This window comes from Dermochelys coriacea, chromosome 1, assembly GCF_009764565.3.
Source record: "Dermochelys coriacea isolate rDerCor1 chromosome 1, rDerCor1.pri.v4, whole genome shotgun sequence".
Taxonomy (NCBI): domain Eukaryota; kingdom Metazoa; phylum Chordata; order Testudines; family Dermochelyidae; genus Dermochelys; species Dermochelys coriacea.
The window spans coordinates 185,065,329-185,305,752 of NC_050068.2; the positions used below are offsets into that span (position 1 = coordinate 185,065,329).

The following is a 240,424-nucleotide window of genomic DNA, read 5'->3' on the forward strand; positions in this document are numbered from 1 at the left end:
TAAGATAAGCTTTCAAAGTAAAGTTCTTGCTGTTTTTCCTCTCACAGAAGTGGTAATCATCTTCAATAATACTCCCGCTCTTTCTCTTAGATATTGTGACCCACTAGAACAGTTTTTTTCAAGGTTTGGGTCACGACCCAGTACTGGGACGTGGCATGTAAGGCACTGGGTTGCCTTGCTCAGCACCTAGGGACTCTAGCAGCTCTGGTCAGCATTGCTGACCGGGACGTTAAAAGTACCATCGGCAGTGCTGCCCAGCAAGGCAGGCTAGTGCCTACCTGTTCCGACACCACACTGTGCCCTGGAAGCAGCCGCAGAGGGACCGGCTTCCAGATAGGGAGGCCACAGGGTTCCATGCACTGCCCCCACCCTGAGCACCGGCTCTGCACTCTCATTGGCCAGTTCCCAGCCAATGGGAGCTGCAGGGGAGGGGGTGCCTGTGGGCAAGAGCTGCGCAGAGCCACTTGCGTACCTCTGCCTAGGAGTCGCACCTGCTGCTGGCCACTTCCGGGGCACAGCTCAGTCCACGGTATCAGGACAGGCGGGAAGCCTGCCTCTGCACCCCAGCTGCGCTGCTGACCAGGAGCTGCCAGAGGTAAGTCCACACCCCAACCTCATACCCCAATCCCCTGCCCTAGCCCTGAGCCTCCCCAAACCCAGAACTGCTTCTTGCACCCCAAATCCCTCATCCTCAACCCCACCCCAGAGCCTGCACACCCAGCTCAGAGCCCTGACCCCCTCCTGCACTTGAACCCCCTCCCACACCCTGTACCCCTCATTTCTGGCCCCACCCTGCAGCCCTCACCCCATCCCATACCCCAAATCCCTCATCCTCAGCGCTGTTGAGTCACAGGCATCAACAATTTTCTTCAACTGGGTCGCCAGAAAAAAAAGTTTGAAAACCACTGCACTAGAGATAGGATAGAAAATGGAGTAAGTGTTCACGTCCACTCCACATAACTTATTCCTAGAAGTATGGGCTGCATCAGATATTTAGGTAATCTAAGTATATTCCTTTTTTCCCCAAAAAGGATTTTAAACTTCTTTGTTCCTTTTTTTTTTTTAAACTTACACAGACCCAGAAATGTATAATCCAACACTAGGAAGTGCTTTTTCAGAGTTGCATCTCAATATCTGAATACCAAAGATCTGAGCATTTGTTTCCCCATTAATTGCAATAAAGATTTTGCATATTTAAGCAGAACCATTCCCACATCAAGTTTTATGACCTTACAGAAATGAAAAACTTCTCAAATGTATTTGATTATATTAATAGAGCCATTAAAAACCACTCTTTACATTGAGTAGTAATGAGGAGAATAGATGAAGACTTTCATATATCTTACACATTAGTGTACAAAGTTTTAACTAAAAATATTAGCCCACGTTATAATATTTATCTTCTCATTGTTCAAAATTGTTTTAGTTTCACCTTGTCTCCTTAAAGAAGAGAAGAGGTTAGAGTTTTGTTTCTCCGGGTCTATTTTAATTCTGTAACAAAACTACTTTACGTGGGGCAGGCTAATGTTTCTACAGACAGCACTCTGTAGGATGTGACTCATCCTCACTGAAGAAATCTAGGCCCAGGCCTCACAGAATAACTCTAAGAGGAATATGTTGGTATCTATTTCCAGTCCCTTAGTCAAGCAGCTCTGCTGATGCTCTCCTAGCAGTAAATTAGCACCCTAAAGGGCAGCTCTGATTTATGAGCTGCACCGAGATGGCATATGGCAGTAACTAACACAATTGAAAGCTACTGAAAAATCTGGAGTTTTTAGGTTCTGTAGGCTGAGTGTGATGTGGGCCAGGATGAGTCCAGAATCTAACAGCTTTCATACACAAGTCATTAATTTGAGTTAAGCGCCCTTCTTCTTCTGGCATTTATTATGAAGGCCTTCTTTTCTATAACCCTATCACCTATAAAAAGATGTGTTTGCTATGAGTTCTAATGCACTCTCTTTCTGGGAATTGTGCCTGACAGGCTCAGGCTACGACACAAGCTACAAGGTCACATACATTTCTCTGTACACACAGTATCACAACAGAGCCTTTGTTAGGAGCTGAACTGGAGCTAGTTTATACAGTGATTTTAAGCACCCCTTTTTTATTCAAAAAGTTCAACCACAAAATATTTTGACGGGATCATAGTAGTCAGCTACATTGTTGCTTTACAGACTGTTGAAGATTTTGATCAGCAGTGACTTGGTGAGAGCTGCTTGTTGTTCATGACCAATTCTTTTTCTTGAAAACCTCCTAGCAGTTCAATGGAGAAAGAAATTCCCCATCTTCTGGGATTGCTGTACAAAAAGCACAAAGAGCCAATGGCAATGATTCTAGGGGAGAGGGGTGAGATCAGCTACATGAAACTGCTAGGAATTTGACCGAGTCCGAGCCTGAAAGTCTTGTGACCGTGGACATCGGACTTGCTGAAGAACAGTTATGTTTACGAAAATCTTGGCTTTTGTTTTGAGAGTTCACTTCTAGCCTCCTTTCAATTATAGCCTTAATCATACAATAAAATAAAATAGATGGCTGAGGTTTAAAGTGACCGAGCTTCACGTCTGCAGAAGACCCTCTAAACACTTACCCTAAAACGAGTTAAGTTTGTGGGAGGAGGGAATATCCCAAAGAATCACTTTACTAACCCTTCCAAAAGTCCTTAGGCTGTTCCTGAACATAGGAGTGTGAACATAGGGGACAAGGATGTCATTTGGGGCATGAAAATGGTTTTGAAAGCCTGCCAAAAATGTTAAGTCCAGGTGAATTACAGGGCTTCTTTCTTCCAAAGGTGTCCTCAAGAAGGGGAACGTGTGTAGGTGGGGTAGGAATTTGATGGGAAGAACATACCTCAAAGGGATGTCTAGAGGGGAAGAGGAGGTCTAATGCTTGGGGAAGCAGGGTATGTAATAACAGACAGAACTGGAAGCCATGCTGTGGGGAGGGAGAGAATGAATAGCAAGATGGTTGTCATGGAAGAAGATAGGGAATTTACAATGGCTCATTACTGAAAGGGAGGGCCAGGTATGTCTCGAGACAAAGCATGGACTCTGCTGGGGAGAGGTAATTAGTCGGGATAAGTACTAATGAGAGAGAGGACATCTGGGAAGATGGGTGTCTCTTGGGGAAGGAGTACATATAGTCTTGACAAGTACAGGCCAAGCTGCCTATAGCCTTCCCAGTCCTGCTATCCTTGGAGGGAGTGGACAGCCACTAGCAGCCTCCCCTTTAAGATTTTTGCTATAGCAGAGGCTGGTGGCTCATGCTACCTCACTTGTAGTTGACAGCTTAACTTTATTGAACTGCTTGGAGTCTCACCAATCTTGGAACTAGAGTTCATTATACATAATTCACACGGGCTACTGGAATCTATATTGGAACCGTTCACAAAGCATTCACTGTCTAAAACCAGCAGTAGTACTTGATAACTTTGAATGGCTTATACATTTACAATGAAATGCCTTTAAAAATGAAATATACATAACCTAGTGGTTTCTGGCATCAACATGTAAAGCCATATACTGATGTCAACCTCTATTTTTTCCCCAGCCTAATAGGATACTTTTTATAATTTCTAACTTTTTTTAAAGGTTTGAGAAACATGCTTATGTAGTCACAGCAAAAGTCCTGCAGTTACTTTGGTGGTCCTAAAGGAGGTTATAAAACTTTTAACAAACTAAGAAACTGATTACAAATATAAAATTGTATACTCTAAGAAATGCAGCTTGCTGACAACTTTTAATAACAGGAACTCTTAAAAATTTCAAGTGAATTTGTTCAATTGTCTGAAGCTACAGCAAACCCAAGCAGTTAATGCACCAAGGAAGGTGAACAGTCAAACACCATTAATTAATGATGCAAGAACATGTTTCACAGGCTGGGATCTCTTAAACCAAGTGGTCTGCTGGAAAGCTGTGTTCACTTAGAAGTCATTAGACTTCTGCCTTCCCTATTCTCCCATAATCTTACCTACTTAAGCTTGACTAGATCGGTCAAATTCTTTAATAGCAGATGGTTTTAGAGCCTTTCAATAAACATATCCATGTGCTACTCACTTCCATACATGACATTAAATCTGAATCAATTTGGCAAAAAGTGAACCAGATATAATAGAATTCAATGAAGTTTGAGACAACCTGGTTTCAGAGCCTGAGGGGGGAACATCTACGCTGCTATTTTTCACACCGTAGCGCAAGCCTGAGTTTGTGGACCCAAGCTCTGAGATTTGCTGCCGTGGCTAACTTTTGCAGTGTAGACATACTGTTAGCGTCTAATAGAGCATAGCACTATATGGATGCATTGTCTACTTCAAGCATTGGGACTGACTTCAATTATCCTTTGTATCAGGCTCTGATTAAAGTTTGTAGAATGCTCAGAGCCTGATACAAAGGATAATTGAAGTCAGTCCCAATGCTTGAAGTAGACAATGCATCCATATAGTGCTATGCTCTATTAGACGCTAACAGTATGTCTACACTGCAAAAGTTAGCCACGGCAGCAAATCTCAGAGCTTGGGTCCACAAACTCAGGCTTGCGCTACGGTGTGAAAAATAGCAGCGTAGATGTTCCCCCCTCAGGCTCTGAAACCAGGTCTCAGAGCCAGAGCATTTTTAGCACTTTAGCTTGAGCCTGAGTCCGTAGACCTGGGCTCTAAGACCCTATGTCATGGACGATTTTTGCATTGTAGACATATCCTAAGAAATGACTTACATGTTTCTGGATCTCGGCACAGGTATAGAATGACTTTCAAAGGTGTTGAGCACTCAATTCCAATGGGTGTCGCAGGTTCTGAACTCTGGGCGAGATCTTATAGGTATTACTTAGGCAAAAAATGAACATGGAATTTCAATAGGAATCTTGGCTAGTAAAGAATGCAGGATTTAGTGCAATAATTGAGTTTAATTGGGACCAATGACTGTTCACCCCAAATGCGCTTGACTTTTTTTTTTAACCCTTCCCATCCTTTTTCCAGCAAGGAGCGTAGATGTGCCTTGAATGCACTGTATATTTGCCTCCTCCACCCTTCTGATAACTGATTCCATGACTCCCATTCCCTTGTTCTACCCTGAATTGCCTATTTACTCATAAGATTGTTAGACCCTTCTTAATACTGGCAAGGATGCAAAACTTAGATACTGGCTTTATCAATCTACTTATTAATTTTGAAATTGTCTATTAGGTGACAAAAGTTCCTATTTTACTTTTCATTGAGAATGAGTCTGACTCCAGGGCATCAGTAAATGTTTCTCACATGTTGGAGTCATACAAAATAGGGAAGGTATACATCTCTATCTGGAATGGAAAAAAATGAGCAAGCACATCAGGGTGGTCCTCTTAGGAACAGAGTGAAGGCATGCCTCCTAGAAAAATTCAGATCTGATAACCTGTTAAGAGGGGATGATGCAAAGATCATTTATTGTCTGAACCTTGGAGAGTAAAATGCTAAAAGAAATAGCCAAAGAGGAAGCTGGTTGTTATACTGATAGGTATAGCATGTACTGACTCCTGCAGTTAAGAATTCTAAAGGATTATTTTCAAACATTTGCTTATAGGAAGGGGAAGATCACTGCTACCCTGCTCCGATGAGCCAGGGAGAGGTCTCTCTGCTTCTAGGTAACCAGCACTTCCCCTTCCGCAGATCTCTTCAACTTTCCTCCCTTCTCAGCTGGTACAAGTGAGAGCTCCCCTACCTGTTTCAATCTGCTTCAAGCACCACTAATTGTCAAACTTTTACCTTCTAAGATGAAATTTAGCATACTTGTTGTCAGACTGGAAACAAAGATGCCTGGAAAGTGTGAGGAAAAAATGGTTCAGCCACATTGAAAAATAAAAATGAAATATATTTAGTATAAGAGATGCCACTAGAGCTGTTCATAGAATAAGGCAGGGTTCCTGCAGACAAAATAATATGTATTTACCTACTGTACAATAGTGCATATGCATAAGAGCACAAAGTTACAGCACTCTCATGAAAGGTAAGATTTGAACAGAGGTCTCCCTTCTCCCCCTCCAGCAGAGGAACAGGGCCCTGAACCTAGATCTCCAACATCCTAGGTGAGTGCTCTACCCAGTGGGCTAGAAGTTATATGGTGGATATTTGTTAGTCTCTAAGGTGCCACAAGTACTCCTTTTCTTTATGGTGGATACCATCACCACCATCTCTTCCAGGCCCATTTTGAATGGGACCTTGGCCTCTGAGCATGCCTACCAGATTTGGCCCCATGTGCAACATAGGTGTTTGCCTGCCTATCTTCCCCCAATTTCTGAATTGCACTAGGATTAGAGAAGAGACGGGTGTCTAGACACCTAGACAGTGGCACATCCAGAGGCAGAAACTTAGGCAGGAGTGGCAAGTTCTATGGGCCCGTGGTGCCTGGCCACCAGGAATATTCCTGGCCCGAGGATATTTGAGGCTGGGTCTCTTCCTCGGTCACACCTTTCACCCCGGGTGATTTAAAATGGCCTGGTGCCCCCACCCACCACCAACGGCAGCGCAGCGGAGCTGAGTGGCTTCCTGCCTGCTTGCTCCATGTGTGGCTGCTGACCCCTGAGCAGGGTGGGCCTGTGTTTACATGTGCTGCTCCCATTCCAAGCGCCCCTGCTGCCAATAGGAAGCTGTGGGGACAGTGCCTGGGGGTAGCAGCGCATGGAGGGCCCCTGGCCTGCCCTGCCTAGGAGTCTCAGGTAAGCGCCACACCCCTTCCCAGAGTCTGCACCCTCACCCCTTTCCCACACACCCCCTAATTTCCCCCCAGAGCCCAAACTCCCTTCCGCTTCCCACACATACCCTCCTGCTTCCAAACTTCTTCCCAGAGCCTGCACCCCTCCTATACCCCCACCTCTGCCCCAGCCTGCACCCATCACCCAAACTGTCTCAGAGCATGCCCCCCACCCCCTTCCCACACACCCTCTCCTGCCCCCAAACTCCCTCCCAGAGCTTACACCTCAGCCCTCTGCACTCCCTCCCTGAGCCTGCATCCCCACCCCTTGCCCCAGCCCAGAGCCTGCACCCAAACTCCTTCCAGAGCCCGCTGTATCCCCATACCCTGCCCCAGCCTAGAGTCTGCACCCAAACTCCATCCCAGAGCCTGAAACACATACCCTTTCTCCCACCCAAACACCCTCCCAGAGCCCAACCTCTCACCCCTTCTGCACCCCTCCTGCTCTCCAATCCCCTACCCCAGGCCAGGGCCTGCACCCCAGACCTCCTCCCCCAACCCAAACTCCCTCCCAGAGCCTTAGGCAGGTTGGGGGCAGAAATTTTTTTTTGTGGGGGGGGAGGTTCTGGGCACCACCAAAGTTTCTACAAACCTGCTACGCCTGAACTTAGGTGCCTAGAACCTCTTACCTTGAAAACTTAGTGAGTTTAGTCACTTATAGAGTTTAGCAAGAGCTGTGAGGACCAGAATAGAGTCTACAAGTGGGACTTTAGGCATCTAAACTGAAGATTTAGATGTCAAAGTACCTTTGTGGATCAGCTGTCACTAATTTAGCAGTGAGTATCAAAGGAGCTATATAAATCTCAATTATCTGAAGAACCCAAATTGCTTGATGAATGACATTCTTTGGAAGAGCATTTGATACTTAATTGCTGTTGAGATGGCTGCTTCTTTCTAAAGCATCTCTCGTGCAACTACTTATTTGTATAAAGTAGAGTAGCTGTAGGCAATAACCTTTGAAGAAATTAAGGGAAGTCCCACCTCATTATTTCAGGAAGGGTGAAGGAGTTTGAATTCTATTGGCTTTTGTGGGAATATTTATTAATATATATGCAATAGGGAGATTTCTAAAAGAATGCTAAGGTTTGAGGTTGGTAAGAAAGCTTAATGTAGTGTAAAATACTAAACATGAGGGTGTCAGAATCCGGTTCTTCGCAAGTCAAAATAATTAAAAAACAAACAAAAAAACAAACCTACTCACACACCCTGCAAAGCCTTACTCCCCTTCTTATTCAGTTGTAACATTGTCAATCCACTTTCTATTTAATAATTTTAAAGGTAACTTACTCCATCTTATTCTCTTTCTTCCTGGCTTCATACCAAATTTTCTTTTTTTAACATAGATAATGGAACTATTTTTCCTGCGCAGTTTTCTGTCTGATCCCTCTTTCCTTCTCTGCCTGATGATGTCCTTTTTTTTCCCTCCACTTTTCTCTCTCTTTCCCCTACCAGCCACAGATATTCAACTGAGCAGAGACTTTTTCCTCCCTTATTACATAAAGAGTTGCAAATCTATGAACTCTGATCTCTCACTCCCCTTCTCCAAGAAGGTGTCTTGACTAGGCTGCAGAGTAGCAGCCATGTTAGTCTGTATCCACAAAAAGAAAAGGAGTACTTGTGGCACCTTAGAGACTAACAAATTTATTTGAGCATAAGCTTTCGTGCATCCGATGAAGTGAGCTGTAGCTCACAAAAGCTTATGCTCAAATAAATTTGTAAGTCTCTAAGGTGCCACAAGAACTCCTTTTCTTTTTTGACTAGGCTGTCACCAGTGAGGAGCAAGTGACTGAAAAAGCCCCACCAAGCTCATTCCAAGTATATTAGCCTTAGGCGAAAGGAGTTTTCACACCCTTCCTATATCTGCAATAAGAAAAGGAGTACTTGTGGCACCATAGAGACTAACAAATTTATTAGAGCATAAGCTTTTGTGAGTTAAATAAATTTGTTAGTCTCTAAGGTGCCACAAGTACTCCTTTTCTTTTTGCGAATACAGACTAACACGGCTGCTACTCTGAAAATATATCCGCAATGGGGCATGTTAGCTCTTAATCTTTATGCTCCTGGTGAGAAGGTTGTGTGTGGGGGGGTGAATATTCATGGAATATAAATAGAAAATAGGTATAAGAAAATTTGCATTGATTTTCCTACTGCAAGACTTCCTTTTTAAACTTAGCACTTCCTCTGTGTAGCCCTACATATGGAATGCTGACAGGGCAGCTTGCTGAATATTGCTTGAAGCAAATGTTCCATTCATCTCATTAAGCAAAATAATCAGTGGCTTTTCTAAATAGCTGGTTGAATTCTCGTGTAATAGTCATAATTAGAGACCTAACAGTGTTTTAATTAAAAAAAATGCAAACAAGTGATCTGATTTTGAGTAGTGCTGGGCACCTGCTACTCTCCATTACAGCTGGTCTATTAGCACCTGTGCTGAATTGCTCTCATGAATTCATTAATGAATTCATTATGAGGAAGGCATGAGACAGACTCAGTGAGGCTAAATTCTTCATTAATTTTACAGTTTGTCCAATGCTACTGAAGTTAATTTGGGATGTTAGTGGAGAATTGCTCCCCATTATATAGATGTATACAATGATGCAGAAAACACAAAGGCAGGAACTGAAAGGATCACAAAATATATCAGCCCGGGTATTTCCAAACTGTGGACCTGATGCTGAGCACCTGCTAATCCCATTAACTGATTCAAGAAAATCTGTTTTCACCCACACAGCCATTCAGTTATGTTTCCTAGCTCTAGGGACCAAAATGTAGTGTTCATCTTTCTTCCTCTAGCTGCACCTGTTCCAAATCCCTCTATCAGGCTGGCTTGGTATTCATTCCCACAGGAGCTGATGGGGAAGGAGTTAATGTGCCGAGAACAGGGAAATGTTTGCAGGAGGATGGAGAGGAACTGGTGTTGCTCTCAGCAAGGGCAATCAAAAAGCGAGTGACATCCTTGATCCCTGCGGGCTCATATTGTCACAACAGGGCTCGGTAGTTAAAAAAAAAAAAAAAAAAAAGCTTCTACTCCCTATGGCACCAGCAGCTGAACAGTAAATATCACACTGACAGGTTTCAGAGTAGCAGCCGTGTTAGTCTGTATTCGCAAAAAGAAAAGGAGTACTTGTGGCACCTTAGAGACTAACAAATTTATTAAAGCATAAGCTTTCGTGAGCACGCTGAATATCACACACATTTCATCCTGTCCCTGCTGGGGCCCTCCTGTGGCTGCCTGGCTGGCCCAGTTCATATAGTGTCTATTCTCACTCCTTGTTTCAGTAGCCCTATACTGCTACTGTTTTGCATCTCTGAGTGGAATGAGCAATGACTGAGGCGAGAGGAGTAACCACCTGTCAGCTTCTTACCTAGCCTCAGCAGAGCAGCAGGAATTGGCAGGAGCCTGCTAGCCCACCCAGCGGGAGCAACTAGTCCCTCTTTTATGCCAAAGCACCAGTATTAGCTCTCTCTCTTCTCAATGCCTAAGTAAGAAGATGGAATGGGATGAAAAAGTAGGAGCCCCACTGGACCAATCCCCATGTCTGCGTGAAGGGGCATGCTATCAGCCAAGGCACTGGTAGGGGCAGGAGTGACTAATGAGAACCCTAGACACTAGCTGTCCTAGTGTATGGAGGGGGATAGCAAACAGCTGAAGCTTGTTAGTCTCCCTGGACTATAGAAAAAGAAGTGATCCTAGGAGCAGGGCTTTATAGCTGGAGTGGTAAAAACCCTCTCCTTCAGGGGGGAATATATACTAAGGAGGGATTATAAACTTGGGTTTTTTTTTCTTTCCCAAATAGGTTTTAAATTTGGAAAAGAAACCTGCAAAGCCTGCATCCCTAGAGCATGCATATAAGCCTACTGGACATTATGTTAGAGAAAAGACAGCTTCAAAAGGATTGTAGCTTGCAGACTAGCTACAACCTCTATTCCATTTTGTTCTCCTTTGCTGTGGGGAGAAAAACAAGTTGCTAGGAGGCAAGTAAGTATGGGATGGGAAAGAGTAAAAGCTGCTACTAACCTTTCTTGGGGTGAGTTGGAATCTCTTTTCAGCCATAATAGGTTCCTCTAAACTTCTATCATACCTGCTGGGAGTAGGGTGTAGAGTGGCTGTGCACTGCCATGCTCAGGAATAACTATTTAAAAGCCTAGTCATAAATTGGTGGCTAATATAGTTAATAAGAGGGGGGGGGATCCTCTTATTAATTGTAACCTCTGTGGAGCAGAGACAATTATTTCAGTTGTGCTTGGCACTGTACTAAATTCTTATCACGGCTTCTAGCTGCTTCTGTGGTCCAATCTACATATAAGTTGAGACGTGAGTAAAGCAAAAAGACGGAAAGAAAAACAAAGTAACAGTGAGGCAGTTATGACTGATGTAATAAGCAGTGGTCAATACACACTGCTGTCAAGAAACTTGTAGGCATAGTTCTATGGGTGGAGGTGCTCTAGGAAAAGACTTGAAGAAGGAACTGAAGAGATTCCTAGCTTGGACTCTAACTACCATTGCCTATGCTATACCTATTTTGGGGGGATAACTAGAGAATTTCTGTCACCATCATTGTCAGTCAAGCACTTTTTACCAACATCAAATCTTTTAGTTTAAAAAAGAACTCAAGGTGTGGCAAAAAAAAAAATCATCCTAAATCAACGTCTCCAGGGAGGCACTTTCACATTCACAAGTAAAATGAGTGTAATGGCTTCAATTTGAAGCCAAGAGGGGACCACAAAATTACCACAGTTTAATAATAAATGATCATTTCTGTTTGGCAGCAGTTGTGGACAGGGCAGCAGTGAGCTGCATAAAGTGTGCTATGTAAGGTCATTTGTGTTCATGTCAGAATTAAACCTCCATTCATTCAAGGAAGGGGTGGGGGTTACATTATTAGCATGGATAAAACTGTATTAGCTAGTGGCGCAATCTGCAAGACAAAGATTGGATTCAATTTAAATCTGGAATTTAAAATGTTCAATAGTCCTTAGTGACCACCCAAGGAGGCGTCCTTTAACAATGGATTAAAGAACATTTTCCTGGAAACCTAGGAGAAACTATAAAGTGGATGTGATTGTTAGTGCAGCTTTCAGTGTAGACAGGTGTTTCCTGTAAAACACTTTCTAAGTAAAACATAATGCAATTCAACCTTCAGCACCTCTAGCTTTTAAAGCTTGCTTGCTTGCAATGACAGCTAGTGCTTGGTTTAGTTGGAACACTGGCTTGTTTTTTTTTTATTATTATTAAATGCAGGCTGTTATAAATACTTATGAGCCTCTGTGAACAATAAATTCAGGCTGAAGTGAAGGAAGCATGTGATCTATTTAAATACTTTAACATGTTCATCATCAGAACACTGGGTGAACCAGATGCTCCTTTATGCAAAGGGAGAGAAGTGAGAGAGGCAGCTGGCAGAGCAGCCTTCACCTTCTGGAGCAAACAGTGTGGATCCCACAGGATGAACAGCACCATGCACTAGGTGAGCGCTATGGGGTCTACCCACTCGCCATACTCAAGGTGGGCTCCAATTTGGATGACACAAGCCAGGGCCAACCTCCTGTGCACCAGCTGGTTTCTGGAGTCTTCTGCAGGAGGATCAGAGTACCCTCGGCCCAAACATGGGAGAGTACCTGACACTTGAGGACACTCGCCTACAGCTCTCAGTGTTGGACCTTCTTTGGGGCCATGGAAGCAAGCTCAGCAGGGGCCTCCTCTTGAAAGGAGGGAAAGAGCTGGGCCGTGACTTATGTTTATCACACTTACTTTTTGAGACTAGCACCCAGCCCTCATGGGTGATAACAAAAGGAGGGCTAGCAGGGGAAGGCTTGGCAGGTAAGGATGGCAGGATGGGGGTGAAAGAGAACATGACAAGGGAAGGCCTTCCTCTAAGGGAGGACTCTCCCTTGCCCCTCATCACACATGCACCCCTCAAGGACCCAGCCAGATGGCTATCAAAGGCTGGATCTGCCTGCTCAGCCAGGCAGGACAAGGATCGCTCCTGCTGCCCAAGGGGATTTGGCAGATGTCAGCTTTAGATGGGGGAAGGGAGCTGGATGGGAAAGGTTGCCAACAGTGGTGGTGCTGCTGCTGCTGTCCTGAGGCCCAGGAAGGCCTAGTGCCCCCTCCTTGCTGGGCTAAGGGGGATTACCTATGGACATGCCTCAGTGCTTGCCAAGGGAAGCAAAGAGCCTTCCCCAGCAAATAATGTAGAAGACCCCTGATGGGCACCATGAATGACCCCTCCAGGCTGCATCAGTACCATATGCCATTGCTGGTAGCTGGAGGGTGTCCCCTCAGCATAAAGATCATCTGAAGGAGGGCCGGCTCCTCACAGCCCTGTGGCAGCAAGGTGATATGGGAGACCAGCTTTCCCATGGCAGAGAGAAGAAGCAGAAGAGCAGTGTTAGGAAGGAAGGGTGGGACAGAGGGGAAAACCACCCCTAGGCCCAGATCCTCCAGAGTCTTAAGGGGGGGGGGGGGATGACGACAAAGACACCTTCCACTGAGATGCCCTTCTCCACATCCACCTGGGCAGCAACCTCCACTGCCAGGGGGAAGATGGCCTCCAAGATGTCTGGGCAGGCCACCTCCACAGCTGCGAGCCCTGCTACTTGTGCCGCTGCTGCTGCCACATGTAGGTGTCAGTGGGGGGTAGGGTCGTTCTGAAGGAAGAAGCAGTGGTGTGCGGAGGGGCTGTGGCAGATGGAATGGTAGGCCCAGCCATAGCCACATGGGTGAATGCCCCCTCAGCTGGAGGAGCTGTAACCCCCCAGTGGTGGAAGGAATGGAAAAGGAGGGGCATAGCCAAGGCAGCTGTTGTGGAAGGGGGCTTCCAGGCAGGGCCCTAGCCAGTCCCTTTTGGCCAGCTGAGGCAGCTGCACAAGTGGTGGCAGCTGTGAAGTCCCCACTTGTACCTGCTATTGGGGTTAGGAAGGCACCTGGAGACCATGGGGGGGGGGGGCAAAACCTGAGGGGTGCAGCAGGGGTGATTGCCCCCCTTATTTTGATCCTTCTTACCCTCCCCCAATAAAAGCAGCAGCCTCAGCCCTGGCTGTGTCAGGGTGTGCTATGGGGGGGGGGGGAGCGCTAAGGCTCTTCTCCGCTGCAGCGGGGGCCAACACAAGCGGAGACGGTCAAAATAACGGGGGCAGGAGAAGCCAGGAGGGGAGGGGACCAACTCCTCTGGCTGCACAGGGAGTGGGGGAACGCCCCAAAGAAAAAGGGGGCAGGGAACATTAGCGGGGGAAGGAAGCAACGCACGGGGGAAGGAGAGGAACAAAGCCAAGGGGGGGGGACGAGCGGGGGGAGCGGCTCGGTGGAAGGGAAGTGTGTGTGTGTGTGTGTGTGTGTGCGGGGGGGGGGTGAATGAATAACGAAGGGGGAACGGCTCAGAAAGGGCGGGGTGGCCGGGCGGGGGAAAGCCCCCTCCCCCCTTCTTCACCGGGGTGGGAGAGCCCGGGTGCTCGGCGGGCAGGGGGCTGCGGTCCCCGCTCCCGCGGGCGGGAAGGAGCGCGGGGGGGGGGGCGGGCGAAGAGCTCCACGCCCCGCCCCCGGCCGCCGCCGCCGCCGCCGGCAGACTCAGCCCCCGTCCAGCCTGGGCGCCGCGGCGGCTGCGCTTCGCTCCCCTCTTGCCCTCCAAAGGGGCTCCGCAGCCTGGACTCGCGGCCCGCAGCGGGCGGGAAGCAGAGGAGGACGCGGGTGTCCCCGCCGCACAGGTGAGAGCCGTTTGGCCAGCCCTGGCGTGAGAGGGGGAGGGACGCGTTGAGCGCGGGCGCTGGGCTCCTGGCCCCTTGCGCGCCCCTGGGTTAGCCCTGCAAGCCGGGCTCCTCTTTCTGCCTGCCTTCCGTTCCTCGCCGCCGCTGGGAGAGCGCTGCGCTAACAGCTTGCACGGCGAAGTGCGGCGGTGCCGCGCTGCCTTCGCGTGCCCTTGAAAACAAGAAATCCCCCGTGCTTCCAGCGCCCTTTCAACCCCTCCCGCATTTGTCTCTGAGGAGCGTGAGGGTGGGTGAAGGAGAAAGACTCTAACTGAAGAGCTTTTCCCTCCCGCTTCTTGGTATCGGAGTCTTGCTGACGGGAGGCGAGCTGGAGCTCACGGAAGCTTAGGCTCCAATGAATGTGTTAGTCTCTCAGGTGCCACACGTCCTCCTTTTCCCTTTGCGGATACAGACTAACACGCCTGCTACTCTGTCATCTCCACCAAACCCCCTTGATCTGAATCTAAAAGAAAAGTTGCTGCTGCTCTTGAAAGTGGTGGCCTTGAGCCTTCTTCGTTTATGCCGCTTATATTGTACTCTGAAGCAGGGCAGCCCGCTGTGTCGCCTGCAGGGACCGTCCGCATTTCAGCTGTTGCATGCAATAGCGGAGACTGGGTGAGCTGTAGCTCAGGAAAGCTGATGCTCAAATAAGTGTCAGAGTAGCAGCCGTGTTAGTCTGTATTCGCAAAAAGAAAAGGAGTACTTGTGGCACCTTAGAGACTAACAAATTCATTAGAGCATAAGCTTTCGTAGAGCTTATGCTCTAATGAATTTGTTAGTCTCTAAGGTGCCACAAGTACTCCTTTTCAAATAAGTGTGTTAGTCTCTAAGGTGCCACAAGTACTCAAGTACTCCTTTTCTTTCTACTTACAAATAAAGTATTTGAAACATAGGAACTATCTTAAATTATTAAAACTGTAACTGTAGTCGGCTTTTCACTGTTTTCTTTGTTGTATACTTGTTCAAACTAAGTGAAGTGTAAAATTTAGTTTTATTTCATTTTGGTCATAGCTTGGTTTTAGTTAATTTCACGTTTTAATGTGCTCTTGCTTTAGCACAATGAACTAATGTTTAGATCCCAATCACAGCAGGAAAATGTGTGTTTTAAAAACATTCCAGTAGAAGCTTGGTTTTTTTTAAAAACATGTTTTGGAAACATTATATATAGTTCTTAAGTTTTTGTATAGCTTGTTTTTAATGAACTTAAATTTGGGTCAAATTTGATCTGGTAAGGAAGTTTTGTTTACCCCCTAGATTGTTTTTGTGTTTGCGTGATATACACATACCATAGATATTTGTGTATACAGTGCAGATGGATTTTTGTAGGTCTCGGAGTGTGTGATTTCATATACAAAATTTCGTCTGAAAATGCAAATTTGAGTCTTCACAATGATAAATCATAATCTTTCTTCTTAATTCTGTTTGTGAATCCTCCACTGATTTACAAAATCATCCCAAACAAATCAAATTGTTTGTTTGCATTATCATAGCGCTAAGAAGCTTCAGTCATGGACCAGATTCCATTGTGTTATGTGCTGTACAAACACAGAACAATAAGAGTCCCTGCCCAAAAGAGCTTACAATGTAAATGATATTCCTCCACACTATAAGTAGTTGGATTCCATTTAAGGTTCAGAATCAATGAAATCTGCCTCCAACTTCATGTTCCTGTGGAGTTTCCTTTGAGAAAAGGAATTCAAGAATGCAGAAGTTAGGAACTATATGCAATGGCGGTTAGGTGCAAGTTTATAATGGTTGAGGGCCTTACTGGATTGGGCATAACATGCCTTTCTATAAAGTATGAGTATCATGTTTTTGGAGATGTTAAATATTCCTTGTCATCTTTCTCGAGTATATCCTTGTCTTGTTACACACTCTGATTTCTTAGAACTTTGAACTCTTCATAGTCTTATCCCGGTCATGCACTTGGAGTGGTAACCTGTTACAAAAAGTTACTTTAAAGAACAAGACTATTAGTTTAAAAGCGCTGCATCTCTTCACTTGGGAGGAAAAGAACTACAAGAAAAGCTATTTTTGATCTTTGTAACCTGAATGGAGCCCAGGATCGTTGGCAGCCTTGTAAGAGTATGTTCTTGGGAGGTTTCCAACCCAATATCCAGACCATGGAGGACTGGAAACATTGACAGCCATCCTTATGCTTATATTGGAACCTATAGCTATTTAAACTAAGTATGCTTGTAATTGAACCTAATCTTAAGAAGCTTTTGTTGTTCACCCATCACTTGCTCCCTTATTGTTAAAAAAAGAGAATAAGCAATGACGCAGCATGGAATAAGTAGTAGATGTTGAGCTGAATATCAAGATCTGTCGACCTAGGTGGTAAATATCTGCCTCTGGGGACAGCAAGTCGTTCTGTTCTCCAAAACCAAGAATCACCACATGTATATTGAGGGCTGAATTATGCATCCCTCTGCATGGGTGTGTTAGAGAGGGAAGTGTAGGAAGTTGATTCTCCCTCCATGTAGGTGTGGGGGAAATTGTTGTTAACCTTGCTGTTGAAATTGACCCCATCCCATTCTGCGGCAAAAATCTATGCACTATATGCAACATATACAAGAGCTGTAACGCAAGAGATCCTGTAAGACTTGGCTTAAGATAAAGCATTTACGTATGCTAGGTTGTGGCACTTGACCCAGATAATGGACTAGGCCAATCTCTAACTAGAAAAGAACCAGAAGTCCCTAGCTGTCCATTATATGCACACTCCACTCTGCAAAAGTCCCTAGTCAAAACACTGCCACAGCAAACCTCAGATCTTGATAAGATCTTAATGATAACACGGTGCGTCAGCACTGTGCTAGTTATGAAACTGCCCTTCCATTCATTCCTTATAAAGCTTTATTAATAATGCTTGAGTGGTAAGGAAATGTATCATATGGCTTGAATTTGGACCTATATAAGTCTGGTATTATAGGGGCGGGGCAGGGCAGAGAGAGACCAGGGTGGCACCTGCGTGTGACCATCTCTGTCTCCTTGTCCCTGCATGCTTGTATTCAATAAAGGACCTCAGACTGTTTGAACCAAACAGATGGTGTGACTTGTTTTCCACAACATAGGGATTGGGTGTAATCTAGTTCTCCCTTCTGAGGGCTGAAGGACTGAGGTGGGTAGCACCTCTGGTAGCACTAGTGACTTGAGGCGGGTATTGCTGGATGTGCGAGGCTAGGGCTGTGACTCCTTCACTCATGGGCAGTGGATATCATAGTACAGGAGAGGCTGTGCCTCCTCAAACTGCCTGGTGTGGCCCTGCCCACGCTCCACCCCCAGATCCTCTGCTGCCTGCTTTCAGTTCCCTTCCGCTCTTCTCTGGCAGAGAGGCTAGGGCAGGCAGGCTGGGGGCGATGTTCACAAGGCCCAGGACAGGAGGTGCTGGGACTGGAGCCAAGTCATGCTGACCACCCGGCGCTCCAGGGTTGGGGGTGCTGGGACCGCTCTGCCTGCCCGGCGCTCTGGGGCTGGGGGCGCATGGGGGTCTGGCGGCCATGGGGTGGGTGTGTGCATGCTTGGCTCTGGTGGGGGATGGGGACTAGCCTTCCCCAAAGGTTCATTCACCTGCTTTCGCTGTTTTCCAGGAATAGAAAGGTGCACTTTTCCCAGTAATGCCCTCATGCCACTTCCAGGCCTCTGGAGTTAAGTCTCCTCATGGGGGGGGGGGTGCTGCTTTGCCATTCTTCAGCACAGAGAGCTCAGAGCTGCTCAGGATGCTGCTCCTGGCAGCTGAGAAGGCTGTGGGAGAACTCAAAGGGAATCACAGAACCATAGGCAGGTAGGCAGAGCGGGCTGCTTCAGGAGAGACTGCTGTGCTGAGCAGAGCTGGGGGCTGACCCTCCTGCTGCCTCAGGATAGGCATTGGTCAGCCTGCTGTCTCCCCCAGCCCCAGACACCACTCTCCTCTCCTCCTCCCCCCTCTCCTTCAGTTGAAAAAGCGGCTGACAATCTACTAGGATGCCCCTGAAATGATGGGATTGAGAAACCTGCATCATGTGATGCTGTACCTGCCCCATGAGGCATTGCAAACCCTTCCCAAAGCACCCTGTGGCCAGTGTTGATGCACTCTGCCAACACAAGGAGCTAGTGTAGATGTGCAACAGCGGTTTTAATTAAAATGCTTTAGTTAAAGCGGCATAACTTTTGCTGACAAAACTTTGTAATGTAAAGACAAGGCCAAGGTGGGAGAGGTAATATCTTTTATAGGACCAAGTTCTGTTGGTGAGAGAGACAAGCTTTTGAGCTACACAGAGCTCTTCCTCAGATCTCAGAAACGTAATCAGAGTGACACAGCTAAATACAAGCTGGAACAGATTGTTTAGCATAAGTAGTTAACACACATTTCAAGGGCCATTTCACCTTGAACAGTCCCATTAACACGCTTCCAGTCATAAAAAGGAAAGGAAGAGGGCTGGGGAAAGAGCTCTGGCGTTTTAGTCAGTTACAGATTGTTGTAATAAACCATAAGTCCAGTGTCTCTATTCATAGAAGATTTGGGCTGGATGAGACCTCAGGGGGTCATCTAGTCCAACCCCCTGCTCAAAGCAGGACCAATCCCCAACTAAATCATCCCAGACAGGGCTTTGTCAAGTTGGGCCTTCAAAACCTCTCATGATGGAGATTCCACCACCTCCCTAGGTAATCCACTCCAGTGCTTCACCACCCTCCTAGTGAAAAAGTTTTTCCTAATATCCAACCTAGACCTCCTCCACTGCAACTTGAGACCATTGCTTATTCAGTTCCTGATTTTTAGTATCTAGCAAAGTTATGAATTCAAACTCCCCTTCTCCTCTTTTGGAATGACTGGAGAGGTGTTAATGGGCCACTTCAGTTTATGCTAAACAGTCTTTTCCACTGTGTATTTAGCTGTGACACTCTGATTAAGGGCTTGTCTTCCTGTACAGTGTTACAGCAAAGCAGCTGCAGCGCTTTAGTGAAGATACTACTATGCAGACTGGAGACCTTCTCCTGTCAGTGGAGCTAGCTACCACCTCTCAGGGAGGTGGATTATGTCGACAGGAGAAACTCTGCTGTTGACATAGCACTGTCTACATGTGGCGGGGGGAACATGCCATATGAGACTTTTCAGCCAGTTATAATCAGCAATTGTGTCAGCACCAATGTGTGTCATACTACTCTTTGTTTTGTGAAATTTAAAGTTAATTAAATATCAAACTTCTTTGTAAATTTATTAACATCAGGACTTAAATTCAGCCAGATCCATCTGGAGCAGAGCTCGGGTAAATATTTTCAAACTTAAGGAAACTCTGGCAGCCCCATGTGGGGCTGAAGCCCCAAGCCCCAGCAGTACTGGGAAATACTTTGAGAATTTAAGCCCTGATTAACATGCAATTTTTAAAAATGGCAACATCTAAGATTACTATAACTGAAAGGGTAAAAACCTTTTTTTCAGTTTTATTGTGTCCATTTTACAACACTTCTCTACAGCTGGTTTCACTATAGTCTATTTAACTGGTTCTTTATGAACCTTTCACCTAGCAACAGGGGAGAGATGAAAACAACATGGTGGCAAAACCAAAAAGAAACCTACTTTTATGGATGGGTGTTTTACCTGAAACTATTTTCAACACTTTTTTTTTCCTTTTTCTTTTTAAAGGACTAGATCGCCAGTTGTTAGTTATCCCACAGGGCACCATCTAAACTGCCTGAAGTAACTTGTATTATTATCCACCCAAATGACTGACATTAGGTACCAGACTTAACCTTATAATAATGCAATTTTATTATTTGGTGGGTGGCATCTCATGGCTTCTTGTGCATTAGACTTATTTATTTTAAAATCTTTATTCTTGACTGCAGGTTGTATGGGTAATTTACTCGGGCAAACAAAGGTTATGGAATCTCTAATTGAAGCTTCAGCAGTTATGGTAATTCTAGAAGAGTGCTCATTTATTTCACAGTGGTGCTTAGCAGGAAGGATTCCTCAGTATTATCCTTCAACTACTGTATTAAAGAGAAATTGGTTATGAACTATTCTACCTAAATATTACATTTCTCTGCCTCCTGGTTCTATTATTTTCAAACTAATTATATGTCTCAGACATAATATTGCTATTTATAATCTGCAAACACAATATAGAAATAAAGAGTAGAAATTATTATGCAACAATAAAGCAGGGCCGCCCTTCAACTGGCATTTGGTAGTCTTAGTAAGATGGTTGAATAAGGCTGCTGCTTCTGATGTGCCGAGCACTCTTCATTTGTATTATAGTTATAATCCAAAATGAAGACATTCTACAAGTGTTTGCCATTCAAAATATAAATTTAAGTGTTGCATACGTGAGTGCTGCAAACCTCTATTGGAGGGAATGGGTGGCTATTTCTCTTTCATTCCCCTATTCTTCGTCTCCTTGAAGAAATGCACACATGAGCCATGGACCTTCCAGCTTCATAAGTCTGGCCCCAAAAGGTTGGAAGATAGGGTATCCTGCTCTGACACCTCTGAGTTTTCCATTGCCTATTGTATAGGTATGTCAGATCACCATTTGGGAGTATGGTGCAGTACCCAAGAGGTGATATAAGGCTTAGTTAGAAGTTGACAATGGCTGATATTGCTGTCTTTTACATTTGTGCATCTGTGTGTCTGCACATATGTAGTCTTTCCACCAGCAGATGAAGTATGTGAGCTCACAGGAGGCTAAACAGCTTTTAATATCAAACATGACCTTTTCCTATTGCGAAATACAAGAAACTTGGCACTCAAAGGGGAGCTCCCCAAGGACTTTAAGGGCTTGTCCACATGGCAAGTTAATGTGTTGCAACCGGGGAGTGTAAATCTACAGTGCACTAGCTAGCCATGCACTAACAGGGCATGTGGCTCTCATGCACCAAAGGTTCCCTAGAGCTCTTCGACATACTGCTGCTTCAGGCTAGTATGTTATAGATTTACACCCTAGCTAGCCATGCACTAAGTCTTCCTGTGGACAAACCCAAAGACACTGGACTCACTTATGAATGAGAGAATTTTGGCACAACTCTCATTGCAATGCTGCCTTTTTGTAAAATACATCTGCACCATGCCTTGCTGAACGTGTTTTAAGCACTGTTTTTAATCATCAAAATGAAAGATGAATTTCAAAACTCATGTCCAAGTTGCAGATATGACTTATCACAGTGAGAAATGGCTGCCTTGGCAAGCTCCTGGATAATTCCTCCAAAGATGATCTTTGAGCAGTCTGATGCAAATTCACCCCCTATATAAGAACATGCAGTTCCCTTACAATTAGTGGAGTTATGACTGCTGACACATAAGGATGGTCTAGATAATACTTAGTCTTGTCACGAGTGCAGGGGACTGGACTAGATGACTTCTTGAGGTCCCTTCCAGTCCTATGATTCTATGATAAATTGGCCCTTCTTTGATAATGGAAACCGGGCAATGATTCAATATATAAGAAGCAGGAAACCTACAGGAGACTCGGTGGTTCTGCTGGCTCACCAGGAAGCAAGAAGGATATGGCAAAGGAGCTAAATGGTTAAGAAATCAGTCATCTTCCCAATATTCTCTGTGGTGAAAACTATTCTCTTCAGGGAGCAAAGATGAGGCATTATCAGGGTTCAGGGGTCCAAAGAAGAAGTGCTGGAATAAACTAATAAATGAATGAGCAAAAAGTCACCAGAAGTTCTGAAGAAACTTAAGAATTCTGAAGAACGAGGGATTAGGAGAGAGCAGGAAGGAAGTCAAAGAAGGACGGAGAGGAAAAAGGCAAAGTCCACCCTGCTGGTAATAATCTTCCTGTTAGCTACAGAATAGCCAGATTTGCCATAAGGATTTTTTTCATTAGTTTTCCTAATGTAGGGAAACTGCTGCTGGTACTGCAATAACAAAACTGGACACAGGGGAGAGGAGAGAAAAAAATGTGTTTTTAGTGGTTAAATATTTCCAGCCTGCAAAGCACTTCTGGGAGAGCAAACCAACCCCACCATCACCACCTTCTCCTCTTCCCCATCCCCCAAACTTGATTTGGGATGAAATAAAAATTTAATCAAATTTAGCCTCTTCTTCCCCCTCCTCTGCCAATCCCATTTAACTGTGAATCCACTCCAATAGCAGTGCCTCTGCTTCCTTAAAATTACCCTAGAGGGAACTAACTATTGAAATGCTGTGATGCCTCTAAAGTCTATTCTCTCTTTCTTTCCTGCATTAACCTCAATTAAGTAAAATCAGCATTTGCCAACAGTTGTGGCACAACATTTAAAATGTTTGGCTTGGCCCTTTGTTGCTCCTTTTCTTGAGGGGGGGGAGAAATATTACGTCTTTACTTCCTTGTTCTTCAGAAGAACTGTGGTGGGTTAGTGACCTCGCAATCAGCTGACACCTGACAGTAGGTGACCTTGCCCCAACTGAGTAAGGAAATAAGTCAGAATTTTTTTCCCCACTGAAAAAACAACGAGGAGTCCTTGTGGCACCTTAGAGACTAACAAATTTATTTGGGCATAAGTTTTTGTGGGCTATAACTCACTTCATCAGATGCATGGAGTGGAAAATACAGTAAGCAGGTATAAATATAAAGCACATGAAAAGATGGGAGTTGCCCATTCCCACATCCACCATAACTGAATTGCCCTTGTTAGCACTGACCCCCCAATTGGTAAGGCAACTTCCATCTTTTCATGTGCTTTGTATTTATCCTGCTTACTGTATTTTCCACTCCATGCATCTGATGAAGTGGGTTATAGCCTGTGAAAGCTTATGCCCAAATAAATTTTAGTCTCTAAGGTGCTACAAGGACTCCTCGTTGTTTTTACTGATACAGACTAATATGGCTACCCCTCTGAAACCTTTCCCCTTTGAAATATTTTAAGTTTTTGATGGAAAAATCAAAAACTGAAATATTTCAATTATGAAGTGCTGCTACACTGCCCCATGGGAGCTGTAGCTCAGGTGAGATAGAGAGGCCCATTCTCTATAGCGTGGGGTTCCTGCTCAACTACCTTTCCCATGTTGCACCACGGTCTCCCAATTGGTAAAAAGAAAAGGTATATCACGGCTGCATTGCATCATGGGAGGTGAAGTCACAAAAGCTAGTTGAAAATCTAATTTTCTGTTGAAGAATAGTTTACATTGAATTTTCAACCAGCCCTACAGGAGGTGATTCTAAAGTGATAGATCCTGCTCCTGTTGGATTGGACTCTTAGACTACATAGGAGTCAAATTCCCCTTCTTGCTCATTTGGGGGTTGTGAGAGCTACAGCTCAAGTTTGTCTGCTTTACAACTACATAATGATTTAGGGAATATACCTAAACCTAGCTGTGGTTGGAATTAAATGTGTGCCTAAGGGATTTATGGTGATAAGAGAATTTGGATGGGTAAGGCAGGTGAATTGAAGCTGCTGTGGATATATATGTTTATCTGATTTTCTGGAGTCTTAATGATTGCATTGATAGAGAATGCACTTGACTCTAAAGCAGGGGTTGGCAACCTGTGGCATGCTAGTCGATTTTTACTGGCACGCTGCTGCCAACCACAGTCCTGGGCGCCACCCCCGCTCAGCCCGCCGCCGGTCTGGGGTTCTGTCCACTGGCTTAGAGTATTGCATTTCTCCCCGTAGGAATGTGCCACTTGCGGAGCACCAGGACTGGCAGCCGTAAGTAGTACACCATAAGTAGCACATTCCTACGGGGAGAAATGTAATACGCTACACCGGGATAGGGAAGGCTGTGCATCCCCAAACAGCTGGCCCACTTCCACCCCCCCACCCGCTCCTTGTCCACTGACTCCCTCCCCCCGATTGCTCCCCTCAGAACCCTCCACCCATCCAACCCCCCCCCCCCCCGCTCCTTGTCTCCTGACCACCCCCTCCTGGGATCCCACTCCTGTATCCAAGGCCCCCCCGGGACTCCCACGCCTATCCAGCCACCCCTGTTCCCTGTCCCCTTACCATGCCTCTAGGAGCAACAGGACTGGCAGCCATAAGTAGTAAACTGTAAGTAGCACATTCCTATGGGGAGCAATTTAATACACTACACCCAGCCCCACTTGGCCCGCTGATGGTCTGGAGTTCTCAAAATATGTTCTCTCACCCCTTATAAAAAAATTACACTACAACTAGCTTGAAAACTTTGTTTATATATTACAGTAATCGTTAAAAAAGTATAATGTTAATAAATACATAGTTTGATGAAATAAAGTAGTTGTACTTATGTGCCTGTCCTTAATTTGTGTTTTTGATGATTTACCTTCTAAAAAAATCTTGCATGTCTCGCATCTCTGAAAGGGCATCTTGCACCCCAGGTTAAGAACCACTGCACTAAACTGATAAGATCTGCATTTTAATATAATTTTAAATGAAGCTTCTTAAACATTTTTAAAACCTTTGTTTACTTTACATACAACAATAGTTTAGTTACATAATATAGACTTAGAGAGAGAGACCTTCTAAAACAATTAAAATGTATTACTGGCGCACAAAACCTTTAAATTAGGGTGAATAAATTAAGACTCAGCATGCCACTTCTGAAAGGTTGCCAACCCCTGCTCTAAAGCTTTCTGTGTGGGCTTAAGTGAGATTGTATCACTTGTGTTTAAGCAGTGTCGAAGGCCAGTATACACCATCCCTATAGTAAGTATGCTGTGTTATATAACAAACGGAAAGTTTTCTTGCTAAAGGTATAGAGACTATGTTATAACTATACTTTAAACTCCAGATGCACAGGTTCTGGTTCATCTTGTACTTGTCTTTTCCGTTGAAAAGATGTGGGGAATCCTGTTCATGTAATGGAAAAATTGCCAAGTTTTGGTCTGTACACTAACTGAATTATTACAGTATGCAAGCCCTAGGATAGCACTGAATATAGGGATGTACTCCCTTGAATCTTTTTGAGTTTGTTTATACTAAATTGAATATTCTCTATGTAAGTTTGGCTGGTTGCTAGGTTTTAATATGAAACGAACGATATGGCATTTACTAAGCAATCTTGTAACTAGTTTGTAGTTTATTATTTTGACAAGCATCTGACATTGTGTTTGACTCTAAAAGTTCAGAGTGGCTGGGTTCTTTTGTTGACCAACTGCTAGCTGGTGTTGGAAAGGTGCCAGGAGACGCTGACTGTTGCTAACTTACCCTGGTAGGTGTGGCTCAATAAGGCTCTGAAAAGAAGGGAAGTGCTGTTGAGTCTGAGGATATAGAATCTAGAACAGAGAAGTGTCCCTAGAGAAACCTTAGCAACAGTTTAGGGAGACTTTAGGCTGAGATTTATTGGTAACTCAAATGTCATAAAGCCAAACCCCAAGAAGTGGGTAAGTTTTTGGATTAAATGCAGGATGCGAACCTGCACTCTAATTGATGACCACATTATTCCTCTTCAGCTGATATGACAAATCATAAAATCATAGGACTGGAAGGGACCTCAGGATGTAATCTAGTCCCCAGTGGTTCTCAACCAGGGATCTGGGCCTTCAGTAGGGCCGCGAGCAAGTTTCAGGCGGGCCACCAAGCAGGGCCAACATTAGACTCTCTGGGTAGTAAGCTGAAGCCCCACTGCATGGGGCTGAAGTCCAGGGCCCTGAGCCCTACCACCTGGGGCTGAAGTTGAAGCCTGAGCAACTTAGCCTCATGGGGCCCCCTGTGGCATGGGGTTTGCCTGGCTTGCTACCCCTAATGCCAGCTCTGGCTTCTATATGCAGAAAACCGGTTTTATTGTGGCACAGGCAGGCTGTGGAGTTTTTATGGCATGTTGGAGGGTGGAAGGGAGCCCTCAGAAGGAAAGGTTGAGAACCCTGGATCTGGTCCACTCCCCTGCACTCATGGCAGGACTGAGTATTATCTAGACCATCCCTGACAGGTGTTTGTGTAACCTGCTCTTAAAAATCTCCAATGATGGAGATTCCACAGTCTCCCTGGGCCGTTTATTCCAGTGCTTAACCACCATGACAGGAAGTTTTTTCCTAATGTCCAACCTAAACCTTTCTGCAATTTAAGCCAATTGCTTTTTGTCCTATCCTCAGAGGTTAAGAAGAATAATTCTTCTCCATCCTCTTTTTGTAACAAACTTTTATGTACTTGAAAACTGTTATCATGTCCCCTCTGTCTTCTCTTCTCCAGACTAAACAAACCCAATTTTTTCAATCTTCCCTTATAGGTCATGTTTTCTAGACCTTTAATCATTTGTGTTGCTCTTCTCTGAACCTTCTCCAATTTGTCCACATCTTTCCTGGAATGTGGCACCGAGAACTGGACACAATGCTCCAGTTGAGGCCTAATCAGCGTGGGGTAGAGCAGAAGAATTACTTCTCGTGTCTTGCTTTCAACTCTCCTGCTAATACATCCCAGAATGATGTTTTCTTTTTTTTGCAATAGTGTTACACTGTTCACTCATGTTGTTTTGCTTGTGATCTACTATGAACCCTGATCCCTTTCTACAGTACTCCTTCCTAGGCACTCATTTCCCATTTTGTATATATGCAACTGATTGTTCCTTCCTAAGTGGAGTACTTTGCATTAGTCCTTACTGAATTTCAGTCCTATCCTCCAAAGCACTTGCAACCCCTCCCAGCTTGGTATCATCTGCAAACTTTTTAAGTGTACTCTCTATGCCATTATCTAAATCACTGATGAGGATATTGAACAGAACTGGACCCAAAACTGGTCCCTGCAGGACCCCACTCGATATGCCCTTCCAGCTTGACTGTGAACCACTAATAACTACTCTCTGGAAATGGTTTTTCAACCAGTTATGCACTCACCTTATAGTAGCTCCATCTAGGTTGTATTTCCCTAGTTTGTTTATGAGAAGGTAATGTGAGACAGTATCAAAAGCCTTGGGCTATGTCTACACTGCCAAGTTATTTTGCCAAAAGTTATGCCACTTTTAATAAAATGCTTTAATTAAACCGCTGTTGCATGTCCACACTATGCTGCTTGTGTCGCTGGAGTGCCTCCACACTAGCAACTCTTACATCAACACAGAGAGCAGTGCACTGTGGGTAGCTATCCTACTGTTCAACTGGCCACAGGGTGCTTTGGGAAGGGTTTGCAATGCCTCATAGGGTAAGTACAGTAACTCCTCACTTAACTTTGTAGTTATGTTCCTGAAAAATGGGACTTTAAGCGAAATGATGTTAAGCGAATCCAATTTCCCTATAAGAATTAATGTAAGTGGTGGGGGTTTAGGTTCCAGGGAAATTTTTTTCACCAGACAAAAGACTATAAAAAATACATAGACACAGACACACAGTATAAGTTTTAAACAAACAATTTAATACTGGTACACAGCAATGATGATTGTGGTTGAGGTAGTGAAATCAGAGGGTGGGATATTTCCCAGGGAATGCCTTACTGCTAAATGATGAACTAGCAATTGGCTAAGCCCTCAAGGGTTAACACATTGTTGTTAATGTAGCCTCACACTGTACAAGGCAGCAGGAATGGAGGGAGAGGAGACAGCATGGCAAACACACACACACACACACACACCCTGTGTGTGTGTGAGAGAGAGAGATGTGCGATGTTCCTTTAAGTACGCTGACCCCACTCTTAAGTACACTGCCTTTTTAGGTTAATCAGCAAGCTGAAACGGCAGCTGCTGCCAGGAAGGTCCCTCTGTCCTGAGCCCTGTTGTGTGTCTCCACAGCTCTATGGAAGATGCGGTAAGCGGGGTCGTCAAGGTTCCTTCCCCACTCTGAACTCTAGGGTACAAATGTGGGGACTGCATGAAAAACCCCCTAAGCTTATTTTTACCAGCTTAGGTTAAAACTTCCCCAAGGTACAAACTATTTTACCTTTTGTCCCTAGACTTTATTGCTGCCACCACCAAGCGTCTAACAAATATAACCAGGAAAGTACCAATTTGGAAACGTCTTTCCCCCCAAGCCCTACACCCCCTTTCCTGGGGAAGGCTTGATAAAAATCCTCACCAATTTGCATAGGTGAACATAGACCCAAATCCTTGGATCTTACGAACAATGAAAAATAAATCAGGTTCTTAAAAGAAGAATTTTAATTAAAGAAAAAGTAAAAGAATCACCTCTGTAAAATCAGGATTGTAAATACCTTACAGAGTAATCAGATTCAAAACATAGAGGATCCCTCTAGGCTAAACCTTAAGTTACAAAAAGACACACAAACAGGAATATACATTCCATTCAGCACAGCTTATTTTCTCAGCCATTTAAACAAAACAGAACCTAATGCATATCTAACTAGATTGCTTATTAACTCTTTACAGGAGTTCTGACCTGCATTCCTGCTCTGGTCCCGGCAAAAGCAACACACACACACCCACAGAGAACCCTTTGTCCCCTCCCCCCGCAGCTTTGAAAGTATCTTGTCTCCTCCTTGGTCATTTTGGTCAGGTGCCAGCGAGGTTATCTTTAGCTTCTTAACCTTTTACAGGTAAAGGGTATTTCCTCTGGCCAGTAGGGATTTAAAGGTGGTTAGCCTTCCATTCATATTTATGACAGAGGTGCAAGAGCAGGGGGACACCCTGACATTAGACCCCCTCTTTCTCTTCCCCTCCCCCCCACCTCGCACAACAAGGAGGAGGCTCTGGAGAGCAGCTCCTAGGGAGAGGGCAGGAGCAGCACAGGGCAGTGTGGGGAGGGACAGCTGAACTGCCAGCAATTGGTAGCCTGCTGGGCGACTGCCACACAGGGAATTTAGGGGAGGGGGGGCTGCCATCCACCCTGGTTCCAAGCCCCCACCACTAGCTCCAATGGCCTGCTCTTCCTGCAAGCAGTGGACAAAGCAGGTAGCTGCCAAACAATGTTATAAGGGAACATTGAACAACTTTAAAGGAGCATGTTCCCTAATTGATCAGCAACATAAGGACTTTAACCGGGAGGACTTTAAGTGAGGAGTTAGTGTACATCATATGATACAGGCTTCTCAATCCCATCATTCCGTGGACATCCTACTAGATTGCAAGATGCTTTTCAACTGAAGTAGGGGGAAGGTGGGGAAGTGTCTGTCTCTCTCTCTCCCCCCCCCCACCCCCATGCTCTCTGTCACACTGTGTATTGTGGGAGAGTGGGTGTATCGGCATGCTGTCTGGTAAATTCAGTCCTGAGGCGGGGTAGGGGGCAACCACCCCTCAACATCAGCCCCTGCCTCCCTCCCCGGCTCTGCACAGCAGTCTTTCACACGCACCTCCACCCCGCCTGCCTGCCTTGTGTTGGTAGTTTGGGAGGGAGCGGAAGTATTCCAGGTTAATGATTTGCTCTTTGTTTCCTGGAGCAGAGCAGCACGCTCAGTTGTCAGAAGCGAGTTTTGAAAGGGGAAGGGTGCATGCCTGCAGGGCTACTGAGTTCAAAACAATGAGCAGAGCGGTCAGGGCAGGCATTGTGGGACACCTTCCGGAGGTCAATTACAGCGATAAAATCAAGCACAGTGTTTACACTGGCACTATAGTGATAAAACTTCTGTGTAAAAAAAGCCTTATGAGTCTCTCAAGGGGGTTTCATTACAGCCCTGCAACTGAGAAATTTTGTTGCAAAAAGTGGCTTTGCAGTATGTACACCTCCAATGTTTTGTCACCAAAAACTACCTTTTGGCGAAAAAAGTTGGCAGTGTAGACAAGCCCTTACTAAAGATATATCACATCTACTGCTTTCCCCCCCCCCCCCATCCACAAGGCTTGTTACCCTGTCAAAGAAAGCTATTAAGTTAGTTTGACAAGATTTGTTCTTGACTAATCCATGCTGATTGTTATTTATCACCGTATTATCTTCTTGGTGTTTGCAAATTGATTGCTTTATTATTTGCGCCATTCTTTCCATGTATTGAAGTTAAACTGCCTGGTCTGTAATTCCCCAGATTGTCTTTATTTCCTTATTTAGAGATTGCCACTATATTTGCCCTTTTCCTGTCCTCTGGAATCTCTCCCATTTTCCATGAGTTTTCAAAGATAATTGCTATTGGCTCAGATATCTCCTCAGTCAACTCCTTGAGTATTCTAGGATATATTTCATCAGTTCCTGGTGACTTGAAAACATCTAACTTGTCTGAGTAATTTTTAACTTATTCTTTCCCTATTTTAGCCTCTGATCTTACCTCATTTTCACTGGCCTTCACTATGTTAGAAGTCTAATCGCTATTAACCTTTTTGCTTAAAACTGAAACAAAGAATCATTTAGCACTTCTGCCATTTCCACATTTTTTGTTTTTCCTCCCCTCATTGAGTAACAGGCCTATGCTGTCCTTGATCATCTTCTCGCTTCTAATGTATTTGTAGAATGTTTTCTTGTTAATCTTTATGTCTCTAGCTAGTTTAATCTCGTTTTGTGCCTTGGCCTTTCCAATTTTGTCCCTACATACTTGTGATATGCTGTGTTTATATTCATCCTTTGTCATATGACCTAGTTTCCACTTTTTGTAGGACTCTTTTTTTGCATTTCAGATCATTAAAGATCTTCTGGTTAAGTCAGGGTGGTCTCTTGCAATACTTCCTATCTTTCCTACACAGTGGGATAGTTTGTTCTTGTGCCCTTAATAATGTCTCTTTGAAAAACTGCCAACTGTCTTCAGTTGTTTTTCCCCATATACTTGCTTTCCTTTGGATGTTACCTACCAACTCCCTGAGTTTGCTAAACTCTGCCTTCTTGAAATCCATTGTCTTTATTTTGCTGTTCTCCCTCCTACCATTCCTTAGAATCATGAACTCTACCATTTCATGATCACTTTCACCCCTGCTGCCTTCCACTTTCAAATTCTCAACCAATTCCTCCCTATTTGTCAAAATCAAATCTAGAACAACCTCTTCCCTAGTAGCTGTTTCCACCTGAAACAAAAAATTGTCTCCAATACATTCCAAGAACGTGTGTGGATAATCTGTGCCCTGCTGTGTTGTTTTCCCAGCAGATGTCTGTGTTGTTGAAATCTCCCAGCACCACCAAGTCCTGTGCTGTCAAGGTTCCTTCCCCACTCTGAACTCTAGAATACAGATGTGGGGACCTGCATGAAAGACCCCCTAAGCTTATTCTTACTGGCTTAGGTTAAAAACTTCCCCAAGGTACAAACTTTGCCTTGTTCTTGAACAGTGTGCTGCCACCACCGAGTGTTTTAAACAAAGAGCAGGGAAAGAGACCACTTGGAGACGTCTTCCCCCCAAATATCCCCCCAAGTCCTACACCCCCTTTCCTGGGGAAGGCTTGATAATAATCCTCACCAAATGGTACAGGTGAACCCAGACCCAAACCCTTGGATCTTAAGAACAATGAAAAATCAATCAGGTTCTTAAAAGAAGAATTTTATTTAAAGAAAAGGTAAAAGAATCACCTCTGTAAAATTAGGATGGTAAATACTTTACGGGGTAGTCAGATTCAAAACACAGAGAATCCCTCTAGGCAAAACCTTAAGTTACAAAAAGATACAAAAACAGGAATACACATTCCCTCCAGCACATCTTATTTTACCAGCCATTAAACAAAACAAAATCTAACGCATTTTCTAGCTATCTTACTAACTTTATAGGAGTTGGAAGGCTTGCATTCCTGATCTGTTCCCGGCAAAAGCATCACACAGACAGACAGAACCCTTTGTCCCCCCGCCCTCCAGATTTGAAAGTATATTGTCCCCTCATTGGTCATTTTGAGTCAGGTGCCAGCAAGGTTACCTTAGCTTCTTAACCCTTTACAGGTGAAAGGGTTTTTCCTCTGGCCAGGAGGAATTTTATAGCACTGCATACAGAAAGGTGGTTACCCTTCCCTTTATATTTATGACGTGATCTTTGGATGATTTTGTTAGTTTATAAAAAGCCTCATCCTCCTCTTCCTGGTTTGGTGCTCTATAGTAGACCCAACCATGACATCAACCTTGTTTTTTCCCCTTTTTATCCTTACCCAGAGACTTTCAACAAGTCTGTCTCCTATTTTCATCTTGACGTCAGTCCAAGTGTGTACATTTTTAATATATAAGGCAACATCTCCTTCCTTTTTTTCCCTGCCTATCCTTCTTGAGCAAGCTGAACCCTTCTATACCAGTATTCCACTGGTGTGTATTATCCCAAGTCTCTGTGATGCCAACTATGTCATAGTTGTGTTTATTAATTAGCATTTCAAGTTCTTCCTGCTTATTCCCTTTACTTCTTGCATTAGTATACAGACATGTAAGATACTGATTTGATTTTCCCCTTTATGTTCTCTCCTGTCTCACCCTTATCCCTGCTATAGCAGCTCATGCTTCCCCCTCCTGTCCTCCCACTTTCCCCCGATTCCAACCCTTCTCCCAGGTCTCCACGTTTTTGACTTACCTGTGGGCTTTTGTCACTTGCCAGCATAACACACATCCATTGTAGAGAATGGATGAAGATGATTATTATTTGTTCGTTCATCAATGGAGACCTCTCTGCAGCTGGCAGTATGTGGAAACTGAAATAGAACTGTGTAAAAAAATAATAAGATTCTTGATACACCGTGGTATGTCCTGGTTCCTGACACACAGCAGCAAGAAGACTCCTCTGCAACTAGGAAAAACACGATTAACAGCAACAACTGTCAATCCCTAAATTGGGGGGGCTTGGTACAGAAAAGAAAGTAACCACTGCTACAGTCATCCCTCTTTTTTGGGGAACTGACCACAGGGGGAGGTGCACGTAAGTCCCTATCCCTCCTGTATATGGACTACATATGGGAGGATACTAAGAAAAAAATATTACAGAACCATTTTGTTCCAGATTTTCTGGCTATGATTCCGATAGCTGTAAGTTTTCAGAAACAGACAGTTGCAATACTTCTTTCAGTGTCACAATATGTGAAGCTGTAACTTTAAAATCACCCTTCACAGCATTGCCTGCTACATAAAGGGAAAAATAAAAACAACTCAGCAGTGCACGAGTCAGTCAGTGGAAAGAACACTGGCTTTTAACACAGGCTGCAATGGACAGAGAACTTTTCCTTCACCACGCCAACAAAATAAAACAACAAATGAAACACAAGTCCTTAACTAAAGAAAAAAACAGAGTGTGGGTGTGTGTGGAACTGTATGGTTCAGGAAACTAGTGACTGGGTGGAGGGGCTTTCACCATGTCATGTTCAGACCCAGTCTCTAATGACTAAATTGGGGGATGCAGTGCATTTCCCAGTGGACAGCTCTCCATATCGGCAATACCTGGCTCTTCATCACTGTTGGAAGACAAAGACTGGGTGAGCATGGTCGCTGGCAAGCCTACAGACCTTCATTGTTGGGTCTCCATCCTACTTTGCAGCTTGGAGGCAGAAATCAGACCTGTGATGTACTGGCATAGGACATAGGTCTGTCCCTTGAAAAGACATCAAGTTCTTGCTCCCTCCCATAGCTGCAATGGGTAGTCTCATCCTCTTCCACTGTTAAGCAACTTGCTTGTACTGCACATCTACAGACTGTTAATATGTCAGATACTCTTTACTCACCAATCCTTGCTATGATGATGAAAAATGATCATCATCTAATGATGCTTTATTTGACCAACAAAAAAACCTCCCACAAACCCTTACCTCAGGAGAATGGAAGAGTTGAACTTTGCAAGCCTAACAAAACATTGAAGCTTTTCTTCTTAATGATCACTTTGAGAGTTTGTGTTTTAAGTCTGTGAATCATTTTACCTCATTCCAAGGGAAATGTCTGCCACTCTGTCCTCCCCGAGGTGCGCTTCTAAATAAACTATCCTTGAATTCATCTTAATGACATGATTGTATAATGACCCTTTTTGAGCAAGGCCCCCCCCTTTTTTTCTTTTTTTAAACAGAGTTAAATCAAGCTCATTTGAGTTTATATTCCATTTAAGGCTTGTTTGTTTTTCTGTTAGTCAATCCAGATGGTCTCCTTGGATGATTTTGCTGTGAATCCAGGGGACTTTCTATGAAGTCACATGAAAACTGGCAAGTGCTGGTGGCAAAGATGGCATCTCCATCATCAACACTGTCTACTTCCTCTTGCATTGTCTAAAACCTTGAGGTTTTTAAGAAACTATTTTAATTCTAAAATTAAGAATCTAGGGTTGTGTTGGTAACATTTGCTTGGGCCTCAATTTTTTGTTCCCATTTCCCACTTCAAAAAACTCTCAGTAAGGCTTCTCCTTGGATAAAGCCAGGTAAAATGGATAAGGCTCTGTTCAATGTATTGTGAGCCAGTTATTCCCTGGCAGCTGGCAAAATAGTGATGCAAAATTTTCTGTCCTCAGTTACCTCCTTAAGCTGCATGGGCTTTTGGCACAGAACTCAGTGATGGTTTGAACTGTTTGTAGAGGAAATTTGCCTTAGCAAACCCACTATCTTTGCATGCAAATACTAATTGAAAGACAAAGATTGGTGGTTTAAATGAAGAGTCTAGTAAAGACAAACTAGGTTTGTGGGCATTTTCCGGAGGCTGTCTCCAAAATGTGTTTTGATATTTAGTAGTGCTGTTACAAAGAGGGAAAGTGTCTGATGTGCAAAATGAGGATTATTGAACACTCATTTTATAGTTTAACAAGGGGACAAAATTAATCTTTTGCACCACATCCTGTTAGCAGAGGTTGGAACCCTGCATGAAGATGCTGATGGATTTCTGTTGACTTATTGTGGCAGTTGTAGCTCATTAATCAACTGAAGAATATAGTGAGGGCTTTAAGTCAAAAAAAAACTGGGGTCTATATAGTGAGGTCTCTGCAGGTTGACATATTTGCTGCTGTGTGAGTTACCAGTAAGTGGATAAGTTTATGGACTAAACTGAGCATATGTAGATTCTGTTCAGAGCAAGGTGTGAACTCCATTTGCTTAAGCTACTAACAAATCAAAAACTATTTACAAGAAGAAAAAGGAGGAAAAAGTACAAGTTAAAAAAATACTTCCACAGTAAACTGGTTGCAAACTGTTAGTTTATCATTATCAATACAACTAGTATATAACTAGGGTAACACACTGATTCACAAATAGACTTTTATTTCTGAATTTCTATTTTTTAAAATAATAAAGAAGGTGATACTGTAATTACTGAGTAGAGGGAGTCTTAACTTTTTTTTTTTAAGGCATGTTTAGGCTGCTTGTCTTGGCTGTGAAATGGCAGCTGTGAATTCCAGACCAATCAGTGCCTCCAATATGAGAAACAAAAGTTAAAAGGGAAACTAATTTTCCTTACTTTCTGTAACATTTAAGAGTCTATATTTAGTCCAAGTCAAAGAAAATGTGATTTAACAGTGATGTCGTACCTTAATTATCCCTTCTCAGTGAGCTTATGTTTCATTTTTATATTCTTGGGTAACAAATCAAGTTTGCCCTTCATTAGCTTTGTCCTTGAACTTGTATTTGAAAACTATTTACTCATCCCTGTGTTGTATATAGCCATGTGTGTGAAATGAGCATACTGCATATACTCATTCCAAGCTGCTAAATCTCTCTAATTAAGCAAAAACAGCTGGGCTGTAACTTCACCTGTGCTTTCAGCCTACAGGAATTGTATCAAAAAGAGAAGTTTAAACAAGAAGGTAGGAAAAAGGAAAACCAGATGATGAATTTACAGTGAAGTTCTTAACTGCTTTTTGTTTTTTTAGATGCCATCCTTAGTTTACAGTTGCTGCTTCTTAGTGCTGCACCTTTACTGACTAAATGAAACATGAAAGCATGACATATTTAATTTCAGAAAAGAAAGACATTAACTTTCAAGCTGAAAATTCTGTAAAGCATGTCAATCATTAATAGTCAGCTAGTGAACTGCTGAAAACAGCAATAATTAAATATTTCTTTCTCTTTTTTTTCTTTTTTAAGTGGAAACTGCATCTTATTAACTTCCAGGGCTATACTATACATTCTGAAGCAAAAAATAATTCTGAAAATTATAACAACTTCTTTTGTGGGAGATAGAGAGAAGGGGGTCTATGGGTAGATCAGTGGTTCCCAAACTTGTTGCGCCACTTGTTCAGGGAAAGCCCCTGCCAGGCTGAGCCGGTTTGTTTACCTGCCGTGTCCGCAAGTTCGGCCGATCGCGGCTCCCACTGGCCGCGGTTTGCTGCTCCAGGCTAATGGGTGCCGCTGGAAGCGGCGGCCAGTACATCCCTTGGCCCACACCGCTTCCAGCAGCTCCCGTTAGCCTGGAACAGCGAACCGCGGCCACTGGGATCCGCGATCGGCCGAACCTGTGGACGTGGCAAATAAACAGCCCGGTCCAGCAGGGTCTTTCCCCGCACAAGTGGCGGAACAAGTTTGGGAGCTACTGGGGTAGATTATGAAATCAAATGGAACAGGAAAGAAAATATTTATGGAGAAGGGAAGAGGTTAAAATTCATGAAAGCAGAGTCAGCAGTATGAAATACACACACTTCATTGACTAATCATAGTTTTAGTTAGGTGGGTGTGTGAGACCTAATTGATTCCCAAGCACTGGAAAATAAAAATGTTAATTAAGGAAAATGAAAGCAAAGCTTAGACTCAGTCCTGTATTGCTTTGAAAATGTATTCTGCCATCCATTAGAATCAAGATATTGCATGCAATGGAACTGATTATTTTCTTGTTCTTTGTTTGATTGGTCACCTGTCTGGCAGCAGCATCATTGTACAAAATGTAGGCAGAATTGCAGGTGTACGTGATACAGTAGAATGCGTGGGGAGAGACCCTTGTAAGCAGTGTAGAACCAGTGTACCAAGAGATATTGACTGCAGCCCACTGTCAAACCAAACCAAACACATCCCTGCATGTGAGCAATGGGCATAAGAAAAGTAAGAAAGTCTGGGTGCGCTGAATGGGGAGCTCTACTTCCTACTGCCTTCCTACTACATAAATTACAACAATTTGGACATATCTATGTGCATATTTATTTGTTTTTCCTAAAGTTAATTAAGTATTTTAGGAAAAATATACTCTGAGGCTACCAAAAAGTTTGTTGTGTGAACCCCTGCTTAGAGCTGTGTGGAAGGTCAATACAAACTGTGTAGTTTGTGGGTTTCTTTAGCTGAAGGGTGGAACAACAATTGCCCCTTCCCAAGTACAAAAATACAAGCTTTGCAATTAAGACTTTACGGGTTTATCATGATGATTTTAAGAAAAGACACAAGAAGGTCATACTAAGGGCAAAAGGCACAGAAAAATCAAGGAATGGAAATTGTTCTCCCCAAATAACCTTTTTTATTCCCCTCCAGTTTTTGTCGTAAACAACAAGAGTTGTGCATGTGTTGTGATAATAATGATTAGTTTGGCAGTGGCACTGTCATATCACAGCAGCCCCTGGATCCACCTACTCTAAAGCTCTAGAAGGCGAAGCTTCTTCTCCCCTCTTTAGTAATATAACTGGGCGGCTTTGTGCAGCGGTGGTACCTAGTGTAAGGGTAAGCCTTAAGTCACATACTTTGTATCAGCATGGACTCCTGTTCATTGCCAGTGGCCTCTCCTAAGGGATAGGAACTGCAGTTGCTCCTGAGCCTCCCATGAGAAGTACTACTCTCATCCCAGGTAGTCTTTCTGATTTCAGGTATCTACTGTTGGTAGTCAAAGGTACACTATATTACAGGGTCATGTAAGTGGAACCTTACAACTTGTACAAATATTTGTCACACATGGTGAAAATGTCAATCCCAGATGGTTTTTAGAAACCAAATTACTTCTAGTAAACACCATATGGCTCTGTAAATTTTAATAGAATTTTTTAATCGAATTACTAACCCATCTACTCTGTCCATAAAATGCCCAGATCTGAAAGTCATTGAATCTATGACAAAAATCATGCATTACTGTTAGTGGTGTGATTTATTTCTTAGAGTGGAAAGAGATGAGGAGAAGGCATTTGAGAATTATAGTAGTTAGAGTTCTGTGTGTCTTTTTTTAGTAAAAAATCTACTTGGAAAAGAAGTGGGGGAGAGATCAATCAGCTTAATCAAATGGGCCAGCATTTATTTATTTACTTTATTTTAGAAAACTCTGACTTTGTTTTAGAAACTTTAGAACATTGATGTCACTTCTGCTGCTGGAATTTTGAGAGGAAAAGGTACACGGACTATCAAAGAAATGCTTTTCTGCGACAGGGGTATTGTGGCCTTATTTTGTTGCATACTTTTCCAGAGAATGGATGCAAGTCAACAATATAGTGAAGATTTCTGCAGGAAATATAAACCCAGTTACAAAGAAATATATTTTAATTTTCTCCACACTACTTTTGAATGTTATTTCTGATATTAAAAGCTATCTTGGGCATGACTTGGATTTTATTTTATTTTTTTTACATCTCTGGCTTTCTGTCATGGATTTACCACAAGCTTCTCTTTTATTTCCTGGAAACCAAAATCTATGTTGCAATAGGGAAATATTTAAAGCACTCTAGTTTCCCATTCCCCTCCCCTTTTTTTTTTATACTAGTCATATGAGCCTCAGGTGGGGAGTACAGCTTCTGTGAGTGTAGAAGGGTCCGCATAAGGAAATGATCACCTCTATTCATTTTCTGAAGATCTTGCATATAGCAGATTGCTTGTAACTATCCCAGTTGCCTGTGGTGTGAAATCTCTGTTGCGCTAAGTAGAGAGGCAACCCAGCAAGTACCATCAGAAACCTCTGGCATGCATAAAGACAGTAAGACTATAGAAGAAAGCGTGCACAGTGTTTTACGCACAAGTCCCATTACTGGCAAACGATGATCAAATGGGTAAAATGGATTACAAATAAGTATATGGAGAAAGTGAGACTAACCACTGTCAATCATATTTGCAGAAGGGAAGGCTCCACCAGTAGAAATTAACTGTTGTCACCACCCAATGAATCATCATTGCTCCTTTGTTACACATCAAGGATAGAAAATAGGAGCATCCTGAATTTGGAATGTGAAAACTATGTCTTGCGCAACAAGGAAAAGATGATAGGTATTAAACAATCACCACAGAACTGGGATGAGGAAGAGAAAGTATATGCATAAGAGACATCACTTATTCTCAGAAGAATGAATACATTGTCCCAACACTCACGTGGCACCAAATGGCAGACTTCCAATGTCATACAAATTTAAATATAAACTTGTCCATTCTCAAAATACACATTCCTATGTCTTCATTTCAGGTGTTCTCCCTTCCTCTGCTAGGAATAGTGACTCCACAAAGGCATCAAGAAAAGGAGCACTTCTGGTTGCGTTGACTTAATCTGCTTGTTCTTTTTAGGCCCCCTCACCCCTTGTTTTTACATGATTTCGTTTGGCAGAGGCTACTCTCCTGCATGACCATGTTCGATCATTACAATGAATATTTCCAGTTCTCCAACGTTGTGCATTAGAAGGAAATGGGGTTCAGATAGAAAGTACAAGGGAGAAACAGGAAGAAATCTGTACTGTGATCATACATACACAACTCCCACCAGGTTGGAGTTTCCAGTAGAATTTTTTTCACACCCATGAAAAACAAAACTAAAAGAAACAACCCTTCAGAAGCTGACCTCTGCTGGAATAAATGTGTACTATGTATATAAAGCAAATATCTTGACACTATTCTATATTCTAAAATTCAAAACTTCCAGACCTTAGTTGGATTTAAGTGTAGAAACATATTTTTGACAGTCTTCCCCTTTTTTCTAAATATATACATTCAGATAAGCCCATTAAATGAATCTCTTTGGAAACCTATTTGTTAAAATTATCCAATGCAATGCCTGAAAAATAAAGCAAGGACCATGTGAAGAATTATCCCTGCCGGTAGCATCCAAGTAAATAAATATTCTAGAAATAGTTTGTATTCACGTCTACCAGTATATGCGGATTTAGCGTGAAAGGCAGGCACTGTCAATTCTGTCTTTGCTACTGTACTCGAAGGGCCTTGGGCGAGTCAGTTCTCTATCATAGGTACTTATGTGGCCCTCATTACCATAATATTTCAGTGCTTCAGAATCCTTTAATATATTAATCCTCCCCACACTCCTGGGAGGTAGGGAAGGTTACTCTTCTCCCCATTTTACACACAGAGAAACAGTCATTTTCTCAAGGTCACAAGGAGAGACTGTGGCAAAGCAGGAAATGTCTCTGCCCCAGTTTATCAATCTGTAGAATCATAGAATATCAGGGTTGGAAGGGACCTCAGGAGGTCATCTAATCTAACTCTCTGCTCAAAGCACGACCAATCCCCAACTAAATCATCCCAGCCAGGGCTTTGTCAAGCCTGATCTTAAAAACTTCAAAGGAAGGAGATTCCACCATTCTGCCACCTAGGTAACACATTCCAGTACTTCACCACCCTTCTAGTGAAAAAGTTTTTTTTTTCTAATATCTAACCTAAACCTTCCCCACTGCAACTTGAAACCATTACTCCTTGTTCTGTCATCTGCTACCACTGAGAACAGTCTAGATCTATCCTCTTTGGAACCCCCTTTCAGGTAGTTGAAAGCAGCTATCATATCCCCCCTCATTCTTCTTTTCCACAGACTAAACAATCCCAGTTCCCTCAGCCTCTCCTCATAAGTCATATGTTCCAGTCCCCTAATCATTTTTGTTGCCCTCCGCTGGACTCTTTCCAATTTCTACACATCCTTCTTGTAGTGTGGGGCCCAAAACTGGACACAGTACTCCAGATGAGGCCTCATCAATGTCGAATAGAGGGGAACGATCACGTCCCTCAATCTGCTGGCAATGCCTCTACTTATACATCCCAAAATGCCATTGGCCTTCTTGGCAAAAAGGGCACACTGTTGACTCTGATCCAGCTTCTAGTCCACTGTAACCCCAAGGTCCTTTTCTGCAGAACTGCTGCCTAGCCTTTCGGTCCCTAGTCTGGAGCGGTGCATGGGATTCTTCTGTCCTAAGTGCAGGACTCTGCACTTGTCCTTGTTGAACCTCATCAGATTTCTTTTGATTAGATTCCTCTAATTAGTCTAGGACCCTCTGTATCCTATCCCTACCCTCCAACGTATCTACCTCTCCTCCCGGTTTAGTGTCATCTGCAAACTTGCTGAGGGTGCAATCCATGCCATCCTCCAGATCATTAATGAAGATATTGAACAAAACCGGCCCCAGGACCAACCCTTGGGGCACTCCACTTGATACCGGCTGCCAACTAGACATGGAGCCATTGATCACTATCCGTTGAGCCTGACAATCTAGCCAGCTTTCTATCCACCTTATTGACTGTGTCAAAAGTTTTGCTAAAGTCAAGGAATAACACGTCCACTGCTTTCCCCTCATCTACAGAGCCAGTTATCTCGTCATAGAAGGCAATTAGATTTGTCAGTCATGTCTTGCCCTTGGTGAATCCATGCTGACTGTTCCTAATCACTTTCCTCTCCTCTCCTCTCCTCTCCTCTCCTCTCCTCTCTAAGTGCTTCAGAATTGATTCTTTGAGAACCTGCTCCATGATTTTTCTAGGGACTGAGATGAGGCTGACTGGCCTGTAGTTCCCTGGATCCTTCTCCTTCCCTTTTTTAAAGATGGGCACTACATTAGCCTTTCCAGTCATCCAGGACCTCCCCCGATCGCCATGAGTTTTCAAAGATAATGGCCAATGGCTCTGCAATCACATCTGCCAACTCCTTTAGCACTGTCGGATGCAGCGCATCCGGCCCCATGGACTTGTGCTCGTCCAGCTTTTCTAAATAGTCCCAAGCCACTTCTTTCTCCACAGAGGGCTGGTCACCTCCTCCCCATGCTGTGCCTTCCACTTCTTGTAAGCTTCTTTTTTGTGGTTAAGATCAGCAAGGATTTCACTGTTAAGCCAAGCTGGTTGCCTGCCATATTTACTATTCTTTCTACACTTTGGGGTGGCTTGTCCCTGTAACCTCAATAAGGATTCTTTAAAATACAGCCAGCTCTCCTGGACTCCTTTCGCCCTTGTATTATTCTCCCAGGAGATCCTGCCTATCAGTTCCCTGAGGGAGTCAAAGTCTGCTTTTCTGAAGTCCAGGGTCCGTATTCTGCTGTTCTCCTTTCTTCCTTGTGTCAGGATCCTGAACTCGACCATCTTATGGTCACTGCCGCTCAGGTTCCCATCCTCTTTTGCTTCCCCTACTAATTCTTCCCTGTTTGTGAGCAGCAAGTCAAGAAGAGCTCTGCCCCTAGTTGGTTCCTCCAGCACTTGCACCAGGAAATTGTCCCCTACACTTTCCAAAAACTTCCTGGATTGTCTGTGCACCACTGTATTGTATACAGGGATAAGACCGCTCTATCTTGCAGGCATGTTGTGAGGATTAATTGGTTCATGTTTGTAAAGCACTATAGAAATGGTAAATATTTTCACTGAAGTTTTGATAGAAATTTTCAAATACCAGAAACCAGTAAGAGGAAGTAGAGTTGCTGCTATAGAAACTATATCAGCTGTGGCATTGCCTAATAATGGCCCTGAAGCTTTAGTGGTTTGGCTCAGAGGATTGAGCCCAAAATAGCCTCTTTGTTGCTGTTTTGGGGTGTGGATAGGGTATCAAATGAGCAGGACTAATGGAGCATAAAGAATCTTGGCCAACTCTGACATCTTTGCTGGAAAACTCATAAGAACAGGCTCTTTCGGGTGCTATTGGAAAAATTGGTTCTGCCACAGTTTCATTTCTGCTTTCCTGATTCTAGAATGGGACCAGAAGGAAGAGAAAAAGGAAGATAACTTTGTCTTCCTGCAGTAACCTCACCAAAAACTCACATACTTAACAACAAAAGCTTGTGTACAGCAAGGGGGAAGGAGAGGGAGAAATATATAGGTTTTCTCTTTAATAAACTTGTGAGGCATAGGTGTGTGTGCGTGTGTGATGTAAGAATCTAGATAGAGGGGGCGCACTAGTATTGCATAGAATTGTAAAGGTATAGTCTTGCGGACTGAATAACTGAGGTATGTCTATACTGCAATGGTGAGGTGCGACTGCAGCTCAGGTAGATGTACCCTAGCTAGGCTTAAGGCCTGGTGCAGTGAAGCTTTGATATCATGTGCTTCAGCACTGACTAGTCCAGTGCATAGCTATCCAAGGTTTAGGGCCGGCATGTAGAGCCCATACTGAAGCGTGTGTTGCTGCAGCTTCCAGGACCCAAGATGGCTAGATTAAAGATAGTTCGGGTATGTCTACTCGAGCTGTAATCAAACCATGGGATTACAATATAGACATAGCCTAAGATCCTTGAAGATGAGACCTGCTTGACCTATTTTCTACAACATAGTATGCTGTCCTGTTTGTTTTTAAATCATATTTCTATAATTTGGGAATCTCTACTTGGAAAACAACTGGGAAAAAATGGCTGTGAGACATAAAAATTGGAAGTAAGTGACAAGCTGGTAATAATGGCTTTTCTCTATATTTCTGAAACAAAGTGCACTGACTACCTGGATAGAACATCAGCTAAGCAGAAGAAACCAATGCTAATACACAGAAGACCACTTCAGACACGACAGCTTTCTTCTTTTGCTGCTTCTGAATTCTGAAGTGTGTGGATTTTTTTTTTTAAAAAGCCATGACACATTGGGAACACTTATAAATGTTTACTTTATCCCAGGCCTGACCATTTGTAAGAGTGTACTTCAATTCTTAATGAGAACTACTCATTTTTGAATTGCATCATTCTGTAATGTGTTCACTGATTATTTAATGTGCAATACAGATGTGTCCTCTCACTGACTTTATAATTCTCTCATTGTTATAATTGTATACAATTATTGGATGATGACCCAAACGAGAACTCTTTGTGTACTGAGTGGAGGCTCATCTGTCTTACTCACAGAAGCATCTTTCATTTAAAGAAACAAATACTAAGATCAGCCTGAAAATAAAGTCCTTTATCTACAGAGATTTTTCTGTTGTGCAGCATGAGCTATAGGAATCGCCATTTTGAGATCCCCCCCGAGCAATTCCAAGGACATTAACAATGAAAAAATTGGCAAAGAAATTAAGAGACAGAAAATCGGCTAAACAAATGTTCAGTTTTGATTAAAACAGCGTTATTTTGTGGTAGTCGGAAAAAATAATGTTCCTCTTCCCTCTGTCACAAATTGTCTGGACTAATGACTGTCCTGTGAATGCTGGTACTGATTAGATGACCTTTGAAGGACTGAAGCAATCGGTGACTTTTTTTCTCCTGAGGGTCAGGGTGGGTAAGTGGTTAATCTTGATTTCAATTATTTTAAGATTTTGGTGGCCCTTTCCCTGAGAAGCCCCCGTTTCCCTGCATGTGGTGGCTGCCATATCATCAATAGCTTGGGTACCCAATAGAAGCACCCAAGGCAGCATAGGTTGCCTGGAGATGAAACATGCTAATCTCCAAGGGAGGGAGGAACGAATAGTATTGTTTGGGGACAGGAGAATGCCTCTCCTTCCAAACCCATTCCAGAACAAAAAGTGATACTTGTTGGACAATTACTCTTTCTCCACACCTGTAAGGGATACAACAAAGATTTGTGCTGCTACTTTTCTCATTTGATGCATATACTCCTATCTGTTTTGCATTTAGTAAAGAGAGATGGGAGGAGAGATCTTCAGCATGCTGCAGAAATTCAGCAATCCATATGTTTTTCATCCAGCCCAGAGAATGTAGTTTGGTATCTTTTCCCCAGTGTCTAGGTAAGACTGGGGCCTGTGTGTGAACAAACTGGTTGAGATTCAATCCATATTAGATTGAAGGGATCCATGATGGTTTGAAGGAAGCAATTGCAGGAGTTGGCTAAGATATATCTACCCTCTAGAGGTTATTCTATTATCATTTTTTGTAATTTACGAGTCTGGTTAGACTCCCAGCTCTTCCTAAGAGGATCAAATAGAGTCATTGACTCAGACTTTGTTTTCTGCCCTATCAGAGTCCAGCAAGGAAGTTGCATGCCTTTCTTTTAAGGGCAGACCTTCCTACTGCAGTCCATTTTTTTCAGTCTCTATACCTTCTGATCTTCTCATTTGTGATCATAAACTCAATGAGGAGGTCAGAAGACATACAGAGGTGAACAGTGTAGTGCAGGCTATGTATGATGCAAAGCTAAGATGGGCAGGTTATGTAGTCTGTAGGTAAGACAATAGGTGGAAAACCCACATCAGTGATTGGACCCCCAGAGACCATAAGCGATCGATCGCTGGGCAGATGGAAATATGCTGGGCCAATCCCATGACAAAACTCTTTGGCCAGAAATGGAAAGAACATGCTTGCAACAAAATAGAATGGTGTGGCATCAATTTACATTCATGGAGGGACAGACGAGGACAAGCCAGACCAAGGTGACACTGTACTACACTTGGAAGCCATTTTAAAAGCTGAAGTTACTGCATGACATGTCAGCTTGTTTGAATGAACTATCACACTGTGAGCACATGATGCCCCTCTGCAATGACTGCACATTTGCTTCCTGATGCAGTGTAAGGTGGTTTTAACTTAAAAAATGCTAAATACCTGAAAGTTACTAGAGGCAGGGTGCCCTTGATAAAAGAGGCTGAGCTACTGGCCAGATGTTTTCTGTGAGGGAACCCATGATTCCGGAATGCACTCACCTCCCTCTTGGTCCAAGAACTGCGTGCATTCTTTAATCTTCAGAACCCTTTGCAGTTTCCTGCTTTTTTGAGCGATGTTTGGGAAAAGCTGAGGGGGCTGTGAATGGAGCTTTCTTTGGGAAGTTGTGGGAGGGAAGATCTTTATTTAGTTCCATCTTGTATCCTGGTGGTTGTAGGTATGAAACAGGGAAATGTGGTACTGATTTGATTCTTAATGACTGTATTTATAGAAATTTTAACTGATAACAAGGGCTCCCAAGACTGGGATAGGAGTACTATTAGGTGTGTGGTTTTTAACCTTTAAATAAATATCAGCCATGAATTTTCTAACCCATTATTTAATTTTGCCAAATAGTATGTATGTAATTGATAGCAAGGTGACCAAATCTTTACAAGTAAGAGTGAAACTGAGTTGCCATTGTACATTTCATCTTCCTAGTTTCCTAGCATTTTGCTTTTTGATAACATTGACATTCTTGCTGGGCTTTAACACTCATGTAACTGATTTGAGTTTCATCTGGGAATACTGTATGTTGTTAAGAAGCTCACAGGGATTGGTGATGAACAAGAGTCAGGATAAATTTGATGAAGTAGACACACTGTTAGTCCTGATAGCTATATATGGCTTCTTTTTAAGTGTTCAGAATGACAGTAATCTAGCCTGTCAGCAAGTGCTATGGGGCACTTCTGACCTTATTTCATGGACATTGAGGAGCCTGGTAACCTCTTGTATGACCTCAACCCTTTTGCACAATGTGCTGACCAGTTCTGGGGGTGGCTGTGCTGGAAAAGGACAAGAGCAGGCACAGTAAGGAGCAAGCACAGAACTGTTTGGGGGAGGGAGAAATTATGTAAATGAACTTCCTGTCCAGTGCAGAACACAACCCTGTCTCTTCCCCTAGCAGGGATTGTGAGGGGGAGTGTAGTGCAGGCAGGAAGAAAGAATGGATCAATGGTTAGTATGCTGATATGGGACCTAGGTTCAGTTTCTTTCACCACCACAGACCTTTTGTGTGACCTTAGACAGAGAGAGACTAAGTGATTTGCCCCAGTTCCCCATCTGTAAAATGGGGATAATAGCACTTCCCCACTCCACAGGAGTGTTGAGGATAAATAGATTAAAGATTATTAGGTGCTCCGGTATCCTGGTAATGGGGGCCAGATAAGTACCTAAGGCCATGTCTACACTGGCAGAGGTTTTTCACCAAAAGTTTGGTCAACGACCCAAAACCACGAAAAGAAAATTGTTATTATCTATTCACGCTGTCCTCCTCTGTTGTCAGAGCGCCTCCTCACATGGAGCAGAAGCATTGACAGCAGAGCAATGCACTGTGGGTAGCTATCCCACAGGTCAGCTCTCCACCTTCTGCCTCTAGGTCTTGTGGGAAGGTGGAGCAGATCACAGCGCATCATGGGTCCAGGTTCAATGTCCCATGATCCATTGCTTTCTGTCCCAGCATTCCATGTGCTTCCATCTTTGTTTCGTGGCATTTTTCAACATCCCTTGTTTTATGCTTGCCCTGCCACCTCTGTCTGAAAGAATGGATCCTGCACTGCTCTCCAGTGCTCTGCTAGCTGTCAGTAGCAAATAGTGAAGTTCCTAACTCAACGGGATTCATAATTGCCTGATGTGCTATCTGATATTGATAGGGGCAACATTAGATTACTTTTGGCATTCACGGAACAGCTGCCCATGGTGGACCATAGCTTCTGGGCTTGGGAAACCAGCACTGAGTGGTGGGATCACATCATATGCAGGTCTGGGATGATGAGCAGTGACTGCAGAACTTTCAGATGAGGAAAGTCACCTTCCTGGAACTGGTTGCAGAGCTTGTCCCAGCCCTGTGGTGCAAGGATACCAGAATGAGAGCTACCCTCACGATTGAGAAGCAAGTGGAGATCTCAGTGTGGAAGCTGGTGACTCCAGACTGCTACCAGTCAGTCACGAATCAGTTTGGAGTTGGAAAGAAGTCAACAGTTGGGGCTGCATTAATGCAAGTATGCAGGGCCATTAATCACATCCTGCTGTGAAGGACCGGGACTCTTGGCAATGTGCATGAAATAGTGGGTGGCTTTACAGAAATGCATTCCCCTAACTGTGGAGGGGTGATAGATGGCATGTTTGTTCCAATTCTGGCATCGGACCACTTTGCAACTCAGTACATAAATAGGAAGGGGCACTTCTCCATGGTGTTTCAGCGCCTGTGGATCACCACAGGTGTTTCATTGACATCACCACAGAGTGGTCTGGATAATGCACATATATCTTCAGGAGCACTGGCCTGTACATAAAGCTGCAAGTAGAGGCTTTCTTTCCAGACCAGAAGATTACAGTAGGGGATGTTGAAATGCCCACTGTGATCCTGGGAGATCCGGCGTACCCCTTAATGCCATGGCTCATGAAGCCTTACACGGGAAACCTGGACAGCCATAATGAGCTGTTCAACAATAGGCTGAGTAGGTGCAGGATGACCATGGAATGTGCATTCGGCATATTAAAGGTACACTGGGTGTTGCCTTTATGGCAGGTTAGACCTCAGTGAGGATAATATTCCCATGGTCATAGCCATGTGTAGTATGTTGCACAATATTTGTGAAGATAAAGGTGTTTCAGCAGGGGACTGCTGAGGTGTGGATCTCTTGTCTGCTACTTTTGAGCAGTCAGATACCAGGGCTATTGTGGGGTTGGAGGGGAAATTCGAATCAGGGAGGCTTTGAGGCAACATTCTGAAGATGAGAACCAGTTATATATATTACTATGCCTGGGACTGCAATGCTTAATGAAATCGAGTTTTGCAAGGAAGCACTTGTGATTTGTGTGGCCTAAGATTCAATGTAAGCAGATGATTAAACAGCTTGTTTACATGTTGCTGCCATCTGCTATCACAATTTGCAGGAGACAAATAAAGATTGCTTACCATTCAAAAATCTTTGCTTTTATTGCACAAAAAAATACCCCTCCCCCCAATATATACAGACATGCTTGGGGGAAAAGGAGGTATCGGGGAGGGCTGACTTTCAGAGCTCTGCATAAGACCAGCTATCATTTGATAAGGTGTCTTTGGGGATGGAGTGAATGGGAAAGCGAGAAGTCCGAGAAAGCAGAAAGGAATGTGCAGTTGGAGTTTGGGGAGGGCATGGGAAAGAGTTCTGAATCTGCTGAAGGGGAAGGTGGGTAAACATCCACTCAGCCTAGAGCGTTATGAGGGACTTCAGCATCTTGCTTTGCTGCTCCACGCTTTACAAAGCAAAACCACTTCCCAGGGGTCTCCTCTCCCACTTCTCGCTCGCCGGAGAGCGACTACCGAGACTGGCTAGACACCTCTGGAGTGGAAAACAGCTCCTGACTGCATGCAGCATCAGGCGACCCTGCCATGGGCTCCACATTGTCGTCTACCTCCACCTCTTCATTGATGACTTCGTCCTCCAAGTTAGGTCCGCTTTCTGCCAGCTCCAGCCCTACCGAAGTAACCACGGGATTCTTGGCAGTGGAGGTGGGGTCGTCGCCGAAGATAGTGTCCAACGCTTATAAAAATTGCAGGTCTGTGGCACAGCACTGAAGCGACAGTTTGCCTCCCTTGCCTTCTGGTACGCGTGCCTCAGCTCCTTGATCTTTGCACTGCACAGCAGCATGTCTCGATCATAGCCTTTTTCACACAAGCTTCAAGAAATCTGCCCATAGGTATCAAAATTCCTGTGGCTGGAGCGCAGCTGGAACTGCACAGCCTCCTCTCCCCAAATACTGAGCAGATCCAGAATCTCTGCATTGGTCCAAACGAGAGAGCGTTTCCTGCATGGAGCCGCCATTGTCAGCTAGGAATATGCGATGTGAGCTCTCCACGCCAAGCAAACAGGAAGTAGAATTTCAAAAATTCACGGGGCTTTAAAGGAGGAGAGCAGAAGACTGCTTACCTAGATGCAGGATAGCAGAATTGGAACTGCTGACCAGAGTGATCAGGATGAACATTGTGGAACACCTTCTAGAAGCCAATTAAAGCGATAAAATCAAGTATGTTGTCTACACTGGACTTTGGCAACAAAACTGTTGCATAAAAAGCCCTGTGGCTCTCATCAAGGTGGTTTTTATTTTGTCACCGACACTGAAGGGTTTTGTCACCGAGAGTGGCATTGCAGTGTGTACATCCGCACCGTTTCATCGCCAAAAGCTGCCTTTTGGTGAAAAAACTCTGCAGTGTAACCAAGACCTTAGATAGACAGACAGATGTCCCCGGAACCATCTTCTTGCATCTCTGGGGACTCTAGTCTACTTAGCTCTTGGGAGCTTGTCTTGCTATTTATTTGTACTGATGGGGAATATGAAAGCTCTTGCAGAATAAAAAATAATAATCCTATGCGGACAAGGTGAGAATGAGAGAGACGGGAAACAGGGTCTTGCTTTTGTTGTGTGGGACCATTCCTGGCGTGAATCTTCTCATCCTTTGTAGACAATGTTGAGGAATGGGTCCTCATGGACTCTCCTCTGTTCTACTTGGCTTGCTGCTCTGTTTTGGAACTGTTAGCCAGGAGATCTCTCTTCTGATCAAGCAGCCCATTCAGTCTCTCCATTACTAACTGATGACCTGTTGTAGTAGCCAGGCAATGTACTAACAAACTTCAACAGGACTTTAAAAAATAAAGTGGAAACCTCTTTTCCAAGCTGTTGCTGCACCCTCAGTAGCTCTCCCTCAGCCTCTTCAACTCCTCTCCCCTCCTTCCTGTTTCCTGTCCTTTCAGACTCCCAACAGCCAGTGCTCCCAATTCTAATAATTATAAGCAACATCTAAAAACCACATTCCCTCCTTTCTTAAGAAACTCTCCCAATTAAAATAAACGTTGTTCTAACCACAGGGACAAATAGGAAACAAGGCACTATACTGTTGACAGAAATATTACACTAAAAACACTGTAGATACTACATCTCTAGTCCAGACACGTGGTCGTCTGGGTCTGACAGGCCGTCTCTCAAGCCCCAGTTCCAGTGCAATGGCTTGTTGTGTTGATACTACGGTGGAGTCATTCAATGCAGACTGGGTGTTGGCATAATCTCCTCTTGGTGCATAGACAGGTGCAAGATAAGAAACGTTCCATACCCGTCCATCAGAAAGTCGATAGGTGTAAGGTTCCTTTTTCTCTATGATTTTAAGAGGAGCTGTGAATTTATGGTCCCCCTTTGCATAAAATTCCAGGTTTTCGTATTCTAACAAAGGAACTACACTGAAACTTTGGTTCCTTAGCACCCCACCGCTTGTCTGTGAAAGCCTTATACTTTACTTGTTTCTCTTCAGCTGTTTTTCTCACATCCTCAGTTGGGGCCTCGGGTCATGCCTTTAATAGTCCAGCAATGTTCAGTTTAGATTCATCTGTTTCCCATGTGGTAACTCTGCGGGTGATCTTTGCATTGTGGCATGTCATGTAGCCTGGTATGCTTGCAAGAAATCAGTAGTGAAGGTTATCTACAATAGCCCTTCCAGTTTAGCTGTTTGAAAACTCTCTTTCAAACTTCTGTTAAAGTGTTCAATTTCCCCATTGGCTTGAGGGTAGTATAGGGATGACCTTCTGTGTAAAATGTTCTTCTCTGCTAGAAAAGTTTCAAAGTCCAAGGAAGTAAATTGACTATCAATATCTGAAACCAGATCTTCGGGGTTACCTTCCCTGCTAAAAACTGAAGAGAGGAACTTAATTATTGTAGCAGAAGAGATTTGCGATGTAAACGCTACCTTAGGCCATTTACTGAAATAGTCTATTAAGGTGATGGCAGTCACTTGGAGCAGTATCAAAGGGTCCTACAATGTCAATCGCCACTTTTTCCCATGCAGATTCAGGAAGAGGAACAGGCTGTAATGGAGGGGTACATGTCACTGCTGTTTTATCATATATTTGGCAAGTGACATAGGATTTTATGAAAAAAGAAAAGGAGTACTTGTGGCACCTTAGAGACTAACAAATTTATTTGAGCATAAGCTTTTGTGAGCTACAGCTCACTTTCTCGCTCCTTGACCTGCTGTCGCTGCATATGCCCAAGGGTCATGGAGAGGTTCACCTCTTCCATGCCATCAGCACTTTTCCCTTCGTAGTAGACACCTTCAGGCCACTCAGCGTCATCTCCTCCCTGGACTGTAAACTGACAAACCTTTAATTCTCTGGAATAAAAGGGCTTTAGAGAATTAATATGGTACACCTTAGGCTTTCGGTTGGAGGTGGGGAATGCTATGAGATAATTAATAGCTCCCAGGCGCTCCTGGACCGTGAATGGCCCTTCCCATGACGCTTCCATTTTATGGGCCTGGAGTGCCTTTAAGACCATGACCTGGTCCCCTACTTTGAAGGATGTTTATCATACCAGGCTTTTTGTTCTTTCTGAGCATCCCATAGGTTTTCTTTAGCAAGGGCTAAAGAGGTTTGGAGGGTGTTTTGTAGGTTGGTTACAAAGTCCATAATGTTAGTTCCTGGGGAAGGTGTTTCCTCCCATTGCTGCTTCACCAACTGTAATGGCCCTTAACCTCACAGCCATATACAAGTTCAAATGGTGAAAACCCTAAACTGGGATGTGGTACAGCTGTAGTTCATGAAAGCTGATGATCAAATAAATTTGTTAGTCTGTAAGGTGCAACAAGTCCTCCTTTTCTTTTTGCGAATACAGACTAACACAGCTGCTACTCTGAAACCAAGGATTTTATGAATGCTTCAGTTTGAGAGTCCATCCCTGGCCACCAATACAGATCCCATAGTCGTTGTTTGGTTCTAACAGTTCCTTGATGAATATCGTGTGTCAGGTGTATGAGTTTTGACTGTAATTTTTCTGGCACGAGTAGCCAGTGTGTACCTCGTAGCACACAGCCATCAAGCAAAGAAAGTTCATCCCAAACTCTAAAATAAGGCAGCAAAACTGCATCAAGGTTTTTAGGGTTACTGGGCCATTTCTTTGTCAGAAATTCCTGTAGTTTTTGTTAAATTGGACATGCTGAACAAGCAACTTGAAATTGTTCTCTTGTAACTGCAGTAAGAGTGCTTGTGATAAGCACAACTACTACATCCTCATCCTCCGGTGGACCATCTGGTGAAGGCAAAGGCATACGAGAGAGGCAATCAGCTACCACATTTTGGTTTCCAGGCTTATATTCCAGTTCATAATTGAAAGAGAGTAGTCTTGCAGACCATCTAGCAATACGATATCCTGCTCTTCCCAGTCCTTTCGTGGTGAGCAACATCGTCAAAGGGCTGTGGTCTGTGCGCAACTTGAACGTGCAGCCCCAAAGGTAAGTTCTCCATTTTTCAGTAGCCCAGACACAAGCAAGTGCTTCTTGTACATGCCTTCTTGTGCCTCTTGTACAAGTGCTTTCGAATGTAAAATATTTCCTCTCAGCATTACTTAGTGTCCTTGAAGCAAATGCAACAGTCCTCTCTGTGTTGTCCTCATGAAGTTGTGTGAGGACAGCACCAAGTCCATAATCAGAAGCATCAGTTGTTACAATTGTGGGCAATGCAGGACTGAATAGTGCAAGTACTGGACTATATACAATCGAGTCTTTCACTGTTTCGAAACTAGCTTGTGCATCTGTTGTCCACACTAAGGTTGAACTTCTCCATGGTAATTCTCGTAACTGTTCAATGACAGAAGCATAATTGGGAATTAATTTTGCATACCAGGAGGTAAGACCCAAGAAGGAACCTAAGGTTTGCAAATCTGTTGGAGGAGGAGCATTTGAAATTGCCAGGATATGATCAGGTTTTAGTCCAGCCTGTGAAATTGTATGCCCCAGAAAGGAGAGTTCAGTTTGTCTAAATTTGCATTTGGACCTATTGAGTTTGAGGCCTGCTTTGCTGATGCCATTTAGTACAGACTGCAGGTTATTGTCATGCTCCTCCAAAGTATTTCCAAACTTGATAATATCACCCAAATAGCACTGAACTCCATGTTGATTCTTCAAAATCAATGACATCATTTTTTGGAAGGCACTTGGGGCTGATGCGAGACCATATGGAACACATTTAAAACGGAATAGTCCCTCATGTAATAAATGCTGTGAGGTCTCTGCTATCTTCATGCAACATAACCTGGTGGTATGCTCTGCAAATCAAGAGTAGTAAACATCTTTGTTCCACGGAGTTCTGCAAATACTTCTATGTGAGGAAGAGGATGGCTGTCAATGACAATAGCTTTATTTGGCTCCCTTATGTCCACACAAAGGCGAATGCCTCCACTCTTCTTCTGCATCACTACTATAGGTGAAACCTATTCCGAAGAGTTAATCTCTTCAATAATGGCCTCTTGAACAAGTTTTCTAAGTTCCTCTGAAACAGCCTCCCTAAAAATGGTAAACTCCGTAATTTCTGTCATACAGGCATCACATTATTCCGCATTTTAACTTTATGCAGAAACCCATAAGCACAGCTGAGTTTCTCCTCAACCTGCCGTTGGGTCCCAGCTGAAACTGGTGTGTGTACCGCAAGAGGGCTTTGCCGAGGAAGATCAATTCGTCCATTTACTACCCTGAGATTTAAAGCAGCCAATAAATCTCTGCCAAGGATAGGAGCGCCTTGGTGGACAATGTAGAACTCTGCAGTTACACAGCAATCACCAAAAGTAACTATTACTGGCAGGCAGCCACGTACTAGAATATGGTTTTTCAAATAGCACACCAAGTGAAACTTGGGCTCAATAAGAGGCACATCTTTAAAGTAGTGCAAATAGATGGAATCAGTATAGATACTGCTGAGCCAGTGTCCAACATTAGCTGAATAGTGTGTGATTTTCCTGAGGGTATGGCGTAAACGTTTACCGTGCACTTTATTTGTTCTGGAATATGTGCAGGAGTGATTTTGTCCACGCTCAGCACAGTAACAGCTGGAATTGTAACTGCATGCACATGTTGATTGAACTGGCTACTGTGACATACTTCAGCAAAATGTCCAATCTTTTTGCAATGATTGCACTGAGCTACTTTAGCTGGACATCCTGTGTAGCTTGCAAGGTGTTGTGGGGATCCACAGCAAAAGTATGCTTTTACTATATTTTGAATTTGGTGGTTTTTCATTCGTTTTCCTCTTGTAATTATTTGTTTGTCTGCAGCGATAGTGAACTTTTCTGCAAAGGAGTCACAGCCTGGACTGTGCCTCCTGTATCCATACTCATTATTTTGGCTTCAGCTGTAGCTGACTCAATCTGGGTAGCAATGGTTATTGCTTTTTCTAGTTTAAGTTGTGGTTCTAGAAGCAAACGTTCTCTTACACGAAGCCTGGTTGTTTTCTCAATGAGCTGGTCTCTAATCATCTCATCTGCCATATTCCCAAAGTCACAAGTTACAGTCGGACTCCTCAAGGAAGCAGTATACTGCATTATAGTCTCTCCTGGTTTCTGCTCACGCTGGCGAAATCTGTAGCGATTAGCTACTACATTCACTTTTGGTACAAAAAGGTTCTTTAATGCATTGAGTGCAGTCTCATATTTATCATCTGCAAGGGGAAAAGTGTAAAATATATGCTGTCCTTCTGCTCCAAGGCCGTGGATTAGCAGAGCACGCTTTTTTACTTCAGAAATCTCTGTAGCACTGGTTGCAAACAGATAAGTCTCAAACATATGGATCCAGGTAGTAAAAGCAATTGGAGGCTCACCTGGCCTTTGTAGAAAGGGTGCAGGTGGGTTCAGAGACAGAAGATCCATCCTCATCACCAAAATGTTGTAGTAGCCAGGCAATGTACTAACAAACTTCAACAGGACTTTAAAAAATAAAGTGGAAACCTCTTTTCCAAGCGGCTGCTTCACCCTCAGTAGCTCTCCCTCAGCCTCTTCAACTTCTCCCCCCCACTTCCTGTTTCCTGTCCTTTCAGACTCCCAACAGCCAGTGCTCCCAATTCTAATAATTACAAGCAACATCTAAACACCAAACCACCAAGGGAGGAAATTGTTTATGCATGCTGCCTGCCCTGATCTTCGATCCAGAGGCCTAATTGACATAGGTGGGAATCAGGTTTGATATGATACATGACATGGAAGAGAGAAGAGTTAAGTATCTCCATAAGCAATGTGTAGCTGCCTTGAGGAGATGAACCCTTTAAGAGCTGTACAGGTGTCCTATGGACCCCAAGCAGGTTATGCAGGTCTTCAGGGCTTTATGAAGCAGATGTGCCTGGGATTTCACCCATAGCTGGGGATAAGATTGCGTGGGGAGATGCCTAGGATTTCAGCCATAGCTATGAGTAAAACTGGGTGGGGAGGGGCAGGGAATATTGGCACAATCTCAGCCCTCTCACTAACCTCTATGTGGAACACCAGGATTACCTGCCACTCACAATAGGTTCTGCACATCTTCATAAAATTACCTTCATTCTTTTTCCATGCTTCACATGCAGAAATATCAGTTGGTGGTTGTCCTTCATTGCATGCTTTGAGTGGTGAAATATTTGACATTTTAAATTATCACTAGGCTCAGGTGTTAGCACTGCATTGAAATGAATAGAGGCAATTCACACTTCTCTCAGAGCAAAAAGAAAAGGAGTTCTTGTGGCACCTTAGAGACTAACAAATTTATTTGAGCATAAGCTTTTGTGAGCTACAGCTCACTTCATCAGATGCTGTAGCTCACGAAAGCTTATGCTCAAATAAATTTGTTTAGTCTCTAAGGTGCCACAAGTACTCCTTTTTCTTTTTGCAAATACAGACTAACATGGCTGCTACTCTGAAACTTCTCAGAGCACTTTCAATTTCAGTGTAGACTCATATGGAGATCACTGCATTGATTTACTCTTGTTTCTCAGTTTGAAATCCAATTTTGCAAACACAAGGATGGAAACTTAAAAATAAACTTAAATAAATATACAGATTTCTGGAGTTCAGTATGCGAACATTCAGCTGGCTCACTGACCCTCCATGACCCAACCTAATTAAGCCATTGTTTTTAGTATAATAGAAAAGGCTATTAAAAATAATTTCTAGAAAGTAGTTGTTTAGCAGAATTTCAGTCTGAAAGGAATCTGATACAGCACAGATGACCCCATTAATTAGGTCTAGAAGAATGAAAATCCTTAGGCTTGTGTAACTAAAAAAATTGGTTTTACTTTTATAAAGGAGGACTTTCTTTGGTCTGAAATTTCATGTATGTAGTATTGCCTTACAATCACAAAGAATGCAGCTTGACTTTCAGATCCCAGGTTTAGGTTGCATGAGTGTACCTCAGAGAGGGAAAAATGAGTGTGTAAAAGTGGCATTATGGGGTTTCAAAGTTTTTTGCAAAGGAAAAACTGCATCTTATGAACAGGGAGATACATACCTACCTGTTTTAGCCAGTGTGGACACTTTGGTGTGGTTGGAACTTGAGATCTCTGTTTCCCCTCTACTTCTATATTATGCTTTTGAAAGATCTGATGATTTCTTACTGGATGCAACCTTATGAAGATACAACACTAAGATAACTATGTGATTAATCATAATAGGCTGACCTCTTACCATTTTGGAAATGTCTGCACCTAGGATTTTGCTCACGATTGTTTTCCTCTGTATGTACTTTGTGTGTGTTATATAGGGAGAACATAGTTGTGGACATGTGAGTAACTCCAAGGGTAAAATTGCATTTGTAAGTCAATGGGAATTAGACTCCTAAGTTATTTCGTGCTTTTGAAAATTTTTGCCAAAAAACATATGTCCTTGGGGTATATTGTCTGAATTCAGTCTTCGGTTTCATCCATGGGTCCTGACTCAGATCAGTGGGGTTTTGCAGGGATGTAACTGAGGGCAGGATTTTCCCTGTTCTCTTTTGCTCTCTAGCAGCATGATGAGTAGTACAAAGCTAGTAACTGATGGCTTAATTTTGGATTTGGTGGCAAATGGTACTAGTCAGGGACCTCATAATGGCAAGTTCAGTGTGGGCTCTTTGGATGAGACTTAGCCACTTATCACAGCGGTATCAAAAACTTTCTCTTCTCATGGGAAATTGCTTTAGAAAGCATTGTTACAGCAGATTTTTTAAAACAAAGTTAAGTGTTGTGTACAATATGGAGATCAAGAGTGTAACTTGCAGTTTTCCAAGCTACCCCATTTAGTGTGCCTTAGCGGTATCCTCGTGGGACATACCATGTCAAGCCCTTGGCTTCCAACCAAGGTGCCAATGATGGCTCATCTTAAGTGATCACTCTCTTGTTACAGTGTGTATGGTAACACCCATTGTTTCATGTTATCTATGTATATAAATCTCCCCACTGTATTTTCCACTGAATGCATCCGATGAAGTGAGCTGTAGCTCACGAAAGCTTATGCTCAAATAAATTTGTTAGTCTCTAAGGTGTCACAAGTCCTCCTTTTCTTTTTGCAAATGCAGATTAACACGGCTGCTACTCTGAAACCTGTAATTGTGATAATGGTTTTGGTGATGTAAATACCTGCCTGCTAGGAATTGGACTAATACTATTAACTTGTGTCACATACGGATAGGCCATTGAACAATTGTTGATAGTAACAAACTTTTAGTACAACATGCTGCTGCTGCTGCTGCTCACTTTGCAAAATGAATCACATCTTAAAACTGTTGGTATATTGTGATGGCGAATAGGTATAAAATAATACCAGGATTTGGTCATTGTAATGTATTAAAAAACTACTATGCAAAGTCTTCCAGGGAGCACTATATTTTGATTGCAATAACTTTTTTCTTCTCCGCGTCCCTTAAAAATCTTTGATCATTCAGCCTACTCTTGAGCTGAAGGAACCTGAGAAGTAGATTGCTAGGCAACAGATGCTGTAAAGTGGACTTTCCACTCAGTCCATTTTAATGATGAGATGGCAATACAGACCCGACAATGCTGGAAGTCCTCTCCTTCAAAATATTCAAGACAAAGAGAGCTTAGTGTTACAAAAGAGAGACAAGTGAAGCAAGAAATACATTTGAAAGCAGGAGTTAAAAATAAACTGAGAGGTAGGTCAGAGAGAATACCAGAAAGATGAAAGAAAAAGATGGAATGGGAGGAAACAAAAGGCAATATAAAATAAAGAGGAGTCAGAATGAGAAGAGTGTGAGAGGAGGCTGAGAATCTAACTAAAGAAATGATAAAAACAAAGGGCAAGAGAGGAAAATGGAAACATAAGTATTCGGTCTACTGGTACTTAAAATGTACAGTTGCCATCAAAAAGGGAATATAAGCTTAAATCTATTCTTGACTTATACAAATGAACGTATTGTTAAAATTCTGGGTATATTTACAATATAAACAGTATCAAAAACATTGTCTACCTGAAGAAACTGTCCTCACCCCATCACAGTCTTTATTCTCCCACTCAATCACCCTCTTCTCACACAGAACCCAGGATGCCCCCTCTGGCTTCCCACAACTCTAAGCAGCAGAAGAGGAAGAGATGCTCTGTGGGACAGCTGCCCAGAGTGCACTGCTCGAAATACCGCTTCAAGTGCCGCAAGTGTGAACATGCTATTGCGCAGGCAGCTGACAGTGTGAACACAAAACAGCAGTTTCCCTTCAGCACTCTCTGAGCGGTGCTGTAATTGCTGGTGCTGTAACTCTGCCAGTGTAGACCTACCCATAGAAAAACAGATTAACTTTGCACTCAGCAAGCTCATGTTTTGTCAGACCAACAGGGACAGTGAATTCCAGAGCTGAGAGTGCCCCACCGACTGAGTTCAAAACTTGGGAACGTTAGCAAGAGCACTGCATCTGTTTACAGCTGAGGAGACCGTGCATGAGGGAAAGTTGATATGCAAGGTGTCCAAGATCCAAGCTCTGTAGGTCTTTATAGAGCAAAATCAGCATCTTGATTTGCACCCAGAAAAAAAAATTGATAACCAGAGTACAAATCCACCGTGCTTCATGCAGCTAGCTTTGCTAAGTGAACAAGAGGCTGCGTTCTCTGCTAACTAAAGCTTCTGAGTGGTTGTCAGGAGCATCCTGCAATCATCTTATCTGGAAGTTGTGAACTATAGCATAGTATTACTCACCTGAAAATGAGCGCTATATATATATAATAAAATAAGTATAGAGCAGTATCACAAATTAAGAACAAAATAAAGAATTGTATTTAAGCTATGTATTCTCCTCACTTATGAGTTTGCTATTTAAAATCTACTGTTATAGTAGTTTTTCCTCTGATGTGGTCACTATTATCAGTTCCGTGCTGCTTAAATGTTTCTAAACTGCTGTTGTATAATACTCCAATATGTAAGAATCCGAGTGGCACAGCTAAATGCAGGATGGAACAAATTGTTTAGCATAAGTATTTAGCATATGTTCCAAGTGATCATTCAAGGTACAGTGGCCCGTTAGTGCCTCTGCACTCATGGTACTGAACGAGTGGGCCAGTGGGTTACAGATTTGTTGTATTAAGACACAAATCCAGTGTGTCTGTTCAGTCCATCATGGACTGAACAGCCCCTCTACCTTGAATGGTCCCTATGTGCTAACTACTTATACTAACAATCTGTTCCACCTTGCACTTAGCTGCGATGCTCGGAGTACCTTTCCCAGACCTGAAGAAGAGTTCTGTGTGGCTCAAAAGCTTGTTTCTTTTATCAGTGGAAATTAGTTCAATAGAAATTACCTCACCCACCTTATTTCTCTAATATCCTGAGACTGACACGGCTACAACTTCATTGCATACAAGTATTTCCCTGACTAAGAGGGGACACGAGGAAGTCTAATCTCACCTCTAGCTGCTGTTTAAATTCCCATGCACTTCTCTACTGTTGTTTGTTAATTACAGCTGTAAACCCCAACATAGAGAAAACAGAAGGGCTGCTGAATGCTCTCCCACTTTATTTAAGTAATTTAGCAGACAGCTAATGCAAGGTCACTCTGTGCAGAGCTCAGGTCTCCAGCATGACAAAATTTAATCTTATCCACTGTATCTCAATGCTTTTCAGTCTCACTAAATCAGTTTGGATTATCCTGTCTTTAACCACTGTAAACCATAGTCTTCTCCAGAGACGGAATCCATGATTTCTCATCACCTATATTCTACTGCTGACTAGTAAATAGTTGTGTAATCCACTGCGAAGGTCTATGTCAAGTCATCCTATAGTGGCTGGGTTAAAAAGGGGCTGATAATTACTCCTGTAACTTAAATCTTTACTATTTCATCAAGGGGTTCAAACCCTGCTGCTGATCTATTGGGGGTGGGGTGTGTGTGTGTGTGTGTGTGTGTGTGTGTGTGGTGGGGGGGAAATGACATGGCTGCAAGTAAGGAGACCTCTTTAAAACAGTCTTGTACTCAGAATCCTACATATCTGCCTCAACAGGTGGAAATCTTGATGGGACCGGTGGTGATTGGGACAGCCCTAGTAGTAAGCGGGAGGAGATAAGGTTGCTGGGAAACTCAGAGATGGCTTGCTGGAAGAGGTAGGGAGCTGACAGGTCTCTTGCTTTAGCCTTTCATTAATGTAAACCTTAGCCTGGACCAAGACGAGTGTCTCTGTTTCATTTCCTCCATGTAACTGTAGTTTCAGAGCTATGTGTTTTGCAGATGCTGTGGGTGTAACTGTTTTGTTCGCCTGTTTTGAGCTCAGGAAGGAATTTTTTTCTTTCCTTTTAAAGCCAAGTTGGCAGAGGCCCGGTGTGGGGTTTGTTTGTTTTTCTCTTCACCTTCCTTGCAGCATCCTGGAGGCACAGTTAAGTTAGATAACAATAGGATTTAGTAATTAGTGGTAGTACTTGGTAGAGGTGTTAGCTCATTGCAACTTATGGCCAGTTCCCAGGGTGGTTAAAATGACCAGTTTCCAGATGTAAAAGACATGGAATTTTGCTGATGGGGCTTACGCTCTGGGGATGGGGGCGACCTTGTGGCCTTCACGGGCTGAGATCTTCTCTCCCCTTTTAGTACCTTCTGTCCTCTTTGTGGGAGTGGAGGGTGATAGGACTCAGCCGAGCAAGCTGACTCCTTGGGATAGGCTAAGCAGAGGCTACCCCGAGTTATGGGTTACATGGAAGGAGCCCTACAACCACCACACTGGAGTCACTTAAAATGCCTTGTACATGAGAGTCTGGGTGAAAGGGTGGGTAGCATCCCTCCCCTGTGCTAAATTCAGTAAAGTTATGGCCTGTCACTTAAAACCCATCCGCATGTCTGTCTTCATTCACTACCAGGATCAGAACAATGCAAAACCTTAACAATGACCTAGGCAGCATTAACTCAGAATAATTTCTCAAATGCATGGAATGTGTCATAGCCAAATGGCAGATCTGTTGATCTAATGGATATAAACATAGGTGGTCACTGAAGGGTTTTCATTGGACTGCAAGTTTGATGAAGTTGGAGTATATACTGTATTGCTTTGGGGTATGTGTTTGGGAATGGAAGTGTAAACTCTGTAGAATGGTGGAATTACTGACGGTGTTGTAGGCAATGTGAAGGTGGAAAGAAATTCACAAGTCTTCCCCTTCACTTCTTTCTTCCACGCTTTTAGGGTTTTGAGTGGATGAGAGATGTCCTGTTGCAACCTTAGCTAAGGCTATGTCTAAACGAGCAGTTTTATTGGTATAACTTGGATTGCTCAGGGGTGTGAAAAAACACATCCCTGTGCGACATAAATTACACCCACAGATGTGCTGGTGTGAACAGCGCTATGTTGGTGGGAAAACATCTCCTGCTGATGTAGCTACCATCGCTCTCTGGGGATAGTTGAATTCTGCCGGTTGGAGAGCTCTCTTCCATCAGCATAAAGCAGCTACATGGGAGATCTTATAGCTGTGCAGCTGCATCGATACAGCTGTGCTCACATGGCCTATCTCTAAATGTTACTGTGCAAACACTACTGTTGTTTTTGTCTAGAGTACTCACAGTTAGAGCAGGGAACTGGGAATCAAGAATCCTTTGCTACTGATGCCTGTCGTTTAGGTAATTCAAATAACATCTCTGCCTCATTTTACCCAGACTTGGCTTACCCTCAGATTTGTTGTGAGATTTAATATTGGTAAAGTTTTGTGAGATTAGGATGAAAGGGACTATGTGAATGAAAAGTACAGTTAATCTGTTTTATTTCCAGAATTGCTCTTTAAAAGTTGGTTACCCTTCAGTTTTGTTTGTTTTTCTTGTGTCCCTCGCTAAGGTCAGTTGGCTATTGGTATTTACATGTTGACACAAGGTTTGGGCCTTGCACTCTTATCTATGTATCTTGCATGCCAACAATTCTCTGTTAGCATTTTTAATCCAGGTAAACTGTACTTCTCTGTTTAACCAAGCCATTTTCCTTCATGTCTATTATTTTGTAGTGTATATTTGCACTACAAATTCATTAATTCTAAATGTACTATCTTCTGTAGCAATTGCAATATACATATTAAATTTCAATTTTGTGATTTCTGCTTTCAGCCTGATTCTAACTTCCTCATTAACTTTCTTCTTGAAAATTTAGTGTCAAAACCACCTTGTATAAGCAATACATATTTCTATTGTGTTTATTCAGTGAAAAAGGATAGAGGACATCAGGATTGAATAGATAATTTGATTTAGAAATAAAGAAATATAGGTACAATAAAATGTATAAGAAACCAGTATAGTTATCTGTTCTCTTCTCTTGAGTTATCTCAGTGTAGTTTGCCTTTATAACAATTCATCATTAGTTCTACCATTCGGTTTGATTGACAGACTCTTTATTTTAGCTGGGAATAAAGTTTTCTAGCATGTTTTTCTCTGTTCTTTGTTGTATTTAATTTAATTTAATATATTCAGCTAAGGCTTGAAAAACTTACTAGATATAAACAAGCTAGAGAAAAATATGAAAGACGTGAGAAATTTCCACAGCGGCGCAGGCCAAGGGATGTGCTGGCCGCCCTTCCTGCAGCCCCCATTGGCCTGGAGCAGCGAACCGCAGCCAGTGGGAGCCGCAATCAGCAGAACCTGTGGACATGGCAGGTAAACAAACTGGCCCTGGCTGCCAGGGGCTTTCCCTGAACAAGCGGCAGACCGGCTTTGAGAACCACTGCTGTAGATAATTTTCTGTGAGCAGGGGAGTCGTCTGCTGGTATACTTGGTTCCTGCATAAGCAGGTCCCCCACCCTCAATTTAAGGGGAGGGAGGGAGCTGCTCAGGATGGGGCACAATAAAGTATAGCTGCACTACATACAATCCTCCTTGGGTGTAAGATCACAGAAAAACCTTTGTTAGTAGTGTAAGACAGAGCTGTGCCTCAGCAATGAGTTTTGCTGGGGCAGGGTGGAGAATCCGGTCCCAAAGCTATTCTAAAATCCAGATTGCCATGCATTTTTTCCCATTATGAATTTTTTTTTTTAAATCTTTGTTCTCCAAACTCCATTTTCCACAAAGTGAGAGTACAGAATGAGACATTTCAAATGTGTTTTGTGCTTTCAGGTATTTAGGATGATTTCTTGTAAGCTAATTGGTTTCAAAATTGTTACTGATTTTTCATTCTCAAAATTTCATTTTTAAAAATAACTTGACAAAATGGTATGTTTGCAGCAACCTTTGTGTGACCTGGGTTATTTCTGGATATCCATAGCCTATCTTTGCCAGCCTATCATACTTCAGAAGAAAACAATTTCATATCGTAACAATCAAACCCTCATGGTAATTTTGAAAACAAAAAATATTTTCACTCAGTTTGAAACAGGCTGCTTCACAGAAGTAAAACCTCCTGTTAAAATCTGTGTTTCTTCTCCCAAAGGCACCTACTGTATAATGAGAGTTTATTTTCTGTTTTTACAGAGACAGTCTAGCAAGCTGAACTGAACTACCTATCATAAACAAATTTTAGCTAGTTGAAAATAAAACCTTTGAGAGACAATTGTTGCTTTCCCTCCCTTCCTCTAACGTGCAGTTCTACTTGAAAAGTGACTGTAAAAGTAGCTTTTGGAAGCTCTGTAGTTATATCCATTTTAAATATTCAGAATTTTCAAGTTTAAAAATGTTTTTTCTTTCAAATTGCCAGTTCTGCAAACTCAATCTGACAATCAAGCTGGGTCCTTTTCATGCATAATTACCAGTAACAAAAGTTCTATGGCCAAATTATGCCCTCAGTGGCACTTGTGAAATCTGATATTCACCAGTGGTTTCATACAGCTGTTACTGTCCAGAACTTGGTAAACAATTCTGATGTACTAGAAGTATTTGAATCCAGTCTGCTGTCTCAGATGTCCGCCGCCATACAGCTAACATAAGAAAATGCTGTGAAAATGTTAGTGTTAAAAATAAGTTAGGTTTGACTCCAAATACACATAAATAACATACCTGAGTGAGAGGCCATTTATATCAATCATTTTTCAGACTATAGACTTTGAGAGAGAATTTATCCTCTCAATTATAAATTTTGGAATGATTGGGATTGAATGCTGCTGCTGTTCACATTTATTTCCACTATATATATAATATATTCCTTTTATTGTCTTTACTTTCTATGATACCATACCAAGACTTACCAGGGGAAAAGCTGTTTTTGTTCTTCAATTGAATAACACATTAAATAGTATTAAAAAGATCACTGTCAAAATTTCTATTTCTTTTAATTGCTTTAAATTTCGGAAGACTTAACGTTTAGATCCACTGTGTTGCTCTAAAGAAATAGCATGGATGGTAAGCAGCCAGGGATATTCAGTATTAAGTTCAAAGTAATTTCTCATTTTGTTAAAATGAACAAGCTATTAATTTCTCATAGACCAGATAATAAATATGAAGACTGTCCACCACACAATGAATATGTTAAGGCGACAAAATCAGATGGCTAGATACCAAACTTGATTACACCAGTTTAAATTTAAATCTTAAATGAATGGACTTATTTGGAATTGCATTGATACAACTGAGATCAGAAACCTTCCCAATATCTTTTCAGTATTTAAGAAGAACTCTTCAGTACAATGAATTGAGGGTCTCATTTTCTTGATTCTTGTAAAGCAGTAACTAATAATTGTCATATTGTATAATAATTCTGATCTCTTTTTTTATATTTCTCTTTAAAATCAAAGAACATATTGGTCTAGTGATAAAGCCTCCAAAAGGCTGCTTTGATTGAACACACATGCCTAATATATTTCACAGTTGGCAACAAATAAACAGTGTCACTGACCAGCGCTTGAGCACATGTGTAGTTCTAACTCATTCAGAAAATCATCCAGTTATCATGGTGTCTTTTACCCACAGGTGGTGTTTACACTTTTAGGTGGAAATGTCTTCCCTATATTTCAGTATGTGTACATTTTCAACAGACTGTTTTTATATAAATGAGAATCAAAGTAAATACAATGATAAACATTCTTAAACATATCTGAGTGTATATCTTCAGACATAAAAATGAGTGCTTTAAATATGTTTCTACAAAGTTCTTTCCAGTATTATTTTAATGCTTTTGAAATTACCTGGGTGTTGGTGTCAACACTGTGGAGTTTACAAACCTACTGTAATTGTTACTTAATTAATGGATAAATCTTAATGTTTGCTAAAGTATCTTATAGAAGACTGTTTTAAACATACGGATTCTTATTTACAGCTATGCCAGATGGGGCAGTTTGGAAAATATTTTTTTAAAATGTTAGCTAAAATCTATAGAATCATAAATATCAGGGTTGGAAGGGACCTCAGGAGGTCATGTAGTCCAACCCCCTGCTCAAAGCAGGACCAATCCCCAACTAAATCATCCCAGCCAGGGCTTTGTCAAGCCTGACCTTAAAAACCTCAAAGGAAGGAGATTCCACCACCTCCCTAGGTAACACATTCCAGTGCTTCACCACCCTCCAAGTGAAAAAGTTTTTCCTAATATCCAACCTAAACCTCCCCCACTGCAACTTGAGACCATTACTCCTCGTTCTGTCATCTGCTACCACTGAGAACAGTCTAGATCCATCCTCTTTAGAACCTCCTTTCAGGTAGTTGAAAGCAACTATCAAATCCCCCCCCCATTCTTCTCTTCTGCAGACTAAACAGTCCCAGTTTCCTCAGCCTCTCCTCATAAGTCATGTGCTCCAGCCCCCTAATCATTTTTGTTGCCTTCTGCTGGACCCTTTCCAATTTTTACACAATTTTTTCTTGTAGTATGGGGCCCAAAACTGGACACAGTACTCCAGATGAGGCCTCACCAATGTTGCATAGAAGAGAATGATCACGTCCCTCGATCTGCTGGCAATGCCCCTTGTGACAGGGTTGGGCCAGATGGCTATAGGAGAGTAATAGAAGGCAGATATATTAGCCCCAGGCTAAGTAAGTCCCTTTTCCCTGGGTAAGGTAACAGGGAAGGTTCCAGAACAATCAGGATCCTTCTGAAGACAATTAAGACAGACAGGCTGATTAGAACACCTGCAGCCAATCAAGAAGCTGCTAGAATCAATTAAGACAGGCTACTCAGGGCACCTGGCTTTTAAAAAGGAGCTCACTTCAGTTTGTGATGTGCATGTGAGGAGCTGGGAGGCACTAGGAGCTGAGAGAAAGAACACGGACTGTTGGAGCACTGAGGTGTACAAGCATTATCAGACACTAGGAGGAAGGTCCTGTGGTGAGGATAAAGAAGGTGTGGGGAGGAGGCCATGGGGAAGTAGCTCAGGGAGTTGTAGCTGTCACACAGCTGTTCCAGGAGGCACTCTAGACAGCTGCATTCCACAGGGCCCTGGGCTGGAACCCGGAGTAGAGGGCGGGCCCGGGTTCTCCCCAAATCCTCCCAACTCTTGGTCAGACACAGGAGGAGTCGGCCTGGACTGTGGGTTCAGAAAAACGGCCAAGCTGAGGGCTGCTGTGAAGCTCCAAGGCGAGCAAATCCGCCAATAAGAGCAAGACCCACCAAGGTAGAGCAGGAACTTTGTCACAACGGATGTCAACGGTGGGATCTGGTGTCCACAGCGTGGTGGAAGAAGGAGGGTGTTCGGAAGGGGAAAAAAAAAAAAGGGAAGAGGGTCTATTTTTATTTTTTCACCACAATGGAGGAAGTAGTGCGGGCACTCATACAAGCCATGGCTGCCCAGCAGGAGGCTTCTCGTGTCTAGGCAGCCGCCCAACAGGAAGCAGTGAGGCTGCAGCAAGAGGCTAATCGCCTGCTGATGGACCAGGCTGCTCAAGACCGGGCTATGTTGCGGGAACTGGTAAACCAGGAAAAGGCCCTTACAGAGCTGAACCGCGGCCAGGATGGGACGCAAATCATGCCGGCCAGCAATTGGCTGCAGAAAATGACACGGGAGGATGATGTAGAGGCATACCTCCTGGCCTTTGAGAGGACAGCTCTGTGGGAGGCTTGGCCCCAAGAACAGTGGTCTGGCATCCTCGCTCCATTTCTGTGTGGGGAGGCCCAGAAGGCCTACTATGATTTGCCTGAAGAGACTGCGGCAGACTACCCCCAGCTGAAAGCAGAGATCTTGGCCAGATCTGGGGTAATGACCGCAGTGTGGGCCCAGCGATATCATGAGTGAAGGTACCAGGAAAACAAAACCCCATGGTCCCAACTATATGACCTCATCCATCTCGCATGAAAGTGGTTATGAACTGAGTCCTAGAATCCGGAGGAGATACTAGAGGTTCTGGTCATTGACCGGTACATGAGAGGACTACCGCCAGACCTTCACGCCTGGGTAAGCCAGAACGAACCCTCCACCTACGACGAGGTTGTCACGCTGGTAGAAAGGTGAAGGACAGCAAGGGAGCTGACCCGACCAGTTAAGGAAGAAGCACCCCGGGTTAAACTAGCAGCACCAAGCCCTAGAGTTCGGATGACTGGGCCACCAGGAGAACCCAGGTGGAAAAAGAGAGGGGCTGAAGGTCCACCAGAAGCTACAAAGAGTCGGAGCATTGAGGGGGAAGAGGATCGTGATGTTAGACTACCCAAACCAAGAGACTGGGGAATGCCTAGGGCTGCATACAGATGTTACACCTGCGGGGAGTGGGGACACATAGCTGCACAGTGTCCCAATGCCGAGGAACCTATGCAGTGTAACCTGGGGAACTGGGCAGACCCATGCTCCCTAATCCACTAACCCCACATACGTATACTAGACCAGTGAAGCTAAATGAGGTAGAGACCACAGCACTGATTGATTCGGCAAGTGCTATCACGCTTGTATCGGGGAAGCTCGTGAAGCGTAGTTAGCTGCTGTGGGCTAAGCGTACGGGGATAACATGCGTCCATGGGACAGTTTGGTTATTACCCCACCACCCAGTAAAAATCAAGATTCAGGGGGACACTACTGAGGAAGCAACAGGTGTAATCCCTAAACTCCCATACCCAGTGCTCATAGGGAGGGACTTCCCAGGGTTTGGAGATTTACTCCCACTAGGGGAATTGGAGACAGGGGGAAGCCCCGAAAGTAGTGAGGCATCCACAGTAGACTGTCAACCCCTAGCCTTCTCTGAAATATCCCCAGATTTGTTCTCCACTCCCAGACAGCGTAGAAAGAAGAAAAGGAAAAGAAGGGCAGCTAAGGCCTTGGGAACCCAAATACTGGCCCAAAGCCAGAGGGTCAGTCTTGTAGGTAGGCGGACACGAGCAGCTGAAAAGGAGGCCATGACTTTCCCTTGGTGAATCCATGCTGACTGTTTCTGATCACTTTCCTCTCCTCGAAGTGCTTCAGAATTGATTCCTTGAGGACCTGCTCCATGATTTTTCCAGGGGCTGAGGTGAGGCTGACTGGCCTGTAGTTCCCAGGATCCTCCTTTTTCCCTTTTTTAAAGATGGGCACTACATTAGCCTTTTTCCAGTCATCCGGGACCTCCCCCAATCACCATGAGTTTTCAAAGATAATGACCAATGGCTCTGCAATCATATCCGCCAACTCCTTTAGCACTCTCGGATGCAGCACATCCGACCTCATAGACTTGTGCTCGTCCAGCTTTTCTAAATAGTCCCGAACCACTTCTTTCTCCACAGAGGGCTGGTCACCTCCTCCCCATGCTGTGCTGCCCAGTACGGTAGTCTGGGAGCTGACCTTGTTCATGAAGACAGAGGCAAAAAAGCATTGAGTACATTAGCTTTTTCCACATCCTCTGCACTAGGTTGCCTTCCTCATTCAGTAAGGGGCCCAAACTTTCCTTGACTTTCTTCTTGTTACTAACATACCTGAAGAAACCCTTTTTGTTACTCTTAATATCTCTTGCTAGCTGCAACTCCAGGTGTGATTTGGCCCTCCTGATTTCACTCCTTCATGCCTGAGCAATATTTTTATACTCTTCCCTGGTCATTTGTCCAATCTTCCTCTTCTTGTAAGGTTCTTTTTTGTGTTTTAGATCAGCAAGGATTTCACTGTTAATCCAAGTTGGTCGCCTGCCATATTTACTATTCTTTTTACACATCGGGATGGTTTGTCCCTGGAACCTCAATAAGGATTCTTTAAAATACAGTCAGCTCTCCTGTTAATCTCCCAGGGGATCCTGCCCATCAGTTCCCTGAGGTTGTCAAAGCCTGCTTTTCTGAAGTCCAGGGTCCGTATTCTGCTGCTCTCCTTTCTTCCTGGTGTCATGATCCTGAACTCGACCATCTCATCTATTCTTCAGTGTCATGGACTATATTGAGGGCTTGCACCCTTCACCACTCCTCCTCAGATGTTGTGTGAAAATCTCTCGACTACTATTTTCTGTGAGCTGAAATGTACAACTATATTTGTCAATGATTAAAGCAGCTGGGAGATTATTATTTATAAATGTTTTATATATTGCAGTGAAAAGATTCTGCAAACTCACATATGTACATGATTTTTATGGTGATTGGCTGGACCTTTCGGGAAATGAGCTAGTGATTTCATGCAATGTGTTTAAATATTACCACTCTATAAAATACCTACACTGCACTACGGGTTCAATTCACAAAGGGGAGTTGGGCTGAGTATTGCAGCACCTAACATTTAGACACCTTGCCACCTAGTGGAATTCACATCTGAGTAGGCACCCAGGTCCCCTATGCAAAGCATGGGGAGAGTCAGGCATGTCAAAAGGGATTCAGAGAAGCCAGAATGCTGAGCAGGGAGACGTACGCTAGACAGTAGGAGAGGGGTGTGGCCTAAGTCTTAGTGTTAGGTGCCTAAACCACATAAGCCCTTTTCCAATAAAAGCAGTTGTGATGGTGCTCCCATTTTACCCAGTAGACCAGTGGTTAGAGCACTCACCCAGGATGTGGGAGACCTGAGTTCAGTCCCCTCTTTGCCTGATGTGTAATAGGGACTTGACCCACCTGCCAGGTGAGTGCCCTAACCACTGGGGTATGGAGCATTCTGGAGTGAACCTTTCTCAGTCCATCCTGTTGGAAGTGTTCCACTTCGTATAAAAAATTAAATAGTTATCACACCAGAGAGAGTGTGAGAGATGGATTCTCTGATCCAGTGATTAGAGCATTGAGAAAGTCTAAGGGATACCATTCCTCTGATCAGAGACCAGCCACCTATATCCCTTATAGCTTCAGAGGCACTCACCTGGGATATGGAAGACCAAGTTCAAATCCCTGTCCCAATGATTATTGAAGTATTTTTCATACAAAGTTGAACAGCTCCCAGGAGAGAGACCTACCCCTTAGCCCAATAGTTGGGCAATTACCTGGGTGGTGGAGGCCTGGGCTCAAGTCCCTGCTTCTCTCAGAGAGGGTGGGGTTTGAACTTCAGTCTCCCACATACTGGATGAGTGCTCTAACCACTCGGCTTCTGGGTAAAAGCAGGGAGGAGCCTGCACATGCAACAGTGCCTATTTTGTGCCTCTGAGTATGTATACCAGATGAGACCCTGCAGGTGACATAGAACATAGGTGACACTGTGTGGAAAAAATACTTACTTTTTTAAAACAAAAATCTGCTGCTTATTAATTTCATCGGGTGGCCCCTAGTTTTTGTGTTATGTGAAGGGGTAAATAACACTTCCCCCCCACCCCCCACAGTAGTCATAATTTTACAGACCTCTATCATGTCCCCCCTTAGTCAGCTCTTTTCTAAGCTGAACAGTCCCACTTTTAATCTCTCCTCATGTGGAAGCTGTTCCACACCCCTAATAATTTTTGTTGCCCTTCCATACCCCTTATAATTTTTGTTGTTACTTTTCTCCATTCTAATATACCATTTTTGAGATGGGGAGACCAGAACTGCATACAGTATTCGAGTAGTGGGCGTACCATGGAGTTTATATAGTGGTATTATATACATTTTTTTTTCTTATCTATCCCTTTCCTAATGGTTCCTAAGAGTCCGCTAACTTTTCTGACTGCCTCTGCAGATCTTTGAGCAGATCTTTTCAGAGAACCATCGACGATGACTCAAAGATCTTTTTCTTGAGTGGTAACAGCTAATTTAGACCCCACCATTTTGTATGCATAGGTGAGACTGATAAATGCAAAGTAATGCACATTGGAAAACAATGTTGAATTTCATCTACTATTTTGTTGTCCAGTCACCCAGTTTTGTGAGATCCCTTTGCAACTTTTACTTATGCTTGCAGGAGATTGATGAGAGCTAGCACAAGTACGTGTATACGAGCAGGGGAATCATACCTCAAGCTGATAGTGTAGATGTAGCCTAACTTCATATAACCCGTTGAATAGCCATCAAAAGATAACAGTCAATTCTAACTTGGGCTTGATTTGAAATGGCAACACAGTTTCTACACAGCAGCTGGGAGCTCTGATTCCCAGCTCAGTCAGACATATATGTGCAACCTCTACTCCAGCTAAGGTGCTAAAAATAGCAGCATGGTGGCAGTGACTCAGACTAATGGCCCAAGAACAATCCTGCTCTACCTCTTGGGTATGTGCCTGAACTGCTGCCTGTGCTGCTAAAGCCACACTGATAATTGTAGGCATTCCCTTGAGCAGTGGTAGCATATATGTCTATGGGAGCTGGGAACCACACCTCCCAGTTGCTTAGTAGACTTACCAGTGCAGGAAGGGGCATCCTCCTGTACAGGGAGGAAGTAGAAAGAGGAGAAGCAGGTCTCAACATCCCAGGGTAAAGAGAAAAGGTGAAAGGGCACCTCCTTTTCCTCACCCCAACTTGGGGATAAGGAGAGAAGGTGGACGGGAGGAAGAGTCATGGGGGGAGAGACTCTCCTCAGCCTGGGGAAGAGGAGTGGGGAGAGAAAAGAGACACGGGAGAGATCTGTCTGAGCTCATGTAGACTGGGGTGGAGAAGAGGCATTTTGAGAGCTCCTTCCCCCACCTCAGGCTCAAAGGGATTTTGTGATTTCAGGCCCCAAGTAGAAGCTCTCACATCAGGTTGCAAATGTGATTCATTCACCTTTAAAACACTTAGCTTCTCCCTGCTTCCTGGACACCTCTTAAAATCCTCACCATCTTGGAACCCTAACTCCTCCCCTAAGAATAGCACAGGCCTTGTCTCCTGGGCTGGTGCAAAGTTGCAGAGCCTGAGGAACCATTTTAATCCCAAGGGAGCAATCAAACATAACTTTCCTCCCTGCAATTTAAGATTTCAAAAATACCGAAATCAATTTAAATAGCAAGAACTCGCATTCCTGCCATCTTGGCTCTCTTATTTATATCCATGAACACTTGCTTCAGCCATCTCGGTAGGATTTCTAAATCCTCTGGTTTATCTGCCATCACTCATCGAAACTCTGCCTCTTCTGTCCCTTTCTCCAGTGCTGTTCAAATGTCCTAATTGGCTACTCTTTGTTCTACCTTGAATGCTCCTGTCATTAAGTCATTCTCTTTGAGTTCTTGCTGGTATTTTTCTCTTTCAACAGATCTTTCAACCTTATGAGAAATGCTATATGATAATAATATAGAGTATAAAATTGATAACAAATAACACCACAATGGGCAGTTGGAGGATTTGGTTTTATTTGTTTCACACTTGAGCTTATCTTCTCCCATTGGGGGGTCTCATTGCATCCAATATAGCATGAATGTAGTTGCAAAACAGTATTTTGAATTTCCTCTAGTAGTTTAGATATTAGTCCTTTCCTGTGAAAACTGTCCTGTAATTTCTAACTATTATTCTGGATGTGTGGCCAAGAACAATGAATGATGACTGTTTCTAATACTTTTCCATTTGAATAGTTTTGTATGTGCTATTTTCTTAGCTTCCCTTTGTGATTGGTAGATAATGGCCATTGCTTGCTACTTCCACTTTCTGGGCAGAAGTCATAACTCACAGGATTCACTGTCGGGGAGAGGCCTAATTTAACTGTTTACATATAATTTTGGTTTCTCTTAATATGGCTATACCGCTTTGGATAGATCTTATGATTCCCTTGAGTTTCATATATATGGTTTAGCATAGAATTCTCTTTAATCTTAAATAAGGATAAGAGGGAATGTTAAGTGGGGCTAACCGGTCACAAGTACAGCAACAAATGGTTGTGCTTTTCTTCATGTTATATTGTGATACTATAAATCTCTACAGCTCTGGAAGTACTTGTCTGAGGAGGATATGGTCAGTTAAGTAAATATGCCAACAGGAAGAACTTTGTTCCAGTTATTTTTTTTAAGCCTCTATTCTATTAAATTGGTCGGATATACTCCATTAATTTATGCTTTTCGTCCTGAACAGTGGCTTCATCCCAGCAGAAAGCAAAACTAGAAATGTTAGTTCTAACTTTCCCCTTCAGTTGGGTGAGTGGAATTTTTCATGTTCAGTTTTTAGAACTTTGGCCTTGTTACATTGGTGAGTGGAGGAGAAACTGAGTTCCCCAAGGGAACTTCACCATGGTTGATTTCTGAAATCTTGGTTGTGCATTATGATACCCAGCCTCTCTGAGGAATGCATAATATACACTGACATGTCTCTCATTTAAAGAGATGGGGAGCAGCTCCTCATCTGGTGTAAATTGTCATACTTTGATTGACTTCAATGGAGCTATTACAGTGGGGAATCTACCTCATGGTATTCCAGTATATCCACACAGACCAAGGTCTCTGCAGTAGCTGGAGACAAATTTAGTGGTTAGGAAGAGATTAAACCATAGCAGAAATATATAACTTCTTTAGAAATCCAAGAGAAGATAGTGAGCTAAGTTTGGAACTGGAGTGATTCACTAAAAGAGTTCCCTGTAAACTGACTAAAGGAAAATAAGACTTGGGGCTTAAAGTTGCTGAATTCCCTCCATTCCCATTGCAGTCGGCTTCTGTTGGCTTCTCTCAACACCTTTGTGAGACTGTAGAACACCCTGTGGGCAAGAGCCATTGGATCTCCAGAATAATGTTTGCAACTGCTGCTGTTTGCCTTGTGCAAAGTATTGTGCATAATGTAGCAACACCAAGCATATATGTAGTTTTATTATCAGGCAAAATGTATTCTGGAATGGCTGGTAGTTTCCTTACAGACTAAATAGATTCTGACCACTCTTCTGGGAAAGATTTAGGTAAGAATTTGTATACATCTAATTTCCAAACAATAAATTGTATGCAGAAATAGATATACCCTAGAGAACTCTAAACATGACTCTTTCTAATGTTTTCAGGCAGAAGGAAGATAATTCTCTTGCTTCTTCTCTAACTAGATTAGCTCTAACATTATGAATTTGTCATCCAAGATCTGATTCTGATATCACATTTTTCTCTCTTGTAATAATCGGGTTAGTTTGTAAACAGTATGAATGTTAATAACTTTTCTCTATATTGATGTATTCTGATTAGTTTTCAGGTGCTTTTTAAAAGTTTGAATAAATGAATAGGGCAAATTCCATAATTAAAATATATGTACAGGGGAGTGTTTAAAACAGCCCAGTTTAAAAAAGTGAAGAATGAGGTACTGAAATGTAATTCTTATGTTTCCTCTTGGTCTCATTTAAAAATTAAATCAGAAAAATAATTAGCCCTTAATGTAATGGTTTTAGTGCAGCACATTGCTTTAAAAAAAGACATTAAAAAATAAAAAAATATTGAAGTTTGAAAAGTGGCTAGCTACCGTGCATGTGAAATCACACTTGTGCTGTTTCTATATTACATGCCTGAGACACCATAGTAAGCATTTAAAATGTATTATGGAAATATCACTGAGACACTATATTTTGCTATGTAATTATATGTTTTCAACAGACATGTCATTTAAATAATGCATATTTTCCCCATACTCTGTGAACTTCAGCTTTCCACCCCTGCTTTTGAGTCATGAATCAAGGTCATTTTTCCATCTGCATAAGTGCAAGACAGAAGCAAATATGTTGGGATATGTCTGCACTATTGGCACTACAGCAGTACAGCTGTAGCAATGTCACTATAACATCCATAGCATAGATGCTAGAACACTCAAGGAGCTGACTGAGGAGATATCTGAGCTATTAGCAATTATCTTTGAAAAGTCATGGAAGATGGGAGAGATTCCAGAAGACTGGGAAAGGGCAAATATAGTGCCCATCTATAAAAAGGATAACCTGGGGAATTAGACCAGTCAGCTTAACTTCTGTACCTGGAACGATAATGGAGCAAATAATTAAGCAATCAATTTGCAAACATCTAGAAGATAATAAGGTGATAAGTAACAGTCAGTATGGATTTGTCAAAAACAAATCATGTCAAACCAACCTGTTAGCTTTCTTTGACAGGGTAATAAGCCTTGTGGATAGGGGAGAAGTGGTAGACATGGTATATCTTTACTTTAGTAAAGCTTTTGATACTTGCTCGCATGACCTTCTCATAAACAAACTAGGGAAATGCAACCTAGATGGAGCTGCTATAAGGTGGATGCATAACTGGTTGGAAAACTGTTCCCAGAGGATACGTTATCAGTGGTTCAGTCATGCTGGAAGGGCATTCCCATAGGGATCAGTTTTGGGTCTGGTTCTGTTCAATATCTTCAGTGATTTAGATAATGGCGTAGAAAGTACACTAATAAAGTTTTCGGATGATACCAAGCTGGGAGGGGTTGCAAGTGCTTTGGAGGATAGGATTAAAATTCAAAATGGTCTGGACAAACTGGAGAAATGGTCTAAAGTAAATAGGATGAAATTCACTAAGGATAAATGCAAAGTACTCCATTTAGGAAGGAACTATCAGTTGCACACATACAAAATGGGAAATGACTGCCTAGGAAGGAGTACTGTGGAAAGGGATGTGAGGGTCATAGTGAACCACAAGCTAAATATGAGCCAACGGTGTAATGCTGTTGCAAAAAAAAAAAAAAAAAAAGCAAACATCCTTCTGGGATGTATTAGGAGGAGTGTTGTAAGCAAGACATGAGAAGTAATTCTTCTGCTCAACTCCACACTGATTAGGCCTCAACTGGAGTATTGTGTCTAATTCTGGGCACCACATTTCAGGAAGGATATGCACAAATTGGAGATAGTCCAGAGAAGAGCGACAAAAACGATTAAAGGTCTAGAAAACATGACCTATGAGGGGGCTGTTAGGCTCTTAAAAGGACGGGGGCTGTTAGGCTCCAAGTGCCAGTGCCATTAGTCCAGGTTGGTGAGTGACACGTAGCCCATGGAAGCTGCAGCTCTTATTTGGAAAGAGCAGGGATTTAAGTAGTGCTGCTCCCAATATTAGTCTTAACTTGGAAAATTATGATTGAAGCACCAAACAGGAAGGAAAAGCTTTTACAACCATTACCCCAGTTGGCTCTTGTCCCCAGAAGCTGGATGGGAATGTTTAGATCATTGTGGTTGATTCACAGAAACTTAACTTACAGGTAAGCTTGCTTAAATTGTGCACTTTGAAAAAGACGGCAAGTGTTTCAGGTGAATATAGATTGTTGCTACTGAAGTCTATTGCATCTAACTTGCTCTACAGAGAATCAATGGCTGGCTTTCTTTTTGCATCTTTGAATTAGCAAAATCTTTTCTTACTCTTATTAACTTTTGCTTAGTTTCTTTTCAGATTTCTCACCCATGCTGCTGTCTGAGCTTTCTAGCTTTCATCCTACAAGGTTAATTAGCTGTGTCAATTCACCAACTGAGAGGCATATTTGACACATTCCATAAAATATTATACTGTTGCTATGGTGGCTTTTTGCTGAGAGGTTTCTGACACTTGGTATTTGTTAGATCCCATTGTTTCATTGCTTAGCTTCCAATGCTGAAGAAAAAATGGGCTTTACTCATTTTACTATGTGTTAAGAAATTCGGGAGATGATCCACATATTGCTGTACAGTCCTTTTACAGTTGAAGAGACTTGGATTGGTATTTTAGAGAATAACACTGGAAACCACTCTTAAGCTTTCAACTGATTGAGCCCTGCAAATCTGCAGATATCTGCTTTATCCAGGTTTGTGGATTAGGATCGGATGCTGGGTTCTGCTGATTGAACTCCCCTTCTGTGATGCTTTGTTTGATTTGAAAGCTCTTGTTGTTATCTGCCTTTATGCATGGCAGCCTTGATGGTGATGAAAATACACTATTTTTTAATCATAAAAGCACTTTACAAACATTTAGATAATTAGTAAGGTCTTCAGTTTTTCTGAGAGCAAGATTTGTGGGTATTGTCATCACATTTTACAGATGGGGAAACTGAGGCAGAATTTAAGTGACTTGCTTAAGGCCATTGAGGGAGTGTTGTGATTAGAACAGGGGATTCTGTGCATTTGGGCTATGATCATCTCTAGGCCTTGATCCTGAAGCGCATCTAAGACAGAGGTAATCAATTTTTTGTCAAGGTCCAAATTTCTTGTCAAGGTATAGTCAGGGTCAGACTGCAGAGTAAAATAATAACAACAATGATTATGATAAGTAAATAAAAAGATTACGCAGTCCATTCAAAAGTGTCTGTCGGTCCAGTTTTGGCCTGCGATGCACTTACTGAGTACCCCGATCTAAGTTGTTGTAATAGACCACTTTCTTGAGATGACCGTTTAAAAGCTGTTTTGACTCATGAAGCCATTGGTGCTTAAAAAACCCCCAAAAAGTCTTGCTTTGAAACTGGGAAATATTTGTCCTGTGATGCTGTCAATGTTCCTTCCCCACTCTGAACTCTAGGGTAAGGATGTGGGGACCTGCATGAAAACCCCCTAAGCTTATTTTTACCAGCTTAGGTTAAAACTTCCCCAAGGTACAAACTATTTTACCTTTTGTCCTTGGACTTTTATTACTGCCACCACCAAGTGTCTAACAGATATATAACCGGGAAAGAGCCCGCTTGGAAACATCTTTTTTCCCCAAAAAATCCTCCCCAAACCCTACACCCCCTTTCCTGGGGAAGACTTGATAAAAATCCTCACCAATTTGCTAGGTGAATACAGACCCAAATCCTTGGATCTTAAGAACAATGAAAAAGCAATCAAGATTCTTAAAAGAAGAATTTTAATTGAAGAAAAAAAGTAAAAGAATCACCTCTATAAAATCAGGATGATAAATACCTTACAGAGTAATCAGATTCAAAACGTAGAGAATCCCTCGAGGCAAAACCTTAAGTTACAAAAAGACATAAAAACAGGAATATACATTCCATTCAGCTCAGCCATTTAAACAAAACAGACTCTAACGCATATCTAGCTAGATTACTTACTAAGTTCTAAAACTCTATTCCTTTTCTGTTCCCGGCAAAAGCATCGCACAGCCAGAGAGTGCCTTTGTTTCTGCTCCCCTCCAGCTTTGAAAATATCTCGTCTCCTCATTGGTCATTTTGGTCAAGTGCCAGCGAGGTTAACCTAGCTTCTTAACCCTTTACAGGTGAAAGGATTTTTCCTCTGGCCAGGAGGGGTTTTAAAGGTGTTTACCTTTCCCTTTATATTTATGACAGATGCTTACAGCCTGTGTTGAGTGCGATAATCCATGAGAAGACAGTGATTTAACTTTGATTGCTAAAAACTCATCAGACACAGTCTGGCAATGACTCTGTGTTTGTAATTTCTAAACTGTAATTTGTCAGTGTTGGAGGACTGGAGTAATAAGTGCACCACAATCTGCATCATTTCCAAAAAGGAATGTACTGTAGGTTGTCAAAAACTTGTAGAACAGCACTTTCAGGCGTAAGGACAGTGTTCTGTCTCCAGGGACAACAGCTTTCCCTATGGCTCTAAATGTTTTTGTTTTTTTAAATGTTAGGCTCTTTCTGTGATCTTGTTTACTTTCGACATGCATGCACACTCTTTTTGTGCCAGTCCAAGCAAAGCACTTAGATTTATGATCATGCAGGTGGATAGATAGCATTAGTTGAACATAATGACTTGAAAGGTAGGAGTGGGTTTTTTTTCATGGGATTGACTTGCTTTAAGCAACAGCTGAGAGTTTTTTGTTGTGTGGTTCTGAAGAGAATCATGGCTCAATTTGGGGAGAGGCTCACTGAGGCAATCTTGTAGTAAGATGTGGTCTGTACTGTGGAAAAACTTGAGAACCCCTGCCCTAAGGAAATGTGGTGCTTTCAGGGAGACCTACTTATATTAACTTCTTCTCCATAGACTCCCAACTATGAGAAGAAATTCAGATAGGATCTTTAAGACATGATGATGATGATAAAACAGAATCTCTTTTAAAAAAAACAATTTTTTTTCTATCATCTTTGGCTTCTTTTATTGAGTTATAACCAAGGAACAGTGTCTAATGCCTTTGAGGGGAGAGCCCTTTGATAGGAAAAAGATTAAACAGGGAATTTCTTTCATGATTTATAGTCATTTAAATGATGTGCTGTCTCTTGAGGAGACCACTGGGCAACGATTTATTCTTTAAAGCAAAGACCCCCCCAAGGCAACATGAAGTACCTGAAATATTGAACAGCATTTATTTATAAGGTTCAATGATCATAAAAAGTCGGCCCTACTTGTTAGCTGTTGGGTGACAGATTGTTTGTTTGCATGTAGATATAAAAATCTGCCTCCCGTTGGTGTTCTAGTAAAGAACAGAACAAGGTACCAATACCAGGCCTTATTCTGATCTCCTGCTTAGTTTACACTAGTGCAATTTAATAGACTTCTAATGAGAAGTGATGCACTGTAGTAGAGATCAAAAGAACATGGAGCCTGAGGCCTAGACATCATAAGATACAAATGGGCCTGTTAACATTTTTTAAAAAACACTTCGACAGAAATAAAAACTAGAATAATCCCCTGGGATATCAATGTACCACAAGTACAGCCACAAAGAGCCACCTCCTGGGGGAACTGCAAAGAGGGCTGCAGTTTACGATTAGTGAAGAGGTAAAAGTTAAAACTAGATCTTGTTAAGCACCTGCTCATTATGCTTCTGCCCTGTTTCTTATGAATGTCCCCTACATTCTGTTCTTTGCCCATTTCTCTCTCCCTTGCACATTTTTCATTTAATTCTGGAGTTTAAATCTCTCACTTGTGTAAATTTCATTGTCTTGCTTCTCCTTTGTTCAACTTAGAAGCAACTTTTATGCAACTCTTTTTGTCTTTTGCATAGCTTTTCTTCTACACTCTCTCTCAAATCTCCAAGCCTTTACAGTTTCTCTGTGATCTGCTTTTGCTGGGTGAGCTGCTGGATAAATCTTTGCTATGTTGCTGCTGTTCTATTGCACTGTTGATTTTATAGCAGTTGGAATTTAGATAAATTTTCAGGCTCACATAAGAATATGAAAAATTAAAGCAACCCTCCCTTCCAAATAAGTACATCATTTCTTATCTTCTGTGCTTTTTCTTCTGTTAAAAAGCATAAGAGAGTCTGAGGCTGTAGTGCTTTCAAGCATCTACAGGCAGCTTTGGTTCCTTTTCTGAACAAGACCAATCAGATGCAAAGGTATTCTGTGCAAAGATAACGGGGCATTGTAACTAGTGCTCTGCTCAGTTTCTGAGGGTGTGTGCTTTAATCATTTAAAGGGAATAATGGTGATTTGTTATGCTTTTCTTCCATTCTTGGCACAGTCTTGTCTACTTGTCTTCCTACTGGGTTCCCTCTCCTTTAGCTTGAATTGGAGGGAGGGACAATATGGGACCTTTGGGAGTGGCTTGGAGTCCTACAGACTTCTCTGCTCCCAAAGCAGCAAAAAGCTGGACTGAGATTCCTCCCTAGTTTTCAGAGCTGTCTCTTAGGAATTTATCTTTTTGTTTCTAAATCCAGCAATGCTGACCATCTAGAGTCTTCAATCTATTCAGGTACTTCTTGCCTCAAAATCTTCAGTTCCCTTGGCTCTTTGTTCGCCTTGTGGTACCTCTGTATTCTTCTCCTCTTGCTACTTTTCGGCATAGTAGACATGCTAGACCAGAACAAGCCCAAGAGGGAGAGGGGGTTCTGTCTAGCTCAGGGGTGGGCAAACTTTTGGGCCTGAGGGCCTCATCAGGGTTGCAAAACTGTATGGAAGGCCGGATAGGGAAGGCTGTGCCTCCCCAAACAACCTGGCCCCCATCCCCTATCCGCCCCCTCCCCATCCCCGTCCCCTGACTGCCCCCCCCTCAGAACCTCCGACCCATCCAACCCCCCTACTCCTTGTCCCCTGACCACCCCCTCCTGGGACCTCCACCCCAACTGCCCCTCTTGGACCTCACCCCCTATCCAACCCCCCCGCCCCCTTACCATGCTGCTCAGAGCAGCCGGAGCTCGCAGCCCCACTGGCACCAGCCACGCAGCCCGCAGCACCCAGGAGGAGCGGCGGGCCAGAGCACTGGTGGTGCAGTGTGGTGGCGTCACTGTGGGGGGGGGGAGGAGGATGGGGGCTAGCCTCCCCAGCCAGGAGCTCAGGGGCTGGGCAGGATGGTCCCGCAAGCCGGATGTGGCCCACAGGCTGTAGTTTGCCCACCACTGGTCTAGCTTCACTACTTATTTTAACCCTTACATGAGGGCAAATTATGGCTGCTGGTCTGCTCTATGTTAGAATATCCATGGGCAGATCAAGTCCTATGACAGAGTATCATCAGAGGGAGAAAATAGTACTGCCAGGAGCCAATCCAGCACTGCCATCAGGAGCAGATCCAGCATTGCTACTGACTTCAAAGGAAATGCACTGTGGATAGTGTTAATCCTCCTTTGCCTCTCAGGAGGAGATCTGCAGGGCAGACACTGATTATCAGTTCATACTTTCTCAAAAAATTAACCTGGATGTCCAAGCCATGACACATGCCATCTATAGCAGAAAGATGCTTTGAGCGATGGGGATCACCTTTTCATAGATACCTGTATTCTGGTGTCATTACAGGTTAAAGTTCTATTTGTGGAGACTTTGCTTTTGTAGGAACAGCAAGCTTAGATGTGATATATAAAGGAAAACTTTGTTACCTGATCATCTTCTTTTTTCAGTAGCCAGGCTTCCTATTCCTACTCACCCTTGTAGGAAAAGTGGAAGTTCAGTAGTGGTGAGTTCTGTGGAAGGATATTTCAGGAAAATGTAACTCTTGAGTATAACTTCATATCGTTTGTCCTGAGTACTATGTACAATGTTACAGTTTTGGAAACTCTTTTTTGGGAGCGAGGAGGCGAAGAGGTTTTCCGGAGAGGGGAGAAATTAGTCATATGGTGATGGACAAATAAGAACTTGCCTTCTGTTCAGCCCAAGGACAAGGAAATCATGAGCCTGGAGCCATAAAGGAAAAAAGTGTTGCCTCATGATTTTCCTTCTTTATTATGTATTATATATTAAGAGATCTTGGGGAATTTTTCTTCAAATTTTAGGATTTTCACTGAAGAGGTGGGTATCTGAGAGTGGAACCAAAATATTGTCTTCATGTTGCCCATAACATCACTGCTTTCATCAGAACTCTTGTAGCATTAAATCTTGGATTCAAATGCTTGTGCTGTTCATAGACTTCAATGGAAAAGTTTTATGATGGAATAAATTCTACCTTAGAATTCTGGCAGAAGAACACCATGTATTTTCTGTGTGCTGAGAAACTGTAAACAGGAAATGTGAGAAGGAAACGATAAATTTTCAGTCTAACATCAGTTTGATTAATCCTTCGCCCGAAAATGTCAATGGTTTTTGGAATATGCATATAGTATATTTAAAAATTTTGGATTATAAAGACCTTTCTTCTACTACCTGTAGCTATCTGGCTGTGTTGTACAGATTTTTAATTTACAATGATACTGGGCGATAGTAAGAGTGTTTGCACATGATGTGCAGGGCCAGAAGTTCATTGTTTCAATTTATGGTGAACAGAATTGCTCATCTCAGTCCCTTCCACAGAAAATACATGCCACATGATCTGACTATTCAATTAAACTTGGAGGCTTTCCAGACTCTATCTTTCTGCTTTATTCTTTGCTTCCATCATGTCTTACTTATTAATATGTATGCTAAGAGCCTCAGTGTGGTTACTAGTGATGTGTTTATTTCCTTAAGATGTAGTTTCCAACATGTGACTGATTGTAGTTTTTCCTCAATAAAACAGATTTACTCCTTTCTTTAAAAAAGTTTAACTCATTCCCAGAATCTTATGGTGTATTGTTTCTCTTGGTGATGTGTAAATATTTCTAGAGTTCTAGATCCTAGAAGTCTCTAACTAGGTGACAGCATTTTAGCAAGTTTTACTGTCTTATCTGTTAGGCCTTGTCTACACTACAGGGAAAAGTCAATCTAAGTTATGCAATTTGCGTTGCCTGAGTAGTGTAACTCAAGCTGATGTAGCTTAGCTCTCCCGTCTACTCCCCTTACTCTTCTTGATCTGGTGGAGTACAGGAGTCAACAGGAGAGCAATCTGCAGTCAATTTAGCTAAGTCGACCGCCGATGCATCAATCGCTGCACATTGATCCCCCGTTAAGTGTAGACAATCCCTTAATCTCTTCCTCTGACACCCTCTCTCACCTCTGCTTACTTATTGTTAGATGGTCAGTTTTAAAAATATATTGTTTATGGGAAGTTGACCAGATATTTCTTGAAATTACTGACACTTCTGTAATTTTTCATACGTGTGAGTGGCTCTCTGAGCGGGAATTGGGGTGTTTTCCCCTCAAAGATTTGTGGGTTAACTTATCTATCTGAACATAGGTATTATAGACTTAAAGTAATGACTCATGCATTCACATTGGATTGGAGTTGCCTTCATCCATCAAGGTAACGTACAGCTTCAGGTGATATCCTTCTTCCCTCTTAATAGAGAATTTTTCCTTCCCAGGCTTTCTGTCAAAGCTTGATGGTAAAAATTCTAATGCATGTGCCAATCCTTAGATGAATGAAGGATAACTAAATGCTCACTGACCAGTCTTCTCATTCTGTGAGAACATTGGGTCACTTTTTTTATGGTGTTGCAACAGGGCCATCCTTACCCATGCGTAAAGTACGCAGCTGCGTAGGGCACCAAGAAATTTGGGGCACCAAATTTCCTGGTGCCCTGCGCAGCTGCAGGCTGCTACAGCCCCTGCTCCGGCTCTTCCCCAGGGCCCCCTGCCCCTGCTCCACCCCAGCCCCACCCCCACTCCCACTCCCCTGAGGACTGCGTAGGGCCCCAGAATAGCTAGGGATGGCCCTGTGTTGCCAGACCCAAAGAAAGGCTTTCTTGTTTCAAAATCTACTTCTCTAAATGGATGAGTGTTCTAAATGGATGAAAACCTGTTTCCTAGCTGGATTTCCTCTTCTGAAGAGCTTAGTCTGTTTCAATAGAGACATTGCTATGAAGGTTTCTTCTCTAGAGATCTGCAAAGCAAGAATTTGTTTTGGTCTTGTCTAATTTTCTTACGCTGTTAGATTGGATACTTTTGCTTCCTATAGTGCAGCCTTTGAGAGAAGTGTTCTGGGGCACACTGTGGTGTCCTCTCAATAGCCCAATTCAAGGGATGAGAAGTTAATGTTTTTCATTATATACAGTATAGCAAAACTAGAGAGATCCCAAACATGGTAAATTACTGCCTGGGAGCCGAACTATACATTTATACCCGTTTGTTCTATTTCTCGGTTTCATAATTGGCCCATCTGGAGGCAAGAGAAGAGGAAATGTATGTTTACATAAGAATAGCCATACTGGTTCAGACCAGTGCTCCGTCTGGCCCAGTATCCTATCTTCTGACAGTAGCCAATGCCAGATGTTTTTTAGAGAGAACAAACAGAACAAAACAATTTATCAAGTGATCCATCCCTGGCATACAGTCCCAGCTTGTTGTTGCTATAAAATGTTAAAAGAATTACATAATATTAGTTAAATTATTACCCACTATTACCTTTTCAAAAAGCATTGTTTGCAGCTGGCTAGAATTTATTTGTACACAACTATTGCTGTTTTGTAGCATGGTAGTGCACACAATGTGCTATAACTCTGAACACATATGTAGGGCATATGCTTAGAAGAGTTTACAATCTAAGAATATCAGAAAGATTCAAATGGTGGGGGAGAAGAATAAAACTCTAAAAATCAGAATATAACACTGTAAAACCTGTGTAAATATTGGCTATCCCAAACTGCTCCACTGTCATGCTGTTGTGAATTGACTTATTTTGTGTAGCCATTATGGCAGAAGTGGGCCTTGAGGAAGGATTTGAAGGACAGGATAGTGGTCTTTCAGCACAGAGCGTATTTCCTATGGAAGCTGAGGCAAAGAAAAAGGCAAAGAATGGTTGAGAGAGACTCAAACAAATGAGAGATCAAGTTTACCATCATGGACGAAATGGAGTTAAAACTACAGGCCATTTAAGCCAAGGCTTGTGAGATCTTTGTTTCTATACGAGTCTTTCTATAGGAGCTCCTGCATATTCTCACTTGAAGTTCTCCTGACAGGTGATGACCTACTGTGCTCCTCTTCACACAACCAACCGAGATGTCACAAACAGACTATTATGATTTCAGGTGGGAAATCAGCAGCAGGAGCAGAAAAGCTCAGATGGAACAAAAATCCCTTTATCTTAAAAATGCAGTTAGTAATAAAGCTGAAGGGAAATGAAAGATCCCTGCGTAGTTTGTTTTCTGATTTTATGTCTAAATAGAATTTCTTCCAGAAAAATGAGTGTATTTTTAATTAACTTTTTTTCAGTCTGTTGGTGGATGCAATTTATGCCTGCAAAATTAATTGCTTGTGCCTCCAGCTTATTTGCACTCCCCATCAGGTAATGAGAGGAGCAACAGTCATAATCATATTTGTTTCTGCAATTCACTTAAGGTTTCCAATATGTAAGTACAAATTGCACCCACAAAGGAAACGCTCCTATGTATTTAATCTTTCACTTGTATTCTTTTTTTAAATTTTAGCTGTCTATTTTTTCCACCGTTTACTACCAAGGATTAAAGGGTTAATTAAATTTCATTGAAGTAGTTTTCTGAAATGATCCACTGTTTGATTGCAGATGAGAACTGCTAACAGTTCATCCTACATTTATAAATAAAAAAATACGTTTATGCTCTGTACTGTTCTCCTTTTCTTTCCTCTTCTGCTTCCTCTGCCTGTGCAAAGTTCACTTATCGAAAGCTGACTGTTTGTTTGTTTTTGTCTGATTTGAGGCAGGGAGTATTTTGGCATTTGAGCATAGGCTCTTGCTTCCCATCCCCTGTACTTGCCCTCTGGACATTGTCAACCTTGGAGTTCAGGATACTGAATCCCTCTTTATTCTGCTCAGTCTGCTGCCTTTGTGGATTTTGTTTTCTCCTGGTAGACTTTTGTGAATTGTTATTAAAAAGATGTGCCACATGCCTCCTTTTGGGGATTTATATAATCATGTTGACAAGTCACTTTCTGATACTTCCTTCATGGTTAGTATAAATTAAGAAAAACAGAACGCCCATCCCAAACTCATGCCAGTCTAGTAAGGACAGCCTGTTGTTTGAGGATGCAGTTGTTTCCACTTTTAATCCCCTGCCTCTGTTTACTGTCCTTGTTCATGCCACAGGATGGGCAAACTCAGAAAAGGATCACAGAATGAGTTCTGTTTGCCTTCTGCAGAAGTTGTCATTCCCTTTGTGTCCCCTCTGGCTTTGGGGGAAGACAGAAATCTTGTATTTGATACTGAATCCATGTCTTCTGTTCTGTAGCAAATTGTGCTGCCAGCTGAAGTCTTAATATAGCTGTAGCTTTCATGTATAGTTGAATGTTTTCCCCCCCAATAATTATCTTAATGGAGGATACCATTTTAGAAGTCTCATTTAGCATCCTCTGCAGAGTAAGAAAATCCCTTCAAGTCTGTCATGGAATTGTTGCAGTTGCTATGGTTAAATAGCGAAAGACCTGCATTTCATATTGCATGCGTTTCACAGACCTTTTTCTTTTGCTTCCCATTAGATCCAATGTCCTCACAACATCGCCGTTTTTGCTGGCGGTGGGGAAAGTAGGAAATGATGACTTTATTTATTTGTTTCTTAGCAGATTTGAGATCATATACTTTCAATATGGGAAGGAGGAGAATCTTGAAGGCTTGTTGAGCCATGGAAATGATGTGTTCAATCTGGAGATGGAGGCAGATGCAGACGTGCTTATGCTGGGCTTTCTATCTAAAGGTAAGGTGGCATAATTCATTAATTGGGAACACCAGGATATTAGGCAGATCTTGAATGAGCTTTCTTTGTATAAAAAGAGTTCCGGTTACTTTGTATAGAATTATATGTTGTGGTTTAAACCAGTATGATCAACCATTAAAATGTTGGTTTCTCCTTCTGAAACAAGAAAACAAAGACTATGTAGGATTTTGAAATGGAGATTTTCTAAAGAGCCTTTTCCTATACCCTGGGGGATCCTGCTTTAAGAAAAATTACCTCGGTTGTAAATCACTTAACTGTGATTCCGAAAGTCCCCGTTCAAACAATTTATGGTAAATCTCCCTCTTTGTAATCTGTTAATCAGGATAACTGTTCCAGAAATGATGTGATACCTGAGTTGTTAGTAACTCTAAATCATAAGGTTACTGACTGAATGTATGTTTTACTGATTGTTCTAGTAAGGGTCATAATCTGACATGGAGTTGAAATGTGGACCTGGATTTGATACATGGACCAGGACTTGTTTTATTATAGCATAGCTGTAAGGCTCTATTAGTGTTCTAGTTACAAATCATTGATTAAGTTTGTTGTACACACAGCAGACTGGAGCATCTGGTCCATGTTCCAAGAGACTGACTTGCCTTGTAAATTAGTAAAGAAAATCAGCTCAGAGTCATAATGTGACGTACACTGGATGATGAATTGATGGTTTGATTTCCAAAGAGCAACTATGGTATCTAGAAGATTCTTCTACTGATTCTTCTAACAACCAAAGCTTTCTTTCCTTGGGGAGATTATCATTGCAGAAAAAAGTGTGTGTGATTTTAGGTAAGATTTGAGTAAAGAAAGTTGGTTGCTTGCAATGCAAATGGGGACATGGAATGTCAGTCATAAATAGCAGCGTGAAAGAAGGTGTGAAGATGAGTACAAGGAATCAGAATGGGTTGTTTAAGAGGGAAACCTGGGAGAAGCAGAGGCATCAAGTGACGGGCCTGTTAGGACAGTCTCGAGTTTCGTTGGGGTAGAGCTTTGACTTTGGCTAGAAATGTGAGGTGAAGCCTGTGGAATATCTGCCCAGAGCCTAGAAATTATTTTGGCCATAAAATCTTACTTTGGGCTGAAATTCAGTATAGAGGAGCTTAGACGAGATCAGAATTCACTTCCCCACTCTTAAGCCAGCTTTTTAAAGATGGAAATCCTTTCAGCTATTTTAAGAGGTCCCCCAAAATATCCTGGCTCTGATTGTTTTTTGTATTTTAATTTAGGCCCAAATTCTCTCTTGTCCTTTGAGATTACACTAGTGGGAAGGGGATGAAGAAAGGTTTTACCCAAGCCCTTCCATGCTGCAGCCTGGGTTAATGTTGTCATAAAACTTTCCTGATCATGTCTGGCTTGTGGCTGTGGCTCTATGGGTATGTCTTCACTACCTGCCGGATCGGCAGGCAGCAATTAATCCCCGAGCGCTCTCCCATTGACTCCTATACTCCAGTGCTGCGAGAGGTGCAGGCAGAGTCGACGGGGGAGCGGCAGTAGTCGACTCACCGCGGTGGAGACACCACGGTAAGTCGATCTAAGTACGTCGACTTCAGCTACGTTATTCACGTAGCTAAAGTTGCGTAACTTGACAAGATCCTCTTCCCCCCACCCCACCCCCCATGTAGACCAGGGCTCAGTGCTGCATATAGTAGTAGGTGTTGAGGGAGCACATTCTGCACCTTTCTGCAGCAGTGCTAACCTGTGCTGCCCTCAGTCTTCTCTGATCCATTCTACCTTGCTCAGGTCTTTGTGGAGTTGCAGAAATGCTAAACACTGAACTCAAGCCTTGAGAGAGGGAGCTCTAGTGTTACATTTTAAAATATACAATATTGCTGACAATTACATTTTTGTTGGCTACTACTAGTCAGAAAACCATTTTATTTTCAAAATATTTCACAAACATTAAAACAAATACACTAGCAGGGTTCAAATGGCTTTTCCTTTTTCATAATGTTTTTTGCAAAATGAACTTACTTAAATACACTGATGCACATGACTGAGTCTGTAATTCTAAATTCAGTGGGTACCTTCACTGTGTTTCATTAGCACTTTTAGCAGTAGTTAGGAATTATGGACCAAATTTTTAAAGGTATCTAGGGGTCTAACAGTTAGTTCAGCAAATCTGGCCCAGTGTGCCCAAACCTGCCTTGCCTAACTGAAGAAACTGTGCCACAGCAGAATCAGGATCTAGTCCTTAATGTCGTGTAAAGTTGTACAACAATATGTTACTATCCTGAAAATCTTTACCAGAGAAGGTCCTATAGCTTTTGTGCTGTGAAAACTCATCCCTAGCGAAATCATATTCAACTGCACTTGCTGCTAGTTTTCATTTTAATTCTATTCTGAATTAATTACCATATTGTTCTTTGATAACATGTGAGAAATAGCTTATTTTACCTTTCTAGAGGGCCTTGATCTATTTTTGGTATGGTAACAGTTTTTTTTTCCTTTTGTTTAATTTGTTTTAGTTATTGTGCTTATGCTTTGAAATGAAAGCATCTTTGGTATCTAATACTTTTTGTTTTTAGATGTTTGTTAGTTTTTTAAAAAAAAATTTGAACCATCTTTTCTTCTTCTTTCTCATTTTGCTTTGCACGTTGCTTCATTGGATGGTTGCATAACTGAGCCACCTCTCTGTGGAAAAACAAATCTTCCATGTTTTGATTACACAGGATACAATACCGTGTAATTCGAAGAATTCATGTGCTGACACATTAATGGTATGTGTTCTTGATTCTGCAAAGTACAGAGCACTCAACTCCCACTGAAGTCAATGGAAGTTTTGCATCCTCAGCACCTCACAGAAAGCACTTTAGTATCAAGCCCATCTTGATAACGAAGGATAAATTCAGTTGGCTTGGCTACAATAAAAAGTAATCCAGACCTCTGTTCCTTTGTCTGAATGTTGTAGTACAGAAAAATCTGGTTCACCTTTCTTCTTTTCGTTTCTATTTGGGGCCAACAGCCAAAGTACAGGCGACTGCCAGAGAACTTGTTTTCATGAGAGTTCTAACTGAATTTTACACGCCAAAGAATTTCAAATAGCTGAGGTTAGGATCTCGTGAACACTGGGCTGCTTCATTGAAATAAACTGCTACACCTTTAGAGACTGACCCATTGTATCCATTCTTGGGAGTTTGGTACATGAAGAAATCCTGGAAATTACAGATTTGAGACTTATGATTTTTACTTCCTCTTTGTCACAGTAGTTTCCTAGAGGTCATATATACTTGTAGCCCTGTGCTTTATAGTAGGCACTTGGTAACATCCAGTCTAGTCAAGGGTGAATTAATTCCGGCTTCCATTCCAACTCCCAAATTTTCTTGAACAGGGGTAGAATTTCCATTCTAGTCTAAACACGGAAAATGGTGGATTGCTTGCCCTTGCCATCTGCTGGGAACCAATGTGTGATTTAGTCTGTGTGCAGAGCTAGGGGTTACCTAAACTATTTAATGGGTGCCCACTAACTGAACTATTTAGGATCTAGCACAGAGCTTAGAGTTGTGCTGAGCCTCCTCTGTGAGATCAACTAGGTTAGAAAGTGGTGCCAGCGTGTGATCTGAGGTGGTGACTTCGGGAATAGAGAGAGAAATCGAAGGTGGGAGGAAGGTTTAGTGATAGGATTGTTGGTGGGCCTACCTGGTCGAGATCATAATATGTAGAGATATAGAAAGTTGTAGGCCTGCTTGGGAGGAGAGGTCATGGAGGACAATGGATCTTTGAAGAGAAGGTTGGAGGGATTTGAGGCATGGCACAGAACTGGGAGTCAAAGCCCAGAGTTGTACTCCTAGATCTGACAAGACTCCCTTCATGGCTTTGGGCACCTTACTTAAACTCTCAGCGTCGGCTCCCTCATCTGGGAGGGAAGAAAAGAGTGGGGGAGGATAATAATGCTTAATTATTTCACAGGGATGTTGTGAAGAATCAGTTAATTTTTGTAAAGCACTGTGAAGATGAAAAGCACTGTGATACTATGTACTCTAACCAACCAAACCTCAGAATGCCTAAATGGATCTCCTAAACTTTTTGATGTTAACAGATCACAAAGCTTCCTTGAGCAAAGATTAGTCACTTTTATGTTGGCCTGTACTCATTTTGCATTTGTAGGTCTATGTGTAATTTTTTGTTTTGTTTTTTTATATCCCTGCACAGTGTGTTCATTTTGCAAGGAATTTTTTAAAACAAACAAACCCCTCCAGAAAATAAGATTCAGGCGCAATAGTTTAATGATAAATGCTTGTTTCTTAAACTATTTCAGTGGCATAAATGCAAGAATATTTAAAAAGAGAACTGTAAAACTGCAGGTCACTCTGTTGAGAGAAAACTGTCTTGTCATATAGAGACATGGAAAATAATATACCATGGAACAAATGTAAATGTTCAAGTCAGTTGTCTGCAACAATCACACATAAAGAGATGATTGCTCATAAAATTCCTGAAATTGCACTTGCCCACAGGGAGTAGGGAACTGCACTATATTTTAATATTCTAGGAAACTCATCCTATTCTAGAGTGTCATATCCAGTCTCATTACTTGTCCTGCTGTAGCATGAAAAAGAACCCTATGCTGCCAGGTGTTGAATGCTCCCAGTCTCCAGTGGGAGTTTAGGGTACTTGGCCCCTTTCATGATCATGCCCATAATGATGGTTTTTGAAAGAGCTGGCAGAGTGCTCTTTTGAAATTCTTATTCAAAAAGAGAAGGGTTTTTTTGGTATTTTTCTTTAATAAATGGTTGCGTAACAAAAACGATTACTGTAAAATGCCTGAAAGAGGGAGTTATTTAACTGGGGTATAGCAATCCAAATTATACATATAGATTTTAATGAATGAACAGTATAGATCTGTGGGGGCACAAGTAAACCATCCCCTCCCATCTCCAGTCCTCAACTCCACCTTGTCCAGCCATGCAGGAAGAAAGACAGGCGGTAATGGATGTGGTTTAATTAGGCTGCAGTTTAGTCAAGTAAAGTATCTGGAAGTACCTGGCAATACATTGTCAGGTCATCATCCTTTCCACATAATCCCCAACCTGGTCCCAAACTGCTGCTGAGACCCCAGTGCCCTCCCTCACATGAGATGAAAGGGGGATATAAAATGAAGGTGAGTCAGCTCCCTGCTGTACTAGATGTAGGAGACCCAACCTCTCATTATTCAGCTCCCTTCAGGGATGCTTTCCTTCAAATCCTTATCCAGACCATTTTGTCCACTAAAGCTATCCCATCCACAGCAAGTACATCTCTAGCCTGATCCAAGTTAGAGGGCTTTTCTGGGACTGCACAGGCCTTAGAATCTATAAAGCTATAAATACTACTCCTGGGAGAATTCTGCACCAAAAATTTCAAAATTCTGCATATTTTATTTGTCAAAATAATGCAATATAATCACACTTGTTTCAATTGTTTTGGTAATTTATTTAAACTACAGTACAAAAAAAAGTCACAATAACTATTCAGCATTTCCTAAACACATGAAAATTAAGTTACAAACATTTGGTAACTAATGCCCTGAATTCCAGTTATAATTCTGCATTTTTATTTAAATTACATTACAGAACATCAAACAGCAAAAGCAAAATTGAAGTCTGATTAATTTAAAATGACATTCTCACATGAAAGTCGTAGTTTTGCAAATCATTGTCCTGTATTTCAGTGCCATCCAGTATTTTCATTTAAATTATAGTACAGAAAACAAAGAACCTTCAACTTTTTCTCACTTCGTGATTTCCTTCTGCTAGAAAAGATCAAATTGTACTGTGAAAAACTTCTCTCTGCATCTGCAGAATTTGAGACCGCATTTATGCAATTCAAGTCAGCTTGGCAATATTTGGAATTCTCTTTGTCATTGAAAGCCAAAACACTTGAAGATCTACAAAAATAGGTTGACTTTGAGTAGCTTCAGGCACTATCTTTTCCCTGTACAATTTTAGCTCCTGTTCCGGTACCTCAGAGAAACCAGGTATTACTTGAAAGTTTTCACAGTGTTCGAGCAGGGTATAAACAATGAGGATCGAATAACCTACAAGCTGTCAGAAAATTTAGACCTGGTTGTCCAAATTACAAATATTTGTCAGGCTTTTCAGATGCTTCATTGAATGTCTCTTTAAAGAGATCTAGACAGGCAAATCTTTTAACAAGAGATAAGTTTTCTGCCTCCATAAATTTCAAGAACTCTGAGGAGCTTTCTGAAGGGAGCTCTAGGTGTGAGCTGAAATATATCTATTGTTCTTCCAGAAGGTCAAATGCTTTAACTATGCAAGGCTTCCTGCTCTCAAATGCCAGATGTAAACTGAGAATTTGTTCACATTTCTGTGCTAGAAAAGTGATCTGTACTTTCAACAATGCATAATTAGTTGGCTCATTTCAGCATTTTCTGAATAGTTTGCACAGAAACTGGGGAGCTGCTGTTACACTCTTCATTAAGAATTATTTGTAGAACTGAAAGTTCTTAGAGTGATACTGGACAGCATGGAACCAGCTGTTCCAGCATGTTCTACCTGGACTAGGAGGCATGGATGCTTTGGCATCTGGAGACTCCTCTTGTAGTTTATGGTTCATGAAATAGAGGTACCTTGCTTTCTGACTACCCGAGTTATAGAACATGTTTTTGAAGCACCTTACAAACATATCGACCAGCTGAAAAGACTTTCTAAATGATTCAGCAATTAAATTAACAATATGTGCCCAACAGGTTATATGCACAGATTTTGGAAACAGTGTAGAAAACACAGAATCAAATGCCTTTTTCATGTAACTAGCATTGTCTGTATCAATTACTACAACATTTTCATAATCAATCTGATACTCATTTATTCCCTTGACTACAGCCTGTCAAACAGTTGAGTGATTAACAGCATCTAAAAACAGTGTTAACCATGCCCACTGAAATCTGGTTGTAATGGTGCAAACAATACATTCAGAACTGATGTTGCCTCATCATCTCAACATTTATCAAAGAGAACAGCGATTTTCTTGTCTTGAAGCTTCAGTTTTAAGTTTTCCTTTCCTTTGAGGATAAGTATGTCTCAGTCAGTAGTGTCCTTCCAAGAATCGCACAACCATTGTGGACCCTGCTGTCAAGAAATTACCTCACAAATGGGTGGTCAGTCTTTGCCAAGGGGATGTTGGCACCTGCTAATGTCTTCACCCATGCTGTACAAATCTGAAAGTAAAAGAAGTTAGATAAGTCTTGAGTGAGCACAGATATTTACCATCCATGTAACATCTTTAATCTTAGATTAATAATTTATTCATGTATTTCTGAATTTCTAGATTTTAATTTAGATTTATAGTATAGTAAATGATCACACAGTTATCACTTACAAAAAAAGTAGTTTAAAAACAGAGCTATCTATTCAAGATCTCGGAGCAAGTGAAGAGACCCCATCACTATGACTGTCCTATGCTATTTATCTTATTTTTCTGTATTATAACATTTTCTTATATTTCCACTCACCTCCACATGTTCTTTCTCTGCCAGTGTTTTGTTTTCAAGTGTACTTATAATGGTCTTCTAAAGTTTATTTCTGCCTTCCTCTTAAGCTGCATCTTCCTTCAGTTTGTGGGGTTTTTTTAATGCAAAACGATCCACAATTACAGAGCATCATTCATGATTGAGAACAACATTGCACAATGTGCAGAATAATTTGTCCCCATCCACATGCAGTTTTGTAGGAAATTCGTGAGCACGAGAAGCTGGAGTAGCTGTTTTTGATGCATGATGTGAAGGCCATTCACGTTGTGCAAAAGAATGAATATCTCTTTGCCCTTTGGTAACTTCATCTGGACCTAGCTGGGTACTTTGGGAAATGCTTGGTTCTGATTGTCCTGACATTTTATTGACTGCTTAGTAAATGTTTTGTTTGCCCTCAGTCTATTTTTTTTTTTAAAGTGGATAAGTAAAATAAATCCTTAGCTATAATCTAACCCTATTGTGCCACTTGATCACAGGAAAAAAGTGAGAAAGCACATAGATCTTCCTAGCTGAGGATTCCCTTACATCATTTATAATAAGACTCCTTTACATCACTCTAGCAATGTAGGGGCCTTAAAACTTTCACAGGTTTTATGCTTCTGGGGGAATTGACTAAGAATGGGAACAGTTAAGTAACAATAGCAACATTAACAGTCAGGCTGCTTCATTTCTGCCTCAGAGAATGAGCTCAATTAACCATCAACAGCAACTTTAACAATGTTATTAACTACGCAGTCAGCTGCTACATTTGTGCCTCAGAGAATGAATCAATTAACTCGGGCAGGGCTGCTACATTTGTGCCTCTAGCCTGCTTCATGCATAATAAAAAGCCCTACCCTTCCATGCCAGTGAGCTGCAGTAGCAAGGTAGAGGGACACAGGTACGCCTAGCCCCACCCCTCTCCGACAGTGATCATGCAGGCATACATGCCCAGCTCCCCTCCCCCATCTCTGAGACTGCTCGAGGCACACTGGAACAGATGCACTGCCTCAGCTGCTAGGGAAGAGGCGCATGTCTCCCAGCAGATTTTTTCTGTGTGGGGAGCACAGAAAAATGTGGGCTGTATGAATTATGTGCCCATGAGGGGGCACAGAAACCCCCCAGGAATAAAATCCCCTCCGCCCCCCTCCAAACACACACACATATACTCACTCTTCTGGTCAGCAGGAAGGGCAGAGTTCTCCACCGACCTGGTCCAGCTGCTTCCAGCTCTTCTCTTCTTACCTGCTCTGTCCATGTAAACTTTCCCTCTCCCCCTCTACTACCCAGGATAGGGCGTAGGACCCCCAAAGGATGCAAGAACCCCGTTTCCTCTAGCAAGCTGGACAAGGACTTATCACACGGATACTGCGGGAAGCACATTAACCCATCCCTAATCACCAACTCCCATTAAAAATGCTTACACAATCGGAGGGAGAATCCTCAACCCAGATGAATTTCTTCTTGCTTTTCCATTTTTGGCTGTACCTTGGCCATCCACTCCTCATTCAGGCCCTGATCCAGCAAAGCATGTAAGCATATGCTAAATCAGTTGGTGCCTTGTCCCAATTACTATTGCTTAAGTTTAGTTTAATATATAATGCATTTGAAATGAACAGATTCATTACAGATGGAAGTAAGTACAGTTGTTGAGCTGTATCCTAGAGTTCCAAGCCAGGCGTGGGGAGAACTGCAAGGTGGATTGCATTGTCTGTCTCTAGAGAAACAGAGCTGGACCTTGGGGATCAGAGAGTAAGGTGTGATAAGCATGCTTTAGACTGAACTTAGTGGTGCTTTATTTGTGCAGGAGCTTGCCAGGAGTCAGCCCCAGAGCCTCTAAGCTTGGCAGTTCATAGCCCTGACACTTCTGGGCTTGCTGCATCAGTTCTGCATATAAAACAAATTGCTTGAGCCCCAGCACTTCTTTCATTACACATTAAGCACTGGAGCTTAGTTATGACAGTTGGCAATGTACAAACTAAGTGGGAGTAGGGGATTCAACTCAGCAAATCAAGACTGAAGACAGTTGTGCAGGCAAAGTGCAAAGGTGGAGGAACCTGGCAGATATGACTGAAGTGACTGGGAGCAGTAAGCTTTGGAAGGCACTAGGAGCCATTCCCTCTTCAGTACTTTCTTTCTCTTTCTTAGGGCTGGTCCTCACTACAGGGAGATCGATGCTGCTACAATCGATGCAGCAGGGATCAATTTAGGGGGTTTAGTGAAGACCTACTAAATTGACAGCAGAGTGCTCTCTGGTTGATCCTTGTTCTGCAGCTCTTCAAGAAGAGTAAGGGAAGTCGACTGGTGAGCTTCTTCTGCTGATGCAGCACAGTGAAGACACCGGGGTAAGTTGACCTAAGCTCTGCCGACTCCAGCTATGTTATTCGCACTGCTCCAGCAATGTGAACTTAGGTTGGCTTATCCCAGTAGTGATGACAAGCCCTTTGTGTTAAATTTTTGAAATCTAGTGTACAGAGAAAATGTGACCATTTGCTAAATCTTTCGGTAGCATTCCTATGATGTTGGTGTTTTAGAGAAACCTATTTTAAAAAAAAAAGTCCATAACTTGTTCCTGTTCAGTCTCGGGTAGCTTTACTATCTGATTCATTTTCAGAACCTGTTCAACCTAATATGCTGTTATCAGAGGGCCATTAGTGAGTAATCCAAACAGTAAGTGATTCTCTGACATGAGTAAAGGAAAGGGGAAGGATGAATGAAGGTTTGTTTCTCCCCCTTTCTGGATGGAAATAGTTTTGCTGCTTGTATGGTGGTGGTTGCAAATATAATGACAGACTGACAGCCAAAAATCCTATGCCTGTATGTGTTAAGTCACAGCAACACATTTAAAATAACTAAGTGTTGAAACAACTTGTGATATTGGGCATTTCGTTCATGGTGTGCTCCAACTGCAGGAGGTTTAAAAGTGCTGCAGCCCAGACATTATTTGGATGGAAATTAAATGCACAAACAGTATATTTAATTTTTTATTGGTTAAATAAAATATCTTAAATATGCCAGATACTTTTTTCCTTATGTAAGCTGTTTATCAAAACATGCTTTGCATTTAAACAATTGAAATATTATCTGTAATTAGTAAATTGAACTAACAGCACAAAAATTTTAAGTACATCAGAAACAGGAAGCCTGCCAAACAATCAGTGGGGCCACTGGATCATCGAGGTGCTCAAGAAGCACTCAAGGAAGACAAGACAGTTGTGGAGAAGCAAAATGAATTCTTTGCTTTGATCTTCACTTCAAAGTATGTGAGGGAGATTCCCACACCTGAGTCATTATTTTTAGGTGATAAATGTGAGGAACTGTCCCAGATTCAAGTGTCAATAGAGGAGGTTTTGGAACAAATTAATAAACACTAATAAGTCACCAGGACCAGCTGGTATTCATATAAAAGTTGTGAAAGAACTCAAACATGAAATTGCAGAACGACTAACTATGGTATGTAGCCTATTGTTTAAATCAACCTCTGTACCATATGACTGGAAAATAGTTAATGTAACAACAATTTTAAAAAAGGTTCCAGAGGTAAACATGGCAATTACAGGCTGGTAAGTCCAACTTCAGTATGAGCAAAGTGGTTGAAACTATAGTAAAGAACAGAATTATCAGATTTATTGATGAATATGATATATTAGGGAAGAGTCAACATGACTTTTATAAAGGGAAATCATGTCTTACCACGCTTAGAATTCTTTGAGGGGGTTAACAAACACACACGTGGACAAGGATGATCCAATGCATATAGCATACTTGGACTTTCAGAAAGCTTTTGACAAGGTCCCTAACTAAAGGCTCTTAAGAAAAGTAAGTAGTCATAGGATAAGAGGGAAGGTCCTCTCATGGATCAGTAATTGTTTGAAAGATAGGAAACAAAGCGTAGGAATGAATGTTCAGTTTTCACAGTGGAGAGAGGTATATAGCAGGGTCCCCTAGTGATCTGTTCTGGGACCAGTGCTGTTCAACATATTCATAAATGATCTGGAAAAGGAGGTAAACATGAGGTGTTTGCAGACAAATACAAAATTACTCAAGATAGTTAAGTCCAAAGCTGACTGCAAAGGGATCTCACTAAACTGAGTGACTGGGCAACAAAATGGCAGATGAAATTCAGTGTTGATAAATGCAATGTAATGCACATTGTAAAACAGAATACCAACTATACATACAATATGTTGGAGTCTAAATTGGTTGGTGCCACTCAAGAAAGAAATCTTGGAGTCATCATGGATAGTTCTATGAAAACATCTGCATAATGCTGAAAAGTCCCAGTCTTATTAATCTCTCCTCATATGGAAGCCCTACCCCTAATAATGTTTGTTGCCCTTTTCTGAACCTTTTCCAATTCCAATACATCTTTTTTGAGATGAGGCAACCACATCTACACGCAGTATTCAAGATGTGGGCGAACCATGGATTTATATATAGACAACATAATATTTTCTGTCTTATTATTGATCTCTTTCTTAATGATGCCCAACATTCTGTTCACTTTTTTGACTGCTGCTGCACATTGAGTGGATGTTTTCATAGAACTATCCAGAATTACTCCAAGATCTCTTTCTTGAATGGTAACAGCTAATTTAGACCCCATCCTTTTCTATGTATAGGTGGGATTATGTTTTCCAATGTGCATTATTTTGCATTTATCAACATTGAATTTCGTCTGCCATTTTGTTGCCCAGTCACCCAGTTTTGTGAAAACAACATACAATCTTGATTTAAAAATTGTCAGTGAGAATCCACCAAAACCCTTGGTAAATTGTTCTTGGTAAATGGTTAATTACTCTCACAGTAAATAATTTGCTCCTCATTTCCAATCTGAATTTGTCTACCTACAGCTTCCAGCCTTTGGATCGTGTTGTACCTTTCTTTGCTAGACTGAAATGTTCCCCCGTGTATATACTTATAGACTATAATAAAGTCATCCCTTATCCTTTTCTTTGTTAGATTCAAGGAGCTCAATCTATTTAGTTTATCACTATATGGCAGGTTTTCTAATCCTTTAATCATTCTTGTGGCTCTTGTCTGAACCCTCAAATTTTTCAACACCCTTCTTATTATATATACTCTCTATTTTTTTAAAAAAAAGTCTGATTCTTAAGTACTATAACAAATTAATTATTGTGATTTAAATGTGTTAAAACTTTTATTTAAAGTAGCGTATAAGAATTCTTAGTCAAGTCTTCATGTATGTCTGTTAGTCAAGATGGGCTGTCTAGATGATAATTGTTAACAGGATCTCACGAAAACTTGAGGTTTTTATTGCAATTTACATCAATTTAACTTGAAAACAAGAGGGAGGAGAGAGTTTTTGACTGGGTTAAAAATAAACCTCTAGAAATAACATCTTAATAAATATGTATGATTCAAGCTTTAGATTTAGGTAAGGATTTTGAGTTTTAAAAAAAACAAACAACCTCCACTATTATATCCTTGATTCAATAAAATTGAATAATTTTTCTTCTTTTTTTTAAAATGACATTCTAGAGTTAATAGATTTTTTTAAAAAAATAAATATTGGATTCTTTGATTAGAAATCTATTTAATTATGTTCATTAGAGCCAGGACTAACTCATAATTGGCTTGTTATGCTTGCTTTTTGCCTTCTCTGAGAGAGCATATGGACTATAACAGTACAGGACAATTTGGTATGTGGTGATTGTTCTGTTCAAGTTTTATTTAAAAAAAAATTGTAGAAAAAGTTGATTAGCTGCTTTGCTTGATCATAGGAGGATTTAGAATTTAAATCTTTTTTCATGAGCAACATCTATGAAAATGAGTCTATCCTGTTTAAAAAACAAAAACAAAAAACTTCTTGCCTCTTCCTAGTCTTTCAATGAGCTGACCACATCAGCTCCTCAGGGACAATTATCATCAATATGGAATAGAGCAACCAACCATTCTTAAACCTCTGAACAACAATTACCTAAGTCAAATCCAGCAGTAAATCTGTCATGAAACTCTGTCATATTCCTTCTAGCAGATAGTGCTATAATTTAATGAAGACTTCATGTGGGCATGTTGAAGAATAAGGTCCTTTCAGAGGTTCATTCTTTTCAAATGAAAGAGAATGCTTCATTGAATGTTCACATAAAAATCCAGGAAGATGTAAAATATTTCCTGACTTGGTGGACTGAAGTTAAAATAGGTTACTTTAGAGAGATACTACTAGTGGCAGCTAGTGCCACTGTCCTAAAATGCAGCACCTGCCTTAGAGGGTGGGTAGGCTGCTCCGGAGATGCCTCAGTCCAGCAAATCTGGTCAAACAATAGAAGTCGCATCAGCTTCATGGAGCTGAGGTATGCAAGACTGACTCTAATAAAATTACTGTTTTTCAGGTTTTTCTCTAAAGTAACCACAGTCTGGTATTTGAACTGACAAGGATAAAACAGAATCCAGAGATCATAAGTCTTTTTCATTGTATGGAAACCCGTCCCTTAGAGCATAAAGCCAGTCTCAAAAAGTCTCAAAGAGGACTCCCTGAACAAAAGCCGCTGACAGCCAGGGGAATGGTCCCTGAACCAGAAAGAGGATGTGAGGAGAGATTCTTGGGTGCTCCAAAGATGGATTGATTCACTTCATCTGAAAACTTCCTAATATCAGTGTTCTTCTCCAGGCCAGTCAACAGAAAGACATCCAGACTTGGTATCCTGATGCACCATAACTGATATATACATATCCCCTAGTATCTCTGGTAGCCAAGGTAATACAGAAGATGTAGAGGAAAACAGCTATGGTAATACTCGTTGACCCACACTGGCCAAAGAGACCATGATTTAAAGAGAGAATACAGATATCAGCGTGCTTTCCAATCAATCTCCTGATGAGATCAGATTTCCTGTGTCAGAGACCATTGTGTCAGGTACCTCCATCACTGAACTTAGCCTGGCTGCTAAAAGGGAAGCCATGAAAAATAAGTCAATAAGGCAAAGTAATATATCACTGATTCACATTGAAAAGGCTCTTACAAATCATTGGCAGAAATTCTGGCACTGGTCTTGGATGGGACACGAGCCCTAAAAACCCATGAACTTCGGATGTACTCAGCTTGTTACAAGACAATCTCTCAGATAAACAAAGATACTGTTCCTTGCACATCATCGAAGGCTTGTAAGGAGAATATGATAAATCCAGCATTGCTGGCACCTCAGAGTTGAAGTTGCATCCTCCCCTAGAAAGGAAGGAAGGATCTGGTGGTTTAATAGACTGGCAATGTCATGGTGTGCAACTTCTGGGGCTTTTTTCTTTGCTCTGCACCCTGGGGCTCATCTCATACATGGCAGCAAAGGCCTCTTAGATTTCCTGCCATTGACTACTCTCAACAAGTCTGCCAGAAGTAGCAGAAGGAAGTTATTACTAATTCCTATGCATATTTCCATTCAGACAGTTCTTTTGTCCCCAGAGCAATAAACCCTTGAGACTAATGGTTGCTTCCTAGCACCACACTGCCTCTTCTTCTTTCCAGGATTCAAGGGGAAGAGATTTGGTAGCTTGAAGGTGTGTGTGAGTACTCTGAAGAAAAGGCAGGGGGGTATCTTTCAAGCTCTGTTTTTCCTTCCTGAACTCTCCACTTCCCCTCTTTTGCTCCTCTGTACTAGTAGAGAATTGGTCCCCGATAACTTTCAGCAGTTCAGTTCTTTAACAATAAGCTGTTTACATTTGTTTTCTCTCTAGCTAAGAGAGCACTATTCTATTTTTATACTTTGTCACAATTTTATTTTTTACATTTCTCCTGTCCAATGGAGATGCAGTAAAACTTAGCAGCAGCATTTCCTGTTAGCAAAAGAATCACACTCTCTGCCACTACCTCTCTGTGGGCTTCTGCAGAAGGAGTTTGCAGTATCAGTGGGTGAAACTCTGACATTGCTGATATCAATGGTAAAACTGCCATTGATTTCATTACCACCCACTAAGTCAGTGCTGCTTCTCAAACTTATTTGATCAGCCCCCCCCCTCCTTTGTGTCTGTAGTTGTTTATGCCCCCCCCACACACACACATATACCGCCACCCAGCTCTGAAGGCAGAGCAGAGAGCAGCGATGCTGGCTGGGTACCCAGCTCTGAAGGGTAGCAATATGATTTGTCAATATCGCATTTCACAGCAGACTTAGAAGTAAAGGGGCAGCAGCGCAGAAGTAAGGGTGGTAATGTGAAAAGTGATGCTTCTCAGTATCACTTTTCACAGCAGACTTGGCGCCCCATTGCCACCCTTACTTCTGTGCTGATGCTGCCACCCTGGGGCTGACAGCTGGAGCCCTGCCGCCACCTCCCAGTGAGGAACTGGGGATGGGGGGGAGAGTAGGAAAGCCTGAACATAGAGATAGAAGGAAGATGGAAGGAGAGCCCAAGCCTGGGCTGCCTCCTGGTGAGGGATGGGTTAGGGGTAAGAGACTGAGCTCCGCTGGTGTGGCTCTGACTGTGTCCCTTTTATCCCTGCATGTGCATGGCCCCTCGACATGAGGCCCAGCAACCGGGAGCTGACAGCCAGAGCTCTTCAAAAAACAAACCAACCATAAAACACAGCTTGTGCCTCCCTTGACACATTCCTATGCCTCTTTGCCCCATAATTTGAGAACTGCCGCACCAGGTCTTGCGTAGCACTCTTTGCTATAAGTGTAACTGAAATCATCTCTTAAGCTGGGAAAGGAAGGAGAATATTTTGTTTAATAAAATTGCTCGTGAATGTTTCAAAGGCTAGTTTAATGAGAAGAAAAATACTATTTCTTGGGCATGATTTTTTTTTCTTTTCTGCCTCTACTCCTTTCCTGCAAAATTGAGAATAAAGGTTATTTTTTTATAACATGGTGTAGTCCTCTGAAAATAGCAAAATGATTCTGATGTAGTGTTATCTAATTCTCTCCAGTTGCGTTTTTGAACAAGTGTCAGTAGCTACTTTGATGCATTTAAGCCATTAATGCAATAGCCTTTAGCTTAGTTTAAGAGGCTTAACGTTTTTCCTCGTTATCCTCAAAGTGTTGAGGACTTCTAAACTAAATGTTGAGATTATAGTGCATGATTATTTTTTCAGTTATCTTGTCTCTGTATTCTTATTCTGATGTATGTATTCTCTTAAAATATTTTTTTAAAATGAATCCTTACTAAAAAATAATGCAGGAAAGTCTCTTATGAAAATGTGTTGCTTCATTGCCAAGTGCAATTCAAAATAAAATGATGTAGACACCTAATTGCATGTTTTAACAGAAAATTTCCAGTGAAGTTTTGACACGAGGGGAAAAATTACTTACTAACTTTTTAGCATTTCAACTCTTAACATCTTTGTAGACCAAACTTAAAGATCCTGTTCATACATTTCTTATATTTCAATAAGGTCAAAATTGACGCAAGTTCTATGCATAGCAGATAGCTTTTGAAGTCCCAATCCTTGGAACACATTACAAGGATAATATTTCAAAAGGATGTGCTGTTCTTGAATCCTTTCTCCAGTGTAGTAAACACTAACATCTTTCAACATCAGGCAGGCATATCTTGTCCCTCTTCTACTTGTTTTGAATATTTACATGCATTATAGCCAATGTGAGCAAAATTCAAGTCATTGTTTTTGTTAGAATATGGCCAGGACTTTTTAATGTTCTCTCAGCGTACTATTGTTGTTTTTATTAACACAGCATGTTAAACAATCTTCTGATTGGGTTATAAGTCACTGGTACTGATCTTGTATGTGATTCCGTTGTTGTTTTTTTTTAAATTTGGGTCCTGTTTGCCCCCCCCCCCAACTGAGTACAGTGCAACTCTGACTTTCTGAACTCTGGTTAATTGAAATTCCCAGTTTTCAAAAGGTTAGGAATGTCCCACAGGAGTCACGTTGACTAACACTCAGTGCCCACATCTTTGATGCTCCACTACATCTCAATTGGGGATATGCTAGGGAGTTTCAGTCCTACAGAGCTCCACAGAGGCTTAACTTCAGCGTTCCAGAGCTTAGAAGATCTGGAGTGTTCTAGCTCCCTCATAGCCATGATTATGTGACTCCTGGATTTTTACAAAGGTTCCAGAGGTCTCTAAGATTGGGATTCTGTGGTATTCAAGTGTACAAATCACTTAGTGCCTCTGAATCCTCTGAAATATGCAAGAATACTCTACAAAGCACTCTATTACTTAAGTACTGTATTATATTGCCAAATTATCAAGCGCATATGCAGTGTCCCGCATGGAGAGCAGATCAGTTGTGAATCCTCAGTGGAATTTCCTAAATTGCCACAATGCTGATAGTGGAATTAGAGAATTGTGAAGTACTTTGCTGCATTATCAATAAACTTGACCACCTCCGGCAGAATTTGGACACTGGCTTGCAATTTTTTGTATAGCTGATTCTTTTCCAAAACAGAGCTGTTTTCTTTATGTAGTTGTCCACATGAGCCGTTGTCTGCATGAACTCTGTAGTTTGTCTAATGGCCACATTCTCTGTTTTAAACATGCATTTTGGCAGACTGAGACTCCAATCTATCGATGTTCATGTATTATGTCACTGAGTCAGTGTTAGCACATCTCTTGGCTGCTTTGAACAAGGTATATCTGACACAAATTAAAATACTGATTTGATTGAAAGCAAGTCTGTGGCCGTAAATTCTTCTCAAATTGTATGGCATCTGGTTTATTCTTTGTTGCCAGTCCTTGTCTCAATAGCTGTATCTCTTTGGCAGACATACTGATATTTTATTCGGATGGCTTTTAGGTTACCATTATGGTAAATGAAGTTAGCATTAAGAAAATAAGATTTACAAATTTTATATTAAAATACGTATAGGCCTTTTGTTCACTGATGGGGTTGTTTCTGGTGTGACCTATACCAATTTATGTAAATGAATAATTTAAATTAGCAATGTTTTGTTTTGGATATTTGGGATACTTTTAGTAAACACAAATTAGCAGTATTAATTATGTATATACTCTCAAGAACAGGCAATTTTGAATATTTTTCCCTTTTACTTACACACATTTTAAGAAGTTGTTTGGGGAGGGGTTATTAATTTACTTTTTAAAGTAGCTGCTAGCTTCTCAAATTTGACCTTGACGTTATTTTAAATGAATCAGATTATTCTAACTAGAAGTTATCTATTTATATCAAAAGTTACAGATTTTTGGTTTAGAAACTGACACGGTCATATCAGAAGATTATGCTTAGTGACATTTCAAAAAGATGTCTGAAAAGCTTACCCTGTTCATTGCTTCTTTTATCAGGTATTGCAAGAAATGCATTGTTACTGCTATAGGTTATAGTCAGTGTAGTCTCTAAGGGCCAAATTCATCCATGTTAGATATTCACTGAAGTCATTAGAATTCCAGTGGGGATGATTTTGGCCCTATGTGAACAGGGATGTTTATATTTGAGTCAAAAGAAAGTAAGTTGAGGATATTTTTTAAATCAAACAAAGTTTTTATAATTTTAAAATCATTTGTTAAAACTATACAGATTAAGAAGGTGTGGTTCTAAAGACTACACAAATTAGCAGTGGAGATTTTCATATGACTGTGTCTGACATTGTGGTCCTGCAGTTACACAACCCACATGTGTTTTAGATGCATTAAACAAAACCCAATAATAATAGATAGGGTTAGTATCACAGTGATAGACAGTACACATTCTTTCTCCTCTCCCAAACATCTACTTAAATGTGCATTTGTGCTTGTGTTGGTATCGTAGTGCTGTTAGCAATGCTGGAGAGACAGTCTTACCAGATACTGCTGTTATATCAGGGAATAGGGTAGTGATATGTCAGAGGAAGTGAGATTAATCCCATTTTGGGTCTAATTTCTTTTTTTAAAGTTAATATTTAGATGTTGCATCTCTTAATTGTTGTGCTCCCCCACACTCCCTTCTAGAATTGTTCTCAGAGTAGGCAACCTCAGGAATTTAGTTAACATTTTAAAAACAAAAATAAAAACCCCAAAACAAAACATCCACAAGTGTGGATCTAACTCACTACCACTTTATCTGACATGATTCCCTAATGCACAGTGATATTTAGTAAACTGACTCTCTAGAGGCAACGATAACATTATCATAGCTAGCAATATTGTCGGGGCAGATATGTGAAGGAGAAGGGAGGAAAAGATTTTAGCTGCTCAATGCTGAAGTTGTAAGTGATGAATCTGAGAATGCGCTGTTACCAGAAGGGACCATTGTGTTAATCTAGTCCAGAGGTGGGCGAACTACAGCCTGCAGGCCATATCTGGCCCACGGGACCATCTTGCCTGGCCCCTGAGCTCCTGGCCCCTCCCCTGCAGCTACGTTGCTGTGCGGGCAGTACTCTGGCCCGCCGCTCCTGTTGGGCAGCGTGGCGTCGTGGCTGGCTCCAGCATGGTAAGGGGGCAGGGAGCAGGGGGGTTGGATAAGGGGCAGGGGTCCTGAGGGGCAGTCAGGGCAGCAGTTTTAAAACAAGTAATAGGAAGCTGTTCTTCACACAGCGCACAGTCAACCTGTGGAACTCCTTGCCTGAGGGGGTTGTCAAGGCTAGGACTATAACAGGATTTAAGAGAGAACTGGATAAATTCATGGAGGTTAAGTCCATTAAGGGCTATTATCTGGCATGGATAAGGAATGGTGTCCCTGCCTCTGTTTGTCAGAGGTGGGAGATGGATGGCAGGAGAGAGATCACTTGATCATTACCTGTTAGGTTCACTCCCTCTGAGGCACCTGACATTGGCCACTGTCCAGACAGGATATTGGGCTGGATGGACCTTTGGTCTGACCCAGTGTGGCCATTCTTATGTTCTTATGTTCTCAACCAGCATGTGGGAGGCCCAGATTCAAATCCCTCTCTGCGTGTTGTGGAGGACTTTAATCCAGGTCTCCCACCTCCCAGGTGAGTGCCCTAACCACTGGACTATAGGATATTTTGGGGTGAAACTCAGTGTCTCTTGTTGAAATTGTTCCATTTTGTATGAATAATTAAATAACCATTGAGGCAGACAGTGAGTGAGAGTGCCTCTGTAGCCCAGTGGTTAGGGCATCTTACTGAGATATCAGAGAGTCCAGGTCCAGTCACCATCATACAATGAACACGTCATATAAAATACTGTAATAGAACAGCTTCAACAGAAGAGGCTGAGATATACACATACATAAGACATTCACCAGGGAGTTAAAGACCTGTGTTCAAGTCCCTTTTCCATGTAAGGCAGAATGGGAATTTAAAGCTGGATCTTCCACATCCTGGGTGAGTATGCTAAACATTGGCCTGTTTGTGAGAAAGTGCTGACCTGGTTTATGTACCTAACTCCAGGAGAAAGCTCAATACTGTGAATTCCAATTGAAGATAGGGGCCTTTGTCTGGCCTGGACTTTGGCACCTAAATCTCTTTGAGAGGCAGGCCTGATGCTACACCCCTCTCCTTGGCATTTCCCATTGGCTAGCTTAGACAGCTCCTCACTCAGCAGTCTCGTTTTTGTGCTCCCTTTCTTTGGTATCAAACTCTCCCCATGCATTGTATAGGGATTGTGGGTGCCTAACTCAGAGCTGTCTATTCCGCTTGGCAGCAGGGCACCTAAACATTAGGCATTGCAGTGCTGAGCCTAAGAGCCTAAGTCACTTGAAAATGGAACTTGGGCTTCAAAGTTGCTTTAGAAATTTGTACCCACCTTGTATATTCATTTTGCTCAGGCCAGCGTTTGAAAAATTCCAAAAATGGGAAGCACTTTCCACTTGAAAAGTAGAGAAGTAATGTGATCCATGGCCTCCGGAGACCCTTCATCTCTCTTCCTCCTGTCACCATTTGTCTGTTTTGTCTTTTAGATTGCAAGCTCTGCAAGGAATGGGCAGGGTCTTTCTATGTATTTTTGCAGTATATGATCTCAAGTTCGGGCCTCTAGCCTCTGCAGCCATACAAATACCAATAATACATACAAAGATAATTAAAAGAATGTTAAGGGTCAAGCACGCAAAAGTTAGGAAATGCCAGATTTAAGGTTGCGTGTGCAAATATGTTTTTGCCCCTTGTGCATTATGATACCCTCTTCATCACATGATCATATACTGTTTTTTCCCCCACAGGATGCTGCCTTGTTTGGTGCAATGAATGAACCCTGCTCACTAGTAGCTATTCAGTAATCCTTTTTATCATCATCATTTAACGTGTAGTCCCAGGCATTATTTACTGCACACTGTCCAAACCCAGCTCTAAATACAAAATTATTAATTTCCTCCATGTCCCATCTCTATTCCCTACCATCTTCATGCCCCAGTTTTCCCACCCCACTCCAGGCCCAGCTCTTCAACCCTTTGCATTCCAGCGAGGCTGCTCCTTTCTCTCCACGTTGCCTGGGTACCAGCCTGAGTAGCATTGAGAGAGAGTCTCCCTGATCTCAGTTTCTGTGCTAGGCACCCCAGCCACCTTTGACTACTGGGAGCAGCAATTGCATGATAAGACCTGCTCAGTCCCTGCAATCCCAGGATGAAGCATGCTCATTCGCTCTCTGGTGATGGCTCACGTGCAGCCCATAGGGGCTCAGTACAAATGGATTTTTTAGAGAATTACTGAGCATTTATGAACTGCAATTTTCAGAAGCTTACAGCTTGGCCAAATTTGGATGAAAGTTCACAAGGGCAGTAAATGACACACCCTAGGTACCAGGAACATCTGCTGCCAAATTTCAAGTCCCTGTTGTGGAGCACAGAGTTGCTAGAGCTTATCAAAGAAACAATTGTAAGAACTTCTTAACATGGCCAAAACAATGCATTTTCCCCAATCCCATTCTGAAAAATGGCTGAGCCATGTTTGCTAAAATATATATTTATATGTAAAACAATATGAGCCCTGAGGCAGACACCTAACATGGAAAATTTCAGCCCAGATAATTAATTGGGCAAATTAATAAGCAATTTTAAAACAGGAGTTTAGAATGGAAATTGTCAGGCAGTCTTAACTATAGCATTTATCTGCGCTGCCCATAAGAAGAAAAATGGGCTTAGCTCTGCTCTGGCTGAAATCACTGGGTGTTTTGCTATTGACTTGACTAGGTGCAAAAACAGGCCAAATATTTGATGTCTGTTACCACAGATTTTAATTTTTTATTCACATTGAGAAAAGTTTCTTAACTTTTGAACATTCACATTGCTGGGCTAGGGGGAAAAAAATGAACAGTCTCCTTTTAACTGTTTCCAAACCCTATGAGGAGTACAGGAGAACCTAACACTAGAAATGGCTTATGTAAAATGTAATGTATATTGATCAAGTAAATTGTACTGCTAGGCTGCCTGTATTTTGTTGTTGTAAATCAGAAAAAGGAGATGAGAACTAGGGGAAAATACTCTGTATTCTGGCCATACATATGTTGCCAAAGCTGTTTGAACCCTTTGGTTTCAGCCATGTTGTTTATTCGTCTCCTAATACAATTAGCAGTTATTGTGCTGGTCTGTTACATCTGGCAAAGAAGAGAATGGGAAACCTGTTGTGGATTAGTCAACCAGACTGCAGCAGATGTTTAAGTAGAAACCCTGACTATAAAAAGACGAAATAAACTGACCATGGTATGTGACAGCATTGCTGATATGCCAGCAGCCTGGAGAGGAAAATGGAAAATGAACACATCCACGAGAAAGAAAGGGCAACATTTGTCAGAGACAGACATTGCGATTTCTGATGTGCTTGTTTGTCGTCTTTTCCCCCTTTTATTTAAAAAAGCAGAAACTGAGTCTAAAACTTAATTGGTAATTTCCATTCTAAAGGAACAAAAAGGGCTGTGTGGTATTGAGTCTGTGGATAAATATGATCAATAAAGTCCTTCTGCGTGTTCCTCCAAATGAGTATTTGAATGATTAGCTTAATTAATTTGTTGCATTACACCTAAAATACTGTACTGTAAACAATGACTAGATACAAGTGAGTGTGTACAAGGAGAATGCGTATACATTACATTATATAGAAATACCTTTGGAGGTTACTTATTAATCACATTCATTACAGTAGTGCATCGGGACCATCCTAGCCTGAAATCCCAGTGTCTTAGGCTCTGTACAGATGCAGAGTAACATGCAGTCTCTTCTTCAAAGAGCTAAGTAGGAAAGAAAAGGGGAAAGGAGCATAAATCAAATTCTAGAGAACTAAGGCCTTGTCTACACACACAGTTTGCACCAGTTTAACAAAAATTGGTTTTGAAATATATGTAGTTACACCCGTGTGCACCCAAGTGTATTCAGACTTAAACTCCTTAACTTCTGGCTTGTATCAATTTAGATTTTTTGGGGAAATACGATTCCTGCAAGACAAGGGGAGACTAAGTGGGGTAGGCAATATTTTAAAGTGTGTTGCAAGGAAATTGGCCCAAAACTTGCCATTGTAATTAATATGGGAGATCTGTAACTCTGGCCATCTAGACAGTTCAGTTCTTGTGTAACTGAAATAAGTGCCATCTTTCACCTTGTCCCTGCATGTTCCCTCCTTTCTCAATCACTCTGGACAACACCACCATCCTCCCTGTCACTCAGGCCTTTAACCTGGGTGTTCTCTTTCACTTGGACCTTGCTCTAGATCCTCACATCCAGGCTGTGTAAATTTTGCCAATTCTTACTGCATAATATCTCTAAGATATGGCCTTGCCTAACAACTCACACAGCCAAAACTCTCATCCAGGCCCTCATCGTTTTGTGAATTATTGCAATGCCCCCCTTTTCTGGCCTTGACAAAGGCACTCTTGCCCACTCAGATTGATTCAAAATGGTGTGGCAAACATCATTTTCCTATCTCATTGCTTTGACCATGTCACTCCTCTATCTATATCCCTTCAGTGGATCCACCATACCCATCATGCCATACATTAACTAATTTCACTCTCCTGGCCTAATCCTCATACCCCTGATCTGTTATCTCTTGTATGCTATTAAGATGTGGATTAGGAGAGGAAGGATGGTCCAGTAATTAGGCACTAGCCTGGGACTCAGTTCAGTCTTGTGACCTGGGCAAGTCATTTAGTCTCTCTGTGCCTCAGTTCCCCATATGTAACATCACTTCCCTACCTCACTGGGGTGTTGTGAGGATAAATACATTAAAGAATGAGGCACTCAGATACTACAGTAATGGGGGACTATATACATATCTGTGATGGATAAGACTTCTGCCTCCCATCTGTTGAGAATGCCAGCCTTCATCAAACACATGTTCAGTTTTCAATTAAGTACCTTTTGTGCTTTCTCCTATGCTGTCCCTCACGCTTGGGAGGAGCTCTCCATAAACATGAACAAATCCACCTTGTTGGCCTTCACATCCTTCCTTAACACTCACTTGTGCCGCGATGCCTACAAAAATACTTGGCAATGTTTAGGCTGCTGATGTGCTGTGACCACAGCATGTCAGACTGACCAGTACTGTCTCATTGTTTCTCTGTGCCACCCCATCTCTCTGTATCCAGCTGTTGTTGCTTGTCTTATACTTAAATTATAATCTCTTTGAAGGCAGGGACTGGTTGTTGGTTTTTTTTGTTGTTCTTTGTACACCACCTAGCACAGTAGGGACCTGGTTCATAACAGGGGCTCCTAACTGCTACTGCAATAAAAATAATAAATATTAATCATGATCTCTAGATTTCAAAAAGTACAATCTTACCTAAAGCCTACCATTAGGTCTGCTGTCCCTCCCTGGAATTTCAAACTGAGAGCTAAAGCACAGTGTTCAGATCCCTTTGAACCCCTCAGGTCCCTCCATTTTTCTGCCCCCTTCAAGAAGTTTTTTAATAGCCATCACTTCTGTCCATGGAGTAAGTGAACTGCTGGTCCTCACTTGTGACCTATCTGTCCTATGCTGCCTGGATTTTTACAAGGAAAGGTGGCTCTTTGTACCTATCTCAGTTTTCCCCCAAGGGAATGTCAGTCTCAGTCAGGAAATTTCCTCCTTAACTTCTTTTGCTATCCCAAATTACAGATTGGCATTTCCTAGTTATCCACTGTGCCACTCGGACTTATCTTGATCACAACAGGGAGTCTGAGACATTCTGTTCCCTCTTCATCTTATTTGAATATCTCTCAGAAGGAGGGCAAGGCCAGATGAGTATGTGTTTAGGTCTCTTCCATTGCTGGCATCCCATGGTCAAGGCTAGTGCTACTATAGCAGCTTGCTTTGTATCTCTGCATTTAGTATATTAAGAGTAAAATAAAAAAATCTATATTTATATATTTTTCCAAATGTGCTGAATTTTCAACATATCACGTGGAAGAAACACATATCTTGGTATTCTAATTATGGTGGTAAATAGTGGTGTTATGCTAGGTAAGCAGCTTGTTCTTACATTCTAGAGAAAGTACAAGTAATAAATTAGGGAAAGATGGGGAAAAAATCCCTATTACTTAGCATCTTCTTTTCTAAGTCAAACTATAAACATCTAAAGCATATAGAAGAAAGTCTTAGGAAACTAAAATTCATCAGAGACTTTTTGTGCCATAGGTTGTGTTGAAATGCAAGCTTTACGCACTGACCCTTTTATCTCTTTCCTATTACTTACTTGTTACAGACCACAGTAAGTGACTCATCTTAATCTGACAGCTTGATGCTGTATGGGTTCAGGTACTTCCTTCGCATATTTCAAATGTTATAGTATGTAATATTATGATGCCAGCCTGTATCATTTATTCTCAATTGGGGAAGGTGAAGGCTTAGATTGGAGGCAAGTGATGAAAGGGTCAAATTGGCATTGAGACAAGAGATGGATGGAAATGCCAAAGGATTCTGTTCAATGGCAGTCGAGAAAACTACAACTGAATCTAAAGTTGCTGATTTTACCATGTTTTTGTGATGGTAACTTATATGTGATCATTTTGTACACCATACATAGTTGTGGGAAACTGAGATTATGCTTGCCAATATTATAATTAACACTGCTGTTTGCTTCAGTCTTTATCATCCCAACCCACACCATTTATTTCTTCAAATGAAGTTTGAGAAACAATAAAATGTTCCAGTCCAATTCTCCAAGACTGATATGTCCCATGCTCTACCTCAGATGAGTCTATTAACCATCTGGAAAAATAACACTAGCTTAAATATGAGAATTCCTTTGCACTTCCTATTCTATCCTTGTTATAGGTCTTTTACATCACTGCAATGTACATGTTTTACAATAACCCATTTTATAATTAACTTGGGTTTAAACTTGCAGCAGTATTTCTTGTCAGTAAGTTTTGTTACATAACTTTACAAATAAGTATTTTATTAAAACTGTTTTCCAATATTCTGTCTATTTTCCAACTTCTTAAATTACTTCCTATGAAAACATGCAAGAGATATATAAAGATAGTCTGGAAAGAGCCCTACAGAAATATATTTTGGGGAGCAATCTAGCCAATGGATACATTAGATGATCTAAACATGTTTTTCCATGTCTAGTTGTCAAGACTAAAAGACATGTAGCAGCCCACCAAACTCAAAACAAATTAAAAATAAGTTTTTATGCTCTAACACAAAGGCAAGGTGGATATTTTGTTAAAGCAACAGGATGGGTGCATCTTACATTTATCAAGGGTGGAATTTTTACCTTTCCATGGAATAAGATCAGAGTAGAGAATCTTCCCCCTTCAAAAAAAAGAAAAATAGCAATACTCTCTACGCATATCTGTAGTAAGAAACTTGAAAGAGTGGGTGGGTCTGCTAGACCAGTGGTTCTCAAAGCCGGTCTGCCGCTTGTTCAGGGAAAGCCCCTGGTGAGCCGGGCCGGTTTGTTTACCTGCCGTGTCCGCAGGTTCAGCCAATCGCCGCTCCCACTGGCTGCGGTTCGCCACTCCAGGCCAATAGGGGCTGCGGGAAGCAGCACAGGCTGAGGGATGTGCTGGCCGCTCTTCCCGCAGCCAGGGGTGAAAGTAAGTATAGGGATTTACCAGTATGGGGCTGGGCTGGGGCTGGCTCTGTCCTCTGGAAGGGGCGTGTCCTCAGGCAGAAGGGGAGGGGTTGGGGGAGGTCAGAGTCAGCCCTGGCCCACCCTGTACCGGCAAGTGCCTCTTTCCCACTCCCCGGGGTAACAACAGCAGCCGGGGGCTCTGGCAGCGGTTTAAAGGACCCTGGGCGGTAGTGGCGGCCGAGCCCTGGGCCCTTTAAATCGTCCCCGGAGCCTGCCACCGCTTCCCCGGGGCTCCGGCAGCAAGGCTCCGGGGATGGGGCTCCGGCTGCGACTTCTGGGCCCTTTAAATTGTCCCTGGAACCTGCTGGAGCCCTGGGGAAGCAGCGGCAGGGCTCCGGGGACAATTTAAAGGGCCCAGGGTTCAGCTGCTGCTACCGCCCCAGGCCCTTTAAATCACCACCCCAGCCCCGCCGCCGCTGCTACCCCAGGGCTCTGGCAGCAATTTAAAGGGCCGGGGGCTCCAGCTGCAGTTGGGAGCCACAGGCCCTTTTAAATTGCACCTGGGGAAGCCAGTCCACCCCGGTACGGCACACCGGCTCTTGCCGGCACGCCGTACTGGGGTGTACCAGCTTACTTTCACCTCTACCCGCAGCCCCCATTGGCCTGGAGTGGCAAACCACGGCCAGTGGGAGCCATGATCGGCTCAACCTGTGGACACGACAGGTAAACAAACCGGCCCGGGCCGCCAGGGGCTTTCCCTGAACAAGCGGCAGACCAGCTTTGAGAACCACTGTGCTAGACGACCAGTGAGTAAGGAGAGAAGTCCAAGTTGAGGATAACATTGCACCATGGAAGATGATAAGCAGATACCTTTCCTGTAACTATCCTTTGCTGGTAGTAAAAAAAGAAAGTGACTTACAGATTCTAAATTAACTATAACCACTCAGGAAGAAGACTTCAGTATCAATTTGAATGCTGCAGAAGAAATAGCTGCTCAGTTCAGAGTAGTGGTCAAAAAAACATAAATGATGATGGACTGTATATTAAGAAAGGGAGGAGTTTGACTCTTCAAATTAATGAAGCCAAGTATGAATGTTTGGGAAAATTCACCTGTTAATCTAGTGCATAATGAAATACCAGAACTTCAGTTTCAAGTCGTTTTGCATTTCACTATGAATGTAGTGTAGTGTAAAGTAGCTCTTTCCTCTACTCTGAACACCAATTAGAATTTTAGCAACAATAATTCTCTATTCACATTGCTAACCTAAACCAATCAAGTAAGTCAGGTTAGTTCTATAGGCTTGGGTTGAGCCCCATCTCCATAGATCAGCAACTGTGCAGTGAAGGCTGGTTTGCCCCCTGGAACCCTGATTAGCTAAGGAATGGGTAGACCGGAAAAAAATGGCCTCTTCGACACCCTAAGAGTCTGGCTGGCAGGAAATCCCACCCCTACTCTGTGCTGTCAGCTGTCCTCTGATTGAAGGAGGAACTGTGTGGGTTACAGAAGAGGGCACGTGCTGCAATGCAAGGGTGCAGCAAGCTAAGAGTCCGAGCTCAGGGTTGGGGGACAGGCCAGGTTGCAGCGGCACAGACAGCTGCAGCGGCACAGGAGCCAGCAAACAGAGCTGTAAACAGGGGAGTTTGAGGGGGAGTTCTGTTGGAGGAGAAGGTATTGTGGTGCTTGTTTGGGGTTTGTTTTTGCTGTGGGTGGTGGTGGTTTGGTGTGGTTTATGTTTCCCAGATTAACAGGATGTAGGTGGGAAGGCGATGACAGATACAGAGGCAGCCGTGGGAGTGACTCGTGTAGTGGAAGACACAATGAGGATGACTGGATGTGGAAGCTGCGGTATCTACATGATCTTGGAGGGGGTACCTGGTAAGAGTTTTGTCTGCATGAAATGCCGTCTGATAGAGCTGATGGAGGAAAAGATCCAAGGTTTGGAGATGCAGGTGGAAAGTCTGGTTGAGTTTAGGAAGGGGTTTGAGCAGATTACGGAGCAAAGACATGAGGTATCTGAAGGGAAAAGCTCAGACTTGCAGATGGAAGCAGAGCTGGGGAATTTTGAGGGGAGACTGGGTGAGGAAAGTGGTCAGTGGAACCATGTGACTAAAAGAACCAGGCAGAGGAAAAGACAAGGCTAGTGAAGAAGAAATAGAGCTTAGGAACAGGTTTGCACAGTTCGAAAATGAAGAAGGGGCACAGCAGGCAGTTGCTGAAGGTGGAAGGGCAAGGAAGAAGAGGAGAGGCTAGTCCTATAGGAAAAGGGGAAGAGTCAATGGAGACTACACCATATATGAGCCCCAGGAGGATGCAGGATGGGTCGAAGAGGATTACAAGGGAGAATAGGAATGTAAAGAACTTGCAGCCAGAGGGAACAGGGGAGAGACTGGAGAATAGCACTGTCACCAGGAAAGGGCAGGTCTATGTGATCAGGGACACTTTATTGAGAAGAATAGACAGGCCTGTAACTAGAGCTGATCCAGAGAATAGAAGGGTGTGCTGTCTTCCAGGTGCTAAGATACGGGATGTAGACCTGAGGTTGAAAAGGATCCTAAAGGGAGCGGGAAATAATCCCCTAATTATCCTTCATGTGGGTACAAATTATACAGCTAGATTCTCGCTGGAAAGTATTAAGGGAGACTATGCTAGGCTGGGGAAGACGCTTAAGGAAATCGAGGCTCAGGTGATCTTTAGTGGGATTCTGCCTCTTCCTACAGAAGGGCAACAAAGGTGTGACAAGATTATGACTATTAACAGATGGCTTAGGCAGTGGTGCTATAAGGAGGGCTTTGGAATGTATGGCCACAGGGAGGCATTCATGGACAGAGGACAGATCTCTTGGGATGGACTTCGTCTGAGTAGGGAAGAAAATAGACTTCTAGGATGGAGGCTGGCACAAGTGATTAAGAGAGCTTTAAACTAGGAATTTGGGGGAGATGGTTGGGAGATGTCCAGGTAATCTCCACGCTGGATTTTAGCATTGAGAGAGAAGAAGACGAAGTAAGAAAGGATACAGCCGTGGGTAGGAGAATGGACATAAGGAGGAAGGGCAGCATGGATACCAATCTAATAGGTCATACTGGCTGTAGAATGACCATGCCTAATCAGGTACAGAATGTGAGGGAGGCCAAACAGCAAAAATTAAGATGTTTGTACACCAATGCGAGGAGCCTAGGTAACAAAATGGAGGAACTAGAGCTACTGGTGCAGGAAATGAAACCAGATATTATAGGGATAACAGAAACATGGTGGAATAGTAGTCATGACTGGACTACAGGTATTGAAGGGTATGTGCTGTTTAGGAAAGACAGAAATAAAGGCAAAGGTAGTGGAGTAGCATTATATATCAATGAAGAGGTAGAATGTAAAGAAATAAGCGATGCAATGGATAAGACAGAGTCTGTTTGGGCAAAAATTACATTGGGGAAGAAAACTAGTAAAGTCTCCCCTACGATAGTGCTTGGGGTGTGCTATAGACCGCCAGGATCTAATTTGGATATGGATAGAGCCCTTTTTAATGTTTTTAATAAAGTAAATACTAATGGAAATTGCGTGATCATGGGAGACTTTAACTTTTCAGATATAGACTGGAGGACCAGTGCTAGTAATAATAATAGGGCTCCGATTTTCCTAGATGCGATAGCTGATGGATTCCTTCATCAAGTAGTTGCTGAACTGACTAGAGGGGATGCTATTTTAGATTTGGTTTTGGTGAGTAGTGAGGACCTCATAGAAGAAATGGTTGTAGAGAATAATCTTGGTTCAAGTGATCATGAGCTAATTCAGTTCAAACCGAACGGAAGGATTAACAAAAATAAATCTGCAACTAGGGTTTTTGGTTTCAAAAGGGCTGACTTCCAAAATTAAAGAAATTAGTTAGGGAAGTGGATTGGACTGAAGAATTTATGGATCTAAAGGTAGAGGAGGTTTGGGATTACTTTAAATCAAAGCTGCAGAAGCTATCGGAAGCCTGTATCCCAAGAAAGAGGAAAAAATTCATAGACAGTAGTTGTAGACCAAGCTGGATGAGCTAGCATCTTAGAGAGGTGATTTAAGAAGAAGCAGAAATCCTACAGGGAGTGGAAGATGGGAGAGATCAGCAAGGAAAGCTACCTTATTGAGGTCAGAACATGTAGGGATAAAGTGAGACAGGCTAAAAGTCAAGTAGAGTTGGACCTTGCAAAAGGAATTAAAAACAATAGTAAAAGGTTCTATAGCCATATAAATAAGAAGAAAACTAAGAAGAAGTGGGGCCGCTAAACAACTGAGGATGGAGTGGAGGTTAAGGATAATCTAGGCATGGCCCAATAGCTAAACAAATACTTTGCCTCAGTCTTTAATAAGGCTAAAGAGGATCTTAGGGATAATGGTAGCATGACAAATGGGAATGAGGATATGGAGACAGATATTACCATATCTGAGGTAGAAGCGAAACTCAAACAGCTTAATGGGACTAAATTGGGTGGCCCAGATAATCTTCATCCAAGAATATTAAAGGAATTGGCACCTGAAATTGCAAGCCCATTAGCAAGAATTTTTAATGAATCTGTAAACTCAGGAGTTGTACCATATGATTGGAGAATTGCTAATATAGTTCCTATTTTTAAGAAAGGGAAAAAAAGTGATCCGGGTAACTACAGGCCAGTTAGTTTGACATCTGTAGTATGCAAGGTCCTGGAAAAAATTTTGAAGGAGAAATTAGTTAAGGACATTGAAGTCAATGGTAAATGGGACAAAATACAACATGGTTTTACAAAAGGTAGATCGTGACAAACCAACCTGATCTCCTTTTTTGAGAAAGTAACAAATTTTTTAGACAAAGGAAACGCAGTGGATCTAATTTACCTGGATTTCAGTAAGGCGTTTGATACCGTGCCACGTGGGGAATTATTAGTTAAATTGGAAAAGATGGGGATCAATATGAACATCGAAAGGTGGATAAGGAATTGGTTAAAGGAGAGACTACAACGGGTCCTACTGAAAGACGAACTGTCAGGCTGGAGGGAGGTTACTAGTGGAGTTCCTCAGGGATCAGTTTTGTGACCAATCTTATTTAATCTTTTTATTACTGACCTCGGCACAAAAAGTGGGAGTGTGCTAATAAAGTTTGCAGATGATACAAAGCTGGGAGGTATTGGTAATTCAGAGAAGGATTGGGATATTATACAGGATCTGGATGACCTTGTAAACTGGAGTAATAGTAATAGGATGAAATTTAATAGTGAGAAGTGTAAGGTTATGCATTTAGGGATTAATAACAAGAATTTTAGTTATAAGCTGGGGACGCATCAATTAGAAGTAACGGAAGAGGAGAAGGACCTTGGAGTATTGGTTGATCATAGGATGACTATGAGCTGCCAATGTGATATGGCTGTGAAAAAAACTAATGCAGTTTTGGGATGCATCAGGAGAGGCATTTCCAGTAGGGATAAGTAGGTTTTAGTACTATTATACAAGGCACTGGTGAGACCTCACCTGGAATACTGTGGGTAGTTCTGGTCTCCCATGTTTAAGAAGGATGAATTCAAACTGGAGCAGGTACAGAGAAGGGCTACTAGGATGATCCGAGGAATGGAAAACTTGTCTTATGAAAGGAGACTCAAGGAGCTTGGCTTGTTTAGCCTAACTAAAAGAAGGTTGATGGGAGATATGATTGCCCTCTATAAATATATCAGAGGGATAAATACTGGAGAGGGAGAGGAATTATTTAAGCTCAGCACCAATGTGGACACAAGAACAAATGGGTATAAACTGGCCACCAGGAAGCTTAGACTTGAAATTAGACGAAGGTTTCTAACCATCAGAGGAGTGAAGTTTTGGAATAGCCTTCCAAGGGAAGCAGTGGGAGCGAAAGATCTATCTGGCTTTAAGATTCTACTCAATAAGTTTATGGAGGAGATGGTATGATGGGATAATGTGATTTTGGTAATTAATTGATCTTTAAATATTCAGGGTATATAGGCCTAATCTCCTGAGATGGGATATTAGATGGGTGGGATCTGAGTTACCCAGGAAAGAATTTTCTGTAGTATCTGGCTGGTGAATCTTGCCCATATGCTGATCAGGGTTTAGCTGATCGCCATATTTGGGGTCGGGAAGGAATTTTCCTCCAGGGCAGATTGGAAGAGGCCCTGGAGGTTTTTCACCTTCCTCTGTAGCATGGGGCATGGGTCACTTGAGGGAGGATTCTCTGCTCCTTGAAGTCTTTAAACCATGATTTGAGGAATTCAATAGCTCAGACATAGGTGAGGTTTTTCGCAGGAGTGGGTGGTTGAGATTCTGTGGCCTGTGTTGTGCATGAGGTCGGACTAGATGATCAGAATGGTCCCTTCTGACCTTAGTATCTATGAGTGTGTGGTCCCTCTGAGCCTGCACCTCATGTAAGAACTGGTCAATGCCCAAAAGGAAGGAGGTAGCTTAAGGACAAATGAATGGAGGCAAGACGATCTATCAAGACTCCTTGTGACTGATGGAGGTAGAGTTTCATTTAGGCATCTGGGATTTATGTCCTTCTCCCATTGACTGTTCTTTTCAATGAGACTGGGGTTCTATCCATTCTAATAAAGGTGTTGGGATAGATTTACCCAGAGTGGTTCCTAGGTGAATTTCTGCCTCCCCAAAGATAGTAAGAAACTGGAACAACATCAGAGATAGGGGAGCCCCTACTACTAAGCAGGGATGAGACTAGGAAGCACAGAAGTGTTCAACATACCTTAGTACCACTGAAAATTGTAGCTTCATAACCATAAGTATTACCACAATGACCATTAGTGACCAACTAAGTATCTTAATATTTTTGTTTGGGACAAATCTTGAATGCTTTCCAGGAATTCACACCACAAGGAAGGTGGCTGCTCTTGGATACAGGCAAAGGGACCACAAGCTGGTCTCAGTTATGCTAGTGTAGATCTGTAGTGCAGTTGAATTTCTCTGAATTTATACTTGCGTAACTAAGATCAGAACTGGCCTCTTTAGGCTTAGTAACTAAGCATATGCTATATTGTAGTAATAATGGTCTGGTCTGGCAAACTACTTTGTCATTTATATCTTTCCTCTTTAATATTAAACAGCTCAATACAACATGACTAATCTTCAAATAATCACATCTAGAATAGAAGTCGCAGTTGTTAAACTTTATCCAAGTTTATGATCACACTCTCAGTGATAACCACCTGGGACGAGACAATACTGTTAAAACCCTACAGGATTTGTATAAAAAAGTAACCAAATTGTGTATTAAATATTAATACAACAATAAAAACTTTGTATTTAGGGTAACTTGTGTTTTGAAATCCCTTGCTAAGGCTTCATTCACACTGGCATTTAGCACTAAGCAGTGAATTAATTTTGTTTACTTTAAAAATATTCTTATGTATTAAAGTTTTTAAGCTTTAAAGGATCATTAATCTTCTCTGAACACAACCACTTTAAGACCTTTACTAAGTATGAGAGAGAACCTTGGGTCCATTTTCCAAATTTCGCTTTACAAAATCTTAGGAAAGTGTTTATAATTTAAAAGGCCATGGAGATAGTCTGGAGCCTGTTTGTACTCATTATTTGTTTCAAAATGGTTTCTTCAGAAGCACGGTTAATAGAGCAGAAACAAATTAAATGTCCCTTCTAATTTCACTGAGGAAATGGATCTTTATTTTATAGGTCTTTGACTACAACCTTTGACAGCTAAAATTAGCTTAGTCTTATTGAAACAGATGATGAACTTTTCCCATTATATGTTCATGGATAATACAGTAAATACCAATTAGCCTTAATATATTGAGTTTACTGTAGAACTGTTTTTTAATTTGTGTTAGTGTGAGTCAGTGAACAATGTCCAACCACTCTTTAGGCTTCTTTGTTCTAATTTTATCATCATTTGTGTCTGTTTTAGTGGTTCATTTTTTTTAAATTGTGTGTGAATATATATATAATTTGTCAAGCAAGCTTTCATTCACAAAAAAGAGAAAAAAATCTGCTACATAGATCTCCAATGAGCATAGTGTAATCTGTACTAGCTCTCCCTCCTTTTCTATCTCAGTAATGGGATTGTGACATCAGAAGCTAGTGCTTCCTTTCAAAGCTAATCAAAAACTGAAGCGCACCAACTTGGAGGATTAGTATCCATTTTAAGGGAGTGTTTTCTGTATCAACTTGTATTTACATTTGTACAATGCTCTGAGCACTGCTGCATGGTGACAATTAATACAAATTGTTTTTCAATTTAATCTAAGGGTCACTGACTTTCCACAGTCAACGTCTCCCATTAAAGCAGGAGCAGAACCATGGTTGCCTTTTTAACAGCTATTTATTAATTCAGACTGACAGTCTTGGAAAAAATGTTAGAGTGAGTAACTTGTGTTTATTTAGCCCTTTTCATACTTGAGGATCTCAAAGCACTGTTACAAATTTTGTTTCAACACCCCGCTGAATTAGGTTAGAATTAGTTCCATTACAAATGGGGAAACTGAAGTGCAGAGTGGTAAAATGCCATATATAATGATTGTATTCTGCCTGAAACATTCCTGCTATTTCACAGGGGACCCTCCATATGGATCCTCTCCCATCTCCAAAGAGAGGGTGAGCTCACCTGCTTTTGTGGGACAGCCTCTTTCTGCCACAGAACTTTCAGGAAACACCCCCTCCACTCCTCGACAGGATCAGGATGGAAAGGAGTAGGAGCAGGAGGACTGGGGGAGGGGCATCCATCATTAACTCTGCATTATTCTCAAGCCCTGTGGCAAACCAGCTAAAGAGTTAATGCAGCCTGCTAACGCATTAAATCTTCTGCGGGTCTCCTGGCTTCTACACTGGGATACCTCACTTATATAGGGTCCCTTGAGCAGCAGCTGAATGGGATCCATTCATAGAGCGGCATTGGCATAAGTCTTGAGTAAAGTGTGTCGTCTCTTTTCTCATGAGCCAAAAGTACCATGGTGGTATATGTACCTACCTTGTTGTTACCCGTTCTTGGAACCGGCCAACAAATAACTACAAAGAAAGAGCTAACTAGAGCTCCACTGAGGGTTTATTTATTGCTTCCCTTATTTGCGCAATTATACTCACACACACAACTCATTCATGCTGGCAGGCTGTAGGTGTGGGTGTTGGTTTCGATTTCGCAGGTGGCTGAGGCTGGCCAGGCAACAGCTGCCCAGAGATTGGCCACAAGGTGACGAGGGTACCCGAAGTACCTTCGGATTTGTGGAAGGGCTCTACTGCTTCCGATCTGGTCCTGAGTTTAGCGTGCTGTTACATTTCCTTGTTGATAACCTTCCTGGTTGCCTGTCTTGAGATTTATACCTTCACCAAGATAATACCATGGTTCTATAAAAGGTGATATTTGCTTCTTTGTTTTGCCATTGGCGGCTGTTCACATTATCTCACTCATTCCGTACATTATTGATTACATATTCATAAGCATGAATACAATTGGTGATATAGAGCAATACAGCTTTAAGCAAGCATCTAACATCATGGGGAACTTCCGCTACTGCTTGTGGTTTTGTAACAGCGTAACAGGAAACTATACAGACTACACTTGAAAGCGTAAATGGGGGCCCACGTCTGGCTAAACTTATGATGTTTTAAAAAGTGTCCATTAGATAGATATGGTACGTTGTCACCTATGGGAAAACAGTGATCCCAAGTGAAAGGGATGGGAGGAAACTAGAGGTGGACATAGCAGCTGCACCATAGCATTTATTTGCACAGACTGAGTTTCTCTCACATGTCTCTTCATAGATCCATAGTATTTGGTGAGAGGAGGGTGGTCAGAGGGTCAATCTCAGACTTACGTGTTTTTGCCTTTTATTTCTCTCTGCTCAGCCTCAACACCTTAACTCTGCTGCACTTTTTCTTCTTTCCTTTTGTAGAGTGTTACTCCCTTGCCATCCAATGGAGTGCTGGAGACAAAACCCCATGTTTGTTGCCAGGGAGAATGCATTCTTCTCTGGTATTACATTGATACATATCACTCTTGGAACTGCATAAAATGTAGGGATTCTGAGCTTTACCTATTGCAGTCTGAGTGCTGCTTTGTCAGTCCAGTGCACCATGAAAAGTGAGTGAAGAAACAGTATGTATGTTAAGACCTGTCTTTGGAGAAACACACTTTTAGTTTCATAGACTTTCTTGGAATAACTTTTTTCCATGTTTTATTTACAATATTTATGGAAGATACCAAAGTTTGAATGTTTGTGTAAAGTACAAATGATTCATCTGAAAATGCATATATGTAGCCAGGCACAAAAACTTAATCTAATACAGACATACTGTACTGTTAATGGGAACAATTTGAGCATTAGTAAGCACCAAACTGTCTCCCATATTTATCCCTAGTATAGCAGCAATGGGTCTACAGAATGGGATCTGGAAAAGGAAAACAATGAATTGAAAAGTAAAATTAAGCGGCTTCTTGGGCTTGTCTACACTGGAAAATTGCACCATGTTAACTAACACATTCAGTGAGTGGTTAAAGAATCTTAGACTTAACTTCATCCAGCTGACATGATGTTAATAGTGGCAGTTCTTGTGTATACTTAGTGATAAACCATGTCAATTACCATGTGTTGTAACATTTTTCCAGTTCAGACTAGCCCTTTGTGAGAGCTTTTCTAATTCTTGGACATGAAATTAGAGAAATGTAGGACTGAAAAAGACTTTGAGGTCATACAGTCTGGCTCTCTGTGCTGAGCTAGGACCAAGTGAACCTAGACCATCCCTGATAGATGTTTTGTCTAACCTGTTTAAAAACCTCCAGTTATGGGAATTTCAGTGTCCCTTGGAAGCCTATTCCAGAGTTTAACTATCCTTATAGTTAATAAGGTTTTCCTAACAACATTCAACCTAAATCTCCCTTGCTTCAGAGTTAGCCCATTACTTCTTGTCCGACCTTCAGTGGACATGGAGAAGAGTTGACTGCTGTCCTCTTTATAGCAGCCTCTAACAGATTTGAAGACTTATCAGGTCCCCCTTTAGTCTTCTTTTCGCAAGACTAAACATATCCTATGTTTTTAGACTTTCTTCAGAGGTCACGTTCTCAACTCTTATAATTTTTGTTGCTCTCCCCTGGACACTCTCGTATTTGTCCATATCTTTCTGAAAGTGTGGCTCCTAGAACTGGACAAAGTACTCCAGCTGAGGCCTCACCAGTGCAGAGTAGAGTGGGACAATTACCTCCTATGTCTCACATATAACACTCCTGTTAATACACCCCTGAATACTATCTTTTTTTGCAACTTTCTGACATGGTTGGCTCATACTCAATTTGTGATCCACTATAACCCCAAAATCCTTTCCAGCAGTACTACTGCCTAGCCAGTTATTCCCCATTTTATATTTGTGCATTGGATTTTTCCTTCCTAAATATAATCTTTGCACTTGTCTTTATTGAGTTGCAGCTAATTGATTTCAGATCGATTCTCCAATTTATCAAGATCCATTTGAATTCTAATTCTGTCCTCCAAAGTGTTTGTAATCCCTCCCAGCTTGGTATCACGTGCAGATTTGATAAACATACTCTCCATTCCATTATCCAAGTCATTAATGAAAATACCAGGACTGACCCCGTGAGACTCCACTAGATACGTACGCCCACTCTGGCAGCAAACCTTTGATAACTACTCTTTGAGTACAGCTTTTCAACCAGTTGTGCATCCACCTTATAGCAATTTCATCTAGACCACATTTTCCTACTTTACTTATAAGAAAGTCATGTGGGACTGTGTCACAATCTTTTTTAAAATCAGGATGTATCACATCTACTGCTCTCCCCACTCTCCCCCCATCCACTAGGCCAGTAGTGCAGTCAAAGAAGAAAATTAGGTTCATTTGGCATTATTTTTTTTTCTTGACCAATCCACACTGGCTATTATTTATCACCTTATTATTCTCTATGTGTTTACCAATCTATTGTTTAATAACTTCTTCCAGTATCTTTCCAGTTATTGAAGTTAGGCAATAATTCACAGGGTAACCTATAATTCACAGGGTACTCTTTGTTCCCCTATTTAAAAATAGGTACTATGTCTTCCCTTCTCCAGTCCTCAGGGACCTCACCCATTCTCTGAGTTTGTAAAGATAATCGCTAATGGTTCTGAGGTTGCTTCAGCTAGTTCCGTAAGTATCTTAGAGTGAAGTTCAGCAGGCCCTGGTGACTTACTAAATTATTTAAAGATTCTTTAACCTGTCCTTTCCCTGTTCTGGCTTGTGTTCCTTCACCCTGTTGTTAATAATGTCTTTAAGCATCTTTTCACAATTAGCCTTTTTAATGAAGACTGAAGCAAAATAGACATTAAAGATCTCAGCCTTCTTCGTATCATCCATTATCAGTTCTCCTTCCCTGATAAGTAATGGACCTATAGTTTTCTTCATCTTTCTCTTGCTCCTCATGCATTTATAGTATCTTGTCTTATTGCCTTTTATGTCTTTTGCTAGGTGTAATTCATTCTGTATCTTAGCCTTTCTCATTTTGTCCCTACATGCTTGCATTTTGTACTTTTGTACTCCTCTTTAGCAACAGGCCCATGATTCTTCTTTTTGTAGGATTCCTTTTTGATTTTCAGGTCATTAAAGAGCTCCTGGTGCAGCCGTGCTGGTCTCTTGCTCCAGCCTTTCCTTTTTGCCAGGATAGTTTGTGGTTGTGCCTTTAACATTTGTCTTTTTGAGAAACTGCCAGCGCTCCCTAACGCATTTTTCCCTTAGTGGCCCATGGGAAGAAAGCTTCATTGCCCAGATTCTGCTGCTTTCACTCCTTCATTTCCTTAGAATGATATCTATTATTTCATAATCACTTTCATCCAAGTTCCCGTCCACTTTCAGATTCACAATCAATTTCTCCACTAGATTCTTCAAGTCTAAAACGGCTGCCCCCTAGTTACTTCCTTCATCTTCTGAAGTTGTCCCACACACATTCCAAGAACTTGTTGGATATTTTGTGCTTTCCCATAGAACTTTAACTATCCAGAAATCTGTTGGGAAAAGTCCCCCATTACTGCCTGGTCTTGTGTTTTGGATATTTCTATTATTTGTTCTAGAAATGCCAATCCACCTCCTCTTCCTGATTTGGTGATCTGTAGTAGACCACTACCATGACATTGTGCCTGTTTTTTCCCCTTTTATCTTTATCAGAGACTTTCAACTAGTCTGCCTCTCACCTACTTCAGGACCTCAGAAAAAGGACCTGCCCTCAGAACATTTTTGATGTACAATGCAACACCACCTCCCTTTTTTCCCTGCCTGTCTTTTCTGAATAAGCTGTTCCCCTCTGTATCAAGGTTCCAGTCACGAGATTTATCCCATCAAGTCTCTGTGGTTCGAATTAAGTCATACTTTAGTTTGTGTACTAAAGCTTCAAATTTTTTTTTGTTTATTCCCCATATTCCTTGCATTTATGTATAGATCTCTAAGATGTTGACCACATGCCCCCTCTGTATTCCCTCTTGTTGCTCCTATGACCCTGTTGTAATTTTCCATTTCCTTCCCACCTCCAACTTACAGGCGTCTGGCAAGGTCAATTTCTTTATTACTTACCTGTGGGCTTTCATCACCTGTCCCCTTTGAATCTAGTTTAAAGCCCTCCTCACTAGGTTAGTGAGCTGGTGGCTGAGGATGTTCTTCCTCTTCTTTGTCGGGTGGACTCCATCTCTTCCTAGCTGTCCTCCTTCACAGAACTGCATCCCAAGGTTGAGGAAGCCAAAGCCCCCCCATGGCAGCATGCGCGCAGCCATACATTCATTTCCAGAATGTGTGTTCATGCCCAGGTCCTTGTTCTCAACCTGCAGAATAGATGATAATATCACCTGTGCCCCTGACCTTTTCAGCCTTGCTCTCAGAGCCCTGTAGTCACTGCTGATCTACTCAGGGTGATATCGAGCAGTATCATTAGTGCCCATATGGATGAGCAGCATGGGGTAGCTGTCCAAGGACTAGATGAGACTTGGCAACCTTTCCATAACCTCTTGGATGCAGGCTCCAAGCAGACAGCACACCTCTTAGGATGCCAGGTCAACAGTTGGATGCCTCCATTTTCCTCTGATGGGAGTCCCCTAGCACCACCATCCTTTGCCTCCTCCTCCTCAGAGGTGGTGGCCATGAGCATCCCAGCCTTAGGGTTAGGTGACTCCTCCTTCCTCATCTATGGCGATCGGCTCCTCTCCTCCTGTTGTCAATAATGCATGACCTGACCATTGAAAAAAACCTGTCTTCCTCCACTGGCAAACTCAGCTGGTTAACTCCCTTGTCTTCCAGTGCCCTTGTCTCACCCACTACGTCTTACCAGCCACTGGAAGACTCTGCTTTTTAAAGCCTGGGCCCCAAGTATGCTCTAGAGGTCACAGCTGGAACACTGGCATGAAGGTTCTCTTTCTCCACAAGAACAGTGAACATCTGAAGACTGACTATCCATATTAGGACAATTTCAAACCTTTGCACAGAGCCCTGAACTCATCCAAAATCATTGTGAGTTGGGTGTCATCCAGTGAGGTCTGAGAGAGGTCCCTGAACCCGAGAATGCTGTTCATCTATTGCTGTCATCCATACCCAATCCTCCATACAAATGTCATTTGAACCTCCGATCATCTCAATGCCTTTTGATCTCTCCTAAGGGTTTGGCAAGGTGACTGACCTCCTCCCATTCTTGAGCTGGGTGTTTGAGGATACTCAGTAGCTACTCCTCATCTACTAAGAAGATTCATTGGAGGTACTGCCTTATTTGAGCCACTGTCCCCAATTGCATCAGGATCTTCCGTCAGGAATCAGCAGAGTCGGGAAATACTCCCCATGGCAGTCAGTTTACACAGTGAGGCTGAAGAGAGAGAACCCATACATCTAGCTTGGTACTTAATGTGTTCCTTAGCAACAGAGTGCTAGGCAAAAGAAAACTCATCCCTACCATGTTAGGGATTATGAACTGTCTCTGCCCTGGTCTTGCTCTGTGAGATGGCCATAATTTGGAGCAAGAGCATTTCCTAGCACCTGCTACCGCAAGAAAAGGAGGGTAGACTCTTTCCATCTTCCTCCCCTCCCCTCCCCTACTCCAAAGATCCTTATAGAGGAACAGTGGTCCAGATGGCAGTATATCTGGGATAAGGGGTACCAAAGTCCTCCAAAGACTTTTAACGAGAGAGGGAGAATGGCTGTGGGAGGGATTTTGACATGGAGAGCGTTTATTTGATGGTTAAGTAGAGGGAGGCTTATTCAGGTATAGATTAGTGAAATGATGTCTTTATATTAGGGATGGAGGAAAATCATGTGGTTAAAGCACAGCACTGGGAGTTGGGAGTCTGTGTATTAGCTTTTTGAAATTATAAAATGGGCATACTAATGGGGTTTGATTAACTAACCCTTTTAGGCCCTTTGAGAGGGACAGTGATGTGGAGTAGTAATGTTTGATTCATTAATTGGAAGGTGGATGATTTGTTCATTAGTACTTATCCATATTCTCAGTGGTTTGAGCATTGGGCTGCTAAACCCAGGGTTGTGAGTTTAATCCATGAGGGGGCCATTTAGGGATCTGGGGCAAAAATTAGGGATTGGTCCCCCCTTTGAGCAGGGGGTTGGACTAGATGACCTCCTGAGGTCCCTTCCAACCCTGATATTCTATGTCATGTCATATTCACTTTTGAAGGGCATCTGTACCCTAAGAGGGATATTTCTAATCCCTATGCCCCTCCAAACAATCTGTTTGACAGATACTGTAGAACGTTCTGTTTGGTAATTAAATCTTGACAGTTAAATAGTAGTTTATGGAAACAAACTATGGTGTTTTTGTGAGGTTGTGCCTCTGCATATTAAAAACAGCACTTGACCAGATGGGTTTTTATAGTTCAGTCAAGTATGCCTTGAAAGCGTTATTATCAAGGATAAGTGGTAGCTATTTTCATAATAAGAACACTGTGTATTATAGTATGTGGATGAGGCGTAGTACAAAGCTACCCCAAAGAGCGCACAAAGCTGCAAAACAATAATGATTTCTATGTTTTTGTTCTGCTATGAGAAACTATAGATTATTTAGACCACCCGATGACTTTCTGGTACTCTTCCTCATCTACCATTGATAGTTCGTCTGACATGCACAACAATTTGCTCTCATTACCATTTTCTTTCACCTTACTGACCTGTATTGGTTCCTTGTTTGCCTGTAAGACTTTCAAATTTAAACAGGCTTTAAACTGTACTGTTTGATTTTATACTTATGTCAATAGATAACTCCACCCATTCCTTCTAGAATAAAAGAAGTTATTGATGATTTTCCATCTTCTTACCCAAGAGCTGAAAACCAATTTGAAACACTACTCCGATAGTTTGATTGAAATCCATTCACATTTTAAACTGATCCCACTAACGTCTTTGTTTTGTTAATATTTTTTTAATTCTATGATGACGGAGTGAGAAAGCAATGATTACAGACTTACCATCACCCCTCCACCCCTCCGCCAAAGGATGTATGGCAAAGCCTTCCTAATCAATTTTGAGCTCTGAATTTATTTGCAATACTAAAGATTTTAACTTGCCTTACTCTATAGTTAATCCCTGAAAAACTCAAAGCAGGTAAACAACCTGAACTGAGGCAGTAAGCTGTTTGCTGACCACCAAGAAGGTTATGCCTGTCCTCATCAGTATGTAGGCATCAAAAAGGAAACACATTAATTAAATTTCTGTGAATCTAGAAAATATAATAATTGAATCAGAAAAACCTTATTGCACCACCCATACCAAGGCAGGACATTTCGAGATTACCACAGAGACCTCTTAAGGAAAGTAGGTATCCCCATATTACTCCCAGGTACTCTACAGAACAGGCATCAGTTAATGTCTTGACCTTAATGCCAGCCTTAATGTATTGGGATTCTTCCAGTCAGAATATGGGCATCTGACAGTCCCAGGATAAGCATCTCCTCCTCCCTCCGATGGAGACAGACAGAGCTGCAACTTCGGTTAGAACTTTGTGTGACATCACTGTTCATGTCCTCCCAAAGCTTTTGCTGTGGTCATCCAACAAGGGGACAGGGATTTTACTATGTATACACATAGCTTGATAAAGAGCAGTAAATCGGAATGACTTTATATTTTTGTATTGTATTTCCTATTTAAAGTAATAGGGGACAGATTCATTATTGTGTTGCAGGTTTGGGGATAGAGGTTGGGAAAAGGCAGTAGAAATAGAATCTGTAATTATTAAAAAATAGAGGCATTCAGCTGTACAAAAATAATAAAAGCTATAAACAGAAGTGCATTAAGATTTCATGATGGGGTAGAATTAACTTGAAAATTTGTCTTATTCAGATTGTTTTCTGCATAGTTTATGAATGGCACCCAGATAAGTAAATGGATATTGTGTTTCCTTTTTCAGTCTAATTAGTTTTTTTCCATGCTCCCAATAACAACTTCATAAACTGAGGATTCAGATTTGTGTGTGTTTAAGAAACAGCAAATTAAAATCTTTTAAAAAATATTTTATGCAGAGTGAAGTTCCAGTTTAAACCAGAAGCTCTCTTTCATACTTCTGCATGACTTAACTTTATGCTTCATATCCAAGAAATATAGAAAACTTGGTAGGCTGACGTTTCTAACAAGCAAAACCGTTAAAAATATCTTTAGAACAATCTCTGGATTTAATATGTGACATAAAATGAAGGAAGAAGTATGTCTTACTTTTATTCTTTGATCTTGGGCAGAGATGGTTTCTGCTGGCTATAAACATAGAAAAAACTATTCAAGACACCCCACAGCACAACTGCAGCGTCTGAAGGGAATCTGTTAACACTGAAGAAGAATAATTCTTGGAGGTCTCTTCTGTTTTTAGTCTTTATCCATTAAGAAGTTTTCCTTTATACTTTATTGCTTTTTGAGATTTGTTTTGTGCACAACATATGCATTTCAGTGTACAGTACAACACCCAAATATAGCACTGTGATTTTTGTTTGTTTTATTTTTGGAAGGGAAGTAGAGTCTTCATGTGCATGTATACTACATTAATAGTATCATATTAAAAAAAACTGCATTAAAAGAACATTAAGAATGCAAAATGAAGCACTGAGAAAGTAGGAAATGCCTAAATTAAGGTTTCCTGTGCAACTTTAATTCAGGCCCCATAAGCATATGCACTATTGTTGGAACTGGATGACATTTTTTAGGATGAATAGTTTAGTCATGAAAAATGCAATTTCAAACAACCTGAAACTATTCACAAATTCTTGTCAAATTCACTGAATAGTTTTGGCCCAAGAACTTTTGTTTTTGGAGGGGGGGTGGGGGGAAGCTAGATTAACAAGAGAGATTAGGGGCCATTCACAAAATGGAGAAGGTGGGGGTGATGGAGCTACACAGACCATCCTCCACTTCTTCATGCCCCATCACCCCCAGGGTTAGCGCACTCGTCTGTAGCGAGGGAGACCCAGGTTCAAGTCCCCAGTCATTGGAGTCTGTTTTTGAAGTTTTTTTGTTGAAGAATTGCAACTTTTAGGTCTGTAATCGAGTGACCAAAGAGACTGAAGTGTTCTCCGACTGGTTTTTGAATGTTATAATTCTTGACGTCTTATTTGTGTCCATTTATTCTTTTACATAGAGACTGTCTAGTTTGACCAATGTACATGGCAAAGGGGCATTGCTGGCACATGATGGCATATATCACATTGGTAGATGTGCAGGTGAATGAGCCTCTGATAGTGTGGTTGATGTGATTAGGCCCTATGATGGTGTCCCCTGAATAGATATGTGGAGAGAGTTGGCAACGGGCTTTGTTGCAAGGATAGGTTAGTGGTTCTGTTGTGTGGTGTGTAGTTGCTGGTAAGTATTTGCTTCAGGTTGGGGGGCTGTCTGTAAGCAAGGACTGGCCTGTCTCCCAAGATCTGTGAGAGTGATGGGTCGTCCTTCAGGATAGGTTGTAGATCCTTGATGATGTGTTGGAGAGGTTTTAGTTGGGGGCTGAAGATGATGGCTAGTGGCATTCTATTATTTTCTTTGTTGGGTCTGTCCTGTAGTAGGTGACTTCTGGGTACTTTTCTGGCTCCGTCAATCTGTTTCTTCACTTCAGCAGGTGGGTATTGTAGTTGTAAGAATGCTTGATAGAGATTTTGTAGGTGTTTGTCTCTGTCTGAGGGGTTGGGGCAAATGCGGTTGTATTATAGAGCGTGGCTGTAGACAATGGATTGTGTGGTATGATCTGGATGAGAGCTGGAGGCATGTAGGTAGGAATAGCGGTTAGTAGGTTTCCGATATAGGGTGGTGGTTATGTGACCATCGCTTATTAGCACCGTAGTGTCAAGGAAGTGGATCTCTTGTGTGGACTGGTCCAGGCTGAGGTTGATGGTGGGATGGAAATTGTTGAAATCATGGTGGAATTCCTCAAGGGCTTCTTTTCCATGGGTCCAGATGATGAAGATGTCATCAATGTAGTGCAAGTAGAGTAGGGGCATTAGGGGACGAGAGCTGAGGAAGCATTGTTCTAAGTCAGCCATAAAAATGTTGGCATACTGTGGGGCCATGCGGGTACCCATCGCAGTGCCGCTGATTTGAAGGTATACATTGTCTCCAAATGTGAAATAGTTATGGGTGAGGACAAAGTCACAAAGTTCAGCCACCAGGTTTGCAGTGACATTATCGGGGATACTGTTTCTGACTTCTTGTAGTCCATCTGTGTGTGGAATGTTGGTGTAGAGGGCTTCTACGTCAATAGTGGCCAGGATGGTGTTTTCAGGAAGATCACCAATGGATTGTAGTTTCCTCAGGAAGTCAGTGGTGTCTCGAAGATAGCTGGGAGTGCTGGTAACGTTGGGCCTGAGGAGGGAGTCTACATAGCCAGACAATCCTGCTGTCAGGGTGCCAATGCCTGAGATGGTGGGTCATCTAGGATTTCCAGGTTTATGGATCTTGGGTAGCAGATAGAATACCCCAGGTCGGGGTTCCAGGGGTGTGTCTGTTCGGATTTGTTCTTGTGCTTTTTCAGGGAGTTCCATGAGCAAATGGTGTAGTTTCTTTTGGTAACCCTCGGTGGGATCAGAGGGTAATGGCTTGTAGAAAGTGGTGTTGGAGAGCTGCCTAGCAGCCTCTTGTTCATATTCCAACCTATTCATGATGACAACAGCACCCCCTTTGTCAGCCTTTTTGATTATGATGTCAGAGTTGTTTCTGAAATTGTGGATGGCATTGTGTTCTGTACGGCTGAGGTGATAGGGCAAGTAATGCTGCTTTTCCACAATTTCAGCCCGTGCACGTCGACGGAAGCACTCTATGTAGAAGTGCAGTCTGTTGTTTCGACCTTCAGGAGGAGTCCACCCAGAATCCTTCTTTTTGTAGTCTTGGTAGGAAGGTCTCTGTGGGTTAGTATGTTGTTTAGAGGTGTGTTGGAAATATTCCTTGAGTCGGAGATGTCGAAAATAGGATTCTAGGTCACCACAGAACTGTATCATGTTGGAGGGGGGAAAGGGGCAGAAGGAGAGGCCCCGAGATAGGACAGATTCTTCTGCTGGGTTAAGAGTATAGTTGGATAGATTAACAATATTGCTGGGTGGGTTAAGGGAACCAGTGTTGTGGCCCCTTGGGGCATGTAGTAGTTTAGATAGTTTAGTGTCCTTTTTCTTTTGTAGAGAAGCCAAGTGTGTGTTGTAAATGGCTTGTCTAGTTTTTGTAAAGTCCAGCCACAGGGAAGTTTGTGTGGAAGGTTGGCAATAGAAGGTTGCCATTCTCTGTGTCACAAAACCCACATTTTGCTGGTGAGCTTTACCACTATTTTTGGACAGTAGAGGAATGTTGAAATTAGAGAATCTTGGGTTCTATTCCAGGTTCCAGTTATTACAGACGCTTCTGTCCTTGTCCCAGTCCCCCACCACCTCGACTCTTAATCCCAGTCTCCCCACCACCATATATCTCAATCTCCCCACTCACCAGCCCTCCAGGCCGTGCCTCTCACCCTTCTACATTTCAGTCAGGCTGCTTCCTCTCTTTTCCTCCATGCTTTCTGGCTACCAGCAGGGGGAGCACTGAGTGCACCTAAGAGAGAGTCTCCCTGCTGTCAGTTCTGGTGCCATGCACCACTGTAGCTTCTTTCTGAAAGTGCTGAGAAGCAACTGCATGGAAAATCAGGCTCAGCCCCTTCAGCCCTGGGATGGAGCACACTTAGTGCATACAGGATCTTCAGAGAATGTAGTGGCCATAGTCTAACATGTCTCAACTGAACATGTGCAAACAGATATTTTAAGTCTCATAACTTGGCTAAATTTGGCCACATTTCACCTGAACATCACAAGGCACATCCTTGATAACAAGGTGACGTTCCTCCTTGCCCCTTTGCTAGATTTAAGTCCTGTTCTGGAGAATAGAAGTGGTAGAGCATCTCAACAAAATTGTTATTTTTTAAAAAATAAAATCTTACATGGGCAAAAAAAAATATTATTCCTTAACCTCGTTCTGTGAAATGGCTTCCCTCCATCCCTATCGCACAAAAGCATTAGTTGAATGGTTCCTGTATGTTTAACAGCAGTAATTTAATCAATAAAACCGGCATTAAATACTCAGAATCAAGTTTCTATGTTAACATCTCATTAAGAAGAAAGGGTGAAGCTCACGCCCTGCTTAATGTTATTGTTTTAGTCTATGGATACATCCATACTGATATAAACAGATTCTGAATCTTTTTTTAAGAGCCAATGTTCGGGCACATCGTTCAAATGTAATTTTAAATTGTATATCCTGTCCTCAGTGGCTGGCACAACTGTGCTACTTGTAACCACTTTCCATAGCCATTCCTGAAAACAGCTTCCAAACACAGGCATTTTCACAGCATAGGCTGGGCTAAATTGCATGCAGACCACAGCAGCTGTTAGTTAGCACTGTGATTTTTGAAGGCGGTTTTCCCAGCAGCCCTTCTGACTATACTTAACTGAACTTTAAAAAGAGAGTTTTTATTATGGAGGATGCCACCGGTGTCTAGTGTGGGTCACATATGAGAGTGCCACTATTAGGTCAGACTGTCCTTTCCTCAACATCCAGCCACTTCCTGCGTATTTGGTGGGCTTCTTTCTCAGCTTCCAGCTGCTTCATCCATCTTTGATGGGCTTTCTTATTCCTTTGGTGAGCTCTCTTCTCTACTTCCTCAGCTGCTTTTTTCTTTCATCCAGGCTTCCACCATCTGCATTTCCTGATCATGTTCTTTCTCGGCAGCCCTTATCTACACTCTGATCACTTCTGCTGTAGCTGGCAACTGGGGCAGGGGAAGGCGGAGACCGTGCTTTCTTGTCAGAGTTCATGAGCAAAGCTCCCAGTTCCTGATCTGAGGGTTTCTTCTTACAGGGTAACCCCCCTTTGTGAGCACAAATCTTCAAGGGTTTTTCTGTCGAGACCCTCATATGTCCATGGCTCACTCATTGTAACTGATCTTTAACTCTTATAGACTCATGGTCCCCTCTGACCTTAGCCTATTATGATCATCTAGTCTGACCTGCGCAATGCAGGCCACAGAATCTCACCCACCCATTCCTGCAATAAACCTCTCACCTATGTCTGAGCTATTGAAGTCCTCAAATCATGGTTTAAAGACTTCAAGGTGCAGAGAATCCGCCAGCAAATGACCCGTGCCCCACGCTGCCAGGGAAGGCGAGAAACCCCCAAGACCTCTGCCAACTGCCCTGGAGGAAAATTCCTTCTGGACCCCAAATATGGTGATCAGCTGAACCCTGAGCATGTGGGCAAGATTCACCAGCTGGATTCCCAGGAAAGAATTTTCTGTAGTAACTCAGATCCCACCCCATCTAACATCCCATCAGAGGCCTAATAGTCAAAAGATCAATTAATTGCCAAAATCATGTTATCCCATCATACCATCTCCTCCATAAACTTATCGAGCTTAAACTTGAAGCCAGATAGGTCTTTTGCCCCCCTTGCTTCCCTTGGAAGGCTGTTCCAGAACTTCACGCCTCTGATGGTTAAAAACCTCCATCTAATTTCAATTCTAAACTTCCTGTTTATATGGCCAGTTTATATCCATCTGTTCTTGTGTCCACATTGGTACTGAGCTTAAATAATTCCTCTCCCTCCATGGTATTTATCCCTCTGATATATTTATAGAGAGCAATCATATCTCCCCTCAACCTTCTTTTAGTTAGGCTAAACAAGCCAAGCTCCTTAAGTCTCCTTTCATAAGACAGGTTTTCCATTCCTTGGATCATCCTAGTAGCCCTTCTCTGTACCTGTTCCAGTTTGAATTCATCCTTCTTAAAGATGGGAGACCAGAACTCCATACAGTATTACGGATGAGGTCTCACCAGTGCCTTGTATAATGGTACAAACACCTCCTTATCTCTACTGGAAATACCTCACCTGATGCATCCCAAGACCGCATTAGCTTTTTTCACGGCCATATCACATTGACAGCTCATAGTCATTCTGTGGTTAACCAATACTCCAAGGTCCTTGTCCTCCTCTGTTACTTCCAATTGATGCATCTCCAGCTCATAACTAAAATTCTTGTTATTAACCCCTAAATGCATGACCTTACACTTCTCACTATTAAATTTCATCCTATTACTATTACTCCAGTTTACAAGGTCATCCAGATCTTCCTGTATGATATCCCGGTCCTTCTCTGAATTGGCAGTACCTCTCAGCTTTGTATCATCTGCAGACTTTATTAGCACACTCCCACTTTTTGTACCGAGGTCAGTAATAAAAAGATTAAATAAGATTGGTCCCAAAACCGATCCCTGAGGAACTACACTAGTAACCTCCCTCCAGCCTGACAGTTCACATTTCAGTATGACCTGCTATAGTCTCCCCTTTAACCAGTTCCTAATCCACCTTTCAATTTTCATATTGATCCCCACCTTTTCCAATGTAACTAAATTCCCCATGTGGCACCATATCAAACGCTTTACTAAAATTGAGGTAAATTAGATCCACCTCATTTCCTTTGTCTAAAAAATCTGTTACTTTCTCAAAGAAGGAGATCAGGTTGGTTTGGCATGATCTACCTTTTGTAAAATCATTTAGTTGTATTTAGTCCCATTTACCATTGACCTCAATGTCCTTATCTACTTTCTCCTTCAGATTTTTTTCCAAGACCTTGCATACTACAGATGTCAAACTAACAGGCCTGTAGTTACCCAGATCGCTTTGTTTTCCTTTCTTAAAAATAGGAACTATGTTAGCAATTCTCTAGTCATATCGTACAACCCCTGTGTTTACAGATTCATTAAAAATTCTTGCTGATGGACTTGCAATTTCATGTGCCAGTTTCTTTAATATTCTCAGATTAAGATTATCTGGGCCCCCCTAGTTTAGTCCCATTAAGCTGTTCGAATTTGGCTTCTACCTCGGATATGGTAATATCTACCTCCATATCCTCATTCGTCATGCTACCGTTCTCACTAAATTCCTCATTAGCCTCATTAAAGACTGAGGCAAAGTATTTGTTTAGATATTGGGCCATGCCTAGATTATCCTTAACCTCCACTCCATCCTCAGTGTTTAGCGGTCCCACCTCTTCTTTCCTTTTTTTCTTCTTCTTCTTTCTTTATATGGCTATAGAACCTTTTACTGTTGGTTTTAATTCCCTTTACAAGGTTCAACTCTACATGACTTTTAGTCTTTCTCACTTTATCGCTACATGTTCTGACCTCAATAAGGTAGCTTTCCTTGCTGATCCCTCCCATCTTCCACTCGTATGCTTTCTGCTTTTTCTTAATCACCTCTCTGAGATGCTTGCTCATCCAGCTTGGTCTACAATTCCTACCTATGAATTTGTTCCCCTTTCTTGGGATGCAGGCTTCTGATAGCTTCTGCAACTTTGACTTGAAGTAATCCCAGGCCTCCTCCGCCTTTAGATCCATAAGTGCTTCAGTCCAATCCACTTCCCTAACCAATTTCCTTAATGTTTTAAAGTTAGCCCTTTTGAAATCAAAAACCCTGGTCGCAGATTTATTTTTGTTTATCCTTCCATTCAGTTTGAACTGAATTAGCTTATGATCACTCGAGCCAAGGTTGTCCCCTACAACCATTTCTTCTATGAGGTCCTCACTACTCACCAAAACCAAATCTAAAATGGCATCCCCTCTTGTTGGTTCAGCAACTACTTGATGAAGGAATCCATCAGCTACCGCATCTGGGAAAATCTGAGCCCTATTATTATTACTAGTACTTGTCCTCCAGTCTATATCTGAAAAGTTAAAGTCTCCCATGATCACACAGTTCCCATTAGTATTTACTTCATTAAAAACATTAAAGAGGTCTCTATCCATATCCAAATTAGATCCAGGCAGTCTACAGCACACCCCAAGCACTATCCCAGTGGAGGCTCTAGAAGCTTTCTTCCCCAATGTGATTTTTGCCCAGACAGACTCTGTCTTATCCATTCCATCACTTCTTATTTCTTTACAGTCTACCTCATCGTTGATATACGATGCTACTCCACCACCTTTACCTTTTATTTCTTTCCCAAACAGCACATACCCTTCAATATCTGTAGTCCAGTCATGATTACTGTTCCACCATGTTTCTGTTATCCCTATAATATCTGGTTTCACTTCCTGCACCAGTAGCTCTAGTTCCTCCATTTTGTTACCTAGGCTCCTCGCATTGGTGTACAAACATCTTAATTTTTGCTGTTTGGCCTCAATCACTTTCTTCACCCAATTAGGCACAAACATTCTACCACCAGTATGACCTATTAGACTGGTATCCACACTGCCCTTCCTCCTTATGTCCATTCTCCTACCCACAGCTGTATCCTGTCTTACTTCATTTTCTTCCCTCTCAATGCCAAAATCTGGCATGGAGATTACCTGGACATCTCCCCCAGATTCCTAGTTTAAAGTTCTCTTAATCAGTTGTGCAAGCCTCCATCCTAGAAGTCTATTTCCCTCCCTACTCACATGGAGTCCATCCCGAGAGAACAGTCCTCTGTCTATGAATGCCTCCCAGTGGCCATATATCCCAATGCCCTCCTTTATAGCACCACTGCCTGAGCCATCTATTAAACATCATAATCTTGTCATACCTTTGTTGCCCTTCTCTAGGAACAGGCAGAATCCCACTGAAGATCACCTGAGCCTCAATTTCCTTAAGCGTCTTCCCCAGCCTGGCATAGTCTCCCTTGATACGTTCCGGTGAGAATCTATCGATATCATTTGTTCCCACATGAAGGACGATCAGTGTATTCTTTCCTGCTCCCTTTAGGATCCTCTTCAGCTCAGGTCCACATCCCGTATCTTAGCACCCAGTAGACAGCACACCCTTCTGTTCTCTGGATCAGCTCTGGTTACAGGCCTGTCTATCCTTCTCAGTAAGAAGTCCCCAATCGCGTAGACCTGCCTTTTCCTGGTGAAGGTGTGATTTGCCAATCTATCCCCTTTTCCCTCTGGCTGCAAGATCTTTCCATTCCTATGGAATGGAGCTCAGAGCTCCGGTACGAAACTGTGGAAAAACCTGAGTGTCTCTGGATTAAGTTTAGAAGTGTGTGCAACAAGAGTGATGTCATGGTGGGAGTCTGCTATAGACCACCGGACCAGGGGGATGAGGTGGATGAGGCTTTCTTCCGGCAACTCACGGAAGCTACTAGATCGCATGCCCTGATTCTCATGGGTGACTTTAATTTTCCTGATATCTGCTGGGAGAGCAATACAGCGGTGCATAGACAATCCAGGAAGTTTTTGGAAAGCGTAGGGGACAATTTCCTGGTGCAAGTGCTAGGGGAGCCAACTAGGGGGAGCGCTTTTCTTGACCTGCTGCTCACAAACCGGGTAGAATTAGTGGGGGAAGCAAAAGTGGATGGGAATCTGGGAGGCAGTGACCATGAGTTGGTTGAGTTCAGGATCCTGACGCAGGGAAGAAAGGTAAGCAGCAGGATACGGACCCTGGACTTCAGGAAAGCAGACTTTGACTCCCTCAGGGAACAGATGGCCAGGATCCCCTGGGGGACTAACATGAAAGGGAAGGGAGTCCAGGAGAGCTGGCTGTATTTCAAGGAATCCCTGTTGAGGTTACAGGGACAAACCATCCCGATGAGTCGAAAGAATAGTAAATATGGCAGGCGACCAGCTTGGCTTAATGGTGAAATCTTAGCGGATCTTAAACATAAAAAAGAAGCTTACAAGAAGTGGAAGGTTGGACATATGACCAGGGAAGAGTATAAAAATATTGCTCGGGCATGTAGGAAAGATATCAGGAGGGCCAAATCGCACCTGGAGCTGCAGCTAGCAAGAGATGTCAAGAGTAACAAGAAGGGTTTCTTCAGGTATGTTGGCAACAAAAAGAAAGCCAAGGAAAGTGTGGGCCTCTTACTGAATGAGGGAGGCAAGCTAGTGACAGAGGATGTGGAAAAAGCTAATGTACTCAATGCTTTTTTTGCCTCTGTTTTCACTAACAAGGTCAGCTCCCAGACTGCTGTGCTGGGCATCACAAAATGGGGAAGAGATGGCCAGCCCTCTGTAGAGATAGAGGTGGTTAGGGACTATTTAGAAAAGCTGGACGTGCACAAGTCCATGGGGCCGGACGAATTGCATCCGAGAGTGCTGAGGGAATTGGCGGCTGTGATTGCAGAGCCCTTGGCCATTATCTTTGAAAACTCGTGGCGAACGGGGGAAGTCCCGGATGACTGGAAAAAGGCTAATGTAGTGCCCATCTTTAAAAAAGGGAAGAAGGAGGATCCTGGGAACTACAGGCCGGTCAGCCTCACCTCAGTCCCTGGAAAAATCATGGAGCAGGTCCTCAAAGAATCAATCCTGAAGCACTTAGAGGAGAGGAAAGTGATCAGGAACAGTCAGCATGGATTCACCAAGGGAAGGTCATGCCTGACTAATCTAATCGCCTTTTATGATGAGATTACTGGTTCTGTGGATGAAGGGAAAGCAGTGGATGTATTGTTTCTTGACTTTAGCAAAGCTTTTGACATGGTCTCCCACAGCATTCTTGTCAGCAAGTTAAGGAAGTATGGGCTGGATGAATGCACTATAAGGTGGGTAGAAAGCTGGCTAGATTGTCGGGCTCAACGGGTAGTGATCAATGGCTCCATGTCTAGTTGGCAGCCGGTGTCAAGTGGAGTGCCCCAGGGGTCGGTCCTGGGGCCCGTTTTGTTCAATATCTTCATAAATGATCTGGAGGATGGTGTGGATTGCACTCTCAGCAAATTTGCGGATGATACTAAACTGGGAGGAGTGGTAGATACGCTGGAGGGGAGGGATAGGATACAGAAGGACCTAGACAAATTGGAAGATTGGGCCAAAAGAAATCTAATGAGGTTCAATAAGGATAAGTGCAGGGTCCTGCACTTAGGATGGAAGAATCCAATGCACCGCTACAGACTAGGGACCGAATGGCTCGGCAGCAGTTCTGCGGAAAAGGACCTAGGGGTGACAGTGGACGAGAAGCTGGATATGAGTCAGCAGTGTGCCCTTGTTGCCAAGAAGGCCAATGGCATTTTGGAATGTATAAGTAGGGGCATAGCGAGCAGATCGAGGGACGTGATCGTTCCCCTCTATTCGACACTGGTGAGGCCTCATCTGGAGTACTGTGTCCAGTTTTGGGCCCCACACTACAAGAAGGATGTGGATAAATTGGAAAGAGTACAGCGAAGGGCAACAAAAATGATTAGGGGTCTAGAGCACATGACTTATGAGGAGAGGCTGAGGGAGCTGGGATTGTTTAGTCTGCAGAAGAGAAGAATGAGGGGGGATTTGATAGCTGCTTTCAACTACCTGAAAGGGGGTTTCAAAGAGGATGGCTCTAGACTGTTCTCAATGGTAGCAGATGACAGAACGAGGAGTAATGGTCTCAAGTTGCAATGGGGGAGGTTTAGATTGGATATTAGGAAAAACTTTTTCACTAAGAGGGTGGTGAAACACTGGAATGCGTTACCTAGGGAGGTGGTAGAATCTCCTTCCTTAGAGGTTTTTAAGGTCAGGCTTGACAAAGCCCTGGCTAGGATGATTTAACTGGGACTTGGTCCTGCTTTGAGCAGGGGGTTGGACTAGATGACCTTCTGGGGTCCCTTCCAACCCTGATATTCTATGATTCTATGATTCTATTCTCCCTTGTAATCCTCTTCAACCCATTCTGTATCCTCCTGGGGCTCATATTTGATGTTGTCCCCATTGACTCTTCCCCTTTTCCTATAGGACTAGCCGCTCTTCTCTTCTTCCTTGCCCTTCCACCTTCAGCAACTGCCTGCTGAGCCCCTTCTTCATTTTCCAACTGTGCAAACCTGTTCCTAAGCTCTATTTCTCCTTCACTAGCCCATCTTTTCCTCTGCCTGGTTCTCTTAGTCACATGCTTCCACTGTCCATTTTCTTCACCCAGCAGTCTCCCCTCAGAATTCTTTGGTCCTGCTTCCACTGCAAGTCTGAGCTTTTCCCTTCAGCCACCTCGTGTCTTTGCTCCATAATCTGCTCGAACCCCCTTCTAAACTCAACCAGACTTTCTACCTGCATCTCCAATCCTCAAATCTTTTCTTCCATCAGCTCTGCCAGGCAGCACTTCATGCAGATGAAACTCTTTCCAGGTACTTCCTCCAGTATCATGTACATACCGCAGCTTCCACATCCAGTCATCTTCATTGTGTCCTCCACTGCTTGAGTCATTACCATTGCTGCCTCTTTATCTGTCATAGTCTTCCCACCCTTAAAACTCTTCATTATCAAATTTAAACTTTATATTAGTGTTGGGTTCTGATCTTTAAGCCCATTGAACTGTGGCGTGCGACTCCTGGTCCAACTATGCGAAATTGTCAACAGTGTCTAGTGTGGGTCACAACTGTGAATGCCAGTATTAGGTCAGACTGTCCCAACTGGGCAGGTTTCAGAGTAGCAGCCGTGTTAGTCTGTATTCGCAAAAAGAAAAGCAGTACTTGTGGCACCTTTTGTTAGAGACTAACAAATTTATTAGAGCATAAGCTCTCGTGAGCTACAGCTCACTTCATCGGATGCATTTGGTGGAAAAAACAGAGGAGAGATTTATATACACACATGGAGAACATGAAACAATGGGTTTATCATACACACTGTAAGGAGAGTGATCACTTAAGATAAGCCATCACCAGCAGCAGGGGGGGGAAAGGAGGAAAACCTTTCATGGTGACAAGCAAGGTAGGCTAATTCCAGCAGTTAACAAGAATATCAGAGGAACAGTGGGGGGTGGGGTGGGGGGGAGAAATAACATGGGGAAATAGTTTTACTTTGTGTAATGACTCATCCATTCCCAGTCTCTATTCAAGCCTAAGTTAATTGTATCCCACTCCAAGCTGATGGTATAGTCTATAATTACATGTAAAAAACCAGCAATAAACTGTGCCCCTGGAGCACTAAACTAGCTCACATGGAGCTACAGACAGTCCCCTTAGCGCTCTAGTCTCATTTACCACCCAGACAAACTGGACTACAGTAGAACCTTACAGTCAGGAACACCAGAGTTATGAACTAAGCAGTGAACCACATCCATCATTTGGAACCAGAAGTGCACAGTCAGGAAGGAGCAGAGATCAACCAAAAAAAAAAAAAAAAAGCAAATACAGTACAGTACTACGTTAAATGTAAACTACTTTAAAAAAAAAAAAGGAAAGCAGCATTTTTTGTCTGCATAGTAAAGTTTCGAAGCTGTATTAAGTCAATGTTCAGTTGTAAACTTTTGAAAGAACTCTGTTGTGTTCAGAATTACGAACATGTCAGAGTTACAAACAACTTCTATTTCCGAGGTGTTTGAGAACTGCTATAGGAAGATCTGATGTCCCCTCCCCCTACAAGGCCTAGCTAATAAGTCAGGGATCCCTGCATCTCCAGCAGATAATATATGCCTGGAAGAACATATGTGTTGCAATGCCAGGAAGAAAGGGGAAGATTTCAAAGTTATAAGACCACTTTGCATTTGCATTTTGTTGCATATTTGGATTTATTTCACAACGTCAATGTTACTTTATAATAATCTGTGTTATTAAAGGCTTTAAGATATGAAGTCTACAAAACCCAGGAAACTATGTGTCCCTTTTAACAGAAGAATACTTTATGCATAAGAAACCTGAAATAAAGTGGATATAATTATATTGAAGTTACCAGTATAACTCCACTGTAGTTTTGCTTCAATACCTGTAATTTCTACTAAATCCTCATAAGTGGAAGACTAACTCCATGGCAAAGAGTAATTACAGTGCCTCAAATTTTCAAGTGGCTACTTATTTTGGGAGCCCAGCTAGAGTCTCCATTAAAGGTTTACAGACATGCCTCATGTCTCCATCCCTCTTCTCCACGGTTTTCAAATAATGCATATTTAAAGTCTAGCCCCCTTTTGTTTGCAGGGCAGTTAGTAAATCTGTGCAGTAAAGTCATTGCCAAGTGCCATTAATGACACAAACAGTTTGGTATATAGCAAACAAGCTTCCATTATTATGAACAGGAGTGTGTAACACTGCCTCAGATATGGTTTAATATATTAATAGGTATTCTTTTTTAATTCTTATTTCCATTAGTTAAGTTCTGGATATTTAGAACTTTAAGAATCTGTAAATAACTCTCCTGTATTATGTTGTCTTTTTTAAGTCTTAAGTCTTGTCATGTTTTTTAAATAGAGAAGAAAATGTTAGACTCTGTGTAATTATTTTTAACTAAGCAGATTATCATGATACAGAACAATAGTCGGACCACACAGAAAAGATTTTGGTAGAGTTTTGTGACAGCAGTTTGTTTCAATAATATTCAACATAGAATTAAATATTTAGAAAACAGAAAACAGTAATTAGCTGTCATCTTTACGTACTACCCCTGGTATCTTAAACACAGTATGCACAACCCTGGAAATGATACCACTGACAATATTAAAGTCGTTTGTCTCCCACATTTGGTTATATGTGATTTAAGCATTGTAGAATAGAGTTGGCAATACCAACATTTAGGCATGTTACACAATTCTGTTTCTCATTAAGAATGTTTAAGTAACCATATAAAGGTGCTTCCTGTTTACATGGTAAAGTCTGCATGTTGGACTAATTAAACTATGAAGCTCAAGGAAAGGAAGCTTTGATGATATCATAGCAGTGCACAATTGGGGACTTTTCACTCCAGCAACAAAAAATATCTCTACACTCAGCATGTTTAATGTATGAGCACAAGAGAATAGAAATGAAATCTATATTTTCCCTACCTTTACCACTGAGTGTGGTTTTTTTTTTTGTGGTTGGTTTGTTGTTATTGTTGGGGGAAAAAAACACACAAGTTTTAGCTGCAAAGGTAGCTAAATTTGACCAAATTCCTAGCTGCAGCCTGTCCTCCTCCCCCAATTTGAGTGAAGAATGCAGGTGAAAGGGAGATCTACCACAGTGAATTGATTTTATTACACTGATTTTATAACAAGTTTGATGAAATGACAGTAAGAAATACAACTCTCTTCATTTTACATATTGGGATTGTCAGAGCATATGATTTTGTGAGAGAGACGAGAATTTGAGAGACAGGGCTGGGGCTAGGAGCCCAGTGTTTTTACATGGGAATGGAGAAGAAGTTAACCTACTTGGATCTGCTTGTTCACTGTGCTAATGCTATCTTTTTGAATAATTCCTGTGTATTTGTGTTAGCCTCTGAAGGGGAATACTTGAGTGCAGTTGAGCCCCTGGTGAATCCTGATAATTGTTGGTTTTAATATAATCAAATTTCATATAAATACCAGGCAGGCTAATGATTTATAATAAAATCTTTGTTTTGAACTACCTATAAAGTCTTCTACAATGCAGAAAATTGCATCTGATATTTGCATCTTTTGGAGCCAAAATTCTAGCGAAAACCCTCATTTCCATTTCAATTAATTAGTTTCCTACTTTGAACAAAATTCTCCCTCCTGGCTACCTCTAGATGTTGGCTTTTATGCAACTAGAATGAATTATAGTCATTTCAAGAAGATGTTATACAGTTGCATAATTTATATTTGTCTTTCTCCCCTCTGGAGAAGAGAGTAAACTTGTGTGTGGAAAGATTACATCAATCTGCGCTGGAGCCTTTAAAAGGTTATTTATAATTAAAATCTTTTTCAAACAAATATCCGAAAAAAGAATAAACCCATTGAAGCATTCATATATTTTATTATCACATCATGGTAGTGATGCTGTATTTATGGTTGAGATATTTTAATTTTCAAGGGCTGCGAAACATTGCTTTTTGACCTGAAATGTCTCATGCTGAGGGGTGCATTATGTTTGTTTTTTAAATGACTAACCTTTTTAAAATGTGGTGGTAAATTTCCCCAGAAGCATTTAGACCTTCATTTATCCATGTTCTCCAATTGGCACTAAAACAGTTTTGTCTTCCTCTTTTTTTTTTCTTTTTTTTTTTAATTAGTCTTCTCATAGGAGTACATTTGCCTGTCTGGTATGGTCTGACTATAATCAGAATGGTACAGAAGCAACACAGGGCTTTTTGTTTTTTCTGCTGGGCAAGAGGACATTTTGGAGACTGTGACTGAGAGACTTCAAGGGACCTGATTATTCCTGACCTTTAATACATACAGCAAGAGAGGAAAAACGGGTGAAGGAGGGAGTGGACTTCAGATTGGCAGATGCACTCAATTATGAGAAGACCAATGTTTAGGTATAGCCTGTCACAGGCTCTGCTACTGTGGAAGGAGGGAACAGGCTGTAGGTCTATAGTGGTCTAGGAAGGATAAAGCAGAACGAATATTAGAGATCCTCCATTTGTGAGATCTTCTGCACCTAAAGGCCATGCTGACTAAAGACTGGATGTTGTCTTTATGATGCGGTGTATGAATGATAGCTCAAGTGGAGAGTGCAAGTAAGAGGTTCTGTTCAGAGCTGGGTGCAAAACAAATCCTTGTATCTGATGGAGGTGAGTTTGTTGGCACTGGTGTCTTACATGAATGATCATTTTGACCCACCCGAAAATAGAATCCTCATATGCTTCGGATCACTTATTCTGACTGCAGTGGAAAGAAAAGGTTATTTGGTTTGTAAAAGGAAAGGGTGATTTTTTTTTTGTCAAAAAAGATTGTGTGGGGAGAGAGGTGGATTGAAATGAGAATGACATGAACAGTGTGTGGCTGTGCTGGATAATCTCTGCTCCCCATCGGTCTGGAGTATTCCTTTCCAGGCTTGGGTGAAAAGATAGTCATGGCTGCCCCAATGTGCAAGGCTGTGGTTTGTAAGTCTTCGCTCCTGTTTGTGGATGCAATTGGCAGAGGAGGAGACCTGAAACTGGACCTTGGTAAATGAGAAATATGACTTGGCCCTGGAATAAGGAAAAGAATCTCTGCTGGAGTTGTGAGGAAACCTGCAAGGATTTAAATCTGTATGCAATCTCTTTAACTTCTCGTAGTGCTTCTTTCTCAGGTCAGAAGAATATTGAATTCCCTTGTCCGGAGTTTCTCCAAAAAAGGTATTGTCCATCAAAAGGACCTTGGTTATGACAGGTTGTCAGGCTAGTGGGGTCTGATCCTGGTCCCTTCCACTGGTTTTATACCTGTGAAATTCTTTCTTATTCATACAACTATAAATGAGAGCAGAATCAGACCCACTGTCTGCTTTCCTGGCTCTGAACCAAATAATTCAGTCTAGCTACAGTGGAACAAAGGAGACTGAAAGGAAAATGATGGTTGTTTTTACATCACATTCATCACAAAGACTGTGGGGAGGGATATAATTTTCTCTCTGATGCATTTGGGCTTGACTTTTGCTGTAAGCATCTTTGCAAGGAGCTTAACCCAGGTTAGCGATGCCTGTGCTGTAACCATGCTAGTCAGCGAGCCCTTCAGAGTTGTTAAAGACTTCATAGTCTTTGCTTGAGTGGTATTCAATCTGCTTGTCATCTAGGTTCTTCAGAGAGGCAGCACACTCTAGAGGGATATCAGTTGTCTTTGTAAGTCCTTCAGACTCCTCCCTTCTGTCTCCTTTTATTATGTGATGCTTTTTGGCACGCCTCTCTGAGAGATTTCTTCTTCTTGAGGTGCTCTGAGACCACAATACCTTGTAATGGCTCAAGTATAGGATATTCTACAGCACTTTTGAAAGTATTCTCTTTTCCTTCTTCATGCGCAGTGTCTTAATGACAGTGGATGTTAATCCAACCGTTTTACCTTGAAAGAGTCTGTCGCTGTCAGATTCCTGCAGACTGAAAGGAGGAAGGACAGAAAGTTTACACTCCTCAGAGGAGGGAAATGCATTTGTTTTATTCTTTTAAATGAAAACAAACTTTCTGGTTTTTTAGAGTATTTACACTTTATAGGGTTCAAAGTGTTTCATTTTGGCCTTCCTCTGATGGTGACATTGGAGGGGAGGGGATGTCAGGCTGCTCTGATTCTGAAGCTAAATAAGTATGATTCCAGGAGGAGGTGTAAGTTAGGTACCTGTGAATAAAGTGCCAGGTAATAATGAAGGGAGGCCCCTTAAGCATCAGGTCTAATATTCAGGCATGAGAGGAGAGTCCTTTAGAAGTGCTTTCTCTGAGGACTGAAAAGGGCAGGGGCTGGTTTTAATGTCAGGGAGAGCTGCAGACTCATACTGCTGAGAGAGAGGTGCTGCCGCCTTTCTCCTTTTTAGGAAGAATTCTTCCAGCTTTTGTTCTTTTCAGTCAAGAAGAGCGACAAAAATGGGATGTCTAGGGTGTGTCAGGCTAAACATTCTGGCATCACACTGGTAGCCCGCTCCCAGGGGCACACTTCTCCATCCTCCTGCACTGAGAACCTTATCCAGTAGTTAGTGGGGTGTGGTTCAGTCCAAAAGACAGAAGAGGAAAGAGAGAAGGGAAAGGCCAAGAAGGAAAAAAAAGGAAAGAAAGAGAAAATGCCTCTGACCCACATGGCTAGGCCTGCTATTGTCCAGTACATCCATCAAAGATACTGCTGCTGCTGTCTCCATGTGTCTTTGACTGTGGGTTTTGTGGTTGGCACTCAAGGCTGGTGTACGTACTCCACTGGAGAATGTACCCTATGAGTGGGTTAAAGGATGCCAGGGAGAAAGGAGGAATGTCTTGTGATCAAAGCACAGGAGCGGGAGTCAAGAGATTTCAGTTTAGTTCCCAGCTCTGCTATGTGACTTAACTTTGCTGTGCCTCAAGTTTCCCCTCTGTGAAAACAAGAGGATAATATTTAACAGTGAGGATTAGTTCACTAATATTTGTAAAGTGCTTTGAAATGCTGTGATGGAAGGCTTTATAGAAATGCAAAGTATCCCTATTAGTCGTATATTAGTAATCCATTTTATATCAATAGTGGCCTGGCAGTACACAGAAAATCTGTGTGCCCAAGATTTTTATAAAGCAAGAGAGGAGCACTGAAAACTTGAACAACATTATGTACAAAAATGGAGTCATTTCATCCATGTCATAACAGGACAGTGCTGTTTTGAAACATGTTTTGAGCGAGAGGAGGAGATTCTGTCCTGCACAGATGTCCCATGGTGGATAAAACATTTGTCCTGTCTCTGTTTATAGAAGTATAAAAGAGTGAGAAGTTGCAAGATTATTGACAACAGGTTGTCGTATCACGAAACGTACTGCTCATGAACTGGAATTGATAGTTTCAAAATGCTATGAGAGTCAAGTTAATTCACACGAGAGGGAAACAGCCGTCAGTTGTGAGAACCAGATAGAAAGTCATTTCAAGTACCCAGTTTGAAAAACTTGTCCTATCAAGATTAATTATATGTGACCAATCTGAAGGTGAAAAGATCAGACGACAGCAATCATTGCTGCGTAGAAAATAGACTTTCAGCTTCTTTTAAAAATAATGAATAAAACAATACTGTTTAGGTGTACAGCAGCTTGTAATCTTTAATACTGAACATTTACGTCTTACTGTCAGACAGCATACAAGTTTACTTACGGTAACTGCAAAAAATAAGGTAGCCAGATCATTATTAAACTTCATTGTGGCCTCAGACTTCAGGAAATCATTAATAGTTCCATGGTGTGAGGGACTGGAAAGGAGACGTGACGACTGTTTGCATGTAATAAATCAGAAAGGATTTGTGGCGTGCAGATTCAAGCGAGATAGCATCACCATATGCTATCACCCATTGTGGTTGCCACATTTAAGACCATGATGTTTGGATGCAGCTCAGCAGAGGAGAGCATGGTGGGTTGAATGACTTCATGAGCTAGATATAGCTATGGGCCCCCTTGTTGTAAAACATCTAGCTGGACTTGGTTTGAATTGGCACAAGGTGCCCACAGCATCCTCTGTGCTGTTGGTGGCTAGCACAGACCTCAAAGTAGAGGAGGGAGCCAAAGTAGCTGAGGGATGTTTCCTATTCACTATATCCCCTTAGGCAGCCTCTGCCAGTAGGGCTCTTGGGTGCACTGACCATGGGTTAAAGCTGACCTCTCCACATGGATCACCTCAGGGAGATGCAGTGTTGCCAACTCTGCCAGTGTAGCAGTTGTTACTCCCTAAGGGAGGTGTCATTTGCCTCTCCCCTGCCCCAGTGGGAATGAATAAACCCAGCAGAGCAACTCTGGATCCAAATCTTTCCATGCAGGCCTCCTGGGGGGGCATTCAGACCAAGTGATAAGTTGTTATGCTCAGCACCCTTATCCAGAGAGGGAGGCCCTGGAGCAAATTAAGTGATCACTGGATGGAGATCATTACACCCTGCTGATAATTTGGGTCCTTACTTGTTGCAGAGTCAGCTCGTCTTTATCTGGTTAGTGGCAGGCTTTCTGAAGACTCTAGAGCTGGCTTCTTGTGTGAAAAGGAAAGGAGGACACTGCCTTCCTGCCCCCCCTTCCCCTAAACTTAAACTTTCCTAATAATTCATGTGATTGTCTGCAGATATGCAGAGTCTGAGAGACCCTTTCAGCAGAGGTGACAAGACAGTAAGGTCCAGCTGTAGGAGCAGAGGCATTTTAGTTTTCTGAAAGTAAGCGCTGTCTAGCAAAATCAGTTTTTAGGCTTACCTGATAACGGGGTAATTCTCATAGTCTAAGAGAAACTGGCAGCATCCAAAGAGACTTACGTAACTGGCTAATACTTCATAAAAACTGACCTCAGAGATTTTTAGTAAAGCCCCAAGTTTACAGTCAGGGAGAAAAAGTAGTAGAGACCTAGTAGTGATTCAACTTTTTTTTTTTTAAACCCATACTGTTCTTGTGGGAGCATATTGTTGTTCGAGAGTTAAGGATAATAGACAGTCTAGTCAAGATCCTCACAGATGGTGTAAATTGGAGCTATGCCCATTTATACCAGCTGAGGTTCTGGCCCTTCTGTTAATAGTTTTTTTTTTGTGGGGGGTGGTTATTCCCACAAGCAGATTTAATTTTTCCATGCAAGAGAGTGTGTGGAGGGGGAGGGTTGCTACAGCACTGACTAATCTTGCAATATAGGAGACAATTCTATAAAAACATGGGTTTGATTGTCAAATATCAGTAGACTCAGATACAGGTTTATGAAATATTTTGTGCTGCCATTAGTTGAATGGTGGGTCTGCAAAGTGCCTTTCACTGTGTCATTTGTACAATGAATAGCTCCTGCCATCAGGATTTCGTTTCCAGCTGGCCTCTATAAAACAAAGGTCATGACCAGAAGAGCAGAGCAAAACTCATTGTGTTCCACAGAATCAGGGTGCTCCATCCAGCTGCTGTTAACACTTACTCTGCCAGTGGTATGCTATTGTGACAGATGCCAATAATGAAAATAAGTGAAGAGCCTTTTTATGGTCAGTTGAGCCTTTCCTTAAAAAGGTAACCAAGTGCATGCATGGTAGTTTGGCTACCTGATGTCAGCAAGATTATTTACAGTAGAGAAAGATAGTTTTCTAGAGAGTGTTGTTTTTCCACCCAGCATTGTTTTCTGAACCAGAATAATGTACATGATTTCATAGAATGATCTATTCAAGCAGTTGTTTTAATTGTTATTTATTTCAGCTTGAACAAAACTATTTTAAATAAATGCAAGTGTCATTTGTATGAATAATTTCCCTGCAGAACTAGCACTACCCTTGTTTGGTTTAAATGTTTAAAGCTGGACTGAGGGAGCCCGGAGATCTAGGTTCTGTTCCCAATTCTGCCACTGACTTGGAGTGAGATGACAGGCAGATCAGTTAGTCTTTCTGTGCCTCAGTTTGTCCATCTGTAAAATAAAATAGTACCCACCTCATGGGGCTGTAACGAGGCTTACTTAATATTTGTAAAGCTCTTCAAGATTTTAATGCACATAGCTCGGTCCTGCACTGTCACTGCTAAACTGATTTATGGAGAAATTGTTGTGGGAAACTGGAGTTTGAAGACTTTGAAGGGGCTGAGAACCTAAGCATATAAGAATGGCCATAGTGGATCAGACTAATGGTCCATCTAGCTCAGTATCCTGTCTTCCAACAGTGGCCAGTGCCAGATGCTTCAGAGGGAATGAACAGGGTGATTGAGTGATACATTCCCTGTTGTTCAGTCCCAGCATTTGGCAGTGAGGGGCTTAAGGACACCCAGAGCATGGTGTTGCATCCCTGACCATCTTGGCTAATAGCCATTGATAGGCCTATTTATCCTCCACGAACCTATCTAATTCTTTTTTAAACCCAGTTATACATTTGGCCTTCACCACATCCCCTGGCAACAAGTTCCACAAGTTGACTGTGCATTTTGTGTGAAGAAGAACTTCCTTTTGTTTGTTTTCAACCTGCTGCCTATTGATTTCATTAGATGATTCCCCTGCTGCTTTTGTTATGTGAAGGGGTAAATAACACTTCCTCATTCACTTTCGCCACATCAGTCATGACCTTACAGACTTCTATCATATCCCAGCCCCCTTATTAGTCTGTCTTTCAAGTTGAACAGTCCCAGTCTTTTTAATCTCTCCTCGGGTAGAAGCTGTTCCATATCCCTAGTCATTTTTGTTGCCCTTCTCTGTACTTTTTCCAATTTTATTATATATGTTTTTGAGAGGGGACAATCAGAACTGCACGCCGTGTTCAAAGTGCAGGTGTACGATGGGTTTATATTGTGGTATTTTGATGTTTTCTGTCTTATTATCTATCCCTTTCCTAATATTTCCTGACATTCTGCTAGCTTTTCCAACTGCTGTTGCACACTGTGTGGATGTTTTCAGAGAACTATCCATGATGATTCCAAGATCTCTTTTGTGAGTTGTAACAGCTAATTTAGACCCCATCATTTTATATGTATAGTTGGAATTATGCTTTCCAACGTGCATTACTTTGCATTTATCAACATGGAATTTCATCTGCCATTTTGTTGCCCATCACCCAGTTTTGTGAGATCCCTTTCTAACTCTTCACAGTCTGCTTTCAACTTAACTATGCTGAGTAATTTTGTATTTTCTTCAAATTTTGCCACTTCACTGTTTACCCCTTTTTCTAGATCATTCATGAATATGTTGAACAGCAATGGTCCCTGGGGGACCATGTTATTTACTTCTCTCCACTGACCCATTTATTCCTGCCTTTTTGTTTTCTGCCTTTTAACCAGTTATTGATCCACTAGAGGACTTTACCTCTTATCCCACGACTGCTTACTTTGTTTAAGAGCCTATGGTGAGGGACCTTGTCAAAGACTATCTGAAAGGCCAAGTATACTATATCCACTGGATCACCCATGTCCATACTTGATTGACCCCCCTCAAAGAATTTGAATAGCTTGGTGAGGCATGATTTCCCTTTACAAAACCATGTTGTAACAACAAAAACATGTTGACTCTTCCCCAACAAATCATGTTCATCTGTGTCTGATCATTCTGTTCTTTACTATAGTTTCAACCAATCTGTCAGTTACTGAAGTCAGGCTTACCGGCCTGTAATTGCCTTTATCACCTCTGGAGCCCTTTTTAAAAATTGGCATCCCATTAGCTATCCTTCTGTCATTTGCTACAGAAGCTGATTTAAATGATTGGTTACAGACTGCAGTTAGTAGTTCCGAAATTTCACATTTGTGCTCCTTTAGAACTCTTGGGTAAATACCATCTGGTCCTGGTGACTTATTATTGTTTAGTTTATCAATTTGTTCCAAAACCACCTACATTAGCTTCTCAATCTGGGATACTTCCTCAGATTTGTCACCTAAAAAGAATGGCTCAGGTGTGGGAATCTCCCTCACTTCCTCTGCAGTGAAGTCCAATGCAAAGAATTCATTTAGCTTTTCCACAATTTATCAAGTTTTCTTTTAATCTCTTGTGGGAGGAGATAGCTGACTGCATTTCCAGAAGTGTACTCAAGGAGACCACCCTGTAATCTTCAAACTTACATGTTTTGCATATACTCAGTAGGATTACAATTAAACATATAAATATTTGTACATATTGCTGTTATAATGGAAAAGAAACATATTACACTTCTTGGGCTGGTTGAAATAGATCTGCAAGCTCCTTCGAAAAGGTGACTTTCATACCCACACGTAAAGAAGAAGATTTAAACTTCATTTGTGAATCCTTCATTCATTTTTGAAAAAGGAATCTAAATAAATGGCTACAACTGTACATTCTATGCCCCAAACTGATATTATGGAGAAAACAATAAAAAAGGCAGCACAATTCACTCACTTGGGCTTTCAAGTCCTGTTAAAATTTGTACTGTCTACTAGAAATGATTAACCTTTGGCAGTCACAACCCATGAGATTTTTTGTTTTGTTTTGTTTTTTTACTGCATTTTTCGGACACAGTATTTAATTAGATACAAGTTTGCTTGCATTTGTGAACCTCTGAGAACCTTTTGATGGACCTTGGCTGAGCGCAGCTGGTTTTAGGTTTTGTTACAACTGCTAAATTTTGTCTTATTTCATGTTTCTTTTGTATAAGTTCTGAATAGCAGCAAAGGCAGTAGAGCAGTATGTAGATTTAGAAAGGCAGCATTGCATTGGTTTACCCTCGGTTTGTGTTTGGAAAGTGTGTTCTCCCTCCCCCGCTTCCCCCCCCCCCGCCCTCGACCCTCAGCCATATGAGCTGGAAAAGGACTCATTAAGTTTAGGTTAGGAAGAAATTGATAGCATTCAGTAGGTGGAATTTTTGTGGGAGGTGGATTTTTCAAGGCCTGTGGCGAACAATTCTGTATTATGAACAATGACCATATTTACATTAGCAGGCTATGTCTACAGTGCAACTGGGGGTGCAATTTGCAGCTTGTGTAAGCATACTCCTTCTAGCTTGGTAACAATAACAATGAGAATATGATGACACTGGCATCAGCATGGTTTGCACAAGCCTGCTTAGGCCTCTACTGTGTCCCCACTGATATTTTTACCCAGCTAGCTAGATTAAAGCTACTTTGGTAGATCTATATAACTTGCACATTATACCAATTGCAGTGTAGACATAGCCTCAGTTACACGTGTATAAATCAAGAGCAATTCCATTGAAGCTTTGAAATTCTGGATTTGTAACAATGTATTCTGAGCACAGAAATGGACCCAGGGTGTGGTCAATTCACCATGTATCACATAATCTCCACTGTTTATCTTTGTACACTAAGAATCTATTTGTACACTTAGTTTTACTTGGCTTATTACTAAAAATATAATTTAAAATTTTATTTTAAAATCCTTTTAAAAACCTGAGAAATGACCTAAAACAACTGTCAAACAAATCAAGAAAGAATTTATCTAGCCAGTAAAATGTGTTCATTTAGCAAATTTTGTCTGCATATAAGTGATTCTTAATGGCAAATAGAGATTTGCTAATAAGTTTTTCCCTATCATTAAGCATTAGCTTTACTCATGTGTGTGTTCATTGTACCCATACAATTGTCCGCATTTTAATACTTTTTGCAACAAAAAATAATGCAATAAACTGTGTAATTGCTACTTTAAAAACAAAATGTTTTGCATTATAATAGTCAAAATTAATGGTAATACCAAGTAATTAAATTCTGCAGCTGGAGTTTTGTATTAACTCAGCAGTTCTCTTGTATGATTACAAATGAATGTTATAGGATACAACATAAAGTTTCTGGTTCTAGAGTTTACTCTCTGATATGGATATTGCAGATAACTTTGCGAAGTGTACTCTGAAAGGAGGGTACAGTCTCCTCCTTTGAAGTATTTCCTCTAGAATCTGTGAAAGGCATTCTGCAGATCCAGGAATCTCTGCAGGGAGAAAGACAGACCAAGTGGGGCCCATATAATCTCCCATCATTCTTGCACTCAGTGGAGATTGCAGGAAAGGAACACAGTCAGAGGCTGCCCCTCCTATGTGGTTAATATCCCCAACTTTAAAAGGCATCCGGAAGGCAGCCGTGCCTAGAGAGATCCCTGGTAGAAGAGCTTCAAAGGAGCTATGCAGTCATGAAGCGAGGCCTGATGTGCAGCAGAAGTGGTCAGAGCTCGTGTAGAGGCATAGGTCCTCCACATGTGGAAAGCCAATACCGTCTGTAGCTAGTAGAGATCCCTGATGACGGGATGCCACCAATCCCAACTAACGAATGCAGAGGATCTACACAAGGGGAGCCTAGCAAGGTTCCCTGTCCCTTAAAGCAGCTATTATCATATAGGAGTATAATCTGGCTCACCGCTTGAATATTAAGATGCTCAGTGGAATCTTAGCTAAATGAATAGGAGTGTTACATTATTTGAAGATGAAGAAAAGTCTGCCATTTGCCAATAACATTCAGACCACTCAAATGTGGGAAATATTCATATGTCGTCATCTCTCTAATTATTAGAACAAATCTGCAAGTCTGGGGAAAAAGTTAGGTACCGCAGGAAACTGTACTGTTATGTAGTATTTTGAGATTAAAAGAAATTAATATAGAAGACAACACATCTGAAGGTGAAGAGATGAACATTGGTGCATCTTACCTAAGCAGATGTTTTCTGAATTCATCCAGGGTTGTACAATATTCTTGATGCTTGTAAAATAGCTGATGTAATCTAGGATCTGACAAAAAGTTTCAGACCGGTCAATCTGATATTACCTGTGGAGAAAGTTGCATAATATTTCTGGATGAATTGGAGGAGATAATTAAATAAACTCTGCTTGAATTAGTACAGTTTATACAGCTTCAGGAAGGTTAGGCTAATTCATAGAATCATAGAATATCAGAGTTGGAAGGGACCTCAGGAGATCATCTAGTCCAACTCCCTGCTCAAAGCAGGCACAATCCCCAATTTATTTTTTTTTTTGCCCCAGTTCTCTAAATGGTCCCCTCAAGGATTGAACTCACAATGCTGGGTTTAGCAGGCCAATGCTCAAACGACTGTGCTATCCCTCCCTCCTAAACTACCAAGAAGCCTGTCTCAAAGGATGTAATATCAAAGTAAGTTAATATGCACAGATTTTTTTTAAATGCCAAAAAGTAGCAAAGTTATTTTAAACAAAAGGATGAAGTAATAAACTCCCTATAAATTTAAAATATTGGAAATTACCATAGTGCATAAGGTACATTGTAAAGACAGATGTTGAGGGCTTTCCTGTCATTAAAACTGAATCTGTACACTCATGTGCGTGATTAGTTTGAGCTGCCATTTTGAAAAAATTAAAGGAGCAAATACTTTATTTTCAGACTTGTTAGCATGTCACTTATTGGGGAAATACAATTTGAAATAGATGGAGTTTGTACTGGTCAGTGATGGATATGTAAGTGTTGAATGGATTGGTTGAACTGAAACCTACATTCTGAACATGCACCTATATCTGGAATACGTGACCTTCACAAAAATGCAAGCCAGGCTGCCCCAGGATAATGCCACAAAACAGTGAAAAATACTAACAATCACACCCTCAGGTGGGGCAGAAAGGCACTAAAGCCAGGGCCAGATTTTGGGGCTTCTCTATCTATCCTGGTCAGTCCCAGCTCTGTTTAATATTAACCTTTCATTATAATTTCAGTTGGAAGCTGTGAGCTTCTAAACAAGGTCTGAAATCTAGAAGCCTCTGTTCATTGGCTGAGCCTTAGTCAGGGGGCAGGACTATCAAGGAAGCCAGGGATTTATAAAGCAGTGAGCAAGGGACCATGGGCCACTGAGAGGGAGTTGGGAAGGGGGCAAGGAACACTTGCCATTCTTTACAGCCTTTTAAACTAAACTATAATCAAAACTTCTTAAACAAAAACTCCTGCCATTAACTTAGGTAGCTGTAGGAGAGAATGCAGGCAGAAGCCCAGCAGCAGAGTGGGTGCTATCCTGTTTATTGTGCTCAGTGTAGCATGTATGATTACCTGCCCTGTGGGTGGGTGGTGTATGTCTGTATTCAGTGCAAGGAGCTCCTGGTCCCCAGAGACTGCGTACGGGCTTTGAGGCCAGGGTGGCGGAACTGGAGAAGCTAAGGGAGGCAGAGAGGTATGTTGATGAGGCTTTCCGGTACACTGTAGATTTGTCCCATCTCCAGTCAGCCCCGGTGCTGTTAAGGAGGATGAAAGGCCCAGGGAAGGAGAGCAGTCAACAGAAGCAGAGGGAAACCTTCCCATAGTTGGGACCCTCCTTCCAGATGATGATGGAGTATCCTCTCAAACTGAGGTTACCTCTCCAGGGGAGGGAACTCCAGTCATTAAGAAAAGGCAGCTGTTAGTAATGGGAGATTCGATCATTAGAAACATAGATAGCTGGGTTTGTGATAACTGGGAGAACCATATGGTGACTTGCCCGCCTGATGCGAAGGTTGCAGATCTCTCGAGGCATCTAGATAGACTTATGTATAGTGCTGGGGAGGAGCCGGTGGTCGTGGTACAGGTAGGTACCAATGACATAGGGAAAGGTAGGAGAGATGTCCCGGAGACCAAATTTAGACTGCTAGGAAAGAGACTGAAATCCAGGACATCTATGGTGGCAGAAGTTACATACTTTCCCCTGATTATTTATTTCAAAAAGCAGCCTTTAACACAAAGCTTTTGATAGAAGTTCATGGGTTCAGCATATTTATTTTCAATTTAAATATTTTAAGATATTATAATAAGTTTAGGCCTTAACATATTTTGTATTAAAATAGATTTTCATTTTAAACAGGGTTATTTTTAAAAAGAAAACATTATTAAATTAAAAATTCTGTTTTAAATAAAAATAATCAAATTTTTATTATATTGCCCCCCAAAACGAATTTTTTTTTATTGGTCTTGGGAGAAAAACACACAGCCTCAAAAAGGAGAGAGAAAAACTTATGTCAGCTGATTCAAGGAGCATCACTATAGATCTCCAGAAAGAGTAGCATTGAACTTTGTGGCTAGGAAGGGAGAGTTATGACTGCAATTTAGAGATTCACAGTAGTGGTAAGCAAATAAAGGGGAACATATGTGGGTTTGGTCAAAGAGGAAGGTAATAGAAGTCTTTGAGAGGAATTATGAACCACAGTCATACCAGGCAGGAGAGAATTTTTAATCTAGAAGAGTGTGGTTTCCTATCTACTTCTAGGCACCCAAAATATAGTCAATTGCCTCCTGCAGGACTTAATCAAATATATTGTACAGAATTGTGTATATAGATGAGTTAAAATTTATGGGTGTATTTTATTAATCTGGTTGATACAAAATAAAGTGTCCTCCACCTGAGATTTGGTTTATTCATATTAGTTAGAAAGTTGGGGATGTATTATTCATTCTGCTTTTCACTTAACCTGGCACGCTGTGAAAACAGGTCATAAATAAACATGAGTGTTCCCAAGGAGAAGTTTCTTCTCTCAGTTATGTTCTCAATCATCTGGCCATTTTCTGCATTGTGTAGCAACGCACTTTTCTTTCCTTCTTCACCAGTCTCATTCATGTGAGTTTTTTGCTGATGTGGCACAGGATATTTTTTTCCAAGTAACTTCTTTGGTTTTATAACTTGTGCTTTTGCAATGGATGTAAATGTTGTGGATGTAAAAGTCTTAAAGAAAATCCTTGGGGTTGCTGAAGCCAAAATGTGCATGGGTGTTGTTTGGTTGAATTGGTACCAGTATGAGTTAATTTAGATTTCTTTTTTTCCTACTGTCATCTTGGTAACAGTCAACCTAGTTATTCCTGATAATGACAGATTCTGTGCTAATGAGTCTGCCCAGCATCCAGCGTTCTCTAATAGTCTAATAGAAGCCAGGCTGAGAACTGAATCAGATGCCTGGGATCCATGAACGGACCTCCCACTGAAAAAGTGTCACTCCTATAGCATCATCCACCTATCCCCTTCCTCCCCAACACCCTACAGAATCCTCTGTGCTGAAGGATTTCTGTGGAGTCCTTATGGGCAGCAAAGAGGCTGGGGACAAGATGAAGAAGATTAGCCACATCAGTGGTGTCATCCCCCATCCTGCTGGATTTCTGCTAGGCCATTCTGTGAGGAGTTAATACATTATGGAGGTGTATTAACTGTCCCTGTGTCCCATTTGCAGTTGTCAGCAAGAGATCTGAGCAGCACAAGGAAATGGCAAATTGAGAGGTCAGAAACAGCATGGCTCCTGGTGGAACTATGTTGTCAGCAAGAGAAGGGCCAATCAAGTAGCATGGAAAGGTAGCTGTCTGTGCAGATGGCTCCTGTGTCCATGGGGTTATGGTTCTGAAAGATTCCTATGATTAGGATTTCTTACCTTATGACCTCAGCCAGACTCCAAAATGCCCTTTGCCTTTGAAGAGATGGTTGGTAAGAAACACCATAAGGGGAAGCTGAAAGAGATTTCTTGTCCCATCTGACTCTGTTCATTGGTTTCTCTCCAGCAGTAGCAAGCTGTATCCAGGAAATGCATGGAAATCCCATGAACAATGAGGTAGCAAGATCCTAGTTCTATGCAGATACCTTTGGGATAGAGAGTAGGAAGACATAGTGGGAAGGGAATGTTCTCCCTTCTTTGATTTTAAAACAACGTTCTTGTGTATACTTGGACTTAAAACTATGGACGAGCAACAAGTGCTTTGCAAACAAAACCACAGCGAGACCTCCTGGCCTCCAATGCCCAGCCCCCTGGCAATGATTTCCCCTGTGAGAGAAAAGTTTCTCTGTGTCACAAAAAATTAACAAAATAAATGAAAAAGGTCTCATATGAAGCAACTTCTGCCATGTTAAAGTTACCAGTCTTTTAAAAATGGGACATGGGCTTTTCTATCTCCTGAAAATCATTGTTTTTACACAGCCAAGGGCAATTGCAGTCCACATTGTACAAGTCTTTGGACCCACATGTTGACGAAAAATCATGCAACTCATAGAGCAACTTCTAATGCCACACTTTTTTTTTTTTTTTACATTTACAGCATTGACTAAATAGGTATTTGGCAATTTCCTAATATTAGACTGTCACCTCAATCCCTCTATCATCAGTGCATGCCATTGAGTGTGCATGAGCCTAGTAAATTCTTTGAGATTTTAAATTGTAGTTTCATTTTAGACTTGGCTGCAGATTTTGTACACTACTATGTCTGACCATTATCCTTCGTTAGAGCACACATTTAACTGGTATACCTCTCTTTCTTTGAGAGACAACCAAAAGTAGTATGACGACATGTCCCAAGTGGCATTGTATAACATTTTCTGACTAGATGAGAGGAGGAGAAAGAAAGTTTTAATGTTGAAAGGGTTATAGGAGAGTTCAGCTGATCTAAGCAAACAGTCATGAGGATAAACTGAAATTACATGAAACGTTAGCTCATAATTGCTTCCCAAGTTAAACCCATTTTGTAAGGATGCAAAGGTAACTGGGAAACTCTTCTGATATTAAATATCCAAGAAAAACAATCCCTGATGTTAACCTTACCTCAGATCTACTTTTAATAGCCATTTGTGCATTGTTCTAAGACTAGCAGAAGAGTGATGAGTTAATTCTGGTTTTAAAATAAAAATCAGTGTTTGTTCTTTTACTTGTATATCCTTACTACACTTTCATATTGGATTAGCTATCTTTTTCATTAGTGCAGTTGGGCAAGACTAGATTGGAAAATTGTTTCCAGAGGCTCTAAATGTTTCTATAGTATTTCCTTCTTGGATAAACTGCCAGTTGTGATGGCATTGATTTTTGTGATGCTATTGATGACATAGTAAAATTCTGTTTGGAAGCCCTTTATCACCTTTTGTATATATCTTCTGTTTAACACTTGGTATTTTCCCTTCTCATTTGATCATGTGCTAACTACTTTTACAGTAATTGGATGGCATTTTAATTGGTGCTATGCTAAATAATTCAACTGTGGACATGCTCTCATTTTGACAGTGCAGATTCAACCGGACAATGAGAACATTAATTTGCTCTTGTTGATGAAGCAGACCTACAGTGGCTGGATTTGCAGACTGATGTGGCCTTTTAGTCTTCCTGCATTTTCTAGCCTTCTGTTTAATAATATGCCCAACTTTCTTCATGCTCTTTGATATTTTATTTTAATATGGATCAGTTCGAGTAGTGTGCATTAGTAGCTCATCTTAGATTTTAATTCACTTTCAGTTTGCTATCTACTATTTTATTTTTATAAATTCTGAATGTCAGACTTAATTTGCTATGATAGAAGCCTTTCAAGTACTAGACACTAGGGGAGTTAGGGTGGCTTGCAAGCCACAGTTTACAGTAGGGGAGGTGATGAGGAGTGAATGCAAGGAGTGATAGGACAATGAACAATGCAGCAGCCACTCCTACACTTTTTAATAAAGAACAATATAGATTGCTCCACTGTACTAGTTCAGCCCCACTGACCAGTGCAAAAGAGGAGGCAGGGCCATGTTCCGATCCAGTCCTGCTCCTAGACTCAACAGATGCAAGTCTTGGGGTTGTGGCAGGAGGCACCAGCAGGCGGAATCCAGATCCAGAGTCTCTCCATTGGACTTCAATGGGCTTTGGATCAGGCCCTTGAATAGGACATTCCCAGGAAAGAGGATGCAAGTTGAGCTGAGATTGGCTTTAACAAGGATTCTGACATGCTGTATCCAGAGACCAATCTCCTCCACAGCATTGACCCCCTAATCTGATTGTTTTACAACATCTGAAAATTAGCCAGTTCCAACAGGGCATCATCTTGGGAACTAGCTGAACTTCCAAAGGACTATACCTTGCGTGATAAGCAATTAGTAAAGACAAACCTGGCTATTTTTATTTGACCTGTAGGAATCTGCGCTATGATACTGTTAGCATTAAATATTAATTTGTGGCATTAGGAATCCATTTCCCTACTGCATGGAATTTATGCCTAAAGACACATTTTGCACTTACCCTGGCAAAAACACTTTTTGGGGGGGGTCTGTTTCTAGATTTTGTACATATTCCTATATATGAGATATTCACTGACTTATCAAATGGGGTTTGAATTATGTATTCAGTCACTGATGCAAACAGATGTCAGGGCCTGAAATGGCAAAACATATAAACAGTATCAATTATGCTTGCTATTGCTTTAATCCTTCCCCAAGCTCTTGATGAGATAGACTGAGGCCTACTCCGTCTGAAACACTGAGATAAAGCACTGCTTGAGAGAGAGAGTCTGCCAATTTTAAATGTAACTTAAAAGTCAGAAAAAAGAAAAGGAGTACTTGTGGCACCTTAGAGACTAACAAATTTATTAGAGCATAAGCTTTCGTGAGCTACAGCATCCGATGAAGTGAGCTGTAGCTCACGAAAGCTTATGCTCTAATAAATTTGTTAGTCTCTAAGGTGCCACAAGTACTCCTTTTCTTTTTGCGAATACAGACTAACACGGCTGCTACTCTGAAACCTGTCATTAAAAGTCAGAATAATCTGTGCAGCTTTTAAGACTGCTTCTCCTTTCTAAATTCAGTGAGTATGATTTGTTTGCTAAAGTCAAGAAAAGTGTGTGTTACAGACAGTTACGACTCCTCTGTGGCCCATCTGCAGTGTGTGGGATGAATAACTGCTAAGAGGATGACAAGGAAACTGCCTGATCTGGGGCCAGGTTCCACCATCCATCGTTACTTGAATTGGCTAGTCCTTCCTTCACCAGTAACCCCATTGATTTCAGGGGTGCTATCTCCCAAAGGCCATTGAAGTCAGTAGGAGTTTCACCACGGATTTGAATGGGAGCAGGAGTGAGCTCATAGGGCACATCTACACTGGATCAGGATGTGTAATTTCCTTCTTGGGTAAACATCCCACACATTAACTCAAAAACAGAAGTACATCTGCAGCCAATGCAAGCAGCCAGAGGGGCTAGCCAGACCAAATCCATGCCTGGGGTTTCAGATGGAATCGTACTTAGGGTGGCTTGCCCCTCCTGCCACTCGCACCTCCACAGCTATGCTTCTATTTTTAGTGCTCTCGCTCCATCCTGTCTACCCGAGCTGGACGTGACTGAAGAAAGGGTGGCAGAATCTGGCCCTATGAAATTGTCATTTTTCAGCCACAGGTTGCCAATATAAGGGGTACTGATACAAATTTAGTACCAAAAGAAGTCATTCATGGGAAAATCTGTTGAAGTTTGATTTTAAATAAAAGTTTTTCAAACTTTATTGGCTGGAAATTATCCCAGGCTTTGCCGTGAATGCTTGGAGCCCTGGTGTATACTTTCCCTCGGCTATAACAAGAAGAAAGAAAAAAAAATCAACCATTTTCCCTAGAGTCCAGTTCTACCACCTTTCCTCACCAGAAGTAATATTTACTCATCAGAGTGATCCCTTTGACGTCATTGAGAGTACTTGCACAATAAACATCTACCCACAAGGTGAAATTCACACCTGTGCACAGGGCTAGTACAAAGCTATGCACCACTTTAGTCTAACCAACACCCTATCTGGAGTTACAATTCATTACCTGCCCTCTCCTGGCTTGGGGGGCAAAGTCACTAATTACAGCCTTAACTAGGGCATAGTAATTTTTGTCCTCTTCTGGTGGCTGGATCTATAAGTCTGGAAATCTAAAATTCAGAAAGTAAATAATGTTAGCTCTATAGTGAGACACATCCAGAAAATTGAATTCACAGTTAATGATTATATCCCACTCAGTATTATGGCACAGCTGGTGGTGCTCTTTTAGCAAGTGTTTCCTCAGGGTTTGAGCAGGAGGCTAGTAAGCAGAATACTTAGGTTATAGTCCCAGTTGTGCCCCTAACTTAACTTGCAGCCATGGGAAACTCACTTATATGTGCCTCAGTTTATCTACTTCACAAGATATTGTAGGGCTTGGAAGATGCTTTGAGATGAAATACATAAATGCAGAGTCATTAATAGTCATCCATAACTGTGAATTTCCTTGTCGCAGTGGGTTTGTTGGGCAGCCTTGAAACTTATTGAAGTTCCTATGTGTTCAGTTCTCCAGGTACTGTAAGTGGTCCCTATGTTCTCAGTGTTCCTTACTAATTCTAGAAGCCCACCACTGTACTTTCATCCCCTCTGTAACCCAGGCCAGCATGCTTTGCCGTATTCTGATTCCACATCAAGCAGCCTGAAAGAGTTCAGAGGATAGAACTGTAATAGTTGACAAAAGGAGCCTCAACCTTTCTGAGCTCCTGTTAAGCAGAGAAGCAGGCTAGGCTTTTATTTTGAGGTTCAGAAGGAATTGTACTTTAAAGTTTCCCAAACTGGGGAACACTTACAGATGATTTAATGCTGAATTATCTGCTACACAGTCAGTGAATTAACCTGTGCATTGTTCTAACTAAATTCAGGATCTATATATGATCATGCCACAGCCTGGAGTTTCACCTCGTCATTAGTGAGGGCTGGGGGGGAGGAAGGGAGTGTTCTGTCAATTTGTAGTTAAGGGAGCCCAACATCAGAGTATCCCAAAGCCCAGTGGTTAGAGCAGTCACCTGAGAGATGCAAATCCCTTCTCCCCTTCAGGTGGGGGGGGCTTGAACTGGGGGTCTCCGACATCACAGCTGAGTACCCTAACTATTGGTCTAAAAGTTATGAGGGAGGTCATCCTCCTCTCCCCTCCTCTGCCTGGCCTCTTGTAAAAATGTCAGAGGCCACTAACCCCAGGAGAGTGTTTATAGCTGAGAATCCCAAACAGATGAAGGTGCCTCCCTGCAGCCCTGATTTAGACTAGGGATGTAAATATCGGTTAAAATTAACTTGTTAAACTATTAAAATGATATCTTTTAACTGGTTAACAGTTGCACAGGTAGCTCCGGCAGGCCTGGCGTGGGCTGCAGCTTGGGTTGCTCTGGCTGCCGGCCCAGCTGGGGTTAATGGTTAAGGTTGGTTAACCGGTAAACCTAAAGCTAAACTTTTACATCCCTAATATAGACCTCAAACCCCTGAGAGGAGCGGGATCAGGACATACCTCTTGCCTTGGCATCTCCTATTGGCTAGCGTAAGCAGGGAGCTGTGCAATGTATTGGCTTTTGTGAATCCTCTTCTGAGGCACCTGTCTTCCTCCATTCACTGTATCGGGAGTCTTGGCACCAAATTCAGTCTTTGTGAATCCCGGTGATTTTCTAGGTGCCTAAAAGTTAGGCATGGTGCCACTCAGCATCACCACGTCTAGCTTTCTTTGTGACACTAGCCCTTACTCCTCAGTTAGCCACACACTAAATATTTGTGTGGATAAGCTCTAAGTGTAACAGGAGGGTCAACAGATGTATATAATAAACAGATGACAAAGGCACTATTAAATTACTATTAATTCTATTAAATTAATAGAATTGAAGTTTGGGGACAATGTGTTACTGAATTATCATCACTTAAAATCTTTAAATCAAGACTGAATGTCTTTCTGAAGAGATGCTCTAGCTCAAAGCAGAAGTTATGGGCTTCATGCAGAAATTATTGGGTGAGGTTCTTTGGCCTATGCTATGCAGGAAATCAGACATAATGGTTCCTTCTGACCTTAAAATCTATGAATCTATAAACTGAGGTTCAGGCAAAAACAAGTAGCTGACGTGGTTCCCTTTGGCTAAGGTTAACAAATACAAGTGTGAAAAATGTTGTCTGTCATTTTTTAGAAAATATGGTTCTTTCACATTCCCCTAGATTACCATAATTACAGTGTTTATAGGGCTCTTTAAATACAGCAGAGCATTGATTTATGCCATATAAGACTAAGCCCAGGAGGAGGAAGAAATAGTTTGTTTTTAGTTTTGGTTTGGGGTTTGTTTGTTTTTTTCATTGAACCTATAGATGCCGAAGAATTAATGATACATACAGGAGGTAAAAAATGCCCTGGATACTGATTGAAGATGTGTCTTTTGTGTTTTGATCAAATGTTTTTAAAGGGCAGTTGGACCACAAAGTGAAAAGCTAAAAACTGAAGATACTGTGTGAATTTCCTAGACTGACATTTTTACTATACCCAGAAGAAAGCTGACAGTCCCTTTTTTGCTACGTAAACTCCAAATATCACTTCTGGGGGAAACAAGCAACATGTGTGAGATTCTTTAGGAAGATAATAGATAAAAAGTAACCCATATAAATACTTAATAGCATTCTTACAAAATTTTTCAAAGGCAGTTGTATTTCTCGTGATGTACCTTTTGCTAGCTGTTCATGACTCCTCTTAAGTCACAAGTGCATAAACATCAACTGTAGCAAATTGAGAGCACTAAAATGAATAAATATTCCCATATGAAAATATCCATCTGCAACTCAATAGGTATTATTTCATCATGAGCCTCCAGCACAGCCAACAAAACCAGCTGAAGTAGCTTGCAAAATAATCTCTTGTTTCTGATATTAAAGGAAAAAGGAATACAGAAGTCCATTAAAGTCTACTAACTACAACTTCTTAGTCTTAAACTAAAAAAATCTTTTAGTTTCATCTTGCTACGTAATCAAGCAAATAGTACAAGTGCCCAGGGTACTATTGGTTTGATAAGTCTGCATCCCACTATCTCAGCGATTATACTTCAGACATTCATTTGTCATGACTCCCTTTTCATTACGCATCTGAGCCGCATTCTAGGTTTATTACTATTTTTTTCCACTAAAACATTCAGCAGCTCTGCTAATGCTTTCTTTTGAGTAAGGACTGAATCTCGGGTACCATTTTTCTGATTTTTGTACGTTAGCCAGAGCACAAGACTTGGAAACAATCAAACCTCATATGCTACCATTTGTAGGTATTCCATCTTGAGGAGATTCTGCAGCATGCTTTGTGGTCCAAGGGACTGGTTAGTAACAGTAGTATGAGAGAGACTATTTGTGTCTTTAAAAACAATTCTGCTATTCTCTCTCTGACTTGGCAGCCATTCAGCAAGTTAGTGAAGGATTAACTAACACCATTATTGGCATGGGATAGATGTGGAATGCTGAAGGGAACAGACACAGTCTCACTAGCTGGAAAGAGAGTTATCTCAGGGAAAGGGCTGTGAAATAATCAGCTTGTGTTTCCAATGCCTGACAGTTCTTTTGGGCAAAACCCATCTTATTGTTTAGTCATGTGACATATCTATGCTCCCAGGATGGTGGAGGAAAGAGAGGGATGAGGTGTATTTGCTGCTTTACTGGAGAAAGTGGTGCTAATGGAATGGCTTCCCATGGTTCTTAAATGGCTCTGGCTGTGGGACCTCAGGTTTGTTTCAGATTTAGATGTGAACCAGGCTTTCAATAATTGCTCAGCTCCATAAGGGATTCTCATGCACTATGTGAGCATTTTACTTTGGCAATATCTGTGAGTATTAAATTTTGTTATTTTAGAGCTAGTCTGTGGTTGGACTATCCAGATTTTTATGACACTTTGCACCAAAGTATCTGAGTACTGTCTGTTGAAATTAAATTGATCTGCTGATTAAATTAAAACTTGACCATGATCAGGTCTGAGAGAGTGATGGATTGTATATAAAGTGACAGACCACTTGAACCAGATCCTGGCTTCTGCGCTTTTCAGGAATTCTATCTTCTTTATGTGACCCCAGTCACTGTAGTATTTGAGCACAGCATGATCTTTAATGTATTTACCCTCACAACGCCCCTGTGATGTAGGAAAGCACAGGAATCCCCATTTTACAGATAAGGAATTGAGTCACAAAAAGACTAAGTGACTTGCCCAAGGCTGTTTATGGAAGAGGAGGAATTGAACTCGGGTGTCATGGCCCGGGCTAGAGCTCTAACCACTGGCCCATCCTTTCTCTCGGGGTCCAGAGGATGAGGAGGGTGTATCATTGTCACTGTGGGGAGGAAATGGCTTCAGGCAATATGGGGCTAGTGTAAAAAACCCATTCTGCAGTCACCAGTTTCAGGCCCAATGCTGGACTTTCTGGAGGAGTTGGGTGGAACTCCTGAACCTCTATATTCCTGAAGGAAGAGGGAAGATGTTCCATGATATTTCCTATCTGGTCTCTTCCAGGAGCCTGGAAAATGTAGTGCACCCTGGTGGCTTTATAGCGTTGCTTGTGGGAATTCAGGACAGAGATGCTACTATGATTTGAGACTGGACCATAAAGACAGTTCTCTTCATTATGCTTTTTATATATATGGCATACTTTGTATAGAAGGGCAGCAAAGTTTTTGTGGAAATCATTGTTTTACTTTGAGTAAAATGCGTACCTTTTTAGTTTACAGCCAAAGTCCCTTCCTCTATATGCTGGAAAGCCTTCCTAGAATAGCAAGCAGCCAATCTGGAAAAAGATCAGCAGTGTGGTTGATTCATATCATCAGACAGTGGCAATTTTCATGGTTTTATTTTAATATGTATATTCTTATTGTGGCCTTTATGTATGTGAAAATGTATTGTGGTGTAAACAAGATCAGACCCATCATGAAAGCCTTACTCTGTTAGGGTGCCGTACCAAACTGAAAACCTAATTAAACGTGGGAGCAGTTATCATTGGGGAGATTTGCAATCTGCCCCTCTGAGTGAACTGAATCTCCTTTTAATTTATTACTGCATGTCATTGCACAGCGGATAAATATTTTTCATAATGTTTTTTAAGGGTCTACTGAGGAGAATCCCTAAACTGCCACTGAAATGGTATTCTACAAGGGCACAGTAGTCTGACAACTGCAGTATCTCACTTTTTCTGATTTCGTTCTCAATTTACAGTATAGAAAATTATCACTGTCTCCATCAGCATTCTCTGAATCTGTCAAGAGAAGCAAAGCATCATTTGCATATAAACATTTTTTTTATCATCCCAATTTTTATACTCCTCACTGGTTGATACCCCTTCCTTCCATTCCCCCTCCTCCACCCCCATAAGCACAGCAAAAAATTGAAAAGCCAGCATAAACAGCAGAAATAAGAACAGACAGCCTTGTCTAGTACCCATTTATTTAAATTGAGGTTAACATGCAGTCCCTACATGAGTACATATCATAAGATTGGTATATAGTAGTTTAGTGAATATTCCAGTTGCATTTAATAGGGTCATCTTATACATACATAACCATGTGTATCATAACACTGAAGTTACTGTGTCATAATTGTATATCCCACATTATTTTTATGATTTGTTGGAATAAGACTCCGATTGTATTTGACTTAAGTGTTTGCTTACATTTATTCCCTATACTATACAGAACTTCTGATTGATCTATGTGATACCACCTCTTAGTGGTTTAAATATTTGTGATCTGCACATTTATCTGTATACAGTGGGCCCCTTTAATTCCTATCATTCTAAAAGAGGTTACGATTTCTTGAAGAATTTCCCAGTATAGAGATAGGAAACAAATGTATAGAAATGACACACTGGTTCTAAAGGGAAGAAATGTGTATGCAGTGTGCAATTTTTAAAAGACAAAACAGACTGCCTTCATTAAAACCCAATCATATAGTAATGGCATAATAAAAAGCTGCTTATTCCTTGCTTCTAATGTTACGAGCTTCCCTCAAATACTGCTGATCTTTAGATTATGCACTCAAATCCAGTTTGATGTGTACTATGGTTGTAGGGCTCAGAATGCTTGAAATTTGTGGACCAGATTTGCTGTGCTCCCTCCATTGCTATCTGAAAAATGTATAGGATCAGGATTGAGAATAAGGCTATGTCTACACACCTATGCTAAATCGACATAAATTAGTAACTCCAGCTACGTGAATAACGTAGCTGGAGTCGACATAGTTTAGGTCGATTTACTGCAGTGTCTACACCGCACTGGGTTGACGGGAGAGTATCTGCCATCAATTTACCTTGCTCTTCTTGTTCGGGGTGGTGTACCGGGGTCAACTGGAGAGCAATCTGCAATCAATTTGGCAGGTCTTCACTAGACCACTAAATTGACCCTTGGTGCATCGATCGCTGGAGTGTTGATCTGGCAGTAGTGTAGACATAGCCTAAGTCTTTTCAATACTTTTAAGACAGCAGGTACAGTGGGGGCTTTCCTCCTCCCCCTTCTTTGGCTGTCAATTAAAAATTTTGCACGTTCCTAATAATGCTGTACTCTCATAACATCCTGTATGATTTGAATTGAATTGCAACTAGTTGCTGTGCAGATGACTCACTTAAGAGGTTTTCTTCTGGACAGCACTGGGTACTTGTCTGACCTGGATTAAGCACAGTGAAGGTTAGCACCATGGCCATCCCCAGCTAAATTACAGTGATCAGAGAAAAAAATTATAAGCATGTGTTCTCATTAAAATTGTATTTCTGACTCAGCAAATTCAAAGGGCTTGAGAATACAATTTAGCTGTGCTAATCTGCTTGGTGATTAAGTTTTTTCATTACCATCAGATATAACAGGAAAAAGTCACTGGAATAAATGATCTCAATAATAGCAATATTCTCCTTCTGCCTAATGCAATCCATTTTAACTGTCTTTAAGGTTAATAAATATTGCAATAGAGGTCAGGCAGTGACAAGCTTCCGAACTGCAGCTAATTGTTGTAGAAAAATTTTGACCTAAAAATATGGGGAACTAAATGTTTGTGGAAAGGAGAGAGCTTTTATGCAATACATCTTATCTCTTCAGATGCTGGCTGCTCCATTAATTTTATCTGTTCCAACAGCTTCTTGTAATGAAGAGAGTCATTAACTGAACCTTCAGGGCTCAATTATCCTCCTTATGAGGAAAAGTAGTGGGAGGCCTGGGGAGGAGGTGCACCACGCATGTGATAATGCCTGGAGCATTAAGCTTTCCAATAATGCAGAATGGATCATGCTGGGCAATGAGGCTTGCTACGCTTGTATTACAGGTGGAGCCAGATTGCCCCCTTCACAAATTTGATTGTGTAATGGATATGATGGGTCTATGGTGCCACCTACCCACCCATAAACTTCTATGACTAATACCAGTTTTGGGCCCCACACTACAAGAAGGATGTGGAAAAACTGGAAAGAGTCCAGCGGAGGGCAACAAAAATGATTAGGGGCCTGGAGCACATGACTTATGAGGAGAGGCTGAGGGAACTGGGATTGTTTAGTCTACAAAAGAGAAGAATGAGCGGGGATTTGATAGCTGCTTTCAACTACCTGAAAGGGGGTTCCAAAGAGGATGGATCTAGACTGTTCTCAATGGTAGCAGATGACAGAACGAGGAGTAATGGTCTCAAGTTGCAATTGGGGAGGTTTAGGTTGGATATTAGGAAAAACTTTTTCACTAGGAGGGTCACGAAACACTGGAATGGGTTACCTAGGGAGGTGGTGGAATCTCCTTCCTTTTGAGGTTTGTAAGGTCAGGCTTGATAAAGCCCTGCCTGGGATGATTTAGTTGGGGATTGGTCCTGCATTGAGCAGGGCGTTGGACTACATGACCTCCTGAGGTCCCTTCCAACCCTGATATTCTATGATTCTACCCCTGCAGGCTGTGCTAATTTTACCCCCTGGTGCTGCTTAATGGTGACAGCCAAACAATAGCTGCATCTTGCACAAGTACATTCTCTTAAGTTATACAAGTCTAACACTAGACTTTTATGCTGTCTTCATTCTTCACTCTACAAAGAAGTAGTTGAAAGAAAACAAAGTTACTATAGATCTTGGCAGAATTAAACAGTGTCAGATGTATTCAAACTATAGACAGATGAGCAGCAGTATAATTGTACGGCAGTGTCATTCCAGTTTACCTCTGTCCAGAACAAGAAATTCTTTGACTAAACTCGACAACAAAGCAAATAGCTCACCTAGCAGTTTAGAATATGTGGACAAGGCTGCAAGTACACTTACCCCATAAGACTGTTTTGGAAATTAAAGATACTAAATGTACAACTACGGTCTATAATAAGTAGTGGTTTATGCAAAGAGCATGCCCTGCCTGTGATCTTTTATTGCTGCCAGTTGATTTCCAAATGAAGTCCTAGATGTTGATTTTGCCCTACCGAGCTCAAAAGACAGGCTTGGCTTGTTTAGAGACCCCCCCTCTTTCCTTGTGCGATTCCATGGCTTTTGTGATCATCCAAGCTAGCTGTCCCATGGTTTTAATAAGGCAGGGCTACTGGAAGGGTATTCTCAGTGAGGGATCTCTCTTCAGACAAAAGCCCAGATTCAGTGGCCTTCAGGGCATGTGCAAGGCTCATCTCTTGCCTGCGCATTGCTGGTAGTGGGTCCTGAGAAGTGCCTTGATGCAAATAGCTGGAGAGATTGTTAAAAGAAGGAACCATGTGAGATTAAGACTTTCTCCTGAGTACCTCACAATTGTCTAATGTTTTTAGTCTCAACCCCCCAGTCAGATGAAAAATTGAAGCACAGAGAGATTTACCTATGGCATAGTGAATTGAACCCCATATCCCAGCCTAGTGCCCTAACCACTGGATCACCCTTCCCCTCTAAGTGCTAATGTAAAACTACTGGAGAACAACAATGCAGATAAAATAAACAAGAGAAAACATTCATAGGAAAATACCATCTATAAATTTTAAAAAATAAGCTTGGAATTAGATAAAAACCCAAGTGTTAGACTTTTAAGGGAAAAAACAAAGAGATAACAAGGATGAAAGGTAGTGTAGAGAATCAGAGGAGTCATTCCTACAATTTTAAATTTGCAGGTGTCTGTATAAAATATATTTATAAAATTTTGTAACTAATTATACAGGTTAATTAATGTAGCTTGTGATATAAGGTGCCATTTTATGTGCAATGAATCATGGTTGTCACATTTTAGCTGGTTGGGATGTTGAGGGATCCTATATTAAATGGCCATTTAAGAATCTGTATAAGCGATAGACTTGAGGCGAAATAGCACCGTGTGTAACACCCGTACAACGTGTTTTCTCCTGTTCATTTATTTAAGTAGGTTACCCTTGTACTGAAAGCATCAAATGATAGTCACATACATTTACTGAAAAGGGAAAGAGGTGCGATCAGCCACTGAATTATTTGCTTGTCACTTGTGGAGCCAAAAGGGAAAACGCTAAGAGAGCCATACTGGGATTTTGATAAGATCATTATAGTTCAGGAAAATATCACTTTGTATTTATCACAGACTTGTGTTTTATTCTTTTTAGAGTTACATAAACTTTCTGGTAAAGTATATGTATTTTAATTATTCAATATTTGTGTTCTGATATGCAAGTATGATGATTTTGAGTAAATTTCTTCTCCTAGTGAGAATATTTGTTGTGTGATAATGTGTGTTGCTTCCCTGTGGTTCACACAGAATATTCTTATGAGATTGTTTAGTTTAGTGATTTCATATTCCTTATGAACATTCAGTTAAATTGACTGCCAATGTACAAATCAGGTAAAATCCTGCATTTTCTGACCACCAGTGGAACCCCTTGACCACAGAGAAGTGAAAGATTTCTTGAGCTTGCATGGGGAAGGGGAGGGCACACCTATGTACATCAGGTAGCATGGTTGCATAGGGAGTCCGGTCACATTCCTGCATAGCAGGATTTAATTTGGAGAGCAGGATAGGAGTTCAGGCTGCTTGTTGTGAATTCGCTGATCATTACCGTCGCCAGATCAGGGCCACACAACAGGGGTGAGTGCAACCTCACGGCAACTATGCAGATGTTCTTCCAGAGGATTTTTTTCTCTGTTCCCCCATCCTATGAAATTTCACTTTACCAAGCCGTTGTAGACCTGAGTGTTACTTACTAGGTCTCAATCATGTCTGACTCAGCCAAAGCAGTAGGATGGATTACTCAGGGCAAGCTCCACGAAGTGATTTAGGTTCTTGACTGCCACTTTATGTATCCAAGTCCCAAATTTAGATCCTTTAAACCCCTGCTCAGCTGCCACCTAATCCTTTAATTGTACCATAAATTCTGCAGGTGTCTAAGTTTCCAGTAATAAAGTCCCCATGGCACCTAAATTTCTGCTGATAGGCATGCCCAAAGTCCTGACACACCCAACTCTGAGCTCATGCCTAAGCCCCAGCCTAATTCACAAACTAGGCTTTCTCCACCTGTCTCACCTGCAGTGCCTGATCTGGTAGACTTACTCAGAAGCTGCCTTAAAGATGGCCTACTAGCTTGGGCCCTGCACAAAAGAGAGGAGGCTTTGGTGGCGGCAGCCTAAATCTCTTATGTCTCACAGCCCATTGGTTATAGCTCTTCCATGGCAAAGGAGATCTATGTTCAGATCCCCACTTGGCCCCATTCAGAGCAGGAACTTGAACTCAGCTTTCCTAGGTGAATGCCCTAACCACTGACCTACTGAGTCATTCTCACTATCTCTGGCTCATTGTGTATTTTGTACAAAATAGAACAACTTCTACAGGAGAGATTGAAAGACTCACCGTAGAAGAATACTCCATAACCCAATGGTCAGGGTGCTTACTTGGGTGGCAAGAGATGTGGCTTCAAGTCCCTGCTCTGAACTAGGGAGAAGAAGAATTTCAACCAGGTCTCCCACATCCTAGGCAAATGTTCTAACCACTGGGTGCAAGAGGGGTGCCATCACCACCTCATGTTTTTCTCAAGAAAAGCCCTAATCCAGTGTGGGAAGCAGGCCTCAGAGCCCAGGCTCCAGGCCAGAGGTGGGCAAACTACGGTCTGTGGACCACATCCAGCCCATGGGACCATCCTGTCTGGCCCCTGAACCCCTGGCCCCTCCCCTGCTGTCCCCCCTCCCCCACAGCATCACCTTGCTGTGCTGCCAGCACTCTGGCCCACCGCTCCTCCCGGGTGGCGTGGCTGGCTCTGGCCAGGTGACAGGACTGTTAGCTCCTGCTGCTCTGAGCTGCATGGTAAGGGGGGTTGGATAGGCATGGGAGTCCCGGGGGGGCCTGTCAGGAGTTGGGGGGTGTGGATAGGGATCAGGGCAGTCAGGGGACAGGAAGCAGGTTGGGTTGGATGGGTCGGGAGTTCTGAGGGGGACAGTCAGGGGCCAGGAAGTGGGAGGGGGCCAGGCTGTTCGGGGAGGCACAGCCTTCCCTACCTGGCCCTCCATACAGTTTCATAACCCCACTGTGGCCCTCGTCCCAAAACATTTGCCCACCCCTCCACCAGCCCAAGCCCACGCGTCTACATTGCTATCTTTAGCTCCTGTCAGTCAACCTCGGCTCAGGCTTGCTGCCGCAGGTGGGGTGTTTTTTTGTTTTTGTGGTGTAGACGTTCCCTAAGTGGCCTCATTCATTGTACAGGGAGCCTGGACATCTAACTTGGGACTGTGGATTCTGTTTGGTGGCACGGCACCTACAGCTAGGTGTTGCAATGTTAAGCCTAATTGTCCTTTGTGCATTAATTTAGAGGTGGCCAATCTATGACAGGCAGTTCCTGCCAGTGTTCAAGTGGTCTGCATAAACCTCACACCTTTTCCATCTGCTTTGATATTGTGTTTCATCCCCATCTTCTTGAAATCTTGTCCTTCTTTGCTTTGCATGACTCAGGGCTAGCTACACTACATAACTTCGCAGTGCATACTGGCAAAAACAGTTCTTTTGCCGTTATAGTTAAATCACCTCCCCCAGTGACACAGTTCTGCCTGCAAAATTTTGTAGTGAAGACCTGGACTCTTTCGCTCCAGGTTCTCTTCAATAATGTTAGTCATTCCAGTAGGTCCTCCCACACAGCTATGTCTTTTGCTCACTCCTTTTCTTCCTCTACATACACTCTCTCTGAAGAGCAGTATCCATTCATAAGGCTTTAACTGCCAGATCTGTGCTGGTGACATACAGGGTTTCCTCACCCCTCCTGACTTATTTCCCTCCAGTCCTGCATCTCACCTTGTCTCTCCAATAGTTCCTGGATCTTGTTTTTCTATGCAGGAGATCCATTTCCAATATGATACAGTAACATTTATAAATTCTAAGTGAGTCACTTCAACAAAACTTAATCATGCTTGTATAGTTAAAAATATGAACATTCAAGAATTACATTACATACATACATCTAAAATATGTAATCAGTACAGTTCATAAACACCAAAATGATTAGTTATACTGATACAAGTTTTCCACTCCACCAACACAGCACGCTATAAGAACATCTAGAACTCTGGCCTATCCAGGTGTACCCAGGGAAAATATTCCGTTAAATCTTTGCTACTCATTCAGTAATAATATATAAAATCAGGAGTATGCATCCAACAAGGTATATCCATTACAGAACAAAACAAAGGGGCGAAGTTAAGGCTGGGTGAGTGGTGTAATTGTAATGTTACCAACTAACAATTTTATCACAGGTTTTACAAAAAATTTTCTTAAAGCCCAACTCCTGTAGCCAGGTGATCACAGGAGAATCTCTGGGAAGGCGGCGGGAAGAGTCTCTAGTTCTCCTGGTTGTGGGTAAAAGCTTGAAAATGCAACCCAAGTGCGTACTAAAGGCTCAGAAACCAGAAGACAAATGAAAAAAACCCCAAAATTTTGTTTTAAAATCTCATGATTGAATGCTTAGGGTTGGCAATGCTCAAATTAGGTAGAGTAATGAAGGATGATATGGCAGCGTAGAACTGGCAGGATCCCTTAATTGCTCATTTCCAGACATGCTAACATTGTATATTCTTTGAAGCTGCAGAATGTATGTAAAGTTTAATTTTGTGGTACTGTTAGACTAATACCTTCGAAGTACTTTCCACCATAATTTCTTTTTGTAGGCATACTAGAGCTATCAGTGGCTGGGTAGCGCTATTTAAAGTATGGCAGGAGGCCTGCAGAGGTATTGGGCCCTGTCCCCAGGTGCAAGAGGTCCCGGGTGATGTTGGAGTGGAAGCTCACTCCACATCAGCTCCTGGCCTGGCTCCCTCTCCAGCGCATTGGCTCATACCACAGCTTGTAGGCAGGGTCTTCCCCCTGCAACACTTCACACCCCTTTCTGCAGCTATGCCTATTAAATTGTTTGTGCACTAATTTTGCTGTTCCATAATGAAAGAGCGTTCAACTTTGCCTTGCAGCATTAGTTGATTTTATTTGTTCACACATCCATATTGTCTATTATACATGGTTCCAGTATACTGAAGTTCAAGCTCTCTCTCATTTAATCAATTATTTTACAAGGACTGAAGTTACAAGATTAAAAAACAAACAAATCTGGAGTCACATTTGTTCTTTTCCAATGCCTTGGGCCCTTTGTTTTGTTTTGTTTTCTTAAAAAGCAGCCATGGTTGAGTGACTGCAGTTGCAAACTCCCCTAGGAACTGACATGCAAATTAGATTGTTAGATCTTAGGAGCAGGGACTAGGTGTTTCTTAGGCCTGGTCTACACTACAAAGGTAGGTTGACTTAAGCCACTGTGCATCAACCTAGTTGGGGCACGTGTCTACACTTAAATGCGTCTCCTGCCAACGTATATGTCCCATTACAGCAACACAATACCACCACCTTCCCAAGTGGCAATGAGCCATAGTCTGTGTACTGAGGTCAACACAGTGCAAGAGTAGATGCTACATTACAATGTTGACCCTCATAGTCCTCCAGCAGCTGTACCACAATACCCGCTACTGACTGCTCTGCTCACAATTGTGACTTCCATTGCCCCAGGGTCACAGAGACCAGAAGGGCCACCTCTCCTTTAGAGCCCCCATGAATTTTTGAAATGCCTTTTCCCGATTGCCCAGCTTGGTGAGCACACCTAGCAGTTCTCCATTCTGGTGTGTAACTGCCCAGCTGACCATGCTGACTACACACTCCAGTTTGGACTAGACAAGAGACATTGGATCTCCTTGGCCTGTGGCGAGAGGAGACTGTGCAAGCACCACTATGGATCCATTGTAGGAATGTGGATATCTACAAGCTGATTGCACGGGGGAGACAAGGGAAGCGATGCGGCAAGGATCAGCAGCAGTGCTGCATGAAAGCAAAGGAACTGCAGCAGGCATATAACAGAAGGCCGCAGAGGCCAACATTCAATCCAGTGCTGAGCCTTGTGGCAAAGACGCCTCTCCTATCCCACAGACCACTGTGGAGCCCGAGTCACAAGCCTGTGGCATGAACAATGTGGAGGTGGAGGATGGTTGACATGCAAAATGGGAGGTGCAGCTACGTTGTGAGCCAGGACCTGTTTGAGACTCCACCCCAGTGCAGGGGAAGGAACACACAGGCACGCACCATATCGGCCTGGGTGGCTTCAGGACACCAGCAGCAATTGTGCTTTCTTTGCTTTTGTTACCCTCTGGAGTGAGCGAGCAGCTGGAATCATCCCGGTCTGTAGGAAATGGTGCCAGTATTCATTGCCAGCACCCTATTCTCACAGTTTCATGCAATTGAGCAATTCCCTCATTTTCTTCACTACTGGCAGGCCATACTCAGCGGGGCTGGTGCTCTGAGTGGCACTGGGCACAAGCACTCTAAAGCAGAAGTGTCAATAAGCATGCCTTATGTAAAACTTCAGGGGAGCAAGGGAAGGAAGTTCTGAATCTTAACTTTTGACTTTTGTTGTGACAGTACTGACAATGTTACGTGCAGGTGTTTTATCTGCAGCTGCTGTCATTGCAGCGTTGAGGGATTTCCCTCTCCACAGCTATGGAATGTCTGAGCCAGATAAAGAAGAGAAAGAAAAGGATGAATCATAGAATCATAGAATCATAGAATATCAGGGTTGGAAGGGACCCCAGAAGGTCATCTAGTCCAACCCCCTGCTCAAAGCAGGACCAAGTCCCAGTTAAATCATCCCAGCTAGGGCTTTGTCAAGCCTGACCTTAAAAACCTCTAAGGAAGGAGATTCTACCACCTCCCTAGGTAACGCATTCCAGTGTTTCACCACCCTCTTAGTGAAAAAGTTTTTCCTAATATCCAATCTAAACCTCCCCCATTGCAACTTGAGACCATTACTCCTCGTTCTGTCATCTGCTACCATTGAGAACAGTCTAGAGCCATCCTCTTTGAAACCCCCTTTCAGGTAGTTGAAAGCAGCTATCAAATCCCCCCTCATTCTTCTCTTCTGCAGACTAAACAATCCCAGCTCCCTCAGCCTCTCCTCATAAGTCATGTGCTCTAGACCCCTAATCATTTTCGTTGCCCATGAGGGATGACTTGTTCAATGAGATCCTGTAAGACAGTGCACAAAGGGCTTGTAGGGTGAATATTGCAGACAGTTTGAAGTAAGGCCCAGAGTCCCAGCAGAAGAAGGAGAGGGAGATGCACCGGGACATAATTTGGAATCACAGATGCTGCAGATTCTTATGGCCCTACGTGTTCAACAATCACAGGTTCACCTCCTTTTGCAGTCCATGGAGAACTCCATTACAGTGCCTCCCTTCAAACCCCTTGCTACTCTTCTACATCGCATTGGGTGCAGGGAGAGGCGGAAAAAATTGTTCATTACCTCTTACCTGTAAGTGGCTGCTCCGCGCAGGGGGCAGTAAGGGATGGGGATGGAGATGGGGACAGGCAGCTCAGAGGTGCCTACCTTTAAGATGCAATACAGGCACAGTACAGTATTTGGGGGCGGGAGGAGGGAGAATCTCTGCTGCTGCCTGACTGGTTACTTCCAGTTCCTTATGGTGTCTGGTTGACCGGTCAGCCCATAACTCTGGTGTTCGTATCTCTGAGGTTCTTCTATAGCTGAATCTTTCCTTGGTGCTGTCAAGGTGGCTGATATAGGGCTTCATGGGCAAGGGGTATTCTGGGTCCCCAGGATCACTTTGGGCATTTCAACATTGCCAATGGTAATCCACTCATGGGGAAAGGAAGTCCCGGATTGTAGCTTTCTGTATTCTTTAGAGATGCAAGCTTCATGCCCCTTCCCTGACCAGCCAGCAATGGAACATCCCTGGTAATCCACCAATGCTTGAATAAGCATACAAAAGTAGCCCTTTCTTCTGATGTATGCTTGTGGCAAGGTGGTTTGTTGCCAAATAGGGATGTGTGGGTTGTCTGTTGCTCCACCACATTTCAGGAACCCCATAGCTGCAAAACCATCCTGTGTCCTGCACATTGCCAAGAATCACTATCTTGCATAGCAGGAAACTATTTATTGCCTGACAACGGCTCCCACAGTGGAAGTTTCCACAGTACGATCGCCACTCGCATCTCCATTGTCAGTGCAGCTCTCATTCTCCTGTCCCTGAGCATTCATAAGTTCTGCAGCCACTGCTCATCATTCCAAGCATGTTACGATGTAACCCCACCAGTTACTCCAAGTTTCAGAGGTCCAGAAGCAGCACTCCACCATCTGCAGCTGCTCTGAGAATGCCACCAGTGACTTTGAATTGATTCTTGCTGTGTATGCTCTAAACTGATGAGGTTCTCCTTACGGCTCTGCAAACTCCAGAGGATCACACACTCTGTGCTTGCAACACTTATAAACAATCATGCGGAGCTGTGCAGACTCCAGGCTTCTGTCAGAGATGGTGGACAGCAAGGAAGGCCAGGTGGGTTAACGAGATATTTAACAAAGACACCAAACTTATTGAGGACATTATGGGATGGAGACAATTGCATGCTGGGAAGTTGACCCCTTGTTCCCAGTCACCCCTGCGTGACTTGCTTCTGTTCCACCATGCATTGCCAAAACTTCCCAAACCACACTGCACTGGCAGGTTGCACACTGGGATACCTACCCATGGTGCATTGGCATAAGCACTCCTAGTGAGCACACACATTGCCAACACAAAGAGCTGAGTGCGCACAAGCAATATACTAACTGCAGCAATTTTATGCAGACTTAACTTGCATCAACCAAAGTCTGTGGTGTAGACATGGCCTTACAGTGCCAAGCACAATGGGGCCCTGATACTTACAGAGGCCAGTGGGTACTACTGTAATACCCAAAACAAGTCTTACTACAAATCATCAGTTTTCCCAAGCATCTCCTCATCTTTTTATTCTGTAATCAGCAGCTTCTGCATGTTGACAAACTCTTTGTTACTTCATAATGTTCAATCCCCTTTTCTTTATATTGTTAAAGGCTGATCATAAAGGAGCTGGTCAGTTGTTTAGCCATCTTGGACTTACTGATTTTTGTCTCCCTCATTTTGTAGTGTGGTCTACTTTCTCTCTGGTATTTTTTTTTCTTCGCTTTCTGATTCACTTAAACATTTTCAACAAACCCAACTGTGAAATTTGTGTGTGCTATCTTGCACCAAAGTGAAGCATTTCAAAGAAATATTGTGCAGTATATAAAATGTCCATTCTTTTTAGCTTCTAATGTCAAGAAAAAACAAAGCTTGTGAAATGATCATTCCTTTACATTAGAATTTTCTTATGCAACAGGCTTTGAAAGTCTTCAGTAGATCTAAAGATAACAGCATCAGACTACCCAAGAATTTTCTACTTAGGCAGCTTAAAAGGGTGTGGGGAAGCTGTCTACAGGCATCCTTGGCAGTCAGAACGTAAAGCAGAATTTAAGCTTTCTTGTCTTGAAGTATTTAAAGACTTTGATATTGCAACATTATTGGCACTCTTCTGAATATCTTCTAAAAGATCACACTAGTAAGATTTCTGAGGTAAAAATAAAAAAAAGTATAAAAACTTGCAATACACTTCTAGAGGTAGTTTTATCCTGTGGCTATAATATGATTTGAGATTTTAGCAGTTTCAATGAAGAACAGGTTTCTTGGTTTGTGTGTATGCCATTTCAAGTTCTGCAAATGGTGTTAGACAAACAGCATTCTGTTTTGAATCCCCGAGACAATAATAAAGTTGTTTCTCATTATTAATTCTGAATCATCAGCTTAAATTTTAAGTCTTTCACTGTCATCTATGCCATGTGTCACAAATATGTTAGAAAATTATGCAAAGGAAAAGGCTTTGTGTGACAGTCTGTTATTTTCCTATCAGAAATAAAAATGAGTTCACCAAGCACTAGAAGTTTAAAGGCCTGATTTAATAATCAAAGTGTCTCCAACAGAAGGCCTGACATACCCAGAAGTGAGATTAATACAGAAAAGTTCCTGTAGAAAATAATTCCTACCTGTTTCTTTGGTCTACATTCAGATACCATTTCCTGCTGGTATTACTTCTATTAAAAGCAAACTTTTGTACAAAATATATTTCCATGAATTAGAATGGGTTACCCATTGTAACTGTGGCATTTCCCACCTGTTTCCAGAGAGAAATAAGCTATGTCAGCGTAATGGTCTCTGCACTCGGGCTTTTGCCAGTATAGAAATGTCGTAAATTCAATCAATCACACCCCTAACAGACACCATTATACTGGCAAGTTTCTAGCATAGACTAGACCTTAATCTACCAAAAAAGCACATGGGAGCAGCAAATAATTGCTTTCCAGGAGGCAAACCCTAATATGGGGTCTAGACAGAGTCTAATCACTGTTTTTAGGACTGTCCCTCTAAGGCACATTTCCAGGCTCAGACCACTTTAACTCCCTTCCCAGGGACATGGGATGCACCATAAAGGTTGGTTAGACCATCAGTGGAAGACCTCCTGAGCCTTCCCCCAATCCCGCTCTTGGTTGCTTACGCACAACTTCTCCAAAGTTACACCTAAGCTGTGCCCCCCCCCAGGTTACTAGTTTAACTCCTTAAGGGGTAACGTGGCAGAAAGACAAGGAACGCAAGGTGTAGCAGAAGAATTTCTGAACAGACACTCCCTTTTGGTTAGAAAATGCCAGTTTGCTGAAATCTAAATGCTCTACCGGTTTGTGGCAATTTTTGACAAAACTTTTGACAGAAACCTGCCTTTTTTTGGCCAACTCACCCAGCTGCTTCCCTGGCAGCACAGGCTTTCAGGAGCACGGGAAGCATATTTCATTTGGGAAACATTCCCAGTGTCAGAACAGGTTATCCTTTCTGAAACAAAATTTTGGAATTTCACTTCCACACAAAAAGATGAATGTTTTGGCTTTTCATCTCAGGTAGGGTGGGACTTTTCCAAAACCTCAACATTTTTCACAACCAGTTCCATCAGTGAGTCTCATTCAAAGGCTATAGCTCCAGATTACTCTCACTGATGGGACTTCTGCAAGGCATCAAACAGCTTTCCCAGGCAGGGTAACTGTCTAGAATGCAATACAACAAGCTGCCCCTGGGCAAGTTCACATTTTGAAATCACCATATCCCAGTCTGTCTCACATGAATGCTTACAGAACCTGTAAAATGGACACCATCGCGAGAAAGGAAAGCTTACCACCATATAAAAAGTCCAAGTCAATGATATTAACGATATTAGACAATGAAGAAGTTAGAGTAAATAAAAAGGGACAAAACTACGAGATGACACACTTGTATGATATGATTTGAGAAGCGTTATGTAATCTTAATGCTTATAAGTGGTGAGCTGGAGCCAGTTCGCACTGGTTCGCTAGAACCGATTGTTAAATTTAGAAGCCCTTTTAGAACCGATTTGTTCCGCGAGGGACAACCGGTTCTAAAGGGCTTCTAAATTTAACCGGCCAAAAGTGGTGCCATAGGCGCCGACTCCATGGGTGCTCCAACCCTAGAGCACCCAAGGGGAAAATTTGTTGGGTGCAGAGCACCCACCGGCAGCTCCCCGGCCCCAGCTCACCTCCACTCTGCCTCCTCCCCTGAACACACCGCCCTGCTCTGCTCCTCTGCCCCTCCTCCCCCCAGGCTTCCTGCGAATCAGCTGTTTGCGTGGGAAGCTGGGGCAAGCTGAGAAGCAAGCGGCAGTTTCCCGCTCAGGCCCAGGGAGGCGGAGTGAGCTGGGGAGGGCTGCCCGTGCTGCAGCAGTTAACTTGGGGGAGAGGGGCACGCAGGGGAACCGCTTCCCCGCCCCAGCTCACCTCCGCCCCCGTCAGCCTGAGCATGAAGCCGCTGCCTGCTTCTCAGTCCTCCCCAGCTTCTTGCCGAACAGCTGATTCGTGGGAAGCTGGGGCCCTGGGGGGGGCGGAGAAGCAGAGTGGGGCAGCGCGTTCAGCGGAGGTAAGGTGATCTGGGGCCGGGCACAGGGTGAGGAGCTGCCGGTGGGTGCTCCAGTCCCGGAGCACCCAGGGAATCGGTGCCTAAGGTGCCACTTTTGATGTGATCAGTATGGGAGCAGTCGCTCCCCTGCCCCTAGGAGCCAGAGGGACCCGCCAGATGCTTCCTGGGAGCTGCCCCAGGTAAGTACCTCCAGCTCTTAGAGTCATACGGTGGCCCACGAGACCCTCCTGCCCGGTTCTGGGGGCAGTCAGGGGGGCGGGGGTGGACAATGACCCCTCGTGGGGTGAGGAGGGAACCCGTTAAGATTTTGGCAGCTCATCACTGATGCTTATGGATTATGATAGTCTATAAAGGGAGCAAAGTGGGGATTGTACATACCAATTTTAACTTTGGCATTTTCCAGGGTTAACCATACACTGCTTAATGTTCTCCTGTTTTGCACAGAACAGTTGAATATGGCATGCTTGTGACCCCAATGGAATACTTATGAGAGCAGCTTTATCTTAAAGGTATCTTGGTGAGCAAACAGCATCTTTCTGGAGAACCAGTCAATATTTTGAAAGTGCAGCTTTCTAATTCTGTAGACTGAATCTTTGCCAGTTACAGAGTTGTCTGTACGATGTGTTGTGTAAATAGAGCTCATTTGTTGCCACTTGAATGATTTAAACTGCCCAGGTTTTTATAGATCAGACCAAAAAACCTTTTCTTCTGGCATAGCCTGAAAAGGCTAGAGAAACACATGTTTTAAGCAGCCACTGTGTTCAGTTAAGGGTTAGCCGGTCACATTTGATATGCTGCCGTGAATTATTAATGTACATTTGCAAGAGGCTTAGGCAGTGAGTGCACATGTTTTATAAAAGTCAAGTAGATGTTCCACCAACATATTTAACTAAAAAGGACCATCTTTCCTTACCACTACCTTCACAGGTTGGGGACCCCTTATTCGAAGTCAAGTGTTCTCAACCCCCTTACATTTTTTTTTTACTCTTGTACAGTAGAACCAATCCTAAGCCTGTTGAAGTTGTGTGTGTGTGTTCAAAAGGTTGACAGAGGATACTTGGACATGAAGGATAAGGTTGGGAGTGAGACGAAAAAATGTCTTTGCTTTAGATGATAATTTTTCAGTGCCTTTCATGACCCCTTAGGGTTCACAACCCACTGGTTACAACATAAATCAAGATGTTTTATGGTATTTCCACTTTTCAACCATCCCTGTTCCAGTTCAGTTGAGAATTGTGAGGGGCAGCCTCCTACACAATATAAAGTAAATCAGGTGGTTTACATAGATCCAAATTTCACAAACAGTGATCCATGGAGGGCTGGTTGGTTAACAGGACCTGGCTCTCCTCCTTGTTTTTTCTCCGCCGGCTCAGAACAGATGGCACAGGGAGATGAAACGAAGAGCAAACACAGCGTGACTAATTTTTTTCCCCAAAAAAACAAACAGTCAGGCATGCATCAATACTTTCCCAATATTATTATTCCATGTAAGCAATTGCTGTAGTTGCCACAGAGGTGGGAGGGGAGATGAGTCAGACTATCACAAATGTGAGGGGCAGTATCCCTGAGGCACTATCTCTCGTAAGAGCCCATCCAGGCTAAAACACCAAACAGTTTGAGAATGCTTGTTGTACACAGTTATCACATTCTTGCTTGAAGATGCTCTTTTGTTACAGATGGGGAGCGGTCACTAATCCCTGAAAATTACCCCAGCAGGCACTCCGCCATGGTACATGTCTGAGTAGACTAAGAAAAGACTGTCATGAAAAGACAGCCAGGATTACATCACTCCATAGTACCCACAGCTTCAGTACAACATGAAGGTGAGTTCACTAGCCATCGGCAACTGCCTCTGTTCTTTTTCTGTTGGCTGAAAGTGAGCATTTAAAGGAGTTGTCTGAAAAGGAACACTTTTTACAGTGTCTCTGCCCCAACACACATTGACGAGAAATTTGTTAGCTAGATTTACAGTCCTATTGTATAGATACAAAAAATACCTGAAGGGGGTTTGTTATCTAGTATATTACCCCAGACATCAGAGCGCGGCGGACTTCAAGTCAATAGCTCATGGATTTGTACATCTTGCATGGGAGGCATTCTCAGGGGACTCTAGCCTTTACTTTCACCTCTTGGTACACTGGCTTTCAGAGGCCATGCAATGTGCTGCTGTTACTCAGGCTTATCACAAGAGAGTGATTTGATGATGAAGTTCTTTATTATCTTTAGTTGACACTAGTTCTGCTGATACGTGTCTAGTTTTACAGTTATTTTTGGTGTATGGGCCTAGAAGGCCACCATAGACCCATTTCTGCAAGATGAAAGGATAAATAATTCCAGTTAAGTGAGGCTCAGCTGTGAGAGCTAAATTGGTTTTGCAGTATTGTTCTTCTAGCTGGCCAGTAAATTTTAGGACCAAAATCTACTACCTAGAAATGCAGACAGCAGCTGATGTGCCCTTGAACATTCCTCCGAATACCAGCAGGAGAAAAGCTAATAGCAGAGGGGTTTCCCCCATCTGGTTAAAGCCAGATTCAGCTTCAGTACCTGCCTCGAGAATATTTGTTTTAAAGCTATTTGTGAAGTGTTTCTCTAGAAATGCGGGCAGCAGGAGAGGTGTCCTTGAACATTCCTCAGATTACAATACTCTGCTTAAAAAAAAAAAGGCAAATGTTACTGGATAGCTTACTTTTGAGCAGGATAGTTCACACTGAGGAGAAGACTGGCTCTGGTCAGGATGCCATGGATGGCAGCTTCCTGACCCCTCCGTGCACAGGTACCTCAGATGTTCTCCGTCGCTCCTTGTCCAGGGGTAGAACTGTATGATGCCTGAGGACCAGGGGAATGGCAGAGTCTCCCAATCTATCATTATTTGGCTAAGCATTACCCTTCTCTCCCACCTTACATTGGGAGCTGGGTCTTAGGCAGGTGTGGGAACACGGTGATAAGTGGATTTGTGCCTCCTCAATAGAAATATTGTGGGGGCTGCTCTATGTTTCTAGCCCCCCCCCACCAATCACACACCGCCCCCTGAGGCACAAGCCCTGCCTCATTCTCAGGAACCAGGAGCAACTATCCCCAGACACCCTAACCTCCCCTCCTCTGCTCGACACTCTGACCCCACGTTCAAAAGCGAACTTCCACTGCTTCTGGGATTGATCACTCCAGGATGGAAGTGTTCTTGCTCCAGAGTTGCCCGCGCTGGTCTGGCTCTTCCCCCTTTGCTATTACAGTGGTACACACCAGAAACTAGTGAGCACCAGACTGAAGGTCAGGAAGGAGTTTACCCACTTGGCTTAGTCCAAAAGGGTTTTTTGCCTTCTAGTAAATTCCCGTCATCCCTTCTGTTGGGTGTGGTCCTCACTGGGCAACTGCCATTTGGGTGACAAGGATTTTTGTTTTGTAGATGTCTGGGCATGGGGATGGTCAAAATGCATCAGGCCCATTTTCAGAAGTGAGTTAGACTTTTAAGTGCCATGATAATTTTATCTTTTATTTACAAAAACTCATTTTAGGGCTGCTGTACAATATCGCTGTAAGTTATGTCAACTTTAGTTACGTAACTTACATAACTGAACTGGCATAACTTATCGCAGTGTAGATACCACTGTAAGTCTACCTATGTCGACAGGAGACACTCTCCCATCGACTTAGCATGTCTTCACCAGACCCATTAAATTGACACCGCTGCATCAATTGCAACGGTGCCCATTTAGCTGGTAGCGTAGACATGGCCTTAGTTTAGGTACCAGGGGGTGATTAGGTATTGAACTGACCTGATATCCAGAAACAAGGCTTAGGTCATCTACATCCTGGACCAAAGAAGCTAGCAATAGGACCAGCAGGAGGGCAGAATAGACCTTCATATGGGTATGGAGTCTTTCCTTCCTGGAGGGAGAGTAGTATGTAGGATTGACTCCTAAGGTATTGGGGAGACATGACTGCGCCTTAGGATGGGTCCTGTAGGGTTAATAAGGAAGAAAACAAGCACAGGGACAAGGTGTTCAATTAGTAGTTTGAATTTATCATTCTCAGGGGGGTATTTAAACTGCAGAAATTATTAGCCTCACTTTAGAGAGAAATTCTCTCCTATAGCCTTTTCAGCCCTAAAAATGTCCATAAAAAAAATACCTGTATAAGCTTCTTAATACAGTATCAGTTGCAGCCAGAAAATAGGGAATATTACTTTTAGGGGAAAAGACAGACTTAAACCTTTGAAGTATATTTAACCAGGCAATTTAGTACCATGCGGTAAAATATTTTCTGATCCTGGATTTTGCCCATGAAAAATTCCCTGCTTCATCCCTTAAACAAAAACTCAAATCCCCCTCGCGCACACACACCAACAACTGCATTTAAGTTGATAGGGTGGGGTGACATATCATGCAATATAGTTCTCCGAGCCCTGCTACCAGGAACTGCATATATCTTGTGAGATCAATAAATGTGAGGAGATCCCTTTGTCTTAGAAATATATTGCAGATAGTTTCTACTCGTTTTAAATGTGTTCCACTTGCAAATATTTTATTCTATGGTATGTTGTCTACAAAGAATCCTGTCTAGTTCTTTGGGTTTTTTCAAGTTGCTGTCGCTATGCCAGAAGTACAGCTGGTGCTTTACAGGAAATACAAAGTCAAGGAGCTTGATCCTCTTCTGTGCTGACCTCAGTCTGTGCAGCTGGTTGGGAGGCCGCTTTCAGCCTTTCCTGATCCAATGGTCAGCTAATTTCTGTAACTTCTATCAGCTGTTCCACTAGTCCAGGACAACTGAAGTACAGCCCTAGCATTCCCTCTACACTGCATGGGGGAAGCTGGTGGTGCAAGTTTCTGGCCCTGCGCGTCTGTGCTTTTCAACACTGGGGGATTCCTCTACCTCAGAAGCTCAAAACTGCCTTCTAGGCTGATAAAAGTCTTTGTTTAGAGTTTAGTGCTCTATAATATCAATCATCTAGATTATAAACAGAAGAGACAGCAGGGATGGTCACTGTTGGGAAACATGAAGATAGAATTAATCTCACTATTCCATGTGATTTTGTATCTGTTGCTGTACATCCAAAGTTACTAGCAATGATAGGTACACCACCTATAAGGGTAAAACATTTAGATTAAACTTCTTAATGCATCAGTAAATTGCATGTCTGATGTACATAAATACATACTTTGCAGAGTAAGATGCTCTGTGGGTTTCCTGTAGGTGCAGGTAGGGTAACCAGACAGCAAGTGTGAAAAATCAGGACAGGGGCTTGGGGTAAATGGTGCCTATAGAAGAAAGACCCAAAAAATCAAGACTGTCCCTATAAAATCAGGACATCTGGTCATCCTAAGTGCAGGCAGCCTACTGAATGATATGCCATGACTCAAAACAGTCATTTGCCGCATCAAAGGACATTCATAAAGACACTCAACCAGAAGTTGCCTTAGCTAGGACTGCATATGTGGATTGGTTCACCTTGAGGCATACCATGTCTGTTGTACAAAAGAACAAGCTGAAACCTGTATTAGGAGCCCAATCCTACAGCCCTGACTCACATGAGTCAAGTCTGCAAGCTCAGGCCCTTTATTTGCCAAGAAATGACTGAGTAAACTTCTCTTGCAGATGTTGTGCCAAGTAACAGGGTTTACACATTTGTAAGCCATTAAAAGCTATGCACTATGAATTGTATGTAGCAAGTTAAAAAAAGGAGTATGTGTGGCACCTTAGAGACTAACAAATTTATTTGAGCATAAGCTTTCATGAGCTACAGCTCACGTCTTCGGATGCATGCAGTAGAAAATACAGCAGGGAGATTTTATATACACAGAGTACATGAAACAATGGGTGTTACCATACACACTGTAACAAGAGTGATCAGGTAAGGTGAGCTATTACTGGAAGGGGGGACCTTTTGTAGTGATGATCAAGGCGGGCCATTGGGATCTTGGGAGACAGGCCAGTCCTTGCTTACAGACAGCCCCCCAACCTCAAGCAAATACTCATCAGCAACCACACAACAAAAACACTAACCCAGGAACCTATCCTTGCAACAAAGCCGGTTGCTAACTGTGTTCACATATCTATTCAGGGGACATCATCATAGGCCTAATCACATCAGCCACATCTACCAATGTGATATATGCCATCATGTGCCAGCAATGCCCCTCTGCCATGTACATTGGCCAGACTGGACAGTCTTTACATAAAAGAATAAATGGACACAAATCAGACGTCAAGAATTATAATGTTTCAAAACCAGTCTGAGAACACTTCAATCTTTTTGGTCACTTGATTACAGACCTAAAAGTGGCAATTCTTCAACAAAACAACTTCAAAAACAGACTCCAACGAGAGACTGCTGACTTGGAATTAATTTGCGAACTGGACACAACTAACTTAGGCTTGAATAAAGACTGGGAGTGGCTGTGTCATTACACAAAGTAAAACTATTTCCCCATGTTTATTCCCCCCACCCCCTTGTTCTTCAGACCTTCTTGTCAACTGCTGGAAATGGCCCACCTTGATTATTACTACAAAAGGTTTTAATATATCTCCCCCCCACTGGTAATAGCTCACCTTACCTGATCATTCTCATTACAGTGTGTATGGTAACACCCATTGTTTCATGTTCTCTGTGTATATAAAATCTCCCCACTGTATTTTCTACTGCATGCATCCGATGAAGTGAGCTGTAGCTCACAAAAGCTTATGCTCAAATAAATGTGTTAATCTCTAAGGTGCCACAAGTACTCCTTTTCTTTTTGCAGATACAGACTAACACGGCTGCTACTCTGAAATATGTAGCAAAGTTATTTAGTATAAAGGATGCAGTAGAGGATAAATATTTCCTGGAATAAAATACATTAATACTTGCAAGGCATAACAGAGTTAAACGTAGAGGTATGGCTCTCCCAGCAACATGTCCCTGTGATGTATGTGTTTGCTTGGTATTGCTGGACATGCTGTTTACTGCAATACTTTAATATACCTGCACACAGGAAGCCAAGATGAAATCATAGGGAAAAACTTGCAATCAACAAGGTTTCTCCCAGGATTGTTAGTGTTTATAGCAGGAAAGTAAAATAATTCCATGACTCTGGATAAACCTTCACCTTGGAGGTTAACCTTAATCTATAACACTGGGGGTGGAGCTCCACCTTCTCAAAGGCATCCTGAACCCATGTTCCACTAACAGCCATGTTAAGTTTTCTGCATCAAATGTAAACAGATGTGGGGGTAGAGGAGAGAAGGGGAACTCCTGTACAAGATTGTGAAAATTTGCCCACTTTCCAGTTGTTGGTTTTTTTGGCTCCCCATTAGACAGATTTGGTATGTCACATCTGTTAATACACCCCATTATATACATCTTTTCTTGATTACATTGTACTGTATATGCATTTTCCATATGCATCCTACATATTGCCAGTAAGGTAAAATGCATGGACTCGCATAGTAAAACACTGTACCTACTGTCATTACACTACAAGTCATTGCAGTGCAAAATAAAAAATAATAATGGCCTTTCCTAGAACTGGATGCTTCCTCAGGGCAGCAGTACTAGTATCCACAGTAACAGTGGATTCAAATGTGAATGTTCTCAGTGAATTGCAGCTTCTCCACCCCCCTCCCCACACACATAGGGTTGAGCGAGGCTTTGGTCTAAGTGCCAGAAACTTAATATCAATTGAATTAGCAAATTCATATTTTAATAGCAGTTTTGTAAAATACTCCTAATTGCATTAACATTTATTGTAGCAGGGAAAATACAAAGCTAACTAGCAGGGATTCTTGAGCTGATTGTGAGGAAGAACATACAGCATCTGCTACAGGGTATTGCATTAAGTCTTTCAAATATCTGCTACTGTCTTTTACCATTGCCCTTTAAAAATGGAACACAGTTCCTTATATGTGAAAAATCTCTCCATGCAGCTAGTATACCATTGACTAATGGATACTGTAACCTTGGTCCCTCTCTCAAAGCATGGAGTTCAAGGCCACTTTTGTCAAGCTTGCAAGAAGCTTGGATTTTGAAAATAATTTTGTATAAGTACATAGAGTGTGTTGGCTTTACTTTCTCCGTAATCACTTTTACCATGTGAACCCTGTTCAATACAGCCTGAACACAGATGGTTTGTTTTGACTCATCCACAGATGAAGAGGTTCCCATAAAATGCTCTGTATATTGTGTAAGGACCTATGTCATAAATAGGGCCTTGCAAGTAGCCTCTGCACTGTGATAAATTTTCACGCCAAGACCTGGAAGTTGAAGTTGACCACTCACGCAAGTGTGATCCCATCGCAGTAACAACAAAGCCTGCACTTAGCCCTATGTTCAGTAACATTAAAGCATCTGGAAACACCAACTGAGATTAGGTAGTGTACACTTTTCAGGGCAAGGATTATATATATATATATATATAGGAAAGGGTGGGAGAATGGAAATAGTGTCAGAGCGGGTCAGGAATTTTTCCTTCCTGGAGAATGCAGATTCATCATAGAATATCAGGGTTGGAAGGGACCTCAGGAGGTCATCTAGTCCAATCCCCAACTAACTCATCCCAAGCAGGGCTTTGTCAAGCTGGGCCTTAAAAACCTCTAACATCAAAACTATGTTTCATGAAAGCCTCTCTGTTTCAATGAAATCATCAGGAATGTGTCTCAGTTCCAGGATGGAATTCCTGCTCCAAGTGAGAGGAGACACCCAACCCAGAATCACCAATAGCCTAGGGCACTCACCTTGGATCTGGCTCTTCCACATCCCAAGTCCCTGCATTGCCTGATTAAGAGCAGGGACTTTGAACCTGGCTCTCCCAGCTCAATGCCCTAACCACTAGACTATTGCCTATTCTGAGGCAGGTATCTTGGTGCATGAGTCATGGTTTTGCCACAAATTTTTTTAAAAGGCTCTGTTCTGATCCGATGTGGAATAAAAACAAGTTTTGAAACCTCTCTTTTACAAAATGGAATTCTTGTTTCCCAGCCATGCCTACCCGTCACCATTGTGCTTTAGTTTCCCTGAGAGATTGTGACTTTCCCAAATTCACACAAGAAGCCTGTGGCGGAGCAAAAAGTTGATTGATTTGAATTTAGCATATTGATACCCAAGGCTAAGACATCCTGGAAGTGTCTATTATACAGTGTGCTAGCTGTTCAGTGCTGTCCAGTGCCCAGCTGGGCCTGTATAAATTCCAATGACTTAAACAGTGTTGGGAAAATTGCTGTTAACCTTGCTGTTGAAACTGATCCCATCCCATTCTGCAGCAAAATCTATGCACTATATGCAACATATGCAAAAGCTGTAACGCAAGAAGCCCACAGGCCTGTATCTTCTAAGGCTTGGCTTAAGCTAAAGCATTTACATATGCTAGGCTGTGGCACTTGATCCAGATAATGAACTAGGCCAATCTCTAACTAGAAAAGAACCAAAAGGGCCTCCGGAAGAGTCCCTAGCAGTCCATTATATGCACCCTCCACCCTGAAAAAGTCCCTAGTCAAAACACTGCCACAGCAAACCGCAGATCTTGATAAGATCTTGATAATAATACAGTGCGTCAGCACTCTGTTAGTTATGAAACTGCCCTTCCATTAATTCCTTATAAGGCTTTATTTAGAATGCTTGAGTGGTAAGGAAATGTATCATTTGGCTTGAATTTGGACCTATATAAGCCTGGTATTATAGGGGCAGGGCAGAGAGAGACCAGGGTGGTACCTGCATGTGACCATCTCAGTCTCCTTCTCCCTGCATGCTTGTATTCAATAAGGACCTCAAACTGTTTGAACCAAATAGATGGTGTGACTCGTTTTCCACAACAACAGGTTCACCAGCCTAGTATGCTAGGAAATCCAAGAAGCCTTGCCTGCAGAGCTTGGTATTTTCAAAAGATCCAACCCCACGTGGCATGAGCAGGTGGATGGCTGTCTAACCTATAGCTGGAAGTCACCAGCTGGAAGGCAAATCTAGTTCATACTGCCAGGACACATTGTCTCAGATGCTGCTAGATTAGTTGGTACACCCTAGTTATGCAACAGCAACATCTGAACTGGTATTAATAGTGCTCTACTGGAAGTGCAGTTCAACCATAGCAGAGTTTATAAATCACCAAGTACAAACAATGGGTAAATTGCCAGAAGGACAACAGGAAAAGGACAGATCTTAGCTTAGCTGAGAAGATGCCTCTCTAAACAAAAGAGAAGACTCCCAAGAAGATATATATGCACCACGAGTGCAGTAGGAGGGCTGTTGTAGTGCTGTAGAAACTAGCAGGTATTAAACTATCCACATAAGCCTGTGCAAGATGGGACCAGTAGAGAAGCGTACACAGTGCTGTTTTAGTAAGGAGACATACTGTCATTATTCTCCCATAAAGCTCCTGCAGTATGTTCTCAGGGCAAATCTAGCAGGAAGAATGCGCAGCCCATCATCTAAGGAAACCCAGACACCATTTCTGAGAATCTACCTATGCCACTTTTCTTAATGATAGATCTCTCTCGTACTCCAGTGGCTCCTACATAAAGCATGCCCTACCTTTCCAAACCTATTACTCAAGTTTCATTACTTACAAATTGCTTTTTGCGAGCTGGTAATTTAGTAATAATATCAGGCAGTCTGAAATGCATAAGACAATTGACTATGTTGGATAGTTAAAGCTTTCTGAGGTAAGACCAGTTGCTGGACATCATCAAGCCCAGTTCTCTCAAATCCTCTCACCAAGAAATACATGGAGAAAACAGTTCTTAAAAGCAATTAAATGAGTTTTGTTCAACTAAAATAACTACACTTTATTTCACTAGTAAGTCCCTAAAAGATTACTAGCCCCATAATACTTCTGCTAATTACCATTGCTTCAGAAGGTTTTAACACAATACTGGTGTGAAGGTGAAGGAAAAATGTTTCTGTTCATTTAAAATAAATTGGGAGTTTATATATTTTTAAAGGGAGAGATGAATCATTATGTTTAAAGTATGAACTATACATACATATGCCAATTTTCTGTTCATAATTTAGGTACTTTTGCAAACTGTACCCAGCCTAAAGTAGGTTTTAAAATGTATTTTCTTAGTATTTAAGTGCAATATATTTTCCTTGCTAAACTTTCTCCTGCACAACTTCTAATAGTATGTAAACTAACCCTTGTTTACTTTTATGTGAGGATATGGTTTGTGTCTGAGCTCAGAAAACCTATGGGGCTTTCAGTGGGACATTGGGCATATCTGCACCTGAGCTGGAAGGTGTCATTTCCAGCTTGCAAAGACATTCCATCTCTCTCTGATCAAGCTAGCACACTAAAAATAGAAGCGTATCTGCAGCGGTAGAAGAGGTAGCCGCTCAAGTAAGGACCGCTGGTCTTGGTTGGGATTATACTCAGGGCAGTTAGCTGCTCCTGCCACCACAACTACACTCAGACTTTCTAGCTCCAGTGTAGACAGACAGATTCCTAAGTCACTTTTGTAAATGGGACTTAGGCACCTTCTAAAATGTTGCCTGTTGTCTTTCCTGAAGACCTTATGGCACACTTTCTAAATTGTGTTTCCTTTTCCATAGGTGTCTTCCTTGGTTAAACATCATCTTTAAAAGGAAACATGGATCCCATAAACTCAACTGAACAAAATTACACATCAGAAGAACTATTTAAAACAGTGACATCAAAGATTCTTGTTTCATTTACTCTTTCTGTGCTGGCACTAATGACAACGGCCATCAATTCTCTAGTGATGACTGCAATAATTGTGACAAAGAAGCTCCATCACCCTGCCAACTATTTAATCTGCTCCCTTGCAGTCACTGATTTTCTAGTTGCAGTCCTAGTGATGCCCTTCAGCATTGTGTATATTTTGAAGGAGACCTGGATCATGGGACAAATAATGTGTGACGTTTGGCTAAGCGTTGACATTATGTGCTGTACCTGTTCTATCTTGCATCTCTCTGCTATTGCTTTGGATCGGTACCGAGCAATCACAGATGCTGTGGAGTATGCCAGGAAAAGAACACCAAAACACGCAGGCATCATGATTGCAGTGGTATGGATCATATCCATTTTTATCTCTATGCCTCCTTTGTACTGGAGACACCAGACAACCAGCAAAGATGATGAATGCATCATCAAACACGACCACATAGCTTTCACTATTTACTGCACATTTGGAGCCTTTTACATCCCACTGGCATTGATTCTGATCCTTTATTATAAAATCTACAAAGCAGCAAAGACATTTCACAGAAGGAGTGTAAGCCGCATTGTAAGAGAGGAGATAAATGGACAAGTCCTCTTGGAACCAGGTGAGAGAAGCACCAAATTGGCTTTGACGCACTACACAACAGATAAAACATCTGATCCCTCGGCAGACTTGGATAAAATCCATATCACATTGCGAAGCCCTAAATCAGAGTCCAAGCAAGAGAAAACCTGGAAAAAACAAAGAATCTCCAGCACGAGAGAAAGAAAGGCAGCAACTACCCTGGGCTTGATTTTGGGCGCATTTGTGATCTGCTGGCTCCCCTTTTTTGTAAAGGAAGTTGTTGTCAACACCTGTGAAAGATGTCACATTTCAGAAGAAATGTCCAATTTCCTGACATGGCTGGGATACATCAATTCTCTTATTAACCCACTAATCTATACAATCTTTAATGAAGACTTCAAGAAAGCATTTCAGAAGCTTGTGCAATGCAAGCAATGACAGAGTATTTGGTCTTCTAACACTGAACCTGAAAAGAGATTCTTTTAAAATGTATATAATTTATAAGACTTCTAAAGAGAGACATTTGTTGTGTTTAGGAAAGACATACACATTCCTTTTTATCAGTTGCACCTTGCCATGTAAGCTGTAAAAAGAGACAGATTCTCTGTGGTCAATGTTGTGCTAGGAAAGGAGAGGTTCTGTATGGCCCCAATCCTGTATAGAGACTTACGCAGCTGCTTAGCTTTAAGCACACAAGTAGTCTCAGTCAACCACTTACATGCTTAAAACTAAGCTCATTCATAAGTCTTTGCGGGATCAGAGCCTAAAACGTCACTCGCTGCTCATACTACAAGGCTAAATGCTGCGTTGCTTTGCGTAGGCAAAACTTACTGCCATTGATGGGTGTTTTGATCAAGTAAAACACAGCCAGGATTTGGTCCATAAAGCATTTGTTAAAAAGGGAGAACACCCCTTTTCATTAAGGGCTTGATCATACCATTTAGGCACAGGTCTGCAGTGGGGGCAGTGTGGAGCCACCTTGTCCCACCCTAGGCAGGGGCCACTCTTAGGATATGCATCATCCTGCCAGAGCCTGCTGGGGTGCAGCTATTGCGCTGACTCCTCACACCGCCCTTTGGGATGAAGTGCACCTGCAGGCAAGCACCACTGCCCCCTTGCAGCACAGCAGGCTCTCCAGCTGTCCACGCGCCTCGGCAAAGGTAGTCCACTGAGAACAAGCGTTTGTGTGATCTCCATGGTCTCTCACACAAAGGACAGTTGCAGTCTTGACCTAGATAAGATGAACAGCCAGCCAGAGCGCCTAGGATAAGGGGAGTACAGTTCCTTGTTTAAATGGTGACAAGTAGCAGCAACCCAAGGGTCTCTAAAGTGTCAGATTGCAGCTGGCCACGGTCTGGGGGTGCAAGTGGCAAGGAAGGTGTAAAATGCCTCCCTGCTTGAGCCTCCTTCCCCACTGACAGGCACAGCCCCAGCCCAGGGGCGCTGCAACAATTTTTATAGTGAGGATGCAAGAGCCATTGAACCAAAATGTAAACCCCATATATGATGGAATCCATGTCAAGCTCAGGTGTGCGGCAGCACCCCTCGTTCCAGCACCTAGGGTACGCAGGGAAACTACCACCCCTGAAAGACTGTTAGTTGCACCCCCAATGCAGGTCTGTGGCAAAAGCCACAACAGAGCCCCTTGTTAGACTGTTTTAAAAACTTCAGACCAGTGGCTCATACCCTTTCAGGACTAAATATACCCGTATGCCAGGCTAAGCCATTGGCTTTATTAGCCTGTGTTCACTGCCTACCACATCCAATTGTGTCTTCTAACTGCCACTGGAACTTGGGCTACTGCTAATGTCAAAGGCAAGAGTGCAAGCAGCAGCTAGCTAGCACAGGCCACGGTAGTTTAGGACATCTGTTACAAAAGCCTGAAGTACAGTACTTGGTACCCATACCCTTGGTTTGAAGAACTGTTGCTTCTATAAAGCATTGCTCATCTTTAATTTTAAGAGACATATTGCACTTAAAGTATTAGACAAAAAATCCTGAGTGTAACCAAAGGAAAGCAGTGTTGTTTTTCTTGTATTCTGAACTCTAGAATTAACAGCTTTTGTATTTTGTCAGCTAGTTACCAGCTGAAACCGCAACATAAAAAAAAAGGCATTTCTTGCAAAACAACTATTGGATTCAAAGCTTGTTGTGTTTAACTTATGTTTCTGCCACTTTGAATGTATTGACAGTGTTCCTGCTTCCACACCAAGATTTGATTGAGAGGTTACTCAGACGTGTCAGACTAGCAACTGCACATTTGCCTCACTATTGATTCCAGCCCATAGATCCACCAACTTGCCTCAGAATCCAACTCAAAGCTTAGCTATACCATCTATGTAGCTGAGTTAGATTTTAAAAAACACTAGGATATGACAGAATGGATTGTGGCTGCATATAAATACTTTTCATGCTCCAGGTAACCCAAAGTATTGCAGTGAGTATACACTGACTCAGCAGACACTCTGACCTTAGCAACAGTCTGTAATGTCCAAATCCATTATGTTGGAAGAGAACATCACTTGTCCCCTACTCTCTGCAAACAGTGTCATGGAATCCAACTTTCAAAAAGACAAACCACCAAAGGCATCTCCCTATAACATTTCAATGGAAGGATTTCACTTCCAACAGTGCAGTGCTTCCGGACTACCACCATCTCCAGCGTGGATAGCCTGGGGTGGGTCTTGAACCCACGAGCTGCTAACCCAGAAGTCAGAGTGCTACTACCCGAGCAGTCTGTGGTGGATACCGTCCTTTTTCAGAGCTGTTGCTGTGGGCCAGAGTATATTATTTTCACTTATAAGGAACTTGGTGACACATTGTGAAAGCAGATGAGAGACAAAAATAGGTATTGCTGTTGAGGAGAAAGGTACTGAAGCTATCAGATCTAAATACAATGGCTCAGGCTCAAAGAATGGAACAATATACAGATAAAGAGAGTTGTCATTTTTGCATCTTGCTAGTAGTATACACTAACTCCAATTAAGTTGCTAAACAAGATGCAGAGGTGGTTTCCTTGTATTGTTTTCCCAGCGCTTCATCTGCTTATCATTGAACACACCAGTAGTGTAAGATGTGATGCCAACAAATTTATGGTAATTAGTGGGTAATTTTAACAAAACAAAACAAAAAACACACCCCACTTGCAGATCATGGCGTACCATTTTTTTAGTGGCTAGCTGCTTCTCATCACTTGCAGTTCTCTAACAGAGTCCAGGATCTCTGTCCTCATACACACACACAAGTTGTTTCACCTCTGGTGTTTCTCCAGCATGCTCTCTGTGTGTGGGTGTGGGGGTGTGTGTGTGTGTAAAAGTTTCATTTCTTCTTTGACTGAAATAGTTCTGGATCGGGGGATTCAGTACCTCTGCTGTATACAGCCTTGTGCTTTCACTCACACACGAAAGTACACCAATAGCAGTAGGCATACCCTGGCCTGACGTTTTGCTAACAGAATGGGCTACCTCGGTTTTACATTTCATTTTTTTTTAAATGCATGATTTTAGGCATCCAACTAAAATTTGACTGCACTTAAGTCTTACTGAAATTTTACCCTGTAACCTGCCCCATGAAAAGGTTCTTAGTAAATGGGAAAAAGTGTATGTGTAAGGATATATATATAAAATCAAAATAGTAAGCTTTTTATAGCCCCCTCCCCTCATTCTCTGTCTGGAGTAATTGATAGCAGTAGTAGGTTGTCATCCTCTTTGTGGACCAGCACTTGAGGGGGATAGACACAAGGGATTTCACAGCTCTTTGTTGGCAGTAGAGAAAGGGTGAGACTCAGGAACTTTGGGTTCCATTCCAGATTCTGGTGGGGAGTGGTCTCTCATAGGCACAGGCTTCTCCCCATTCCATCAAGTGTGACCCCTTCTGCTAGGAGGGGGGTCACAGTTGGATCAGCTCCACCCCTCTAAACTGTCTTGTCTCTTCCACACCCCTGGCTCCTTGTCCTAGTCTCCTTGCCAAGCCAGTCCCAGTTCCTCCCTTCCTTCTCCCCTTCCCTGGCTTCCAGTCCGTGTCTCCCTTCCTGGGTTCAGCATCTAATCTGTCTCCCACCGCCTCCTGGCTTTTTGTCCTGGCAGTCCCTGTTCTCCCCCCACACTCCAGTGCCTTGTCCAATCTTTCTTCCCTCTCTCACGACTTCCTAGGTCCAGTCTCCTTGTCCAAACAGTCCCAGTCTTTCCCCCACCTCCTCCTCAGATCTCAGTGTTTCTACCCATGACCTAGCCAACTGCCTCACGGTTCCTTTCTCTCCTCCTGTCCACCCCATTTCCCTCACCAGGGCTTAGTGTCCTTGCCCAACCAGTCCCAGTGCTCCCCCTCCCCAAACTCGCAGTCAGCTTGTCTCCCCTTCTGCAGTCCCAATCTCCTTTTCCTAGTCTGCTGTTTGTCCCCTCTGCTTTCAAATCAGGCATCTATCTCGCCTCCCACCACTGCCTGGGCACAGACCGGGAGGAGGGGAGTGTCACAGGCTCCCTGCTCTTTAAAGCAGCTGCCCATCCTGACCCCCAACCTGGAGGATTAATTAGAGGGAAAATTCAGCTTTGATGCTGTAGACCTGAGCAAGCTCAGTTCTGTGGGGATGGCTCAGATGCCATCTGATCAGCAATAGGAGCCGTGAGAGGCTGGAGGATGCTCAGTGTGCATGGAATCTTTAATGTTAATAGTAAAAATCTCCGAAGTCTGAACATGTGAACTGTGATTTTTCAAAGGCTTAGAACTAGGCTGGGATGGAATAGATGTAATTGGTAAACATTCGTTTTACTGTGTATACACCAAACAAACAATACTGATGATCATTGAAATGTACAGATAAATACCATTCTCTTTCTTTGCCTGAGAACACAGTTTTGCTTTTTATATGTTGACAATTTGTGTTTTAACAGTTAAAGCTTCAGCTTTTGGATTCTCAACATCTACTGTCAATTGTGGAAAATGGGAGGAGGTCAGATCACAACAGTGAACATTTATATCTATAAAATCTAGAAATTAACTGATATAACCCATCCACACTATGAAAAAAAATAAAAATTGAATTCTGCCAAGCCTTATGCCTTGGCTACATTTGGATGGATTTTCACAGGGATAGCAAAAGGGACATCCTTGACACCAGCCACCTCCTTGTACATTTCAAGTCCCTGCCCTAAAGCATGGCCACTAGAACTTTTCAAAGAAAAAAATCTCAGCAATTTAACATGTGCAAAACCAACATTTTTCCTAGCCTCATTCTCAGAAATACCTGAACCCTTTTGGGTGAAATTTTCCAGAAATATTCAGCCTGAGACACCTACCTCAGATGGAACATTTTAGCCCAAACGGTTAAGGTTTGATAAAGGTAAAAGCAATTAAAAACAGTGTCTTATATTAGAAAGTGCCAGGCAACCTTAAGAGATAGTGCTACTAGCTCCTGCTATTCTGAAACAATTTGGAATACTAAACAGTTGGTTCCCAGTTTAAATTCATTTTTACTGTAAAAAATGAAGTAATTGAAAAGGCCACACCTAGTATGTGAGAGCAGGTAGTCTCAGTTGGGTCACTTTTTCCTCTCCCCAGGTTGCTTTATTGTTCTTTTTCTCCCTGAATGTCTCCCTTATCTCACTTATAAGGGCATGAAGATTTGTGTGCACGTTTATTTTAGTGATGAGGTCTCACTTGTATACCATTGTCAGCTGGGGCACAATTGCATCAAGAGAGACACCCATCCAATCAGTCAGAGTGTGCTTTTGGACAATCAGGATCTGCAGCCATCTTCTAAACTCTTAATGCCATTATTTGCAGTATTAATAGTGCCATCTTTGTAACAATGAGAGGAAAATCACTCAACATATTATACCTGTCAGAATACACTTGGTCTTTGCTGTCCTTGTGACTATGACAGTATAAAACCCTGGTTGTGGCAGTGTGAGGGAAGATTCCTTTCCCCCCCCTATACAGGGTATGTGAAAAGGACCATTAGAAACCTTGTAAAGATTAAAGGCAAATATTTAATGCTACATTACTACGGGTCAGATCCTGCAACGGCCAAGCGGTTTTGCCCAAAGCAGCAAACCCATTGAATTTTAGGGATCAGGATTATGTAGGGCACCCACTCTTTTGGCCCTGTGCCACTTCCTCTAGCTCCGAGAGTGCAGCGGCAGTTTTTTCTGGGCAGCCATAAGCAAAGACAATGAATCACACCTCCCGCATCCCCCCCACACACAAAATTATACATGGATACATGCGTACCTCATCCTGGATCGATCCCTGCTGACACAGATACGTTACAAAGATGTCTGCCCACCGATATCCCCAGATTCAGTCCACATCAGACCTTCTTGCCATTATGGCCACACATTTGAGAAGCAGAGGGGTAAGTTAGGAGTTAGCACATAGCGCAGAGGGTAGATGTACAGGTTTGGTCTTGGAGTGTTTCTTCGTGCACCAACTGTGGGTATGCAAAACCCCACAATGCACCACATGGGCCAGCGTGGGATTGGTCTCTCAATAAAGGGGCATAGTTAGATCCAAGTTCTAAGCCTTCCAGGGTTGCCAACTTCAGGGTGCACTTAGGTCACATTTTCATGCTTTTTTGTGCAATCATGTGGGTTATAAATATTTTTGGAAGTGAAATTTCATTCTCTTGTGTAGCTACCTGGCTCAGGGACTTTATGACATATTAGGAGATTTTCAAGACTTAGAAAACTTGATGCAGCACAGTTTTGCCAGGAGGCACCAGGTTACAGATTTTGATCATACAAAATGGTGCAGAAGGAAGTCAGTAACGTCAGTGTGAATAATGCGGCACTAAACAGAAACTCATCTGTGTCAAAATTATCTGGTGCCAAAACTTGTAGCTGAGCAACTCAGTAATGTTATTGGAGCAAAGTAACACTAGTACAATCTTATTGAATCTGGAGTCTCAAAAAACAGAGGCTTCCCCTATCTCTTATGTTCCAATCAATTTTTATTTCAACTATAAACCTTCAAGCCCCTGAAGACATTTCTAACAAACATTTTTGGATAAAAGAACAGTTGGCCTGGTTAATTAAATAGCTGACATACTAACTGCATATTAAAATTCTTGAGACAGAGTAATGCCAAAAAAAGTATTTAAGTGGTGAATCACATCAGTTATTTGAGTGATGGTATTTTTAATACAGTAATAGTTCAAATCACTTGAATCCATGTTTTAGGGAAGGTATAATTTTAGCTCCAGTTCTGAAGATATAAGAAGTTGCTACATAAAAAATGAACAGCATTAGCAATTGTGTTCTCCTCTCCACTTATAGCCCAAGATGGCTTATAGGTCCATAGTAACTTGTTACCATCCCAAAATTAAATGTTGCTTTCTTCTTTCTATATATCCATTGCATTGAAATTCAAGTTAATCTTTATCCTTTAGCTTTTTAAAAACAGCAGTTACTCCTTTTTATAGCACTAGTTAAACAATTAAGGTGCAATTAGAAGAACTAATAATCTTCATGCTTTAGGATATAACCAGTGGTAGACAATTTTTGCAATATCTAGATCTTCATTGGCAACACCCCAGCATTTGAAGGTTGCACCTAATTAGTGGTGCCTGCTAGTGGCCACTCTACTTAAAATTAGTTTCCATTATATTACAGAGCTCCAAGGAACAGTCTTCAACTATTCGAGCTAAAAGATCAGCCCTAAGAGGTCTCAAGTTCTTTCTATGCTGCAAACGGCTGATGGAAGATGACATTTTCTGCCACTTGAATACGCAAGCACACAGATCCTGAATCAGTGGGAACAAAGGGGGATCTCTAGCCACCCACAACAAAAACTGCCACATATTACAACCTATTTTCTTCAAATGAAAACATTATGCAATTTAAGGGGGCACAATGCTGAAGAATCTGAAGTGGTAGTACAGCAGCCAGCCAGTTCTAAACATGGGGAAAGACAAATAAGCATGAAATACGAAATTCAAATTAGGCTATTTTTTTTTAAATAACCTGTATCTCAACAATACTTTGATGGATTTTTCTTCCATTTTTGCCTTCAGGTTAAATCTGATCATTTCCAATATCCCAAATCAATTCTCCAGGCGAGCAATCTATTGCAGCTAAAACTGAACTTTACATTAGAAGATTGTTGCAACCTCAACTATTGAGAGTCTGTTATCTCCCCATAATTTCACTTTATGATGTCAATGCACTGAAGAAATATTAAGTAACTAACCCTCACTGCCTCCCTTTGAGGTAGGTCGGTATCATCTCCGTTTTACAGTTGAGTGAAAAAGCACAGAAAAAAGGAAAGTTTAATGACCAACATTTTCAAAAGCTTGGACAGCAGCAAATAGTCAGTTGGGTACTATCCAAGAGGCTGAAAGATGGTGACTGGTCCACACCCAAGCTAACTGAGCAGCCAATGGCTTGAGCTTAGGCACCCAGTTAGGTGTCCCCGTGAACTCCTGAAAATGCTAAAGGTCTGCACCAGGTGCTCAAAAATTAATTGTACTAAGAGAATGGACTATGCCAGGAGGTGCAACAAAAGCTATTTAAATAGCAGCCCTGATGGATTGCTTGCAGTCTGTGCGCCCTTAAACCATGATGGTGCACAGAGCAATAACCCACAGATACACTGGAGAGAGAGAGAGAGAGAGAGAATGAATGAACACAGGATTAGTGAGGGTTTATAGAATTAATACAGGGGCTACATAAGGCTGGGAAGAGATGGAAAGGGCTGTGGCTGACGTACTCAACTTTTGGGAGACAGCAGGACAGCACTGTGGAGAGGCCGCAGTATCGCACCTAACCAAGTTCCATGTGTACATCATGAGGCATGGTGGATTTAAACTATTATACATTTTAAAAAATATATATTCTTTCAAATGAAACCTGTTTTCAATACAAAATGGGTTAAGGCCTACTCTACTTGTAATCTCTGAAGACATTTAAATAAAATATGCTGAACCCTTGAGCCTGTATCAAAAACGTTGCCTGCTTTCTAAAGAAAGAAAGAAAAAGAATGAATCAGGGGAAAGCATCTAAACTTTTGAAACAAAGCTCTATAAATATGGCACAATAGGTCTTTCATGAAGAGCTTGATCTGGTAGGGGACCCAGAGGCAGTGCTACTGGTGCAAGAAATTGGCAAAGTCATCACAGGCATTGGGACACAGCCTCTTACTCTAGGAGACACCAACAGGATCATCCACTTAGCCCAATTGGGTGGTCTCATTCTCCTATTTTATAGCGTCTCCCTACCTGAGCTCTGATTGGCTCAGTTCATAAATTACCAATTTTTTTACTCCAACTACCATGGGCACTTTCTCTCCAGCTCATGGAAAAACACTGATTGCTCAGTAACTACCAAACTGTGTGTCTGGATGACTGGTCACTTCAAGTAAATGACCTTGTTCTGTGTCCTTGCATGCTTGCAGAGAGAGAAAAATCCATTAATTTCTCAACTGCCCCCCTCTCTGTCTCTAAACAATCAAATACTGCAGTGCAAAAGGCATGTAGGTTATACGGGCAGAAGCCTTGAATTGCTGGTAGTTCTTGTGTTTTTCTGGGGGCAGAGGAGTTCTTAACAAGGGAGCAGGAGCAGAGGGTGCAACCAGCAAGGAGCAAAACTAATGCCAAAGCAAGACACCATGGGAAGAAGAGACAACATTCTTCAGAGTGCAGCCTCTAGTGTTGATTTCAACACCTGGGAACTTGAAAGAAAAAACCTGCCATGGGTGCAGGTTGTGTAAAAAAAAAAAAAAAAAAGACCCTATTGGGGAATATTTTCAAGAAATTCCTGTACCTCTGGGTAAAAAGGAACATGTGGCAAATGTAAGCAGTGCAAGAAAGAGCTGCAAGGCCTGGTTTGTCAGAATAAAACAACATGATGAAAAATGCTCTTCAAGAGGCAGTGACTTTGAAGATGACGACGTGGACAGGTCTGAATTATATGGATCAATTGGTTAGTAAACTTATTTTTGCACCATTCTTATGGACGACTCACCATGTCTTACTATGCTGCTAAAAGATACATTTGTGTTTTGGGTGATTACTTACTTCTGAACTTCAAAATGTTTGTGTTCAAAATATAATTAGTATGTTAATTAGTTGTGGGAGTATTTATCAATTACATTTTTACTGATACTGCTGGACTTCTGAAGTGATTTTTATTGCTCAATAGTGCAATCATTCTAGGTGAAGATTTCCTGTTTAATAGTAAAGTTTTATTAGGCACTTATGAATTTTAACATTTAAAAAGTGTTTTCCCCCCCAGTATGATTGGTATGATAAGGGTTTAAACAGATTTAAATAATCCTTACACTAGATTAATTTTCTTCAAAATAAACTGGGTTTAGAACTAATTGTATTGCTTCAACAGTGGTATAAATAGCTGCAGTAAGAGGAATCTTTCATTTACAATCTCATGTTTTTAAAGCAGTGCACCGAGTAATACTAAGGGAGTGACCGTGACTTTTTTTTTAAACCATATTTTTTTCCCCAGGGTCCAGGTTACACATAAGGGGCTATGAATGTCCATCATCTGCAACTTCAGAGTCATCTGCCAACACGACAAGAAGCGCGGCAACTGCACATTTGTCAGGCAGTAAATTACCTGTAACAAAAAAATACCACACAGCCTTTCTTCATCATCCGGTAACACCCTAGATGACTTAATAATCAGGACCAGCAAATTCCAGCAAGACTCCAGAGATGAAAAAATTGCTTGGTTCACTTTTGCAACATATCCTCCTTTTTGTCTTGTTCAGAACAAACATTTAATTGACAAGTTTCGCTCATTACGACCAGTCAGTGCTCCACCCAATACAGCAGACATTGCTGGAAGGTTCCTGGATACAATCTATAAGAAGTAAATTGAATAGTGAGCAATAAATATTGACAGGAAATTCATTAAATTGAGTCTTGATGGGTGGAGCAACATAAACGATGATCCAGTAGGCTGTGCTTGTGTGATAACAAAGAGGGCGTTGTCTATCTTACAGAAACAATTGATCCATCAGGAAACAATATTTAGCCGAATGTTTAAGCAGCAGTAAAATTGATAAACTGTGAACAAAAAATTCAAGTGTATACCTTTATCATAGGCAATGCTGCAAATGTAGCAAAGATTAAATGAAATCTAGAAGATAATGAAGGAAACCTGAAATGTACAACATTATGGGTACAGTGTTCATTTGATGCATCTTTTAGCCAAAGTCTTAAGTACAACTCCAAGAATAAGAGAAAACGTTGCTTAAATTGCAAAATATTCTCATCGCCACCAGTTCGCTTCAGCAAAGAGAATAGGAGGGCCTGAACTAATTCTCCTCTGTGATGTACAATGGAATTCAGTGGTTGACTGTTTTGAGCTATTTATTAAGAATTGGTCTTTCTGATGACAATTTGTGAAGAAAATTGCAACAAAACAGATGGAAATATCATAGCCAAAGTAGTCAACATCAGACTAAAGAGAATATACATGATGTACTGAATATACAGATACCTATTTCCATAGCCTTAAACAAACTGTAGAATGACTGCTGCTGTATTGCTGAAGTTGTTGAAATTTGGAAAGAACTTTGAGACATTAAAAAAAGAAATACTCAACAACAAAGTTAAATTGCAGGCAGTAAAGAAACAAATGGATCAAGCACTTACTCCACTTCATTTTCTTGCCAGTTACCAGAGTATATATGTAACTGCTGAAGAAGCTGCAGCTGCTATGACATGGGGTATCACCAATCATACCAGTAATACATTTCAGGGCTGGAGGTGAACCATTCAAGCAGTACATGTTTGCTAATGATGGTTTAAAGAAAGTCACACCACTGAACTGGTGGAAATCACTTGCTAAGCACCTGGACCCAGAATTTGTTGAAGTGCTAAACCAGCTTTAGACAGCAGTAGCCTCTTCTGCAGGTACAGAAAAAATATTCTCTTTATTTGGACTCATTCATTCCAAACTGAGAAATCAATTGGGAGTTGGAGAAAAAACAACAACAGAAAAACTTGTCTGTGTCTTCTAGTCCATGAATAAAAGTAAGAAGGGAGAGGATGAGATCTACTAGTTGAAAAGTTTGAAAGACAGTTTAGAGTAACTTAGGAAACAATCTCATTTTCAAGAGACTTGGGCAAGTAGGACCTTAAATTCCAGTCACTTTCACTTAGGCATATTTGAAAATTTGCCCAGGCTGACCCCAAATAACCAATTTAATTCAGTAACTACAGTTAATCCTTCTGTTTAATAAATCATTTAGCTGTAAATGTGAAATGTGTTTTGATGAGAAATTTATGTATCCAAACATTTAAGATTGTTTTGTTTAATAAAATTATTTTATATGCTGTTTTGTGTTCAATTACATTTTAGTTTCCATCCTAATGTAGCCTGACACAAATCATGAGCAAAAAGTTAATTCTCTAGTAAATAAACAATATCATTCACCATTTTCTAGTATACTAAAAAAATGTACAATTAATAAGAATCTGAAAATATTAAGCTATACAATTCCTTGAATAAATGTATGTAGTTATAGTTTCCCTGCTAGGGAGCAAAAAGAGGTACCAAGGCTAGTGTAAAGGCTCTATTGTGTTGAAAAATCAACATATTTTAATAATTCTATCAACCAATGAGAGTGCACCTTTCTTTAGAAAATAACTGAAGTCAAATGGAAATGTGGCTTAAAATCAATGATTTAAACCAAGACTTTCCATTTGGTGAAATTATGATTAAATCAACCCACCCTGTTATGAGTCGAGTCAAGGAAAAGGAGAAAGTGGCAAGAGGGAGAGAGGGGCTCAGCAGGAGTCTCCTAATGAGATCCATTAGCCACAAAGGAGCTTCCTTGACTTTGCTGCACTTCTGTATGAGCTATGCAGGTCCACTCCAAAGTCAGCCTGCATCTCCAGAGAACTGAACAGGGAGCTAGACCAGCCACCACAGACACCAACCCCATCCCCTTCAGAGTCACCACTGCGCTTAGCACCTTTACTTACTGCATCCTTTCAGATGACATTACTGGCCCCAGCTAGTCCATTGTTTGTGTGTGCCTAGGGGCTTCCTAAGTGCTGTGTTCTGCAGGCCTCCCACAGGCCTGGGTACAGACCATGGGATAATTTCAAAGGCATGCCAGGCCTTTAGGCACCTAACTGCCATTAAAAACCAATGAAAACTAGGTGCTTGAATGCCATCTGTGCCTTTGAAAAGTCTTCCCCCATATTAGCACCACTAGAGATAGGTAGATCCAACATCAGATTATGCTGGAATTCTAAGCCAGGGCAAAATTCTTATCTGCATTGGACATGATAGGCAGCATGCATACAACCTTTGAAGGAGGTCCAGGAGAGACAGTGCAGCCAGTAGCGTGTGTTATGGGACACAAAGACAGAATCAAACAACAACTATATTCCTCTCTTGCCCTAACCTACACAGGTCTCCAGTTCACTGGAACTAAAACACAGTAGAACCAAACTCACTTTGCTTTCTGCTTTCCTCTGCCCCCCTCAACTGAAGTAATGAGAAATCATTGAAAACACTCTTTCAGTTGCAGGCTGAAGCTTGGAGAGACAAAACTTGAGCTCTCCCTACATTCAATGAAATATAAAATTGAGTAACATTTCTGTGATCTATCCCTTCCATTTACCCTGCTCGAAGTCCTGACTGTTCCCACCCACAGCAAATGTGCACAATGGAGCAGGCAAGAGAGTCACTTTAAATAGAGACATGAATTTCATTTATTTTAAATAATTAGACAAAAGAGCTCATTTGAAAGAGTCTCTAGGGGGATGAAGTACGGTAGGAAATCAAGGAAAAGATATGGCAAAGGATGAGAGGGTAGAACTTGTACAGGGGCGAAGAGTATACTGGGGTTGTGGGGGAATTAAGCATTTGTGTACATGCTGTGAAAGAGGATATAAATAATCTGGGAAGATGAGACAATCCAAAAGGACAAGAGCAAATTATTCTTTTCGGGCTAGATTCCCCCCTCCCCCCAACTCACTCAGGTGGAGCAGTACCATTCTCTATGGAGTAGTCTCCCTGACATCTAAAACTGCACCTGAAGCAACAGCATGTTTGCACTGGCCATGCTATTTCTACAGGCGCCATCTCACTGCTTCAGTTACCAATGGTTCAGAAACAGCCAAAGGGTGCAGTGAAAGGAGGAATCACTGCACAATTGTACATGGATGACAATCTAGTAAAATAGATTGAGGGTTCTGACAGGGTTTTGAAGGTGTGGACCTTACTAAGGGCAACCTCTGCATGCTTGGCAATGGGTTTGGGGAAGAACCCCACTCTGCTACACGTAGGGAGCTTTGCACCTTCCAACCTTCCCAGGAGAGTGGGAGAGAGACTCAGTTGTAGTCACCTTCTCCTCTGAGACGAGGACCACCAAACATGGTCCAAAAACTACAAAATCTTGTACAGGGAGTTAAAACTAATCCACAGAGAAATCCAACAAGCTCCTTCAGAGTATAAAAATGGCCTCACAAAAAGTTTTTTTTTTAAAAAATGGTTCAGAAGGCATCTAAAGCCAACACGCAACAGTAACTAAGGAGGATGTTAAACAACAGCTACTAAAGTCAGACATGTTTAAATCATCAGGTCCCCAGATACTTGCCTCCAAGAGTTTTAAAAGGAGCTCTCTGTTGATTGTCAGTAAATTTTAGGACCCTGGGGAAATTCAAGGACTGGAAGAAAGCTCATTTTGTTTCAAATTTAAAAGGGGTAAACAAGTTGACCTGGGTAATTATAGGCCTGTCAGCATGATATCAGTCCTGGGCAAAATAATGGAATAGCTGATAGGGGAGTTGATTAATAAAGAATTAAAGGAGGGTAATATAACTGATGCCAATCAACACAGATTAATGGAAAATAGATCTTGTCAGACTAACTGGATTTTTTCTTTTAAAGAGAGATGGCTAGTTTGGTTGAAGTTAATTGATGTAATGTACTTAGACCTCAAAGGCATTTGAGTTGGTACCACATGGTATATTAAGAAACTAGAATATGCAATTAACATAGCACACATTAAATGGATTAAAAACTCGCTGATGGATAGGTCTCAAAATGTAACTGTAAACCGAGATCATCACTGAACAGGTGCAGGTCCATCGAAGTCCCACAGGAATCAGTTATTAGCCTTATGCTATTTAACAACCTGGAATAAAACATAAAAATCACTAATAAAGTTTACAGGCGACACAAAAATTGAGGGAGCAGCAAGCAATGAAGAAGACAGGTCAGGGATACAGAGCAATCTGGATCACTTGGTAAACTGGATTCAAGCAAATAATATGCAATTCAATACACCCAAGTCACACATAAGAAAAACAACATAGACCATATTTACAGGACAGAGGAATTGTTCCTAGGAAGCAGTGACTCTGAAAAGGACTCGGAGGGGGGAGTGGGGGGGCAGTTTGTGGTGATTAATTAGCTAAACATGAGCTATAAGTGTGACACTGTGGACAAAAGAGCTAATGCAATCATTAGATGTATAACAAGTGTAATAAGGTGTGGGGGTAGGGAAGTTATTTTACCTCTGTGTTTGGCACTGGTGCGACCACAACTGGGATAGTGTGTCCAGTTCTGGTGTCCCCGATTCAAGATGGATGCTGATAAATTAAAGAGGATTCAGAGAAGAGCCCCAAGAACAATTAAGAATTGGAAAACATGAGTAACACCATAGGGCAAGAAGCTCAATCCATTTAGCTTAACAAAGAGAAGGTTAAAGGTCAACTTCATCACAATCTTTAAATATCTCCATGCAAAACAGAGATTTGATAGATGGCTCTTCTGCCTAGCAGACAAAGGTATGACAAGATCCAGTGGCCAGAAGTTGAAGCTAGAAAAGTTCAGACTGGAAATAGGGCATAATTTTTTAGCAGGGAGGATAATTTACCATTGGAACAGTTTGTCAAGAGTTGTGGTGGATTGTCCATTACTGGAAAATTTTAAAACAAGCTTGAATGTTTTTCTAAAATGATATGCTCTAGTTCAAACAGGAATTAATTCAGGAAAGTTCTATATAGCATACAGTAGGTAGGACTAGAGGTTCCTAGTGGTCCTGTTTGACCTGTGAATCTATTAAAAAAATAAAAATAAAAAGCATCAACAGACCCAGAAAGATCCCTGTAACATCTCTGCTATTTTACCATAACAATCTGGCAGTGAATAGTTTTGCAAATCAGACCCCACAATCTATAAGATTTGCCTTGCCACTCAAGCTCTACTACCTTCTTCACATCAGTGCAGATTTTCATTTTTATGTATTTGGGTGTACATATTAGAATGGAGCTCCTCTTAAGGCTTTCAGGGCCTGATTTTTCTTAAAAAAAAGATATGATAGATAATGATGCAGATAGGTGCTTTTGAAAACCCCACTAGGTGCCTCTCATTGATTTCAGTGGGAGTTAGGCACCTAAATAACTTGAGGATCTGAGCCTTACTGCTTTTGGCCTTTGATAAACCCAATCACACCAACAAGGATAAAACCAGCAGTGTTTCCTCACCCTAAACCGGAAAGTAACCAACCAAAGAATGAAAGACAAGTCCAGGCACTGCTCCCCTCTATCCACGAGTACCAGCTCTCTCCATACCCCTCCTTCCCCCAAATCCCAGGAAAACAGATGACTTTTTCCACATCTCCTAAAGACCAGGAGGTCTGAACTATGTCAGAGCAAGACAGGGAAAGGACCTCCCAAGTTAAGAACCTGCTCTTAGAGAGCACCTTCTTGCTAGTCTAAATCAAGGAAGCTCCATTTTGAGCACCTCTGCTGAGCACAACTGGAGGGGTCTGGCATGGGAAGAAGCAGTGTCTCAAGTAACCAGCTCCAAAACCAATTAGGGTTTTGCACCTTGAACTCCACGCCAATACCTACAGACAGCGCCTGTAACATGCAGCCCTGTGTAGCGCACAAGCATGACCACCAATGGTAAGGCCCATTTTTGAAAGAAGGGCCCTATCCTTCCACACAAGCTCAGAGAGAAAAAAGCAACTTCCTCTGTTACTTAACAAGACCTCCACTTTGTCTGAGTAACAAACAACAAACTTCCTCCTTCAATCCAGGGAGCTGATTTCACCTCCATCATTTCTTCTCATTGCTTCCCCCCAACCTTCAAGCTAGCCCTCCTCTCTGAACAATTATTACACTGAGAGATGCTAGGTAAGATGCTCACCCAACCCGACCTGGACAGAAGAGTTGAAGATGTCAAGCTGGGTATTCTCAGCAAGCTAAAGGCACTGCAGCCTGTACCTCCACTCTAATTCTCCTGTGAGCATCATGTGCACATTAAAGTCAAGGAATGACAAGATTAAAGCTTGTAAAACACAGCACAAGACGCCTTTTGGGGCAGGTGTACTTTGTGCTGTCCTCTGAGATCTGTCAGAGAAACTAAAGGAGCCACCCCCATTTTAGCTGCTGGTACCAGCTCCAAAACATTTCTGTTAGTATTAGTTATTTCAGTTCTCAAGACAGAAAACAGCAACTCTTTGGTAACACTGTGGTTTATCAGGACCAATCATTCTGCAGAGAGGACTCATATGTCAGGTACGGCAGGAGAAAGTTTTTCTAATAACTCTCCCACTGTGTGTAGAGACATCTCCCCATACACCACTTGTCCCATCTGCCAGAGTCCCTTCTGCCGTTCTCTGCCCACTTCCCATGCATTCCCATCATGACTCCTGCTCCCAGCATCTCCTATCCCCATCAAAGCTATCCTGGGTCTAGGGTTGGTATCATCAGCAGATGCTAGAGCCAGTCTGAACAAATCAGCAGATTCCCCTTCTGATTAATATACTCTCCATGTATTCATCATGCAACCAACACACCCTGCACTCCATTAACAGAGCCAAGACTCGGACCAGGACCGCTGCAGTCCATAGACAGAAGCCGTACCAGGTGAAGTAAAGGGGAAATCACCTTCTGGCTGAGCAAGCAGATGCCAAGCTAAGCACATCTCAGAAGCTGAACTTTGCATTTCTCTCCCTTCTAAACTCTGGTGTCATTAGGGTGACCAGACAGCAAGAGTGAAAAATCAGGACAGGGGTGGTGGGGGGAGGAGGAATATGCTTCTATATAAGAAAAAGCCTCAAATATTGGGACTGTCCCTATAAAATCGGGACAACTGGTCACCCTAGGTGTCATTCAAACACCTTGTTGTACAGTCAACAGTTATTGTTTACTGGTTTGGTAGTCCCCTCTAGTGGTTTATAAGTTGTACTACACAAATACTAAATTGAAGCAAAATAATTGAGAATTTTTGGTTTAACTGCACACTAAAATTACTGCAAATATGTCACATTGGGTGGGTGCAGGGGGGTGGGTAGACTCTCAAAGGCTCTTCCTCCTCTCTGGGAATTTAGTCAGAAAGAATGAACCTTTGGAGCTCATTTATATCAAACTAGAAAAGCATTTTTAAAGCCATTCAGGAAAACTATATTCTTACTCCTTTAAAAAAATAATTCTCTAAAAATAAACTAAAGTCAGATTAAATAAACCCTAAAGCCACATGGCCTAACTTAAATTTAACTGTGAGCCAGAGGCCAAAATAACCTTCCAAAGGGGTAGAGGGGGATTTGGGGTCACTTTGTACACATTTATAGTTAACAAAAATAACAGGGAGGGCACACAAAGGAGGGACCTCATGCCCTTACAAGATGCAATGAGGTGAGATAAGAAACCTCCCCACCCTACCCCCAGGAGACAGATTATCTGAGGAAAACTCCCTGTTGGAACAAAAAGAGCCAAACACCCAGGAAACTCTCTCCAGATAAAGGGCCTCAGTCCCTCTGAGCTACTTTTACAACAAACCAAATCACTAACACAATACATACAATTTGAAGCCAGGACAAAGAGTTGTTTCTCTCTAGAGGAGTTGGTTCCTTTCTGCTTGGCTTTCTTACTAGCAAACTGCTAGCAAATTAATTGAATCCAGCTGCCCCTGCTTCTTCCCCCTTGAGCACCAGAGGGAACCACTCCTCTGGGTTCTAGGATCTCACACAGATATTGCATAATTTCACAAATGGAACTAGGATTAGGGGAGCTATCACCCTAAAGACCCTCTTTTGAGTCCCCAAAGGGTCTGTGCTGCCAGCCACAAGCACCTATATCCTATCAGGTCTTATTCAAATGGCTACTAATTAGAACTCTGTCCATTTATTTAGATTCTTACCGTCACCAGTTACACAATGCAGAGATTTCAGTCAATATATCAGCATTTATGAAAGCAAAGGAAGAAGCAGCAATACACAGAATCATTGGCAATCAAATAAACTCCCATTCCAAACCAATCAGGTCTCCAAAGGCACAAGGTGAAGATCATTAATCAAGCACTCAGTTCAGTTTCAGTGTTACAAGTGGGCAGTGCTGGGATACAGTTTCCTTTTGAGATAACAACAGTCCCATTTCTTCTGCAGGAGACTACTGGCACTGCTGACTCCCAGGGGTAGTCTATTTTTTGTCAAGGTTCAAATTTCTTGGTTAAGGTATAGTCAAGGTCCAGACATCCACTCAGCTCCCATCTCCTGATCCTCCAATGCTTCCCCCCCCCCCCCCGCCCTCGCCAGCTCCCTGCCTGGAGAGTTAGGTGACCTTATTTCCCTAAACTGAAAATGGGACACACAGGAGTGACTATAGCCACATGGCATTGCTGCCTGCCCACCCAAACATTTCTCCATGCCCCCAGTTGAGCCAAGTAGCTGAGATGGGGCTGAGGGGGAGAGGAATGGGTGTGGGCAGCAAAGCAGGGTGTGAGTTTGGAGCCAGGAGGTGAAGCTATTGGACTATGATACAGCCTGCGATCTGATGCATCTTTGGGGGCTGGGATAGCAAAGGGACAGGAAGGAGGCTCCGGGTAGTGGGAGGGACCAAGGAGACACCAAATAACAGCCCTAGGAAGATGGAGGGAGGCAGAAGCGGGTGACTGGAGGCAGACTGGGGAGGGAAAGAGGCCAATGCAGTTGGGAGCTGGCCCTGAAGGATGGCGAGGGCATAAGGCTAGGGTGGGCGGCTACTGGGATCACTTGGGGAGAGGGGGCATGAGACCTGGGTGAGTGGGGGGCTCCAGGGACTGCTTGGGTGTAGGGGGCATAAGGCTGGGGGGGAAGTCTGGGGACCACTCAGGGGCAGGGGGCTCCGGGGCTGCTCGGAACACAAGCACGGCTCTGCCTGGCTCCAGCCCCAACTCAGCTTAAGCCTGTGCACAGAGGCAACTCATAGCTGGGGCTAGTGGGAGAGAGGCATAGATGAAAAGTTCTGGGGGGTGGTCACGTGCCTCCCCACCACCCGATTTCTCAGGACACCCAGAAGCAAGGAAGCAGCTCTGCCCCTGGCAGCTGCACTCTCCATGTGTCCCTGCAGCATGGGGAAGGAGGAAGGAGCAGGCGGCTGGCTGAGCTCCTCCTCCTCCCCACTACATGGGGCTGCTTCCAGGGGTGCTGGAACAATTTGTATAGTAGGGGTGCTGAGAGCCATTGAACCAAACTGTAAACCCTGTATATGATGGAAACCAGTTCAAGACTGGGGGTGTGGCAGCATCCCCAGCACCCCTAGTTCCAGGACAATGCTATGGCTGCTTTGCCTTCCCTGCTCCTGGGGTCCCACGTATTGCCTCTGCTTCACCCCGACTCACCTCTGCAAAGTAGGCAGCAGTGCTGGGACTCCAGAAGCAGAGAAGGTGAAGCAGCCCCAAGTGGGGTGAAACAGGAGCTCAGCCAGCCTGCTCCCTACCCCCATCGCATGGACACACAGAGTGCTGCTGCAATGGGGAGTGCTGCCTCCTCACTTCTGGGCATACCCTTCAGAGGCATCCGGAGTAATCGGGAGGGGGCACATGACCCTGCATGCCCCGCCCACATCACCTCTGCTCCTGTGATCCACTGAAAAGCATCTGGCAGTCCGGATTTGGACTCCGGTCCGCCTATCAGCTACCCTTGGTTGGAGATCTGTGATCTCTAAAGCCAGCTTAGTCAGAACACAGATGAGAAGTGAACAGCAATGACGCACAGGGAGCTTTTGAGAACCTCTTTGGCACATTCCAGAGAAAACTCACCCTGCCAGGCAGAGAGAAGCAAGATAGCAATACAGAAGAGTGACCAATCTACCATGAGACAATGTGGATGGGGGAAAGAAATATGCTAACAACCTCTCATGTGAAGGAAGGATGGTACTTGCAAAGTTCTATACTTGTTCCCCATGTGGGATATGAGGGCTGCTTCCATGTGAAGCTGTGATTCAGGAATGAGCAGTCTGGTAATTGCAGCAGACTTTCTCCTACTCTGCCTGTCATCTCTCTGTACATTTTACTTCTATCCATCAAGGATTGCGCTATAGAAAATAATCCCTCATATGCAAGGTGCGTTCTGATCACACCCTCTCTCTGAATTAATGATTCTCCTTTACCCTGCAACTACTGCCATGTTTTGCAATATTTGCACCGTTAAACTCGTGATAATAAAATATTGCAGAAATATGGGTGCAGATTGAGACTAGCACATTGTAGAGATTATGGAACCTCATGGCACTACTGTAATATAAATAATAGTACAAAAAAAATCAACCAACCAACCTATTAGATGTCATTCAAAGGAGCAATGGCTTGAGAAGTTGGTTGTAGGAGTAGTCAGGATAGGCTTAACTCCATCTGATTTTAAAGAAGAAGAAAGGAGGAGGCTTCGTTTCATCCCTATTAAATTTTGTGGCCTAAATTTTCAAAAGTGACTGGTAACTTTAAGCGAGACAACACAAGGTGGGTAAGGTAGTATCTTTTACTGACCCGCTTCTGTTGGTGAGAGAGACAAGCTTTTGAGCTACACAGAGCTGTTTCCCAGACCTATAGAAGACCTCTGCGGAACTCAATAGCTTGTCTCTTTCACCAACAGAAGTGGGTCCAGTAAAAGATATTATTTCACACACCTTGGCTTGCTCATATCCTGGGACAACAACATTAGTAATGTCTAGTGCTTCCAACTTAAAACACTTTAACAGGGCCTGATTTTCAGAAAGACCTGAAGTACTCACCCTCTGAAAATCAGACCTCTTGAAGGAGGTTCAGGTTGGGCACCCAAAATTACTAATCGCTTTGGAAGATGTAGGCCTGTAGGACTTTCCAGTAAACTCTGTAAATGTCAAATACTTTCACCACCCTTATAAAAATGTCTCCTACAATTTAGATCCCAAATCTCCAAACACCCATGTGCTTATCTTTACTATTATAAGTAAGCCAATTGATTTCAGTGGGACTACGCATGGTAGTCAAGTTAAACACTTATGCAAGTGTCTGCAGGATCTGGCATTAATAAGGACAAAATCAAGAGGATCAGACAGAAATTTCTCTTAAAACCTAAAAAATTCAAGAAAGAATTATATCATTTCCATAGTTGTTTTAGCCATTCCATAGACTTCTATAGCAGGGATATACAGTAATTTTCTATTGCATTTCACAAGATAGTTAAAAAATTCAATAGAAAAGTTATCCCTGTCTATTAAAGTCTATAGGGTTTTTCCATTAGGATTAACACACAAAAAATGGCCACTGCATACACATAGACTCATAGACTTTAAGGCCAGAAGGGACCATCAGGATCATCTAGTCTGAATCCTGCATATTGCAGGACACAGACTCTCACCCACCCACTCCAGTAATAGACCCCCAGTCTCTGGCTGTGTTACTGAAGTCCTCAAATCACGGTTTAAAGACATCAAGTTACAGAGAATCCACTATTAACACTAGTTTAAACCTGAATGTAACCCATGCCCCATGCTGCAGAGGAAGGCGAAAACCTCCCAGGGTCTCTGACAATCTGACCCAGGTGGGAAATTCCTTTCTAACACCAAATACGGCAATCTTTACATGCAGAAATGCCCACTGATGGAGACATTTACCAATTTTGTCAATGCAAATACAGACTTTGGCTACACAATGGGTGAAGGTACTAATTTACGTGGACAGTTTTGAAACCTGGGCTCATACATGCACAGCAAATGTCAGAGACGTGAGTCAACAGACTCCAACCCTCAGATTTGGAAACAAAAAAAAGATGAAAACGAATACACTTTGCATGAAACAGGGACACACTACACTCTCCACCAGCAGTACAACAGCAACAGCATTCTGCCCAGAGAACTAGATGACCCAGAACAAAATCCTCACAGCTAAGAAGGGGTTGACAGGAAGAAGTTGGCTTCACTGATACAGTCAGTATCTCATCTGCCCACAATTACTGCCAGCTGGAAGACTAAGCTTAACACTTTTGAACCCAGTAGTTTAATTTATGTTTTTGTTTTCAGTCTTTTAACATCTCTCTCCATAGATTTGATCATTTTATTACGTCCTGTTTCTACAAAACGTTTAATTACTCTAATATTGATTGAAACCCATTTAAAAAGTCCCAGTCTTCTCTTTTCCCAGCCCAGAGATACTCACAATGTCATTTGAGAAACATGACCAATGAGAGCAAAAAGCCAAGGTTTGTGAATGAAAACAGCAGCAGGAGATGTAAAGGAAACTGTTAAGATTAGGCTTTAAATGTCATGTAACTTTGTTGTTCTTCCATTTGGTAATACCTACCTACCTTTAAGTCTGGCTGTACTCCAGTTTTCATCTTTATTGTACCACCTTACAATAGGAAACGGAACTGATCCCCTGCCTGGGGTATCCCATAGGCAATACATCTTTGGATTCACCTAACCAGCCATTGTGCCACCTTTCGAGAAGAAAGAGGACCTGAATTATGAAAATCAGTAGAAGTGCCTGAGGCCTGCTCAGAAAGAGGATATCATCCTACTCAGAAAGCATTGGACCAGCAGAAGTTTTGCACGAAAGCCCCAGAGCTATAGTCACAAAAGAACGTAGGTACCTAACTACTACCTTAGACATCTAAATCCCAGAGTCAGGCCTCACTGGGATTCACTAAGCTCCCATTCAGCTGCCACAAAACCCTGAAGGTGCCTAAATTAGGGTGACCAGATTCCCGATTTTATAGGGACAGTCCCAATTTTTGGGTCTTTTTCTTATGTAGGCTCCTATTACCCCCCACCCCCAGTCCCGATTTTTCACACTTGCTGTCTTGTCACACTAGCCTAAACTCGCTCAGCACCTAAATATTTGCAATAAAGTTCCCTAGGGTGCCTGTTTTTTTCCTCCTATGCATGCACACTGCTGCTTCCCTCCCGGCATCAGGACCCCATCTCATCCCCAAAGCCATTCACACACCAAAAGACAGGTGTTCCTGTGTCTAACTTGCCTGGGGGACCCAATCAGGTACGCATTCTCAGAGCTCACCTCCTGAATCTGGTGCTTATAGATGAGCTTACATGGAGACGCTAGGTGGGAGAAGGCTGACTTCCTTTGTAACTTTTAGCCAAGTGGTTAGGGTACTCACCTGGGAGTACTCACGTGGGAGACCTCTGGTTCAACTCCTTCCTCTGCCTGAGTGGGAGAAGAGATTTGAACAGGGTTTTGCCACCTCTCAGGCTAGTGCCCTAGCCACTGAGCTATGCTATGGGGTTCCCTCAGGCTCTCCTGTTGAAGCTGTTCCATTGTGGATAAATAATGAAAGGATCATTGGGCCAGAGAGAAAGCGCACACACAAGCATTAAAATGACTCTGTAGCCTGCACCAGGGAGGTAGGAGACTCAGCATCCAGTTCCCCTGCTCCAGTTACTTTTTAAATTATTTATCCACAGTGGAACAGCTTCAGCAGGAGAGACTGAGGAAACCCCACATGCAGGTATCCCATCGCCCAGTAGTTAAGGCACTCATAGAGAGATAGCAGATCTTTGTTCAAATCCCTTTTCTCCCTCAGCTGGTGGGGGGATTTGAACTAGGGGTCTCCTACATCCCAAGGGAGTACCCTAACCCCTGGGCTAAATGTTACGAAGAAGGTGGGCTTCTCTCCCTACCCCCACACTTCCGCTTCTTGCAAAAATGGCATAGATAGTGTCAAGCCAGGGTTGCTGCTGAGAATCCCAAGCGAAAAGAGGCACCTCCTTGCAGGCTGGACTTAGGCACCTATTCTCCAAATGGGGAGAGGGACTTAGCACATGTCCCTCACAGCTCCCATTAGTTAATTTAGGCAAAGAACAACCTAGTGTGCTGGCTTTTGTGAATCCCATTCTGAGGTGCCTATCTCCCTCCATTCACTGTATCAGGAGCTTAGGCACCCAGCTCAGGCTTTTTGTATCCCAGTGATTTTCTAGGTGCCTAAACGTTAAGTGAGAGTCCATTAAGTTTTGTTGTGAATCTAGCCTCCAGTGCCAGAGGGACGTACTCCAGGAAACACAGAAGAGGGAGTAGTAACAGAACCCAAGCTATAAGCACAAAGAAGATATATCATTCTTGCTCTTCTCCAGGAAGGGAACTGGAGAAACTTCAAATTCCCTCTTCTTCAGCCCCAAAGTACAAATGATACTCAAATAGTACATACTGGCCACTTTTACCTTAATACCTCTCTGATGTCAGGCTTTCACATCTGCTGGAAGCTAAAAGGGCACGTCAGAGACTGTACATCAGGGTACAACCACTGTATGAAGGCCCAGACAGTGTAATGAAGCCCAAGCATGCACCCCAGCACAAATGGCAAGGGGGAAACAGGGCGTTTCCTTCCCACTGTACATTGTCAGGGATGAGACATGAGGGCATTTCTGTGGGTTGAGACCTGGTTAGTATCAGGGCACTGAGGCATTTCTCTAGGTCCAAGAGTGGTCAGTGTCTAGGTTCCGAGTGACTTACCTTGGCATCAAAACATGCAGCTTCAAATGGGTACTACAATGAAAATACAGAACAAAAGTCTTGTGAGCAGATAATGGAGTATGGAGGAAATGAGCTCATCCTCTGAAAACTCTGGAAGGAGAGAAAGAAATAAAATGAAGAGAAAAGTGATAAGCATAAGCCCTGGTGGGCAATTGACACCGAGTGGTGCCAGGGTGTTTGATGCACAGCAGAGTGAGAGGAGGAGTGCTGGATCTCTACGAGTTGTGAGTATGAGAGGTAGTTGCTTAGCAAAGAGCGAGAGTTAGGGAAGGAAGAGAGAGGTGGGCAATGTGTGGGTAATTGTCAGGATGTTGTATATGTGAGTGACTTACAGCCAGAAAAGGAATTAATATAGCATTTTTTTTTAATGTTACAGTCAGGAACATATTGTGCTACCAGCAAATGCTGAACCAGGAGGTCCAGTCACTGGCAGATGATATAATATGATGATAATAATATTCTATGTTTCTTTTGATAGTTGGTCCCTAGCCAGCGGCTTCCAAACAATGCTGTGCACCAGCACGAAGCTATTTCCACTGTCCTTCCCTGAAACTTCTGCAGCCATTCTGATGCCAATACATGCATCCTGTCACATTGCAACAATGCTGGGTCAGCCTTAGTTCTGAATTCACTGACCTTCGTGCTGTTAAAATGTCAATCTTAACATTGCATTAGGGTAGTTCTCGGCATAGTATAATAGGGGTAAAGTACAGAATTCAGTGACTCCCATTTGTATCCATAGTGATAAATTAACAACAGAATTTGGTGTGAGCAAATAAAGGGCATCCCATTGTTTTAACATCTGTAAGGCTGACTTCAACCCCACCCCAGAGTGATCAGAGCTCAAACTCTCCTCTTCCCAGTTAAGAATTTTGAACATTTTGGAAAGCAGGGGTGAAATCTTGGGCAGAGTGTCATCAGTGGCAGAACTCCCATCAACTTCAACTGGACCAGGATTTCACTCCAGATTTCCAGCCAGACCATGCACTTAGTGACCCAGGCAGAAGGTCTGCTGTGGACTTCTGATAGCTGGTTAAGGGAGCAACAGGCAGATTGCTTCTGCTGATGAAGACTCAAAAACAAAGGGGAGATTCTGGCATCACTGAAGATTATTTCGCAAAGAACACTTCATGGAAAAGCTAGGTAGTTCTACAGGAAGACAAATTAAAACATCTCCACTTCTCTTTAAAACCATTTAAGAATAGCTCTGTGGCTGAATTCCCTCTATGAATGTATTATGGAGCATATTGGAACAGCAATTATCTGAATTCCCTAGCAACCTCGTGCATGGCCTCACGGTTCTAGCTGGCACTTTTGATTGTAGTTAATTTTGTTGTTGTTCCCCTTTGCTGCCATCTCTGGACACATGCATCAATTCAAACAACAAAATCTAACAATGTTAGCTAAGTAAAACCACATAGTAGATCAAAGTATAAATAAATGCCTCCACCTGAAGCAGACAAATGTCTTGGAAAATAGGTGGGTTTTGCTCTGGGCCTTGGTGGAGAACAGTCTTGGTATCTGGCAGATAAATGTGGGAAGTGAGTCCCAGAGCTGACCACCTGGCAGGAGTTATATGGTCTTGTTCCATGTCCCTGCTGGAGGCTAGATAAAGCAAGTCACACTATTAATGTGGGTGATGTTGACCCTGTATATATTTAGAACGGTCAACATCACATTGGCATGGGTCTCCAGTTGGGACCCAGGAGATCTGTACAGCTTTTATCCCTGCAGGAATTTTGTACACAGAACTCCCATTGCTGCCTAGAGTCAGTGTCACCTCAGGATGGACTGTACGGGAGGGCAAGAGGGAAAATGTTCATGTCAGTTTACTGTCCTGCAAGAAGCCTCATACCTATGTCCTGTGTAAGTAGATCAGTGCAGGAAGGAATGGGGATAATAATGGTGAGAGGAGTTAGACAGATGGGATAAAGGAATTATTCCATCAAGTGTCACATTCATATCCTAGATGCCTAAGAATCATCGGCGGTGTGAAAAGCTTAGGTGCTTGTATGCAGTTCCCCATCTGGATCAGATAATATCTTAGGGCATGGAGCCTTGCGGAGTCCATAATCAGATTCTGGTTCCTCTTCTTCGGTGACATAAGAAGCAAAGAACCAAGAGAATAAATGTTTACATCAGTCTTAGAACATATTTTGGACTCAAGTGTGATCTGGCTACAGCATCAAAGGAGGAAGCTGGGAACCGTAATAGTCAAGAGTGTTTTTCTGTAAATGAGGAAAATTCCTACTCCGGGAACAAAATGGACCTAACTGAAAGCTCATCTACTCATCAGACAGGCTCCACTGTGGTGTAATTATGTGGAAAGGGGGCTGATGAAGCTTTGATCATTTGTGCTCATCCTGAATTTTAGAGGTAACATGGGTCAAACTATTAGGAACTGAATCGAAGACACCAAACTCACATAATTCTTAACCAATATTTTATCCCAGGTTTCCAGTGGTGAAATGCTAACTGCAATATTCTCTGCAACAGAGGAGGAGCGGGATTCTGTTGGTCAGAGGCCGGTCAGGTCATTTGTACTAGTGGTTCTCAAGTTGCTTCCACCAGGGATACTAAATATACCAGCATCTTTTTGCTGCCACCCATACACTCCCACAATCCTGTGATTATGTAATTTGAGCCTTTACCAAAAAAGATGCCTGCTTCTGGGAGGTGGGGTGTGCACCCTTGTTTCCTGGAGCTGGGGCTGCTTGGGGGACCTGTGTGTCAGTGTTTTGAGGTTCGTGCTCGGCAGGTGAGGTATTGGTTCTGGGTGGGGCAATGCCAGCATGGGGGCTGCTGCTGGCTATTAGGTGGAAGATTGCTTCTGGGGAAGAAAAGGAGTACTTGTGGCACCTTAGAGACTAACAAATTTATTAGAGCATAAGCTTTCGTGAGCTACAGCTCACTTCATCGGATGCATCCGATAAAGTGAGCTGTAGCTCACGAAAGCTTATGCTCTAATAAATTTGTTAGTCTCTAAGGTGCCACAAGTACTCCTTTTCTTTTTGCGAATACAGACTAACACGGCTGCTACTCTGAAACTTCTGGGGAAGGTTTCTTCTCTTTTCATCCCTCCTACCACTCCACCTCCACCTCAACCAGCACAGTGCTCTGCTATTGGACAACACCACTGCAAGATTTACAAAATCAATTTCATGGCCTCTTGAAGTTCCACTTCGTCCAGAGCTGAGTGCCAATCAGAGGGGAGGGAGGGTTAAACAGCTGGTATGGGAGACGGAGGGCAGAAGTAACAGAGGCAGCAGGAAGCGAGCAGCTCTTTCTTTCCCCTGACCATTGTGATTGATAGTAACCAAAGAATACTGACGATTTTCCCCCTTCACTCATGGGGTGTGACCCAGCAGCATGATCCTCATGACGAGTATGGGGTTTTGCCCCACTGTTGAGAATGTGAGACATGGTCATAGGTACTGAGTTATATGGACCTGTGGGGCCCATGCCCCACCAATATTCTGGGAAGTGGGTTCAATCCCACCAATGTTTGAACAAGGGGTACAACCAGAATTTTGCTAAGGAGGGGCCCAGATTACTTGCCCATCCACCCCAAATTTGAGTGGCACTGTGACCTAGCACACAGGATGGCAATGCCATTCACATTTGGCAGAGCCACACTTCTGTCATGCTACACCTACTGGGAGGGGCTTCATTCCCCCAGGCCTCCAAGTGTAGGGGCTTTGCCCCTTACATCCCAGCTAGGGCCTTCAGCTCCTGACCCTTGGGCCTCACAAAATTGTTTTTATAAACCTGGGGCCTATGCACACGGTGTTCCTTACTTAACAATCTGATAAAAGCTTCAGTGTAGGTTTCCATCACTCCTTGCAATCTCACAGCTGTAAATTCCCCCCCATCAGTGAGTCTCACAGGCTCAACCTTAAGTGCAAGTTCATGACCAGTTCCAGATTTCCAGGATATCCTCTCACTGCAGATTGTTCTGCCTGTCTGGTTCTTATCAGACACATGTGCCAATGAGCAATGAATGTCATCCTCTATGGTGCTGAAAGGAGGGTCTCCATTGAGATGTTAGGGCATCACAGCACCCCCATAGTACTGAATACTGCAGATACTATGTTGTTATATGGAGAGGACACAGGAAGGGAAGGAGAAATGAAAACATCACTCAAGCTGTGATTATATATGACTAGGCAGCATTTTCCTAACTGGCCAATGTGTTGTCCCTCGTCAGGGATATGAAACTAGCCCCAGCCCTGGCAGCAATCCACTCCCCTGTGAATTAAATGAAATGAAATTTGAATTTTAAAAGCATGTCCTTAAATGTTTATTTTAAGGAATGATATAGAATACTCAGTGTTGGATGTTAAGAAATGTTGTAATAGGAGTGATTTTATTATTTAAAACTTAAATCAGTCATTGTCTTGCAAGTTTGTAACAGTCTTACCTAACAGTGGCTTTCTCTATAGTTGTCATTGCCAAGTGGCAACATTAATTTTTTTCTCTAACAAAGCATCTCACTCCCAAAGATTCCACTGGGATCATTGGGTTTGGTTTTCCCTGGGCTCCAGTGTGCTGGCTTCCTCTTGACTGGAGGAGATGAATTGCGGTATCTCCCAAACCCTCACACCATGGCACCAAAATGGGATGTCACTAAAAGTAAATCCTTTCTGACAAGCTTTTGATGAGCAGAAAAATAGTTAAGAGTGTCACCATTTAAAATATCATCACTGGCATCTGAGTTAGCTCCCATTGAAGGGGGGAAAAATCAGAAGGGCTAAGGCCCAAATGAGTTATAGCTAGCAAGGGACATAAAAGGCAATAAGAAGAGGCTCTTTAAATACATCAGGAGCAAGAGAAAGACTCACGTGTAGGTCCTCTACTTAACAGGGAAGAAGAGTTAATAACTGATTACATCAAGAAAGTTTCAGTCTTCACTAAAAGCGTCAGTGACTAGATATGGTGACTAGATACTCAAACACAATTAATATTAACAAGGGGGAAGGAATGAAAGCCAAAATAGGGAAAGAACTGGTTTAAAAATATTTAGATAAGGTAAATGTATTCAAGCCTGCAGGACCTGATGAAATTCATTCTAGGTTACTTAAGGAACTAGCTAATGCAGTCTCAAAACCATCAGCAATTATCTTTGAGAAGTCCTGGAGAACAGGTCAGGTCCCAGAAGACTAGAGAAGAGCAAACATAGTTGGGAATTATAGACCAATCAGCCTAACTTTGAAACCTGGAAAAATACTGAAACAATTACACAATCAATTTATAAGTATGTGGAGGATAATAGGGTTATAAGAAATAGCCAGCGTGGATTTGCCAAGAACAAATCATGCCAAACCACCCTAATTTCCTTCCTTGACAGGGCTACTGTTCTAGAGGATAGTGGGAAAGCAGTAGATGTGATATACCTTTATTTCAGTAAGGCTTTTGACACAGTCCTCATAAGCAAACTAGGGAAATGCAGTCTAGATGAAATTACTAGAAGGTTGGTACACGACTAGTTGAAAGATTGTACTCAAAGTGAAGTTATCAATGGTTTGCTGTCAAACTGGGAAGATCTATCTAGTGGGGTCGCACAGGGGGTCGGTCCTGGGTCCGATATTATTCCATATTTTCCTTAATTACTGGATAATAGAATGGATAGTATGCATATAAAATTTGCAGATGACACCAAGAAGGGAGAGGTTGCAAGCACTTTAGAGGACAGGATTAGAATTCAAAATGACCTTGACAAATTGGAAAATTGGTCTGAATTCAACAGGATGAAATTCAATAAAGACACGTGCAAAGCACTTCACTGAGGTAGGAAAAATCAAATGCACAACTACAAAATAGGGAATAACTGGCTAGGTGATAGTATTGCTGAAAAGGATCTGGGGGTTATAGTGGATCATTAATTGAATATGAGTCAATGTGTTGCAGCTGCGAAAAAGGTTAATATTCTGGGGATGTATTAACAGGAGTGTCATATGTAAGACCCTGGAGTAATTGTCCTGCTCTACTAAGCACTGGTGAGGCTTCAGCTGAGGAACATTGTCCAATTCTGGGCACCACACTTTAGGAAAGAAGTAGACAAACTGGAGAGAGTCCTGAGGAGAGCAACAAAAAGGATAAAAAACCTGGCCCAAGCTAAAAGATTAAAAAAAACCTGGGCATGTTTAGTCTTGAGAAATGGAGATTGAGTGGTGACTTGATAACAGTCTTCCAATATGGTAAGAGTTGTTATAAAGAGGACTGTGTCAGTTGTTCTTCTTGTTCTACCTTTAGTGGACATGGAGAAGTGGGCTTAATCTGCAGCGAGAGAGATTTAGGTTAGATATTAAAGGAAAAAATGTGTAAGTATAAGGCTTGTTAAGCTCTGGAATAGACTTCCAGGGGAAGTCGTGGAGTACCCGTTATTGGAGGTTTTCAAAACCAGGGTGGACAAACATCTGTCAGGGATGGTCTAGGTTTACTTGGTTCTGCCACAGCGCAGGGGGCTGAACTTGATGACTTCTTGAGGTCCCTTCCAGCCCTACATTTCTATATTTCTATTAAGTGAATGGGGCCAGTCACGCTTCAGTGCTATTGTTTCAGACTCCCTGCAGATTCAGGCAGACATTGTTGCATCAGGTACAGTGTGGTCATGTTTTCAAAGATTGTCATCCATAAATCTCTAGCAGTTAGTTTTCATTTTAAATGGATGCAGAGACTCTGGAGAGCAATTCAGATGCTTGTCTGCATCCTCACAGGCTAGGCCTTTGTGACCCCTCAACATCAATGTGACCTTCCCCACACTTGGGGAAACATTGGACTAGGGAGTTCTGCATTCCCCTAGGAATAACATCTCCGTTCTAGCTCACTACAGAAACTTTTCCCTAAAGCAGATCCCAGACCAATTTCTATGTGTGTATGGTACAGGGCCATATCTGATGGCCGATACTAAGATTTGGAACAAATCCACCAAGCCCCAGGCTTAACCTCTGCAGATCCTGGGCCTTTCCATGTGCCAGGCTGCAGTCACCATTTAATACACTTACTGAGTGGATGCTTTTTCTCATTCCTCTTACCTCCTTGCTGTGCAAGAATATTTCCACTGGGCTGGCCTGGTCTGCTGCACCTGTGGTTAGTGGTCTGGGCTGAAATGCAAGGTACTGGGTTTAATTTTCACTACCGGTCCCCTACTCACCTTGGCTTGGTCTACGCACTACTAACTTTTGTTGGGATAACTATGTCACTCAGGTGTGTGGAAAATGGCAGTTATACCAACTTAACCCCCAGTGTACAGCGCTATGCCAACCCTCAAGATAGCTACCGCCTCTCGGGGAGGCGGCATAATTATGCCAATGGGAGAAGCTCTCTTGTCAGTATAGCTAGCGTCTTCACTAAGGGCTACTATGGCAGAGCTGCATCAGGACAGCTGCAGCGTTGCAAGTGTAGACAAGCCCTAAGCTAGTAGAGTCCAAGGAAGTTTTAGAGGCAGCACCACTATGCCTGGGAGAGCAAATCCCAAGCTAGACATAACAATCATGGGCTCTGAAGGGAGCATCGTCCAGCCCTCTTCAATCCAAGAAAGATTATCGTGATGTGGTGGGTTCCAGAGGGAAAGCTTTCACTGAGGAAGAAGTTATTCACTGAGAAGTTAGAGTCATACAATAAATGTTACTGTTCCTGAGAATGTTAACTACAGCGAGGGCTTGGTATGGAATTGGGTGCTGCTTAATGCATCCCAGGAGAGACACGCTGGTAGAGAACGTTCTAAGTATTACTACCATACTCGTAACCCTAGGGTCGGAGTACCTTTCAAGTGTCTATAAATCCAGACAGGTGATATAGGCCTTGTCATAAATATAAAGGAAGGGTAACCACCTTTCTGTATACAGTGCTATAAAATCCCTCCTGGCCAGAGGCAAAACCCTTTCACCTGTAAAGGGTTAAGAAGCTAAGGTTGCCCCGCTGGCACCTGACCCAAAATGGCCAATGAGGGGACAAGATTCTTTCAAATCTGGAGGGGGGGGAACAAAGCGTTTGGTCTGTCTGTGCGATGCTTTTGCCGGGAACAGATCAGGAACGCAAGCCTTCCAACTCCTGTAAAGTTAGTAAGTTATCTAGCTAGAAAATGCATTCGGTTTTCTTTGTTTAATGGCTTATAAAATAAGCTGTGCTGGAGGGAATGTGTATTCCTGTTTTTGTGTCTTTTTGTAACTTAAGGTTTTGCCTAGAGGGATTCCCTATGTTTTGAATCTGATTACCCCGTAAAGTATTTACCATCCTCATTTTACAGAGGTGATTCTTTTACCTTTTCTTTAAATAAAATTCTTCTTTTAAGAACCTGATTGATTTTTCATTGTTCTTAAGATACAAGAGTTTGGGTCTGTGTTCACCTATACCAATTGGTGAGGATATTATAATCAAGCCTTCCCCAGGAAAGGGAGTGTAGGGCTTGGGGGGATATTTTGGGAGAAGACGTCTCCAAATGGTCTCTTTCCCTGTTCTTTGTTTAAAACGGTTGGTGGTGGCAGCATACGGTTCAAGGACAAGGGGATACGCTTAGGGGGTCCTTCATGCAGGTCCCCACATCTGTATCCTAGAGTTCAGAGTGGGGAAGGAACCTTGACAGGCCTAGAGTTCTTTCTTCTCTCCCACTCTGAACGGGAGATAAAAAAATTCCCCTCAGACATTCAGTACAATGATAATTGTGTCCTGTAACTCAAATGACAGAATGTTGCATATTACTATTAACATCTCCTCTGTTGTACTCTGCAATGTAAGAACGGATTTGGAGAAAACAGCGAACCTGAAACATGGCCCCAAACTAAACCAAAAATGAATCTTGAAGCATAACATTCAGTTAAATGGTTTCTTCTTGGTCAGCTGGTGTACAATTCTATTATTAGTGAAGTTCTGAACACATCTTTTACATTGTGATGTATGAATCGTTCCAATTTATGAGTCCAATCCAAAACCCCCTCAAATAAATAGGAGTCTCACAATTTATTTCAATAGTCATTGGCAAAGGCCCAAAGTGAACAAATTAATAAAAGTTATATCCATAATCCCGATTTTAGCTCTCACAAGACAAAGGTATGCATAAAAAAGAAACAATATCCATTAAGTTACCAAGCAGAAGATCAGTCTGCAAATACTTCTAATAAATTCCCTAAGATCATTAGAAATACTTCCTGATAAATCTGCCAGTGCCAAAAAACTATAGAATTACATTCAGTCAGCAGTAAAAATGAATGTATAAATGAGCTGATCTAAGATAATTTTTATTCCTACAAAGATATTATCACAGTACCATAACCATTTCTGCTACTTTTATCAAGAATCATTTTTGTATTTTAAGGGTCTCTTTTGCTGACACTTCAGATAGGCCAAAAAAGATTTTAATGCTTTTAAGTTACTCATGACACTTCACAGTTAAGATGAAGCTAACTTTAGAGAGTGGAATTTTATTGAACTGTAACCCTTTGCATATTTTGAAAACTGGTGTAGGAGATATCTTGTGGTTAATACATTGCTAAGGTATGAAATAAATAAATATGTCTAGAAAAGGGCATAAATAGTGACTAACCTTCAGGTGTTGAGACAGTTGGAAAGTTGCAATGGAACAGGGGGCCTTGGAAACAGCCTGAGAGAAGAAGAATGTGTACCAAAAATAGGAAATAGAAAAGGATCAGAAAGAAACATGATAACAATGACAAGGGTATAATTACCATACAAGATAATGAGGAAGTAAGACCATCTGCAGTCTGGATGCAGGATGTCAGTGAACTACAGGGAAAGGTCTTCCGCAGCTGTTGGTAACTGTACACCCCTCTGTGTATGTGATGTCTTTACTAACTGTTAATCAATAAATCCAATCACATTGACTTATCGAAGATCTGTTATTATTAAACTAATCCAGATTTGATAGAAACCCTCTCACTAAACATATAATCCCAGTTAATTTTTATCAGTTATGAGTTATCAATTGGTTATTGATTGATAAATTATTATTGATTATTAATTATCAATACTTTATTGTTTCCATCTCTTTACATTATCTTTCTTGCAATAACTGTCCTATGATGGTATAGCGCATATATATTATGCACATAAATGAAATCATTATTTTATCATTGAGCTAAAATTGCCTTGAATATAATATCTGAAACAGTGCTGCTGTCATCCTAATACTCTGTATGCCAGACTCCTTTAAATGGCATTGAAGTTTCAACAAGAAAATGCCTCTTTTAATTAAAAGAAAAGAATTTAGTGCTGTTGAAAGAGTGCTAGATTAACAGGTCTGGAGACTGAATTCCTCGGTTTATATCCACAGCATAGTACTAGCTAGAGCACTTGCAAAGGCAGTGCAAATTTCCCCCATACTGCCACAACAATCTGCCTCAAACTTCATGTGAAAACTACACTCCCTGGGTGAGAGAATAGTCTCTGGTTTCAGAGTAGCAGCCGTGTTCATCTGTATCCGCAAAAAGAAAAGGAGTACTTGTGGCTCCTTAGAGACTAACACATTTATTTGCATCCGATGAAGTGATCTGTAGCTCACGAAAGGTTATGGTCAAATAAATTTGTTAGTCTCTAAGGTGCCACAAGTACTCCTTTTCTTTTTGAGAATCTGTACTCATTCGATATTTGGCCCCCCTGCTAATGCTGATCAGAGAGGTGCCACTGCAGATTAATGCTAGCTGATTATAGTTTGCATGGCGTGGACACCTGTCTATTAGAATTTGCCCCGAGCCCAGCAACTCATTTGACATAGGCCAACAATACTATCAGAGGGAAACAGCTTAGTCTTGTCTATGAAGTACTCCTCACTACAGGGGTGTGAATTGTAAAGCACAACACATTAGAGTGCTCTAACTGCCCCATGAGGACCCTGCTGGTGGCATGAAGTAAAAATACCAACTTCGTGTTGATGTAGTCCTGTTTCAAACATGGCTATGTTAACACAAACTAGGTACCTTTTAATGACAGGTTTCAGAGTAGCAGCCGTGTTAGTCTGTATTCGCAAAAAGAAAAGGAGTACTTGTGGCACCTTAGAGACTAACAAATTTAATTCCACTCTATACGGCTAAATTCAGTGCCTTGCATAATGACAGGTTTCAGAGTAGCAGCCGTGTTAGTCTGTATTCGCAAAAAGAATAAGGTGCCACAAGTACTCCTTTTCTTTTTGCGAATACAGACTAACACGGCTGCTACTCTGAAACCTGTCATTATGCAAGGCACTGAATTTAGCCGTATAGAGTGGAATTAAATTTGTTAGTCTCTAAGGTGCCACAAGTACTCCTTTTCTTTTTGCGAATACAGACTAACACGGCTGCTACTCTGAAACCTGTCATTATGCAAGGCACTGAATTTAGCCGTATAGAGTGAAAATTTGTTAGTCTCTAAGGTGCCACAAGTACTCCTTTTCTTTTTAGGTACCTTTTAGTTTGTGCCAGCAGGGGGCACACAGGGCAGTTGGAAGAAAAACACAGAGTGCTTTACTTCACACTCTGAAACCCACACTGTGGTGTTATGTAGACAATCCCTTACCTTGCCCAGTTTGATAGAGGTTAACACTCCATAAGCTATTAATCACCTGTAGTTATGTTTAAAAAATTAAAACTCAAAATATCTTAACATAATACTCTGAATCATATTGTGAAATACATATTAAGTTACTAGCCCAAAGCAATCTCCATTCTGTCATAATTCCTAAATATCAAAAACACTTATGATTTTCACAATATAGGCAGCCACTTTGTTTCTTAATTTTTATTGAATTAATATTTACTCTGAGAAAAAAAATATAAACAACTTAAAGAAGTCAATACATTATCTCAGAATAAGTGCAATCCATTGATTCCACCAGATCAGAAATCTACGGCCATTACATAATAATATGAACAATTCTGTTTTTATTTACATTATTGTAAATAAAGATCCCAGTCAAGATCAGGACCCTTGTGTCTGGTGCTACACAAACTCAAGCAGACACAATGCATAATTGAAGTTACAATGTCATCTGTTGACATGAACCATCTCATTTGATACTACAGAACAAACAGTATACACATATCCTCAATAATCTAAAATGTACAATGTTGACAAGGCATTAACAGGAGTGAAAGTGGGACCTTATAAATCAAAGGAAAACTACCATTGACTTCTATCAAAGGGTTATTGGGCCCTAAAATAATAACACAAATGGAGGGGCAAAGTTAAGGTTGTTTGACTGTGGTTCAGAGAATGTTTCTGTTTAAATGGTTGCCCTGTATGAATCCCATGTTAAAGTTGGTGTCATCCTTACTTATGTAACCTTAGTTTGTGATTTCCATATTTTCAAAATGTTCAGGGTGTTTACTGATATGTTAATTCTATGTCTTCTCTTTAGTTGAGAAGAAAATGGGCTCCTTAACTGCGATTTAACTAGATTAGTTTCAGAATACAGGATTAAATTCTGTGCTAATTACACATGTGCAACCCCACTGAACTCAGTGGGACCTCATGTGGTATAAGCCAGCCCACAATTTGGCCCATAGTTTATTAAATAATTGAATGACTTTATATAATGTGTTTTCTGGGTTACTCTGGCCTTTTGGAGAAAACATGAGATATAGCTAGTGGCTGACATCTGCATGGAGCCATGGATTGATTACATTTCCAAACACACTCTTCTTGGCAAATTAAACCAACGCACTGGGTCAATACAGGGAAAGTTTTGTTCAGCATCTTTCATGGACAGCCAGGAGTGGACCTAGGATTGGAACATTTGGTTCTGTATTGTTAGAATATTAATTTTCATAAATGTCCTCTGACTGCTTATCATGCAAGACCCCAGACATACCTGAAGAGTACACACTGGTGTTATCTGGCGCAACCATGAGGTTCAGGCTCATGTTATTTCCTGTCTGAAAAACAGAGGGGGGAGAAGGAACAGACTTTTTTTTTTTTTTTTTACAGGTAAATATTAGTTAAAACAGACAGGTGAAAACAGAGAATAATGAGTATAAAAGTTGCAAGGGTGGAGAGATAGCACCAGCTGGATTGTGATCATGCCAATGCAGGATGCATTGGTACCTGCAAAGCTCAAGTCCAGCAGCGCTTTCTTGTTCACCAAACGATGTCTGAGATATATATAGCTGTAGGAGCTGCTTCCTCCTGAGACTCTGACTCAGTATATGAGTCACTGCCCTATCTCAAGAGCCCTCATACCATGCCATGTCTTCACAGATTTTCGGATAGTTCGAAAGGATGCTTTTTACTCAGGTTTCAGAGTAGCAGCCGTGTTAGTCTGTATTCACAAAAAGAAAAGGAGTACTTGTGGCACCTTAGAGACTAACAAATTTATTAGAGCATAAGCTTTCGTGAGCTACAGCTCACTTCATCGGATGCATTTGGTGGAAAAAAACAGAGGAGAGATTTATAAACACACACACAGAGAACATGAAACAATGGGTTTATCATACACACTGTAAGGAGAGTGATCACTTAAGATAAGCCATCACCAGCAGCGGGGGGGGGGGGGGGGGGGGGGGGGGGGGAGGAGGAAAACCTTTCATGGTGACAAGCAAGGTAGGCTAATTCCAGCAGTTAACAAGAATATCAGAGGAACAGTGGGGGGTGGGGTGGGAGGGAGAAATACCATGGGGAAATAGTTTTACTTTGTGTAATGACTCATCCATTCCCAGTCTCTATTCAAGCCTAAGTTAATTGTATCCAGTTTGCAAATTAATTCCAATTCAGCAGTCTCTCGTTGGAGTCTGTTTTTGAAGCTTTTTTGTTGAAGTATAGCCACTCTTAGGTCTGTGATCGAGTGACCAGAGAGATTGAAGTGTCCTCCAACTGGTTTTTGAATGTTATAATTCTTGACATCTGATTTGTGTCCATTCATTCTTTTATGTAGAGACTGTCCAGTTTGGCCAATGTACATGGCAGAGGGGCATTGCTGGCACATGATGGCATATCACGGGCGGGGGGGAGGAGGAAAACCTTTCATGGTGACAAGCAAGGTAGGCTAATTCCAGCAGTTAACAAGAATATCAGAGGAACAGTGGGTGGTGGTTCAGAATTTCCGATAAACACCCCAACATTTGGACAATTTCAGATAAACACCCCAACTTATTTGATCTAGATGAATTACATGCATTAAATGAAGCCTCATCTTAAGCAGCTACAATTCCCACTGGATTTGGCCTCTGGGCAAGACTGGGCTGGAAATCTTATGAGGACTTAATTTTTCTTGAGATTTCCAATACTTTCTGTGTGTTTGGATTGCCACAGATATAACAAAAAACAAAACAAACATCCTACCCAAACTCCAGCATTTTAGTACTCAAGCCCTCTGGCAATACTTCAGTACTATCATTTCTAGTTCCAGCGAGAACAAGGAAATGCGTAGGAAACCAAAGCTTAAAAGGGGTAAAGAACTGAATTTTTCAAACTTCAGAAGAGGTTTGGTTTCAGCCAGGGTTCCAGTCAGTTTTTGTTTTCGTCTCAGCAGCCCACTCAGTTCTAGTAGAAGCTCTGCACACGTAGCACTAAAATTTTACTTTGTGGATTCCATCATTGAGTGGAAACATCTGACACAATATGTAAAATTACAGAGTGGGTTTTGATACCTCTAATGTCCTCTTCCAGCTTTTCCTGCCTTCACAGGGCCCAGTGCAACCCAGAGAGCAACTGCACTTACACAATCCCTCTGCTCCTCCCTGCGTAGGGTGACCATATTTCCCTAAACTGAAAACTGGATGCACAGAGCTGGACCAAGTTGCCTGGCATTGCCACTCATCCCACCCCCAAACGTTCCTCCATGCCCCCAATTGTGCCAAGTAGCAGAGATGGGAGGTCGGGGGTGGAGACGAGGAATGGGTATGGACTGGGATCTGGGCAGCAAAGCGGGGTGCGAGTGTATGAGTACTTTTGAGCTCAGAGCCAGGAGATGAATCTATTAGACTATGATCCAGCTAGTGGTGCTATGCCCCATTGGGGACTGGGAGCAGAGGGGCAGAAAGGAGGCTCTGGGTAGTGGGGGGACCAAGGAGACTCCAGACAGCAGCCCTGGGGAGGTGTGGGGAGGCCGGGATGTGGCAGAAGCAGGTGACTAAAGGCAGCCTGAGGAGGGAAAGAGGCCAGTTGGGGAAGGAGGGAGGGGTCTGGAGAGGGCTCTGGGGACCGACCCCAAAGGACAGGGGGGCAGGAAGAACACAAGGCCGGGGTGGGAGGTCCAGGGACTGCTTGGAGGCATAAGGCCCATGGGGGGCAAGCCATGCTCAGTGGCCCAGCACGAGGGGATGTTGCAGGACCTGGTGAGGCACTTACCAGCCAGGTTGCCTGGCAGGGCTCACGAGTCATAGGAATGAAGTCAGTGGTTTCTGAAAAATAAGGGCACGTGACTTATTGGTAAATCAGTTTATCCTGGTCTTCCACGTGTCCTGTCCTGTGCAACAGTAGTTCAGGAACAATTGGCATTATGGCTTTACCTACCAGGAAGGAAAGGGAAAGGTGTATGGCAGCTTGTGCCTATCCTTCTCAGCTGAACGCTTCCCAGAGTAGACACATTTAGAAAGACAACAACATAGGAAATGGCCGTGTTCCTGAGAGGAGAGGAAGGTGAGATGTAGGATGGGAGAAGAGAAGACTGACAGTCACCTGTTAATTTATTTTTACTTGTGGTGCATTC

General features: G+C 42.2%; 1 protein-coding gene and 2 long non-coding RNA genes across 14 annotated transcripts; 1 reads left to right on the forward strand and 2 right to left on the reverse strand.

Moving 5' to 3' along the window:
• Positions 1 to 1,226: 1,226 nt before the first annotated feature.
• Positions 1,227 to 10,836, reverse strand: LOC119850081. Of its 3 annotated transcripts, none has more exons than XR_005290688.2 (4): positions 10,735 to 10,836; positions 5,732 to 5,782; positions 4,708 to 4,816; positions 1,227 to 2,297 (listed from the first exon to the last, which is right to left on the reverse strand). It is a non-coding gene; the product is annotated as an uncharacterized LOC119850081 (long non-coding RNA). The 3 variants fall into 3 exon arrangements; XR_005290687.2 differs by lacking the exon at positions 10,735 to 10,836 and adding an exon at positions 7,346 to 7,423; XR_005290686.2 differs by lacking the exon at positions 5,732 to 5,782 and having other exon boundaries at positions 10,735 to 10,830.
• Positions 10,837 to 13,995: 3,159 nt separating this feature from the next.
• HTR1F (5-hydroxytryptamine receptor 1F) lies at positions 13,996 to 211,376 on the forward strand. Of its 8 annotated transcripts, none has more exons than XR_006279507.1 (5): positions 14,268 to 14,420; positions 87,725 to 87,855; positions 158,594 to 158,603; positions 188,557 to 188,703; positions 209,542 to 211,376. XR_006279507.1 is itself a non-coding variant. In XM_043509736.1 (5 exons), the coding sequence occupies exon 5, from the start codon at positions 198,431 to 198,433 to the stop codon at positions 199,523 to 199,525; it is 1,095 nt and encodes a 364-aa protein (XP_043365671.1). In that variant the 5' UTR covers positions 14,268 to 14,420; positions 87,722 to 87,855; positions 158,594 to 158,603; positions 188,557 to 188,703; positions 198,393 to 198,430; the 3' UTR covers positions 199,526 to 207,992. The 8 variants fall into 8 exon arrangements, 5 of the variants coding, with proteins under 5 accessions (XP_043365675.1, XP_043365671.1, XP_038243726.1 ...); XR_006279509.1 differs by lacking the exons at positions 158,594 to 158,603; positions 188,557 to 188,703; positions 209,542 to 211,376 and adding exons at positions 97,469 to 97,665; positions 97,935 to 97,990; positions 101,674 to 105,895; XM_043509736.1 differs by lacking the exon at positions 209,542 to 211,376 and adding an exon at positions 198,393 to 207,992 and having other exon boundaries at positions 87,722 to 87,855.
• On the reverse strand, positions 189,077 to 218,074 carry LOC122459068. Of its 3 annotated transcripts, XR_006279519.1 has the most exons (4): positions 217,874 to 218,074; positions 190,654 to 190,837; positions 190,169 to 190,248; positions 189,464 to 189,525 (listed from the first exon to the last, which is right to left on the reverse strand). It is a non-coding gene; the product is annotated as an uncharacterized LOC122459068 (long non-coding RNA). The 3 variants fall into 3 exon arrangements; XR_006279518.1 differs by lacking the exon at positions 190,169 to 190,248 and having other exon boundaries at positions 189,077 to 189,525; XR_006279520.1 differs by lacking the exon at positions 190,169 to 190,248 and having other exon boundaries at positions 189,462 to 189,528.
• Positions 218,075 to 240,424: the final 22,350 nt, after the last annotated feature.

Bases quoted from the DNA above. Each gene is read 5' to 3' on its own strand.
- HTR1F (XM_043509740.1), top strand. From the start codon at position 198,431: ATGGATCCCATAAACTCAACTGAACAAAATTACACATCAGAAGAACTA.